This window comes from Myotis yumanensis, unplaced genomic scaffold (assembly GCF_028538775.1).
Source record: "Myotis yumanensis isolate MYYU_CA2020_CCGP unplaced genomic scaffold, mMyoYum1.0.hap1 SCAF_2, whole genome shotgun sequence".
Taxonomy (NCBI): Eukaryota; Metazoa; Chordata; class Mammalia; order Chiroptera; family Vespertilionidae; genus Myotis; species Myotis yumanensis.
In genome coordinates, this window is record NW_027223753.1 from 63,609,468 (window position 1) to 63,865,718 (window position 256,251).

Sequence of the window (256,251 nt, forward strand, 5' to 3'; positions counted from 1 at the left end):
AGTTAAAAGGACCACCAAACTGGTGGTGAATTTCCTTTTTTTTCTAGTATCCCTTGATCTCAATGCAATGCAGCCTCGTACCTGGAAGTGGACACAGGGGCCCCCCAAAGGGAGAGCTCTAGGAGGAGCCCTCCACTATTTCTCATAAAAGTGGAAGGGAACTCCCAAGCTCAGAGAAAGTGCAGAAATCCCTGCACTTTTTCCTTCTTCTCTTTGTACTGTTGTAGTCCAGCTCCCAAGCAGTCCCATGGTGGAGATGATGGAGGACACAATGGGAGCCAAGGGCAGCCTGCACGCTACAGGAGGAAAACCTTTCTCCGAATGATGGCGCTGTGGCCCGAAGATGGTGGGACAAATCCCCATTGCCTTTTTCTCTCTTTCCATCCTTCTGCTGCTTGGCCATGGATGCCAGCACAATCATAGAAGTCTACAGCAAGTCTACAACTGACACCTTGGCTTGGTGGCCCAAGGACCAAAAGAAGAAGGACCAGGGAAGTGAAAAGAACCTAAGAGACTGCACCATGGACTGGATGCTTATGTCTCCCCAAAACTCATACGTTGAAATATAACCCCCAGTATGACAGCGATGGGAAGTGGAGCTTCTGGGTGGTGGTTAGGTCATGAAGGTGGGTCTGTTATGAATGGGATTCATGTCCCTCTAAGACAGTGGTTCTCAATCTGTGGGTCGCGACCCCTTTGGGGTTCGAACGACCCTTTCACAGGGGTCGCCTAAGACCATCGGAAAACACATATATAATTGCATATTGTTCTTGTGATTAATCACCATGCTTTAATTATGTTCAATTTGTAACAATGAAAATACATCCTGCATATCAGATATTTACATTATGATTCATAACAGTAGCAAAATTACAGTTATGAAGTAGCAACGAAAATAATTTTATGGTTGGGGGTCACCACAACATGAGGAACTGTATTAAAGGGTCGCAGCATTAGGAAGGTTGAGAACCACTGCTCTAAAAGAATCCCTAGAGAGCTCCCTCACCCCTTCCCTTCCACCATGTGAGGATACACAGAAAGAAGACAGCCATTTATGAACCAGGAAGTGGGCCCTCATCAGACGCCAAATCTGCCAGCACCTTGATCGTGAACTTTGCAGCCTTCAGAACTTTGATGAATAAACTGTTGTTTAAGCCAACAGCCTTGCTACTCTTGTTGTAGAGGCTTGAACAGACTGAGACAGATTGTACATAACTCCTGAGCTCACCACTGAGTTTTGTATATGTGTATCCGATCTGGATCAATATACCAATGACTTTGAGAACTGAGCTAACAGATATACCACTACCCAACCCAACTGAGCACCAGATGACCCATATGTGGGACGCACCTGAAAAGTGCTCCAAAGGTTTGAGTAGCTGAGCTGACATTAGAACCACATCCCATTAGAAGATGGGTTGAAACTTGTAGCCTTAACCTAGTCAGATTGATGGTTAAAAAAAAAATCAACATTCGCTATAGGGTTTAAACCAGACCCAGAGTTTTGGAATATAGTATTCAATATGTCCAGGATACAATTGAAATTTACTCAGGGTACAAAGAACTAGGAAAATGTTACTTGCATGGGAAAATGAAATCAATAGATACGAACACCATGATGACACAGATGGCAGAATTATCTGACAAAGACTTTAAAATAGCTATTATGTAAATGCTTAAACAGTTACAAACACTCTTAAAACAAGTAGAAAGATTCAGCAAAAAAAAAAAAAGAAGAACCAAATGGAAATTTTAGAAATGAAAAATACAATGACCAAAATAAAATAAAATAAAAAATAAATTCACTGGATAGGCTTCAAAGAATGGTGATGACACAGAAATAATTGGTATACTTGAAGATATGTCAACAGGAATTTTCCTTTCTGAACATCAGAGAAAAATGATTTTTAGAAAAATGAACAGAGCCTCAAGGGCCCTTTGGTTAAATAACTAAAAGTTTTAACATTCACGTCATCAGTGTCCCAGAGGGAGAGGAGCATGTGGTACTGAAAAAATATTTGCTGCTATAATGATTGAAAACTATGAAAGTACAGAATGTACTTGGGAATAGCAAAGTATGACAAAAGGCAAACATAAAAATTTAAGAAATTGAGCTAACTCCAAATAAGATAAAGCCAAAGAAATCCATGCCCAGACAGCATGGACAACCTACTGAAAACTATAAAGAAAAACATCTTAAGCCCTAACTGGTTTGGCTCAGTGGATAGAGTGCCAGCCCACAGACTGAAGGTCCCAGGTTCCATTCCGGTCAAGGGCACATGCCCAGGTTGCAGGCTGGATCCCCAGTAGGGGGTGTGCAAGAGGCAGCCAATCAATGATTCTGATCATTGATGTTTCTATATTTCTCTCTCCCTCTTCCTTCCTCTCTGAAATCAATCTATACTAATAAAAGGGTAATATGCTAAGAAGACCCGACATCTTCCTGATGACCTTCCGGACGTCCTTCCAGACAAAGCCATGGTGGCAGGGCCAAGGCGGAGGCAGTTAGGGGATCAGGCCGGCAGGGAAGAGCAGTTAGGGGAATCAGGCCAGCAGGGGAGAGCAGTTAGGGGGATCAGGCCAGCAGGCAGGTGAGCAGTTATGAGCCAGCTGTTCCTATTGCAAGAAGGATGTCCAAGGGGTCCCAGATTGGAGAGGGTACAGACCAGGCTGAGGGAACCCCCCCCTTCCGTGCATGAATTTCATGCACCAGGCCTCTAGTAAAGATATATTTTTTAAAAAAGAAAAACATCTTAAGAGCAGCCAGAGAAAAATTACTCATTACCTATTGTCAGACAATGATTCAAGTTATGGCAGATTTCTCATCAGAGCCATGGAGATCAGAAGAAAGTGGCACAACATTTTCAAATGTTGAAAGAATTGTTAATTCTTAATCATATACCTATCTATGTATTCTTTAGGAATAAAAATGAAATAAAAACATTTTCAGATAAAAGAAAACTAAGATAAATTCATTGCCAGTAAACCTGCTCTAAAAGAAATTTAAAGAAAATTCTTGAAACAGAAATGATACCGGTAAAAAATGTGTTTCTTTAAAAAGAAAGATTATTCATTCCATTTACATTTAACTCAATTATTTATATATTGTGATTTGGGTTTACCATTCCATTACTTGTTTTCTGTATGCCCCTTCTGTTTTCCCTTTTCTCCCCGCCCCCTTTTATTAGGTTTTTAACCCTCTTTAGTATTCCATTTTAACTTCTCTATGATGATTTTGACTCTCTCTGTACAGCTTTTTTAGTTGGGTTCTCTAAGAGTATAATATACACAATTTTCCATGAAAAATACAATGACCAACATTTTTTTTTAAATCACAAAAAAAAAAAAAAAAACAACTTTACTGGATAGGCTTCCAAGAATGGTGATGACACAGAAAGAATCTGAAAACAGAAGGGGCATATAGTCTACTAAAAATCAATATTTGACCACTTTAAGTGGAATGAAGAAATATACCAACATATGGGTCCTTTCACCCTCTCCTTTTATATTATAATTGTCTTATTTCTTACCTCTACATATGTTGAAACCTCATCAGATAATGTTCTAATTTTTGCTTTCAGCTATCAAATATATTTTAGAAAATTTAAGAGAAAACAATTGTTTATTATATGTGTCTAGATGTATACCATTTCTGTTGTTCTTCCTTCATTCCATCAATGAAACTATCTGGTAGAATAAAATGGATGTTTCCTTCTCATCAAGGCCGCCCAGGTTACCACCTGCTGAGAGTCTAATCTGCCATCCTTTTAGTGCAACTGCATGAGAAAGGCAGAATGGTGGGAAAGTACAGGATGTGCTTGGGAATACCAAAGGGTCTGCTTTGATTTTTTTAAAAAGTGGGGTTAGCTGCTGGCTGAAAGGAAGAGAGGTTTAACATGCTATGAGGAGGAGTGTCTGAGGGAAGGCTGTGTATAAAAGGAGAAGTAAGGGCTTTTTCCCCAAATGGAAATTGCAACGAAGTAAGTAGCAGTTAATGCCAAGACCTGTCAAGGTTGAAAGGAAACAAAGATCTCATTCCCTAGCACTATGTTAACAAAAGAATGAGCCAAACTATAAACTAGTTCCCCATGTAAACATTCCAAACTGCTCTAGGACAGCGGTTCTCAACCTGTGGGTCGCGACCCCTTTGAGGGTCAAACGACCCTTTCACAGGGGTCACCTAAGACCATCGGAAAACACATATATAATTACATATTGTGTTTGTGATTAATCACTATGCTTTAATTATGTTCAATTTGTAACAATGAAAATACATCCTGCATATCAGATATTTACATTATGATTCATAACAGTAGCAAAATTATAGTTATTAAGTAGCTACGAAAATAATTTTATGGTTGGGGGTCACCACAACGTGAGGAACTGTATTAAAGGGTCGCGGCATTAGGGAGGTTGAGAACCACTGCTCTAGGAGAAACGCCGGGAGCTTGGTATGCTAAAGAACCCAAGAAAATGTGTGAATGAGGTCAATGACCAGCTCAAGACAGAAAGGCAAAGGGGAATTAGGCCGATGAGTTATAACTGAAGCGGCAATCAATGAAGAAAATCTCCCTTTGGGACAATATGGAGTAGGTCTTGGTCAATATTAGCTAGATCATTGACAGCAAGTGCAAAGGCTGAAAATGAACTCAGAATTTAATGAAAGGTTTTTAGAAAAACAATTTCTCTTTAAATATTTAAACATCCTAGAAATGTAAAATTTCATCCTTTTAATACAATGTTGACTCCCCAAAATGGATACTTTCACCATAAATTATCTCAGCACCCTTTAGAGAGGCTTACAGTCCTGAACCAATAATAATGAGAAGGATTACTAATGATTCTTGATAATCTATGGCCAAAAATAAAGGAAAGGAATGATACTGTCCTAAAAGACTAGCAACAGATCAAAGATGCAACTTGGTCCATTTAATATGCCCTCTGAGCACAGTAAAGCAATATTTAAAATACTAGAGGCCCAGTGCATAAAAATTTGTGCACTCAGGGGGAAGAGGGGGGTCCCTCAGCCCATCCTGTGCCCTCTCGCAGTCTGGGACCCCTCGGGAGAAAACGACCTGCTGGCTTAGGCCTGCTCCCAGGTGGCAGAGGGCACGCCCAATCCTTAGGTGCAGCCCCTGGTTGGGCTCAGAGCAAGGTGGATCTGGAGGTTGTGATGCCACCCTCAGTCCTGCTCAGGGTAGGGCCGATTGGGGGGTTGGGGCACCACCCCCTGTCACACTCAAGGCAGGGTCGATGGGGAGGTTGCAGCGCCATCACCTGTCACGCACAGAGCAGGGCTGATCAGGGGGGTTGGGGCGCTGCCCCCTGTCATGCACAGAGCAGGGCCCATCAGGGGGGTTGGGGCTCTGTACCCTGTCACACACAGAGCAGGGCCGATCTGGGGTTTGGGGAGCTCCCCCCTGTCATGCACAGAGCAGGGCCCATCAGGGGGGTTGGAGCTCCGTACCCTGTCACACACAAAGCAGGGCCGATCAAGGGGTTGGGGAGCTCCCCCCTATCAGGCACAGAGCAGGGCTGATCAGGGGGTTGGGACGCCTTCCCCTGTCACGAACAGAGCAGGGCGGATAGGGAGGTTGTGGCCCCGCCCCCTATCACACACAGAGCCGCAGGGCAATCAGGGGGTTTGGGCGCTGCCCCCTGTCATGCTGATCCCGGTACCGGGAGGCCTCACGGCTCCGCTGATCCCGGTGCTGGGAGGCATATTACCCTTTTACTATATAGAATAGAGGCCTGGTGCACGAGTAGGAGCCCGGTGGTTTGCCCTGAAGGGTGTCCTGGATCAGGGTGGGGGTCCCGACTGGGGTGCCTGGCCAGTCTGGCTGAGGCGCTGAGGGCCGTTTTCAGGCTGGCGGGTGACTGAAGCTCCCAACCGCTCCTTTTTTTCTTTTTTTTTTTTATTCTGGGCCAGCTTTAGCTCTGAGGCCTCAGCTGCTGAAAGCAGGTTTCTGGCCTTTGTTTACCTTCTGTATTTGATACAATGTTGCAGTCCGGCTGGCTGAAGCCCGGCTGACTAACGCAGGTTTCTGGGGTTTTGTTTAGCTTCTATATTTGCAACATAGTTGCTTAGAGTTGCAGCTGAGAGGCCGGCAGGCAAGTCAGACAGGGAACGCTGGAGTCCACAGTCACTGGAGCAAGCAAGCCTCCCTGTTCGCTTCAGTGCATGGCTGCCGGCCGCCATCTTGGCTGGCAGTTAATTTGCATATCGCCCTGATTAGCCAATGGGAAGGGTAGCGGATGTATGGCTAATTACCATGTTTCTCTTTTATTATATAGGATGGGTTTGGTCTCAGGAATGTAAAGTATTGTATAGGGCACTGATTTTCAACCCTTTCACCTTATGGCACACATAAACTAATTCGTAAAATTCTGTGACACACAAAAAATTACTTTTTGCCAATCTGATAAAAAAAATAGGTATAATTTTGATTCATTTACATTGAGTGGCTTTTGTTGTGTTGGCTGTTGTCATTTTTTTAATATGACAATCTGAGGGAAAAGAGGTCAGTGCCCCTGACTAGATAGTCAGATATTGCATGTTTTAAAAACTCTTTCAGCACACCAGTGTGCCTCTTGGGGCACACCAATTGAAAATCATTGATATAAGTAATATAGTTAATAATAGTAAAATAACTATGTATGGTGCCAGTTGGGTACTAGACTTATCAAGGGATCACTTCATAAATTATATACATGTATAACTTACCATGCTGCACACCTGAAACTAATATATATTGATTGACAACTGTAATTGAACATTTTTAAATTAAAAAATAAAAGATGTGGGTTTGGTTCCACTGGCATAGTGCAATGTCCCAAAGACTTAAAAAGCTATCATTTAATTTTTGACTAGTGACAGAATTTTGGTGTAGAAAGCTGCTTGATTTAATCATCGTATCTACTTCCACACAAAATTTTAAAAGTGTTCTCTTTCCTAAATTTTAACCATTTTAGCACACTTTTTCAAGGCTTCACAGCTTTGCATGTGACCCTTGATCCTCAACACCTGCTCCCATACATTGGCCTGACCCTTCCCTGCTTAAGCCCTCAGGGTCTTATTCTCATAACATACATTTCAAACTTCCTTCCTCAGGCTACAAAGACCTACTTGATGTAGCTTCTGCCTGCCTTTCCATCCTCAACTCATGCCACTCTCCCCCTCCCCTTCCAGCCACGTGGCCACCTTTCTGTTTCTCAGATCTGCAAATCATCTCCTGCTCAGGGATTCAGTACAGGAATTCGTCTGTGCAGAGAACCCGTGGCTGGCTCTTCTCATCCTTAAGTCTCAGCTCAGATGTCACTGCAACAGAGTCTCTGGTCATAACAGATATCACAAACTATAATTATCTTTTTAATAGATATATTTTACTTGTTTACTGTCTAGCTCTTCAGTGAGGATGGAAGCTTCATGGGGGCAGGGACCAAGCACAGATAGAACCCAAATTATTCTTCAAGTTTCAGGTAAAATATTGTTGTTTCTATCCTCAGAGCATGACATGTGGTCAATAGCTGGTAAATGAACGAAAGGAAACATGGAATAGGAATGAGGCAAAAAGCAGTGGTCTTCACATAGACACAAAATCAGACTGAGACTGTGAGAAAAAAAGGATTTCTGAAATTGCAACAACACTGCAAGAAATTCAGGGTATCAATAATATGGTATCATTTATAAGTAGGATAAATAAGCAGGCTCAGGTTATTACAAAATAAATTATTTCAAAGTTGTTCACCTAATATTAAAATTGTAGCAACTTTTAAAATCTGGAATCCTGACAATACTTACCCCCTCAGTTTATCACAGAGCTAATGATGGGAGCAAATAATTGTAAAGTTCTTCCAACTTGAATCAAAGCTTCTAAATAATAATAACTTCAAAAAGACTGTCTTTACATAAAGGGAGGGGGGATAAGTCATTATTTAACATTGAATAATTAACTTTTTCTAGCACAAGGGAGCCAGTTCTCTTAAAGTATATCTCTTAAGGAGAGGATACCTTGCTATACATATTAAATGTTAAATATTTTTTAAAATAACTTGTAAATATAACTTCTGTTTTTCTTTATAGAATATTAACATTAATAAATAATCATGAGATGCCTACTATGGAAGGTAATGTTTTAATGTTATTTATGATAATAAACTAAACCAGCAGAACAGAATGACTTAGTTGTTATTCTCCTCACTTCAAAGGAAGAAAGCTATTCTGATAAGGACTTTTGTTAATAGAAAGTACTAACTGCTGGAGATATTAAGAATATTTATAGGCCTAACCTGTTTGGCTCAGCGGATAGACGGGTTCCAGGTCAAGGGCACAGGCCCGGGTTGCAGGCTCCATCCCCAGATGGGGGCGTGCAGGAAGCAGCCAATCAATTATTCTCTCCCATCATAGATGTTTCAATCTCTCCCTCTCCCTCCTTCTCTGAAATCAATAAAAATATATTTTAAATATATATATATATTTATATTATCTGTTGAGTGGAAGTCCTAATCTCTCTTCTAATTACCTTTCTCCCCAAATAACCTGCCAATGACCTTCATAAAAATAACTTACATTTTCATAACATTTTCTTTTTTAAAAATTTGTATTTATTGATTTGAGAGAGAGAGAAGCATTGATTTGTTGTTCCACTTATTTATACATTCATTGGTTGATTCTTGTATGTGCCCTGATAGGGGATTAAAACCCACAACCTTGGGTATTGGGACAATGCTCTAACCAACTACACTACCTGGCCAGAGCCTTATAACACTTTCTTTAAAAAATATGTATATATATATATTGATTTCAGAGAGGAAGGAAGAGGGAGAGAGAGATAGAAACATCAATGATGAGAGAGAATCACCAATCAGCTGCCTCCTGCACGCCCCCCACTGGGGATCGAGCCCACAACTCCAGCATGTGCCCTTGACCGGAATCGAACCTGGGATCCTCCAGTCCACAGTCCAACCCTCTATCCACTGAGCCAAAGCAGCTAGGGCAACACTTTCAATTTGTTACTTAATCTGTCTTCATTTTAGAGCAAATTTTAAGTAGAAATTTACTCTCTAACTGTGAATATCAAAGATCACGCCAATTTTCCCTTCCAATTGAAATCAGCTGAACTAATAAAAAAAAAAACACTAAAATTTGAAATCTTTTTTAATGGAAGCATTAAGACCATAAATTATGGTAGGCAGAGCCATCTCGGAGTCATCTAAAAGTCACCTCACATGAGTAAAACACCTTCCCCAAGAACAGAACACATGAGCCCAGCCTGAAGGGCATCCATCAAGGGCAGGTGCTGGTGCGCTGTTTGCTGGCTGCTCTTGGGAGCTGTGGTTTAGGAAGGGACTTGTTCCCATTGGCTGCTATAAACAAAATTTGAATCATTGTATCATCTCTTACGGGGGAGGTTAGAAAAATACCAGGCATAGTTTCAAGTATGGCAATTTATACAAGTGCCTCTCTAAATACATGTTTTGGGATTGTTACTAAGCCGGGTAATCAGGGGCATTCCCACTTTTACTGAGGCATATTTGTGTGACAGATTAGACCTTGTTTAGGCACCTACTTACAGGTCAAAGCCTGCAGGCCTTGAAAGGAGAAAGCAGGGAGCTCACCCAGCCGGGCCTCCAGCTCCCAGGCAGCTGTGCAATCCCACTGAACCAGTTTGGCGGCTCCCGCAGGCACTGCTGCAGCTTGCAGATAAGACCCTCTTGGAAAGCCTGATAGTCCTGTCAATACGGAAACTGCGGAGAGCAAGTGGAATTTTCCAAAGCATCAACACAGATTCTCTGATTTGAAAAAGTGTTGATACTCAGTCATGACAGAGAGCCCTCTGAGTAAGTTTTTTGTTAAGGGTAGATGACAGTTATTTGCTTCTTTAAGTCATATGCAAATCTCAGGCTTATCTTGGTCATAAACAACCATTGTTTGTTTACCTGTTGCATCACTGAAGCAAAATGAGGCACGATGGCCATAGCAACAAGACTCCCATTGTATTTCCGCTGCTCCTTCAGCAATGGGTTGGAAGATGTTATACAAACAGAGCTCAAGTTTCCCATCTCTTACATTAGCGTGAGTTTTCCTGCTTCTAGAAAGGCAGAATGGGCCTGGGCCAGGGAGCAAAGGAGTGTCCTACCCACAACCTCTAGCAAAGCGAGGTTTCCAGCCTAGGAGGAATGGAGCTGTCTACCGCTGAGCCGGTCCACAGCTCCCTACTAGCATGTCCCTCTCAGGGCCTGGAGAAGGTTCCAGAAATCCTGCCGAGTCTATACTTTTTGCTTTTCAAACCCCTGGTCTCTAAAAAGAGACTATGATTATTAAAACTAGATGCCAATCACCCTCTCATTGTGAAAAAGAAAAAAGTTACTGGAACATGATACTCAAGAAAACCATGAAGATGTTTCAGCCAAAGGAAAAAAAAAAAGTTTGAGTGGGTAGACAATGGTAAGAGGGCTGGAATGTGGAAGCCCAAGGGAGCCAGAAAAAAAGGGAAATGTGGTGCATGTGTCTAGTGGAGCTGTTTGAAACAGTGCCCTATCTCTCTGTGTCTAATCGCTCATGGTTTACTCTCATAGTGCTTTCACTGCTAACTGTCCTTTCCCTATAATACCACTTTTTAGTGTAAGGGGTTGAGTTCCTTTCAGGATTATGATTTAGCTTTTCTTTTCTACACAGCTTTTCAACTGTTTAAAAGAAGTTACATATACATATGAATAGTCTCACAAGATAATAACTGAAAAAAAACACCCACAAATTCTTTGTGTTGAGGCCATGATGAGACAAAGTGCTCTAAATTTGTTATAGTAATTTGATTACCACAAAGTACAATCAAACTTCAGGAAGCGGGGTGGGGGAATAAAACTGTTAAATAGGAGGTCCTGGAGGAAAACACCAGGCTATAAGGTCGTGGGCCATTGAAGAAATAAAACTAAAAAGTTTCATTGAAAGTATGAAAAGAAAATAAATCTTTTAACAAATATTGCTCTTTTGAATCACTGTGAAAAAGTTCTCTCTGAATAAGAAAAACTCAGGTCAAATGAATATAAACGTTTTTTGCTACATTTTATTATCCATGGGGAGAAAACTGGGGAAAAAATCTTTAGACGTTACTAAAGTATATTTGTTTTAAGTCAAATTTAAATAAATTAGATTACTCAATATTAAGTATTTCCATGACAACATTTCAAATTTTTCTCTAAATGAGTATCTAATTTCACTAGAAGTTTGTTGAAGATTTTTATTCATTAATTTATTTCCCCCATGATGAAAATAGTTTTGTTTTTCTGATTATATGAGTAACAGTTTTAAGAATCTAAAAACAATATATAAACATATAAGGAAAACATTAATAATGACCTGAAATCTCATCAACCAGCATGAGATAACCACTGTTAATATTTTGGTGCCCATTCTTGTATTCATCTCATGTATCTATATACATATTTATGTAAATGGAATACGTCTATGCTATTTTTATTATGGCACTTAAAATTATTTTTTAAAATATTGCTCAGAGCCCTAGCCAGTTTGGCTCTGTGGACAGAGCGTCGGCCTGAGGACTGAAGGGTCCTGGGTTCGATTCCGGTCAAGGACACATACCTCCGTTGCAGGCTCCTCCCTGGCCAGGGCCCTGGTCAGGGCGTGTGCAGGAGGTGACCAATCGATGTGTTTCTCTCACATCAATATTTCTCTCTGTCTTTCCCTCTCTTTCACTCTCTCTAACAATCATTGGAAAAAATATCGTAGGGTGAGAATTAAAAACAAACAAACAAAAAAACCTAAAAATATATTGCTGGGAGTTGGCTGTTTTTAATCAGATACTTTTATGTTCTATGGTGTGTGTGTGTGTGTGTGTGTGTGTGTGTGTAATAGACATGTCTTTGAATTTCATCTGTCTTGTATAAACTACATCATGAAGATTTATCCATGAAAATTGGTGTAGTTCTACACTCATTCTTTTTAATGCCTGCCTAGTTTTATTTCATTATATGAATGAGCCATACTTTAATTAATCATTTTTTCTACCTAATGCCTAATGTTTAAGTTTTTTTTCTACTGGCAAACAAAGATGCAATAAGCATCCTAATCATATATTCTTTCATACTGGTGCATTTATTTAAATGAAAAAATGTTTTCTAAGAGTGGATTGCTAGAAAGAAAGTATATATATTTTTTATTTTAATTTTGGTTTTCAAAAGTGTAACAAATCACATTTCTACTAGCAATGTAAGAGAGTGTCCCTTTCTGTGTATTCCTAAAAGCAGTAGCTTTTTTCTCTCTCTCTTTTTTTTTATTTTGCCAATCTGATGTCTATAAAGGGAGTTCAAATTTTTGTTACTTTAATTTGCAATTCCCTGAGTCCTCATGAGGCCTGCATCTTGGCATCTTTTTCTGTATCTAGTGGCCCTCTTGGATTTGCTCTTAGGTAAATTTACATAAATTGCCTTTTTACACCCTTATCCATTTTCTATTAAGTCATTTTTAAGCCTTTTTTTAATAAGAGGTTTTAAAATATTACATATATATCTGTGTGTGTGTGTCTATATAAAAGCCTAATATGCAAATTGTCCCCCTGGGAGTTTGACTGGGAGACCTATCACTCACTTGCCTTGCACTGATCACCAGGGGGTGGCACGGAATGAAGGAAGGCCCCGGCCGGCAGCCAGCAGCTGGCAGTCAGCAGCCAGGGAAGGGAGGCCCCGGCCAGCAGCTGGAAGGCCCTGATCGGCCCTAATTGCCATCCAGGCCTAGGGACCCTACCTGAGCACGAATTTCGTGCACCGTGCCTCTAGTATGTATGTATGTATGTATGTGTGTGTGTGTGTGTGTGTGTGTGTATTTGAGTAGTTATTTATTTTTACTTTTATAAATTCTGAGTTTCCTGCTAAAAGTCTCTCCAATGGCTAGGGCTAAGTTTCCATTGTTACATTTTTTACATTTAAATTTCAAATCCATCTGAAGTTATGCTTATCTATATATATGAAGAGCCAGGGGCCATCCCAACCAAACAGACGACCGAACAGATGACCAAACAAGCTGAGTGGGGCGACAAGGCTGGCAGGAGGGTTAGTGAGGGATGACCAAACAACTGAGCAACAGGCTGTGTGGGGCAACCAGGCCAGCAGGGGGGCAGTGAAGGGTGACCCGGCTGGCAGGGGGGTGCAGTTGGCAGCAACCAGGCCAATAGAGGGGGGCAGTAAGGGGTAACCAGGCTGGCAAAGGGGGGCAGAGGGGTGACCAGGCTGGCAGAGGGGAGCAGTGAGGGGAGATCAGGCTAGTGGGGGGTGGGCAGTTGGAGGTGACCAGGCCAGCAGAGGGGGGCTGTGAGGGGCAACCAAGCTGGCAGGGGGGGCAGTTGGAGGTGACCAGGTCAGCAGGGGGGTGCAGTTAAGGTCAACCAGGCCGGCAGAGGGGGGCATTGAGGGGTGACCAGGCTGGCAGGGGGGCAGTTGGAGACAACCAGGCCAGCAGAGGGGGAAGTTGGGGGTGACCAGGCCTTCAGGGGGGGCAGTAGGGGTGACAAGGCTGGCGGGGGGCAGTTAGGGGCAACCAGGCTGGCAGGAAGGGGAAGTTAGGGGCAACCAGGTTGGCAAGGGGGGCAGTTGGGGATGACCAGTCCAGCAGGCAGAGACAGTTAGGAGTGATCAGGCTGGCAGGGGGGCCAGTAGGGGCAATCAGGCAGGCAGGCAGGTGAGCAGTTAGGAGCCAGCGGTCCCGAATTGTGAGAGGGATGTCCGACTGCCGGTTTAGGCCTGATTCTCAGAATCAGGCCTAAACCACCAGTCGGACATCCCCTGAGGGGTCCCAGATTGGAGAGGGTGCAGGCTGGGCTGATGGGACACCCCCCCCCCCCCGCATAAATTTCATGTACTGGGCCTCTAGTATAATATAAGTTAATGGTCTCACTTTTATTCTAACACATGTATAGCAAGGAGTTTGCCAGCAATATATGTGAAATGAATCATCCATTACCATTGCATTAAAGTACCACATTTTGCATGTACTAAATTTCCATATGTCCTAGGATAAAGGGTATATGTGAAATATAAACTATCAAACCAGTGTGGGCACAGACCAACAGAACAGATGTTTGTGGTAAATCAGTGCTACAGGGACACCATGCCAACCAAGGACTGGATAGTAATCATGCCTTGGATCTACTCCAGATTCTCTATTCTGTTTCATTGACTTATTGATCTATTCCTATGCCAGGATCATGTTGCATAATTTCTAATTTCAGAAATCATTAGAATTATTAGAAATAGTTATCAGAATAATAATAGCTTATTATTATTCTACGAAAAGATTCGTGCAATAGGCCTTCCCTCCCCCTGGCTGCCGGTATCGGTTTTCCTCCGGCACCCGGGGCCCAGGCCTTTGCTCTGGCAGGAGCCACCTTCAAGCCTTCGCTGCTCCAGCCAGAGCTGCCTTCAGTCTTCGCTCTGCCGCTTTGTGTCTATGTATGCAAATTAACCACCATCTTTGTTGGCAGTTAATTTGCATATCTCGCTGATTAGCCAATGGGAGGCGTAGCGAAGGTATGATCAATTACCATGTTTGTCTATTATTAGATAGGATGTGTCATGAATGTTCTAAATATTCTTTATAATAACTCTATAAGGGAAGAATATAAAACTATTTTGTAAATGAGGAAACTGAGGGCCACAGAAATGAAAGACCTTGCCCAAAATAAAAAATTAAGTCAGTATTCAAACCTAGTTAGTCTGACTTAAAGTCATTTAGAGTATTCTTAACCACTATGCAATAAATATGCATTTAAAAAAATCATCTCAATAGATACACTCAATAAAAAGCTATAATAGCTTTTCTTTTTTTAAAAAAATGCACACATCATGACTTTTTAAATTATTATTTATTTTAGAGAGAAGAAGGGGGAGAGAAAAAGAGAGAAACATTGATTTGTTGCTCCATCCGCTTATGATTATTGCATGTGCCCTGACCAAAGATGGAAGCTGCAACCTTGCTTGGTGTATTCCACGCTCTAACCAACTGAACTTCCCAACCAGGGCTATAACAGCTTTTCTTTAAATTACTAAGGGCTCTCAATCAGAGAAAGACAAGTGTCACATGATCACACTCATACGTGGAATCTAATGAACAAAATAAACTGACGAACAAAACAGAGACATAGAAGCATAGAACGGACTGTTGAACCTCAGAGATAAGGCAGAAGAGGTTGAGTGGGATGAAAGAGATCAATCAAAGAACTTGTATGCATATATGCATAGTCCACGGGCATGGACAGTAGGGTGGTGAAGGCCTGGGGTGAGGGGCGGCGGTTGGCTGGAAGTTTTTAAAAAAAAAATTACTAGGGGCTCTAATCATAGAACCTCTATATTAATCACTCTGAGGACATTTTTGTCTCTATACTTTTGTTAATGAAATAACAATTTCTATATTTTAAGTCACCTTTAGGGATTTTAGTAATGGAAATTTCCAACAAGAGTCTATCACAGTCAATAGGTGATGGGCACTTTGACCTTTCAATTCAATTCAAAGGCTTAAGTATTGTGGATATTAATGGCAAGTTGGTCAATTATGCATTATATCTATATATATAAAAGGCTAATATGCAAAGTGTCCCCTCGGGAGTTCACCGGGAGACTGGGAGTTTGATTGCTCGCTATGACGTGCGCTGACCACCAGGGGGTAGTGCAGAATGAAGGAAGGCACTGGCCGGCAGCTGGCAGCTGGGGAAGGGAGTCCCCGGCAGCAGGCGGAACACCCCAATTGCCGGCCAGGCCTAGGGACTCTACCTGTGCACAAATTTCCTGCACTGGGCCTCTAGTTATGCTAGAAAAGGACAGGTAATGTAATAGCATGTTTAATGTCAATCCAGCAAGGCTTATTTCTCATTCTACATATCCAATGTGAGCCAGTGAGATGTTGAGGTGGAAAGTGGATCTTCTCCGCATAGTCACTCAAGACCTCAGGTCAATGGGGGTGCCATCATTTTATGATGCTACCAGTTCAACCAGTGGCTTTAAGGGGAAGAGAGAAACCAGAGAGAATTTACATCCACATTAATTTGACTTGCTGCCCCCTGACGAGGCCTCACCTATTTGCAAGAGGGCTGGGAAATATAGTCCTCCTGTATTCCCAGGAAGACAAGAGTGCCATGTAGAGGCACACAGTACCGTCTCTACCACGTCTATTCACTGCACCCTTTGCAGCGATTTCAATCTGTTGTGATGCTTTTCATCCATAAATTTCAAATGTTGATCAAAAGGAGATAATTAGAATTTGGCTAAAATTTGTTTATATGACAAGTAGTATAGTTGTGGTTTATGTTCTTGATAAAGTCATGCTAACCATAACATTAACAACAACGAGAACGACGAGCTACAATTTATTGAGCATTTATTATTAGTTAAGAAAATCTGTTTGAATCATCTCAGGTTGTAAAATAGTTCCTCATGTTATTTGAATTTTATGGATAAGAAAGTGAGGCTCAGAGTTTAAGCAATTCGCCCAGGGTCACAGGTGGTAAGGGGCAGGTCCAGGGATTGAATTTATGATGGCTGAACCCAAAGTCCAGGTCTTATCCATTAGGCCAGAGTAGCAAATGCAGTGCAGCTGTGCCCAATGATATGCTGTATAAACACAGCTATGCTTCAAAGCCTCTGTAACACTTTAAAGTGGCAAAATCAGGCTTTGATTCAAGTAGGTTGGCACTGGGAAGCTTCTTAGAGATTACCTAGTGCAGCCCTTTTGATTTTCTTGAAAAGAAGCCGTGTTCGTTAGGATAAAGTTAAACCGTGCAGTGGCTCAGGAAAGGGGTTTCTTTCTCTCCCATGTGATAGTCTCAGCACAGATGGTCCAGGTCCTCAGGACAGCCTTGCTCCTCATGCTCACGCGGGGATCCAGGTTCCTTCCAGGGAATTGCTGTGCCCTTTCCTAGGGCTTGTCATCAAAGCGAGCTCACCACATCCACGTTCCAGCAGCAATTAGCAAGAGAGAACACACACAAGGTACATGTAAGCTCAGCCCCCAAAACATTAATGAAAAGTGAAGGGGAAGGAGGGCGAAGGCCAAAGGTAGGAATATGTAGAGGAAAACAAAAGAAAATGACAACCTTTTGTGGGTTTTTGTTTGTTTGTTTGTTTGTTTGTTTTTTGCAATAGGAGGAGAGATTATGTGCTCAAAGTAAAGAATCTTATTAGCCTCAGGTTAAACAAAACATACATCAGAGGACAGAACTGTTTTCTGCTTTCCCCCTCTTCTTCCTTTCTCTCTACTTTCTCTATTTCAAGTCTACGTATAAGGAAGAAAAGCCTGGAAAGTGTAAATGAGCAAGTACCTCATCAATCAGTAGAAACACGCCGAAACCGGTTTGGCTCAGTGGATAGAGCGTCGGCCTGCGGACTGGTCCCGGGTTCAATTCCAGTCAAGGGCATGTACCTGGGTTGCAGACACACTCCCAGTAGGAGATGTGCAGGAGGCAGCTGGTCGATGTTTCTCTCTCATCGATGTTTCTAGCTCTCTATCACTCTCTCTTCCTCTCTGTAAAAAATCAATAAAATATATTAAAATATATTTTTTTAAAAATCAGTAGAAACACGACTGAAGAATAGGACAGGAGGACGTACTTCTATCCTGAAATAGGTAACTGGGATGCCGGCACTGAGATATTGTGGTTAACGAAACTTTCCATTGAACCAGTAGTTAATCAGAAATATCTTTTGCTTGTTTTGTATTTTAAATTCAATTAAACACTTTAAAGTAAGCAATGCAGTCACACATGGTTCAAAAATCAAAATGATACTGATGATGATAAAAGCCTGTGGCAGCAATAAACGTTGTCCTTAAAAAAAAAACAAAATCAAAATGATATAAAGAGATTTCCTCAGAGAAATTTCCCACCCCACCCCCATCCCTGTTGTGAAAACGTACTGGTCAATTACAGAGATGATTTTATCCTGGCTGTTACAAAGGGGGTATGTTGATTCAGGAGGGGTGTCTCAGAGAACAGGCAGGGGACAGGTAAACAAGGGAGTCATCCATGCCAGTCTTACTGGGCGGGCGTCTGGAGGAAGAATGCAGATGGCTCTTATTTCAGACAGCAGGAGGGTCCTTTGTTATTTTCCGGAACACAAAGGGTTGGGGGATTTCTTACCTTCACTGTTTCCTGGAGCCCAGGGCTCCAGTCAAGTTAAACATTATCACTATTTATCCCTCCACCCCCACCACCCCGCCATAGGTGAATACTTTCATTGGCGTCTTGTGTATTCTAACAGTATTTCCTTATACAAACTCAAGCAAATATGATTATTTTATTTTTCTTGAAGACTTAATTTTTTTTTCAGTTTGGCAGGGCTTTTTTTTTTATTGATTTGAGAGAGAGGAGAGAGAGAGAGAGAGAGAGAGAGAGAGAAACATGGACCTGTTGTTCCATCCATTTATGCATTCAGTGGTTCTCAACCTTCTGGCCCTTTAAATACAGTTCCTCATGTTGTGACCCAACCATAAAATTATTTTTGTTGCTACTTCATAACTGTAATGTTGCTACTGTTATGAATCGTAATGTAAATATCTGATATGCAGGATGGTCTTAGGTGATTCCTGTGAAAGGGTCGTTCAACTGCCAAAGGGGTCGAGACCCACAGGTTGAGAACCACTGCATTAATTGATTCTTGTATGTGCCTTAATGGGGGATCGAACCTGTAACCTTGGCACATTGGGTCTCTGCTCTAACCAACTGAGCTACCCAGCCAGGGCCAATTTTTTTTTTTTTTTTAGAGCAGTTTTAGGTCCACAGGCAAATTGAGAGAAAGACAGAGATTTCCCATATAACTCCTGCCTGCACACACCCACCGCCTCCTCTATTATCAACATGCTCCCCCAGAGGGCTACGTTTATTACAACTGATGAGCTAACATTGGTACAAGATAATCACCCAGAGCCCATACTTTGCATTACAGCTCACTCTGGGTGTTTTATATACCATGGGTTTGAACACATGCATTCATCATCATAGTATCACACAGAGTATTTTGACTGCCCTAAAAATCCTGTGTTCTACCTCTTCATCCTTCCCACTCACCCCAGTTCCTGGCAACCACTGATCTTTATATTGTCTCCATAGTTTTGCCTTTCCTAGGATGTCATATAGTTGGAATCATACAGTATATATAGCCTTTTCAGATTGGCCTTTTATTTAATAATATGTACTTGTTTGTTTTTATGTCCTTTCATGACTTGATAGCTCATTTCTTTTTAGTGCTGATTAATATTCGATTGTCTGGTGAATATATATTCTTATCCTTCCTCCCCCCTTTTTAAAAAGATTTTTTTATATATTTTTTATTGCTATCAGGGAGAGGGAGAGAGAGATAGAAACATCAATGATGAGAGAGAATCATTGAAATAGGCTGCCTCCTGCATGCCCCCTACTGGGGATCAAGCCCACAACCCAGGCATGTGCCCTGACCAGGAATCGAACCATAACCTCCTGGTTCATGGGTCAACACTCAACCACTGCGCCACACCAGCTGGGCATTATACTCCCCTTTCTTACACAAAAAGTAAAAAGAAGCATAGTATACAAACTTTCTGCAACTTGCTTTCTTTTCATTTTATAATACTACTAGAGGCCTGATGCACGAAATTCGTGCAAGAGTAGGTCTTCCTTCCCCTGGCTGCCGACACTGGCTGCCGACACTGGCTTCCCTCCTGCACCTGTGACCCAGGCTTCTCTCACAGAGGGAGGCCCCGCCCACCCGCTACAGCCCGCCAGTCGGTGGCCTGGGCCTTCCTCTTTGGGGCGACCATGGAGCCCCCTGATTGACTGCCCCGCTGGCTGGTGGCCTGGGCCTCCCTCTGCAGGGCAATCATGGGGCGATGGCCAGGCCCCAGAACAATTGCATTGTACCCACCTTGGCTGGCCTGGAACCAGTGGGTGTCATAGCGTGGTCCCGGATGGTCATCTGGATGGTCGTTCCACTGTTTGGCCATTCGGTCGATTTGCATATTACACTTTTATTATATAGGATATCCTAGATATCTTTTCATATCCATACAGAGATTCTTAATTTTCCTTATTTTTCTCCACTGCATACTATTCTATTGTGTGGATAAACCATAGATATTTAACCAGCCACCTATGACACTTGAATTACTCCCAATGTTTTGCTATTCTAAACAATATCTCAACAAATAACCTTGCACATACATCATATTTCACATGTACCAGCATAGCTACAGGATCAATTCCCAAAGGCGGGATTTGCTAGGTTAATGGGTAAATATATTGATGATTTCTGCAGATTTTGCCAAGTTGCTCCACAAGGCTTCGATCATTGTGCCCTCCTACCTGCACTTTGTGAGCATCTTGTGTTCCTATCGCCTCAACAGAATGAGTTCTCAAGTGGAGTTGTTCTAATCCAGCTGGTGAGAAATAGTATTTCATAGTAGTACTAATTTGCATTTCTCTCAAAATTGTCTGATTCAACAACTATTTTGAAAAATCCTTTAGAAAACAGACTCTACTGAAGATACGGACCCCTTGAGTAATCCCTGATCGATCCCCCCCTCCCACCTCCACACCCGTGCAAACCCAGATGAGTCTTCCACAGGGTGGAGAGCAGCATGTCTCCAAGTTCATTCTCAAATGTTACCCACCGCCCTCAGGATTCTGTGCTCAAATACATTTGAGACACCAGCAAAGAGGGTAAAGAGGCTTCTTTATTGGGTGATTCCTCGGAGTCTTCTCATGTTCGTTGTGAATTTCTAGCAGGAAGGAATCCTAGCCTGGGTCAATGAAGCCCTTTTCTGAGAGCATCTGCGGGAGTTTTCCTGGGACACACTTCTCGAAACATTAATAGAGAAACTTTATATCTAGTCAAGGGCCAACCCTGAGAAGTAATTATTGGGGTGTGTGTGTGTGTGTGTTTTAGTAAAAATCCTTGTTTTCTTAAAACATTTTTTCTAAACATTGAGAGGGGTAGAGAATGAAGACCCCAGTTAATCGAAGCTTATTCATAGTTGGATTAACTGAGGTACAGGATCAGAATTGGACTTGGTTAGCTTCCTTCAGGGCCAATCCAGGGAAATAAGGACATTGGTAAACAGCACTTTACTGGTCCTTTCCCCCTCAGGGCTTTGCTGGGTCCCCATTGAGAAAAGGCGGCAGGAGAAGACCTGAACACTCACTTGCTGTAAGATGTTAAGGGTTGGTTCATTTGTTCGATTACTTATTGAACAATTTCTCACTTTATTGCCTTGTGCTGGGTCCCCGAGTTTGTCCCACAAGAAATGTAAGGCCCTGCTGACTCCCCAGCAGTCCCTAATCAGTTAGTAAAATATATGCCCTGCAGGGAGGCAACAATGTAAGAGATTAAGTGACAAGATGAGAGTTAGGATAATGTTACTTCTCCCAGGGAGCGCCTCTCTTGGGAGTCTGCTTTTTAACTCTCTGGTAAAGCTGTGCTGGGAGCTCTTGTGGAATTTCCCCAATTCCACAAGCCCGATAAGGAAGCATTTTCTTTCTTTCCTTTTTTCTTTTAAATATATATTTTTTTGATTTCAGAGAAGAAGGGAGAAGAAGAGAGAGAGAGAAACATCAGTGATGAGAGAGAATCATTGATTGGCTGCCTCCTGCATGCCCCACACTGGGGACCGAGCCCGCAACTGAGGCACGTGCCCCTGACCAGAATCGAACCTGGGACCCTTCAGTCCACAGGCTGATGCTCTTTCCATTGAGCCAAACTGGCCAGGGCTTTTTTTTTAATTATTATTTTTTTTAAGTGTGTGTTCCCATGTACTCTCCCTACTTAGTTGTCTAGCTTTGGGTGCCTCCTGCAGCGGGGTAAGCTGGCTGCTGTGGGGAATTCAAGAGGTCTGGCCTGAATGCCCAGGGTATTCCTTTAGTAGCCTTTGGCTCCACCTAAGGTTTTTCTCTGTTAATTGCAATATGGCCAATAATGTAGAAGCGGGAGGGGAAAAAGCTGTCTACTTTATTATTGTTTTCCCTCAGTCTTCTTTTCACCTCCGATTTTGTGTTCATTTCACAGTAGCCACAAATTCCTTTTGCTGTGGGTAAAATACCATGCTCTGAATGTGAGCACTGGTGAGTAGCTTTTTGGAATCTGGGTAGCTTTTGGGGCAGTCTAAAAAGAAACGTGGTTTTTCAGAACAGCTAAAAGGAGGACATAGTTTAGAAATGCCAAAATGCTTTTATAAGGGTTTGGCTTCTGGCAAGAGATTTAATGTTTAGGATTTCAAGGAGATATTCAAAAAATGTGAAAGTACCTGTTTAAATGTGGTTTCAAGAAGTTAGGAGCAATAAGTCAAGCAAACTGGATGAACTTTACAAATGACTCCGTCTTGAATGCTTTTTCACAAAAGTAGTTCTACGATCAATTACGACAACCAAATACAACGATGTTCATCTTAGTGGTGAAAAAATATGGAAATAATTTTAATGTCCAATAGATAAATAAAAATAAAAATTAAGTTTCTGGAGAACTCTTAATGGAATTGATAATGTTTACTGTTCTGGATATATACAGATATGCATAGAAAAACACTCAAAGAAAATACTTTATATCAAAATGTTACTGGATAAAAGTGATTTTCATTTTCTTGTTTCTTTTAGTTTTTTTTTTTACAGTGACCATGTATCATTTTCATAATTAGAAAATTTGAAAATGAACATTAGTATTATAAAGAATTTATATCTAACATTCATTTTATGAGAATTGAAATGTGACTTAAATATAAAGAATTATTGTATTTTGGTGTAAACATTGTTCCTGTCCTTGAAAAGGCTAAATATACTTGTAGTAAAGAATGCACTTAATATTTTTTTTTTTTTTTTTTTGCTTCTGTGACATACAGGTTTTTTGGCACTTCTGTGAGGCGATAGAAAACCTGTTCTCTATCACTGTTTATCACATTTTCACAAACCCCTGTTGGAAAAATTAGTTGAAATTATGGTGATGCTAAGAAAATTTAATCTCTTCAACTAACTCCCTGGGGCTTCAAAAAAAAAAAAAAATTCAACACTAGGCTGTGTGATCTGAAAAAAACCTCCTGGGCAAAAGATTAAATTAGGAACTCTGGTTTGGCTGCCCAGCAAGACTGACATAGGATAGCCTTGATACTGTTACAGTGGAAACAAAAGTGGAAAAAGAATAGAAAAACCTAAGCAGTTTATAATTAGACAAAGTGACTGGATAAATTCAGCAACTTGTAAATAAGTCAAAAATACACAGGGCCTTGGCCAAATTATCTAGAAAATGCCACTTACTGTCTAAGGTTTTAAGTCAACATCGCCAAGTTGTTGCCAGAGGCTACCACCTGGCAATCCTATTCCTTTAAAAAAAAGCATCCACCTCTTTTTTACAGTTGAAGCAGCAAGGCTAGGGGAGCCTCTTTCAAGAGTGGTAGTGAATTCCAGGGATTTGGTTCAGAATTCACTCACTTACCTCAGGGTTCCAGACAGTCTGGAATCCCCAAGCAAGCTCTTCTCCAGGGTGGCAGCTTGCTGTAGAGAAAAAAGCTTGAAAATTCAACAGCACCCTACCTTATCTTTCTTCCCCAACTGCGGAGCAGTCTAGAGAAATTAACCCTCTCATTTGTTAACCTCAATAACAGGCTTTAACAGATCTGCAGCCCTGGATGGCTCAGGTAATTGCCCTAATTCGTTTGGTATGGAGGGAGGCAGGGGCAGCAGGCACTTGGAGCTCAAGTCATTAAGCTTAAATTAAGAGAGGGAAAAAAATCAAGACGGTATGCCTTACAGATTTGACATATGACTTCCAGATGTTATGGAGGACATTTTTCTGTTAAGGCTTTTGGACAACTTTTTGTAATTAAGGAGAAGATTGGAGGGGAAGGCCTGAAGGCAGAACATGGTAAAGAGAGCAAGGTTCTATAGACTCTTAAAGCCTCAGGAGGTGTGTGTGTGTGTGTGTGTGTGTGTGTGTGTGTGTGTGTGTGTTTCCAAACTGAAAACTAGCAAAAACTAGCAACAAGTCTTAAAATCCCTCTGCACGTGAGCCTCAGAGGAGTTATGTGTGAGTTGACTTGCTTATAGCTTTGCTGGCAGACACGTCACCTCCTTAGTTGGAAGTGCTTGTTTTGTTATTTCCTTGCAGTTTCTCTTAGGAATCCTAAATTTAAAATGTTAATGCAAACTCACCAGTGTCCTTGGGAAGGTTGTTAGAATTTTTGTCCCATTTAGAAACAAAGACAGGTAATTATACCAGGAATAGAGCTGCACTTTTACTTCAATGATATGCATCAAATCCTGTTTCTTCTCCTTTTTCAGAAAATGGCAAAACACAGGGAAAGGAACAGGAGTTCCAGACCCTGGGTACCAAAATATTACAGACACACAGGAAATGACTTTTCAAATCCAGCCTGTAAGCCTGTCATTTCATGGGCTTGTCTGTGAGCCTTGAAAAGAGAGGCGAAGATCACAGAGCAGACATTCCTACATTATGGGAAGGCTGTACCGGGGCACCTCTGGAGGACTTCCCACGCCCTGGTGCTATGATTCTAAACTCAAGCCATAATTTGAAATGTTAGAGAAAAGCCAATGAAATTTGAAGCAAAATTTGTGGCTTAAAACTATCTCACATTGCTTTAAAAAACAATTGACAAGCTAAAATATAGTTTTAAAGGGACAGGGATGTATTCCCAGCCCTATTGCTTTAAGGTGTCAATTAAAAATACTCCAAATATACTCCAAATATGTGGTAATTAAGCTACAAAGTCATTGAAATATGCATTGATCCTCTTTAAAACATTTATATATTGACTTTCATTTTACATCAGCCTAATGAAAATGTTTCTGGTGTATTCAACAAATTCTGCACTCTTGGTGAACTGGTTTTGGATTCACTAATTATCCAAATATTTGTATTCTGAGTGCCTTCTAGGGGTAAGACATTCTCTGAATGAAACAGACAGGAATTAATAAATCAATCTGCTGGCTCATTCAGGCGCTCCTTCCTCTCCTTCAATGTAGTGAGGAAGCCCAGTTTTCTCCCCTGAAAAGAAGGGCTCGTAATAGCACATACCTCATTGAATTAAATGAGTTAATACATGCACCAAGAGCAAGCCTGACAAGTACTCACTAAATGCTGGCTATTCATTTAGTACTGAGCATGGGGGAAAACAATGTACAGGTCCAGATTTATTGATAAACAGAACCAAGTATATAAAGAAGGGAATGTTTGAATTGCTTCTTGGAGGATAAGAAGTATGTAGATGAAGCCTAGGCCAATCAAACTGTACAAGAGAAGGCACAGAACTATGAAACTAAAAGGATATCTAGGGAATTGTAAACAATTCATTAGAGCCAGATTAAGAGGTATGTGAGAATAGGAGAACCTTCAGGGTTTACTGCCCAAACCTATGTGATGGGAAGTGATGCAGAGGGCAAATTTCTAGATGGTGACACCATTAACTAGAAATGAAATATGGGAGGTGACATGGGTTTTGACACAGTCTTTGGTTTTGGACATCTGGTATGTGAGGGGTCTTTGAGAACCAAGGGGAAATATACAGTTGGACATGCAAATTTGGGGCGGAAACTTGGCTGGAATCAAGAACCAGTGTGGAGAATGAGAAAGGAACTATATAATCTACATTGGCATTCAAGGACTGTTGCCAGAGAAAGCCAGAGAAAACAGAGACACGAACCAGGATAGCATGGGGCCCTGGGAGAAATCAAGAGAGTAAGAAGAGTTTCACATCAATTGGGATGTTTTTGATGGAAAATGACAGAAAACTTAACTCAAATTGGTTTAAACTGTCAAGATTTATTGGCACATATAACTGAAAACACAAACCTCTGCTGGATCACCCCTAAGCCTGGGGTGAGGAATTCAGCTTACCATCAACAGTTAGCAGTTACATTGAGTGCCTACTATGTGCCAGGCATTGCTCATCAATAAACAAAACAGCCTGAAAGTTCCACCTCTGGGGGCAGTACGTACAAATGCTTCTTGGTATCTTTTTTTTTTTTTTCTCCTGCATTAAAATTTGCCATGCTTCAAATTGGGAAAACTAAGTGGAAGGAGAGAGAGAAAGCTTCAGAACTTAATGAAAAGTTCAACAAAACACTTGCTGGGTATTTCACACCTTTTGGTAGGACTGTCTGCCTGGCACTCCTGTACTAAGTGATCATGGAGGGTAAAACAGGGGAGCAGTTCTGTATGGATACAAAACTCTAAAATCCAAAATTCCACCAAGGATACATTTTAAGTCCAGTTGTGAATTTAAATTCATCAGTTTTGACCTATCAAGTTGAGTTGCTAAGTTCATTCAAATATCTATAAAATAATCACATTTTTCAAATATCTCTGGTAGGGCTTTGTATCTCAATCATGTGGCAACATGTTTTATATATATGTAGGTCATGTCCAAAGCTGCATTAGTTCATTCATATTTTAATTGTCCCCCCTCTCATTTGGAAATGATTTTAATGGCTAAAAAGTAGTGTCGATTTTCTCAACAATGCTCTTTGATTCCAATTAGAATGTTTTCCACAAAGCTCTATAAGGCTATTTACACTTTAAATTTTAAAACATGACCCCAAAATGCTTAAGTTCTTTTCTCAATTTTATCCTTATACAAAAAAGTCCTTCATGCCTGATACAACTTCCTTATCCTAAAGATGAGCAAACAATCAGAAATATCAAGTGATTTGATTCTCTAACAAGGAAGCAATTTGATTAGAGGATTTTTCTTATCTATGTGGGTTTTTCTAAGCTTTTTCACTGGATTTTCACTAGCTAAACTAAGCAGCTCCTTACCTGAGAACCCACATGGACACACACCCTAAGCAAACATGTTCCCAAAACATCTCTGAAGGGGTAAAGAATCCATTCTCTAATGAGGTGACAGATGTAGAAAGTGCCACGAAAGTCTACTTTCCAACCAGGGATATTTCTGTGGAAGGTGAAGAAATCCATAAGCAAGGTCATCTCCCTTCCCATTAATTGGCCATATTTTGAAAAGAAACTCAAGATACAAATGGCTGAAACTGTTCCAAAATATTTAACCTTCCTTGTTATCTTCCCTTCCCCCTCCCAAATGAAAACTAGCCTGACCTATGTATCATAGATGCACATTCCCAGAAGTTGCTTAATATCGCAAGTGTGGCCACTACTTGTCCTAAAATATTGAAACATAAAACCCCTCCAAAAAGAATAGTAGTATCTGTTTCCTCTCAATTCTGTTACCTTTTAGAAAGAAGGCTTAAAGCACCAATGGGGACTGCTGTAGTGAGCTTTTGTTCTGTCTTAATTGGTATAATAAGCTGTGAGTTAAACCAATGGGAGTAGAACAAAAGGTTTAAAAGATTTTCAGAGAGTGGCTTGATGGGCCTTTTTTTTTGGTGGGGTTATGGTTTGCTTTCATTTTCTTAATTTTGTAATATTTCAGCAATTCTGAGCTATCTGTTCCACCAATACATGCATTCAGACTATACATTTTACCTCATAATTATAATCCCATTTAATTTGGTGCCACATTGGGTTAAGCTTTACCAGTTGATGCCATCCCCCTCCAAATTATTTACATACAAAGCCTTCAACCTTAAACAGTTTGTTTTGTCAATTACTTCAATTTTGGGATTCATACATTTGTAAACCTAGAGGATAGGCAGCTGCAGAATTGTTTTTTTGTGAGTTTGAGACATACTAGAAACCATCATACTGTTATGTTCCTTGCTTATTCCAAAAACATAATGGCTGGTATATTTTTAATGACACAAATTTTAATCTACTTGATCATGTTCCCAACTAAACAAATTTTATAGATTAAAGATTGGCTTCTGGTATGGGGGGAAACAATTGGACTGGGATTTTTTAAAAACTAATGTCTTTTTTTTTACACTCTAAATACAGTGTGTCCTGTAATTAACACTGTCTCTTACAGGCCTAAAAATCATGGAAAGACTAATGCAGTGTTTTTCCTTTTATTGTTCAAAATGTTACAAATAACAGCACTACATTTGACCATATAAGTCAAATCAAATATTATCTTCCTGACTACAATCTTGTTTTCTTATTACTATATACAAGCATTAAAATAGGAGCTGGGTAGAAAAAACATGTACAAGTAGGGTTGGCAGATAAATTATAAGACACCCAGTTAAATTTGATTTTCAGGTAAACAAATTTTTAGTATAAATAGTTTTTAAATATTACACATACTAAAACATTATTTGTTTATGTAACATTCAAACTTAACTGTGTGTCCTGTATTTTTATTTTTGACATCTGGCAACTCTTTGTATTCAGCAAACTTACTATGTAACAGGGAAATCAATGAATTTTCACAATATAAGACATATAGGATACGTGCAGTAATACAATCAGGTGAGGAGAGGATCTCCACTACCTACCACAGAAGGGTACCTGGAAAAGATGCCAATCACAGTTCCTAAATTTTGATTGGCGGATAGATGGTTTAGCGTGATGATTTTAGAGCTCAAGTGTCGTGAGTTAAATCCCAAATTCACTGCTCACTAGCTGTGTAACCTTGGATGTTACTCTTTATTATAAAATAAGGCTACTAATACCTGTTTTACTAGGCTGTTTGAGGATCACAGATAATGTATGCACAAAGCACCTGGAACACAGGAGGAAATCCCTAAATGGTAATACCTATTATTAACATCACATGGCAAAGAGAGTATCTGTCACAAATATTCAAATGTTAATGTAATGCAGTAATAGTACTATTGAATAAGTAATTTTATTTCCATGATCTATTTACACTGTACAAACACTGTTGAAAAGCACCCTACAAGTTCACAGTACATTACATTATATTTACTTTAAAAATACATTCCTTTATAAAAGGTTCATAGAACATTGGCATGTCAACATCTGACAGAAATCTCAAAGCATGTCACCAGTTCTGTGATAGCAAGAATGCTTCTAAGTGTTGTCAACTTCACAATCACAAGTCACCATTTCAGTTTTAAATACATACAAGTTTTAAATAAAAAGTGAATTTTACAGTGGAAAGTTCCTGCAGCAATACTTATTAACAGGTACTTTCATGGAGATGATATTTCATATTTTACAATATCAACTTATCTGCCCAAAAAACCATTTCATCAATAAGTTTCACAGTTCAAAATCTGTCATTTGTTGTTTTCTACTTTTTCTTCTTTGTTGGTTCTCCTGGTTCTACTTTGCGCTTTTTAGAAGTATGCTCATCTTTTTCATCATCTTTAAACAGGAAAGAAAGAGTTTCAATCAGTAATTTTTAAAAAGCATTACAATTTCATTTACTTTGTAATAATACCATCAGCTTCAACTAATGTTTCTTTCAAAGTTTCCCAATAAAAAACCAAAAATTAACTTTTAAAATTCTGATTTTAAAGTGCAAGTAAAAAAAGGGATTTTTTTCAATTGTTATACAAAATTCACCCTTTAGTGCTATATTTAAGGTAACCTAAAATACAAAAATCAGATTTGTTCTGAAAAAGCTATTCCCATGTATTCCACAGCATATGTTGTATTTAAATATATAATCTACACTTTGTACAAATGGAACACACTATTTTTCTCACACACACACACGCATCTATTTAACATAACGTTATTTAAATGGCTAGCAGATACTTTTTCCCTTCCAATCTGCTTTAACTCCCCCCAATCCCACCAAACAAATAACTTTCTTATCTCATCCCTAGGCTCCTTACATTTTGCAGTTAAAAAAATCACTCACAGGTAGATGTTTCACTGAAACTGTATTTTCAATTATGTCCTATGTAGTTAGTTCTACTCCCCTTACCCTCACTATCCCATTCCTAGCAGGGTGAGAATATTCCAATGGTAATAGAAAAACAGACATCTTTCCTCCTTCATATTGTGAAGAATTTGAGGGAGGATGGAGAAGAACCTTACATTAAAACTATGTTCTCTATAACTTTTCTAATGTCTGTAGCTACAAAAAATTAATTTGACAATTAATATGTCAAAAATGAGAAGTGAACCATTTTTTCAACTTAAAATATCCAACTACAGAAACAGAAAAAGAAAAGTAACAAAAAAAAATCCAACTACATGTTTCAATAAAACACAGGGTAGCACAGACCAGCTGCTAATTTCCCATTTCTCTGAACAAATGCGTGGCTTTAAGAACACTACATAGATGGAATAAATAACTTGTAGAAGATATGATTTACAAAATACAAATTTATTTTAAGCACATTACTGAATTCACTGAACTTTTGACTTTATTTTCTCCATCAACAACAGATTGAAGTTCAACAACTGTCACGTGGTGGTCTAAAAACTATTTTGATGTTGAAAGGGTCCTTTATATTAAAAAATTTTGGAAGCCAATGATATCAGATCATAAAACTATAGAGGAAATATAGTTAAAACCTTAAGCCTTCAATTTCTTTCTGCTAACTGTACCATACTCAGAATATCTCCTTTGTTGATATGGGCAATAATTAGTATAAAGAGCAGGTGATTCATCTTCATCTTCAAACATAGCATGGAAATGTTATTCATACATTTCATAAAGCACTATGGATTTATGTAGATGGTAAGATAAAAGACAATTCAGATTAACAAATCATCCCAGGAATTTACAAACCAAAGTTTTAATCAGTAGTTTATTATGTATAGACGAAGATCCTTGCTCTACAAACCAAGTAAAATAATATACAGCTCAAATAAATCAAGCCTATGGTTCTTAATTGGAGTTTAATTATCATCATGCTTGACTTTAGAGATTATTTTCAGTACTAATATAAAAATTAAAGTTACTTTGTAACTTTACTAGAAAAATCTGTTAACATATATTAAAAAGATTATCTTAAGACACTTCTGCTTTTAATCCACCACTTGTTATAAGTGCATTTACTGAATAACAACAAAAACACAAATTACTGAGGCTGGAAAAGTTATCACTGATATGAGCAGAAGAGCTAATGCCATCTAGTGACATAACAAGGCATTGCCTTAAAAACCAGAGCAGGAAAAAACAACTCCAAAACCCTGAAATGTTCCTTCAGCAGCTTTACTACTTTGTGCCATATGCTACAGAGGCAATAGTAAAAAACAATTTTTCTATTATGGAATTCATGTCACCAGAAGTGAGTAAGTTTAAATTATTAATACAAGCTAATTTTCTAAATTAAAAAAGAAAGCATTAGCTACTTGAGCTAAGCTTTCATGATTGTTAATAATGCTACAATTCATTATCTAAGCGCCTTACAGATCTATATTTTACAATCAGTAAACAAGAGGTGCTAATAAATAGCAAGAGTCAATGACCAGTTTTGAACCTTTCCCAATTCCTCTTAAAATATCTGGAAGAAGTTAACTGGCAAAAAGGACAAAAGGGCAGAAAATGGGAAGAAAAAGTAAGCACAATAATGTGATAATCTAAAAACTTAATACAAGATATTTTATGAATTAAAGGAAGGTATTTATTATAAGAAGATAGACTTCAGGATTATCTTTTAATCTTGTGATCCAGCTTTAAACTGGTTGAGTGTGTTTGGGTCCTTCTGTTTTTTGATATTGCCAACATCCACTTTCTGATGGAGAACCATCACATGATCAAAAGCTCAGAAAATAACAAAGGCAATAGCAGTTTGTCACATATTTGGAATTCCTTCTATCTGAACTCAATAGGCAAGCTGGAAAAAAAAAAATTCTTTCCACGTGTCCTGGATATATAATCCTCGCCTTTTCCACAGAGGAACAAAGGAGAGCACCCCCAGTTACACCGTCAACTCTAGTGGCCTTGCTGCCATTCTTCCTATGGAATATTTCTTACGCACGGTCTAGCTTGAAAAATATACAAAGACTAAATTCCAGTTTAATAATGCGTCATTTCCATTTAAAGACCTGAATTTGTGAAAGTACCTACCTTGGAGCATGCCATTTTCTAGTTTTGTGGTCTTGGACATGTCACACAAGCTCTCAGTTCCACATTTTCACAAGGCGTTGTAAAGATTAAAGAGTATTTATGCAAAACTGTTATTAATGATATAAAATACTATACAACATGAGGTATTTTAAATGCCCCCTTCATTTGGTATCTTCAAAAAGATGCATTTACTGATCATGCGCCTTGGTGATTTCTAATACACATTGGGAAATCAGTGAAAGAAATGAAAAAGCCAAGTAGAATAAAAACTGAAGAACTACCAGTTGGTTACCCTTGCTCTTAAAACAATCAAAACTCTCTGCATGGCTGCCTTTGATTTATGGGAAGATGGTCAGAAATCTATTTAACAAAAATGGTACACCCTTTCATTAAAATGAGAGTCCAAAATATTTAGTCCAACTCAACAACTGTCCACTGAGTACTTAGGATGTATTCTCCTGCAAACTTTGATGCAAACAAACATAAATAAGATCTGGACCCTGCTGTGTAAGGAACTCATTTTCATAAAGGAGACAGACTGTGAATAACTAGTCACATAAAAGGTGGTAAGTGCAATCAATAGCATTTGGATACACAGGCACAGAAAATTAGTTAGAGGGAGTTTAAGGGATAAATGAGTTTACCAGCCAAAGAGGGAGAGAACATTCCAGACTACGGTGCAACATATATTGAACGGCGTGGAACTATAAAATAGCACGGCGCACTCAGTTTTGAATTTTAAGATCTTAAAGAGCTAGAAAGGGGCCGGGTGAAATGAGAGCGGAGAGAAAGGCAGAGCCCGTCACAGAAGGCTTTGACTCTGTGCTGTTGCTGAAGGGTATTGGGCAGGTGAGTTACATAATCAGGGATGATTTTTGGAAAGTTAACATTATTAGCTGCAGTGTGAAGGATGAAAATGGGTAATTAAAAGTGTGGCAGCAGAGATTACTGTGGCTTACAGTCCTAGTAAGAAATGAAATTATGATACTATGATGAAGGCAAGACAACTAGGTCCTTACATTACTATTTTTAATGACTATATAGTATTACCCGGTTAAGCTCATTTTGTCACACTAATTTTCACTTTAAACCACAACCGCTTTCATATAATATGAAGCCTTCACAACTGCAATCACAAGAAGGAATCCATGCATTAACTCTGCTGTTCTAATAAGAAGCCGTCATAAACCCCCCTATACCACTGCCTGAGATATCAGAGATTTCACTCTAGAGAGCAGTGGTTCTCAACCTTGGCTGCACATTAGAATCACCTGGGAATCTTTTTAAAATCCTGATTTCTGGGCCTCATCCTCCGGAAATTCTGTTTCTTTGTTACTCATGCTGTGGCCCCACCCCATAACAAAGAAACAGAATTTCCGGAGGATGAGGCCCAGAAATCAGCATTTTAAAAAGATTCCCAGGTGATTCTAATGTGCAGCCAAGGTTGAGAACCACTGCTTAGACTTAGAGCCTGAATAATGTGTGCTCTTTCTCTAAAACAGAGCAAATACCACTGGCGGAGACAGCAGCGCTTCGCAGCTGACTACATAACTATCTTTCAAAAAAAAAAAAAAAAAAAAGACCCCCAGTAAAAAGTATTCAAAGACTCTCCTAATCAATTTGCTAACTCGCTGGATTTAAACTGCATCAAGCACCTCCATCTTCCTGAACCCACCGCCGGGACCAAAAGGTACTGATCACCCCCCGGCCAGCCCCCCCTTACCCGACTCCACCGTCTCCTCCCCGTCCGGCAGGAGCCGGGCCTTCCTGACGCTCTGCGGGGCGTCGTCGCCGTTGTCCTCGTAGATGTTGGACCACTTGATGGCCATGTCCAGCTCGGGCGGCGGCGGCTTCTTCTCCGCCGCGTAGGTCTCCGGGGGCGGCACGCAGTTGGACTTCCAGACTTTGAACTCCTTCGGCGGCTGTGGAGCAAACACACGCGGCGCCGTGAGCCACCGAGGCGCCCGGCGTCCGCGGGGCACATGCACCTCCCTGCCTGCCGATCCATTACTGTGCAGGTCGACTTTATTTAAAGTTTAAAGATACACATTTTCCTTTTCCATCCAAATCACAGTACCGTTAAGTGAAAAGCCAAAGGGTTCCCTAGAGACGAAGAAAGCCGATAACTTTTTTAATTACCAAAGCAGAATCCCGTGTCAGACACTACGCCAAGGCGGGCCCTTCCGGCGGCTGCAGCAGACACTGTCTTGGAGGCAGCACCGCAGGCACTTCGGCGTCAGGGGGGAGGGGTCCCGGGGGCCAGCTGCAGCGGGGGCGGGGGAGTCACCACCGTTAGTCCTGGCCCCGCCGGAGGGGCACCGAGCGCGGAGGTCTGGGTCTCTGCACGAGCGGGCGGGGCTGCGGGTCCGACCGGACACCCACCGGGCGGGGGGGAGGGGGCCGGGGCTCCCGGGGCTGGAGGGGGGCAGGGGGCGCGGCATCCCCCGGGGGGTGACTGCGGGTCGGGGGGGGGGACGGACTTCCGGCCCCAGGAGGCGGCTCGGGAGGGCGGAGGCCGGGGCCAAGACCCGAGAGCGGGGTCGGGGGCCTCACCTCCTCGGGCGCCTTGACGACGTGCCTCTCCCAGTCGATCTGCTTGTTGAGCGGATTGTAGAGAAAGGCCGGGCGCGTCACGCTCCGGAACAGCTCGTCGGGGCCCGGCAGCTTCTTGTTCCCACAGCCGCCCGCCGACTTGGCCGGGTCCGGCGCCCCGCGCCTCGCCTCCTCCGGCTCGCTGCTGTCCTCCTCGTCCGAGGAGCCTGAGCTGCTGCTCCCGTACGCTGCGAAGTAGCTCAGGGGGTCCTTCTCCTCGGCTGCCATGACGGCGACGCGCGGCGACCCAGGCTTCCGGAAGCCGGAAGCTGTCACAAGCCCCGCCCCCATGCCCCCGCCCCCGGTCTCGCAGGTAACATCGGGGACGGGTGCGCCCCCTGGCGGCCATGCCGCGCTATTGCTCCAGGACAGGCTGAAGAGGCCGCGCATGCTCCCCAGCAGGGGCTTACTTGGCTCATTCCTGTCTGAGGTGCACAAAGAAACAGGCCCTCCGTCAGTGGTCCCAGCCAGACTTTCAGCACTCAGGAAGTATTTATTGAAGGCACAGAAGAGCTAAGAATTTTGTCATTTCACTGCCACCTCCCTTTAGGTCTTGCCTAAAGAAAACCAGTATTTTTTTTCTGATCCTGCTGCATCTTCTCTTCAAAAGAGAAGAAGAAGAGATAAAAACTATGAACAATAAAATGGCAACGAATACATATCCATCAACAATTGAATCTAAAAATCAAAATAAACGAACAAGAAATCTAATGAACAGAATAAACTGGTGAACAAAATAGAATCAGAGGCATGGAAACATGGAACAGACTGAGGAATCTCAGAGGCAAGGGGGGGTGGGAAGGGATTAACCAAAGATCTTACCTATAGACACAGACAATGTGGTGAAGGCCTGGGGCGGGGTGGGAGCCGGGTGAAGGGGGTCATGGGGGGTGGGTAAAAAGGGGGACACCTGTAATACTATCAACAATAAAGACTTTTTTAAAAAGAGAGAAAAGAATCACTCAGTGTGCTTCCCTCCGTCACCATGGAAGTCACACACTGAGTCTCTCCTGGTTGACCCCATTCCAGTGCACTCTGAACAGCCTCTCTGATGAAACTCCTTCTGGATTGCAACCCCCCATACCAGGGTCCCCCAAACTCTCTGGTTTCTCTGGTCATCCTGCTTCCTTCCATTCCTGCATCACTCTGTATGGCCCTTAAAGGTTGGTGTTTCCTAACATACAGGTGTCCAAAAACAAGTATACACACATTCACAGCTGATAGCTCCATGTTGAAAATGAAATGTATTTTAATAAAAACTGTATAATTATTCAATGTGTGTGCATACATTTTTGGGGGAGCACCCTATTTTATACCATCTTTCAGCAATATTAACATCTTTCTACTGCCCATCCCTTTTTATGGCATTAACTACCTTGTGCTTATGACTCCCAAATCTGGGCCTCTGACCCCAGTCTTACCCTCCAAGCTCTGGACCAAACCTCTACCTGGCTCTTAAACTTGCCATATGGATTTCCTGCTGGCGTCTCAAACACCCACTTATAGGACAAGTAACTTGTCTTTCCATATAACTTTCTTTTGCATTTGTGTTCCCTCTCAGTAAATGACATAATCATGTGCCTAATCACCAGGAAAACTAAAAATCCTTGCCCTGGCTGGTGTGGTTTTGGGCACCAAGAGGTTGCTGGTTCGATTCCCAGCCAGGGCACATGCCCTGATCCCCAATAATGAGCATGCATGACCGATGTTTCTCTCTCCCTCTCCTTTCCTCTGTCTCTAAAAATCAATTATATATATAATCCTTGACTCCTCCTAGTGAACTAAGAGGGAATGCTACCCAAGTGAAAGTGATAAAGTTGGTGTCATGGAAACATTCACAGACCCCACTAAGGTTGCCCGCTCACTTACACAGTGCCCTCATCTTCGGGGGCGGAGAATATGTCTCTTAGCCACTCCCCTTTCACAGTCCTATAGCACAAGCCTGAGATCCTTGATGGGGGGGGAGTTGATTATGCTTTGTTCACTTACATATTCCTAGTGCCAGCTCAGTGCCTGCCACTAAGTATGCAGATGATCAATAAATACTGGGGACTATAACTTAGGAGGGTGTATGTATACATAAATGTTCCTTAGAGTTTTCCATCCAAGTACATATGGTGATAGGGAAAAAGGATGGTCCCAAAGTGCAAAGTTTGGGAGACCATCCTCACTCTGACACCAGTTGCAAGCTTGCAGACCCCCCAAACCAACCTCAGGTTTGATAATTTGGTAGAAGGCCTCACAGAACTCACCGAAAGCTGTTTTACTCATGCCTATATTTTATTATAGCAAAAGGATACAGATTAAAATCAGTCAAGGGAGGAGGTACATGGGGCAGAGTCCCAGAGACTTCTACACGCAGAACTTCAATTTGGCTTCTTCCAGAACTGTAGACATTGTTAACTTCTTGCAGCAAAGATATGTGACCAGGTGCATGGAGCACTGGAAATCAGGGAGGCTCACCTGAGTCTTGCTGTTCAGAGTTTTATTGGGGCTAGCAGGCTCATGTACACATAGTTGATTCCAGAGGTCAAGCTGATACAATGTGGCCCCCCAAACCCCATAAGTATAACATTTTTTGGGGGTACATAGTATAGTATCTTGAAAATGTATGCAAATGTTATACATTAGTTCCTAATGTAGCTCTTTTATTGTAATACTAGAGGCCCAGTGCACGAATTTGTGCACGGGTGGGGGCCGGCTGGCCCGGCCCCCAATCGGGACAGATCAGGGCTGGGCATGTCAGGAAGAGGAGATGGCAGGAGGTTGGCCGGCCAGCCCGCCCCAATTGGGGCCCATCAGGGCCTGGCCAGCTGGGGGAAGAGGCCCTGGATGATTGGCCAATGGGCCCCACCCCCAATTAGGGTTGGGGGGGCTGATTGGGGTGTGGCTGGCCATGGGGAGGGGCTATGCACAGTAGGCTGGCTGGCCCCACCCCTAGGGGTGATCAGGGGTGGAGCCAGCTGGGGGAGGGGCTGCAGGCCAATCAGGGTGGTGGGGGCCCATAGCGGGCGGGGCAGGCCGGGGAGGGGGGGGAAGGGTTGCAGGAGGTTTGCCTGCCAGCCCCACCGCCTATTGGGGTGTGGGAGGCGATCAGGGGCGGGGCCAGCTGGGGGGAGGAGCTGAGGGCCTATTGTGGTGGGGAGGGCTGATCAGGAGCGGGGCTGTCAGGGGGAAGGCGGTGGGGCATTTGGCCAGCTGGTCCCACCTTTGATTGGGTGGGAGAGTCTGGTAGTGGGCAGTACTTATTAAAGGATACTTTTGAGAACAGTAACTGGGAAGAATGAGAAAAGAGCAGGTTTGAGCAGAGGAATAAGTAAAGTTGCAATGCTGGCCAGGGATCAGCCTCAGAGAACCACATAGAGAACTGTTGGGTCAATGGGGAAAAAAGGAGACCTATGTACCTAATCCGGCTGGTTTGCTGGCCACAGTGGGCATCATAGCAACCGGTCATTATTGTCGCTGGCTTTTTATATACATAGATGCAAAATATTTAAAAATACTTACCATTGAGTAAAACTGACACTCTAGAAAAAGAATGATCCTGTGAAGCAGCAAGGGGCTGGCCCTCTGCAAGCCAAGAAGAGAGGCCTCAGAAGAACCCAGCCCTCCCAGCACCTTGATCTTGCACGTTCAGCTTATAGAACTGTGAGAAAAAATAGTTCGGTTGTTAAGCCACTGAGTCTCTGGCATTTTGTTTTGCAGTCCTAGAAAACGTATGCAGATGGATTTTTTTGTCTTTATGTACCATTAAATATCTGTTAAAGCAAAAAAAAAAAAAAACTGACACTCTAAGATAACCACATTTATTCTGTGGCTTTAAAACTGTCCCACTGTTGAGTGCCTCTGCGGTTGGGGTACCCAGTTTGAGTCACATAAGTCCCTGTTAATCAAAGTTGCCAATAGCTTCCATGTAACCAAATCCAAGAGCCACTTCTTACTTGACCTTTTAACAAGATAGGCCTTCTTCTTGAAACACTTCCCGCCTCCCCCCCCCCCCGCCTTTCACTAGATCATACGCTTCAGTTTTCTTCCTATTTCACAGGGCCCCTTCAGTTTCTTCTGTCACCTTCTTCTCTGTCTTACCTTTAAATGTGAGAGCACTTCAGGCTCAGCCCTGGACCTTCCTCTTTTCTATAAACCCTTATTTCATGTTTGTTTTTTAACGAGGTCCCATGATTTTAAAAACTTTTTTTTGCTAATAACTCCCACATTCATATAACCAGTCCAGAAGCCTTCCTTGACCACCAAACTCCTGTAATCCAATTTCCAACTTTACTAACAATTCCTTCAAATTTAACATATTTGTGGTAGATTATCTACCAAGATTATCAACACTGCATGTACGCTACTCCTTCCATCAAGAGGTGTAGAATATTTCCTCTCTCTTTGAAGCTGGGCTGCCTTTGTCATTTGCTCTGATGAACAGAATGCTTCCACTTTTGCTCTCTTGGGAACACTGAGCTACCATGTAAAGAGGACTAGCTGCCCAGCTGGAGAAAGAAGGGTCCCTGGCCAGTTCTCAGCCAGTACATTTATGCTAGGTAAGGCACCAGACATGCGAGTGAAGTTATCTGGAATCATCCAGCCCCAGTTGAGGTTTTAGTTTCCAGAATGACCCTAGGATAGATTAGAAAAATCATGAAGCTAAATCCAGCCCAATTTGCAGAATCATGAATAAATAATTGTTATTTTAAGCCACTAAATTTTGGAATGGTGTGTTATATAGCAATAGATAATTGAAAAATATGTCCTTAACAGAACTCTTTATTCCCTACCTTCAATACTCCCCACAGTCTTGCCTCTCCCTTTAATTTCCACTATTATTAATTAGGTGCTCAGGACAAAAATCAGAAAGTCATAATTTTAAGTTTAAAAATATCTTCCAAATCCAAACACTTTTTACCAGTTCTACCTCTACCACCCTCTTCTTTTGCCTGAACAATTGCAGTAGTGTTTTTTTTCTTTATTGCTAACTTTTTTTTTTTTTTTACATTTAATAACCTTTAAATTGGTTCAGATTCATGCATTGCATTTGGTAGTCATGTCTCTTTGTCTCCTTCAACCTAGAATGATTTTTCAGTCTTTAACGTGCATAACCTTGATATTTGGAAGAGTGTAGGCCAATTATTTTGTAGGAGATTCCTCATTTTGAGTTTGTCCAATGATTAGATTCATCAGTAGGAAACAGTGGTGCATTCCTTTCATTGCATTCCATCAGGAGGCATGGGATTTCAATTGCTCTGGTATTGATAATTTTAACTTTGATTTTTTTTTCTTGAGGAGGTGTCTGCCAGGCTTCTCTACTAAAAAGTTATTTTTTTTCTTCCTTTATAATTTATTAGTATTTTGCTGGGAGGTACTTTGAGATTATGCCAATAACCCATTCAATTAATTAGTTTGTGTATTTATATTAACATTGACTTCTTGTTTCCTGTTTTATCCAATGAATTACAATCTATTATTATCACTAATTATTTTAATGTTGAAATTGTCCCAGATTTGGCCTGTGGGAGCCCCTTCAAGCTGGCTTCTGTGCCCTCTGGACATGCCCATTCTTTGAACACTTACCTACTTTCTGGTGTAAGATATTCCAGGCTTATTTTATACTTTGCCCTGGAATTAGACATTTTGCCAATGAACTCTGATTCTTTCTAATGGAGAATATTTAGGAGACATGATCTAGGTGTTTGGCGTGTTCATTGCTAATGAGATGTTAATGTTCCAGGTTCTCTCAGTAGACAGAGTTAATGTACTTATTTCTATATCTATCACATTCACACTGATACCTCTAATTTTAATCCAATACTACGGGATTGATTACTTTTTGCTTTCTCTTCCCATATTTGTAACTTTATTTCCTAACGTTGAGAAATCTGGCTCCCATTAGCCTAAATGTTATTTGATCAACCCCCAAGTATGCAGCCAACCTTCCATCACTGCTGCTGGCCCTTCCCTCATGTGAGCACCCTGCTTAACCCTACTTTGGCTCTGACATACAGCATTAGCTTGCCCTTCTTCAGAGGCCCTCCTCACCTTGTCCCTACCTCCTACTTCAGGCTCTGATGTTGGACATCCCTACAGATACCTTCTTCACCAGCTCAGGCTCTCACACCTTTTGAGGGGACACCTTTCTCTGGGCCCTGACACTATGCTGAGCCATGTCTACACCCTTCTTACTGTACTGAGGCTCCGAGAGCCCATGCCCACCTGTATTGCCATTCTCATTCTTTTTGAATCCTAAAACTCTATACCAGCGGTTTTCAGCCAATGTGCTGCAAGAACTTTTAAGACGTGCAATACCTATTTACTCAGGGGCAGTGGCCTCTTTTCCCTTAGACCAGCGGTTCTCAACCTGTGGGTCGCGACCCCTTTGGGGGTCGAACGACCCTTTCACAGGGGTCGCCTAAATACATCCTGCATATTAGATATTTACATTACGATTCGTAACAGTAGCAAAATTACAGTTATGAAGTAGCAACGAAAATAATTTTATGGTTGGGTGTCACCACAACATGAGGAACTGTATTAAAGGGTCAAGGCATTAGGAAAGTTGAGAACCACTGGCTTAGACTGTCACATAAAAAAATGACAACAGCCAACACAGTAACAGCTGTCTGGTGTGAATGAATCAAAATTATACTTTTTTGGTCAGATCAGCAAAAAATGTATTTTCTGGTGTGCCACAGAATTTTAGTAATGAATTTCTATGTGCTGTGAGATGAAAAAGGTTGAAAATGGCTGCCCTATCCCCCACCCCATACTATGCAGATCCTGTCCAGCCTCCCACACTCCACTCTAGACCCCACCACTCCCCTAAGCCCTAGAGTGCAGGTACTTACTGTGTTTGGCCCCCCGATAGTGGCTTGTGGATTGAGTTGTTAAAGTGCAGAGAAGAGAATGAAAGGTTAGCATGGTTCTCAACCTTCCTAATGCCGCGGCCCTTTAATACAGTTCCTCATGTTGTGGTGACCCCCAATTTCATTGTTTACAAATTGAACATAATTAAAGCATAGTGATTAATCACAAAAGCAGTATGTAATTATATATGTTTTCCGATGGTCTTAGGCGACCCCTGTGAAAGGGTCGTTCAACCCCCGAAAGGGTCACGACCCACAGGTTGAGAACCGCTGGGTTAGAGGAAGGGAAAGAACAAAAAGATAAAGTTGATCTCTTTCTTCCATCCTGTCCTCCAATCCATTCTCCATAAAGCAGCCACAATGAACTTTTAAAACGTGAATCAGATCATATCACTTGTTTAATCCCCTCCAATTGTTTCCTACCTTAGAAGAAAATCCAAACCTTTGGAGAATGGTCTATAGGCCCTTGTGAAACCTCATCTCTATCCAGGCTCCTAAGTTCCCCACTGTCATCCCTCACACTTATGTGCCAGCCACACAGGTCTATGTGGCTCTCAGTAACTCATTCCTGTCTCAGGCTTTTGCCCTGGATGTTCCTTCTGCTGGAATTTTCCCCCAGAACTTCATGTGACTGACTTCTTCCTTCTTATCATTTAAGTCTGAGCTCAAATGGTACCCGCTCTGAGTGCACAGCCTTCATAATGCTATCAATACTCTTTCCAAGTGACTTTGTAGCTCATGCATGTACTATTTCATATCTATGGCAACTAGAATGATCTGGCTTTCCTTGTTTATTTTCTATCTCCCCTAAAATGTGAGTTCTACAAGAACATAGACTTTGTCTTTTTTATTATCTCCACTACCTAAAATAGTGGGGACTCAATAAATAATTATTGAATTAATGAGTCAAAAATATAATCTCCACTTACCTTTCTGCCATTTAAGAAATGCTAATAAGAAAGCATGGATGCCGAAACCGGTTTGGCTCAGTGGATAGAGTGTCAGCCTGCGGACTGGGGGGTCCCAGGTTTGATTCCGGTCAAGGGCATGTACCTGGGTTGCGGGCACATCCCCAGTGGGAGGTGTGCAGGAGGCAGCTGATCGATGTTTCTCTCTCATCGATGTTTCTAACTCTCTATCTCTCTCCCTTCCTCTCTGTAAAAAATCAATAAAATATATTAAAAAAAAAAAAAGAAAGCATGGAGTTGTGGAAAGTACATTGATCAATCTTAGAATGAAACAGTCATGAATTTTAACCCTAAAGAGCTATGTGATTTTGAGTCCTGAGTTTGTTTCTCATGTGTTAAAAAAAGCTGAAAATGAAACCTACCTTGCAGGGTTGTTATTAACAGTAAAAACAAGATCACACATGTGGAAACACTAAACACAGTTATTTGGCTTCCTATACGACTGTGGTTCCCAAATATTGTTGCACACTGGAATCACTTGGAACCTTTAGACTTCTGATGCCTGGCTTCCACGCCCAAGCATCCGATTTAATTGGTATGGGGTACAGCCTGGACAGCGGGATCTTTCAAAGACCTCCAGGTGATTCTAAAATGGGCAGTCAAATTTAGGAACCACTGCAATCAAGAACTGACTGATCATTAAATGGTATGGCAAATTCAGAGTAAGGATTTTTGGAGCATTCAAGTTATCTATGTACTTTTTTGTACTTAAATTCAGCTCTCCTTTCAGAAAATCCTCTTAAGATTATATTTAACAACTATGGATCGATTTGCTTCGTGGTTTGCTTTTTCTCCAGAGTGTACAATGTAAATATTTACCCAGTGACACAAGACAAGGCCATAGCTTAAACTTCGTGCTCCCTTTTACATTGCTTTTGAAAGAGACAGTAGTTATTAAGACTTGACTTCTACCTTATACCATGCATAAAAATTACTTTGTAATGAATCATAAAGCTAATTGTGAAACTAAAACAACTAAGTTTCCAAAAGGCCCTAGTCGGTCCTTGGACTGAAGGGTCTGCGGTTCTATTTCAGTCAAGGGTAGATACCTTGGTTGCAGGCTTGATCCCAGGCCCCCAGTCAGGGCGTGTGCGGGAGGCAACCAAATGTTTCTGTTTCTCCCTTTCCTTCCACTCTCTCTAAAAACCAATGCGAAAAATATCCTCCAGTGAGGATTAACCAAAAGAAAAAAAGAAAACAGACTATCATCATGACATTAGGACAAAAATTTCTTAAGCAGGAGACGAAAATTACTAACCATAAAAGAACCATTGGACTTAATTTTTAAAATTATCAAAATAAACAAAAAACCCCACAAACAAAAAAACTCCCAAACAAAACAAAAAAACCTCAAAACAAAAAAATTTGAACAAAAGCAAATTTCCCTTATCCTGGCTTGCCCCTAATTTGCCAGTATCTGACTTTGCCCTAAGAGCGACTTGCTGACAAAATGGAATTACCTCTTGAAAATGTGAGCTCACCATGAAAAGACATGGAGGTACTTTAAATGCATATTGCTAAGTAAAAGAAGCCAAACTGAAAAGACTATATTCTGTATGATTCCAACTATGAGATTCTGGAAACAATAAATTATAGGGTCAATAAAAAGATCAGTGGTTGCCAGGATAGGAAGGGGTTGTAAAGAGGCTGAGTAAGGGGTAAGGGGATAAGAGGATTTTTAGAGCAGTGAAACTACTCTGTATCATATTTTAGAATAGTGAATACATGACATTTTGCATTTGTCAAAACTTACAGAACTGTACAACACAGAAAGAACCCTAATGTACACTACTAATTTTAGTTAATAATGTATCGAGACTGGTTCATCACTTCTAACAAATGTATCACACTAATTAGAGATGCTAATATGGGAAACAGGAGAGGGAATATATCGTAACTTTGTACTTTTGGCTCAAGTTTTCTGTAAACTTTTAAAACTGCTTTAAAATATAGTTTAATTCTTTAAAAAAGCAATTAAAAAGTGAGTTCAAAAGTATTGTGTTGATAATATGGTATCTGTAAAAAGTAACCTTTTCACTGCTATATTAATCAACCCAGTAACCAGTTTCATTGTATCATGTCAATCATTCATTTAAACATTTGTTGGCAATGGCTTGTTTTCAGTGTTTGGCTTGTTTTCAGTGTTTAGCTTGTTTTCAGTGTTTAATGGGGGGTGGGGGGGGGGGGTGGAATGACTTTATAGGATTCAGAAAACCCAAAAACCTAAATTTGTTTTTAAAAAAACACAACTTAATTTTATTGTCTATATAGTTATTCAAAAGTCTGAAAAAACTCAGTGTTATAAACTATAAATATAGGTACTCTAGCATATCTAAATTATGGTCTTTGAGCCCTAACCGGTTTGGCTCAGTGGATAGAGCGTCGGCCTGCGGACTGAAGGGTCCCAGGTTGGATTCTGGTCAAGGGCATGTACCTTGGTTACCGGCACATCCCCGGTAGGGGGCGTGCAGGAGGCAGTTGATCCATGCTTCTGACTCTCTATCCCTCTCCCTTCCTCTCTGTAAAAAAATCAATAAAATATAAAAAAAAATTATGGTCTTTGATTATGAGTAAATCCTACTTAAACTTTAAAAAACTGCATATCAAATTTTAATTATAAGAAAAGCCTGCTTCTGCTTTTAAAATAGATTTATTTAAATGTAATGCCACTATTTTCTTATGCTACATTGGACATGAAACATGTTTGTCCATAATCCTTAGAAAATGTTTACACTAAAAAAATCACCCAGTCTTTACAATTTTTTAAAACCAATATGCCAATCTTCTTCATGACTGATAAACTCAGTCTATCCAGAAATACAACTCGATCCCATAACTTGCAATGTTTTCTATAAAAATTAGTACATATAAAATAACTGTTTTATATATTTCTTCCTACTGAAAAGTTTGAAACTTCCGAAACACAGCACAATTTAAAAACTTTTATTGTTAATAGCATGTTTCCATCTTTGTTTTATGCAACTAATGGAAATATATTAGATGGAGATCAGAAAATAGAATTATAATTTAAATGAACACAACGAGGGCATAATTTATAAATGCACAAATTTAGTCAAACTTTGTTATATAACAAATAGAAAAATCTAACTGCGTTGATTGTTCCAAATAGTTTTAAAAACAAACACATACACACATGGGAAAAAAACATTTTGTTGCAGTTATTTTAACTTGCACAGTGATCCTCATTAAAAGAAAATGAAAAGTGCAGAAAAAGTATTTCTTAAAAATCTCATCAAATTACATGTAATAACAGGTTTTTGTAAAGATTTTTCTTTAGGAATGAAAATGTGAAAATCTTAAGAAAGTAGCGTGAATTAGTAAGGTTAGTAGATGTATGTTGGCAAATTGAGATTTTAGGTGGCTCAAACTATGTTCCTGTGCATCAGAAGGGGATTTTGTTGTGTCTGCAAGCCAAACTAAGTAGGAAAGAGATTTTTTTTGGTTCACTGACAGTTTTTCCCATTAGTGATTGGCTTTATTATCAACTAGTGGACCAGTGCATGAAATTCATGCACGGGTGTGGTCCCTAGGCCTGGCACAAGCGTCTGGTGAGGAAGGACAGGTCCCAGCTGACCTCTGGGCCCTGGGCAGCACTTGGGGCCCCGGGGTCTTGTGCGCCCCCCTCCACCTGAGTCATCGGGTCCCCACCCAGCTCCCTCAGGGCGTGGGAGCCAGGTGGCGGCCCCACCCCCCACTGCCTCCGCTGGTCGCTATCTTTGGGGCGATCGGGCCCTGCTCGCACCCGCCTTGGCCTGGCGCCGCCTGCTCACCTGCTCCACCATTCCGATGCGGTCCTGCTCTCGTCAGGGCCCATCAGGGCCGGCAGTGCCTCCACTGCTACCTGCTGCCAGCACCACGTCACCAATGCCTGCTATGTTCCACGCTGCCCCCTGGTGGTCAGTGCATGTCATAGCGAGCAGTTGAACTCCCAGTTGAAGGGACAATTTGCATATTAGGCTTTTATTATATAGAAGATTTAGAAACAGCTTCATCCTGAAAATTTACTGCTAGATGGTTGGAAAGGACTATTAGACTGTAAAAATTTCTAGCACAAATGCACTGAGAAACACCATTCCCAGTCTGAGACTCTATTATCAAATAGAGAAATGTTCCCTATTAAAATTGGTCTTAAAACATAAAAAATGTGAAAACAGCAAATACCTCAAAAATGAAAAACAAACAAAAAAAAAACCCCATAAAATTCTGAAAAGTACATGATCAACATGATTTACTTTAGCTATCTAAAAGTATCCACAAAAGTCTATTTACAAAGTATGCTTACATTGCATTTAAAAAGACATGTATCAAGTGTTAATAAGTCATTATAGCAGTTTTATAAAGATTCATATCCTTCCAAATATTAGTCATTATTAAAAAAATAGAAGAGGCTGTAAACTGTCATTGCCTTGAAAGAGCACGTGATCTTAAGGGAAGAAACATCTCACTAGAGCTTCCACAAGTTTCTTCGTCTAGCTGCAAGTCCGGGGGCAAAGGAGGAGCCCCAGGGTCCCCAGGTCTGGGAAGTGTAGTTGAAGAGAATGTAGGGTTTTCAGTTTTGCCTACTTCTAGGACAGGCAAATTCAGAGATGAATCAGTAGAAAAAAAGGGGGCTGTGCTGGATTCTCCTTCGGGATGGTACATAGTGGACACTCTCCGTTTTTCAGAGAAATAACTCTCATCTGAATTAGATCTAGAGAGGTTGTTTGTGGCTCCATCTGGAAAAGGCTCACAGTTGCTACATTTTAGTCCTACAATAAGATTATTCAGATGTTAATAAAAAGTAACAAGAAAATTGAGTTCAATTTTAAAGATTACAAACTAGTTACAACACAAAATTTAAATAACTTATAAATTCTGTCATAATCCATTTCACATTTCATTTGCTTTTCCCAACAACTATGAAGTGTATACAATTATATACATTTTCTAGGTAAGGAAATAGTCTCAAGGAAGCTAAATAACATGCTATAAACTCACTTCGTATACTTATATCCTTAACCATTGAAAGACCTGGGAAAAATAAAGTAGTCCTTACAATTTTTCATAAAATAAGAAATGGCTTTCAGCCCTGGCTGGTTTGGCTTGGTCCTGCGGACTAAAGGGTCCCAGGTTTGATTCTGGTCAAGAGCACATGCCCGGTTGCAGGCTCAATCCCAAGTAGGGGGCATGCAGGAGGCAGCTGATCGATGATTCTCTCTCATCATTGATGTTTCTCTCTCTCTCTCTCCCTTCCTTTTTGAAATAAAAAATTATATATTAAAAAGAGAGAAAGAAATGGCTTTCACAACTAATATTCTTTAACATATTGGCACAAAAAACCATTATCTAATAAAAACAAAATTTAAACAGGGTATAGCTAAAATTCTATGAGTTAATGAATCTTTCTTTAAAAAATATATTTTATTGATTTTTTACAGAGAGGAAGGGAGAGGGATAGAGAGTTAGAAACATTGATGAGAGAGAAACATCGATCAACTGCCTCCTGCACACTCCCTACTGGGGATGTTCCCGCAACCAAGGTACATGCCCTTCACTGGAATCGAAGCTGGGACCCTTGAGTCCGCAGGCCAATGCTCTATCCACTGAGCCAAACCAGTTAGGGCGAGTTAATGAATCTTAATTACTGAGTCTTGAATCACAGAGTGTTAGAAGTGGAAGGGATTTTAGAGGTCATCTGGGAGAGCCTCTATTTTTTTTTTTTTTTTTTTTGAGTCTCTTACTATTAAAGATGGGCAAACAGGGACCCAGAAACAGTGAAGTCATGCCCAGCATTTCAGGACTATTTCATTGAAAAGAGAGAACTAGATCCCAGGTTTCCTCTTCACATTAAATAATGTTCTGGTTTTCAACCTAACAATTTACTTAAGTGATGGCAGTTGTTCTGATCAAAGAATTTTACCATATCAAAAGGGTATAGCCAACAATTAGCCTCAATACAGAAAGAATAAACACAAACACAATTTATTTTTGTTAGGCTTAGCAAAAATATTCAACCCATAACTATCTATTGACACAGAACCTTCTGAGTTGACAAATGTTATGTAAAACCTGAAGTCTATAAAGCACATTTATATATCATTTTTCCCACTAGTTTTTCAACTTCACAATACAGTCAGGATGTCTGTTCCACGCTATAGAAACCATTTTCTTAAATATGGCTCAGAAGGGGAAACTTCCATTGTGTTCCAGCATGCACTTATAGACAGTGAGCTCCTTAAGGGCAGAACCCCAAATTACTCATTTCTGTATTCCCAGTGCCTAAAGCAGCTGGAGTAGAGCTACATCATATTCACATTTAACGTAACTGCTCTGGAAAGAGAGGTGGAGAATGAGATGGGGTTTAGGGCGAGAGGGGGGTTTAAATTGTATAGGCAATTCTATAGATCATTCCAATCAGTGAGTGTGTGTGCTCTGGGGTTAGGGTGAAACAGGAGACATAAATCTGCTATTCCTTCATCCACCTCAGTTCTCATGCCTCTCTCACATTTTGCCAGACTGAGTATAATTCTAGTGTTTAAAGTTATGTATAATTTATACAACTTGATTCTTATAAACACAGCCAACTACTTTATCTTGTGATCAACTGGTAGGAGAAAAACTGAGTTGGACTTATTAAAATACTTTGCTTATACACTATTCTTTATGTGTTAAGTGCATTTTCAGGAATTACTTTTGACTAGATTAATCTGCCATTCTGCTGACTTTAGAAACAAACCCCTGTGTACACTGGGACTTTATTATAGTTACATTTTCTATAAATTATACTGTTAACTGGATATAAATATAGAACATTAAGTGATATTCCACTTTTCCAGTATAATGACATCCTACTATATATAAGTTAAAAATGCAAATGAATGTAATTCTGAAGCTTAAACTTTTCAATGAAAGCAAAATGATCATTTCTGGGTTTTTTGTTATTGTTTTGCATTTTACTTCTAAAAGCATTGTTACATTTAAATGAACTCTTGGATACCTAAGGTATTTACCTTTCAGATGTTCTAGTTTTATATTTCGAAGTTTTAGCACTTCATCTGTAATCTTCTGTATCAGGAAGTTCTGTGTTTTTTCTCGACGAATAGATTCAACAAGGGTATCTAGTCCTTTGGGGTTTTCTTGTAAGTAGTCTAACAATTTTCCAGCTCTTTTTCTACTTGATGTTCGGCAAGAAATTTCTTCAGTGTCTTCTCTACTGAGTATTTTTTTTGCACGCAGATGATCAAAATGTCTCTCAGCTATAATTTTTTCACACAGATATACACGCAAATTTTCTAAAGCCTGAAAGACATAAAATGTGCTTCAATGTTATTTTTTTTTAACACCTAAGGAAATCACGTAGGAAACTTAACTGGTGAGAGAAAACATTCTGAAGTTGAAGGTTCAGGCTTACTAAAATGCATGCTATTAAGATGAAGGTCAAGTAGACAAAGTAAGTCCTAGATGAGACATTCCGTACAGCTTCTGTCCTGCTATGATCTCATTTTCACATCTATAAACCAAGACCAAGGCACTGTGAGGAGAGGCCATGGCAATCCAAAGGGTTTGGGTCCGTGGGGATAGAGAAGTCTGCTGAAGGCCACCTTTGGGGCTAAAGATGAGGGCAGAGGCTTCCATACATTTCAGTTACCATTTATCAAGGAATCCAGAATTAGTCAGGACCAGAGAGGGTAACTTGAGGTCTCATCGCTTATAACTTCCTCATGTTTGTTTAATTTTCCATCTTCCTTGAGTAAAACCATTATAAAAAAAAAAACCTCACTAAACTAAAAGGACCCATAATGTGTCTATCTTTGGAGTCAGCTGGAAAGACTATAACTCAGTGCGTCAGTTAGCAGAAGGGAGGTAGAAAGATGTGGAGAAGCCCTAACCAGTTTGGCTCAGTGGATAGAGTGTCGGCCTGCGTATTGAAGGGTCCCAGGTTTGATTCTGGTCAAGGGCATATACCTTGGTTGGGGGCACATCCCCAGTAGGGGGTGTTCAGGAGGCAGCTGATCGATGTTTCTCTCTCATTGATGTTTATAACTCTCTATCCCTCTCCCTTACTCTCGGTAAAAAATCAATAAAATAAAAAATATATATATATAAAACAAAGAAAGATGTGGAGAAGGCGGGGAGGAGGGGAGGTGGGAAGAGGAGAAACCTAACTTAAAGGAATAGTGAATGCTGAAAGAAATGAAAGGAAATCACAGAAAACAGGTCTAGACCTGAGAGGCAGCTAAGGGGGCTTAATTAGCAGAAAAATGACATGGGTCCGAATAAACAGCATCAATAGTCCAAAGACAGTGATGTATTCTAGCTCCTCCGTTTACTACATACGGGTAATTAACTCCTCTGTGCCTCAGTTTCCTCATCTAAGTGTTATGAGGAATAAGTACATGTAAAGTTCTTAGAGAAGTTAATGATCAATAAACGTTACTGATGTAACAATGATAACTAATTTGACTTACATTTATAATGATGATCAAAAGGCAATGGAAGATTTTAGAAATACCCTAGTATATGGTGGCAGAAAAGTAGGCTAGGTGAAGGGTTCCTATAGTTCTCAGTCCACTGAACCCCAAAATTCATTTATTTATTCACACAACAAACATTCATATATCTAAATACCTAATATACCAGGTGCTGAGCATGCAAAGATCAACAAGACTTGAATCCCACAAGCAAAGGGCATATGGTCTAGTTGGAGAATACATATCACATGCAAGCCAATAATTAAAAGACAATGTGGTATGACCCAGAAATTAAAAGACTGGGGAAACACAGAGTATGCAATTCACTCTACCTATAATATCTGGGAAATTTACAGAGGCTACACTTTTGCTAGAGGCAAGGTGCACAGTGGGAAAATAGCAAAAAGTCTGGGGTAGTTGGCACACAGGCTGCATGTGACAGGGTGGTGAGGAATGTAATTAGGAAGGAAAACGGGGGTGAAATCATGGACAAAGTTTTAAAAATATATGTTTTTATTGATTTTAGAGAGAGAGGAATGGAGAGATAGAAACACGGATGCGTCAACATCCATTGGCTGCCTCCGCCACGCCACCTGCTGGGGATTGGGCCCACAACTGGGGCATGTGTTCTGACAGGGAATTGAACCAGTGACCTCTTGGTGCGTGAGTCAACACTCAATCCACCAGGCAAAAGAATTTTTATAACATGTTGAGGAACACACATTTCCCTGTAGCCAAAAGAGTGATCTAAGGTTTATAAATAAGAAATAAGAACATTTTTGCAGAGAACTGGGAGAAGGAAAAACGGGGGTCAGAGGAGACCAATTAGAAGATTGCTGCAGTATATTACGTAATATATATTGAGTGCATGAATTTAAGTTGTGAAGATAGAGACAGACTACATATAAAAGATGAACCCCTTGAAAAACCTCATCTGTTATTATTTTTACCACCGATATGCTGATGATTCCCATATTTGTGTATGTGATCAAGACTTTCTCCACCTACACATCCCAAAGGTACTTGAAATTCAACGTCATAAACCAGATTTATCTACCCCTATTCTTTTCCTTTGATGTTAACTCATTCATCCACCCACCTAATCATCTATAAAACCTACAACTGATCCTTGACTTTTTCTTTTCTCCCTCTTTCACTCACTTGCCACATCTGATCATCCACCCACCAAGACCTGCCACTCTACCCTTTATATTTATCTAATTTGTCCCTTCACTTCATCTCTATTATTAGCACTACTCTAGTTCAGGTCCTTATGTGTTGCATGGATTATTAACAATGGACACCTAGCTATACTTCCTACTTCTCCCTCTCAAAAGTCTCCTTCACACACCTATCTGATCTTCCAATTTTTCAAAAGAAAATGGAAATCTGGGGTGTTATATAGAGTCTAATATTGAAATGTCACCAGCTAATTTTTTAAAAATTTAAAACACTGTGTTCCACCCTTGACTTAAAAGGATCGACTTCCTCAATACTGGCAGAAGAATAGGTCTCAGACCAACCTTAGTTCAAATCTTGAGAACTGGGGCAAGTTACTTAACCTCTCTAAACTTCCTGTTCCCTATTGATAAAATAATAATACTTTAGAAGACTGCTAGGAAGACTAAATGAGACAGTGAATATAAAGACTCGACAGCCTGTGATAGAGTATGTGCACAATAAATAATAGTTATTTGATAATGTCAGACAGGGCACTTCACAGTATGGATCCTACCTACCTCTCCAGTTTAATCTATCACCACCTCTATCAGTCCTGGTACTTTATGTTGTACCTAAAACTGCTTGTTCGGAACTCTACATTTCTTTACGTTGTTACCTTTATCTTGTTTTCTCTTCTCTATACCCCAAGTTGCTATTCATCCTTTAAGATCCAGGACAGTGGTCATCTCCTTCAGGAAGCTTTACCTAAACTCCTCAGAGTAAGATAGGCACCCATCTCCTCTGTCCTTGCAGTACCCTATGGACACATTTCACTTTTCTATATACCAAGACTCCACTTTTCATCTCCCAATTCATCCTGACATTCCATTCTGTCCCACCACTCTTCTCAAAGTCACCAATGACCTCCTTAATGCTAAATCTGATACTTTTCAATCATCTTACTTCTCAGCAACACGAACACAGTTGACCACTACTTCCTTGAAATACCTTTTTGCCTCATATGCATACCATACTCTCCTGGCTTTCTTCCCACCTCTGTGGCTATAACTTCTCAATTTTCAAAATTCTTCTATGATTTCTCTCTTCCCTTTTAGCTCTCAACTTTCTAGGTGAACACATTCAATCTCATACTTACCTTTCCAGGTCAGATCTCTCTTCTGATCTCCAGACTTGTTGGTTAAGTTGCTGATTTGACATTTCCACTTACTAATCTGATTCCACTCTCTTCCTCAACTCCTACATTCAATCCATTACAAGGCCTATCATTTCTATTTCAAAAATGCACCTGGAATTCTCCTGCTCCATCCATTTCCACTGCCTTCAACCTGATCTAAATCACCATCATCTCTTAACTATATAAATTCTACGAGTCTCTTCATTGGCTTCCCTCTTTTCACTTTTGCTCTCCTTAGTCCATACAATAGGCAGAGGGATCTTTTAAAATATAACATTAGTTCTTCAATAAGTCCTTACTGCACTTGTGAAAAAAATCCAAACACTTTACTACCATCTGTAAGACCCTTAATAATATGGCTCTAGCCCACCTTCCTAACTTCACCTCAGGGAACCCTCTGCCTTTTTCCATGTTCCCCAAGTCATAAGATCTTTGCAAATTCTATTCTGCCTAGAATGTTCTTCCCTGAGTTCTGTCATATCTTTCAGGAACCACTTTAAATGTAACCTTCCCTGACCATTCTACCTCGAGGAGATGCCCCGTTATTATCTCAACATCTGTCTGTCTCCTCAATAATACTTAACATAATTTGTAATTATACATTTATTTGTTTTCAACCCTAATGACCTACATGTTTGAAGGAGGCAAGAACCAGGTATGTTTTGTTAGACTCTGTGTACCCTGAACTTAGCAGAGTGCCAAGTGAATGGTGTTTTGGATGAATGTGTTCTGTAACTTATAATTATCATTTTATGTCTATCTCCCTCCTCCTCCTAAGAAATCAAGCTCTTTTCAAACTAGGATTGAATCTTAGCTTTAAAAATTTGAACTGTTAGATTCAACCTCAGTATCAGCTTCATAGCAGCACATAATCCATATTAATAAAACGGAACTAGCCCTAGCTGGTTTGGCTCAGCGGATAGAGCGTCAGCCTGCGGACTCAAGAGTCCCAGGTTCGATTCCGATCAAGGGCATGTACCTGGGTTGCAGGCAAATCCCCAGTAGGGGGCGTGCAAGAGGCAGCTGAATCCATGTTTCTCTCATCGATGTTTCTAACTCGCTATCCCTCTCCCTCTCCCTTCCTCTCTGTAAAAAAATCAATAAAATATATATTTTAATTAAAAAAAAAAAAACCACCGAACTAAATTCAACCAAAAAGATGATGTAAACCTGATGGGGCAGAAGGGAAGGAGGAGTATAGGGAAGAAGTGGGAGTTTCCAGGAGGATGGATGGTGGTATACTATTCATCAAGGCAGAGAACACAGTAGGAACAACAAGCAGCTTTGGGGGGAGGGATGATAAAAAGTTCAATTTTAGACAAGGGGAGGAATCTGCAGGTTATAAAAGTGGATTTCCAGCAGATATTTGGAAATAAGTGCCTCTAGTTGAGAGAAAAGGTCATAAACCATTTTGGGAAAATACCATGACAAAAATTTTTTAAAAATATGTGTATATACATTTCTTTCATAGGCCTCCTGAAACTCATCCATGATTCCCCAAGATTATGAATTTCTGATATGGCTGTAAAGTGAAATCATGGAAATGGATAGTATCAATGAACTCACAGAAAAAAAATAAGGCCTGGAAGCCACTCTTCACATCTGTGTTTGTGTACAGGTTTTATGTCCTTCCACTTGTAATATCTCATTGCCTGTTTTATCAAATTCTTCCGGGTCCGGGAATGAAAATACTCTCCCTTAGAGATTGTTGTAAAGATTCAATGGGAACACTGTAAATTGTGTGAGACAGCATCTGGAACAGAGCAAAGCCTAGCTCTCTGAGTTCATGGTTTTGCTGGCACACATGTTGAATAAGACAGCACTCATTTATTATATATTAACTAACAATGTCCTAATCTCATCTCAACTAGGATGTAAAGCAAGGGCCTGTTATTTTTTTGTATCTGTCCAGGCTCAAGGATAGTGCTTTCCACATAGTAAGTGTTCCATAAATATCTGCCAAATGAGGACACTATGGCAGAAAAGTCCAAGTTATGTCCCGTGTCCTCCTGCTAACGAATCCAACCGTAATCGTGAGCACAATGGGAATAAACTTCACAGGAGAGAGAGAAGGAGATTTTAAAGCAGACGAGCATTTAAAAAGCTGTTGTCCTGCCCAGTTCACAAACATGATTTTGTAAGTTTTGTGCTGTTGAGCCAGAGCACACTTCACGGGGAGTTTCTGTTTTTAATCTGCACTGACATAAACTATGTCAGTGGCAGGCGCTCATGCAGGTCTCAACGGGCAGAACAACTAAAGGCACAGGGAAAAGGAGAAACAAGTCATATCTCAGCAAAGCCATGGCTGACGCAAAGTAAATATCACGATTTTCTGCCGCATCCAAGCAGAACAAAACGTAACCACTACATATTTTCTCAACGTCTGCGTGTCAATTTAATTCTCGGGCTACAGGTACTCACCCCCCCGCCCCCCCCAATTTAAATATGTGGGCGTTGGCTTACGAGGGGAATTCCAGGTCGTGCTTTCAGCTGTGGAGCTTCCCCCAGCCCCCTTTGCAAGAGAGTTTCACATATTGGCTCCACTGCTCGGGGTCCTTTCATCTGGTCCAGCCTCTGCTCCGGGGGAGCCAGCAGCCCGGAGAGCCGGACTCAGGATGAGCGCGCGCCGTCGGCCCCTAACAGCGCGGCTCCCAAGCGCAGGGGGGGCGAGATCACCGGGGGGCAGGCGGCGAAGAAGCGCTCCACCGAAGCAAGTCCCGGACACCCCAGCTCTGCTTTCAGCGATTTAAACCGTAGATTCACCGGTGGCCGGGGGTCACTTCCATGAAGGCTCCCGGCGGCCCCGGTCCGCCCCTCCCACCCGCAGGCTCCGCCTCCGACCCCCGACTCGGACTCCGGGTTTCCGCTTTCCGCGCCCGCCGAGCGGCAGGCAGACAGCCCGCCCCCGCCCGCCCCAGCCCGCGGGGCGCCAGGGCGAGATGGTGCTACTCACGTCCTTCTTCACTTCCGTCAGGTCCTCCTCGGTGAGGGACGGCGCGGGGGGCTCCATGGCGGAGGCGGGAATGGCGCTTCTTCCGGGTGCGGGAGCTCGGGCGGCGCGCCCCACCGAAACTGGGGGCTCCGGCCTCGGGAGGAGGGGCGAGAAGCGGAGGCGGAGCGGGTCGGGAGGAAGAGCGCTGCCCCTTCGAAAACAGAAGGGCTCCGGGGTCGAACCGCAGCGCTTCCTGCCTTGCCTCTAGGCCCTGGAGTCTAGGGTGACAGCGACGCAGACCTACGTGTCCGACGCGGGCCTTGGAACCCCGCTGCTTCCCTCTCCTGAAGGCTCCCGCGCAGGTGCCTTCCCTCGGGGAGGCGGGGCCGCGGGCAGAGCCCGCCCCTCCCTGCGGCAGCCAATGAGAGCCAGCCCGCGGACCTCTCCTGTCCCGCCCCCAGCCCTGCCGGAGCCTTTCGGGAGTGGCTCCGCCCCAAGCCTGAGGTCATTTGCATGTGGCCGCGGGTAGGCCTCCCGGAAAGGAATCGTTTCCGCGGGTGGGAGCCGTGGCTGCGACGCCCGAGGGCGCTCCCCGCCTCGCTGACGTCTGGGTGGCGGAGTCTCCTCTCGGCCGCCTCCTCTGCGCCTCTGGGTTCCTCCCCTTTTCCCAGACCCTGACCTCCGACTTCCTGTGCTGTGTTTGCCCACTCAAGTCTTTAAATTATATGATCACACGCCTAACTACAACACAAAAAGAAATGTTTGACAGGGCAAAAGCACCTACAATCCCACCGCGTCAACAATTGAACGTTTCTGTACTTTTTGGTTGCTGTTTATTATATATATATTTCCTTTTTCATCTGTAAAAAAGGGCTGCCTCCATAGGGCTGCCATGAAAATGAAATATAAATGTTAAGTGTCTTAGAGGTACTCGACATACAGTGTGCTCTCAATTTATATATATATGAACTGTGTGTTGGGGCGCACAGATATATGTATATATATATAATTTTATTTTATTGCTTAAATTATTACAAAGAGTATTACATATGTCTCCCTTTTTTCCCCATTGACCTTCCCCCGGCCTCTCCTACCCCCCCCCCTCCCCCCCCCCCCCCCCCCCCCCCCGTGTCTTGTGTCCATTGGTTATTCTTATAAGCATGCATACAAGTCCTTCTGTTGAGCTCTTACCCCCACCCCCCAACCCTCCCCGGACTTCCCACTGTAGTTTGACAGTCTGTTGGATGCTGCTCTGCCTCTGTATCTATTTTTGTTCATCAGTTTATAATGGTCTTTATTATCCATAAATGAGTGAGATCATGTGGTGCTTTTCTTTCATTGACTGGCTTATTCAATTTATATTTTATTATCTTGTATTACTCAAACATTTGTTATGAATATGTCTTACGCATCTTATTCTGTAAGAGTTCTCCCATTTTATTTCGGGAGACTGGGGCACAGACAGCTAGGCATTCTAATAGAGGTGTATACAACGTAACATGGATAATGCAGGTGAGAACCCTGGGCCCAAACCATCGTTTGGACAATATGCTAAATAAACTAGAGGGAACTAGAAGCTCCAAGGGTAGGTAAAAATGACAAAACTAAAGACAAACTCAGGAACCCCAATATTTAAGGGAAGAGAAAGCAAAAGAACCAGAAAAGAAGCATATTGCCAAAGCCACACCAATGTAGTTTTTATTACAACACAGGAATTCTGCTTTTAACATTAGCATTATGTCATGTCTTTTTCCACATTGATACACCATATTTTTCTGATTGCTTAATCTCCCATTATCCTGGTATTACCCAATGTGCTTAACTATTTGTTCTTTCACTTCACAAATATCTATTGAATGTCAACTAAGTGTCAGACACTGTTCTAGGTACTTGAGGAAACCGATTGTGAACAAAATAGGTACTTTTTTTTTCCTCTTGGAGTTTAAATTCTAGTAGATGTATGTTTGGGGCAGGGCAGATAGACATTTGAAAAGTGTCATGTAAATTATTTATTATGTTAGAAGATGATAGACACTAAGAGAAACTATAAACCAGGGAAGAAGGATGAGGCTTGATGGAGTGGTAAAACTTAAAATACGGTGCTTAATGAAGACCTCTCTGGAAAGGGGAAATTTGAGTTAGCACTTGAAAGAAGTGAGGGAATGAGCCGTGGGGACATATGGAGAAAGAGAACAGCCAATGAAAAGGATTGTGTGACTGGGAAGGATATGAGGTCCTTGTGTGCCATTGTACATTTACTCTGACATTGCTCTGAGTCATACGGGTTTGCTCTGAGTCAGATGGGAAGCCGCTGGAGGGTTCTGAGCCCAGGAGTGGCACGATCCGATTTAAGATTTGAAAAGGAGCACTTTCACCGTTGCTCTGAAGGGAAGGAAGATGGAATAGGGAAGACCAGTTAGGGAGCTCTTTCCATAACTCAGCCCCCAGGACGTGGTAGTTCAGAAAGGCTGGTAGTAGTAAGGGTGGTGAGAAGTGGGGAAGTGGGGAAATGATTCATTTCCTTTTACAAAGATTGCTGTGGCTGCTGAGTATAGAGTAGTAGACTGTAGGTGTGAGGGAGGAAACAGAGAGACCAGCGGGAGGCTACCACAGTGAGCCAGGCAAAGGGGATGGTGGTGTGACTAGGGTGAGAGCAGTGGTGAACAGTCCTCCATGGTTACCTTGTTATTTCCAATTTTCCATTGTTATAAGACACTAGAGGCCCAGTGCACAAAAATTTGTGCACTCAGGGAGGGGGAGGAGGGTCCCCCAGCCAGGCCTGTGCCTCTCGCAGTCTGGGACCCCTCGGGAGATGACGACCTGGTGGCTTAGGCCTGCTCCTGGGTGGCAGAGGGCAGGCCCAATCCCTAGGTGCAGCCCCTGGTTGGGCTCAGAGCAGGGCCGATTGGGGAGTTGGGGCGCCGCCCCCTGTCATGCACAGAGCAGGGCAGATTGGGAGGTTGCGATGCCACCCTCAGTCAGGCTCAGGGTAGAGCCAATTGGGGGGTTGGCCCCCTGTCACACTCAAGGCAGGGTCGATGGGGAGGTTGCGGTGCCACCCCCTGTCACGCACAGAGCAGGGCTGATCAGGGGGTTGGGGCGCTGCCCCCTGTCATGCACAGAGCAGGGCCCATCAGGGGGTTGGGGAGCTCCACCCTGTCATGCACAGAGCAGGGTCCATCAGAGAGTTGGGGAGCTCCCCCCTGTCATGCACAGAGTAGGGCCGATAGGAGAGTTGGGGAGCTCCCCCCTGTCACGCACAGAGTAGGGCCGATAGGAGAGTTATGGCACTGCCCTCTATCACCCACAGAGCAGGGCCGATCAGGGGATTGGGGTGCCGCCACTGTCACACTCAGGGCAGGGCCGATGGGGAGGTTATGGTGCTACCCTGTCACACACAGAGCAGGGCTGATCAGGGGGTTGGGACGCCTTCCCCTGTCACGAACAGAGCAGGGCGGATAGGGAGGTTGTGGCCCCGCCCCCTGTCACACACAGAGCTGCAGGGCGATCGGGGGTTTGGGCGCTGCCCCCTGTCACGCTGATCCGGTGCCAGGAGTCATATTACCCTTTTACTATATAGGATAGAGGCCTGGGGGCCGGCTGGTTTTCCCTGAAGGGTGTCCTGGATCAGGGTGGGGGTCCCCACTGGGGTGCCTGGCCAGTCTGGGTGAGGGGATGATGGCTGTTTGCAGCTGGTCACACACCCTTCAGAGTGGGGGTCCCCACTGGGGTGCCTGGCCAGTCTGGGTGAGGGGCTGAGGGCTGCTTTCAGGCTGGCGGTTATTGATTGAAGCTCCCAACCGCTCCTTTTTTTTATTTTATTCTGGGCCAGCTTTAGTTCTGGCTCTAGCTCTGAGGCTGCGTATCTGGTTTGTTTCGGTTCTATAATCGAAACAATGTATAACTTCAGCTCTGAGATCCCAGCCGGCTATATTTGTTAGAATGTTTCAAACTGCCAGCTCAGAGGCTGGCAGCGGCAGGCTGGGAACGTTGGAGTCTGCATCACAGGAGCAAGCAAGCCTCCTGTTTGCTTCCAGCTGCCTGGCTGCCGGCCGCCATCTTGGCTGACAGTTAATTTGCATAAGGATACGCTGATTAGCCAATGGGAAGGGTAGCGGTCGTACGCCAATTACCATGTTTCTCTTTTATTAGTATAGGATTAGTCCCCCAATTTTTCACCTACATATTCCCCATCCTTTTAATATATATATATTGATTTCAGAGAGCGGACGAGAGAGAGAGATAGAAATATGAATGATGAAATGGCCCCGGTGAGGTAGGGACGCCCCGGTGAGGTTGGGACAGATAATGGGGACCAGTATAGACTGATGAACAGGGGTAGATGCAGAGGCAGAGCAACATTGAACAGACTGTCAAACTATAGTGGGAAGCCTGGGGAGGGTTTGGGGGAGGGGGGATTAAGAGATCAACCAAAGGACTTATATGCATGCATATAAGATTAACCAATGGACACAAGACACTGGCGGGGTAGGGGCCAGGGGAATGTCAAGGGGGGGGGGGGGAGGAGACATATGTAATATTCTTTGTAATACTTTAAGAAATAAAAATTATATATATAAAAAAGAAAGAAATATGAATGATGAGAGAGAATCACTGCTCAGTGGCCTCCTGCACGCCCCCTACTGGATGGGGATCAAGCCTCCAACCCAGGCATGTGCCCTTAACTGGAATCGAACCTGGGACCCTTCAGTCTGCAGGCCGATGCTCTATTCATTGAGCCAAACCAGCTAGGGCTCCCCATCCTTTTTTTCTTTGATTACCATTTCCTTATCATAAACTCCCAAGAGCAGGAGTATTGACCCTCAAAGAAATGATTCTTTTTTGTCTTTTCATATGTATTTCCATAGGTTCCCTTCAGAGAATTGGCCCATCCATGTGTGGAAATGAACTGCGTTTTGCTAGAACTATACCAGTTCTGCTGATGGAGGAAGGGATTTAGAACCCATCCAAGTAAAGTGATTTGAATGATGCCAATTTGACACACCATTTTGATCTGGCTATTGTGATGTTGTTATTCACTTGTAGTTCTATTTTCAATGAGACATTTCAAACACACTAAACTATAAAGAATAATATTCCAAACACCCTACATTCATTACCAAGATTTAACCAATATAGATATTGCACCACATTTGCTTCTGTCACGACTTTTGACTACCAAATGTTAGTGCCAGACAGCCCTGATTCTTGAGCCTTCTTTTGTGATGCTTACTATATATACATCTGACTTTCCTGGTCGTTGACCACCATTTCATTTCTGACACCTCCAACCTTCTTCCATCTTCTGTAGTTATTCTGTTATTCATTTATTCAACTAAAAAGTCATGTCTGCTGTGTGTCAGAGATGGAAGTTATGGAATGAGGTGCAGCTAAGGAGCTTAGGAATTTTTAACAGCTGAAAGGTTAGTAGTTTGTTTTTGAGCCCATGTCTCCTTGTACCCAAGTCAAATTGTGTCAAAACAGCCATATCAGAATGTCATGTACCTATCACAGAGCTAGTTCATGGCTGGCATTATAGTTTCTGCTTTTTTTCTAGTGAACCATCTTCCTTCATAAGCAAACTCATTTCTGCTTCTTTGCTAAATCACAGAATCAGACTATAATGAAGGTTGGGCATATTTTCAAGAAAATAGCCTTGCCCATTATCTCACAATAATTCTACCTTCTCACATTCCTCTCCCCCCCCCACCCCCCCAACTTCTATATGTGTCATCTGCCTCCTACTGTGAAATAAAGGCATCTGATTAAGATACTGTGAAGGACATAGCTTAGGTGCTGCAAACATAAGGCAGCATATCATAGTGATTTAGAATGAGGATGTTTGGCACTTGATAGACCCAGGCTGGTATAATAGTTTCCTAGGGCTGCCGTAACAAATTACCACAAACTGGATTGGCACGAACCAACAGAAAGTTCTTCTCTAACAGTTCTGGAGGCTGGAAGTCCAAATTGGTGGGGCCATGCTCCCTCCGAAGGCTCTAGAGAAGAATCATCTTGTCTCTTCCTAGCTTCTGTGGGTTGCCAGCTGCCCTTGGCATTCCTCAACTGTGGCAGCCTAGTTCCAACCTCAGGCTCCATCTTTACATGGCCTTCTTTCCTGGTTTCCTCCTAGATCTCTGTCTCCAAGGACACTAGTTATTGGATGTAGGGGCCATGCTAATACAGTATAACTTTATCTTAACCTGATTAAAGACACTATTTTCAAATAAGGTCACATTCTGAGGTCCAGTAGATATGAATTTTGGGAAAAGGCCGCTTAACTCACTACAGATTCTAGACTTGCTAATTATTAACTGTGAGACCTAGGAACAACTAATAAGCTGTCAATGAAAATAGCAATTATAAGAGTGCAGAAGAAGGGACGAGGGAACCATTTCTGACTGATAAGACAGCATGGAAGAGGTGTGTTTAAACTGGACCAGAGGATTTTAATAGGTGGAACTTTAACTGCTGTTTAAGGATTTATTGCACAACTTTTTGCCAGGTACCGGGTGCTGTATTGAGCAGTGATTGTGTGATAAATTTCCTGTAAATAGTTGGAGGAAAAAAGTGACCAGATCTGAGACAGACACTCCTGGGTTTTAATGGTAAGATGATATGTGGTGGAATTCAGACATTTCAGCTCAGGGACTTTGTGAAGACTCAAGATGATCCTGCCCCCAGGAGTGGCTCCCAGGAGGGTGGGGGGTGGTGAACGTTGACCTTAGCAAATGCTCTGAGGACATTTGCAAGTGCACCATAAGACTAGGACATTGTTGGGGCTGATGAGGGACCCTGAGAGAAGGGACTATTTCCTCTCCTTTCCCCATAGAAGACTGTTTGTTTGAAGAATGGGGACAGGAATTTGGTATTAGATAGAAGCTTGCATGTTTATGGGATAAGGTACTTTGAATCTAATTGAGGGGAGGCAATATCCCATATACCAGGAGGGAAATCTTGAGGGAGGGGCTAGATCTCCCAGACTTACAACTGGCTGGGAAGAAATAACCCCTAAAAATTTATCTGCTGCTGCAATGTAACCTCTATAACACTCCTTCCAAGTGGACTTCACGGATGAGAAATCCAAGTCTTAGAAAACACGGTTTACCAAAAGCCACTCCCCTACCAGGTAGCAGAATCGGGATTCCAACCCACCTCTGTCTGATGGCAAGGCCAGTGTTCTTCATTACTAGCAGTAGACTGAGCTAACTGCTTCAGGGAATAGTAACTCGGAGGAGTTAGGATTTTTGAACATTCCCTGGGGCAAAGCAAGAGGTATAATGCATTCAGGTCTGTCCTCTGTCCCTAAGGTAGGAAAAAGCAAAGCCAGAAAACATATCATGGAACTTTCCAACTCCCTAAAGGCGAAAGAGAACACCCCAAAATTGCCGGAAGGAGCTCTCAGGATCTTGATGGACCCTGAATTGCAGCTTTATAAGAGCATCCTACCAAGAAGTGGGAGGCCAAGGAGTGGACCCCCTGCTCTAGGCCTAGAGATGCAAATGATGGAGCAAGACCCAATAAATAGCATCAACATAACTAAGCAGAAGCCGAAGCTCAGGAACCTACTAGTAGTAAGAGGACTTCTTAGCCCATAGTGAGGACTGTCCTCTGGTAACCAAACATCTCCCCATGAATTCAGAGGTTCTCAGTTCTGTCAGATGGCACCTCGTTCAGGGTATCGAATGAACCGTGCAATGAGAATGCCTGCTCTTACTGAAGATCCATCAGGCATTGTGCACAAGGAGGGAGGAGGTGGTACTCCCAAATTTCAGGTTGTGCTCCATCAAAGGCATAATTCTGGAAAGGCTTATCAAAGGAGTAGCCCATGATTGCCTGTCTTGGAAGGGTGGGGTCTGAGAGGCACCATGGCTTCCTTTAAGATCAGTCATTTCTCTCCCCACAGTTAGAATCAGTGGTTCTCGGTCTGAGCTCCTTATTAGATTACTTGGCTGCTGATGTCTAAGTCCCACTGCCGACCAATTTTTAAAAATCCCTGGAAGCCTGAGCATTGGTAGGGTTGTTTCTAACAGTTTTATTGAGATATAATTCACATACCATACATTCCACCTGTTTAAAGTGTACAATTCAATGTTTTTAGTATACTTACAGAATTGTGCCAGTACCACCACGATCAATTTTAGAGTATTTCTTCACTGCTAAAAAAAACCCCTATACTGTTTAGCCTTCACCTTTACTCTTCCCATCCTTCCTATCCTTAGGCAACCATTCATTCACTTTCTGTCTCTAAAGACTTGCCAGTTCTGGACACTTAATATAAATGGAATGACATATGACCTTTTGTGCCTGACTTCTTTCACTAGCGTGTTTCCATATTGTAGCAGGAATTAGTACTTTATTCCTTTTTTATGGCTGAATAATATTCCCCTGTATGGGTATACTACATTCTATTTATACACTACTGACCTGGTGCATGGATTCGTGCACATTGAAAGGAAATTAATTAGAAGGTGGCCATCAGGGTGGGACTGGGTGAGACGGGCCGGACACGCCCTGAAGCCAACCTCCCGTGGTCCCTCCCTGGCTGGCTGTACCTGGGGTGGTGCCGTGGCTCGAAGGGCATCTGTGGAGTGAGCAGGGTCCCTTCAGCAGGGGCAGGTGGGGTCCTGTGGCCTGGTGGAATCGCACAACCCCAAGAGAAATTGGGCTTCTTCCTTTCTGGTTCCAGGGTGCGTCACCTGAGAACCACTGCTGCCAAGTCACCGCAGCTCGGCAGCTCCTGCATTGAGCACCTGCCCCCTGGTGGTTAGTGTATGTCATACCTACCGGCCGGTTGGCCGGTCCAACAGTTGCTTAGCCTTTTATATATATAGACTCATAAACTGGTGAACATTTGGATTTTTTCCCACTTTTTAGCTACTAAGAATAATGTTGTTATTATGAACATTTGTGTATAAGTTATTGTTTGAATATATATTTTCATTTTTCCTAGGGATATATCTAGGAGTGGAATTGCTGAGTCACATGGTAACTCTATATTTAACCTTTTGAGGTGAAAACTTCCCAGTTCATTCTACTGAGATCATTAGAATCACAGGGCTGAGAACTATCGACACCAACAAAATGGTAAAACACAGATAAACATGCTCTGACAGTTTCAAGGGAGACATTTCATAACCCTTGGGGGTCCCCGTGAAACAGTGAGGTTGGTTCATAGATGGTTTTCCACCTGCACCCAAGATACTAATAACTGCTGTCAACATGCAGGGAAATGTGCCTTATTGCCTGCTCTTAATTCTATTTGATTCAACATGTATGCTAATGACTTTATGGGATGAATATCTGGAGCTAGAATTAAAAATTTTTTTTCTAACTGTGCAATTTTTTCTTCCAATGAAATCCTCCATGGAAGCTTAAAAGATAAAACAGATAAAGATGGAGCTGCTCTAGGAACCATTAAGAAGAGAGTGGAAAGCCCTGCCTGCTGGGCCCTTAGACGCTTCCTCTCTCACCCACCGACCTACACACCCACCCAGTCCTACCACTCTCAGCCCTTCCACACAAGACTCAGGGCTTGTTAGAGCATTGTTTGAAAACCCATAATCCAGAAGGTACTTGTATAATTAGTTTGTGGATAACCCAAAACTGAGAACATAAAATAGTTTTCATGACAGACTGAGGGTCAAGATGAACTCTAACAGAGATCAGTATAAGGTAAACCAAACCAAACCCAAACTGAACTTCTCCAGAGGGGGTTTTATTGAGAATGAAAACATTTCCTTTCCTGCAAGGTATTCAAGCATATCCCAGACAACTTTTCCTACAAAGAAGTCATAGAAGGGAATTAAAAAAACACAAGACCAGGTAGTTGGCCCAAGTGATTTTGATAGTGGTCACAACTTTAAGCCTTTGGAAAACCATGTTCATACTGCCAGAGCTCCTTGTATCTTGAGCAGTGATTCCCAAAGTGGGCGCTACTGCCCCCCGGTGGGCGCTGCAGCGATCCAGGGGGGCGGTGATGGCCACAGGTGCACTTGGGGGCAATGAGTAACTGCTATTAAAATTTTAAAAAAATTAATTTCCAGGGGCTGAGTAATATTTTTTCTGGAAAGGGGGCGGTAGGCCAAATAAGTTTGGGAACCACTGATCTTGAGGATCTCTGCCAGGCAGAGGAAGGGTTTGGCCTGCAGGATCTTTCTCCTGATTTTCCTCATCCAGCTCCACTGGCGTTTTGCCTTGAAAAGAGCTGGCAATGATCATGGGGCATATCAGAGCTACCATTTTTATTGTTTAATTTTTAATCTGTTATTATTCCATTAGGTTGTAACATTCGTAAGGCCAGCATTGTATCTGCTTTTCCAGTGGCGCTCCTAGAAGAGTGTCTTGCATACAGTGGGTGTTATGAAGGGAATGTTTTTTGTCTCCTCAAAATTCATATGATAAAATCCTAACATTCGATGTGGTGGGATTAGGAGGTAGGGCCTTTGGGAGGTGATTAGGTCAAGAGGATAAAGCCCTCATGAATAGGATGGGTGCCCTTTGTCTACCATGTGAATTTATGCAGCAGCCAGCAGTCTGCCACCTGGGGAAGGACCCTCACCAGATCCAAACCAGCCTGGCACCCTGATCGTAGACTTACACAGCTTCTAGAACTGTGAGCAATGAAATTCTGTTGTTTATAAGCCACCCATCTGTGGTAATTTGTTATAGCAGCCTGAGTGGACTAAGACATTTCATGTACAATAAGTACATGCTGAATGACTGACCAACTAAAGAAAAGCTACTTGCCCTGACCGGTTTGGCTCAGTGGATAGAGTGTCGGCCTGTGGACCGAAGGGTCCCAGGTTCGATTCCGGTCAAGGGCATGTACCTTGGTTGCAGGCACATCCCTAGTAGAGGGCGTGCAGGAGGCAGCTGATCAATGTTTCTCTCTCATCGATGTTTCTAACTCTCTATCCCTCTCCCTTCCTCTCTGTAAAAAACCAATAAAATATATTAAAAAAAAGAAAAGAAAAGCCACTTGACTGGAATAAAGTTTCAGTTATGCAAGATGAGTGTGTCCAGAGATCTGCTGAACAACATTGTGCCTGCAGTTAACATGACTGTATTGTCTACCTAAAAATCTATTAAGAGGGTAGAGCTCATGTTAAGGATTTTTTTTTCCACAATAAAATAAAATGAGATAGAATAAAATGTCAATGTCATTTTAGCCTCGTCCAGCCCTTCATGGTTCCTCTTAGCAGCCATTCTTACTTCTCTGACATACCAGGATGCAGCTAAAGGGTAATTCAGTGTTTTGTAACTCTCCCTGGCCTCTAACCCACTTGCCCCAACCCATCCCTTGCCTATGCTCCATCTTTGTGGTCTCTGACTCACACCTCATTCTCCGGTTTTCACTTGGACTTGAGTTAGTCCTTGACACTTACTGTTCAAGTTCAGGCAAGTGTCCTAACTGCTCTGTGCCCCAGGTTTCTCATCCACCCAGGAAAAAAGCTTTAAATATGTGAAGAGGAGTAAAGGTAGACTGTTGGGAAATACTAACATATAAAGGATCAGAAATAGCAACGTCTTATCTCATAGATTGATTGAATGCAGGTAAAGTGCTTAGCTTCCTGCGTATGCCACACAGGCAGTAAATGTTAGCAATGATCACTTTTATTATTCTTGAGACTTATTGTCTTTATTATCTCATCCTTCAGAGCTGATGCTTGTCAGCACCTTCATCTTGATCATGACCTTGATTTTCCTTGGCCACAATGCACTTTCTCCCCTCAGCTATGCTGCCTGGAGGGAACAGTCCCCAGGCTGCCTCCTGAGGTTCTGGTTCCCTCTGGGCAGCACTCACACCCTGTTGACTTACCTTCAGAGCAGAGGGAAAACTCCATTGCTGAGGGATTAGTAGTTGATTCTGTGTTTCTGGTTGGGCATTGTGCACTGCGTTGAGCTAGCATCACGTGCTTTAAACTGCTTGGTGCCAGCTCTAAAAACCCCAAACCAACCACTTTTGATGATCTGGATTGTGGTCAAAATTCGTTTAGCTCTACCAACCACCCACAGTTTCATAGAATCTTTGCTGTGTATTTCAACTACACGGAGTTACAATCTTAGCAAAAAGTGCATCCACCTTTTAAAAACTGGAATAGCAACTTTGCCCTTGTTTCAAGGGAAAAATGATTCCATTGTGCCTTTTCTAGGTATGATTCCATTGAGGAACGAACCTGTGTCTCTCTCGGGGGGTACATGTTGCCAGAGGATCTTTTGTAGGCACATTACCAATTTCAGGAGCTCTGTTTTAGGAAACAGGCAGGGAGAGGATTTGAATTTTATTTTAGGGAAACATCTCTGGGGCTGTATTTTGTGTGTGTGTGTGTGGGGGGGGGGTGGGGGTGGGGGTGGGGAAACAGTAAGAGAAGAATAAGACAGGAGCTGAGGAGGGAGGGCAGCTTAAAGGGGGACACCCTGAACTCATGAAGTGGTGGCAGTAAGTGAGAGACAGAGGGTGTGGGTTTGAGAGAATCAATAAAACTTGCCAGACCCACATGTGACACAACACCCCAACTCTGTTTTCCATAAAAATCCCAATTACACTTGACGTCTTGTGACACTGAAGCAGGTACTGACTGGAGATGCTTTCTTCCCCGATAGCCTTCTGGGGTCAGGTTTCTTCTCGAGATATTTTAGTGCTCACTCACACAAAATTGCTCTCTCATTTTTGCCCCACACCTGGATAGAGGTGTTTCAGGCCTTCTGTGTTGTTTTGACAACATTGTAAGTCACATGAACAGTGCCCGAGTCAACTTGCATCTAAACCGGCCATTGTTTTTCTCTGTTGCTCTCAGAAGCACAGATGGAGGCTTCTCTGAAGTCATCTTGGCTGAAACAGCAGATTGAGACTTGATTTGCACGCCATCCAGGTGTCCTTAATTTACCACCCATGCCTATAAAGTTACATTTTCTTTCACATGTACAATTGTGGTCGCTTGTACACCCTACTTCCGGTTTGGTGGCTGGAAACTGTCCCCTGGCTCATCTGAGGGCTCCCAGACCCGTCTTATGTGAAAGCAAGTGCGTCCCTTGTGTTCTTCTGCCTCAGCCTCCTTGTCACTCAGCCACACGGCTGCTAGTGACCTTCATGAAATTGCCTCATCTGCCGGGCACAGCTGTCTCCATGGCACTGCTACTGCTACCAGCATTTTGACCTCAGGGGAGGGGACATGGCTCTGTCCTTTGCTATTCAGGCTTGAGAATAGACAGACCCCTCCCCTAGGTTGTCACAGCCAAGAACACACCTTGCTGTAACTTTTAGCATGTATTTCCTCCACGTAAAAATAACAGAAGGAAAGCCCAAAGTTGAGAATAACTAACATGAGAGGTGACTACCCTTAGCTTGCAGGCTTAGATCCATCATGTCTTAGGTTGTGTTCCCCAGAAGCTGACTCAGAGGTGAGGATCTGAGCAGGCAGTTCATTTGGCAGATAATCCCTGGAAGCACCCGTAAGAGAGTAGAGAAGCAGTTCAGGAAGGAAGTCCAGATCGCATGCATAGATAAGTTTACCACCGTGGGCAATTGGGTCTCAATCCCGTGGGAAACGTTTGAGGGACAATATGGAACTTCCCTGGCCAATATGGTAACCATCAGCTACATGTGGCTGCTGAGAATCTGAAATGGGGCTACTCAGAAAGGAGATATGCCCCAAACGTAAGACACATGTAGGATTTCTGACAGTACAAGAAACAAAATAAAATATCTCATTGATAATTTTTATATTGATTATATATTGTCATAATATTTTAGGTATATGGGGCTAAACAAAATCTGTTGTTAAAAGTCATTTCCCATTCTTCATTTTACTTTTTAAAATATGATTACTAGAAAATGTAAAATTACACATGTGACTCACATCATAGGCCTATTGGACAGCACTGGTATAGAACATGCCTCCGAATCGTCTTCCCTGAGAATTGAAAAAACTGGGTGGATTCACCCACTTGCTCCAAACCATCACTGACCGAGAACCCTCTCCTGGGGGTGTCACTCCCTGGTATTTCTGGCTGCCTTGTGCACAGGTGTGCTTCTGAGCTGGAGAGAGCCCCAGGCAGAGAGTCAGTAAGAAGCATTTTTGGGGGGCACAGACAGTGCCTGGTATACTCTCTCATTTCTGTCTCCCATAGCAAAAGCCCCTGCCTCCCCAAACAGGAGGGCTCCACTCAGAATCGAGGCTCCACCAACCCCAGGGAGAATAGGAAGGTATTGGCTTATTTTTCCCCTTCTCTCAGCTTGATTGACAAGGACATCCCTTCAAGGGAAAAACATACCTTCATTGCTGGAGGTGAGGTCTGGCATGATGATCTTCAAAAGACAAAAGAATAAAAGGCCTGATAGCAGTACATTTCCCAAGATCTAGGTCCCTCAGTAAACACTGCAGCAGGACATCACAGCTCACCCCAAACTGTGCTGGACCACCCCAAGTCCAGCTCCTTTTCCAACTTTCTCCTCCACGTCAGTTTCATATGTCTGTCCTGCAGCCCTGCAAGAAACCATGTGAACAAGAACACACAACTCCACCGTAACAAGCCTCATATTATGGGCGCCACGCCTCATCCATATGGAGTGGGATAATGTTTTAAAGAATTAATTCTGTGTTCTCGCCTACCCCCAAACCTTCACAACCCTTCCAACTCTGTGCTTTCTGATTTTCTTCACTTGCACCCCGGGGATCTTCCTCCCAGCCCAGAAAACTAGATATGAGTCATCCACTGCTTTAGGGGCAGGATGTCACTCTTGAACTGGAGAATAAAGGAGGCAAATTCATGTTTAACTTCAAACGTTTCTGATGCAGGTGTAGGACAGAAAGAGCCGGATGCATAACTGCATAATTGCAAAGTGAGCTCTGTCCCCCAGACTAAAGATTCCACAGGCGGGGGGATGGGGAGAGAAGAAGGACCTCAAGGACAGAAAGAGAGATACTGGTAGCTGTGCTCCACCGGAACAGGGCCCATGAGCGTACACCCCTGGACGCTCCCACCTGCCCCAAAGCCCTCGGTGAGAAATCTGTTCTCCAAGGGTGAGGAGTGCCTGTGGGCTGCAGTCGCAGTGATGATGAGCGAGGTCCAAAGACAGCCACGTGGGCCCCAGGATTTTGTGCAGCTCTCTGCCCCTCCTGTACCAGGTGGGAAGCCCCCTTCCAACAGCCTTCACCACTTAAAAACCCCAAGAGCAAAATGTTGGTCACCTGGAGGGTCTTCATAAAGTAGTACCTGGGCCAATAGTGCCATGGGATCAAACAGAACTGACCCTAAACCTCTCAGCAAGCCAGGACAGTGGTGGACACACACCCGTGCTACACTTCTTAGCATAGGAGTACTTCTCCAAAGGGAATGGCAGCTTTGGAGACAGGCTTCTGTCCACAGTTAGGAGAAATCTTACGTGAGTGTGCAGAGCAGCTTTTCTCCTTGAAGGCATCTTGTTTTAACCCTCATTTTCCTGCCCGGCCCTAATCTATTAAATACACTTCTCACGGCAGAGGAGCAGTTTGCTCAAAGGTAAATCAATTAACAATGCCAAGTGTTCCAGAAACCTAAGGCTTGATCTCCCCTAGGGTCACCTTGTATCACACACACCAGAAAAGCATGCGAATGAGTCAGAAGGAGTCAGCGAGCGAGGCATTAGGCTGTGTGAGTGGCCTCATAATCACCCACGGAAAGGTGTGCTTGGGTGGATTCAGGATACACTGTCCTGTTTTGTTGAGGTGATTGGACTCCATGGGTACATTCCAGGAGCTGGTTTCTCACACCCCAAAATCGATGGAAGAGGAAGGTGGAAAGCTGCCCACAGGACTTCTGTAACATTTGACTTCCTGAGGCTAATTTGGGGCAGTGCACATTTCTCTGTCACTGAGTCATGCTTGCTGCTTTAGCTCCACTAACACTGGAAACAAGTGTTCAATGCCCTGGTGACCCAGCAAATATTTCCGAGGGCGGCCCTTTATGTTTTCTGCAACCAGTGCTAGGTGATTGTGGGCCAACGACAGAGAAGGCAAATGGAAAATATCTGGATATTTGAGAGGAAATGACAATAAACTGCTACTCAGATACGTTTCGCAGTTTGAAACACACCATCTGCTGATCAGGGTAAAAATGGCAAATGTTTCTGGGGGTGATCCCACCAATACCCCCTTCTCTGCACCAGCTGCCACGCTCGTGCAGCGTGACTCCACCCCATAGCTGATTAGAAGGGGTGTGGACACTTGACCCAAGTGGACCGGTCAGATTTCCCCTGTGGAATTGGAAAGTGGCCTCTGAGCCTCTTGAGCAGCCACACGTGGCTCCTCTGCACAGGTTTGCTGTGCAAGCAGCAAAGGCAGGCGATGAGGACGGGGAAGGATGAGCAGCAGCCTTGGTCCCTGGCTTTCCAGACCTGGCTCCAGGCTCTCCCGATGCCACCTGTTCCTGGTGCCATGACCTGGTGTCTAAATAAACCCTCCCCTCTGCGCAAATGCCTGAGTGCAAACCCCGTCCCTGGATCCTAACAGCAGCTCAGCCTGTTCTTACTCTCACAGGTGACCTGGCTGGAACCATCGCTAGGAAGGCTCCGCCTCCCTGGGTCGCCACACTCCTTATAGCATTCTTCCTTTGCATCTTGAAGGATAGATGGCTGGAGATACTTCTCACTTCTCTCACCTGTTCTCCCACTCAAGATGCCTCTGGACCCTGCAGTTCACATGGAAGCGCCAGGGGGCAGCAAAGAGCAGAAGAACAGCGTCTCTTTCCTCTGTGCTGATTCCCAGGGCTCTACATTTTAAAGTTGATGTTAACTGGGCAAAAGGGAGAGGGGAGACACATCTTTCTTTCCTGCCTCCCCTTCTCCATTTACACATTCAATGGAAACTTGAGGCACTTACCACGGGCCAAGCACTACTGAAGATACTAAAGCTATAGGACCTCCTGGAGCTTACATTATAATGGAGGGAGACAGGCAATACATAAACATACAGCTAAATTAATTTCAGATAGTGGAGAGCCATGAAGTAGATAACAGGGAGGGAAGATAGATAGTGACTGTGTGTATGCGCACATGTGTGTCAGTGTGGTGGCTCCTTTAGGAAGGAAGTCAGGAAAGGTGGCCATGGAGGACATGGGAATAACAGAGAAAGAAGGAACTGGCCATGGAAATGTGTGCAGAACAGCTTTCTAGAGAGGGTTACTAGCCCATTCAAGGGTGCTGGGACCCCCATGTCTCCCCTCTGATCTCCTCACTTCATTCCTTCCCTTATATATGAACTGAGCTCCCACTAGGAGTCAGGAGCTAGCTGGAACAGATCAAAAGAAGAATAAGACAGAGTTTTGCCTTGGAGGAAGTCACCGTGTAGATAAGGAGAAAGTGAGGTAAGTCATGAAGACACAGGGGTTGTGTCCATACCGGGAGGAAGTACACAGTGCTATTGGGAAGATGATGGGAGCACCCAGAAGCCTGAACCAACCTGCTAGTTTCTCTTAGCCCCGGCCAGCGGCGAGGGCCCTGAAGGAGAAGGCTGAGCCTCTGAAGGATCAGGAAGTTCAGTTTCATTCCAGTGCAATGCTCTTTACCTTGCATACCTTGGAGACAAGGTGGGGAGCTTACTGGAACAGGCCAGCGAAGCACACTCCACCAAACACTACCAGGGAAGCCCAGGAGAAAATTGGAATTGGTTCAGGTTGCTGAGAAAACAGGAAAGGTGACACTTCTTCGCAAGACTGGTACACACACACACACACACACACACACGCACACACACGGCTCAGGGAAGAGCTGAGGGCAAAGGGAGGAATTGGCAGTCATCCCTGACAATGTGTAATCCAAGAACGAAAGTCCTGCAGAACAAGGAAAAAAACCTTAACGTAACACAAGGTCAGAGTGAACTCTTGGGGAGTTATGTAACTGATTAAAGGCTTAAAACGAGAGTATGTATTTACTTCATGGTATGACTCATTTAAATGGAACAGACTTAAAAAAAAAACAAAACACAAATCCCACAATGATTAGGTTTTCCATTTATTGTTGTTGTGGTTCTGGATGATACTTACTGACACTGAAGTCCATAACAATAGAAACCGCCAACAGAATGTGTCTTATGCAAGGACACAAGAGGGACGGGTTGTAACATTTAAGGAGTTTAAGAAGCACTGCGTGCCCTCAGACTACAGTGAGTAGGTGTCGGGTGTTAGGTAAACGGAAGAAGTGACTGTAGTGGCGGGAGGTGTGAATGCCAGAACGCAGCGTGGGTTTGCGGTAACCACCAGAAAGAGCATGGAACAGAGGTGTTTAATTACCGTGTCAGAGTAGAATTGATTATAGGGTAACCAGATGTCCCTCTTAAAGGAAACTGTCATTCTATAAACATCTCCCCCAAGAAGACTCTAAGGGAAAGCCTTGGCTAGGTCTGATTTACGGCAGAGTTCCTTCCAGTTGGTCAGTTTGGTAAGTAGAACCGGGAGCTTGGCTCAGTGCCTCATGTTCCCCTCTTGGGAGTAGGCTGATCTGCTGTGAGCACACGTTCTGCTCAGCCCCTCAGGGGCGGGCTGTGTCTGTGCAGGCCGAGGCTGGCTGTGGTCTAGCGCTGCCTCAGAAGGGTCCTGTCTAACGTCGAGTTCCTATTTGCCAGTAGATACTACTTAGATCTTCCAACCTAACCTTTATCAGTAACCAAAGCAATATCTTGGCCTCTAAATACTTAGTCTATTTATTTATTTATTTATTTATTTATTTATTTATTAATAGAGGCCCGGTGCATGAAATTCGTGCATGGGTAGGGTCCCTAGGCCTGGCTGGAGATAAGAGCCAGTCAGGGCCTTCTGACTGCCAGCTGGACCCTTCCTTCCAGCTGTTGGCCGGGGCCTCTCATCCCTGGCTGCCAGCTGGGGCCTTTCTTTGTTCCATGCTGCCCCCTGGTGGTCAGCACACATCATAGCGAGCGATAGAACCCCCGCAGGGGTGCTTTGCATATTAGCCTTTTATATATATAGATTAATTTTAGAAGGGAGGGGAGAGGGAGAGAAAGATAGAAACATCAATCATGAGAGAGAATCATTGATTGGCTGCCTCCTGCACAACTCACACTGGGGATCGAGTCTGCAACCTGGGCATGTGCCCTTGACTGGAATTGAAACCCTAGACCCTTCAGTCCTCAGGCTGATGCTCTATCCACTGAGCCAAACCAGTGAGGGCTATACTTAGTCTTTTGTCATATTTCTCAAGGGTTTCAGAACTCAGGCTGGGAAGCAAAGCAATATTACCGAGACCCCAACAGAGTCCTGGGGGGCCCTGAGAGAGTCCTTGGGAGCTGCCGAGCTTGAGATTCAGTCAGAGGCCATGCACCTGCTACTCTGAAGAGACAAGCCTTTAAAAAATATTTTTTATTGATTTCAGAGAGGAAGGGAGAGGAAGAGAGATAGAAACATCCATGATGAGAGGGAATCATTGATTGGCTGCCTCCTGCAAGCCCCCTCTTGGGGATCAAGCTGGCAACCTGGGCTTGGGCCCTGACCAGGAATTGAACCGTGACCTCCTGGTTCATAGGTTGGTATTCAACCACTGAGCAACACTGGCCGGGCAGAAAGAGACAAGTCTTCTGTGTTAGAACAAAGGCAACATTCCGTGGTTTCTGATACTATTCCCCAGTCACAAGGACAGACACTCTGAGTGCCAGGTGTGAATTGGTAGTTGAACCCCTTCTCACCTGAGCAAGCCGAGGTAGCGTGCTGCAGGGTAAGAGTCGGCTCTCAGGAGGCTCGGGAGATTCAGCCAAGCTGGGGGTGGGAGTGGGGGTGGGGATGAGGGGCGTGGCAGCTAGGTTTTTAAAATACTAGGAATTTCCTTATGGACCCAAATAGCACAGAAACCAGAACAACAATAACAAAAGCAAGCAAGCAAACAAACAAACAAAATTAAACTCCCCTATAAACCCCAAACTCATCCAAAACAAAGCAAACAAAACCCAAAATAAACCAAACCAGCATTTTAACCGATGGTAAGTGACACATCTAGGCTAGTTCCTGTACTGAAAAATAAAACAACTAAAACGTAACTTCACAGAGTAGTTTAGACACATTCACTTTGACCTACTTAACCTTACAGTATTCCTATTATCTCCATTTACATGAAAGGATGAGAAGAGGGAGAACAATGGAAACCAACAAAGGGGGCTTGAGAGGGAGGCAGGAAGTGAGTTCGACCAGATCATGGAAGGCTTGCCTGGGACCAGCATGTGCAGATGTGGTTGGCCATGTTCTACGCTATCATATCTCAGCCAGGTTAGAAAGATCATAGAACTGTGATATTATTGTCTTTTATATCTCTAACCACATTAGATTCCAGAAATAACTTTCGCTGGCAAGGGAAGCAGCAATCCTGCCACTCAGCAAGTTGCCCTGCCCAGGTCTCAAGCACAGGGCGCTGAAGGCGGGCTGTGGTAGCCCTGGGGCTTCGCGCCTTCTCTGGGCTTGCACCACAGAGCTAGGCTTTCCCCGTGAGTGTCCACAGGGAGCTTTCTGGGGCAGGCAGGTCTGACCAGGGTGGAGGAAAAGCTCCATGGAGTGAGCACTTCCAACATATCACAAGTGCACAGAATGGGAGCATGCCCTTGATCCTCTGAGATTCTCTCCATGACCTATGTGGTAGGAATATGCTATTTTATAAAGGAGTGGGCAAAAGTAGGTGTACAGTTGGGAGTAGGCGAAACAGAGTTCATTTTTGTATTATTTTAATAATCACAACCTGTGCTAAGGGCCGGTAGAATACACTTGGTTTAATTTACGTCAGCTGGACTCAGGGGGCCGGCAGAGCCACTCCCTGGGGGCGTGACCAGTCAAAAGATTACACGCCACCCAGTTTGACTCTCCCGCCCAGTGTTAAGGGGATGGATCTCATGATGTCAAAGGCCCACCCAGATGTGATGTAGCTTCCTGTAATTCAAGTATATAATAAAGCAGTTTTCGGAGCTGGCTCTCTCTCTGTGTGTGCTCTGTCCCTCCAGAGGGTAGGCTCTCTTTGCCTGTCCCTCTGGAGGCAGGCACCACACCCAGCCCAAGCTTTTAATCTATTTTATGTCTGTCTTTTATTATTTCTCAATCCCGAAAGCGCCTCTCAGATTGCAGGAACCGGTTCAAGTCTCCTTCTCCGTGCGGGACGCGGGAAGAAGACAGCCCCAGGAAACCGCTCTGTATAACCTGCATGTCTTTTTCCAGACAGCTATAAGCCTACTTTTGCCCACCCCTGAAAATAAAGCCGTTGAGACTCACGGAGGCTAACTGATTTATCCAATCCAATTCTGGCCTCAGATGGCTTCTGAAAGGTCTAGGAGAAACTGGGCAAATACTAAGATGATTAAAAGAAGTTAGTAAAAGGCGAGTACAGTGGGGCCTTAACTTATGAGTGTCCCGACTAACGAGTTTTTCGAGATACGAGCCGTCTCTGCCGATTTTTTGCTTTGAGTTGCGAGCTAAAATTCGGGTTACGAGCCAGCTTCAGATACCCCACCGCTAGTTGGTGCAGCGAACATCACAGTGAACGCCACAACATCAGCCCAGCATCACGTGTCTCACTCGTTCACTTTTTGATTTGACGTACGTGTAATTTGAGTTATGAGCTCAGTCACAGAATGAATTAAACTCGTAAGTCAAGGCCCCACTGTACTTGCTGAAGACAGAGATAGAATAGGCGGGTACATGAAATATGATGCTATACTTTGAATCACCAGGAACAAAATTATGTGAGTACTTGCCAATGACTCATGGACTTTGTAGCGATTCAGGGAAAAGTCTGCCGAGGAAGACAGCTCAGGAGGGAAGTGTCCCTGAGAAGAAGCCAGTGAGAGGTGAGTCCCATACAGACTGGGAGCCCAAAGCCAGCACCCGCCCCGATACAGAGGATGGGCTAAACTGTTGTTCTTGACATCATTATATGGGAAATGACCAGTTTTCATAGAATGCACCATGAAATTCTGGTAATATGGGGATGGGGTATTTTGTGAGGCAGATGAACTGAGATAGACAGTTTAGAGAAGTATAATGGAAACCTATGTGCCCATCACTTGCTTAAATAATGACCAGCATTTGCTGTTCCAGTGTCATCTTCCATCTCACCATACATTTTTTTCCCTGGGATATTTTAAATGAATCCCTGTCATCATATTACTTTACCTGTAAATACTTCAGTATGTATTTCTATGAGAAAAAGGTATCCTCTATAATATGAGAGGAATATGCTAATTAGCCATTACGCCCTGAAGTGTAACGTCCAAGCGCGTCATGATCAGATCATGGATCAGCAGGAGGGTGGGCCAGTGAGGTACAGGAGGAGGCAGGGCAGCAAGCTATGAGGGAGAAAGGGGGAAGGGGAGGAGGGGGGAGGAGGGTGGAGGAGGGTGAGGGGGAGCTACAGGAAGGTGGCAGTGACCTACTGGAGCATGGATTCGTGCACAGGGCTACTAGTTTTAATACAATTACAACGCTATTATTACACCTAATAAAATTAACAACACTTTCTTAAGATCATTCACTATCTAACCTATGTTAAAATTTGCTCTTATAAAAATGTTATTTTCTGGTTGATTTGTTGGAATCAAGAGCAAAAAAAGCTCACACATTGCATTTGGTGGTCAGGTCCACTGTGGAATTTTTCACCTGTGTCCACCACACACTTACTGAGCATCACTAAAACCAATGACACCAAGGCTGTCTAGGGTCAGGGCGCTATAACCAAGCCAACCACAATACTACACTAGGAAATCAAACATTTGAAGAGGTTAAGAGTTGTAATCAATTTAAAATAATAGGTTTTGAGAAAAAAGTCAAAGTATTGCATCCAAGCTACATATCAACTACAAATGGAAAGATAGTGTTACAGTGGAGAAACTCAGCAACACCCACCAAGTGATGGATGAAAACATCTCCAATAATAAGGCAGATCAACATTATGAACTCCTTGACATGAGAACATAACACCAAAAATACATAACATGATTCCAGAAATATTGGACAAACCCAAATGTTACAAAATAACTGACCAGGACTCTTCAAAAGTGTCAAGTTCATGGAAGACGGAGAAATTGTTACAGGCTGCAGGAGATAAGAAGACGTGATAGCTAAATGCCATGTGGGATTCTGAATAGGATCCCGGAACATAAAAGGAACATTAATGGAAAAAATGGTGAAATTCAAATAAGGGCTGTAGTTTAGTTAATACTATTGTACCAATGTTAGCTTCCCATTCTTTCTTTCTTTCTTTTTTTTTTTTTTAAAAAAAAATGTATTTTATTGATTTTTTACAGAGAGGGAGGGAGAGGAATAGAAAGTTAGAAACATCGATGAGAGAGAGAAACATCGATTAGCTGCTTCCTGCACACTCCCTACAGGGGATGTGCCCGCAACCAAGGTACATGCCCTTGACCGGGATCGAACCTGGGACCCTTCAGTCCGCAGGCCGACACTCTATCCACTGAGCCAAACCGGTCAGGGCCCATTCTTTCTTTAAAAATATTTTTTTACTGATTTTTTTAGAGCAAGGAAGGGAGAGGTAGAGAAACATCAATGCCAGAGCAAAGCATCAATCAGCTGCCTACTGGGGATCGAGCCTACAATCCAGGCATGTGCCCCTGACTGGGAATCAAACCAGCAACCTTTTTGTGCACGGGCCATCGCTCAACAACTGAGCCACATGGCCAGGGCTGATATCCCATTATTGGTATGTATACTGTGATCATGTAAGATGTTAACCTTAGGGAAAGGGGAGGAGGAATAGAAGAGATTTTTTTGGGGGGGAGGGGGGTATTATTTGGGCCACTTTTCTGCAATTCTAAAACTAGTTCAAAATAAAAAAGTTAAAAGAAGAAGTCTGACCTATTCCTGAGTTGTGCATGTTGGGTTCTGCAACTCTGAAATCATCCCTGGATGGTCAGCAGTTCCTCCCGGCTGAGGTAAGTAGGAGTTTTGTTGAAACACTCCGCCCAGCCAGGGTTTTCCGTTGTCTTTCCTCTTTGCTGGCTCTCCTGATGTGTGGGCAGCATAGATCATGACCACTTTCTGCTAATATCATGCACTTCCCCTCATCCTGCTCCTGGTCACCATCATCACTGACACCCACACAGGGTTCTCTAACAGTTTCCCATGTGTTCTGCCTCCCACTCCTACCAATTCTACCACTCCTCCCTCAGACCCAGGCCTGGGCCGGTACCCTCCAATCTCTTCCCCTTTCCCGTGAACCAGGCTGCTCCCCACTTCCAGTCTGGTCAAGGCCAAAGGAGGCTTTGGGAGACAACGACACCACTCTTCCAATGGCCGTGGGCCATGTGAGTGCCGTGTCCGGGTTCTCACAAGAAAAGCCTTGTGATCTGATTTCTGTACCTACTTGCCCAGCGCACATGCAGGAGTTTCCAGTGGGCTGGACTCCGAATTGTATTACTTTGCAACAGGGCAGCCCCGCTGTCAGTCTTTCAGCAGGTGGGAGGGAGGGTGGGAGGTCCAAAGGGCAGGGCTGGCCTTGTCAATGAGGACAGTTCTGACATTTCCTTTCTTCCCTGATTCTCTGCCTTCATCCTCATATCTCTCCTGAGCAGGGTGGTGGCTCCCCACAGCCTGCTCTCTCTTTGAGGTGGGTCTGGCAGTGGTAGGGGCTGTAATCATGAGACAGGGGTGGGGCATACATAAACTCATCAGGGGCAGGGACAGTGTCAGAATCTGAAATCTCTAAGAAACCAGAACGGTTGAGTGCTGGCATCTGGTAGAGCCTCAATAAAATTGCATTGAGTGAAGGAATGAATGGAGAAGGAAGTCAATTCCATATAGTGTCATTTCCTCAGCAACTTTTTCAGTTTAGATCTCCAGCCTTCCAGTGGCAGACTCCCCAAATCAGTTTTTCCAAAATAAAAGTCTTTTTGGAATCCTCCCATTCCCTGTTTCCTAAAGTTTGGGAAGTGCCTGAAGAGCCTTGGCAGTCCCTGGACTTTTAGAACGCCATCCCATGAAGAGACTGCCAAACAGAGCCAACTGTTTGCCTTTCCTTTCAGGTGCTTAGTTCTTGCTCTTTGTTGCCAAAACTGTCACTGTTTTGGAGAGCTCAAAATTTACAAGCTTCATTATGCATTCAATCAATATTCAAATCGATATTTATGGAGCTCCTCCCGGGTGCCGGGTGCCGGGCCAAGCCCTGGGGATGTGATGGTGGGAAAAGCCAGGCCCTGTTTTTCCCTAGGAATGAGCTGTTCTACAGGCCATCTCTGCTGTCTCTGATGGGAGCAGCTCCCTTCCCTGCATGCCAGGCATTTTCACCCTGAGCCTCAGAAACCCATGCTCTTTCCTTTGAAACCCCGAGGACCTGTCCCTCAGAGAAGGACGAGAGCAGCCATCAGCTGTCTTTGTATTTGGTGGCCTGCTGGCTGGGATTCAGGCTGGAGTAATCCCATTCTTGGATCTGGATCTTGGGCTTGTTTTGGACAATAGACAAATGGGTATGTGCTATGAGGCTTTAATCAGTTAATTAGAAGTTTATAGAACTCTCAGGGGAAAGTCCATAGGTAAGTGAGTGGCCCAGGGTGAGGTCATCCAGGAAGGCAGGTTCCTTCTATCTTGTTGCTTCATCAGTTCTAGGGGTTTGCCTTTGTCATCATGGCTGAAATTGCCTCACCAGCCCACAGGAGGTTGGCGAAGAATGAGGAAGGCATTTGACCTATAAGTTGTTCCATCACTTCCAATCAGGTCCCACTGGCCAGAACTTACTCCCAAGGCTATAATTAGCTTTAAGGGAGGCTGGGAATGTAGACTTTGATGGAGTAGTCATGTGCCAGGTAAAATTACCAGGGCCTATTACTATAAGGAAGAAGGGGAGCATGGATACGGCTGGACAATTACCAGTCTGTGTCACACACTCCTTTAGGCCTTTTCCCATTGCCCAGATTGTTCTTGAATCTTCATATCATCCACCCTCAAACCTCATTCCCTTCTTCCCTAACCTGTGGCTCTCTCTGGACTCCTGGACCTGGCCTTCTCCAGACTGGCCTCCAGCACTCCCTCTACCAGGGATTGAACCCCAACCTGGGCATGTGCCCTGACTAGGAATCAATCTGGTGACCTCTTGGTTCATGGTTTGACACTCAACCACTGAGCCACACTGGCCGGGCCAGACTGGCTTTTTTTGCTCTTCCTTTAAGTCCCTCTTAGGAACTTGTTTGGGGAAGGGGACCTTCTAATGGAAGAGGGTATCATCAAGAAAGGAACAAGATGTTGACAGCCAAGGTTGGGCCATCCAAGGTCAGATCCACCTCTTTTATAGATGTTATAGACCCCTTCTGAACGCCAGCTTAGAATATCTCCATACATGTTTTACAGGGATAAAACATGTATGGAGATATTGCTGGGACATTTCAGGGCTTACAGTTAGGAGAGAAAGCAGCTAAGAATGGGTACTTGAGAGAGGATCCACATATAAGCTAGATACTGCCATGATTGTATTTTCCTTTTCCTCCTCCACCTCCCCATCTTCAGCCTCTCCAGCATCACTAACATCATTATAACTATCACTTACCGCACACCACCTGTGCCAGGCCCTCTACATGCAACATCTCTTTCAACCTCCACTCCAACCCCAAGAGGTAGGCATTATTGTCTATCTCATAGCTTGAAAAGCTGAGGCATGGAGAGAACCAATTTTATACTGTTGTCATAAGGATTAAATGACGTCATTTAGATAAGGACATCTAGCTCACTGCCTGGAAAGCACACAGTAGTTAATATAGACACTTGTATTGTTTTAACAGGGGAAGACACTGGCTTACAGGAAGCACGTGCTTTGCCAGCGTTGCTTCCAGGGTTTATATATAGGAGGGGTAGAGGGTGGTGATGTGGCTTGGGGTGTTTGGGACTGCTAGGGGACTTGTCTTAAAGCTGTGTTTGCAAAAAAAAAGTACACCATGTTAACAGCTTGTATATAACAAGAATACCAAACTTTTCTAACCTGATTACATTCATACTTGACATAAGACCAAGACTATTTCAATTGTTCATTACAGTGGTGACAACCATCATCATTTGGAATAGCCTGAGGTCTGATGGAGATCATGGGTGGCCAAAGCCCCTCCAAGTTGCCTTTTGGTGCCACCGCTGTAATGGCCCAAGCTAGTAAAGGGTGGAGCCAGGCTTTGAGAGCAGTCGTGCCTCGAGAGCCCATGTCTTCACTACTACCCTGTGCCACCTCTGAGAGTTGGCAAAGACATAACTAACTGGAGGTTTGGTTTTCCCCAAGCCTGGCTCCTGCCGAAGGAGTTAGGGGTTGATGAGCTCCCTGTGAAAATGTCTGGGACTCTCTCTGGGGCCACATCACTGTTTCTCACAAAGTAAAGCAGAGACACAGAAACCCTACAGGTGGATCCCTCTCTGGTGCATTTCCTGAAGAACAGAGACTCCTAGCTCACACAATGAGCTTGGACTGGATTTCTTCACCATTCTCCAAATTCTTCTGGAAACCTGTTTCACAGCATTAGGTCAAACTTCCTGTCAGCCCAGCAAAGTGACTGGCTGCGACAGTCTCCATTTAATCAGAATTTTCAGTCTCCAATGGAAGGGCCCACGGTGCTGTCCGGCTCTTCTGGACAGCACTAATGACACAGCTTTTGCCCAGAGGGGTTCTATAGTGTTTGACAGTTTCTGGATAACTGTGGTGACAGCGGGCAAGGCTGGGATTTTACAGACAAAGGCTTCTCGGATCTGAAGAGAATATCAGAAACGCACATTTGTAAAAGCCTGTGTCAGATTCTGATCAGAGCAAAGAATGGATTTTAATGAGCTCTAAGTGAAAAGCAAAGCCAGCCCTGCCCTCGGGGAGATAGATGGCTGGCTCCAGGCTATCACTCATTGATTCATCCATTTACTTATAGACCACCAGTATTTATTGAGCACCTACTGTGTGTCAATAAACACTACCTAAGCACTGGGAATGTGAGGACCTGCACAGATCCTAACTCAGAGGTCATTGTTCTCTGTAGAGGACACGGTGTGTAATGAGACAAGTACTGCATTTTCTTTATATTGGGCCCACACCTGAGTTTGTTCATTTATCTGCTTTTGCACTTTTTGAATGTCCTGAGTACTTGCTGTGTTAGATGGGAAAGAGGGGTAACACATACACCCAGATCTTCATTAATATGGAAGAGCAGAGGTAGGAAAACTATACACCTACACATAATCATTTTGAAATTTTGACAGGGTACGCACTTCAGTGGGCAGCATAGAATCACGTTGAAGAGCACTGGCCATGCTGCCCAGACTAAAGCGGGTTTGAGTCCCAGAGGCACCCCCACTAGCAGTGTGGCTTTGTCCAGTGCTCTGATGCCAGGAAAGGGGTTTCTGCCCTCAGCCTGTAGGGTGAGAACAACCTGGGCATAAACAACCAAAAGAGCAGTGTGCTGACAGGTGCTGTTGTGAAGGGCAATGGTTAGTTTTATGTCACGTTGAATGGGGCACAGAGCGCCCAGATATTTGGGTGAATATTGCTTCTGAGTGTGCCTGTCAGTGTTTCTGAATGAGATTAACAGTAGAGTGGTAGGCTGAGCAAAGCAGATTGTCCTCCCCCATGTGGGCTGAGGGCCTGAATAGAACACAACAGGCTGAGGAAGGAAGAATTCTCTCTCTCTGCCCGGTGTCTTTGAGCCTAGGTATCGTCTTCTCCTGCCTTCAGACTTGGAATCAGACTGGAACTTACACCGTGGGCTGGCTCTCCTGGGTCTCCAGCTTGCTGACTGCATATCTTGGACTTATCAGCCTCCATAATTGTGTGAGCCAACTCCTTGTATTCTATCTATCTATCTATCTATCTATCTATCTATCTATCTACCTACCTATCTAATTAATTCTGTTTCTCTGGTGAACCAAGATTATACACCAAGCAATGACAGGAGGGAGCCCTTGAAATGTCTGGTGCATTGAACAAAAGTGCCCTGTAGGTTCTTCATGCGTTAGAAGCCTCGGGCACTGAGGACTGCCTCAGACGCCTCCCTTCCTCTCCCTCTTCTCTCCTCTATTCCTCCCCCTTTCTCTGTTTCTTGCCTTTCCCACCTACTTCCAGCTCTCATTATTCTTAGATTCTTGTCTTTCCCTTAAAACACAGGTTACAGGTTAGGACCAGATGGGCATATTTCACACAAAGAAGTGAATAATTAATAAGAATTAAAGTGCTGCCACCCCTACACCAGGGTTGGTGATTTCTTTTTTTCAGCAAGGGAACACATCTTTAGGGAAAGAGCTGGTGCCCCGTGGGAGAAGATGCGGACATGGGACAAGGAGTGGGTGGCAGGGGATTAGTTCCCTGGCCATGAAGCCTTTAGGTTGCCCAGATTCCAGCGTGTATGGGTCTTAAATGCTCTTGCAGGGACTTTGACTCCATTTCTGGTTTCAGCCAAGGACAGAGAGGCCAGGCCACAGAATCTGCCCAGGCCAGGTCCACAGCCGGGTCCTCGGGAGGCTAGGTTTCCCTCGGGTTCACATGTAGCATAAAGGCCACCAAGTCAGCAGCCACAGCGTTCTTATGCCCCCGCATCTCCGCGCCAAGAGGCCTCATGAGAAAACGTAGATGACCACCGGAGGGCGCTGTTACTCCACAGTTTTTCTGTAAAACTACAGTCAGCTAACAAGGGCGTTTAGATTTCCTTTGTTTTGGGGGCGCAACCAAAGGATGCCTGAGCACTTGCTGTGTTAGATGGGAAAGAGGGGTAACACATACTCCCAGGTCTTAATTAATACGGAAAAGCAGAGGTAGGAAAACTATACACTGACATAATAATTTTGAAATTTTTAATAGGGTGCTCGCTTCAATGGGCAGCATAGAATAATGTTGAAGAGCACTGGCCATGCTGCCCAAACTAAACCGGGTTTGAGTCCCAGTGGCTGGCCCACTAGCAGTGTGGCTTTGTCCAGTGACTGGGTCTCTCTGGGCTTCAGCTTTGTTATCTGCTTCATAGGGCACTTGTGAGGGTTACAGGGAAGAGGCTAGGTGCATAAAGCTAAAATAACTATTATTAATAGTTATTACCAAATTAATGAAGAGACCAACAAGGTACCAGCTGTTTGCCAACCAAATGGAGGCGGGCGGGGGTGGGGGGGCTGGGCAGGAAGAAGGGGGGGGAGGCTGGAGTTCAAAGCTGTACAATTGGATGAAAACGGAAGAGTATTTAGACAGAAGGATTGGACAGGTCAGGCCAAGCAAAGAACATGCCACCAAAAAGGCTACTTTCCCCTCCTTTTGTTCAGTGCACCCGTGTAAATCTCTGCATGTCTGCTGCACTCATAGGCTTGCCTGGCTGCGGACCAGCTTCTCTCAGTATTACTCTCAACCCTGTCATTTTGAGCACATTTCATTCTCATGTCTTTTTGCTTATGCAGACTGCTGTTCACCCCCGCTAGAAGAGCAAAGTGAAGGCCAAAATGTAATGCGGGATTTGGGAACTCGAGAGGAAAGGAACAATGACCAGTTAGCAAATTATTATACAGGCCATGTGGACTCCACGGTTGACAAAACGAGGAACTTGGTATGTGTGGTAATTGTGCGCACATGAGTTGAGTTTTAGAAACCATATAAAAGAAACATTATTTCCTTTAAAAAAAAAAAAAGATGGCAAGAAGCATTTGTCAGCAATTATTATGCAGCACTATTTCAAGGGTTGGGCTCTGTCAATGTGTTTTAACCACTAAAGAAAAGGAAATCTAATTGGGCCTAAGGTAGCTGTAAGAGTGGCAGTTTATGAGTTTTGTACTGACAGGTGCTGGTGAAAAGCTGATTAATCCCATTCAAGAACATAATGGGCTACGTTTGTATGGCCCTGCATAGGGTACCAAGCACTTTTCCATAAACTCTTTCATTTGATGTTCCCAACCACTCTCTGAGATATGAAGAGGACAAAGAGTATTATTACTGTCATTAAGAAAAACAGCTTGATTGAGATATAATTCATATACCAAACAACCCACCGTGTAAAGTGTAAAATTCAATGCTTTTAAGCAAATGCACAGATATATGCAACCATCACCACAATTGATTTTAAAATATTTTTATCACATCAAAAAGAAACCCCTTATCCATTAGCTACCACTCCCTCTATTCTCCCTGTTCCCTTCTCCCTCTACTCTTGGCCCTAAACAGCCATGAATCCACTTTCTGTCTCTACAGATTTGCCTATTCTGAGCAATTAACGTAACTAAATTAATATGACATATGGTCTTTCACTTAGCATAATGTTTCCGAGGTTCTATTCTATTGTAGCATATGTAAGTATTCTATTCCTTTTTATGGCTGAATAATATTCCATCGTATGGAGATAGTACATTCATCAGTTGGCATACATTTGAGTTGCTTCCATCTTTTGTTTACTTTGAATAATGCTTCTATAAACGTTAATGTACAAGTTTTTTGTGCTGACACCTGCTTTCTTTTCTCCCGTGTAGCGGCCTAGGAGTGGAATTGCCAGGTCATATGGCAGCTCAGTGGTTAAGTGTTTGAGGAGCTCCAGGACTGTTTTCCAAAGTGGCTGCATCTCCATTTCCTTCAGCAGTGTGGGAGGGTTATGACTTCTCCACGTCCTTGTCACTGCTTGTTATTACCTGACTTTTTCATTCTAGTCATTCTAATGGGTGTGAAATATCTCACTGTGATTATGATTTTCACATCCCTGATCTGATGACTAATGAGATCAAACAGCTTTTCATGTGTTTGCCTACCATTTGAATATCTTCTTTGCATATGTGGAAAAGATCTTCAGATCCTTTGCCCATATAAAAATTATATTTGTCTTTTTTATTATTGAGTTGTAAGAGTTCTTTTTTTATTCTTTAAATTCTTTATTTCATGCACCCCTTTCAGCAATATTGAAATAGGTTTCTCATACACGCACTCATTCCTTTTATAGATTTAAAATATGAAATGGTGAACGAATGTTACAAATTATAATCAAAATTTATAACAAAGTACTTTTAGAATAAGAATATAGATTTAAGAATTACATTAAATTTCTAGCGCACATATAACACAGGAGTAAAGGGCGTTGGTGATGTTAAAATTCAGAGTAGGTTTCCCCCATCTTAATTTCTCTGCTCCCTTCCACTTAAAATCTTAAAAAGTATTCATTATAAGTTGGAAGTAAAGAATTCTTAAAAAATAATAGGGCGATGAGTTGTATGATTCTCCTTACAGGTACAATCTAGTCTTCAGCAATCTGTAAGCCATTGAAAAAGTAACTCCATATTCAACAAAAAAAGCCAAAGCACGATTTGGCTGGGGGAAGGGTAACAAGTATGAAATTGTGTGGTAGATCCGTGCTCCCACAAAGAGTCTGAGTGCAGGATAGCTGTAGAGCGATCTGGACCACTTAAGGAATACAGAATGCCAATACCAAGAAATGGCACAATATTTTCAAGGTTATTCAGGTGGGCCCTTCATACTCGTTCTACTCTATCGTCAACCCGAAGGTACTTCTGGGCATTTTCTCCTTGGCTGAAGCTCGCATAGTCTCCCGGGTTGGCAAAAACCTTTCTTGTCATTCTATAGAATGCAGTCGCAGTTCTCATAAGCACCATTTTTGAAAGAACAATTGTACAGGAGGCAAATGCCATGAATACTTCATTTTCCATTAGCTGGGCAAGGTCAACCATTTTTTCAACTTTGACCATGGATCCCGTGGATTGCAGCAGGAGCAAAGCTGCAAACCTGTCCCAGCAGGCGGGTGGCTGAATTGGGGGGACTTTCTGAGTTGTAAGCGTTCTTTATATATTCAAGATATAATACCTTATCGGGTGTATCACTTGCTAGTACTTTTTGGTTGGTCGTCTATTAACTTTTTGGATAATTCCCTTCGAAGAATAAGAAAATTTCAATTCTTATGGCCAATTTCCAGAGACTTTAAATGTTTTTATTTCTAAAGTAATCTTCAGCAGTTTTGTTGGGAAGCCAGTTCACAGCTCTTCTCACGCTGTCATGCTGGACATGGAACCTTTATTACTATTATATGATAGATAAGAACAATGTTCATATATTTGGGATACTGGGGGTAGCATTGGAAAAAGGAAAGTCAGCCAGGATCAAAACAGTGCAAATGCCTAAGCATAGAATTTCAGGAGGTCAAGGACGTTAGATGTTACCTATGCCAGGTTTTACTGGATAAAGCAATCTTTCTACAATCATTCTTAGATGTGGCCCTTCAGTCTCTACTTGAACACCCCCAGAAATGAGGAACTACTACTATTAGTTTAGATTAAACATGACCCCCATGAGCAACAAAACTATGTAAAAACCCAAACAGCATGCGCCTGGCAAGGGCTGCTGAATATACAAACAAGAGGGGAAACAGAGAAAATAGGTTCTTTGGAATCCTAAGCAATCTTATGTCACCAGCGGGTCATGGACATGCTGCAAAAAGCCAACTAACTGTTTCTTAACACCAGGTGCCCGAGAGACCGCTCTAATTTTAGAATTAACATAGTGCTTACTAAAGAGGCCCAGGACTCATGGGTCTGGAATGTGATGTTCTTTCACCCTCAGGCTCATGTCTTATTGTTGAGTCTGCTCCAATCATTTCCTGACATTGAGAGAGGGAGAACCAGCCCACAGAACTGGCATGTGCCTGAGGAATTGGCCAAGAAATAGAAAGTAAATGCTGACCTTGAGAGACAGAGTTGGTGGTGGCCACTCTCTGATGAGCTTGTTTTCGTGGTGGCATTGTGCTGATGAGCCTCTGTCCATTTTATTTATTTTTTTAAATATATTTTTATTGATTTCAGAGAGAAAGGGAGAGATAGAAACGCCAATGATGAGAGAGTATCATTGATCGGCTGCCTCCTGCACGTTCCACACTGGGGCTCAAGCCCACAACCGGGAATCAAGTCGTGACTTTCTGGTTCATAGGACGATACTCAACCACTGAGCCATGCCAGCTGCACGAGCTTCTGCTCATTCTAGATCCCGTCTCTGGCCTTAGACCCAGGAGGCTGAGTGAGCAGGGGACATCACCGAGGCCTGGTCACTAGCCAGTGCGCAGGTGTGGTCAGTCTGTGGGGAGTACCAGCAGATCAGAGTAAGAGAGGCTGGGACACTGCTTCCTGGCTCTGGAGCCTAATCTTTGGCTGGAGCTGTGGCCCCTACCCTCTCCCAAATCGAGTAGCACAATCTCCTGTCCTTGTCCTGTTGGGCCTAGGAATGCTGCTGACAGCTGATTTCTGGGTGTCTCACCATCTCTTAGTTTGTACCCTTAATACCCATTCCTTTGAAATCGACCTTCATGGAAATCTCTTTGATTCAAGCAGGGGCGAATTCTATTTCCTATCTGACAGATTCCTTGTCACCATCTTGTCACGGTATCAATGTTCCTTCCATCTCCTCCAATGATCATCAGCAAGCAAGCAAGCCCATCATGCTGTCCTAGTGCTAACTCTCTGGGACCTCATATGCTCATCTGAGTCCCAGATAAGCAAGAGATGGCTTTGTTCATAGCCCACCCTAGAGTTTCAAGCCTGTGTTGGATGCACGAATCTGTTTGCTCCAGACGCTTCTTCCAGCTAACATTTCCACAGAGCTCAAATGTGACCTGGAATCAGATTGTGTTTGGTTCCTGAACTTTCCTGGTATCAGTGTGAGATACGCAGTTTGTGTCTTTATGGAATAGTGGGCAATTTCAACACATAGCGCATGGTATCCTAGTTTAATTTTGAGCAGTTTTCCTCTGAGTTCTGTCCCCAAATCTGAGCTAATCAATGTTGCCTTGTCCCTGAGCAGGAGCTTAGAATACTATTTAAAAAAAAAGTTTAAGCATAGGAAAAAGCAAACTGCCTTCTAAGGTCTGTGTCAATTCATCCAAGCTTGCTCTTTGTATTCTTAGCCAAATGACTAAACCTTCTGTTTATAAATAGAGGGGCCTTCCCAAGACCTAGGGACCCATCAGGTCACAAGCCAGCCGAGGCTATATTTTTACCAAGTGGTTCGCTGGCATACTGGTTTGAATCTTTTATTTATTTATAGTGACAGAACATATTTGGCGCTCGCACGTTCTCCTGAAAGCCTGATAACCCCAGGTATCTCGTGCTAAAGGTGGCTGAGCTTCCCCTGATTTAGAAATGAGTGTTTGGAGGGGGAGGGTGGTGGGAAACATTCCAATTTGCCAACAGTGTACGAATGGAAGTGTGTCCTTGCAGCAGCCCTGTCGGCTACCCAGAAACCCCTCCAGCTTGGCGGCATCGATGATGAAAACCTCGAGTTATTTCTGGAGAAGGTGATTGATGTTTCACAGGGCAGATGACACTTTGATGGGATCCAGACTCCATGTGATAGGAGTTAATGAGGATAATGATGATGATAATGATTATTTACATTATCCCTTTCTCCCACAGAACCTTTCTGTCCTTTTATCTCATTTGCGTCGACAATGTCCCGTGGGAGGAGGGGAAGGTGTTATTAAACTGTTTTTTTCAGGAGAGAGAATAGAGAGAGAGTTAATCACCCAGCTTTCAGGTTCCATTTGGGTGGTGAGAAGAGATGTTTAAATGACACATTAGACTTGGAGAAATTAATCTTAAGAGAAGCACCAGTCTCACTTCCCATTCCTCCAGTACCATGCTCCATGCCAAGCTCCAGGTAATATCCCTTCCTGACCCAAGTCCTCAGGGGATCCTCACAGACTGCCAAATTCAGTCTACCTCAGCAGGCGCAGCCCTGAACATTCCCACCTATGTGACCTCGCCATGCTCTTCTATTTTCCCACGTTTCAGCCAAACAAATCCACTTGCTCACCCCTGCCATCTGCTCCGGGCACCCCATTCTCCTTTCATAAGGTTCATCACATTTGCAGTAATTTCTTTCATTTGTCTTCCTATTGGGATGAAAATTCCAGGACAGCAGGGACTGTCACTATTGTATCCCCCAGGGCCTAACAGACTTAACTGGCACACAGTAGGTGCTTCTGAAGTGCACACCCACCTCCATGCCTTTGCTCATGCTGCTCCCTCAGCCTCCAATGCCTGCACTCCCATCTCTGCCTGCTGAACTCAGAGCTGTCCTTCCAAGCTCAGATCCAATCCGAATCCTCTCTGGGAACCACCATGCCACCGTTCCTTTCAGTTCTTACCTTACCTTCAGCCGTGTCGTAATCATTTGTGCGCACATGTCGTCTTCCTTCCCTGCCCCTCCCCGACTGTCAGCTCTTGAAAGGCAGGAGCTGTACCTGGAGCCTGGCACAGTGTGAGCACGTTAGACTTGCGTTAACTTGTCTGAAAGTATCGCCAGCCAGCATTCTCCATTCAGGAAAATTCCCATTTCCAGAGTCTGTAGCTCATCACGGAAGGGAATTTTTCTCCTGCTTATCTTCCTCCATTTTTCGGGGAGGCCGAGGGAAGATCAGTCAGGGAACCCTGCCAACTCTCCCTGTAAAAAGCGCCTCCCATCTCTTTGAGAAGCACTCTGGCACTTAGGTGGAGGGCTGCATTTCCTACTGGGGCCCAGGGCAAGTTTGCAGGGATGGCCATTGGCATTATTGAGCTTCATCACCCATATCAATGACAACCTAAGTTCAGGAGAACTAATCATTGCAACCTCAGCTGAGAAGGTGAGATGGAATCAATGACCTCTCCGAGGAATTTAGTACTGGTCTGTGCTTCTGGTGAGCATTTGCACACACCATTCAGTTACAATAGGACAGCAGATTAGACTAACTCTGGGTAGGTGTGAAACCTTATAAGCAACACATTTTTTGGCAGCTTAAAGACCGCCCCCCTGCTCCCCGCTACTAGCAACATGGGCACACCAAACATCTGTGATAAAACACTCCATACAAATTAGAAAGAGCTTCACCAACTGTATCATGGAATATTCAGGGCTGTTAAAATTGATGGAGATCTGTGTTTATAGACATGGGAAGGTGCCCATAACATATTGGTAAGCGGAGGAAGAAGCTATAAAACAGCATAATTATGTAAAATTATTTCATATTTATAGCTACATTTATTCATAGATGTGTGGATATTCTCTAAAATGTTACAGTAGCTACCTCTAGGCGATGAAATGTTGAGTAATTTTTTCTTTACTTTTGTTTTTATAATTTCTTTTGTATTGTTTGAATTTTATTTTTATAGTGAGCAGTTATTTCTACAATCAGAAAAGAAAACAAAGCTACTTTCAGCTAGAAAAACATTATTGAAAATAAAAGAGCCTCATTAAAAAATCTTCACATTTCCTTTTGATATATGCCATTTGTTTATTTTTTTGTTTGTTTCTCTTGCTTGAGGGGCCATATAAGGAAAAATATTGCTGAGAGAAATGTCAGAAATTTTACTGCCTTTGTTTTCTTCTAGAAGTTTTATGATTTTGATTCTAACATTTAAGTATTTAATCCATTTTCAGTTTATTCTTGGGTATGGTGTAAGAAGGTGGTCTAAATTTATTTCCTGCATATATCTGTTCAACTTTCCCCACACCATTTATTGAATAGATGGTCTTTATCCCATTGTATGTTTTTGCCTCCTTTGTCATACCATATGATTTTACTTATATGTGGAATCTAAAGGACAAAAAAACCGAACAGACAAGATAGAAACAGACTCATAGATACAGAGAACAGACTGATGGTTGCCAGAGGGGAGTGAGTTAGGGGGACTGGGTGAAAAAGGTGAAGGGATAAAGAAGTACAAATTGAGAGTTGCAAAATAGCCACCAGACTGTAGAGTACAGCATAGAAAATATAGTCAATAATATTGTAATGACTATGTATGCTGCCAGGTGGGTACTGGAAATATCGGAGGAAACACTTTGTAAAGTATATGACTGTTTAACTACTACGCTTTACACCTGAAACTAATGCAAAATAATGTTGAATGTCAACTGTAATTAAAAATAAAATTTACATTTCCTAAAAGATGCTTACTGTAAATCAATCAATCAAACAAAAAAAAACCACACAAATAAACTCTTGTATGAGAGAAGAAACAAATTGTTTACCTGCCTCCATATCTGAGCCATGTAATGTACTGACCATGGAGAGCTTCTCTAAGGAGGAGCATGTGTGAAATCAAGCTCTCCTGACCTGGCCTGGGGAACATGCACACTTTTTAAGTGTCTGAAAATATAAAGTATCTCTTCAAATAGCATTGTAATTGGGCTACTGATGGCAGTTGATTGACAGGCATAGTATTTCTAATTCTGCAGCTTATAAGAGAAAAAAAAGGACTTCCCATTCCTGATAGCAAAGAAATGATGACTTAATTCACCATAGCAGTTTTCTGTTAAAAAAAGAGACAGACATACTTGCTGGTCACAGTACAACTGACACTTTATTCCATTGTAACTGGTATACTTGTAGGATCAGGACAGCAAGAGACTAAAATCAGTGCAGAACTTCTCTGGACGAAAGGGCCGTGAAGGCATTACTGGTTTTGGCACACAGAGTGGATAACCATACATTGGCTGGAACAAGGTGGTCAGTAAAATGAAATGCATAAACCCAACACCATGTGGAAATCGAATCTGAGTTCTGTAGAATGTTAAAGAGTAAATAATCACCACGACTAACATGCAGCTCTACATACATCACAGTATTCATCTACAGACTATTTTCTCCCCTTAGAGATGAAGACATGGCTGTAGCAATCTATCTGTTCACAGTAGCTTAAAAAGAGCAATCAATATACACTAGTGAGATCTGCCTGTTGATTTCTATAACAATCCATCTTAGTTTAATAATGCTAAATAATGTACTTTCTCTATATTGTCCTTATAAACTGAATCTTACTGACTGACCAAATAACTCAACTTTTACTTACTTAAATACAATCACTAATGTCTTTATAATGTCAAATATCAGTTCCTGTTAGTTTATCTATCCTTATAAATCACAATAGACAAGAGGTTATCATTCTCCTTCAAAGGTAACATTATGCTGATGAGAACATTAAAAAATAGTAACACTATTATGCTGCAGATATTTCAGATTTTCACATCCTATTATAGGTAGTCTAAAGAAGCCAGCCTTCTCCGTGACACAGCTGTGCAGAATAAGATTCTGAAGAGGCACACAGATTCTACCGCATTTCTTGAGACAAAGTGAAGGAAAGAGGGAAAGTAGGAAAGGAAAGGAGAAGTGAAAACAGTCTTAGTTGGACAAATTAATCAAAAGGGAAATCTATTCCTTTGCAAGTGACTAGACATAATAGAGAACAGTTCTTTAATTTGGGATGATGCACATAGACATTGAAGATTATGTGCCAGTTTGCTTTAATAGTAAGCCTATACCAGCTGATTGGGTTAGTTTTTCCCTGGTTGTTTTTTGAGATGTTGACTTTTCCCAAGGGAATTTCTGCTTTTGCCAGCATAAAGGGCAACCGTAACTGCTGAGGATAAATTTTCTTGATTAACTAGGGCATGTGGGTAACATTCATTCTCTCTCTGGTAAAAACATATTGTTCCCTCATGATAAGACAGTTGGAAATGTGACACTGACCAAGGTATGGTTTAATCATAGGATGTATATAACTAGATATTTGTATGCGAAATGAATTTTAAAGTTAAGCAGCGAGGAGGAGAAGGAATTTCTTCCAATTCTGGCAAAAAGTAATCAAACAAATGAAAAAGACTGAGAATGGTTAAGGATGTTTTGGTTTCCTCCCCATTTGCTAAGGGGGAGATGAAAGAAATGAAGGTAATTCTCTTTTGATCATTTAACATATGGAATGTCTGATTACACACACATAGGTGAGCAGAGCAAGACTTGAAGTCGCATTTCTCAATCTCCCTGATTCTTACTCTTAAACAACAAGCCACAGGCAATATGGGAAAGGTGGAGATGACTAGAAAAATCAGTAACATGCCTGGATCAGCCACCCTTCCTTGGAAAGTACCACTTTCCTGGCCTGCCAACAGGCTGATTCTTTCAGGCTTAAGTCAACGACAATGATCTCTCCCTTCACTGTGGCATTGTTTTATGTAAGAGCTCCCTGTCAGTTCAAGGTTGTGTAATTTAAAGGCTAGAGAGGAAAGCAGTTTTAATTGAATTCCAGAGTAAATGTTCATGGGTATTTCAAAGAATTGTCCATTGTCAGCAGCTGGCCTCAAGTACCCAGCCTATCACTTCCTGAACATGCATCATCCAGCTCACACAAGACATCAAGAATCAGTGTTAGATGGGATGTCTGTTTGGAAAGAAATAACTTTGATAGCCAGGATAATTGCCGGTGGTAGAAGGACAGTAATAGGATGAGTCACAGTAGAGGGAAGTGGTAGAGTGGAATGAACTGAAGAGAAAATAAGACTATTCCTCAGGGTCTATATATGGCCAGTAACGAAGCAAAAATTCATGGAATGTGACTTAAAGACTTTCTAAGATGTTATACCCATGGGGTATTTCCAAGCTTCTTGATCTATGATTTCCTAGCAACCATCTGGTGCTGAATTTACCTTCATAGGTGTGGTGCCCTACTTCTCTGGAATTTAGATCTCCGGGGAAACCCCGTCAGGATGTGCCTCTGTGCTGTTAACTCACCTCCAAACAGCTGTGATCACAGTTCTGCTGAGGGATCCATTTGCCCTTCTGAGGGAGAGTGGAAGATGTAGCCACGAGGCAGAGGAGACCAACGACAGAGAGGGTGAACTTGCAGGAAGGTACCCAGAAGGCAAGACTCCTGATTTTACCCAAGTTTAAGGTGAATGTGATAGAAGTGAGAAAAGCAAAAGAAAGAAATGGAAAAAAAGTCTTCAGAGTTTGCTAGAAAAAAAGGAGGGAAAGAAGGAGAATCCATTGGACCAGGGAACCAAAGATGATTAATGATAAATCCCAGCTTATCACACTAAGAAGACATTCTTCAGCGTATATTGGCAACTAAATGATTTTCACACTGATAATACAAATGCTGAGTGTTTCCTTACAGTCATTAATCACTTTGACAATTCATTTGCTCTATAATTTCTAGGTTGCTTAACTCTTTAGCAAATCCAGTGTAGGTACCACCATGAGGGGACGGAGGAGAAGGTACAGAATGAAACAACGAAACAATTAAAATTGAACTTCTGTGAGCCAGAGTTAGTAGCACAGTGGCACAGTAGATTGTCAATGAAAACGACAGGAGTGGGGACAGTTGTTGGCCTTGTGAGTGCAGGACTGCCAGCTGCAGGGCGGGACTGCCACTCAGGAGTCTGCCTTCTTGTTAATTAAAACCGAGCAGCAGGTGAGCAGCCCATCCACCTTTTCCAGTTCAGATTGGCTCACGGGGATCAGCATGTAGTCCTTCAGCTTCTCATAAACCTACAGCACGAATCAAGCACAGGGAGAGAAGAAGGATTATGTTTCTGCCTCTGTCTTGTCACCTGCTCCACACCTGGTGCAGAAAATTAATTTGGTTGTGAATTTAGGCTTTTCACCCAAGATGTGAATCGATCTAGACCACATGGGTGCCCACAGCCATACCCACAGAGCTAGGAGCTTTGGTTAACCACTAGCCCTGTGCTTTAACCTCAAACCCAGAGATGTGTCAGAATGTGGTTGGTACTAGAGATGTTGTCATTGCTAGATTCAGTGATACATGAAAGGCAGTGGCCGTGTTTTCAGTCTGAGTATTACTCTCTCTCCACACTTTAAAACCCTTATAACCTTACTTTAATGTTTCTTTCCTCACCAATACCACTGGGAAAAACTGGAGAAAATATTATTTATGTGAAGCGTTTCAGATCAAGCTGCTTTTAAATTACAGGTGTGAATTTTACAGAATCTTTTGATACTCATAGAAAGCATGTGTCAAAACTTCAAATTAACAGTCCATACATTTTTTCTCTGATGATCAAACAAAGCACATTAAGAACAACAACAACAACAACAACAGCACAAAATCAATTGAAAACACCCTGCCTAAAAACAATCAATCATTCGCCTTCAGGAAGCACTTTGTTCCTTAAAATTCAGACAGTGGTTAAGAGGGTGGGAGCCTGACAGAGTTGGATTCCAAACCCAGTTCTGTCAATTTACTACCTAAAGTGTGACTTCAGCAGGTGACATCCCCTCTGAGCCTCGGATTACTTCTCTTCAGATTGGGGTAAGAATAGCGCCCTCACAGGGCTCTAAGGCAGTGCATGTAGCATGCTTGGCACAGTGCCTGGCACAGGGGAAGCCCTCAGTCCACAAGGATGTTATCTTTCTCGGTGATGACAAAGCCTAACTCCAGTAGTTAATGATCATCTGGGTGTCAGGTGATCAATGTGGCTGAAAGGCATAAAGGATCCAGAGCTGTGACACTCCAAGTGAATCTGGGATACGAGCGTTTGTTGATATCGAAGGTTCTAGGGTAGGGGTCGAGGAACCTGTCTTTTTAACAGCCCTGCTGCTAACGTTCGAGTATGAGACCCACTATTCATCCAGAGCTGGCTGAGCCCAGTCTGGGGTCAGAAGTCCTGTATTTTTCTCAGGTCCACAGTGTCAGCCATGGAAACAGAGAGATACTGTCTATGGATCCCCTACCCTTCTCTTTTGTTAAGAGGGAGATGGATTATGAGGATAAGCCAAGAAATTAAACAGTATTTCATATTTAAAAGGTGATATTAAATATTTTCTAAAAATGTTAAAGCCTAATATGTAAAAAAAGTAAGATCAATGGTTACTTAAAACTCTTCTGTAATGCTTAGGAAAAATAGCTGGGCACAGATGAAGATGCTGAATGCCTAAGAGGTAGGGGAACTTGAAAGATCTGTGGATGGGCACTGCTTTATCTGCTTGGTAGGATTAGATTGAAATCACTAAAGTGTACAGATGAGACTGGCGGAGTGCCCAGAAGACAAGGGAGATTTCAGTAGACCAGGAAAAAATTCCATATCTAGGTACAATTCCCATGTTGGAACACAAACACAGAGACTCTTAGAGGCACCAGTGGTTGATTCCAAGTGTTCTCTAGTCTTCCTGCTCTATCCTTTCTGCTCTATCCATATTTTAACGCTTATTATCCTAGGATGTGCAGCCCCTTCTCTCTGCAGCCCTGACAATGGGCACCCACCTCCTTGGGTCATTCGTACGCCTCTGCCTTGAGGAAAAAATGGCCCTCTGATGAGGGTCAGCTCTGACTTGTCAGAAAACAACGACACAGCTGGCCATCTAGCTGTAGATCCCTTTGCTTAATGGATATCTGAGAGTGGGGAGGGGCATTTAATCAGGGCTGGAGCACAGGTACTTACTTGAAAAGCTCTGAATACCAAGCATGGCCGTATCAATCGCTGTGCAGGCGCCAGTGATCAATAACATGAATGAGAAGAGTGAGTTAAAGACACTTTCCCTGTGTCCTACCTTATATGATCTTTTCTGCTTTTCTAGTAATTTGATATGTATAGAGGAAAAGGAAGCCCCTGCGATGTGTCACTCCGTCGTGAAAAAATCCCCGACAGGCAGATTGTCAGGGAAGCTAGCCAGCTGCAAGGATGGATGATTTTTACCTTTGCACTTTCTGGATACTCTTCTGGGGTTCGGTGCAGCAAGACGTGCCCTTTGCTGGGGATGTTGAGATATATACAGTTTGCAGCCATGTCATCAGGCACAGTGAGTTTGTCGTAGCGGTGGTCACTCATCTGTTGCATGATCTGCAAAGAGGAATACAGCAGGCTCAAGCAGAGTGTCTCCCCACACTTTCCCAAACAGAAGGCAGGCAGTGTCATGGACATAAGCTTGCAACTGAGGCCTAAGAACAGCGCTGTGTTGAAGTTCCCGTCCGTGACCCCTAGTCACTTAGAGCCCGAGAGGGAAACCTGCCGGAGCTGTGACTCTTCGGAATAATCGCAAGGGTTCTTCTTGTGGTTGTTCTTTTAAAAGTGGATGGAACTGGAGAGCATTATGCTAAGTGGAATAAGCCAGTCAGAGAAAGATAAATATCACATGATCTCACTCATTTATGGAATATAATGAGCAACATAAACTGATGAACAAAAACAGATCCAGAGACAGAGAAGCATTGATCAGACCGTCAAACCTCAGAGGGAAGGCAGGGGAGGGTGGGGGGAAGGGGGAGAGATCAACCAAAGGACTTATATGCAAGCTAATAGGCCTAACCAATGGACTCAGACAACAGGGGGGTGAGGGCATGAGTGGGGGGATGGAGGGTAATGTGGAAATAAGGACACATATGTAATAACTTAATCAATAAAAAATTTTTTAAAAAGTGTATACTCTTTAATTTTTAAAAGGTTTTAAAACTGTGTATAATTTTTCTAGTTTTTGTTCATAATCAGTAAGACACAAAATGGCCACATATATAAAAGGCCCAGCTGGGTTTTTTAAAAAAAAATCGTCATCTGAGGATATGTTTTTATTGATTTGAGAGAGAGAGAGAGAGAGAGAGAGAGAGAGAAACACCTATGTGAGAGAGAAACATCAATAAGTTGCCTCCAGTACATGCCCCCACTGGGGAATTGAACCTACAACCTAGGCATGTGCCCTGACCAGGAATCAAACCCACACCTTTTGGCATATGGGACGATGCTCTAACCAACCAAGCTGGCTGGCCAGGGCCCCAGGTGGGGTTGTGATGGTATCTTTGACTGAATGAGCAGGGCTGACCTGGTCTGTAGGAAAAAAAGACTAACAGTATTCAGAATGGCCAATAACTCAGTTTACCAATAACCACACATACACAATATATATTCTCCAATGAACACTTAAATTGGCTACACTGTCTGTTAGAAGGTATGCCCTTAATACAATGATCATAAACATCACATGGGGAGAATGTGAAACTCATATTCCTAGGCTTTAACCCCCAATACCTGATTCTGGTTTGACAGATGTGAGGTGAGGCATAGAAATTTGCATTCTGAAAGCCCTCAAGGTAATTCTGAGGCAGACCCCTGGACCACACCTGGGGGAAAAACTGCCTTAGCAAGTCTATTCATCAAACAATGGGTTTCTTAGTGCGTTCGTATAAAATAAACTTTAAAAATAACATAAGATGAAGTCTGCATAAAATTTAAAATATTGATACCTAATCTTACCTCCTCAACACAATCAAAACAAAACCACCCCAAACACCCCCCTGCCAAAACCACACACACAACAAAAATGTCCAAACATCAAAAACAAAGCAAGTATTATTTTGGCTTAGTCATGTAGAATCTTTCCATTCTTGATCAATACCCGTATGTTTTAAGGAATCTGCCTAAATGTCTTGTAATGAAGGTATTAATAAGATATTTTCCACAATCTGGTTCTAATATTCCTTTCCAGATAGGTGTCCCTTTACCTTTCAATATTTGTGTGAAGATGTGTTTCATATGACTAGACCCTAGAACTAGGCAGACTCGCCCACTTGGTCACGTGGCGTTGGAAGGTAGGATTGGTGAATGGTATGGAAGTGTGGTAGAGACTGCATGTTCCCAAGAGAATGTGAAGAGTGGCATGTAGTAAGCCGTTCCTGACCCACCAATCAGGCAAACCAACCACTTCTCCTAGTGATAATCTGATCATGGGATATCCTTCACAGAGAAGGAAACATTAGAAATAAGATGAACTAATGCACAATATCAAAGGCTGAGAGACACAACGATGAGCAGGACATAGATCTGGTTTTTGAAGAGGTCACAGTTTAATGGAGGAGTCTGACAGGTAAATTACATTACACTAAGAACAATGATAAATATTTTACATTTATTATCTGATCTCAAAGTTCCTATGTTATAGATGAAGAAGCTGGATTTATAAAGGTCAAATCACTTGCTCAAGGCTTTGTAGGTGAATTCAAGCCAAGATCTGTGCAACTCAAAACCTTCTTTATTAGTCTCTGTGCTCTCTTTCCTGACGCCCGGAGCTGCAACAGATCTCTCTCTCCTACTAACTACCATTAACATCTACTTTTCTGCATTCATGTTGTACTTATTATTTATTCTCTTGTGGTACCATGACTTCTTTTTGTGTATGAATCCTATTATGACACGGTAGTCTGGTGTAGCTACAGGACTTGACTAAACATCTCTCTTGCACTTTTTTAATTTAAATTGTTCTCTGAAAGGATAGGTCCACAGAGTAGATCAGCTGTTGGGCGGTTTCTTCACTAGAGACCCAATTGAGAACCCTTAGATCTACTAGAATATGGGGACAATTAAGAAGTTAACACTCCTAATGATTAACTTTTCTAAGCAAATTAACAACATACTCAATTTAACCCTCTTTCTATAATGGATATGCTATGGAGCATGGAACAGAGTGCGGAATCTCAGAGGGAAGGTGGGGGTGGGTGGGATTGAGCGGGTGGGATGTAATCAACCAAAGACCTTGTAACATATATGCATAGCCCATGGCTGCAGACAAAGGGATGGTGAGGGCCTGGGGTGATGTGGGGTGGGGTTGGAGGGGGTCGATGGGGGAAAATAACAAAGATTTTAAAAAGAATGGATATGCTAAAAAAGAATATGAAGAGGCTGATATAAGAGAAAAAAAATCCAGGTCTTTTCTATTATAAATTGCTATTTAATGCAGACTTCCTTTTTGGATGCTTTCAAAACACAGTGGTTTCCATTTATTATTATGTGGGAGGGGCACATTAAGGCCATCAACTCTGGAGTAGGACCTGGGTTTGAGTCTCAGCTCTAACCTTTATGAGCTATGTAAATATAAGCTTCTTTTTTGACTTCTTGGCTTCCTCACCTATAAAGCTGGGGATTATAATAGTCTTTTATACTTACTGTGAAAGTTAAATGGAGATAATGTACATAATAAGGCAGGGTAACAAGCCCTTAATAAGCCACTAGTATTTTATGACAGCATGACCAGACAAACAGAGTTCAAGTTTCCAGTCTGCAATCCTATCTACTATTCTGGCAAGCTTTGACTTCAATCTTAAAATAGCTTGTTTTGGAGGTCTATCTTTATTCTTAAAACCATATAACACTATACCCGTCACATTCCTATGGTGATTTCTTTAGTGTCCTTCTTTCTAAGGCCTGCATTATTTAATAGGCAATCCAATGGTCTTGCAGATTTAGCATCTCTTCTGCCTGGATTCCCTAGAGAGAATTGTTAGAAAACTTCCAGGCTTTTCAAAATTAGGACAAATTTTGATATGCTAGTTTTTTTTTTTTACAAAGTTTCTCTTTCTTTTCAAATGGACTAACTCCTTGAGTGCAGGTCTAGGCATATTACAGTGAGCAAAACATGGACTTTGGAGTCAGAAAGGTCTGGGTCTGAAACTTTGCTCTGCTTCACATTAACTCTGTGACCTTGAGCAAATCCCTCTCCCAGCCTCAAGTCCCTCAGTTTTAAAATGGGATGAAAATGTCACATCTATTCTCCACAGGGCAATACTGAAAATTATTTTTTAAATTTTTATTTATTTATTTTTTAAATTTAAAAATATATCTTATTGATTTTTTACAGAGAGAAAGGGAGAGGGATAGAGAGTTAGAAACATCGATGAGAGAGAAACATTGATCAGCTGCCTCCTGCATACCCCCTACTGGGGATGTGCCCGCAACCAAGGTACATGCCCTTGGCCAGAATCGAACCTGGGACCCTTGAGTCCGCAGGCCAATGCTCTATCCACTGAGCCAAACCGGTTAGGGCTTATTTATTTTTTGTTAATCCTCACTTAAGGGTATTTTTCTGTGGGAAAGCATGGGACTTAGTTGAAAAGTCTCTAAGAGGATTCTCTGAAAGGTCAGAGGCCTCTAGGGGGACCTTACCAAAGGCTGCAGACCCTGCCTTGACTTTTCCAAACAAGTCTGACCCCCTGAGTGTTTTACTCGAATCTTTATGTGTAGACTTCAAAATGTCCTTGTTTGAAAGACACTACAGGGGCAGGTGCTTTCTCAAGGATACTTACTTTGCTGATTGTATCTAATAGTTAATTTTACTTCAAGCCGTGGTTAACAATACAAGCCTAAGGAAGCAGGCAATCGAGGCTATTTGCTTCTAAAGCAAAACAGCCCGTTAGCCTCTCTTTTACAGAAATGTGTGTCAGAGTAATCATTCATCCGTCGCTCAGGGTCTGCCGGTCAGCCCCGGCATTGTTCCATTGATTTTTAGAGAGAGTGGAAAGGAGGGGGAGAGACAGAGAGAGAGAGAAACATCAATGTGAGAGAGACACATTGATTGGTTGCCTCCTGCACGCACCCTGACCAGGGCCGGGTATGGGGCCTGCAATGAGGTACATGCCCTTGTTCAGAATTGAACCCAGGACCTTTTAGTTCATGGGCCAATGCTCCATCTACTGAGCCAAACTGGCTAGGGCTAAGTTTATTTTTTTAAAAAAATAACAAAACAAAACAGATCATGCACTTGAAGTGCTCAGCACAAGTTCCTAGCAAATATTAAGTGTTTAATAAATGTGCGCACTCTTCCTTCTTTGTTTCCTGCAGGTCACCTGGCATATAGCAGGTGATTGAAATATATTTGTAACTAATTGATTCATTTCTTCATTCATTTCTAAGGATATAGGGAACCTCAGGAGCACACTGGGATGGACTAAGTGATCAATTCTTACGTGAACAATTGCATTCGCTCAGAAAAACAAGATACGGTCTATGTCCAGAGATATAAATACAATTCATTACATAAAGTAAACCAGGCTAAAATCAGTGAGCCCATGTTTGTCTTTTTCTTCATGCTGTACAAGGGCTATAACCTGTGCTCCCAACCCAGATGACTTGGGATGTAAGACAATAAGGAACGGCGGACCTGGGCTGAACTAGAGAGCACAGCAGCTAAAAGCATTAAAGCAAAGGAAGGAAAGAAAGAAAAAACTTTGTGTGTAGCAAACTGCACACATGTGCCTCTGTCAGCTTTAACCCCTGCTTGAGTAAAATGGTACAGGAACTCAAACAGCAGATTGGTTTCCTCATAATACAAATGGGGCTGCTTCTAACTGTAGGAGAGAAGCTAGGATTTATGTGACTTTTCAGTAGTTACTGTCAGTCCATCTGACCAGCATGCTTCTTTCCTGGTACAGGGGCGAGGACTGCATGATGACCGAATCCCTGCTCACTGTGTCCTGTGGAAGGTGGGCCACATTTGCTTATGTTTGCAGTCAGAACCAGCCTGTCATCCTTCACAGGGATTGGACCTAATTCACCCCAGGAGTTCAGGATTTCATCCAGACCAGTAAGGAGACAATCCCCTGGGCTAGAGGTCTACTAAGTTGAACCCCAGTGATCCAAAGGTCTCACAGAAATCCTTAAAACATGGTATGTATAGCCATTACCTGGTCGAGCCTAGACACAAACAAAAACAAAACCCAGAAAATCTAATCTTTCCATTGACTTCATGTTCTAAGCAGTTGGGAGAATTGTGGGTAGCATAATCTGGTCTATCACATTCAGACTAGCTACCAGGTCATCTCATGTCTACAGACGATTCATCCCACCTCTTTTCTCATAGATTAAGAAATCACCGATGTACAAGGTAAGCTGAAAGAGAAAGCAGTATGGCAAGACCACACCCCACAGGCCGACTATACCTTCCAGGGTCCCACAGCAGCCTGGCACATTTCCCGCCTCTCCGTCTGACTCATGCATGTCCGGTGGTGACTATGAAGCAGAAACATGGAATGTTGTACATTCCAGAGGAAGTGTTACCAAGGATTGTTATCGGTGCTGGCTTCTTGTTTATCAGTGAGGGAACAAACGAAAATTCCGAGGTTGTGCCCACCTCTGAAAGTGCCCGGTTTTGTTAACATAACGGAGACTGTGTGTTTCCCTTCCCTGTGCCTTATTTACTTGGGCTCCAGCTCTCTCCACGCTCCCTCCCACTTCCCACCATCTCCTCCTAGAGTGAACAATCCTACCCCCACGCCGGTTCCTATGTGTTTGCACTGTCCTTCAGTTAAAAGCATTTATTTGATATTCTAATCACCGCTTTTCCTCACTCTTTAGTGTTTCTCTCTTTTCTGGGTCTTACATTTATAATTTATACCTTCTAGTAGAAGCATTCCTAACGTTACTGGCATAAGGGCCAGTAATCATTCGAAATATGGTGTTCAAGGACAGCTCCACAGATACCCTGGACCACCAGAAAGATGAACAAGTGGGCCCTAGAGAAAATTAAGCCTGAAACATCTCTGGAGGCAAAGATGACAAAATTGAAGCTGTCCTACTTCAGGCACACTGTGAGAAGGCAGGGTTCCTTGGAAAAGGCAATGCTGGGGAAAACGGAAGGCATCAGGAAAAGAGAAAGAACAAATATGAGATGGATTGACTCCATAGGCAGGAGTCTGCAGGAGCCGAGCACAGGGTGCTGTGGACATCAGCCATCATCTTGGGGTTGACAGGAGTAGGAATAGACTAAATGGCAGGTAACACACACACACACACACACACACACACACACACACACCACGTTTAGTTCCACTTAGTATTATTTCAGGATAGTTTAATTTTTTTTCATTACTGTGAAGAATTATAATTTCCTTAGTGGGGAAATAATTTAATGCAGGGAATACATAAAGTAATTCACTGATAAATTCTACGGAGAGTTACTCTTAAACTAAATGTCTTAACAAACCACCAAAGCCACCTTAGGAGAAGTTTTTCAATTAATTTACCAAGGCCCCAGGGTTATCATTTTAAGACAGGTTAGAAAATGTGCCAGAAGAAATGACTTTTAATAATAGAACAGGCCCCATTTGGAACAGTGAGTGGTTCTGCTTAACTGTGGAAAGAAAAAAAATGCAAAAGGTGTGTCAGGCATAGTCTTTCTAAATGAAAAGGACTTAGGAAGCGGTAACTACAGAGAATAAACAGAAAATGCTTTTCTTTTTTCATGAAAGAGCTAAAGGTATTTATTTTAAAAACTTTTTTTAATTGAATTTGTTGGATGACACTGGTTAATAAAATTATATAGGTTTCAGGTGTACAATTCTATAATACATCATCTATATATTGTACTGTGTGTTCACCACCCCAAATCAAGCCTCCTTTCATCATCATTTAAAGGTCTTTATTTTAAACACAGAGAAATTCTGTCTTTTGGGACAAAGAACAGGTTTCTCTTTTCCTGTCAGAGTGGTTATTTTCCTCTCTTTCATATGTTGCTATTGTCTGAATAAGACAGCTTGCATTCATTTATAGCTGGGTTTAGGAGATACGTGTACATGTACACGCAGAGTGCTCACCATTCAGAGGGGAACAAACGCACAGAAAAAAGATTCAGGAGATGTACGTCTCTCTCACACCTTTCCCTGTGGTGTTAAAATGGGCCCTGGGAGGATGCACTCAGGTGGCCTGCCTGGCAGGGCATCACCTCAAAGAGCGCGGGCTCCCAAAGAGGAGCCAGGGCGAGGTGGCGGGACAGGCTTTGTTTCCACTTTGGGGATGCACGGAAGCCTTTGTTAAAAGATGAGCATCATTTCAAACACCCTGAGAATGGGCTGCTGGGCTGTTTAGTTCCATGTTCTAACACTTTTTTCCTAATAAAAGGATGAAGGAGGTGTGTTGCTCCAGGGTTCTATGTAAAGTGTTCTTTTTAAAAAACAACACACACACACACAAACCCACATATATTTTTACTGATTTCAGGGAGGAAGAGAGAGGGAGAGGGAGAGGGAGAGGGAGAGGGAGAGGGAGAGGGAGAGGGAGAGGGAGAGGGAGAGGGAGAAGGAGAGGGAGAGGGAGAGGGAGAGGGAGAGGGAGAGGGAGAGGGAGAGGGAGAGGGAGAGGGAGAGGGAGAGGGAGAGGAAGGAGGAGAGGGAGAAGGAGAGGGAGAGGGAGAGGGAGAGGGAGAGGGAGAGGGAGAAGGAGAGGGAGAGGGAGAGGGAGAGGAAGGAGGAGAGGGAGAAGGAGAGGGAGAGGGAGAGGGAGAGGGAGAGGGAGAAGGAGAGGGAGAGGGAGAGGGAGAGAGAGAAGCATCAATGATGAGAGAGAATCATTGATTGGCTGCCTCCTGCAATCCCCCCACTGAGGATCAAGCCTGCAACCCGGGCATGTGCCCTGACCGGGAATCTAACCATGACCTCCTGGTTCATAGGTTGATGCTCAACCACTGAGCCTCACCAGCTGGGCTGTAAAGTGTTCTTTTAACTACAGGGATGGTACATTGTGCTTCATACTCTGCCCTCAGACAGAACTGAAAGGAGAAAGCCCTAACCCTTCCACAGCACCACAAATTCCCCAGGGGTCCCCAACTTTGGATGATACATAGCAGTTCTATAGGGCTTTGGGGGAGAATCTGAGAAGTCAAGATGCTGCTTCAAATGCCTTTTCTGACTTCTGCCATTTCTCAAAGGAATTGCTCCACGTTGTGTAAAGCATAGTAAATATTATTGGGGTTGGATATAATTGATGTTCAGTTCAATTCCACGTCCTTGATGGAGGCTCTCCTTTGGGGTAGACACCTTGGCGGTGGGAGGTGGGAAAGGGAAAATGATGCAAAGGTAATGTAGTTGCAGGCTCTGCCTTCAGGAGATGATAATCTATAGTTTAAGGCAGGACAAGCATGTGGAGGGTATTCTGGCAGGAAAGAGAAAGCCAACCTCTCTTCTATCAGAGGCACCTCCTTAACAAAGCAGGCATGCAATGGAGAGGAAGTGCTCTGAGGATCATCTTGGCCATGTCGTGGTCTGTTACGCAGCTGCTGGTCTGGAGGAACCAGCCTCGCTCCCCAGAGTGGTGCTGTCACAGAGCAGAGTGGGAAGTGTCTGGCTTTCAGCCCAAGAGGATTTACATGGCTGGATGCATTAACAGCCAGGCATTTCCGGCAGTTCCCAACATTTCTGGGAATTTTCTCATCCAACGGACTGGAAGGCAGCTCTGTTCGCCCACTTGTTTGTTACTCATGGCTTTTTTGTATTACCTCAATTATTTAAAAACAAATTCTTGGGCTATGTTGTTTCACAGGACAATGAAGGACTTACTGGCCACATATTGAAGCAGAGGTGTTTAGAAGGTATTTAGAGATATTTAGGAAATTCAGAGCACATTTGTGGCATACTCGTGATGGATCTTTCTATGAAATATACGTATGTACCCATGTCAACATATCAAAACTGAGCCCATATTGAAAGCAACTGATTATAGATCCTATTGAGATATACAATATACGATGCTCAAGCACACTTTTCATTGTTACTGGATAGCTAAAATCATTCATGCATCTATATCCATCCATCAAGCACTTACTGAGAGCCTGACAACAGAGTAGGCATCAAGCCCAAGCAGTCCTTTTAAAGCTGAGTCAATATAGCTATGGATAGCATTTTAGAATCAATATCATGTTTTCATTTTTCTTAGTCCTTCTGCAAATCAGGTCAAAATGAGCAGAATTTGAGAGAGGTGGCTTTTAAACATCCTGTCTGAATTGATGGACTGTATAGATTCTAAGAATGAGGTTACTTGGTTCTTTTTGGTTAAATCTGAGCATACTTTCAATGGCGGATATCCCCTTCAATTCTCTCTCACATTGGGAATGGCTGCTTATGCTCAGTACCTGATCCAGTAAATATGTGGAGGAAAGATTTCTGTTATTCAAACTGCAGCCAGAAATCACATGAACCATTTCTGGAAGGAACCCTCAAAAACAAAGGTTTCTGTAGAAGGCTGGGAGAACCTCCCACGCTGTTAGGGGACACTCTGAGCTCTCTGGGCCCTGGGCATGGGGAGGAGGAACAAGGGAGGCTCGCTAGGTGGGTCACAGCGCTAAGTTTCTAATTTCAGGGGTAGAAAGGAAAGAAATTCAGACCAAAGCACCCCTTCCAGATGCAAAGTCTGGGATCCTACCCTCCCTTCAAACCCCTGCCCATGAGTTCTCTAAGCCTAGCTCTGTGGCAGAAGCAAGTCTCCCACAGTATTCTTCTCATCTTTTGTACAGGGGTGGGCAAAAGCAGGTTTATGTATGTGAGTGACATTCTTTTGAGTTAAAAAAGTGATTGTAATAATCATAACCTGCATGTCTTTCTCCATACAAACAACTGTAAACCTACTTTGCCAGCCCCTGTATGTCAGTGCAGTAGACAGCTGCCTCCTTGGCTATTGAAGTCATGCCCTGGTTATGCTTCCCCAGATAACTGCACCCTCAACCTCATCATCCAAAATTAAACTCTGGGTATTGGGGGCTTGGTGATCTCTCAGGTTCCCCTGGGACATTCTATCACAAGAAACAGCTGGAGCATTTTTTGAACTATTTTCCATTTATTTATGGTTCACCTATTCTACACTCATTTTGCAAAACAACCCATTTTTTATAGATGAGAAAACCCAGGTTCAGAGAAATTCAGTAATTTTTTTCAAGGCCACATGTTAAGGCAGTAAATCCAGAATTTGATGCCCGGATATGTCAACTTACAAATGCCCACCTTTTCTTGTCATGCCAAACTACCACATTGCTAATATCCCTTGAAAGCCTAGACTCTGAGCCCACGAACTGGCAGCCTCTAAGCTGATTTTTCTTATATATACAACTTATTTAACATATATATATTTTTAAAAGTTTGTGTTTAAATACATTTTAGACAGAGAAGATCTGGCCCTGAAGCCATTTGCGTTTGCTACTGGACCCTATGGGCTGGTTTCCGCAAAGCTAGCTATTATGTTCTTTAGTAGATGAAAGAGGAGCCAAGTCTTTGGGGATGGGAAAAGACAGTGGGTGGCAATGCATTATTGTTCCTTGAGCAGCAGAGGGGCAGGCTCCAAGGTGAGAGATGAGAAATGGCCAAACGAAAGCCTCTGGAGGTTTTGCACCCCTGAGAGCAGTTACATGTGGCTTTGTTACTCAATTTCTGTGATTATTTAACATCTCTGAAATTTTTGTCCATGTATACTCAGTAGTTCCGATGCATGAAAATAACATGTTACACAAAAACCCAATGAATATTGGGGTTGCATGTAGCTATTCCATTCCCTGCTACTGAAAAACACTCTTGGTGGCATGGGCTACTTGATTGTCAGTCACTGCTGTCCCTAAATGTGTCAGGGGGAAGCACCTTGCTCTGATAGGCTCAGAAATGGAAACTTCTGTGAAACAGGTTGACAGATCTCCTTCATATTTTAGGATGTGGTTTCTTACCCACAGCACTACTGACATGTTGGGCTGGATAAGTCTTTGTGTTGGGGACTGTCCTGTGCATTGTAGGATATTTAGCAGCACCCCTGGTCTTTATCCAGTGGCATCCATTCCCCCATCCCCTCACATTGTGACAAAAATATTTCCAGCCCTAGCTGGTTTGGCTCAGTGGATAGAGCAGACTGAAGGGTCCTGTTTTGATTCTAGTCAAAGGCACATGCCCAGGTTTCGGGCTCGATCCCCAGTAGGGGGCGGGCAGGAGGCAATGCTTCTCTTTCATCACTGATGTTTCTCTCTCTCTCTTCCTCTCCCTTCCACTCTGAAATCAATAAAAATATATTTTTAAAAAATATTTTTAAAAAGTTTCCAGATGTTAAGCCCCAAAGCAATCTACACTCACATTTCTGCACCAGCTGAGAAATACCTGACACCAAAATCAAGGGGTTATTTTAAAAATATAGTATACATCATGACCTTACAAAATGATGTTTAGAGAGAGGTACATGATCTATTTTATTAAATAAACAACTTCATCACATAAAAAAAAAAAAGTTTCCAGATGTTGACGAATGCCCCCGGTGGGCCAAGTTGCCTCTGGTGAGAAACACTGTCTTTAGGAGAAAGCCACAAAATGTATTCATAGGTTAGGAGAAGAGTAGATACTTATGGGAAATAAGAAGAAATATAGAAAAAGAAAGAGAAAGAAATCAAACTTCCAAATAAGTATACTGTTCACTCTTTTATTCCTCCTCTGATTTAATAAGATCCCTGAAAAGAAATGGATTAGAGTTTAAGGGAACAGCTGTGGTCCCCACATACCTTTTATGAGAAACCAAAGTCGCCTGCAAATGACTACAACTAAACCATGGCTCATGAAGAAAGCAGCATGCCCACCTTGCTCTTGTGTGGGGAGTTACTGGGCTCCCTGGATTTCAAGTTTTACAGTCTGACATGGGAAGAGAAACCTGGGTTTCTGTCTGGATATGGCCTTTGATAGTGTCATACAGTGACCGTTAATAACATAATCAGAGCACCAAGAAAGTGGTGTCATTTTATAGAAAACTAAGAATTCTACATTTGAGAACTAGGCAGGAATTTGGGTATTATCAAGCCCACTTCTCTTTTACAGGAGCTCAGAGATGAAAAGTTAAATGATTTACCTAAAATCACAAAAAGGTAGTGAACTGCAGTGAGGATGATCCGAGGTCTCATGACTCAGTCCAGGCCTTTCCCACTGGTCTTGGTTTGGTGGAGGGGATTTAAGTGGGACCCAGAGGGACACTGTCAGCTTTTTCATAGCCCCCTCCTTCACTCCCAAGTTAAGGGGTCTCTCTTCTCCAAGGTCAGATAAGATTGTATTGCACCTCTATTTCTTGATTGATGGAATGTCCTAGGGGCCAGTGGCTCTCAAACCTGGCTACAAATTAGAATAATCTGGGGAGCTTTAAAAAATGCAGATTTCTGAGCCCAACCATAAAGATTTTTTATTTACTAGGTCCAGAGTAAGGCAAAACATTGGTATTTCTTTTATTTTTATTTTAAATATATTTTTATTGATTTAAGAGAGGAAGGGAGAAGAAGAGAGAGATAGAAACATCAATGATGAGAGAGAATCATTGATTGGCTGCCTCCCATATGCCCCACACTAGGGATCGAGCCTGCAACCTGGGCATATGTCCTGAATGGGAATCAAACCGTGACCTCCTGGTTCATAGGTCAACACTCAACCACTGAGCCACTGGACCCCATGGGCTGGTTTTTCTTTTTAAACACTCCCCCAGGTGACTGGAATATGTGGACAGGATTGAGAACCACTCTTCTGTGACCTCTTAATATTTTCTACCAATTTGGGGGGTAGAAGGTGGGTGGAAGAAAGGAGGCAGATTATACTCTCCTGTTTTCTCTGGCCCAGCTTCCACTGAATTAGATCTATTTGGAGACAAGCATTTTTCAGTGCTATCCCTTCTAAACCAGGTCAGCATACACAGGGACCTCAGTCATTCCTGGATTGCCTCAAAAAAACCCCTATCCATGTAGGGTTACAGACTTTTCTCAGGTTTGGCAGGTTGGAGGATTGCAGGTGAACACAGAGAATACTAAGCGTATTCAAAGACTTGACTACTCTGCTTCCGGTTCAGACCTCTCCCCACTCCCATTCCTCTCTGCCTCCCTATCTCCATATTCCTATTGCTTCGAACAAAGGACAGTTTTGCTTTCTTTTTTGCTGTATTGTCTCCTGCTGATCCCAAGCCTTCAAGGGTCCCACCTTTACCCCAAAGGATTATCATTTCCTAAACAAAGGCAATTCTCCCCTCAGAGAAATTGAGGATTTAGCTCTTCCAAGGGTCTACTGGACATTGTGGCTATATCCTACACATCAATTCCCTGCTTTCTCAGTAACTACCCCAAGTTTCATTTGTATATATTCATACCTCCCTGTGCAGCCCACATAATTGGGGAGGAGCTAATTCTACCCCTGGCTCCAGGACTGACTCACAGGACCTGTAGTGTCTCAGTTATATGGTTATGGTGCTTCTAGGTCAACAGCAAAAATCAAAAACAACTCCCCCCAAAACCCCAAACCAAACAAATAACAAAATATGCCCCCACAAACCTCTCAAATCTAACACTTTTGCTTATTAAGCAGTTAGGTCCAAACAACTTAATAGCAGAATTGTGTGTGCTATCTGACAGGTATATCTGTCCTTTTTGAAAATTTAAACTATGCCACAGTGGCCCTGTAAGTTTGTTGCGATGCCCATGTGCCTCAGTGCAGGCAGGGGACTGGAGCTCCCGGGGTAGGGTTAGTGGTTCAGGAATTGGGCAGATGACTGATTTGGACTAATGAGAATGGATAAGATCTGAAGGACTGATTCAACCCTTAAAAAAAAAAAAGATCTGAAGGACTGATGCCCCCTCCCTGAACGTGGGGAGGAAGCATGTAGCCAGCAGCTGCTGGCAGCCACAGTGCTCCCCTGAGCAGGAGCCAGCTTCATAATGAAGCCCATCTGTGAAAGAGCAGAGAGATAAAAGGATCTGGTTTCCGATGTCATCATTGAGCAGACAGATCAAACCTAAAGTCTGCATTACTTCAGACCTACATGGATCAATAAATCTCCGTCATTGTTTTGGTCAGCCTGAATTGGATTTTCTGTTAATGACTAGTGAAGACAGACAGCCTTTACAATTAGGACTAAATTAGGCTGTAACAGAAACTACCTGCCTCCCAAAGCGACTTAAAAATGTTTGTTTTTCTCTCATGTGAAAGGAGTTTTGAGTAGTGTAGTGCAAGCATGTCAAACTCACGGCCCGCAGGCTGCATGCCTTGTTTATTTGATCCATGTTAGCCTTTGAGTTTGACATGCTTGGTGTAGTGACTTGACAGTCATCAGAAATCCAGGATCCTTCTAGCTTTTTGCTCTGCCATACCTGGGACCCAGTCCTTGTCCTCGTGATATAAAATAGCTGCTGGTGCTCCAACCATCACATCCTCTTTTCAAGCAGCAAGATTCAGGAAGGGGAGATGGCACAATGCCCTTTCAAATCCAGTGCTTCTACTTTCATCTCCTTGAGCAATACTAATGTTCATTGCCATCCCCAGTACTAAGGAAGCTGAGAAATGTGGACTTTATTCCAAGTGGCAATGTGCACATCTAAAACTCCAGGTCCAATTCATAAAGAAGGGAGGGCGGAATGGAAGTTGGAGAAGGTGACTAGCTGACTGTCATCAACTGATTCGGAGAGTGATATATATTTTGACATCACCACTGTACATATTTTGACCTGTGCCCCTTTAGGCAATTGTCATACTCTTTGAATTGAGTCAAGGTATCCAAGTCTTCCCAGAAGGCCAGGTGATTAGATGATTACGGAGACGCTTCCAGGGAGGCACAGTCACATTGCTGGCCCTTTGCAGTAGTGCTTGGCATGTGGCAGGTGCTCAATACATAAAAACATTTTTAAATATCTTCACCTGAGGATATGGTTTTTTAAAAAAAATTATTATTATTTTGAGAGAGAGAGAGAGAGCATTTAATGTAAGAAAGAAACACCAAACGGTTGCCTCCTGTACACGCCCTCACCAGCAATCTAGGCATGTGCCCTGACCTGGAATCGAACCCACAACCTTTTGGTGTATGAGAAAGCACTCCAAACAACAGAGCCACACCAGCCAGGGCTGTGTTCAATACATTCTTGCTGAGTGTTAAAATGAATGAATGATCTCTTAGCAGTACATTTCAACAACTTAAAATCCTCCTAAAATCTCCTGATGCAATTTCCTGTAAGACACACTCACTTAGAGCTCAACCTTCAGGGAAGAGCAGAGAAGAGCCGTGGAGCATACTGGTCACTCTGTCTTCAACTTTAACCAGCTTTGGTTGTTTTCAGGAGGCCCTTCTCAAATTCTCCTCAATAAGCTCAGGGAAGGGACCAAACTTTTTATCCAAAGAGAGTTCTGGGTCTCTTTCCTCCTTCCACTATTCCCACTTGGAGAATTAGTTTCATGCTTGTTTTCAAGCCACAGGACTCCAGAGCTGGAAAGGAATACAGACTTTTCCATTCAAGTCCCGGGGCCCATGTGCCTAATGAGAATGAGGGCATAGCCCTCGCTGAAGAGACACTGCATGTTAATATACAAATGCTGTCAACAGAGAGAAAGGTACTAGATGGAGCACATGATAAGCAACTTATTCTGTAAGCATTTCCCTAACAAGACACAGAATTTCAGAGAAAAGTTAGCTCTTCACAAGCCTTTGTATTTCAGTAACCTAGTAGAATCCTGTATGGTTTTCTTCCACCTGAGAGCTATTCCTCTGAAGTGCCAGTTATATTACTCAATATAATATTGCTCTGAATGATATTAGGTGGCATTTTCTGTTCAAGAATATAACAATTTACTTTTGGAAAAGGATTTTATTCCCCTGCCCTCAAACTCTAGTGTAGGAACTGATGCCCGGTGAATTCCAGACAGAGCCAGTGTTCCTCTCAGTGTGGTCTGGGATCACCTGCTCCGGATCAGGCGGTGGTTCCTGGGCTCCTTCCCAGTCTCCTGAATCAGAATTTCTCGTGGTGAACCCCAGGAATGTGATGTGCGTTTCAAATGTGTGCTCCCTGTCGTTCTTGGGTACACTAAAGTTTGAAAACCACTCACTTAGACTTTTCAAGTTAAATTAACATGATATTCACACCTAAAAGGAATTATTACTGCTACTGATGCTACAACTACTGTTAGCTAACCTATGTCGAGCTCTTATCAGTTGCCAGGGTGTGGATGAAAAGAAATCAATGACTAGAAAAATGCACAAAATGGCATAGATTCAACACCTTTCATCTAACTTCTAAATGGTTCTTTAACACTCTGCACCATGAGTCACCTCTGCCTATGTGGTCACAACTTTGAACTTGGTCCCGCCTCAGAAAGAGATAAAAGGGAATGGCTGCTGTAACCGGTCTCCAAAGCCGACTTTGACATTTGTAGACAGTGATTGAGTAACACGGGGCCCCAACCACAGTATCCAGTGACCACAAATACAAAATAGATTTGGAAATGTTCTGAAAGGCTGCTGGACCCATCTGACATTTTGAAAGATGAAAACAAGGAGAAACAGTGAGTGCTTATTAAGAGCATGACAATGCGAGTGGCAGGGCTTTACAGGAAAGTGGTGGCGAGTTTACTTCTGTTTCTCTCACTTGCCGTTATTTCTAAGGATGGTCCAAGTCCCAGCATTGTATCAGGCCGTGCGGATGTTCTCCCTAGAGGCTGGAGAATAATTCACAGTTAAAATGTCACCTCTGATTTAGTGCCTACGTTTTACCACACACTTATTAACCTTCAGCCAAGCAATGGGATGCTCATCAACACCTAAAGCATTTAATACATGTGACTTTCACGGAGAAACAGTAACCCAAAACTCAACCATCCTCCCTCCAGCTCAACTGACACATTTCCTAATCCCTTCAACATCATGGGTACTGGTGTTGGCATGGGCCAGAGGGTCACACAGGTCATCCTGCGATGCACAATTTTAGCCCATGAGGCAGAAAGCATCTAGCTTTTTTTTTTTTTTTTTCGGTCTTTTGCCAACTCAATTCAGCCAAGAAACAAAAGGACGCTGCTGGAGAAGAAGAGCATGAAATGTGAAAGCGATTTTTTTTCTGGTGTGTCCTGAGAGTAAGTAGATAAAGACAATAAAAAAATAAATGGAGGATGGTAAAGGACAGAGACTCCACATTTGGATGAGCCACCACAGCTGCCAATGGAAACTGAAATGGGAGCCAACCTCATTAGTGGCAGACGGGCTTAGACAGCGGATGTCTACCAGAGCTGCTGTCAGGTGGATGTGTCTGAGGGTAGCTCAGTTCCCAAAATGTGAATCTAGGTCAGTGAAATCCAGCTACATACCCCTGCCCACCCGTTTTCTATGGTTTGTTCCTGTGGAGATGAGGTGCCAGGGAGCATTTGAACTCTTTTCCAAAAATTTTACCAAAGGCACCCCATCTGGTAGTCATTTCTGAAGTCATGTTGTTCATCACTGACCCCCAGGGCCTAGTACAGTGCCTGGTACGCAACAAGAGCTCTACATAGACATACCTGCCAAAGGGTGGCTCCGCTCCTTCCTCCCTTGCCCCTTCAAGCCCATGGGTCACAAGGTTCTGCTACTCCTCTAAATGACCTCAGCTTCTGCATGGCCCTTACATGTTCACGGCTGCTCTCCTGGTCCAGACCTCCTTGCCTTTATGGACTTCATGATTGTATCTGACTAGTATTATCCCTCCTAGTCCGTCTGTTAAATCATTATAGCCGGAAGGACAAACAGATCTTTCTGAAGGATTTTCAGCTTTTACACCATTGCTAAAAAAGCTCAGTGGCTCCCCACAGCCTGCAGATAAGAAAATCCTAATTCCTTGGCCTTTGAACCAAGACCATCTTATATCTTGGACCTTCACGTTCTTTCTTTCCCTGCATACACCCTTGTTCTAGCCTTTGTTTTTGATTATAGAAAGGGTATTGTCCTGTTTGTAACAGCCACTCCGCCGTGCCAGTCTAGGGCTTGCTGCTCATGCAGGTCCACTTAGACTTTGCCTCCTGCCTCTTGTGACCACTCCCTCCTCAGAACTCCCATCACCCCTACCAAGACCCTCTACCGTTTGTTAGTCATTTACACTGTGACAGTATTTATCTTTAAAAGAAATTTTTCTTAAATCCTCGCCTGAGGATGTGTTTTTATTGATTTTTAGAGAGAATGGAAGAGAGAGGCGGAGGGGAGAGAGAGAACCACTGATGTGAAAGAGAAACATTGATTGGTTGCCTCCCATACTTGTCCCGGCCAGGGATTGAACCTGCAACCTAGGTGTGTGCTCTGACCAGGAATGGAACCCACAACATTTTCAGTGTACAGGACGATACTCCAATCAACTGAGCCACCTGCCAGGTGACAGTGTTTACTTGTCCCATCCTGTTTCCCTAGTTAAGCTGGAGGGGCACTGAGGACACAGACTGTTTCTCACGCATCGCAGTGGCCCCTGTGCTGAGGACAGTACCCTTCACACAGCTGCTGTAACACAGTAAATACTGCCGTATCCTGCTGGAGAAACCCGTTCTGAGCTCAACTGTGATCAGTTTTCAATTGCCTATTAAAAACTATTTTTGCTGAAGAGACAGTAATAAACTGTTTTGGAAACCTTACCTCTTCTTCCTATCAGATTTTTATGTATGAACTAGAGGCCTGGTACATGAATTTGTGCACATTGAAAGGGAATTAATTAGAAGAAATATTTTAATATCGCTACTTGCCCTTTCTCTATAATAGAAGTGTCAACCAAATTCACGATCGACAATGACAGATGGAAACACACATGTGCGATTGGTGTCAGTGAGAGCTTTATATATATAGATCAACTTGCTTAATTAGACCTGTTTTCTAACTTAGCTAAACTTTTTCAAGCCCAGTGAAACACCCCAACTTCTCTTTCAGGTAATTGTCAACAACACAGTAGTAAATATCAACATGAAGCAGATTATTATTGTAGATCACACAGGGAGAAAAAAAGGGTAAAATATTTAACTGCAGCAGTGTTTAACTATATTCTGCACAGAGAGAAAACCTAAAGTCATTTTCAAGGTCCACCATTTCTTACTTCTTTTCAGTCGGGTCAAGTTTCTAAACTTTCTAAATCTCTGTTTTCTGGCTAATGAAAAGAAAATAGGATTCCACCGAGTTTCCTATCTACTTACTCCTGGACTTCTGTGAGGATCAAATGAGACGAGGCACGGGAAAACGCTTCACAGACATTTGGTTAAAGTATAAAATGTTTGCACCTGGCTATAAAGCAAGTCATGTTCCTGGGCTGAAGAAACCCCAAGGAGGCTAGTCGCTAGGGAGAGGAAGCCGGGCGTTGCTATGTGATGTCATTACCCGGTGCCTACAGCGACCATTTCTGGGCTGGGCTGGACTGTGGGCCGCATTTTGCGCCATGGGGTCTCAGCGGTATCGGCTGCGATTTGGTGGGCTATTGCTCTGGGATGGTGGCAGGGCCTGTGTTCCACTTGGGGGAAGCTGAGTGTTGTTTTGTGGGCGCCAGGTCTGTGGTGCCGTTTCTCTGTAAATGGCCAGTGCGTGTCACAGCAGCTCCTGCATTGAGTGTCTGCCCCCTGGTGGTCAGTGTGCGTCATAGTGACTGGTCGGACGGTCGGACACAGCCTTTTATATATATAGATTAGAAAATGATGTTATCTGTTAGGTATCCAATTTAATAGTTAAATATGTCACTGTAGCCTCCTCAGAGAGAAGTGGAACTAGCTAGGATGGAGTCACTGTGGTTTTCTCTCCTCCAACAGGCATGAAGATGGTCAGCTAAGCACAGTCTCCCATCACCCACAGCCCCTGAAAGCAGGATACTAGTGGTCAAGGGCCTGGGGTGAACCCACTTGGGAACTGTCCTTATCACCGTGCTTTATAATTAAGCGACGGCTGCTGTTGCCAAGCGCTTTACACCTCGAGTTCACGACACGGTCTTTTCATCTTGACCGCATGCCACGGGATTTCCAATGGGCAGGAATGAAGCTCTCATTCCCTAGTGAGGCTGATTCAACGTTGTTTTTTCAGGACAAGCCTGAGTACAGGAGACGGTCACACAGGGAGAGCTGGAGGCAGAGCCAGAGGACAGCTGTGACCTGGGATTCTAAGTTCTCTGCTTTGTCCTCTGGACCATTGTGCTTCTTCAGTGGAATCAACATAGGATTATTTAAAAAAAAAAAAAAAAAGTCCTTCTCTGGCGTCAGGAATGGCATGCAGTCTAACCATTGTTTCCCTCTGGAACACATCTTCACATGTTAAGATCAGGTTGTGTGTGTTTCTGGTGGGGGAGGGGATATGGAAACATGAGTCAAATTTCCTGTTCCCAGATAGGGATAACGTTAGCGACGTTTGGTAACTCGGACTATTTTAATAAGGAATTTTAGCAGACCGACTTCCTGAATGACAGCATCCAAGTTGTCACCCAGCTAGGTATTACATTTCAAGTGTATACAATGTTGAAGTCTAGGCAACAAAACAGGTAAGGGGTTTCTAGCTTCCTATGGCTTTAATTTGGATACTTTCTCTACTCTTACTGATACTTGGAATATGTTATTTTTTACCTGTGGATGAAAAAAGGGGCCACTCCTAAACTTGACAAGCTCAGAGGAGGCCTGCATGGCAGGCCCTACAAAGTCAGAACCTAAAGCAACCACATAGGATGGTCTGAACATACAAATTCCTAACTAAACGCGGCCATGGCATGTAGTCATGTCCTAGGCCTGGAGCTTCCTTGACAAAGGTCAATCTTTACCTTAAGTGGACCTGTCATCTTTTAAAAGATAATATACCTTTGAAATGTAATTTTTTCCAGGTCCCTCAGGGCACACATACCCACCCACACCAAAGCACTAGACTGTGGAACACCTCAATGTTATCTTGTTCCCCCAAGAACCATCTCTGTGTGCTGTACATGATAAGTATTAACTATCCTGTACCCACCAATACAAAAGAAGTACGTGTCTGTTTTACTTTTAATCCAACTCCAGAGATTTCCCTGCTTTGCTTTCTCCCACTCCCTAATCTACCACCAATGGATTTCATGTGACCCCCTTATATCTCCTACTTCAATTCTCATGTATAAAATAAGTTGCAAAACTGCCATTCTTCAGAGCATTTTCTCAATCCCTTGAGACGTTGTTTCCTGGGAATTGTCAGTTTGGCTCAAATAAACTCACAGAAATTCTCTGCAGGTTTGGATGTTTCCTATGACATTCCTATAGTCCGCAGTGGTTGGTTTCTGTGGGGGTACATTCTAAGGCAGAAGCTTTTGGAAGTTGCAGGAATCCTCGAAGGCAGTGGCTCTCAATTTAGTCTGGGCACCAGAAGCACCTGTGGGGCTTTTAAGAAATGAGGGTGCTTGGGCTCAGTCCCAGACCCAGAACAGCCACATTTTCTGAGCCAGGCCCAGGGGAGGGTGTTTTCAGAAGTCCCTCGGGTGACTGTAAACCCACCTCTCAGGAGGAGCCCCTAATTGAAGGTCACTTAGCAACATCCTTTGTAAGCAAGAGTCTTGGATCAAAAGGCTCCTTAAAAGGCCATATACCCAACAGATGCTCGAATTCCCCCTACAACCTCCCATAGAGTCTGTTGAATAATTTTTGATGTCCTATCACATAACAGACAAAATAAACAGCACTTTTAAAAATAAATAATTTCAGTCTGGCCGGGTGGTTCAGTTGGTTGAACATCGTCCTGTGCAGTGAACAGGTTGCAGGTTCCATTCCCGGTCAGGGCACATACCTAGGTTGGGGATCGAATGGGAGGTGACTGTTTTTCTCTCACATGGATGTTTCTCTCTCTCTCTCTCAAAATCAATAAAAAATATCCTTGGGCTCTAGCTGGTTGGCTTAGTGGATAGAGTGTTGGTCTGCAGACCAAAGGGTACCAGGTTAGATTCCAGTCAGGGGCACATGCCCGGGTTGTGGGCTTGGCCCCCAGTGTGTGGCGTGTAGGAGGCAGCTGGTCAGTGATTCTCTCTCATCACTGATGTCTCTCTCTCTCTCTCTCTCTCTCTCTCTCTCTCTCTCTCCCTTCTTCTCTGAAATCAGTAAAAATATATTTTAAAAAAATCCTCGGGTGAAGATTAAAGATAAATAATTTTCCCCCCTCTGACATTTTTCTTGTAAGCTCAAGGGAAAAAACATAACATTATTCCCTTTCTCCTACTTGGCCAATTTTGCCTTCTTCCTGCCCTGAGACTAGGGCTGCAATTCAGCATGGCTGTTTTGGTACCAGAGCTTCAGATTATTTATTGCCTTGTTATGCCAACGCATTTTGTTTTCCGTGCACCCCCCCTCCTACCCCCTTCTCCAAGTCTTGTTGGCAGACAGCTCTGGGAACAGTGTCAGATAAGCAACTGCTGCCAGGACGCGGAGCATAAACAGTTGTTACAAACTCAAAGGCTATTTAGTTTTATGTTAATTTTTAAATTCAGACATGGTAGTTTTTGTTTTTTTTTAAATCATTGTTTTTTGGATCTGGCACATACAACTGGAACAGACAACCAGATAATAAGGCTAAATTAAACGGGCAATGGGATTGTTAGTATGCCTTTCATAGCAGAGACCCAATGTGGGAAACCTTGTGGCTACACAGTATGCTTCCCTGTGACAACAACTAAACATTCAAAGTCTTTATTTTTCCATTTCATTCACCCCATTGATACCAGTTAACTCTCATTCCATCTTTTGTTTTTTTGCTGTTGCTGTTCCAGTTGTCATTAAAGGAAATTCCAGGCAATAAAAAAGCATACAAAATCAAAACACACTGAGGGTTTTTCCACCTTCACTTTTTATATGGCCATCTATAAAATAACATGGACATTTTTGGACATAAAACCAAGGCTGAAGCTGAGTCAAAACGAGAGGAAATACTGAGTGACCTCTATTATGTACTCATTCAAAAGAAAAACACGCTGTGTGCTATGCAATTTAAATTACTGTAGTTGCAAGGCAGCCCAAGTCCTCGTTTAAGGAATCTTACAGATGCAGTTAGTTATTTCAGGAAGTAGATAAGAAACCTAAAAGACAGTTTCACTGAGATGCATTATGAGCATTTTAATTTAAAATGGCACGTCTGCTGGAATTCTACTTACTATATTTCAGCTCCATTTACATGACAAAGAGACAACAATGAAGTGGTGATCCCATAATTCTTTTCTTACCACATCCTTTTAGTATTTCTATGAAAAAAATTTTTTTAAATAATCATTCCTTGTGACACAAAAGAATAGAGTTATTATTAATAAAAAAGGCCACTAAACAAAACTGCCTTTCCAAAAGGAGAGAACTGGTCTCCCGCGTGGGGTGAGGAAGGGGAATGAATGCTCCCCTTGCTGCCTGGCCAGCAGGTGGCACAGCCCCCCCACTTGTCTGGACCACAGCCCCTTGAACTCCAACTTCGAGCTCTGGTAGGTAGGCAGCTTCCCCATCTGATCAGCGTCAGGAAAGTTTTAGCTAAGGGTCACTCCCCTCCTCACTTACTTCCTTGACTCCTACTTTGTCCTATTCCCCCCCCCCCCCCCCCCCCCCCGCTGCCGCCCTGCCAATTTACTGGAGGACTGAATGCTATCAAGCAAGGAAATTGAGTTAAACTTCTTTACTGTGAGTCCCTCCTAAAGGCAGGAATTATAATCCATCCTCCAGCCACAGAGAGCATGATATTAACCCAGGTTCCTTTGGAATGCATCTAGAAAAAGAATGGGTGAGATGCGGGGCAAATCTACTCCTTACCATGTCATTTTTTTCCTCCCTGACTTTATTAAGATATCATTAACAATTAAAAATTGTATATATTTAAGGTGCACAAGGGCTGGGGAAGGGGAATGGGGAGATGTTGGTCAAGGGGTACAAAGTTTCAGTCTTTTTTTAAAAAAATCTTAGTTAAAAAAAATCACAGGCTAGTCTGGAAAAGACAGGCATCACATAAAAGGTAAAGTAGAGGTTTGAGAGTTAGATCTTACCTATTGGAAAGTTATTTCTCTAAGTTAAGCAGAGCCTACTTCCAACAATATAATACGCATATGTTTTTCTAAACTTAAAAAGATAAAGTAGAATACACAAAGTGTCCCTTTGGATCATGACTCCCTTCCTTCTTCTCAAAGTAACCCCTAGTCTGACTGCTAATAGCATAGAATAGTTTTGTCTCTTGTTTAACTTTAAATGAATGAAATAATAGAATACGTGTTTTTTGGAGATTGACTTATTTTGCTCAAATTTTATTTGTGAGCAGGAGTTCCAGCTGTGCAGCAGCTAGATTCTCATGTCTCTGAGAAGGCAAACATTTCTTCTGCAAGATACAAGTACGTCTATTGCCTGTGCATGAATTAATCTGACACTATCTTCTTTTATAGCTGGAGAGGCAGGTGAAGGTGGTAATTGCCCAGGGGTATGAAGGAATGATGGAAAGTCTGGGAGAAAAACAAAAACGATAGAAAGGGCAGATTGCTCTAAAGACTAATTTTGCTTAGATAATCATATTTCTAAGATAAGACTTCATCTCAAATATCTTTTTTGTTGTTGTTGTTAATCCTCACCCGAGGATACTTTTCTATTAATTTTTAGAGAGAATGGAAGGGAGGGAGAGAGAGAGGGGGGGGGGGAGAGAGAGAAAGAGAGAGAGAGAGAGAGAGAGAGAGAGAGAGAGAGAGAGAGAAACATCAATGTGAGAGAGACACATCGATTGGTTGCCTCCCACACACGCCCTGACCTGGGCGGGGATGAGCCTGCCACCGAGGTATGTGCCCTTGACTAGAGTCGAACCCTCGACCCTTCAGTCTACAAGCCAAAGCTCTATCCATTGAGCCAAACCATCTAGGGCATGTCAAATATCTTTAGGAATGTGTTCAATCAACCTAACCTCCAGCTCCCCTATCAACAGTAAAATGCAGTAATAATTGTCCTCCTTTCTCCCTTCCCTGTATTACATACACTCAGTGCTAAATGTGTATTAAATGTACCCTGTATTAAATGTGTTCTAGGCTTTTTAGCAGAGAGTGGCTAAAGTCTTCTTAAATAGATGATTTCATTGAAATATCCAATGCACACACTATGAAATCTACAGACAGGTACGATGACTAGCTACCTAAGAAGCCACTTCATCAACCAAGAATAGATTGCAAGCCATCACAAAGTGTTCTGAATGCAAGAAGAAACCCTTGGGCTCTCAGCTTGGCATAAATATGTAAGAAGTGGTTTTAGACTCTGGAGGAAGCAAGCACTCTGCAAACAGTGACAGATTTGGGAAATAATCAAGCTTTCAGTGTGCGGTGCGGGAAGACACAATTCACCTCTGTTTAAATGCCTTCAAAGACATGCCCAGTGGCCAGCGGCTTCTCTACACAGGCAAGATTGAGACATCAACATTTGCAAGGGGAAAACTCACATCTTTCTTAAGAGAGGGCAGATCCTAGTTACAAGCAAAAAAAGAAAAAGAAAAAGGGATGAGAAGCATAGTTGGGGGACAGGCGGGGGTAGAAATGGGAAGCTCAGCTAGAACAAATCCATGGGAAAATAATAGGAAAATAAAAATAAGGGTTTTGAATAGAAAAAGAATGGGTGTTGTGTGAAGCGGGAAATTGATGAGAGGAGAATCAGGGCCCAGGAAATTTTATTCTGAAACCATAAGATCCCATTCAAAATGCTTCATTTCATTGGATTTCAGTATTTGCACATGTGAAATGGAAAAAGTAAAACTGCTATGCTTTCATTACTTGCAAATGATGTATTTGTCTCTACCCATTTGTCTTCTTGCCTGTCATCAGTTTTTATATCTCAAAATTAGTAGTAGGACTTACCCTACTGTCAATTTAAGTGATTGTTCTGACACAGGAGACCAAACTGTTCTCAAATAAATAAGCAGTTCAGTTCACTAAATCTGCATTTCACCAGCCCGCCTCGTTCTGACCTGAGCACATGCCCTCACACAGATCTCATTAGTCCTCAGCTCAGTTTGTCCTCCTGCTTTCATTACAAGGTAAGAGGACCTTCCGTGATGCTAGGACATGGCAGGTGGCATTGGCCAACGCCACAGGCCCACGGTTTAGGAAGAACATTGGCTGATAGAAAATATGATCTCCAAAGAATGCCTTGTAGTCAGTGAGGATTATTTATAGCTTCTGACACAGAAGCTTTCAAGTATACAGCGAACATCACTGTTAACACGAACTTGAATGAACTCTACAGGAAAGAGAACTCGAAAGGTTTGGATTTTCCCCCCAGGTCATCAATGGTCCTCTTTTCTGACTGCAGGGTCTTCTCCTCTAATTTTTTTTTCCAAAAGAAATGATGGTCCAATGTCTCTGAAGCAATACAGACCCTGCTTTCCAGAGCCTTGTGGGTACCCAGACTCCAGCATCATGGACATAAACACATCCTCTTCCACACTTTTCAGTCCCTACCTCTTCAGACTTCACCTCCCCCAGCGGTATCTCCAGGAGCCCACAGAGACTGTTTATTAGGTGGGCTAGTTTGCTTAGTGCTCATGTATGTACTTTGCTCAGTCTTTGTTTCTACTGTGTCCCCACCTGCAACATTCTCTCACTGAATCCCACCCTGCCAACCCTCTAAGACCCACAGCTAGCCCTACTTTTCTCCAGGAAGCTCTCTGTGAATATCTAGCCCTCAAGGAGCTCCCTTCTCTCCTCTGAATAACAGTTAGGGCTCTTTTATAGAATGCTGGTTAACCATATTGTATTATCTCTTCATTTGTTACCTGCTGGTTTCTCCAGAGTATTTGAGTTAGGGACCTATTGAGCTAGAAACCTATTGAGTTAGGGATAAACCTATTTGAGGTAGGGATCAAGTCTACCCAGAATGGCAGATGGGGCTACTTTTTCTAATTTGTCTACCAGAGGAGGTTCTTTCTGTTAATCCACACAAAGGCACAGTATAAACCCTCTCCTTCCCTTCTAATCAATTTTAGACATGTTGGCATGGAAAGATACCATGGAAAGATGTCCATAAGGAGAAAAATAATCTCCCTAGAGTCCTCAGAGTGACACCATTCATCAAATTCTCGTTCAAGAGCCCACTATTTATTTATTTATTTATTTATTTATTTATTTAAAAAATATTTTTTAAATTGATTTCAGAGAGGAAAGGAGAAGGAGAGAGAGATATAGAAATATCAATGGTGAGAGAGAATCATTGATCAGCTGCCTCCTGCATGCCCCACACTGGGGACTGAGCCCTCAACCCAGGCATGTGTCCTGACTGGGAATTGAGCTGTGACCTCCTGGTTCATAGGTCGACACTCCACCACAGAGCCATGCCGGCCGGGGCCCACCTTTTTTATATACTGAAAGTGACAAAGCCTTCCAGATAAAGCAGAACATAAGGAAGCAAAGGAAAAGCCACCACATTCAAATTCTGAGCCAGATGGTTCAGCAACAATTGTTCAAAGTTCTAGAAATACAATCAAAGATACAGTCTGAGCAAAGAAAGACAGAAAGGCCAGGTGAGCTGGCTAAAGGAATTGCAGATAACACAGAGGGGAAATTCAGCAAGTGGGAGGCAATGACTGCTTCCCACACAAACTGTACCAAGTCGAGCATTGAGGTAAAAGAGTAAAGAACCAAAAAGGCAAAAAGCAAAAAAAAAAAAGAAAGAAATTGTGCACCTTGCGGCACATAGATTGCCTCTCTTTGCCTGGGAGGAGTTTCTGTCTTTGGTCCTTCAGTAGGTCATGTTTGTTGTCGAGCAGGACCACCTGAGAGGAAGGGATGGTAGTCTTAACCTGCCATTTAGTTGGGGTGAGTCACTTGATCTGGTTATCCTGGGCAAAATGGAGATAATACTACGCCTTTCATTCATTTGTTTATTCACTCACTCTCCATTCACCAGATATTTATTAAGGTCCCACTGTGGGCTAAGCACAAAGGAGCACAATGGTTTTCGCCCTTCTTCAGAGCCCCGATCAACTCACAGGTTTGTTAGAGGAGAAAAGTGTCTTTGAACTGTACAGCAATCTAATATGGAAAGTCTCTTCATTATCCATGGCTTCCACTCATGATCAAGCTGCGTGACCTGGGCAAGTCGTAGTTTTTTCTGGGCTTTCCTATTCTCATCTGTGAAATGAGAAAGTTCCCGTCCTAAAAGTTAGGTATTCCAAGCGCATGTGAGGAAGTCCAGATTTTTTAGATTCTTCCGAATCATGGCTTGCTAAAAGATTGTTATGAAACAATGCAGATATATAAAAGGATAAGACTAATATCACGACCCCTTGTGCACCAACTACCAAACTCAGGAGAGAAACATTACAAGGAGCTCCACTGCCGGCTCCCTCCTTTTCCCCAGAGGAAATAACTCTGATGAGTTTGATGTTTATTCCTCTGAATCATGGCCTTTCTAGGAAACCTGGTGTGTGAGTAAGAATGGTTCGTCACCTGGGTGCTCCTGATGAATGAGAAATCATGACAGTGTTATGTCAGAGAAAGCTCAAGCGCCGGCCTGTTCTCTCCCTGCCACCCCTGCAGACAGAATCACAAAAACCACGTGGCGGGCATTCCTTAGAAGGCACCTCGTTTTGTATTTACCTTGAGGGCCTTCTGCGCAGACTCACTGGATCCAATTGCAATTAGGTTAGGCCCAGCCATGCTGCAGGAACTCTTCAAATGCAAAGTGTCGGCCACCGGGACTGTGGAGACCGCATAGTCCTATGCAAATAATAGAAACAAGCAGTTGGGCATTGCAGAGTCATTCTGAAACCCACTTAAACCTGCTTGAATCACACTTGCTCCTCCAGAGGCTGCCAGGGGCCTGAATATCTGGAAGGAAAGGTGGGGCCCCCAGGCTTTGGTATGGCCAGCTAAATGAAGACTGCTTCTAAGAAGAAAGGGCACAGCTTTCTTCCAGATGTGTGACTGTATGGACAGCTTCGCTTGTTGATCCACGAAGTAGGCTACTCTGAAAGGACATGTCTACTTATCCTATGCAAACTGGAGCCTCATGTCTTCAGGGGGAACAGAGCTTCATGGGGGTTCTATCCCATCCTAAGCAGTCGGGTGAGCCAACCTGCTAGTGGTCAACAGAGTAAAGGGAACTTGAGAAGATGTGTGCAACCTCTAGCACAGTTTCCAGCAGCCACGTACATTCCAATCTGAAAAATCCACATCGCAGGTGAGAGTCCATTGGGTCTCCAGATTTTTTTTAAAAAGTCATCGATTGTGCCATGAACACTTAGTGGTTGTCTGATGATATAGGGTGTCCCCCCCAAAATGTATACACACACTGTGAAAAATTATAAAGGCAACGTTTACTAAAATATATTTCATTTTCGAAATGGAGCTATCAGAAAGTGTGCATACATTTTTTGGGACACCTTGCAAACTGGGAGAACACAGATGTCCGTGATAACGTTGTTGCTGCTGTGGTAGCTCAATAAAGGCTATTTATTGAGAAATCTGAATTTGGTAGCTTCTAAAACTTCTAACAAACATATAAATATTAGGAATTAGTTTGCAAAGCCAATGACATATACATACCATTATTCATGACCTCTGGGTCCAGTGGGTCTGAATATTTATGAATTACTCTGTGCCAGGCATGAATGGTCTTTCACCTACCTTAAAAGTATCAGCCAAGATTTCAGCACCTCGTTGATTTGTCCTTTTGGAGAGACCCACAAAAAATTCTCTGCCTATAATAAATGACATGGAACACAGTGAGTGGGTGGCCCCCGTGACAGCACCCTATTCCTTAATCTATAAATAATGAGCTTAGAGCATCACACAGTTCTTTCCCACCACAGAAGGCAGGTGTACTCATCCTCGGCCCTCTGCTCTTTTTACACAAATCTGATTTCAAACTATTGCCCTTAGAGATAAACCTTTTCAAAACCATAGAGATGGAGAGTAGAATAGTGGTTGCCAGGGCTTGGGAGAAAGGGGATCAGTGGATAAAACATTTCAGTTTGGGGACAGAGGAAAAAGTGCTGGAGATGGATGGTGGTGATGGTTGCACAACCATGTCAATGTAGTTAATGCCTCTGAGCTGTGCACTTAAAAATAGTTAAATGGTACATTTATTTTAAAATATATTTTATTGATTTTTTTTACAGAGAGGAAGGGAGAAGGAGAGGGATAGAGAGTTAGACACATCGATGAGAGAGGAGCATCCATCAGCTGCCTCCTGCAAACCCCCTACTGGGGATGTGCCTGCAACCAAGGTACATGCCCTTGACCAGAATCGAACCTGGGACCCTGCAGTCCCCAGGCCGATGCTCTATCTAGTGAGCCAAACTGGCTAGGGCTAAACGGTACATTTTACCACAATAAGAGAGTTAAGTTTTTATTTAGGAAACAATAGAATAAACATAGGAATTTTTAGTGGCAAATTGACATGTTTTTGGGTAATGGTATGATTGTGTTATCCCTTAAGAAAATTCACTACATACAAAGCAAAACTTAAGTTAGGGAAAAGTCTTTTACTTAACAAAAGTATGATTCACTTTATTTAAAAAGTTGAAAAAAACCCCATGAAATTTCCTTAATTAAGATAAAAATAGATTTATAAATTAGACATGTAATTTTTAAGAAAAACGTTTACTGCATTAAGCAAATTCAAACAAATTTATAATAGGGCTTGCGCACTATTTCCATTTTCAAAGTCTAAGGCAAGGTAGGAAGGTACGAAGAAAATCAAAATGCTTATCTCTTTAAAAGTAAGTTGGACTTCTGTTTCTTGCACTATGGCATGCTAGATCCTCTAAATGGCCTTCCTAGTAAAAAAGAACTGGTAAAAAGTGCTGAAATTGAAATATTGAAACATATTTGTTTTGATTGTATGTTTCTTATATCATATTCTGCTGTACCAATTCATTCTCTGTTTCTTTTCCTTCCTCACCTCGTTCTTTCATAGGAGAAACCAGGTCATTTGTCCTATTGACTATCCTACATTCTAGATTTGGCTGATTGCTTCCTTGTGTGTGTACCATCTAACATTAAATTGTTCCTTTATGCTTTGTATTTTTGGTAAACTAATGGTTTCATGCAGATGATTAATTAGATTCTTTTAAAATTTTAATTAATTTGGGGGATAGGAGTACTTCAGAGGTGGGGCTGTGCTTCTATTGCATCACATCATGAAGCCATGACTGACTCTCACGTTTTTGGTGCTCCTAGAACGAGCAGTGTGTTCAGGCGGCCTCAGCCCCATTGCTCCACTGGGAAGCTCCCCATCAAGTTTTTACATAAAGGATTTAACATCCTCTGATGATCATTGCACAGATCCATTATTTTATTAGGGACCTACATTTACTGGATAGAATTGTAACAAGAAAATCTTTCCGCATTCAAGTATTTGGTCTATTTGAAATAGAATTTATAAAGGAAAGATAGGTTACATGTTTGAGTATTTGTACCAGCAATAACAACTGATATGTGTTGTTGTTGTTTTTTAAAAAAATAACACATATTATCCACTAATGGGTGAAAGGATAAATCCTAATGGAATTAAAAAGAAATTAGAAGTAATGATAACAAATATATTAACCTCAAACCATGAAGGATTCAGCTAAGGTAGCACTTGGAAGGAAAGTTACATAGCTTTTAAATGTTTGTACTATGATAAGCAAAGGTTCAAAATTCAAGAGACAGAATTCCAATTTGAAATGTAAGACAAAAAGAACAAGATGAAAAGAAGAAATCTGAAGAAATCAAGGTAGAAATAGGAAGGAGAAAGAAAACATACGAGAGAGGGTTCAACAAGGCCAAAAGTTGAATCTTTGAAAAGATTTTAAAAATGGACAGATCTTTGGCAAGAGAAAAAGAGAAGGCACAAATTAATGTCATGAATGAAAAGGAGACATGGCTATCATTGTGAAGCTTAAAACAGATATTTGGAGATATGAATAACTTTGACTATTATTATTATTGTTATTATTTTTGTTGTTGTTGTTAATCCTCACCCAAGGATATTTTCCATTGGTTTTTAGGGTGAGTAGAAAAGAGAGGGAAAGATAGAGAGAAACACATCAATTGGTTACCTCCAGCAGGAGCCCTGACCAGGGCCTGGGCTGGGGAGGAGCCTGCAACTGAGGTACATGCCCTTGAATCAATCCTGGGACCCTTTGGTCTCCAGGCTGACACTCTATCCACTGAGCCAAACCACCTAGGGCGAAGATATGAATAACTTTATACCCAACATTTGAAAACTTAGAGAAACGATAAAATTTTAGAAAAATGGAACTCACCAAAACTTACTCAGAAAAACTCAATAATGATACAATCATTAAAGAAACAATGTAAGTTTAAAATCTCTCCACAAGAAAGTACCAGCCTCAAGTCCTGTTTGTAAGTAAGTGCTATCTCAGCTCAAGGAATACACAATCCAAATAGTACTGACTACAGAACAGAAACATAGGAAATGTTCCCTAATACATGTTATGAGGTTAACAGAACTCTTTCACCAAAGCCAGACAAGAATAGCAAGAAAGAAAAATTACAGGCTACAGAAACAACAGTCTCAAAATACCAACAAACTAACCTGTAGGAAAAATAGAGCATATCATGACCAAATTGGTTTTCATCTAAGGAATGCAAGATTGGTGAGCTATCAGAGAGTCAATTAATGTAATTAACCACATCAATAAATTAAAGAAGAAAAATCATATAATCACCTCACTGAAGCAAAAGAAAGAAGTTTTTCACCTGAAATTCCATTTCTAGCTTTTTACTTTATAAAAAACTCTTATGTATGTCCCCAGGAGACAAACACAAACGTGTACATAGCAGCACTGAAGAAACAGACAAAAACTGGAAAACAATCAAATGTGCAGCAGCAGTAAAATGAATAAATACATCATGATCTATTCTTACCACAAAATGCCACACAGCACTGAGGATGAACTATAGCTACCCACGTCAAATTAACTCAAAAGCAGAAAAATCACACAAGTCTTCACAGACTATGACCCTAATCTTATAAAGCTATAAGACAAGCAAAACTAAATAACATATTATTTAGGAATACATGCATTGAGGTGTGACTCAAAGAAAGGCAAGTAGTGCTTGAATTGTATACTTAAAGATGGTTAAAATGGCCCTAGTCAGTGTGGTTCAGTGATTGGAGAACTGGCCTGCACACCAAAGGGTCTCAGGTTCAATTCCTGGTCAAAGGCACATACATACCTGGATTGTAGGTTTGATCCTACTGGGGCACTTTTGGGAGGCAACCAATCAATGTGTTTCTCTCACATGATCTCTCTCTCTCTCCCCCCCCCCCCCTTCCCTCTTTCCCTTCTTCCCTCCCTCCTTTCCACTCTCTCTCTCTAAAAATCAATGGCGCCGAAACCGGTTTGGCTCAGAGGATAGAGCGTCGGCCTGCGGACTGAAAGGTCCCAGGTTCGATTCCGGTCAAGGGCATATACCTGGGTTACGAGCACATCCCCAGTGGGAGATGTGCAGGAAGCAGCTGATTGATGTTTCTCTCTCATCGATGTTTCTAACTCTCTATCTCTCTCTCCCTTCCTCTCTGTAAAAAATCAATAAAATATATGAAAAATAAAATAAAATACAAATCAATGGAAAAAATATCATTGAGTGAGGATTAACAACAACAGAAAAAGGTAAAAATGGCAAATATTATGTGCTACATATTCTACCACAATTTTTAAAAAGAAAAAAAGAGAGAGAAGTGGGAAATAGAAGGCAGGACCAGATTTCAGTATGAATGGGGTTCCAAGCAGATAAAAATTTTAATATCCCAACACAATCTCAGTTTTGAATAAAATAACTTTTAAGATATTAAGAATTGAACATTACAAAAAGAAAGTTTGCAGACAGTGTCAAAGGCAAGCCTCAATGCTTAGTACTAGAAGTTGGGGCAAAAACATTAGGCTTGAGACGCTGTGGAAAGACCTTTGCCCAATGGTCTTGACCAGAAAAGGCTTCTGGTGTAAGTTGTGGCTAACACTGATGAAGACTGAGGAAATCCGTTCAGCTTCGCTTCATGGCAGTGAACACAGCTTGTTTTAAAGCATACTTCAAATATTATCAGTACCTGCTTACAAGTTATTTATTATATGGCTATGTTTTGGTTAAAAAAAAAAAGAGTCTTATTGTAAGAAAGTGTGACTTGCACATTTATCTTTTCACAAAAGGCTATTTTCTAAGAGAAATGGGCTGTTGCTCTGTGCTGCCAAAAGGAATGAAAGTGCCATCACTGGAGACATACAGAATATTCTCAGGCAGTGGTTCCCAACCTTCCTAATGCCGGGACCCTTTAATACAGTTCCTCATGTTGTGGTGACCCCCAATCTCATTGTTACAAATTGAACATAATTAAAGCATAGTGATTAATCACAAAAACAATAGGTAATTATATATGTGTTTTCCGATGGTCTTAGGCGACCCCTGTGAAAGGGTCGTTCGACCCCCAAAGGGGTCACGACCCACAGGTTGAGAACTGCTGTTCTAAGGGCAGCTTACGAGGCAGATTCAAAGAATGGCTGAGTCTGCGTGGCCCCATCCTGAGCTGAGAATACAGGGTTGGCCTCTTTGACGCCTTATTCTGTGTTCTTACGGCTCAATGGGTATGCACACCAAACCCCAGGGGCGGGCCACTGCCTGTGGCAGTGGAAGCACAGTTGTGCAGTACACAGCTCCAGGGATGTTGTTCACAAGCCTATGACAAGGGTGATGCCCCTGGAGCCAGGCAACACAAAGGTCCCATCCATACGTATGTGATACCCACCAAGGAACTACCCAAATGGCACAGGAGAAATCCTCCTCCCCCACAGGAACATTCATTCTATCAAAACATAAGTAATACAAGATATTTTTATATTAAAATGAAGATGGCTCTATTTTGTCTATGTACATGGGATTCGATGTGATTCACATCAGCGACATATTGGACTTCCAAGAAGCCTCCTGCTTTCAGAGGGCCATGTGGGGCCACATTCCTATATCCCTGGTTCAGCCTCCGCTGTGAGGGCTGCATCTGTGAAACAAGTATTTATCCCCTGACATATAGAGGGTAGATAATAAACTCTCACTATAAATTAAAAATCATTGTTGATGTCATGCTTCGCAGTACAACTAGAATGAATCTGGGTATCCAGAGCTCAGCACACGACTTTACAGAACCATCATGATCATAAAGAGTTGGGAAGGTTAAATGCTAAAATCTTGCTTTCTTTAGTAGCTACATTCAGCCTACTGTAAGAACTGGTTCCAGTTAGATCAGTCGTAACATGAGGTGTTTATATTTTGTTAAGCTCTGCTATTACTCATTTGGCATTAAGCCAAGTCAATTTGCATTGATAATTATTTAAATTTGTCTTGCTAACTGGGAAGAAAACTATGTGCAAATGACACATCTTGAATTAAGAATCTTTTAAATACAAACCAGATATATTGTCACACAATGAAAAACCATACAACCCATAAACTCACGTTGTAGAACAACATAGTAGACAAGACTTACAAAATGACAGGTACATATTGATAACAGTCTTGTTAAAAATGTGCAAATGCATGCATACAAAAGTGTTAAAAGGACATACATCCAAATATTGAAATGTTTATTTTTGAATGAAAGTTCATTTTTGTTTTGTTTTTTTTCTCTTTGCTGCTTTTCTGTATTTTCCAAATTTCCTACATTTAGCATTTTTTACTTTGGTAATTAAAAAACTATAGTTAAATAAGTGACTATGAGCCCGATATTAGAAATATTTTTGGATAGGAAAAAGTAGCTACAATTATACCTGTGAATAAGACGTCTCCACCATCTAAGGTTGCATTTTCATCTTTCATCTCTACTATATTGAGCTGAAGTTTTTCTAACGCTTCTTTCATCATGTCGACCTGTTGAAAATGATCCAGATTAATATCTTACCATTTTCTAAAAGAAAAACCAATCATCTAAAATGTCTGAACATTGAATCATGCTCCCATGTGCAACCACACACACACACACACACACACACACACACACACACACCTTTGTGAATATATGGCTATATGTAGTATAGTTTGGATCAGTCATGGTCATTTGCAAAATAAAAAATTATCTATTAAAAATCATCCTTTTCATCCCCTTCTAGCTCAAGCTTAAGTCAGTATTATCGTCCCTTCTTCTGTTGGAAGGTTAACTAGTTAGGACACTTTGGGAAGAGTGACTACTTAGGACACTGTTGGGATAGCGACTAGTTTGGTCATACGAGTCAACAAAGGTGGGAGGCAGGACAGCCAGTCCTCCTACCTTTCCCAGAAAGTACAAGGTTTCATTGTAAATGCTAAGTAAGAATTGCACACACATGGAGTGATACGTGGAAGGACTATCAATGACAATAACCAATACCTTGAAATCTCGGCACATAGTCATTGTTTTCTATTCAAATATTTTCTAAAACTGTCAGAACATCTAGGGCTTCTTTGTAAATCTGAACTGTTATTTAAATTTAAACTGGGTCCCTAGAGGTGATTAACAAATACAATGATTGCAATCAAACCAAAGCATACGTGAAAATGAGTTTCAGGGACTTTCTGTAATCCCAGGCTGTAGTCTCAAGCACAGAGATATTCTGGGCTAAACTAGGGAGGGCTTTTCTTGAGGTTCACTTTAATACAAGAAAACAATTTAGGGCATAACAGATGTCCTTTGAACTTCACAACGCAATTCACATCCTTCTAGCGGCGCAACAGAACAATTTAAATATTTCTGAAAGGTCTGTATAACCTTTAACACAGTAAAGACATAGATGGAGAAGACATGAGTAGCTAAGGGAAAAACAAGAGATCACATGACATCGGGAAAAGCAGGGAGTGCTGCCAAAATACATGCCAGTTCACATAGTGAATTGTCAATGAAGAGTTAGGAGCCATAAACATAGCAGAGTAACCTCTAGAGCAAGCATGTCAAACTCAAAGGCTAACACAGGCCAAATAAATGAGGCATGTGGCCTGCGGGCTGCGAGTTTTCCGTGCTTGCTCTAGAGCAGAGGTTCTCAACCTGTGGGTCGCAACCCCTTTGGCGGTCGAACGACCCTTTCACAGGGGTCGCCTAAGACCATCCTGCATATCAGATATTTACATTACGATTCATAACAGTAGCAACATTACAGTTATGAAGTAGCAACAAAAATAATTTTATGGTTGGGTCACAACATGAGGAACTGTATTTAAAGGGCCAGAAGGTTGAGAACCACTGCTCTAGAGTAATAAAAATATGGAAATACTTTGACAACAAGCCTGACATTCGTGCAGTTAAAAAAGGTGAAAAAAGGATACAAAATAAAATAAATACATCATCTCATCCTTGTCCTGGAACTCATGTAAAAATTCCATAAACCAGAGTGACTCAGAACAATAAAAAATTATTTCCGTGGATGCAATGGTCTTAACGTAGTAATAAAAGGGTCTAGTGACCTCTTTTAACAGCAAAATAGGTTTTTTTTTATGGAACCGGAAGTGGAAATCACTGCTATAGCATAAAAAAAGAAGCAAAACCAACATTTACCAGGACTTGTTGGGCAGCAGTGAACCCAGCAAAACACACAACGGTTTCCTTCTGGCATCTGCCTCTGTGTCTATGGAAAATTCATTCAGCTTAGAGAGGTCATAAGAACAGAGCTACGGTTACCCTTTGTTTCTATTATGAATGCTACTGCTCCTGTTAGAACAACATTTCAAAGGTTACTCAGAATTCAGCAGTGACACATTTTGGTGTGAAAAGTGTACATGTAATATCTCAACTTAGGAACTTTATTCAACTCTTAAGTGTTTAAAGAGAACAGAAGTAGGGCGGCTAACATATAACAGTTTCAGAAATAATGTATTTCTTTAAAAATCCTACGACTTTCAAATTAAAAATTTAGAGGATAAAATGCTTGTGTTTTTTTGAAAGTTAAAATAGCTGCACTGACATTAAAAAAATGGCTTTTGGCCCTAGCTGGTTTGGCTCAGTGGATAGAGCGTGGGCCTGTGGACTGAAGGGTCCAGGGTTTGACCCGGTCAAGGGCACATGTCAGGTTTCGGGCTCGATCCCTAGTAGGGGGTGTGCAGGGGGCAGCTGATTAATGATTCTCTCTCATCATTGATGTTTCTCTCTCTCCCTCTCCCTGCCTCTCTGAAATCAATAAAAAATATATTAAAAAAAAAAACTGGCTTTTGTACAAGGGCATTACTTTCCACCCCTTTTAAAAAAATATTCAGTGCTAGCTATATAAACAAAGTCATCAAGGTAGGTACAGACCACAAAAACTGATGATACTATATTACTTTAAAGCTAAGGGTATGGACAAAAAAATTTTGTTTTAAGCATCACATAAATAGTTTTGAAAATGGCAGGACCACATGGCATCAAATCAGCAATGCTACCCCCCAGGAGATTTCTGGAGAAGAAACAAGAGAGACTCAGCCACAGGCTGTCCATGGAGAGCTGCGTACTCTTGGCACAGAGGTTCCATGAAGCAAACTCAGCTGCAAACAAGGCCCAGCATTGCCCTGACACATGGACCCATAGCACCCCAGCTACTCTGGCAGTTAAAGCACTAAAGATGCCCTGGCTGGGTGGCTCAGTTGGTTGGAGCGTCGTCCTGTGTACCAAAATGTTGCGGGTTCAATTCCCAGTCAGGAAAGCATACCTAGGTTGCAGGTTTGATCCCAGTCAGGGCGAGTACTGGAGGCAGCCAATAGATGTTTCTTTCTCTCTCTTTCTCTCCCCTTCCCCTCTCTCTAAAATCAATAAACATATCCTTGGGTAAGGATGTGAAAACAAACACTAAATATAACTGTAAAAGTGGGAATTTTTGCAGGAAAAGATCCAAACTCTGAGCCTTCAAGAAACAGCCCATTCTGTGGATACATAGCCATAGTTAATGTTGACTTAATTAACTTTCAAAAAAGAAAAAAGAAAAAAAAAAGGCCAAACAACACACCCACCTTTCACAGAGACACCTTACAGAGTAGAATCTAACATTACTCAGGGTGGGGGGCACTGTCAGAACAAACAGTATTAATTCCAAAGGCTGAGTTGAATGGATCAGTTTGGCCCATGAAATTAGAAAGAAAAAGGGTAAATTAGAGAAATGTCTTAACTAATTAAAATATTATCCATATAATTTGCATCCTCTATTCTAAAGACTTAACATTTCTTCCTTCCCTTTTCACTCTACATGCTTCATCTTTTTACTGTATTCTGTAAGAATATACTTTTTACTTTTTACTGTATTTCTTTTTGCCCCAAGTTTTCTCCTCCCACCCTGCGCTACAGATCCCTCTCCTGGCAGCAGCGGGTTCAGATGACCTCTGCTACTTCCATTCACCCAACTCACACATCTTTCTTGCAAGAGCTGGTGCTAGTTTTTAGGTAATTATATTTTCCTTTCCTTTTTCCTCCCTCTCCCCCTTTTTTTCTGGAGTACTCATGTAAAAAATGTAGTGTTATTGGTTACACACTCAGCCCCCGCACTGGGAATGTCTGTATAGTGTAGTGTGATGATCAAGGGCCTGGAATTCAAATCTCTGCTCTGCTACTTACTAGCCAAGTGACCTTAGGTTGTTGAACTTTCTGAACTTCAGTTTTCTCGTTGCTAAAATGGGTGCTTAGTCATACCTATACCAACTTCCTAAGCTCCTCCTGACCATTAAATACACGTAAAGCATTTAGTACATAGTAATTGCTCAATAAACATTAGGTATGTCTTCTATTATTTTGATGAATACCAGGTTGTGTGCACCCAGTGACAAATACTTGTACTATGAAACTGACCCACAAGAGAAAACGGTTTCTTTTTCTTTGTACATTTGGACAAGTTTCTCATATTTTACCACCACATGACAGATCCCATCTGCTTTCCAGTGAATTAAAATCACAGTCTTTTCTGCAAAGCCAATGTAAAGTTAGAACACCAACACGGAGGATACATTTAAATTTAAATCATTCCAATTTTATTTCCTCCCAGCTCCTGGAAGCTGTCTGGCTATGTGGTAGATTTCTTGTATATCTCTGCTTCGAAGTAGCCCCTGGAGGTACTACATAAGGTGGGACGTGGGCCTGTCTGGTAAGACATCCTACAGGCCTCAAAAGAGCATTAGGCAAGATGACATAGAATGATTACAGTTACTAAAGGCATTATCACTCTAAAGGACTCGGTCTAAAGAATTCCCCCTCTTTCATTTTCTTTTTAAGTTTAAATTTTTTTAATATTTTAAATTAAATCTTTATTGTTGAAAGCATTACATATGTCCCCCATTGGCCCCCTGTAGCCACCCCCCACCCCCACCCCAGGCGTTCACCACCCTATTGTCTGTGTCCATGGGTTATGCATATATGCATACAAGTTCTTTGATCTCTTCCCATCCACGCACCTTCCCTCTGAAATTCCCCAGGCTGTTCTATGCTTCTATGTCTCTGGATCTATTTTGTTCATTAGATTCCACATATGAGTGAGATCATGTGGTACTTGTCTTTCTCTGGCTTTTTCGCCCTCCTCTTTCTTAATGCCTAGTCTCCTTTTCTTACCATTTCTGTTCTACTCTCTTCTTACCTTCTTTATGGCTCTAATATTTTGTTCCTGGTTTGTCCTATCATGATTACATCATCATCCTGTCTTCTCATTTCACTCCTGTGGGGTTCCCATGGTGAATAGAAAGAACTGGGGGTTTGAACTTATACATGAAAGGCACTGATACAGCAAACAAACTGATACATGAAAGGCACCTAGTTCAGTACCTGGCACATTATGATCAAAACTAGTAGTTGCTAAAAACAAATATCAAACAAACCAGTAGTTGCTGATATCATTTTTATTATACCCTAAATCAACTCAGTGCTTGGTTTGGGTTACCTTTCAAAAAGAAATAAAAGATAAAAACATACCATTTGCAGCATTAAAAAAAATCTATTGATCCCACCTATCCTGTTCTTCTTGTAAAATTTCCCCCAAAACAAATATAAAACCTTATACATTTATTATTGGGAAGCTATATACATAATAGCTTGTAACAGCGCCATAATTAGTTTAATACTTTATTTAGATGCCAATATGGTCTAGTTGGCCCTGTCCAAAGTTGACTTTGCTGGGCATACTTTTAAAATGTCCAGTTTTAATGTTTCACAGCTTCACTTTGGATGTGAATGTTCTCATGAGGCCTATTGAGCCGTCTGTGCTGAAGTTCCATTAACGACCTGCACCAACCTCTGTTTGCCAAGCTGCTTTCCTTCAGCTGCTTTGCTGGACTAGCTGTCAGAGGTTATGACTACAAATGAGGCCCTCAGCCTTGGGCCGTCTGCAGCTGATGTGTCTCAGTCCTGCCCTGCGCTGGGAGCTGTGCCATCACCATCACCACTAGGTTTTCAATGCCATTTGAATGTTCTGAATCCCTTTTAACCCAATGCACTGTCAGAGCTTTAAAATCACACTGTCATCCTATTTATATTCTTATCCAGCTCCAAAGAGATGAATAGCAGCAACACAGCTTTGTTGGTAGGGGAGGCGGTTTCATTTCCTCAACTTGTGGCTGATGTTGTTTTGCCGTTAGTGTTAAGTGTGACGTGCAGATAACGCTGAGGAAGCCACTCGAGCAGCTGAGGTGATGTCTCTAGAAAGTCAAAGGGCAGCTGGCTTGGAACCTGCTGGTGCATCAAAGTTACATTGTGTTGTCCTGGCTACACTCAAAGGCCACGCTTCATTTGTTTATTCATGTTCTTTGTTAACCAGCACATCTTAGCTTGTGAGGCCACATGGACCAGCACATTTGGCTGATTTTATAATACTAATACTTAGCACCTATTTCGTGCTTTCACAAATATTTTCTCATTTGATCAACATTTCAGTTCAACACTTAGTGGATGCCAACGTTTTTAAAAATCAGCTACAAAGATAAAAAACAAACCTACAAAACCATAATCCCTGTCCCTGGGGGGTTAATAATCTAGTAGGGGAGATATACCTCTCGAAATCCGGGACCCCTCGGGGGATGTCCGACAGCCGGTTTAGGCCGGATCCCTGTGGGAGTCAGACATCCCTCTTGCAATCCAGGACCACTGGCTCCTAACTGCTCACAGGCCTGCCTGCCTGATCGCCCCTAACTGCCTCTGCCTCAGCCCCCGCCGCTGCGGCTTCGCCCGGAAGGACGACCAGAAGGTCGTTTGGCTGTCCAGTCTAATTAGCATATTACGCTTTTATTATTACAGGTAGTGACCATAAAATATTTGTTGGGTGTTCACAATAACTCTGAAGGGTGGAAGGGAAGGCATTAGTATACCAGTACCTGTTTTACATGGGTGAGCTGAGGCTAAGGGAGGTTGACAGACTTGCTGAGTCAAGGCTGCTGAGCCCACACCCATGTTCATGTCCACTGCACTGTGTAGTTGTGATTCTCCCGAGGCCCATCACAGAGCACAGCCTCATCAGGACTGGAGCTCATGCCTTCTGTTTCCCAACCCTGTGCGTTCAAGTCCTCTGGGTATTATAAGATCCTATGCTGAAGTAATTTTGGGTTCTATGGTATCTTCAAGTCGGAGATGGATGGCATTTCTGTATGTGAGGGCCTTAGGATGCTAAGGTGCGGTGTGATTAAAATGCTAAGTAATATGAACAGAATGTACTAACCACACTAGGAATGCTCACCAACTATGGCCTGTGGATTAATTGCCACCCTTTAACTGTGGGATGCTCTAGGTTCATGGTCAAGGAACATTCAATGATTCATTCCTTAACTTCTCTTCATGTGCTGGTTAAATTACTAAAACTAACCAAAACTACAAAAGAAAAAAAAAGAGAATCAAAAAAGAGTCATTTAATATACTTAATGACTCAGTCGTAAAAATTCCTAAGTAAAAACATACTGGAATGCTCTTCTAAACACTAATTTTAGGACAAAGCTCTTAGGAGGAATTTAGTTAGCAATATATTAACAAACATTAAGATAGTCTTCCTATCTGCCAGAAACTGGACTAAGAACTCCTACTTAACTTACCTAATCTTCATAATCTGATGAAACAAGTACAAATATTATTCCTGTTTCACACATGGGAACACTGAGGCAGGGTTGCTGACTTGTCTGTCCATTATCTTACAGCAGAGCTGAGATTTGAACTTAGACAGCTGTGCTCTGATGTTTGTGTTCTTCTTCTCTATACAATTTGAGATATCCACTATGCAGTCAAATGAAAATAAATGTTGGAATGACCTTTCAATTTATTTGTTTGAACAAAATGTGGACCCAGACATTCTGGAGGTTACAATGAAAGGGCAGAGGCTACAAATTGCAGCAGTCTGAACTTAGGTTTGTTTCTAAAGATCCTCAATTTTGTTTTCCCAAGAATACAGACTGAGATTAGTGAATGCTGGGAGCCATTCCTTCATCTTTCCAATATCTAGGTCAGATTATGAGAAGGAGTTATTTGTGGAAAAGTCTTTAAACAGTCAGCAATGTATTTTAAGCACAGTGAGATTACAAAAGCATATGGACATGTAGATGTACTTCAAACCAAGATACTATACACACTGCAAACCAACCGAACTAATCTGGAGTGATGAGAAGGGTTCCTACCACACTGGGAAGTATGGCAGGCAGAATTTGAAGATGGTGCCCAAGACTGCCATCCGCTGATGTACACGTTGTGTGAAGATAAATATCTCCCTTTGAGTGTGAGAAGGACCTGTATCTATGATATCACTGTTGGGATTAGGTTACATTTCATGGCAGAGGTAAGATGTTTTGCAGATGTGAGTAAGGTTTCTGGTCAGTTGAGTTGAGTTAATCACAAGGGAGATGACCCTGGGTGGGCCTGATTAATCAGGGGAGTCCTTCAAAGAGGGTTTAAAAGTCAGCGGTGGAGGAAGGCAGAGAAATGTTCTACTGATAGGGAAGAAAGCAAGCAGCCATGTTGGGAACTGCCTGTGGAGGGGGCCTGCAGAGCAGCCTCTAGGGACCGAGTTGCTCCCCATTGACAGCCAGCAGAAAAAGCAAAGGAACAGTGGCCTTTGTCCTACAATCACAAGAAACTGAATTCTGCCAACAAGTTGAATGAGTTGGGAAGAGCACACAGTCCGGGTAACAATCATTTACACTGTGAGAGAATAAATTGGTGTTTTTTAAGTTTCTGTGCTTATGGTAAGTTGTTACAACATAAAACCAATACAGAAAGCCCAAATTTAAACAGATTTTTAAAAAAAGTATTTGTAAAGGCCTATTGTCAGAAGCAAAAAAAGTTGAATAAATAAATGTTCATTTTCAAGTTGTTTGTTCAAAATACAGCTCAACGATTCTTAAGATGTTCCTAAGAAATTATCAAATATACAATGTTTTAAATGAGTTTGGGGTGCCAGACCCACCAACTTCCTTAATCTGTGCTTTATTAAAATGTTGTGCAATTATATTTTGAAATGATGAAAACAAGTTGTAATATTGTTTTTTGGCTACAAATCTAATACATGCTCATAAGAATTAAAATGACAAAGGTATATATGTCATTGTACCAGGTGGGCACATGGTACAATATAATAATACAAAGCAAAAATGTGCCTTAAATTATCCCAATCTTATTATTTCCATTTATTGAGTAAACTAGAGGCCCGGTGCACAAAATTTGTGCACTTGGTGGGGGGGAGGGGTGCGTCCCTCAGCCCGGCCTGCGCCCATTTGCAGTCCAGGACCCCTTGAGGGATGTCCACCTGTTGACTTAGGCCCATTCCCCGGGGGATCAGGCTTAAGCTTGCAGTCAGACATCCTTCTGGTAGCCAGGGAGCCCTCGGGGGATGTCCGACTAAAGGCTTAGGCCCCCAAGGGATCGGGCCTAAACTGTTAGTTGGACATTCTTAGTGCTGCCATGGAGGTGGGAGAGGCTCCTGCCACCACCTCTGCACTGGCCAGCCATGAGCCAGCTTCTGGCTGAGTGGCACTACTCCTTGGTCTGACCTAAACCCTAGAGATTAGTACTTCATTTTACAACTTTTTCTCGGGTTATAGGCAGCAGCAAACTCAGACCATACAGTCGGGTGTGCAAGAAATGTTGCTTTCTTTATTGTTTAGTAACCAAACCTAACTTCAACTTCAGCCCCCATTCTGCCAAGTGAAAAAACAAAAACAAAATATTATTTAACTTAGGTTCCCCACCCCCTTCTCTGGAGTTGTACTTCCATGTTAGACAGTTTATATCTCAGGCAGAGGTGCCAAAGAACCGAGCAGGGTCAAGAACATGTGGACCTCAGTCTTCTGTCTGGACTGGCCCCCACCCAGTGCCCTTGACCCTCACCTGACCCTCACCTCAGAGCTCAAGTCCATGCCGACCCCTGGTTTATTCTCCTCATCTGGGCCTTGAGGCCTCTTGAGTCCAATTCGCTCTCTTCATCCCTCCCTGCCACCTTCTCTCTCTCACACAAAGAGCTATTGGGCTCTCCAATCGCCCTCCGATAGCCATGGCCTGCGCCCGGGCCTTTCCGCCCTCCGATCGCCATGGGGATCGCTCCGTGCAGGCCAGCCAACAACCCCAGCCCCAGTGGGGTCCAGGGTTGCCGCCTGGCCTGCTCCCCGGCCCTCCCGTTCTCCGATGCCATGGTGAGCCTGGGCGCTCCGATGCCATGGCGATCCTGGGCGAAGGCCAGCCGGCAACCCCGGGCCCCAGTGGGGTCCGGGGTTGCCGCCTGGCCTGCGCCAGGGCCCTCCAGCCCTCCGATGCCATGGCGATCCTGGGCGCAGGCCAGGCTGCACCTGGGCCCTCCCACCCTCCGATGCCATGGCGATTCTGGGCGCAGGCCAGCCGACAACCACGGCCCCCGGGAGGGTCTGGGGTTGCCGCCTGGCCTGCGCCCGGGCCCTCCCGCCCTCTGATCGCCACGGCATCGCTCCGTGCAGGCTAGCTGGCAACCCCGGCCCCAGTGGGGTCCGGGGTTGCCGCCTGGCCTGCGCCGGGCCCTCCCGCCCTCCGATGCCATGGCGATCCTGGGCGAAGGCCAGCCAGCAATCCCGGCCCCAGGGGTCGGGGTTGCCGCCTGGCCTGCGCCCGGGCCCTCCCGCCCTCCGATCGCCACCATCGATTGGCTCAGGCCAGCCGGCAACCCCAGCCCCTGGGGTCAGGTTTGCTGCCCGGCTTTCCAATGGCGATTGGCGACCTTTGCCCACCCCCTAGTTCTTGCCTGCCGCCTGGGTTGCCAATCACCATTCTTCAGTCCTTCCCCTTTGCCTCCCATCATTGGGCGTATGCAAATTAGCCGCCACCTTTTTTGGCGGTTAACTGCCATCTTAGTTGGCAGTTGATTTGCATAAGGATATGCTGATTAGCCAATGGGAAGGGTAGCGGTTGTACGCTAATTACCATGTTTCTCTTTTATTAGTGTAGATACTGAGCGTCTGTTGAGAGCTAGACACCATACTAGACAGTGGTCAGTGACCATAAAAATTAGACATGGCCTCTGCTGTCCAGTGTCCTTAGGGGCACAGACATTAAAGGTTCACACAAGTCAACACACAGTTATACATTATGACAAGGGCTTTGAAGGAAAGCAATAGTGTGTTTTGGGAAATAAGAGGGGTACATGTTTCAGGGAGTCCAAGAAGGCCACTTAGAGGAAGTAACATGTAAGCTAAGAAATAAAAATGTTAATAGTAGTTATTTATTCTTGTGGGTGGGTCATCTGGAATTCTTCCTTAGAACCAAAAGGGATTTCTGGATGATACTCAGATCATAAATGATTCACCGTAGCCTATTAGAAAATGTAGTCAGTCAGCAAAAGCTAAGAACTATATGATTTCACTCATATGTGGGATATAAAACTGAAACTCGTGAACACACATAGCAGTGTGGTGATTGCCAGAGGGAAGGGGGTGGGGCGAGAAGGGGCTCCTAGTAGAAGGTGACAGGAGATTTGACTTTGGGTGGTAGACACATGGTACAATATATAGATAACCTAGAAACCCACACCTGAAACCTATATGTTCATGTTGACCAATGTCACCCCAATCAATTTAATTAATTTTTTTTAAAAAAAGAAAATTTAGTAAAGGGAGTCTCTATTAGAAAAATGGTCAATAGTACTGGAAAATATGTAATACTTTAAAATCTTCAAAAGTTATTAGAGTCAAGTAAATGTCATTAGTCCTGTAATCATTCTGGGAACTGGTGGTATTTATAGGATGGTTAACAAGTTTGAAAGTTTTATAACCGCCTAGCTCATTTTCCTCTTATTGAACTTTTGTAATAAAAACTGTTACATGAATGAGATCTCTTGAAACATTTCCCACAGACTATTAAATAAATATCCATCACATTTTTTCCCATTGGTTTCTTGGATTTCTAAACTAACTGGTCTATTTCTAGTGGCAAGTTCTAAAAATTAACCAGGATATTGAGCATCTTGGTTTTCATATTTTTAAGATGAGGGGGCAAAGCTTAAAAATGAGGTCATTTCCAGGTCTAGAGTTCTGAGAGTTGTAGTCCCAAAACAATTTTTGGCATTCATAAATATGACTCTAACTGTAATTCTATCTCCTTCCCATAGAGTTTACTGAAAACACCCCAGACGATTATTCATGAGTAAAGTATTCTCGTGTTTAACCAGATTCAACCAGAAGCAATGAAGCTGGGTATATGAATGAGGGGAAGTTAGGGCAAACCCAAAAGTGGCTAAAAAAATCTGAGAAGGGCCCGGCCAGTGTGGCTCAGTGGTTGAGTGTCAGTAGGTCACAGTTTGATTCCCAGACAAGGCACATGCCCAGTTTTGGGGCTTGATCCCCGGGAGGGGGTGTGCAGGCAGCAGCCGATCAATGATTCTCTCTCATCATTGACGTTTCTTTCTTTCTCTCCCTTTCTCTTAAATCAATAAAAGCATATTTTTGAAAAAATCTGAGAAGGATGGAAATCTTCAGAGGTAAACCAAAAAATTCTGCTAGAGAAAAACTACATCTGAACATAAGGTGTGTAACACTAACTTATGATACTTATGGGGTTTTCTTGTGTGCTTTTATTTATTTATTTATTTATTTTTAGTAATCCAAGATGCTTCTAATTACCTGCCAACAGTGAGAATAATTATACTATCCAGAGCACCCATAATGCCTATCCTATGAGAAGACAGATGTCAGGCCCTGCTTTGTTGCTAACTCCTGCATACTTTCATATATAGTACAGCACGGTTCATAACCTTTGGGCTCATCCTTACCTAATTCCCAGGGTCAATTGTGACCTGAGAAAGAAGGATCTAACAAGCTCCAGGCGGATGCTCTGGGATTCAGCACTAAGTCATTCTTTATGCTTTGTCCCTTTCTATCCATATACCTGGGCGCTACTATGGTTATTTTCATGGGAGGCCTGCTCTAATAATTCATCCCAGTCTCTTGCTATGAGTAGGGTGCTTCTCTGTGCTCTCCCTAAGGATTCGAGTGTTGGTTCTACAACCCAACACTGTAGATGAGTTTCCTAGGTGCCCACTATATGCAAATGATCCTTGTCATCTCTCCATCTCCTCTACACAGAATCAATATTGCAAGATCTGAGAATCCACCTCTTGAAAACTCACAACTCTGACCCTCTTTTACAATTTTAATGCTACAGACTTAACTTATCATCATTAATAGTCAGTAAAATGTATTAAGTTCTGTCTAAGTGCCAAGCATTGTGCTAAGTGTTTGTGCATGGACTGTCCCTTCAGGCACCTCCTAGGCTAAACTGGTCATGGCATCTCTATCCCTCTTGCTAGGGACTGGTGCAAATGACATACTTTTAGCCACTGAGGGGAAGTCTGTTGAGAGGTTCCTGAAGGCATAGAAGTTCCTTTGGACGTTGTCCTTTCTCAATATGGTACCTGGCACTGGGGCTTGGCCTGAGAACACAGTCATCATCAAGGATGGCAGGGCAGAGAGATGGAAAGGACCTGGGCCTTGATGACATTGTGAGCTGATGAATCAACCAACCCTGGAGACCTGGAGCTCTGAATACAGGGAAGGGCAAAAGTAGGTTTACAGTTGGGAATACAGAAAACAGTTTATTCTTGTATTATTATTTGTTAATTATTGTATTATTTACCATGTGAACAATTTAAGCCTATTTTTGCCCCAACCTGTATGACATTTTTATGTCCTTAACTATTTTAAATCGAGTTTTCTGTTAACTGCAGCTAAAAGCAACTTATTTACTTACATAACAAAATTGACAAGCAGTACTTAAAGTCCATAATGATAGACCATATTATTAAAACTCATTAAATTCCGATGTAGAAACAACTACAGGCTTTTTCTTTCTTTTTATAATTTGTGGAATGACTTGACATACCACAAATTATACAAAAAGTAAGGTGTGATTTTAACTAATACCTGCTATTTTGGCTGATAAGAATGCCATCTGTAAGACTAACACAAGCCTGCTTACAGAAAAAAGCAGATTATAACTGATCATTTGTAAAGCCAAAAGTACCCCAAGAAGTGTTATATTCCTTAATTCTGTAGAGAAAGCACAAAAGCTATCGCTCCACATGTTAGAGTTGGATGTTAACGTTGCAACACTCCTCTCTGAACCAGTGCTCAGATCTGGAGGACATGTGATCAGGAAGGTTAGACAGAAATGCAGGAGGAAAACTCGTGGACCCAGAGTACAAAGGCGAAAGAAAAACAGCTCTGAAGAAATCTGGGGGAGATCCCTCTCATTATCTGGAGTGGACACAACCACAAAGTTCTAGATGTTCCAAGGCCCCTCCTCAGAGATGTGGCAGCAAGACAGTTTCCTGGAAGAAGGCTAGAAACAACATTTAGCTTTTTAAATAGAAAATAAGCCAGTCAATGAAAGAAAAATACCACATGATCTCACTCATTTATGGATAATAAAGACCATTATAAACTGATGAACAAAAATAGATACAGAGGCAGAGCAACATTGAACAGACTGTCAAACTACAGCGGGAAGGCCCGGGAGGGTTGGGGGGGGGGGGGGCGGGTAAGAGATCAACCGAAGGACTTGTATGCATGCATATAAGCATAACCAATGGACACAAGACACTGGGGGGTAGGGGAGGCCGGGGGAAGGTCAAGGGGGGGTGGGGAAAGGAGACATATGTCATACTCTTTGTAATACTTTAAGCAATAAAACAAAATTTTTAAAAAGCCATATATATAAAATAAAACAGCAGGGAGCATGAAAAAAAAGAAAATTAGGCAGGAGCTGGGCTGGTCTTTCTGCTCTTAACATATAATGTACTAATTCAAATGGTCTATTTCCTTGTTCATGATAATGATACAATACATGTATTGAGTGACTAAGAGCAACTGACAGAACAAATAAAAATATGATTTATCACCAAATGCCAAGTGAAAATAAGTGTCAGCTGCCAAAAAGCCTGCAAAATTTAGTATGTTGAGAACTAGGGAACTGACAAATTTTAAACTAATTTTCCCGAAAGTTGAAAACCATAAAAATTTGCTGTGCATGTCGTCCAAAATAAGCACCAGATAGCTTGAGGTGGCCATAATTTTCTGTGAAATCAGAGAAGTTGCATGCTGCATTTTTTAAAGGCAAGCAGCCTTAAAGTATGAGAAATATTTTGTATATTCATAACACAATTAATACATTGGAGGCATTAGGCTGCCCTAGAAGCCTTCCAACATACCCTGTCCTCACCCAACTCTGGGCCTTGCATGGGTTAGATATACCTTCTGTGTGTTCCCATGTCCCCCAAAGGTATTCTACTAACTAAAATGCTGGCCCAAGTAGACTCTCTGTGTGTATTGAATAAACAGCTGAACAACTTTGCAAGTTAGACATAATTTCTAGAAATGTGATAGCAAACTTATGAATAAGGCAAACTCTCCAACTTTAGTGGAAGCATAGTAACAAGGTGGGGTGAACTCTTCTAGAGAAGTCTTACAGCACTTCAAGGATGAGCAGGCTCATCTTCATTTCTAAAGACCTCCAAGTGAGAGAACGACCCTGGTCTATTCATTATAGTAATCACTAACTGCCACTCTTCTCTTTACTTTCTCCAATAATGTCATTCATTTACCTAGTCAATTAACAAACATCTACATAGTATGTTTAATATATTTGGCACTGTTCTAGGCCATGAGAATACATCAGTGAAGAGAGAAGATCCCTGTGTATATTCTGGTGGGGATATAGATTCAGAAAGAGGACAAATCACACAGAATTTAGTAAACTAGCATAAAGGTTGGGAATTTTAAATGTTGTCAAAGCCTCTGTAAGTTTGAAGGAGGTGAGTGACACGATCTAACTTACAAAGACAATTCTGAGTAGCTGCATTGTGAAAATGGACTCGGAGGCAAGAATGGAAGCAGGGCAATTAGTTAAGAGGCAGTTGCGGTAGTCCAAATGAAAGATAATGGTGGCTTGGACAAAAGTGGCAATAACAGAGACAAAGAATAGAGGTTCAGTCTGGGATGTGTTTTGAAGGAGAGTTGACAGCACTTGGTGATGGTGTAGATGTGGGGGAAGAAGGAAAGAAAGGAATCAAGAATGACTCAGATGTTTGTCGCGAGCAATTGGGTGGATGGTGGACCAATCTCTGATATAGATGAGGCAGGGGAAAGAAGCAAGTCTGGGGAGCAAATTCAAGAGTTCTGTTTTGGCCATTTTGAGTTTAAAATGCCTTGTAGATATTCAAACGGAGAGGTCAACACATTTGAATACATTAATCTAGACTTTGGAGAGTAGTCAGAACTGGAAATAAGATTTGGGGATCAGTCCTGGCTGGGTGGCTGAGTTGATTGGAGTGTCATCCCATACACCAAAAGGTTGTGGGTTTGATCCCTGTTCAGGAGCATACAGGAGGCAACTGATCCATGTATCTCTTTCACATCGATGTTTCTCTCTTCTCCTTCACTCTCTCCCTCTCTCTTCCTCTCTTTCTAAAAGCCAATTTTACAAAATCTGGGAAGAAATCAACCAATGAACTTGTATGCATATATGCATAACCCATGGACACAGACAATGGGGTGGTGAGGGCCTGGGGGGAGGATGGGAGTGGGCGGGAAGAGGTTAATGGGGGGAAAAAGGAGGATCTATGTAATACTTTCAACAATAAAGACTAAAAGGAAAAAAATTCCTTGGGCGAGGATTAAAAAAAAAGATTTGGGAGTGAATGACAAGAAAATCTATAATAATAAAAGCATAATATGCTAATTAGACCAGACATCCTTCCTGATGTCCTTCCTTCCAGACATAGCTGCAGTGGGTGGGGGCCGGGGCCAAGGCCCTTGCATAAATTTCGTGCATCGGGCCTCTAGTAGTATATAAAAAATTTGGGGACATTAGAACTATTTCAAACTGCAGGAAGTGATGTGAAAAATCTGGCCTTGACAATTCCTCTTAACAGTATTCCAAGAAAGAGACTCCAGGATACATTTTTGGTTCATTGCTATTACAAGGTATGGTGGTTGTTTGTAGCAATGGATGGAAATATCTCCCTTTGGCAGGAAAGAACTGCTTAATCCACATTCATTATAATTGCACAGATAAAGGCCTGGAAACACATAAATGAATTGTAATAAACTTTCCAGATTTAATAGGTATGTGATGGGTTCAAATGAGATTCCTTGCCAATTGCCTGCACATTGTCTTTTTAAATTCAGTTTTGTGGGAGCTATAAAACAACAATAGTATAAGATTTTATTCTTTCAGAAACCATCCATTTTTGAAATTATGATCACTTGCCCAGGAGACAAGGTGAAGTTCATTAAGCAATTAAATATAGTAAGCAAGGCTATAGGAAGAACAACCATCAAACACATTTTAAATCAGCAAAAAACACATTCGCACTACAGCACCATAGGACTGAATGAATGCTTACTGTGCTCATTAAAACACATTCTCATTTCCTTATTCAAGTAGGTCCCCTAAAGCTCTTGGCTCAGACACCCTTCATTAGTATATCCTCAAAGACTGCTAAACATGAGTAAGGCTCTAGTTCTTTAAAAAATATTATACTTACTAATTTTTTACCAATGGAAACATGCTTTCTTCATAACTGGTGCAAGTTGGTGCTTTTTGGATTGTACTGCATTGTCTAGTGTTTCAACACAATGTTCAGGATGGTTTTTAGAATGCTGGGATTGTTTTTTGGGAATGCTGCCTTTTATTTTTTCCTTCCTACTCCTGGGTTTGTGTGTGTGTGTGTGGTGATTAAAGCCTTCATGGGTGTGACAGGCTCCAGTCAGGGGTAGCATACGTAGTAATTCATTCTGAGAAGTTGCCTTCTGATGCCAGGCTACAGAATGGCACATGGTTTTGTAAATATTCACCCTTTGTCATATGTTCAAACATTTGCTTCTCTTGGAGCTTATTTTTAAAAAGTTAATGAAAAAACCACCAGCTGAATATTTGTATGTCTATGGATATTAAGTAAAGGCTTATTTTTAACCATAGTTGCACAAAGCGGTTAGTTTCAAGCAAGTCACCCTTGGTTTTGACAGTTGTCCGTATTCTAACACGCCGGTAACAAAAACAGTCAGTAATGTCTCTTGTCTGCTGCCACCTCTGAGCATGCGCAGCTGTCCTGAGACTGGAACAGTTCGATCACATTTTCCTAATAGAAACATTCCAGTCAATGTCTTACCAAGGAAAACGAATTACCGTCTAACTAATGAGTTTGGCCTTTCCCAACTTACTTTAGAAAAATACGGTAACCTTCTTGCCCTTATGGTTTGCCCTCCTTTAAAAAAAGAAATGTTTATTTCTGCCTCCAATGACCACAAAGTGTTAACTAATTTTAAACAGAACATTCATTTGAGCGATAGCTACGGGGGATACAACTCAGAAGGGACTTCCTATCTGGTTCTGAGTAATTCTCCAAGTAAAATCACCTTAATGGCATCTAGATTCTCTTCTGATGAGACAGCACGTGATGACGTTAGATGCTCATAAATGTCACTGCCCCTATGGATTGTCTTTTCCCTTGAGCCGGAGCTGAGCTGGCGAGGATCCATTGTCTCTCAACCAGATTTATTGTGGATCAGATGCATCCCATTTCACAACAGGAATGTGCTTATTATAAAATGTACAAAGCTTACAGTCCAACAAAGCACACAATCTGTTGGCAAAAAAACCCCAACCCATTTTGTTTGATAGTGAGTATAGTTGGAAAGTTTTTGGATGTATCTGAACTAAACTTAGTATCACAAAATTGACACTCAAATCTTGAAATAAATCCCTACCGAACACAGTCATGTTTATGCTGTCAAAATTAAAGCATTTTAGTATTATGCAAATACACTCCCAAAGTATTTCTGATTGACATTATATAGTTAGCCAGATTTTCTTGTTATTTCAGTTTCTCCCGGATGGTAACTAGGAAACTTTTAAAAGTAGATTAACTCTTTTAGGTCTTCAGAGCACAATTTAACTTACTGCCTCCCTAGAGATGATTGTCATTTGGTATTTGTGCAATGAACTGAAGAGTATTGTTATACATACCAGGGAGAAACTAAGAGATATCTCTAAGAACAAGAAGAATGTGAATAAACTTAGCAGTAAAACTATATGAAAAACTAAATTACAACAACTTTTAAAAGCATGGCTGTTAAAAACTAAAAGGAAATGTGCAAAAACGAACAGAGCTATGGTTTGTTGGTAGGTAATGGTGGTTGTTACTGGAGGAAGAAGTTGAGAAATAGCTGAACATATAAAATCTCATCTACTTCCTACAACTACTGCCCATTCTGGCTCCCAAGGCAGATCCATGTACAGAGGACACGGCTTGTCAATACATGCTTTTTATTATTCTAAACTAGAAGCCCGATGCATAAAATTCATGTAAGAGTAGACCTTCCTTCCCCCAGCTGCTGGCACCGGCTTCCCTCTGGCACCCGGGACCTGGGCTTCCCTTGCAGCCCTGGCTTTGTCTGGAAGGACATCCAGTCTAATTAGCATATTATGCTTTTATTATTATAGACTACAGGCCCGGTGCACAAAATTCGTGCACGGGGGTGGGGAGGGTCCCTCAACCCGGTCTGCTCCCTCTCCAATCCAGGACCCCCTTGGGGGATGTCCGACTGCTGGTTTAGGCTCAATCCCTCGAACTGCTCTCCCCTGCCTGCCTGATCACCCTAACTGCTCTCCCCTGACAGCCTGATTCCCCTAACTGCTCTCCCCTGCTGGTCTGATCACCCCTAACCACCTCTGCCTCAGCCCTGCCACCATGGCTTTGTCCGGAAGGACGTCTGGAAGGTCATCTGGAAGATGTCTGGTCTAATTAGCATATTACCCTTTTATTAGTATAGATGTCCACGTAGTAATGTGACCCTGGGTAAGGAAGAGTGGATCACTTGTCGCTGTTTTGCAGAAGTCTTTTTTGCTTGGGCTACCCATCCCTAGCTCATCTTTGTTACTCCATCCAGGCTCTCACTCTTGGGGTCCCCTTGCTTCCCTAGGCTACCTCCATGTACTGCACTTGAAACAGATCCAGCCCAGCTTTTGCTCCTGCATGGCCTATTTCCAGTCCATGCAAACATTTTCACAGACCCTGGCAGTGCAGCTATGCCCAACGCAGTAGTGCTCTTTGGTTTCCTATCTAAATAGTCACTCAGTCTCTTACCTTCAAGGTCTCCTAGACCAGTGGTTCTCAACCTGTGGATCGCATGACCCTTTCACAGGGGTCGCCTAAGACCATCGGAAAACACATATATAATTACATATTGTTTTTGTGACTAATCACTATGCTTTAATTATGTTCAATTTGTAACAATGAAATTGGGGGTCACCACAACATGAGGAACTATATGAAAGGGTCATGGCATTAGGAAGGTTGAGAACCACTGTCCTAGACTCTTGCCCACAGTGTTTGCAAGTGCAGGAAATATATATCAACTCTCTGAGGGATCTCTTTGAAGCCCGCTCTCTCCTGACCTCCTATACCACAGACTGAATGTAGAAAAATTAGAAAGTACATATTAGTGAAAAAATAAAACCATTAGAAATCTTTGTAATCCCAACACCATGAATAGATACCACTATTAAAAATGTCACATAAACTTCCAGAATTTTCTATTAAGTATGTTTATGAAAACATTTTTTGCTCATGCTAATATAAAATTATAAAGTCCACACATTCCACTTAATAAAACGTGGGGCATTATTATAAGGCAATGTAAAAATGAATTCCCACTTTAAGTTGAGATTGCTTTAGAGTAAACTTCCCAAAAGTTGTCTTCCAAAATAGTATTTTGTTTTTAGGTACATCCAAACACAATAAGTAAAGCTCCTGGTATTGAATTTCAGAATCCTTCAAGGCTTAACCCTAAAGTAAGACTCGGCTTTTTATGGTGTGAAGAGAATTTGTGAACAACTTTCTAAAATATTTAAATATTTAAAGAAATATTTTAGGATCAACTGGGATATGTGTTAAAATTTGAGGGTACAAATCTATGTCATAATCCATTGAGCCTTTCTTCTCTGAATATACATGAATCAGATAAGAGGAAAAAAATAGACATCTTTAGCTATCAAAAATAATTTTTTCTGAGACATTAATAAAGATTTCTTCTGTGATGAAGTTTAAGTCTTGAACCAAATGCTGAGAAAGTACCCTTGCAACTGCAAAATGATTAATTATTCAATGTTGGAAAGAGAGAGGCCCTCTGTTCTTGTGGATATGCAGAGCAGACCCAGAATACACCTGGTGAATCCAGGTCCTCGTTATTTTGAAAACACCTGATATCCCATTACACCCAGCGAGGCTGCCAACTCCTTGTCCACACTGACTACATGCCATGTACCCCATTTTATGACTAAAAAGGGTTTAAAATGCATGAAGCTTGTTGAAAGCGCAACTGTCACATTCGACTCATTCCAAAGTGTATGGGAAAAAGAGCAGAGCAGACATTCCAACTACAGCTATTATTCTGCCTGAATAACCATATTCCATTAAATTGCTAATAACCTCCTGGAAGATGTTGATCACATCAGCCATACAGTTGCATTCCTTTCCCTTATACCAACTTGCCCAATTGCATTCGGCGCAGTATACTCTTGCTGTGCCTTTTATTCCGAGGTTGCCCAGAATTCAAAGCACTTATTCAGAAAGTTTGTAATTCAATTTTGCATGCTATTAACAGAATTCTTTAGAGAAGATCATGGAAAAAGAAAATCAAACTTATTTTTGGGTCAATGACCAATTTTAAAGGAAACACATACTAAACCAGTTTCAAGGAAAAGGTCAGAATCCATGAGATGTTAAGGGGAAAAAAGTAAAAACATTAATTTCCACAATTTTCCGACATTCCTTAAAAATAAAAACAAGCTTAAGTATGGAATTGCAAGGTCCTGGTTCCCCTACGAATGGTGGGGAACAAGCCTGCCATTCATGGGAAGTTAGGAAGCAAGGGTTTTTCCTCAACACCAGGGAAGTTTTGGCTTCCTTGCCCTTCATTTATTCTAGGGCTCAAAATTGAATGTTATAAATCTTGAGTTAGTCTCTCAGAACAAATCATAATATACAATGAATTAAATGCTTTAAAGCTTGCTTTTTACTAGCATAACTGTCTCTTCCTTGTAAATTGTGTATTAAGCCACTATTGTATTAGAGTGTTAAATACTGAAAAAATATAAAAATGAATATATATCCTATAGGATTAGGCATTTTTTTTTTAGAGAAATAATATGCTACATACATTGCTTACCTGGTAACTAATTTAGTTAGTATAGCTGGCATTAAAAGATTAATTGAAAATGGATAATGGAAATTATGCATTAGTGTTAAGAAAACAAATGTTTTAATTTTAAAATTCTTTCATCAAACAGAAAACAATTATTTTCCTATAATTTTTTTTCTATTTGGTACAACCATCAAAGAGCCTTAGAAGAAAGGATAGGTCTCCACAAGCTCAGAGTACCAAATATTTGTCTCTATCCGGACAGTTTTCCAACGGGGAGAGTTGGGGTAACATTTCTTTCCATAGAGCAAGTGATTTGGAATAACCTGCCAATGAACTCAGAATGCTTCTTTTTTTCCACCAGCAAAGTCAAGCTGCATAAAAGTAAAATTCATTTTCTGGATTGTTTTATGATTATAAAAATATTTGTATCTATCTTTTCAGAGTGACCAAGATTAGGTATAGTGAAAGAATTTTTCCTCTCTGAAACACCTTAGTGAGAACACATAAAAACCAACTCTAAATCATGCACAAAGCCATAGCAAAGAGAAAGTAAATGTTAAAGCAACAATAATATGATTCAACAAAAATAAAAATGAGTAATAGCCCAATATAAAATGCTGGGAAATTACAGTAATTTCACAACCCATCAGAAACACCAAAACACACCATTACTTTAACAAATATTTATTGATCACCTAATAGATGTCAAAGGTAGATGAAGATATATGTGTGGTAAGTTTCTGGACTGGAGAATTAAATGAAAAGAAACTAACACAGGATATAACTCACAGAATCATGGAACATTAAAATCAGAAGAGACCTCAGTAGTTGTACAGAGCAGGAGACCAAGTCCCACCAGGTGTAAGTAACTCTCCCCATGCATGGGGGCAGAAGCAAGGCTAGAACTAAATCCACTTACTTACTAGTAAAGTATATCAAGATTCCTGGCTCAGTAGAAATGTTTTGGGACAAAAGTCAAGGTTAAAACTACTAATAAATAGTTGTTCCCACTTAAAAAGTTGGAGAGTAAATTAACGTATTATTAATTATCCTATATAATAAAAGGCTAATATGCAAATAGACCCAACGGTAGAACAACCAAAACAACTGAACAACCGGTCTCTATGACATGCGCTGACCACCAGGAGGCATGCGCGAAACATAGTAGGTGTTGGCCATGGTAGGATGGTGGAGCAGGTGAGCGGGGACACCAAACCAAGGCGGGGCGCTGGTCGCTGTCATTGGGGCGAGCTTCTGGTGGTTACTGAAAATTCTTTGCTCCTGGGCGCCATGGTCCCACCCGGCGCTTGCACCTGCTGCCGGCCCCAATCACCCCTCAGGGCTTCTCCACCTCCCCCTGCTCCTGAGGGGAGATTGGGGTCAGCAGCCACCTCTCACACCCACTGCTGGTGATGGCCCAGCTCGCACCTGCTGCTGGTGCCAGAGCCGCCGCTCACACTGGCCCTGCTCACACTGTCAGTGGGTGCGAGCGGAGGCTGCCAGCCCTGATCACCCCTGAGGGCTTCTCCACCTCCCCCTGCTCCTAAGGGGCAATTAGGGCAGCAGCTGCCACTTGCACCCGCTGATGGTGCTGGCCCCGCTCACACCCGTTGCTGGCACTGGCCCCAAAAACTTCGCGCCTTCAGTGGGTGCAAGTGGGGCCAGCGCTGTCAAAGCGTGGGAGTGGTGGTGGTGGGAGCGGGGCTGCCGGCAGACAGGTGACCAGGGGCCGTGGCGTGAGGGGCTGGGCGGGGGCACGGAGGATGGGCCAAGACCCGCCCCTGTGCCTACTGCAGCCTCGTGGCCCATAGTTCCTTTCAAGGTGCACAAATTCATGCACTGGGCCCCTAGTATATATGTAAATTTAAATGGTCTTCTTAGACTGAAGTACAAATGACCAGATTTCACATACAGTTTTCATATTCGCTGGGATTTCACCTTTCATGGCATCAAATAAGGAAGCTTCTGCCACTGCACAAAACCACAGACCTCAGAATGAAGGTGGCTTGGCATTGGAAGACAAGAGTGAGGAGACCCTCCTCAGTGGCATTTTTAGCATTTTCCACACAATGCAGAGTCAATGGTCCAAGTGGTTTTCAATTGATAAAAATTTTTAAAAATCAAAGCTAGTCACATCTGCCAGATTTTCTTTCATGAAGTAAAACATGTCTCTCTCTCATTTATGCATGCATTATACACACATTCGGTAAGCCTTTTGAGTAATCTGAGCATTGAAGATTGGCTTCTAAAGTACACTGTTTTCTTCCTCACAAATATTTGAAGCCTGCCTACATGAAAAATTGGAAAATATATAGTATAAACTGTGACCAAGTTTTTCTATTTGGCTTCTAATTTCTGATAGCTGAACATCTTGAAAATGTACCTAAAGTGAATACAAAACACGTCATATGAAAGACATTGTCAGCATGAATATGAGGTAATAAAGTGATCAGATTTTTATAGATGACCTACTGGATTTCATCTGCTTATTTCAACCATATATTCTGCATATTGCAACTTATAAAGGACATAGGTGAAAAATAATTTTGTTTAATACACGTGGGTGGGTGATTTTAATATTTAAATGTTGATAACCATCTTATATAATAAAAGGCTAATATGCAAATTGTCCCCTTGACAGGGAGTTTGACTGAGAGTTCAACTGGAAGTTCGACCAGGGGGCGGGGCTGGCTGGCCAACCACCCTTAGCCCTGCTCCCCAGCCAGCGCTGTCCCTGATAGGCCGCCCCCCCACCTGATTAGGAGTGGGGCCGACCCGCCAACTGCCCTTGGCCCCTCCCCCAAGCCAGCCTGTCGCCCCAATTGGGGCGGGCCAGCCGGACCCCATCTGTGCACGAATTCGTGCACCAGGCCTATAGTAACAGATAAAAGAAGTTAATGAGAATGAGTGAAATCTCTCCTATTAAAGGCAAAGTGATGGAGCAGGTGTGCTATTAAGAAGGAGTCCTTTTGTATCTTCTCCTTAAAGGCTATTTCCTCATAAGCTTTTCCTCAAACATACCAAGTGCAAATAAGCTTTGTTTATGTGCTTAGCATGGTCCTATTAATAAAAATTTCTAGAAATTTAATTGGAAGAGAGTTGCACTATACTCTCAAAAGCTTATAAAAAATAGTAAATTAGTACCCTGTCTTTAGAACCTGGGATTCTTTTTAACAAGTGAAAATTCTGGCAAATGAAATACCCTATTCTTGCAAATGAAGTAAACATCCAGACAGATGTTTTGTTATATCAATAAGACAAGCATAACAGAACCCTGCATTTATATGAAACCTGAAGAAAATTTATTGTGGCAGGTAAGCAGAAAGAGCCATTAGAATGAGGTACAGTTGAAATGATAAAATTTAAAAAAAACTCCAGAGATGAATTTCAAAAATCTTTTTTAACTTTACCATGTCTAAATTTTTTTACTGTGCAAAAAAAAATATGTTTTAGGCTGGACACAAAGTTACTAAAATGTGTTGAATGTCATTGATTGTTCCATTATCTGTGATGGAATTATTTCCATTATGGCTTATCGGTATCAAGGTTTTCTTTTAGCCTCAACACAATCATACCATGGTGTAAGAGCTATAAAGGGTCTCAGAGAGAATTATCCAATCCCTTGTTTTCACAGATGAACAAACTGAGGTCCAGCTGAATATCTGGTTCAAAGTCACCAGCTATTATAGTTCAGTGCTCTTCCCATACGTCCTTAGCACTGCTCTCCCACCAATAACAATGGCCAAATCACTGCATGCAAAGATGGGGCCCTTCTATGCACTTTCTCCATCTGGATGACTTTATATTCAAACTTCTTAAAGATCCATGAAGTATATGCTATTTGTACACCCTTCTACAGAAAAGGAAACTGAGGCACAGAGAGCTTAAGTAACTTTTGCAAGCATCTGCCTCCACAGCTGCCTGACATCCTCACTCGGAACTACTAAACTTCTGTTGACTTTCTTCTTTTTCTTCTTTGTACCCTGTATTCAATGTGCTCATCTTTCTCATAAACCTGCTGACATCCTTCATTTCCAACTCAGTCAATGCCATCACTGTTCTTAGTCACCAAGCTTGGAACCTAGAGTCATCTCTGACACCTCCTGAATTCCTCACCCTTCTCCACATTTCTACCACTGGAAGGGCTCTTAAACCCACGTGCACTGCGACTTCCTAAATATGGCCTCAACCCACACTGCCGGAACAATTAAAAAGCCCCCTGGAAACTGGTTTCTCCTAAGGCCTTCCCCTCTCCAATCCATTATACACACTGTAGCCAGAGTAAGAATAAACTTTGAAAAATAAAAAAAAAAATTGTAACAAAATTTAGTAATTTTAGTAATAATAAAGTTTAGTAATTTTCTAAAACAACAGAAATCTAATTGGTTTAAAAGCTGAAGCTTACATAACATTTGAAACTTTATTGTAAATGTATGATGTATTTTCTCCCACAAATTACTTCTTAAATCTCGTGGTTCTTTCTTTATTCTTAGGGAGTTTCTCTTATGCATGCACAGATCAATTCTCAGCCAAAGACAGAAGGAACAATTTCTCAGCCCCCTAGGATGCTCTCTCTCTGATGCCCCATCATCTCCAGCACTGCATCCTGAAAATGTTACCACATTAGACTCTCCAAATTGTGATCTTTGTCCTTTCAGCTCAGCAAGACCACCAGGCTCTCGTCTGTTCCCTTTCCCCCTGTGGCTGGAAGCTGCCTCCAGGCAGTAAGCGGGGACAATTGTGAACCTCGGTCATTTGTTTTTCTTCCGTCAGGGATCACAGTCCTTTCCTTCCAGTTGTACGCTGGCTGGAAACCACTATTTTGTATAGTTCATCCAGTGTCCTAATTGTTTTCAGCAAAAAGGAAATTCCTGTAGGCTTACATGGGTAGAAGAGGAAGGTACAAATCTGTACACTTTAACATGGTGCCTTTGCTTTCCTGACAACTTCTGTGCCAATATTATATGATTTCTTACAACTTGAATGGCATTTTTTCTCATTAAAATAATGAGGGCCAACATTTCCCCCCTTTAACAAATAAATATATCGTCTAGAAATACGTCTGTTAAGAACAAGTATAGTGACTCTTGGTGACATTGGTCATGTTAGCATGAGAGGGAGTGGACAGCGAACGTGCTACACTGTTAGCGTTTATTTAAATGTTATTTAAATTCTTTGCTCTAAATACAACTGTCAGCATTAATAGAGCTTGGAAACTAATTAAGGAGGACATTTGTACCTATACAGTAGTCTGTCTCTGGAATACATTTGGGAGGTGGACCTGTAGCAAAGTGATTAATAAGCAAATTTAACTATTGTATGATAATGAATAGATACCCAGAAGCACAGTTAATAATTGCTGCCTATTCTTGTCCTCTTCTCCTCTGGAGTATCTGTTTAAGCTCCTGAATAAGACAGCCTTGGCATGCCAGAGCGCCTTTGCCGAAGGAGTCAGACACTGGCACAGAACAAGGCAGCTGGAAGCATGGAGCTAGAGCTACACCCAGGGAGCTTTTCTAACTTGAACAAATTCAGAATGGCTCGGGGGTGGGGTGGTGGTGGGGGGAACATTCCATTTAGGCCTGGTGAAGAGAACCAGAAACATCTTAGAAGAAAATAAAGGATTAGTAAAATAGGTACTAAATTTTATCTTAATGACTGCGCTCTTTAATAATTTACTTTTAGGAGAGCTATCTCATTTCAAAACACATTTTAAACGTATATGATCAAATTAGTACCAGTCTCTTCCTCAAATCATTTTGCTGCTGGGAAACCTGTATTTTGGATGATAAGGCCTTCCATAGTATCAGCTTAGTGTCCATTAGGCCAGCCTTGCATGGAGGCTGCCTCGGTGAGGAATTGAGTTTGTGGTCATTGGAATCAGCCAGACTGCATTTTCAGTATAACATCAAATACTACTAGTGGTGTGGCTTTGCAATATTAGTCTATCTACCTCTCCTGGTTCCCTAACCTGGAGCTGTTACTCAATTTCTCCAACTTTTGAGTGCTTGTTTTTAAAGTGGAGTTTATAATAGTGATTGTCTCATAGGTTTGCTGTGAAGATTCAACGAAACAATGCATGTAAAAGCTTTAGTACAATGCCTGGCACATAGAAAGCTCTATTTTAGCTACTGTTACTACTATTATTAAGGGGGGGGGGGGGGAATCCTAATTCCTGCTGAACACTAGCTTTGTAAATCCAAATAATATAAAGAGACAGTAAATATTATAAACTATGAGATTATAGAAATAACCTGAGTGGGTGAGTGAAAAGTAGTTATATACGAATAATATTAACCATGCTCATTGTTTTCCTTTAGAAATCAAACTGGAAGCAACACACTTCATTTGCCTCAGTTCCTTGTCACTATTTATAAATAGTGACCCCTTACCCCTTACCCCTTGTTCTATCTATAAATGTGTTGTCCAGAATCATTAGGTCCCTTAGTAAAGTATAAAATTATATTTTATGTTTAAAAATTCATTACAATTTCATTATGAGAATCCATAGGCACCTCTTCTTTAACTTATCTGGATGTAACACCCAGAAAATTCCTAGCAGATACAACCATTCTAGGATAATCACTGGCTCTCTGGAAAATGACAAAAAGCAGAAAGTGTTACGTTCACTGGGCTCCTGACAAAGATATTTTTTATCTACTTTCTATAGAATAGTTGGTTTCCTTACTGATATATGGCTTCTTTGTTAAGGTTGCCCTGGCCCATGATTCACTAAAAAGAATTCAAACAGACAACTCCCAAAGGCTGTACAACAAAGTGCTTGAATTTACAAGCTTTGGACTTGGTTCAAACCCTTGTTCTGATAGTTGCTCATTGATTGGGCAAGTTCCTTACACTCTGAGCCTCGGTTTCCTCATCTGTAAAATGGACATTAAAGGGTGTTTTTACTTGACAGGGTTGTTGAGATGAATAAAATGGTGTATATATATAGAGAGCATTTAGCAAGGTGCCCTACCCACAGCAAATGTTCACTTAATATTATTTATTTACTATTAAGTGTTAGTCTGGGAAGCCAGACCATCCACATGAAAAACTGAGAACACTGACCATGTGCCGCTTCCATCACTACAGATTCATTCATCCACTGAGCAGATGTGTGTGGACTGGCTGATGCTGTGTCAGGCCTGCGCTCAGGGCTCTAGTTACTTAATTGAAATCCTCTTGCCATGAGGTATTCACCATGGACTCTGAGCCCCATGAAGACAGTCTCTCTGCTCCCATGTTGACAGTGGCATCTCCACGGGCCTGGCAGGCTGCCTACCAGATAGGAGATGCTAACCAGATGTTGGGGTGTTATGTTTTTTTTTTAATGGATAAATGAGTAAGGGATGAATGAATTATATGACACAAAGATGATTAATTTGAACTCCCTGACCTCAGGGAACACATGTTCTAGCTGGAGTTCGAATTAGGCCCCCCAAAAGGGTATGGAAGCAGGGAAGGTAGGAGAGAATTTCAGGCAGTAGGATCAGCATGATAAAATACCAAAAATGTCTATTACAGTTATGCTAATACCATTCAGAGACAATGGCAAAGAAGAACTTTTACATTACTAACAATAAAAAACTACCCCAGAAATATCTTTATAATTTTTCATAGAAAAAAGAAATTCAAGTCAACTTTATACCTGATGTCAAAGGCTAGAAAGGAATGCTGTCACCTAGTCTTCTACAGTAGGTCACACCTACTCCTGCCCCAGCAGCCCTATTTGCTTTGACAAGGGGTGCCAATCACTACCTACTTCCTCTCCTCCACCCTATGGCTAATTAGGAAAAGACACAGGACAAATGGGGATCAGATACCAGCTGTGTTGAGGGTCCATCGGCAATGACCTTTAAGTAGGCCTCCTACTTTCCGTCAGAGCTGAACAGCCTCATCGGCCAGCAGGGCGAATCTGATTTAAAAACCCAACCGAGCCATCCTCCACTCCACCCACCTGTCCCAAGACATTCCACAAGGAAACAAGAAACAGAGGCACAGGGCATGCTCTGCTGAGCGAAGAGAAAAAGGTGGAACCTGTTTCCTACTTTTGAGGCAAAATGACCTGCCAATCCACTAAAAAATGTGGCTGATCAAGGGGATTAGCCACTTCCTGGCACGAATGGTTCACTGGACCAGAATGGTTGACTGCAGTGGTTTCCTTTAAGGAAACAAGAGGAAAAGAAAAAAAGGCACTCCACATGCAACTTTCTATTTAGGAGAGAGAGGATCCTATATTGTTTTTGGATGAAACAGATGCTTGTACTGCTATAGTAGCAGAAAGCCAAGAACTCTGATTTGATTTATTTTACCCCCTAACTAGGAATGGCCTGATAAGACAAACTTACTAATAACAAAGAAATAACCAAAAACAAGAGACTACAGCTCAGATAGCCTAAAGTCAAAGTCATTTTATTATTTATTTGCCTTATAAGTAATAATCTGAGGGAAATGAAATATTTAGTTGCCTGGGTGTGCATTCTCAAATAGTTCATCTTGGAGACAACACCAGGAAACAATATTGTCTACATTCAACACATGTTTTATTGAGTTTTTTTTTGTTTTGTTTGCTTTTGGTCATGAGGAGTCCAGGTAAAGAACCTTACAATTTTTTGAGAGGGCATCTATGTCAGCCTTGTTAAAGAAACAGAACTGTGGGGTCATGAAAGCTCCCCACATTTTTTTGTCTATGTGCCTGAGTAGACCCAAAGATGTCCCTCCTCCCCCTTTGGAAAAATCTTGGCCTTGTTTTGCTGTATTCCAGCTACTTTTTCATAATGAAGTCTTGGGCTCACTGGCACTATTTATAAAAAACAATCAGAGAGGATTGCCTGAAGGACCCACAGTCTACTCATCCAGAAATTCTAAAAAGTACATTGAATTAAGACAAGTACCACCATATGATTTCACTTATATGTGGAACAATGAACAAAATAAACTAACAAACAAAATAGAAGCAGACTCGCAGAGAACAGACTGACAGCTGTCAGAAGGGAGGGTGTTGGGGGGCTGGGTGAAAAAGGTGAAGGGATTAAGAAAAGCAAACAAACAACCTCATAGACACAGACCACAGTATGGTGAGGGGAAGGGGTGTGGGGGGAGGTTGAAGAGGGTGAAGGGGATAAATGGTGATGGAAGGAGACTTGACTTGGAGTGGTGAACACACAATACAGTATACAGATGATGTGTTATAGAATTGTATGCCTGAAACCTGTATAATTTTGTTAACCAATGTCACTCCAATAAATCCAATAATAAAAAAGGGTTCACCTACTGTAATACTGAGTTCAGCGAGTTGCACCTGCAGCTATAGGAATGTGATAGATGATGCTATTTATGTCTCCACACACTGCCCACATCGGTCTCCCAAGGGGAAATTCCTCTCTGAGCTTAGTAGCAAGACCACTTTCACTTCTTAGTAACTGATTTTTCCGTATCTCTGGGTCTTCGAAGGCTGAAACACCTACCAGGCTCACCTCCTAATAAGAACAGTTAGAAAGCTGCGAGTGGACCTTGTGACCCGTCTATAACAGTGTGGATATCATTCATATCATTAATTGCATTCCTGGCTCTACCTGATTTTTACTTTTTCTTTTACCCATATTTTGATTGATTCTAACTTGTAAAAATAAAATATCTGTGCAGGCTCATGATACCTACATGAAAAACATAAAAATGTAAGCAGGAATCTGATCCATGACCACAAGACGATTACATTCTTCAAAGGTGTGGTAGGCCAATATCCGGGGTTTCTGAAGTTTTATTTATGCAATGCCAGGACATTGGGCTGAAAAGCAAACACTTGCGAGTACATCGGACTGACCCACTCTTTCATCGGGAACTTTCGGTGCTGTGTAGAGACTGCCTTTGAGTACTTAAAAGCAGCTATGATAAAATAGTGTGTTGTCACAGGCTAACAATAAAATGAAGACAGAAATGTTTCCTTTTCCCAAGAGCCTAGACCTTCAAAGAGAGAAGGGAGACTACTGTGAAAACTTGAAATTTATCAAAAGTTAAATCTTCCATTATTGACATCTTTTTACCTGGATTTATTCACTTTTTTGGGAGCACAAGAGAATGGTTAAATAAACCAGAAATACTGAAGACAGTTCTAATAGCATATATGGAATGGCATGGTTGACATTTACCTTCAGGAAATAAAGGCTGTGCTGAGGTTAAAATATACCTTTACTTTGAATTTTAAGATAAGCAGTTTTTGAGTTATTTTTAAATTTCTATAATTGAACTGTACAATCAGATATTGCTCTATGGCAATTTAACAACGGAGCACTATTACTACCTTATTTGACAGAAATCATTTTCATAAACTGTTCTGCACTTAGCTCCTTTTTAATGCCCTGAAAGTCTAGTCTTTTAAAGTTCACCTCATATTTCTCTCCTCCAGAGTCTAAATGTGAAATATTTTCCTTAATCAGTCTTCGCCTAACAGCAAATGAGACTACACCCCAAATTGTTTCCCAGGCAAAATATTTTTAAAAAGGCAGTATATATGAATGTCCCACACTATTTTAGACTCAGGTTAATTCGGTAATTTCTTCTGAAATCTGTAATTTCAATAACAAATATTAAGTGCTTTGTGGATTTTTCTGGTAACTACAGGGGATCTAAAGTTTCCTTTCTAGAAAACACAATTAACTAATAAAAATCTCAGAATTCTTGTTCTTGCTCTAAAAATATTAGTTTAACCTCAACAGACACCTGCCCTCTTGGAGAGCTGTGTGAGTGCCCACGGAGGACCGTCTGCTCAGAGTGATAAGCAGGGATCTGTGTGTGTTGGCAGTGGGCTGGGACCCTCCCTTAGGGCCTCCCAGGGTTTGATCTGGAGACTGAAGATAGCAAGTTTGAGGGAATTTTTCCCGTGGACATGTACACTCCTGGGTTTATCAGAATTACAGAAAAGACGTAAAACAAAACAGAAAAAGTTACATCCAAGGAAAATCTGAGAAGAACCATTCAAAACGTGCGAGACACACTATACTTAAGATGTACTGGAAGGCTCACTGCTGTGAGGGCAGCCTAACCATCCCCAAGCTCCACTATTCAGGAATCTTATTTCCAGGCACAGTGTCCTGGAGCATTTGCAACTTTTCAATTGGAACTCTCAGCACTTTTCTTTAAAAATAGCCTCAAGTCAGAAACTGAAATACGGATCTATTTTTCAACCCCCAAGTTGCTCCTTAGTCTGCGTAACATTGGACATTTCTGAACAAAGGGATTCTTAAGGCTGGCTGTGGTTCAGGCAAGTCCTAAACTTACTAACGGGAAAATAAGTTATTCACAAAAGAAAAAAAAATTATGTCTCTCCTCAGTTGGAAAAAGATCTATTTCCCCCTCTCATGTTGAATTATGTATTAAGTCAGTTCAAATTTTATTTTGGACCACTGATCTGTAATTTAACATCATTTTTAAGAAATGGGAGTTTTGGTCTATTTTATGTCAGGTTGTTTACTAGAATAATAATTCAATGGGTAGAAGCATAAAATAGTGTTCCCCTTGTGTGACTGCTCACAAATGGACACGTTGTACTCTTGGCAAAGTTTACACGTTACAGTTTAACAATGTCATTGCTGACAATAAAACACTTCAGTTAATACAAAACAATTTCTATATCTTAAATCATAGCTATATTCCTTCTGCTACTTTTAAGAAGAAAAAGAAATCTTTCTATAACTGGTTTTAAAAGTAAATTTCTAAAATATTTTAAAGCCCACGTAAGAGAAAAAAAAGATTTATGGAATTTTCCTTTAAAACTGCATATCGTATTTCACAAATAAAGCTGATCAAAAAAAAAAAAAAAATGCAGAGCAACATTACAGTTAACAAGTATTAAGAATTCAGTGACCTCCATTTCCTGGATCCCCTCCTTAGCGGATGCCACCGGGACACAAAGCCGCATTATACACGAAAGGGATGCAGGTGACTGACCCGCAGGACCCCAGGCTAGAAGGTACTAACTACTGAGCTGCGTTTGTCCTTACCATCGCTCACTGCCATCCAGAATTGCTCTAGGCAAGCAGTTCCTCCGCAATCTTTTCAACAGATTCCCTGTTTTAACATCCACCTGTGTTACTGCAGAACAGTCTGACCCGGAGTGAGCCACGGAGCAAATAATAACACTAACTGCAACTCCAGACAGAAAAAAATAGAAGCTCATTTTCCAGACTCTTGTGGGAATACCGACCATGTCTGCTGAAACTGACTCCAGGAGTTCAATGGTATTGTAGACTCAAGTATTTCTTTACACTCCACGTAATGGCTTTTCCGTTCTTGGTGTTTTATAACACACCACTGAGCCATGATTTAGAAAGTGAGGGAAGTTCTCGCTCTCCCTCCCCCACCCCCGCTCAAGTTGGATTACACAAAAATTATAATTGCAAAGAGAAATTCTAACAGAAAGCCACAAGGGTTGTTCCATTTAGTGCTCTTATTGAACGCCACCACTGTGATTTCAGTCAGTGTATGCCAATGTTCTTTATTTGGGAGGAACACCATTTCTTTAGGCATAAAGACCGTGTTTCTTTTCTTTGGGTTTTGTTTTGCTTCATTTTTGCCAGGGAATGACTGGCTCTCCAATCTGCCTTAAGGAGCCTGAGGTTGCATCCTCGCTGTCATTTTCAACTGTTTTATCTTCTTTTGACAAGGACAGGCAGGTCCTTTGGGGAATAGCAGTGTGAAGCTACACGAGCCCCTCTCTTTCCATATGCAGGGGCACCTTCACATTTTTTCTGAGAGCAGAGATTCTGGCAATTCTCGTCAGTTTAATTCAGTAGATAGGCCAAATGGGTTTGATTGCATTTGGTCTATGGCAGTGGTCAGCAAACCGCGGCTCGAGAACCACATGCGGCTCTTTGGCCCCTTGAGTGTGGCTCCTCCACAAAATACCACGTGCAGGCACGCACATACAGTGCGAAGTTGACTTAAAACTTTAAGTAAAGTTTATTAAGTTAATTTTAGGGAATGTTGTGGAGTGAAAGAAGATGTAGTGTCGAGGATTGAGAAAGGTATGTTGAGATGGTTTGGACATATAGAGAGGATGAACGAAAGGAGATAGACGAAACAAGTATACAAGACGAGTGTGGATGGGAGAGTTGGAAGGGGTCGACCTCAGCGAATGTAACTCAATCAGATTGAGGATGTTTTTAGCAAAGGCCAGCTTAGGAGTACCATTAAGTTAATAACAATGTACCTACCTATATAGTTTAAGTTTAAAAAATTTGGCTCTCAAAAGAAATTTCAATCGTTGTACTGTTGATATTTGGCTCTGTTGACTAATGAGTTTGCCCACCACTGGCCTAGCATAATAAAGATTACCTAAAAGAAATAGGGTTTAAAACATATCTAAGATTACAGAGGGAAAGAGTCAAACACCTAGGGACAAGATCTTGTTTTTCCCTGACATTAAAAATCATGCTGTAAAAATAATGTACTTGGTTCTATCACGGGAGTATATCATCAGATTGTTAGTACAGACACGGAGATATTGCCTCTAAACAAACACAGGTGTCAGGAAGCTTAAGCATATAAACAGGGGCCCTCCTTTTAGGTAAGTTTGCTTTAAAGTCTTAAAAAGTAATGTTCTGTATCCACAGAACAGGGCTGGTACTACGGTGTGGTTCACGCCCTACTCTACGTTAGGCTGGGGACATACTGGATCCTTGGCTGAAATTAAAGTGCCCTCAACGAAGTCCTGCTTTTTAACAGCGAATAGTAAACTGGAGACGGCCTGTTGGAATGGAGGTCTTAAAAGAAGCTGGGGTCCTCAGCGAGAAAGAGAAGACCCCTCGAGAGAGAGGAGGCAAGAAGCCAAGAATCACCAGTGGTTTGTTTCTCTTCAAGAAAGGAGGCCAACGTGCAAGACTCCTCCGTATGCTCTCAGAGTGACCTCTCCCCTCCTCTCATCGAATACATCTCTGTTGAAATGAGAAGTAAAGCCAACACTAATGTTGCCAACTTAAAGCACAAAGGGTTTGGTTATGAGCACTTAAGAGCATGTTGATATTACCCTCCGACGGTTTTAGAGAAGCTGAGAACTGAAGTTCACCCAGGACCCACTGTGTGCCAGGGCCGCCACGTTTCCTCAGATGAACCCCATAGCAACCTGGGGTGGTGCGCCTGATGCTACAGCTGTGGAGGGTGGGTTCCAAAGAAGGTGAGTAACTTGCTCAAGGTCACACCATCTAGAACATGGAACAGCCAGGCCTGTCGAACTTGAAAGCCCACATTCTATCTCGAAAGCTTCATCCTCATGAGAGATTTATGGAATAGAATTTTATCCTGGGGAACTATGAAATGGACCCAAATCCAATAATCTTTTAAATAAAAAAATACCTCATTTTTAAGTTAAGATACATTATGTTCTCTTCCTCTTTTAAAAATAGTCTCAATTATCCCTTTCCTCTCATCAAAGATTAACCTCTGTGATAAACGGTGGGATTCTCAATAATGTGAAATTATCACAACGTCCAAAAAAGAACAAAATAAAACAACTAATATATATATTAAAACTTGAATAATATACTCTATATATCCATACAGTACAAATTGAAAAAAATTACATTCCATTCTTCTATGGTATTTTTTTTATTTTTACATTTAAAAAAGTACATAAAAGCTGTAAAATAACATGCTAAATTACAAAGCAAGTCCTTATGACTCAAAGAGAAATGATGAAAAACTGAAACATATAAGAACAAACACACATTATATTTCTTGAAGAGTTTAACCCTTCCCAGTTGAGAAGTCTTTGGTATCTGTGTCCACTTTTTAAATGTTTCCATTTCCTCCTCACACATATTTTTGAAGAGTTATGAGCAGGCAGCTTTCTCCTGTATTTTCCCAAGTAGACAGTGTACCAGCTGCGCACCGGCTTTCCCATTGCCCCAATATTCAAGATCTGGGCAAAGTTTTAATTACTAATTTGAGACAGAGGTGGCATTTTAAAATGTAATACATTTTGCCCTTTTCACAGACCACGCAGAATGAAGCCTCAGTATGTTTGAAAAAAATCTCGTAGCCACTGGGAGTGGAGCTGGCCGACAACGGATGATTCATTGATTTAGCTGGAGTGTGCAAGAATGTCTGCCAAACGGTCTGAATAAACTCACATTGCTAGACACTATGGTAAAACGTGCCCTGACCTCTTTGAAAACTCTATCAGAGGGGAAAGTCAGATGCAGCTTTCCAACAATTCACGGGCATCTGGAAATACACTTGAATGATATCTAGCTTTTACATTAATCGATAGACTTTCTTAAATTATTATTTCACCTAATTAGGATATTATGTGCTACTAATTGAAGATTTCCAAGGGGACAACACCACTGTGTTTTTCGGCACTAAAAATAATGCTTACACATTCAATTTAAATCTGAAAGGAGGCTTTCTGAAATCTGAAATGGAAATTACTGACAGTTTTTTTTTTACAATACTGACTTAAGAATTATGCAAGATTACCCTAAACCAGGGGTCCTCAAACTACAGCCCACGGGCCACATGCGGCCCGCCGAAAACATTTGTTTTTTTACTTCAAAATAAGATATGTGCAGTGTGCATAGGAATTTGTTCATAGTTGTTTTTTTTTAACTATAGTCCGGCCCTCCAACGGTCTGAGGGACAGTGAACTGGCCCCCTGTTTAAAAAGTTTGAGGACCCCTGCAAACAATAATTTGCACATTTAAATTGGTAAATCTCATGCAACAGTACCTGGTGTGTGTTAGCTTATGCTTATATGTAGAGATTATATCGCAGCATCCTATCTTATGTTTACATAAAATTCAAAAGAGTTCAGTTCTTTTGCCTACATCTGTCATTTTTCTCCTCCGACATCCTTTTTAGGGGGATTATTTCTCCTGGTTTAGAGCTGGAAGACAATGCACATGGAATTTAAATTGTTTGCTTGAGCTCATAGTGATTCAAAGTTTACAATATAGATTTTCAAGTTAAAGATTGGGAATTAGATCCATTGCACTACTTCACCAACCGCAACTTCAGCAACAATATTAAAAATAATCAATGAAACCAAATCCTTTTTTTCCAGTATTGGTCAAAAACATATTCTTTTGCTCTTAAAAAATATCCATTCTCTTCCCTTTCTTCCTCTTTCTCCTCCTCACCCTCCTCTCCTTCTTTCTGTCTTTTTCTTGCATTATTTTTTGGTAAAATACTCAAATAATAAAGATTAATTGAAAAATCCTCCCTCCATTTCTGGTTTTTCCCTCAGAGGTAACCACTGTTATCAATTTGGAGTATTATCTTTCATACTGTTTTCTGGGCACTTACATAATTATATGTATACATTTAAAATATATAATTTTGACTTGTTTTTTTCTCTCTAATCTATTCTCACATATTGTTCTACAAATTAGTTTAAACAAAACACTTCTTGGAAATATTTCCATATTTGTACATATACATCTACTTCACTTAAAAATCTTTACAAGTATTTCATAATATGTATCTTATTTTCTGAAATGGTACAAATTACACACATTCACTAAAAAGGTAGCTGTTCTTTCATCATAAGCTAGGTGGATAAGCAGAATGAAACAGGAATGTATGAAAAAGTATAGATGAGTGGGGATATTTAATTTTTTACCTCCTTTACTGATGACAAATCTATGCATCTGACAGCAATAGAATCAATAAATAGACTTGTGCCCTCACTGGTTGCTCAGTGGTTAGAGCAGTGGCCTGCACACCGAAAGACTTGATTCCTATTCAAGAGCGCATACCTGGGTTGCAGGTCCGATCCCGGGTCAGGGGGCATGAAGACGGCAGCCAATGGTCTAACATCTCCCTCTTTCTCTTTCCCTCCCTCTCTCTCTTCCACTCTCTCTAAAAATCAATGGAAAAAATATCCTTGGTGAGGATTAATAGCAACAACAAAAAAATTAAAAGTAAAAATAAGTAGGCATGCTACATTGGAGATTTGGAACCAGTACAAACTGAGTACTAAAGTAAAAAGGATGGGGCCATGTCAACTGGGGGATCACAACAGGAGCAGAGAGTTTTAAGGAGCAAAGCTGACTAAAACCATGATGATCCCTATCATCATGATCCCTATCACCATGGAGCTAACAGCCGAACTCTAAATACCCTTCATCTTCATCTCCTCCTTTTTATTCCCACAATCACTGTCAGTCCAGACCCTCAGTGTTTCAGCATAAATTATTTTAGGGGCCCCTAAGTGGTCTTCCTGAGTCCAGTGTTTTGACCTTCTAATCCACAGCAGAAATATTCCCAAATAGCAAGTAGTGATCATGTCCTGGGACTAACAAAACACCTTCATTATTTCCCCTTGCCCTGAAATACAGGACAAAGCTTAACCATCTCAGTGTGGCATTTATAGTCTAACCTCCCAAGGATTCTCTTGTTACTTTAAGTTCCAATCACATCAAACTTCCTACTGTTCTGTGAAGATTCTCTGCCATACCTCTATGCTATTTCGCATACAGCCAACATCCTTCACCTGCCTCCATCTGGAACTCCTACCTATTATCCCAGACCCAGCTCAAGCACTGCCTCTTTTGTGAAGGGCTACCTGATTCCCACAGCAGGTATTTACTTCTGCGTTTCCAAAGCAGTCTGCATTCACCTTGATGGCATCTCATGCTGGTCTGGCATCATTTGTAATGCCTCTATGAGCTTTCAGTGCTGTGTGCAAGACAAGCTGCTTATTAGTTAAAACCAGTTTAGAGGGTCCTATGCTAAAGTTTCATCAAAACTTGAAACTATTGAACATGACTCATTATTTCACTAGTCTTCATCTCTACTTGAGATGTTGTGTTAAACGTTAACTGGGCAGATCCAATGCCTATTATAATCATAAAAATTCTCTTATGTATATACCAACAGAGAGTATAAAAAGATACATATAAAGAAATTCCTTAACATTTGTCTCCTTTTGAGGAAAGAGAAAATGAGATTAATATTGAATATTTTTAGGTTTAGCTACCGAATGTGATTTAGTTTAGAATGTATAGTTGGAATACATTTTAAAGGATAATTTTGCAGTGGTAGGCATGACCTAGTCCCAGGAAAATTTTGATTCTCAATTTTACTTTGTTCCATAAGTAATTAATTCTTTGCTTCTCTGATGGAACACCAAATCAAGTAAAACAATGAGGAAAAAACCACACCATTTACTTCTGATGTAACAAACTTGGGGAATATGGATGGACCAACAAGGCCCTGGGGAGAGAGGGAGACACCACATAAGCCTAGTTATTATCAAAGAGGGGCTGGGCTGTAGTAGACGGGTATTGTTCACCCACAGGAGTGAGACGATGTCTTAAGTCCCAGTTCTACCCAACTATATTCTTCAGAGGTCCTGTGACTGAGCACCTGGCAGGGGCCCAGACCTGCCAGTTTTGGTCTGGCCCACAAATAATCACAGCATCACAAAAACCACTGTGGGACATGTGAAAATATTCAGCCACCGCCATCCACAAAACAGATCAATAACAGTATGACAGAGAGGCAAGGGTCTAAGAAATAGCAATAAACTGTTATGAATTGCCCCAATTAAATGTTCACGGAGCTTTTTAGAACAGAATTATTGAAATGATATAAATTAAGTAGGCTCGGAAAGGGGTTTTCTTTTGCTTTGTTTTTGCATGGTTTTAAAAGTAATTCCCTTCGCAAAGTCGTTAGAGGAGCTAGAACAAAGAATTATAAATTAAACATCTGAACAATTGCAATGAATAGCTTTGAATAAGATTTTAAAACACACTACACGTGTTAAGGTCAGGTAAGACAAAGAGAAGACCTCATATAGCTGGAAACACAATGAGAAGGCTAAAGGACCTGCCTGTAGCAGGATGCTCCTTGGCCGGACAAAGTCAACGCTGACCCCTGACTGGGGCGACTGAAGCTGGGTTGATTATCACAGTGTTGTCACGGTGTCTGCCTTTCGTTTCTGGGTCCCAGCCCTTAGCAAAATGACTGCTCAGGGTACATTTGTCCAGATCCAGATGCCAGGACAGCAGACAATTAGTTCTCACGGTCCCTACCTACAAAGACTGAAAAAGACATCTGCAGTTTCCGATAGCTGTCATGAAGACAACTGCTGAGCCGTTTGAGGGCAAACCGCTGTGTTTCAGTACCACTCGGAGGCCCTGCCTGGAGACTGCTGCTGAGGCATCCTTAGAAGTATTCTGCTCATGCTGGCTTTAGCCGGGAGAGGGAGGAATCTTAAAGAAACCAGAGACAGATCAGCTGACACCTCGGCTTCAGCACGGTAGGGGCCAATCTATAGCTGGAAAAGGAATTAGAAAGGGATGAAAACAGAATCTTCACCCCACCCAGGCCTGGAGAAATCTTCTGCACTGATAGAATCAGAGCTTCCTTCTAATTTACCCTGCCAATGTAGCTGTACTTGTAGATTTTAGGAAAGAAACAGGCATTGGACTGATTTCTTAATGCCTTAATGTACCACATTCAGGCATAGTATTAGTGGTAGGAAACGGAACTTTTAAAAAATTAATTTTAAAACATTTTGTTTTAAGCCTGGAATGGTCTCTCATTTGCTATAAACTGCCTTTATAATTGAGCTCTGACAACAAGAATGTATTGAGTGTGAAGTCTACTATACCATGCTAGGTGTTCTAACGCTGTTAGCTAAATGATACCAATAAACACAGAAGTAGTCTGCTGTTAGGACACACTGATTTTCACCTTTTAGGATGATCTATACTGATTGTTCTCCTTCTTAGCAAACCACAGTGTCCCCTTCACGTAGGGGAAGACTGCCTATAGTCTCAGTCATTATTGCCTCTGGCATTGCTTAGTCATCCCCCTATCTAAAATGTCCTCTCCTCTTCACTGTCAATTGCTAAGATGTAGCTCAAACTTCCCTTTTACTTCTCTCCTAATCCCATCTCTTCCCACTGTCATCATGCTGAGGGACTCTGTTGATGATGCCTCTGCCATCAGGTGGAGGGAGATGAGATGGATGGAGAGGACACTCTCCATTCTTGAGAAAGCACAAAGCTGGTTCCCTAGGGAATAATGACGCGTCTCAAGAAAAACACAAATAGTAAATATGCATAAAATAATGTGAGGAAAGGTTACTTTGTTAATGTATTCTGAAATACATTGGAGTAATATATAAAATAAATCCATCACTGTGTACACATGGGTAGAATTAATACAAGTAAAGAATTTCTTTTAACAATCTATAATATTACTTAGAACCTACATATCACCTTGCCACATGACTGTTACCGTTATCAATCTACAATTCATTTTGATGGGATCAAGACAGCTCAGTGCCCTTTAAATAACTGAACCAAGTCTCTGATAATCAGGAAGTAAAGGAAGTTTGCTTGTAGTTTTACCATATAAGGACACTAGATCGCAGTCCTGTGAACCTATGCCTTTGCACATATTTTTTGCAGCTGCTTGATCCACTTCAGAACCAAAGCTGAGCTTTGAACGTTTGGATTCCTGTGTGTTGTGATAATCAGCTGGGGTTTGGAAATGCCTTCAAAAATCGAATGCTCTGGCACTTTAATAAGGCTTCTGAAAAAAACAATTTAACATCTGGAGTCAAGTATTCTGTGGAAGTCCAAGACCAACAGAGCAAAGAACATTGCTTTCAGTAATAGTTAAACTACGGCAGTTCCCTCTCCTTCATCAAATAAATGGGTTTATTTTATAAAGATTCTGAGGTGGTTTATAATAAGTAAAATATAGAATAGAAGCACAGTGCAGAAAACTGGATGCTCCAGATATTTATCACTGCAAGTCTTTCCTAGATGTGTTTCTTTATTCTTTCATATAATTTTCTCTTCCAAAACTCAATTCTGAAAAAGAAACAAACTACCAAAGTCAACCAGTCCTCTTCATTTAGCCAAAGAGACTGCAGATTGAGGATGAGTAAAGAAACTACAGAGTTCAACTTCCCCTTTCCCTACATGCTTCGGAAGAGGCGAAGACAATGACGGTGCATGTGTGTTTCTTAAGTCTCTCATCAGGTCAAATGCAAAAGTAAGTGTTTATTTTTACTGAATGTTCACGAATTCTCTACAGAGTTTTCAGATGTTTTTTAAAACAACATTTTAAAATGTGTTCTCTACTAAAATAATAATGAATGATATCTACTGAGTGCTTACCATGTGTCAGGCACTGTGCATTTAACTTCCAAAATAATTATTATCCTTTTCTTTTTATGATGAGTAATTAATAGAGTGGAACAGTGAAACTGGCTTAGAGAGAAGCAAATAAAACAATAAAATAGAAGGGAGATCCCAGAAACAGAGCCACACATTCATATAGGGACACAAGTCACGGCAAAGAAAGCATTGTAGATTAGCAGGTAAAGAACAGACCGTCCAATAATGATGCCAGAAAAGTCCATTCTCCATGTAGGGGGAGAAGAAATTGAATTCCTTCCTCATACAATACACAACAATACATTTCAAATGGAAGTAAGAACTTAAAATTGAAAGGCAAAATTCTAAAACTTTTAAAAGACAATATAAGAAAAAGGATCTGACTACATTAAAATCAAGAGTTTTTGTTCATAAAAAAATACCATAGAGTGAAAAGACAAGCCACAAACTTGGAGAGAATATTTGCAAAACATATGACCAACAAAGGCTGTTTCCAGAATATATAAAGAACTCCTCTGAAAAGAGGAAAACAACCCAATAGAAAAATGGGCAATCAATAGGTACAGATTAAAGAAGTGGAACAGACCCAAACAGTGTCTGGCACAAGGGAGGTACTCAAACAGTATTTGTTGAATGAATGAAAACACAAATGGCCCATAAACACATGAAAAGATAGCCAACCTCCCTGGCAATCAGGGAAATAAAAATGAAAATCACAATGGGATGCCACTTCATATTCACTACCCTGGAAAAAACTAAAATCCATCAAATGTTGGAGGGGATGGGATACAGTGGACACTCTTACCCATTGCATGTGGAAACAGAAACAGGAACAATCACTTTGGAAAACATTCTGGCATTACTTAGTATAGCTGAAAACATATATACCTTACTAGAGGCCCAGTGCACGAAATTCGTGCACTGGGGGCGGAGGGGTGGGGGCTCAGCCTGGCCTGAGCCCTCTTACAGTGCGGGAGCCCTCTTACAGTGCGGGAGCCCTCAGCAGATGTCTGACTGACTGGCTTAGTGCTGCCTCCGAGGCAGGAGAGGCTCCTGCCACCGCTGCTGCGCTCGCCAGCCATGAGCCCAGCTTCTGGCTGTGGGAGTGCACTGACCACCAGGGGGCAGCTCCTGCACTGAGTGTCTGCCTCCAGGTGGTCAGTGCATGTCATAGCAACTAGTTGTTCTGCTGTTCGGTTGATTTGCATATTAGCCTTTTATTATATAGGATAACCCAGATACACTCCTAGGTACCAACCCTGAGAGAAATTCTTGCATATGTGGCCTAGGAGACATATTTAAGACTATTAACTGCAGGATTGCTCATAATAGCAAGAAGCTGGAAACAGCTCAAATGTAAATCAGCAGAAGAATGGGTGAATACATTATATATATTGATACACTGGAATACAATACATTACTGTTAAGCAAAAGAAGTCAAACAAAAAATATAAACTATGATTCTATTTATGTAAAGGTTACAAACACAAAATTAAACACTATCATATTTGGGAGGAAAACACATAGGTGATAAAATTATAAAGAAAAACAAGAGACTGGGTTAACATAAAACTCAGATGAGTAGCTACCTCTGTGGGGAGGATTGTGATGAAAGGGCATACAGGGGTCTTCTAAGTTTTGGTTTCTTAATCTGTATAATACCAGTAAATGCACATGTTCATTTTATTATTTTTCTTTAAGCTGTTCAGTTATGTTTTATCATACTTTTCAGAATGTATAATGTATTTTTCTTTTTTCAACAATAATTTTTAATTAAATTAAATTTTTTTCAATTACAGTTTACATTTAATATCATTTTGTATTAGTATCAGGTGTACAGCATAGTGGCTAGACTATCATATACTTTACCAAATGTTCCCCCTGATATATCCAGTATCCAAGTGGCATCATACATAGTTATTACACTATTATTGGCTGTATTTCCTTTGCTGTACTTTACATCCCTGTGACTGTTTTGTAACTCCCAATCTGTACTTCTCAATCCCTGCACCTTTTTCACCCAGTTCTCCAACCTCCCTCCCCCTCTGCTAAGCATCAGTCTGTTCCCTGTATCTATGAGTCTGTTTCTGTTTTGTTTGTTCATTTATATTATTCTTTAGATTCCACATATGAGTGAAATCATATGGAATTTATCTTTCTCTGACTGACTTATTTCACTTAGCATATTTCAATAATTAAAAAATGATATGTGAGCTGCATTTTTAAGTAAATCAAATTTTACATGAATCCTACCATAGGAATTACCTACTTCCATAAATTACATCATGAAAGCCTTAGTAAAGCAAATAAAGTAATTTTCTGATTTATCTATGTTAATACTCATACCTTTGAGTTTGTTTATGTTAGGACATATTTACATAAAATTTACATCAAGGTATGAAAAAACAATAGATCTCTTTTGAATTTTTTTGCTTTAAGAAAGTCACTCGCTATCATAATAACGAGTCTTTGTATGACTGTGAGTTTGGTTTCCTTCTACAAATAATATCTCAGTTTGATTATCTGCAGGGAAATACAAAGTCTATAACACATTCACAAATTATATTTATTTTAAAAACAATGATCTCTAATTCTAAAAAGAAAGGAGTTTAGAATGGAGTGGTTAGAGCTGGAGTAGGTCAGACAATTGAACTGGTGTTTTTAACCAAGTTTAATTCTCTCAGTAGCTTTTACTGGGTAATATCCTGACATGTAACATCATGCAAAATAACACTGGGTTATATTTTATTTTTCTAGAAGACAATTTTTGTGGGTGAAACCCACCAACTGAGAAATAATCAAATTACCAGACGAAAAAAAATCGGATTTTAGTGAAGGGACTGTTAGTATTTGGAGATGAAATCTGAGGCCTCTGTAGCCAAGCTGGCTGGGCTGGACATCTGTGCGGAGCACAGCGTGCAGCCAGGAGCTGGCTGTAGCCAAGGACAGCTGTCTCCTGGCAGGGCCGGGTCAGTCCTCTACTGGGTGAGTGGGAGGGGAGGAGAGGGAAGCCAGGCCTGTGGTCAAGAGCCCTATTCACAGAGAGGCAAGTGGGTCCAATATGTTTGCATTCTAGGAATTTTGGTCTCCACCCCTCCCACCACACCAGTCTCATTCCCAACATCACCACTCCCAGATCCTCCACATGTTGACAGGCCCCCTCCTCAGGGTTGGGCTCTTGCCTGCACTTACAACTTACTCAACTGAAAAGTCCAATCAGATTTTCTAAGAATTTAAGCAAACAGGAGGGTCCTTTGAAGAAAGCCAAGGTTAGACTGAATTCCACTGCCTTCAAATCTCAAAGCCTAAAAAATATCCCTCTTTATTCACCTTCATATACATAACTCTCCCTATAACCTGTAGCATCTTCCTGCAGAATTATACAACACACACAAGATAAAACCATGTCTACTGTCATCTATACCCCCAGATGGCATCTATTTAACCTATTTGCACTATAAAAGCCATATTGCTCCTGAATTGAAGAGCAAAGTTAGGAAGTCAACTGCAATGTGTGCAAAATAATTGCGAAAAACTCCGATTTGAAAACTAAAAATAACTCACGTCAAGCTGAGATGCTCTAAAAGATGGTCTTAAACAATGTCTTAGACATGTAACTATCAAGCATATTTACACACCACATACCGTTCTGCTAATGATTACAAATAACGGGCGCTTTGCGGAAAGACTGTAGGAAATGGTGGCACGAGATAAGCTTTCAAAGGGTTTGATTAGGATGGGCAGAGCGAGCGGATCTGCAGAGCCCTTTGAAAACATTAGGGTAAGAGACTGAAACAGCAGCTTCATCTCTTTGAACCTCATTTGTTATTAAGTTGCTGCTGCCGCAGGCAGATAAGATCCAAGACCAAATACAAAAACATACATTTGATTCGGCACGAGGCTTATCTCAGTGACTGGACCTACTCTGTGAAAAAAAAAAAAAAAATTGGCCCGAGAAAAGCATTTTTCTTTTTAGTCCTAACAACTCAGGATCTCCCTTCAGTGTGAAAAAAAAAATAAAATAAAATAAAAACATGAAAGGTTCCATTTTTCTTCTGTCCCATTAAAATAGAACCAATAATCCTCAGTAAAACAAAACAAAACAAAAATGTATGAATTTCCTTTAAAAAAAATCTCTTTTTATACGGTTTTCATTACATAATTTGACACATCTGGGGTATTTAATTTATAGGAACAAAAAGTGAAAGAACATTAGTTTGGTCTGGAATGGAGGAACTTTTATGATCTCAAATCCACTGGAACACAATTTATGGACCAAATACCAGGAGAAGGTCTCATATTTCATGGGGATTTAAATATTTCATTTACATATTTCACTTAAATGCCCAAATTTTCAGAGTAGTCAACAAAGGTTTTTATCTTTTCAGGTTCTCACGCAAGCAGGCTGGAACCTGTAGCATTTCTTCAGATGTTGGCAAAGACCTCCTCAGTGTTCAGAAATGTCGCCACTGACACTTTCAACATAATTCCCGTATTCCCTGGGCTTTCTTGGCCCATTTGAATTGGTTCCTGGTTCAGATGTTTGCAGCACCAGGGTTGCCATCTGTGCCGTACTGTGGTTCCCACCCCATCACTGAGCTCAAGGGTGGGTAAAGGCCAGGGCAGGAGAACCCCTATCGGGGTTCCATCTTCAGTTTCTGCACATCTGTAGTGGGGTTGATGATGCCTGCTCAACCAGAGGAGGAGTGTCCTTCCTACATCTTTTGCAAAAAATTGGTCACTGATCCAGCCCAGCCTTCCTCTCCTAAGGACACCAGTGAAGTAGGATCTAATCAATCAATGAAAAGTTACACAGGGAAAACATAAATTGAAGCCTGAAAACGTCATCATTGTTCTTAGGAAAAAGCCACTAAGGTTGGAGCACTGCTGCCTTGCAAAACTCCGGGAAAGACCATCCACATGAATTTTATGAGAATGTGTTTCCTGGAGATGTGTAAGGCAGTGACCTTTAGGACAGCAGCTACAGGTACACCATGTTTCCTCCCCTTTTCTGTATTTGTTTATAAAAATAAAGCTTTTTGTAGGTCGGCTTTAGATTTACAGAAAAATTGTGAAGCTAATACACACCTCCCTTCTATCCCTGCATCTTCCATTAGCACGGCACATTTGTTACCAAACACCAGCACATGGTTAATGAAAGGACACAGTGTAATTGGCCAAAGGGCATACTTTATTCAGACTGCCTCAGTTTTCACCTGATGTCCTTTTCCTGTTTCAGGATTCCGTCCAGGATGCTACATTGCATTTAGTCATCGTGTCTTCTAGGCTCCCGTTGGCTGTGACAATTTTTCAGACTTTCCTTGTTTTTAATGAATCAGACAGTTTTGAGGACTGCTGGTTAGGTATTTTGTAGAATGTCCCTCCATTTGGATGTGCCTGATGTTTTTCTGATGATTAGACTGGGCTTATAGTTTTGGGGGACAAAGACCACAGAGCTGAAGGGACATTTCCATCACATGATAACAGGAGCAGATACTGTCAACAAGGCATTATTGATGTGGACCTTGATCACCTGGTTACGACAGTGTTTGTTGGGTTTCTCCCCTGCAAGGTTACTTTTTTCTTCCCTTTTCTATACTGTAGCTCTGGGAGGAAGTCACTTTGTATAGATTGCAATAAAGGTGTGGGCAGTTTTGCTCTGTCTCCTTGAGGGCAGGGGACCTACATACATTATTTGGTGTTCTTCTGCATGGGAATATTTGGCTTTACTCCTGCACGTATTTGTTTATTCAATACATTTTTTTTTTATACCAGTATGGACTGAAGTATATTTCTTTGGTGAAAAAGTCTGTTCTGACCTTTTGCCCACTTTAGAATTAGTTTTTTTCTTATTGTTGAGTTTTAAGAGTTCTTTGTATTTTTTATCACATATGTGTTTTGCAAATATTTTCTTCCATCTGTGCTTGTCTTTTCATTCTCTTAACAGTTTCTTTCAGAGCAGAACTTTATAATTTTAATAAAGTGTATTTATCACATTTTTTTATGGATCATCATTTGGTGCATCTGAAAACTTATTCCTAACCCTAGGTCACCTATATTTTCTCCTAAGTTCTCTTCAACAAGTTTTATGTTTTGCATTTCACATTTAGGTCTATGATCCATGCTGTATAGATTACTGTAACTTTATAGTAAGTTTCCAAATTAGGAGTTGTGAATCTTCCAGCTTTGTTTTTCTTATTCAGTACTGAGTTGGCTATTCTAGGTTTCTTGTCTTCCCATATATTCCATATAATTAATTTTTTGATATCTATAAAATAGATTTTTGAGATTTTTGATTGGGAATGCATCAAATATACAGATCAAGTAGAGAATAATTAACATTTCAATAATGAGCCTTCCAATCCATGAACATCAAATCTTTTACTTAGGTCTTTTAACATTTCTTTCACCAGAATTTTGTAGTTTTCCACATATATATCCTGTACATATTTTTTTAGATTTAAATCATGGTTTGTCTTCCTGTCTTCCTTCCTTCTTTCTTTCCTTTCATTTTTCTTTATTTTTTGATGTTATTTTAAATGGTGTTGTTTTTTTATTTGAAATTCAAATTTTTCATTGCTGGTATATAGGCAAGCAACTGACTTTTGTGTATTAACACAGTGCCCTGAGACTTTGCTATATTCTTCCTTATTAGCTCCAGTTTTTTGTTTTGTTTTGTTTTGTCTTTGGTCAATTCTTTGGGATTTTCCTGTGTAGACAATCATGTCATCTGTGAACAGTTTTATTTTTTTCCTTTCCAATCTATATAGTTTTTATTTCCTTTTCTTGTCTTATTGCACTAGCTAGAACTTTCAGTACAATGTTGAATTGCAATAGTGAGAGAGAACATGTTGGCCTTGTTCCAGAACTTATGGGAGAATATCTATTTTGTCACCAATAAGTATGGGTTAGCTGTAGGTATTTTGTAGATGTTCTTTATTAAGTTGAGAAAGTTCCTCTGTATTCCTAGTTTGCTTAGATTTTAAAAAATCATAAATTAGTATTGGATTTTGTCAAATGGCTGCTTTTGTACCTACTGATATGATCATGTGATTTTTCTTCCTTTAGCTTGTTCATGTGATGAATTGCATTAAGTAACTTTCAAATGCTGAGTCAGCTTTGCCAACCTGAAATCAATACCATTTGGTCATGGTGTATAATTCTTTTTGTACGTTATTTAATTCAATTTTCTATTATTTTGTCGAGAATTTTTGAATCTACATCCATGAGAGATACTGGCCTTTAGTTTTTTTTCTTGTAGTATCTTTATCTGGTTTTAGTTTTAGAGTAATTTTGGCCTCATTGAATTAACTAGGAAGCTAAGAATGAGTTTCTGGAAGATATTATGGAGAATTGTTGTCATTTCTTCCTTAAATGTTGGAGAGAATTCATCAATAAAACCAACTGAGCCTGGTGCTTTTCTTTTTCTTTTGTTTTGAAAGTTATTAAATTACATTGGATCAAGATGATAAAGGACTATAAGACTAGTGAGACCAGGGTATCGGATAGATTATGCAACTGGTCATACCTATGTTTTCTGCGTAACTATGAACTAAGATGATATCTGTCAACACATAACATAAGTGCACATGTAAGTAAGAAAAGATCTTAGTGGGCATAATTTTTAAAAAATCCATTTCTTTTTTTCCTTTCCTTAGCACCTCCGTACTCTCAAATGTAAAAATGGGTACCATTATCTTCCTCCTCTTTAGCCCACATGGGTATATAATTAGAAAATGCCAGTCAATTGTTTTTGAATTTCTAAAGGACTTAACATAAATATATATATCACCTCTCTAAAGAAAATGTCTAAACTCTGAGATTTCATCTTTTTTACATTTTTCTATATTTTCTCTGAGTATGCGTTTATTAGTTTTATAATTAGAAATAAATGCAAAATAAAGAGGGCTCTATCTTTGGTTTTCCTTTCTAGTTTATCATTATAAAACAAGAAGTAAGCATGAACATACAGGAAAGAGGTAAAAATTGCATTAGTTATACAAACAGCAATGAAAATTATCACAGTCCTAGAGTCCATTACCACAGGCTGTTCTTCAGAGAGAGTATACTTTTTTTTAATTGAGACATTTACTTATGCTTTGCTAAGAAGCCTTCAATATTTCAACTATTCAGCTTATGCAATATAGTTTGTAAATGAAGCATTTCTTTACAGTTCATTTCCAGGTGAGCTGTCATGTCATGTTAAATGCTGGCTGAAGTTAAATGCTGCAATTCACAATATTCTTTTATGTTGAAACCAAAATCTCACTTTAAGATTGTATGTTTTAGATTTGTACTTTTAAAAGGCAATCCATCACTTCCTTTCTTGTTTTATTTTTCTGTCTAGCTTTTCACTGATTCATCTTTACAAACTAGCAACTTTCAGATGACTCAAGTTTTCTTTATGCTGAAAGTATTACATATGTCCGCCTTTTTTCCCCCATTGTTAGTTTTTCTTAAGTATTTTATTTTGACTGACCTGATTTTGCATTCCTCCCCCTCCACTCCCATCTCAAGCTTCTACGGCTAGTCACACCACCATACATTTATATTTTTACTAGGGGCCCAGTGCACAAATTCATGCACCTTGAAAGGAACTGTGGGCCATGAGGCTGCGGGGCACAGGGTCGGGTCTCAGCCCATCCTCTGTACCCCCGCCCCCCGGCCCTTCCCACCACAGCCCCTTGCCCCCTGTCTGCCGGCAGCCCTGCTCCCACTGCCGCCACTCCCACATGCTGATGGCGCCAGCCCTGCTCACACACGCTGACGGCATGGAGCAATTGGGGCTGGCGTCAGCAGTGGGTGCAAGCAGGGCCGGCACCATCAGTGGGTGTAAGCAGCAGCTGCCGGCCCTGATCGCCCCTCAGGAGCAGGGGGAGGTGGAGAAGCCATCAGGGGCTATCGGGGCTGGCAGCCACTGCTCGCACCCGCTGACGGTGCCAAGTGTTCGAGGCCGGTGCTGGGTGCAAGCGGCGGCTCCGGCACCAGCAGTAGGTGTGAGTGCTTGGCGGGACTGTGGCATGCATGTGGGAGCAAAGAATTTTTCAGTAACCACCAGAGGCTCGCCCCGATGACAGCAACTGGCACCCCGCTTGGTCTGGCACACCCACTCACCTGCTCCACCATCCCACTGCAGAGCATGTTTCGTGCTCTGTTGCCTGCTGCTGACACCGGCCATGTTCCACAGGCGCCCCCTGGTGGTCAGCGCATGTTATAGCGACTGATTGTTCAGTTATTCAGCTGTTTGGTCTATTTGAATATTAGGGTTTTATATAGAGAGATAATGGATATATTAGAGCTAGACTTTCCTAGTTTGTAATGAGCACCTTGGCCAACACAAACATAAAACATCACATAATTAGAGCATACATTTTTAAGCAGAAGTACCAGAGTATTCAGTTGAACAACTGTTTCCCAAACCTGATCACTATCAATACATAAGGGTTATATACCAAGTTTGAAATTTTACATCAACTGAATGCTACTTTGCCAGAATCTAAATCCAAATTAAGATAAGTTCTTATGCTTCCAGCAAACAAAAGCCCAGGGCCAGACGGCTTCACAGGGGAGTTCTACCAAACATTCAAGGAAGAACTAAAACCTACCCTCCTCAGACTACTACAAAAAATTCAAGAGGAAGGAACACTTCCAAGCTCATTCTATGAAGCCAGCATCACCCTAATACCAAAACCAGGTAAAGACATCACAATGAAAGAGAATTACAGGCCAATATCCCTCATGAACATAGATGCCAAAATCCTCAACAAAATCTTAGCAAATCGGATCCAGCAGTACATCAGAAGGATCATACACCATGACCAAGTAGGATTTATCCCAGAGATGCAAGGATGGTACAACATCCGTAAATCAATAAATGTGATACATCACATAAACAAATTGAAAGAAAAAAACCACATGGTCATATCAATTGATGCAGAAAAAGCATTCGACAAAATCCAACACCCATTTTTGATAAAAACTCTCAGAAAGGTGGGAATAGAAGGATCATACCTCAACATAATAAAAGCCATATATGACAGGCCCACAGCCAACATCATACTCAATGGTCAAAAACTAACACCATTTCCCCTAAGAACAGGAACAAGACAGGGATGCCCACTTTCACCACTCCTGTTCAACATAGTACTGGAAGTATTAGCCATTGCAATTAGGCAAGAAGAAGAAATAAAAGGCATCCAAATTGGAAAAGAGGAAGTAAAACTGTCCTTATTTGCAGATGACATGATATTATACATACAAAACCCAAGAGACTCCATCCAAAAGCTACTAGACTTAATACATGAATTTGGCAATGTAGCAGGATACAAAATTAACCCCAAGAAATCTGAGGCATTTCTATACACCAATAGTGAACTTTCAGAAAGAGAGATTAGAAAAACAATCCCATTTACCATCGCACCAAAAAAATTAAGATACCTAGGAATAAACTTAACTAAAGAGGTTAAAGACCTCTACTCAGAAAACTACAGGACGTTGAAAAAAAGAGATAGAGGAAGACATAAACAGATGGAAGAACATACCATGTTCTTGGATTGGTAGAATCAACATCATTAAAATGTCCATACTACCCAAAGCAATCTATACATTCAACGCACTTCCCATTAAAATACCAATGGCCTTCTTCAAAGATCTAGAACGAACTCTCCAAAAATTCATCTGGAATAAAAAAAGACCCCGAATAGCTGCAACGATCCTGAGAAAGAACAAAGTAGGTGGGATCTCAATGCCAGATATCAAGCTGTATTACAAAGCCACTGTTCTCAAAACTGCCTGGTACTGGCACAAGAACAGACATATAGATCAGTGGAATAGAATAGAGAGTCCAGAAATTAGCCCGAACCAATATGCTCAATTAATTTTTGACAATGGAGGCATGAACATACAATGGAGCCAAGATAGTCTCTTCAATAAATGGTGTTGGGAAAATTGGACAGATATATGCAAGAAAATGAAACTAGACCACCAACTTACACCATACACAAGAATAAACTCAAAATGGATAAAGGACTTAAATGTACGACAGGAAACCATAAAAATTCTAGAAGAATACAAAGGCAACAAAATCTAAGAGATATGCCAAAACAATTTCTTCACTGATACAGCTCCTAGGGCAGTTGAAACTAAAGAGAAAATGAACAAATGGGACTACATCAAAATAAAAAGCTTCTGCACAGCAAAAGAAACCATCAACAAAACAACAAGAAAACCCACCTCGTGGGAAAACATATTTGCCAACGTCATATCTGATAAGGGCTTAATCTCCAAAATTTATAGGGAACTCATACAACTTAACAAAAAGAAGATAAACAATCCAATCAAAAAATGGGCAAAGGATCTAAATAGACAACTTTCAAAAGAGGACATTCAGAAAGCCAAGAGACATATGAAAACATGCTCAAAGTCACTAATCATCCGAGAGATGCAAATCAAAACAACAATGAGGTACCATCTCACACCTGTCAGAATGGCCATCATCAACAAATCAACAAACGACAAGTGCTGGAGAGGATGTGGAGAAAAAGGAACACTTGTGCACTGCTGGTGGGAATGCAGACTGGTGCAGCCACTATGGAAGGCAGTATGGAGGTTCCTCAAAAAATTGGAAATGGAACTCCCATTTGACCCTGTGATCCCACTTCTAGGAATATATCCCAAGAAACCAGAAACACCAATCAGAAAGGATATATGTACCCAGATGTTCATAGCAGCACAATGCACCATAGCTAAGATCTGGAAACAGCCTAAGTGCCCATCAGTAGATGAATGGATTAGAAAACTGTGGTACATCTACACGATGGAATACTATGCTGCTGTTAAAAAGAAGGAACTCCTACCATTTGCAACAGCATGGATGGAACTGGAGAGCATTATGCTAAGTGAAACAAGCCAGTCAATGAAGGAAAAATACCACATGATCTCACTCATTCATGGATAATAAAGACCATTACAAACTTTTGAACAATAATAGATACAGAGGCAGAGCTGCCTCAAACTGATTGTCAAACTGCAGTGGGAAGGCCAGGGAGGGTTGTGGGGGAGGAGAGAGGGGATTAAGAGATCAACCGAAGGACTTGTATGCACCCATATAACCATAACTAATGGACATAAGACACTGGGGGGTAAGGGAGGGCAGGGGCTTGTCAAGGGCGGGGGGGGGGAAAAAGGACACTTATGTAATACCCTTTGTAATACTTTAAGCGAAAAAAAAAAAAAAAAGATAAGTTCTTATGGCTGAAACTGGTTTGGCTCAGTGGATAGAGCGTCGGCCTGCGGACTGGGGGGTCCCAGGTTCGATTCCAGTCAAGGGCATGTACCTGGGTTGCGGGCACATCCCCAGTAGGAGATGTGCAGGAGGCGGCTGGTCGATGTTTCTCTCTCATCGATGTTTCTAACTCTCTATCTCTCTCCCTTCCTCTCTGTAAAAAATCAATAAAATATATTTTTTTAAAAAAGATAAGTTCTTATGATTTTCCAAGGTATTTAAAAACTTCCTCTAAAACCACACACTTCACTTAGTTTGGTTGGTGGCTTGTTTTAATACAAGGATAGTTTAGCTGAGTGATCTTGGGCAAGGATGGTAACTTATTGTATTTTTCTGTGTATAAGACACTATTTTTTTTTCTAAAATTGTTAGACTAAAAATTGAAAGGTATCTTATACACGGAAGTCAGCCAAGAAGGGGGCCGAGTGGGTGCGTACCTGCCCATACCTTGTCAAACAGGCTTCCTTCAATCACGAGCCTTATTGTTACTGACGTCAGCTGATGCCGTAATTGGAGGTGGAGGTGGAGAGTGCGCAGATGCAACAGGGACCAGAGCATTCTGAGCCCATAAAGATATCAAAAAAATAAAAAGGTAAATACCGGTAAGCGATGGTCTTACTCTGCAAAATTCAAACTGAATGTAATTAATTATTCAAAAGAGCATGGAAACAGAGCTGCAGAGAGACAATTTGGACCTCCTCCCACTGAGTGTATGATCAGACAGTGGAGAAAACAGGAAGAACAACTCCTTAAAATGCCAAAAAAGAAGGAGGCCTTAAGAGGAAAACCATCAAATTGGGCAAACTTGGAGCAGAGGCTTAAGACTTGGATTATGGAGCAGCGCCCGAGTGACTTATGTGTGTCAACCAAACTTATTCAATGTCAGGCAAGAATGTTTGCAAGTGAAATGAACATTGTAGATTTGACAGGAAAGGCAAAATGATGCTTCAGTTTCATGAGGAGAGAAGGGTTGGCCATGAGAACACGAACAAAGTTAGCTCAGAAAATGCCACCAGTTTATGAGGATGATCTCACATACATAGACAGTGACTCAGAAGACAGAAGTGATACAATAGAAGTTGAAGAAATTGATAAGACTGGAACTAATAGTGGTGAAGAAGAGAGGAGTAATGCAATAGAGGCATTAAATCTAAATATTTACTAATAGAGTAAAGTGATATGCTGCATAATATCATAGTACTGGTATGTAAATATTACCTGTGATAATCTATAATAATAAAAGCGTAATATGCTAATTAGACCGGACAGCCAAACGACCTTCCAGACATCCTTCCGGACTACCTTCAGACGAAGCCAGGGCTGGGAGGGCCGAGCTCCTTGCATGAATTTCGTGCATCGGACCTCTAGTTACTAAATAAAAATGTGTTCTGTTATATGTTTAAAATATTGATTTCTTAATTTTGGGTTGGAAAAGTGTGGGGGGGTGTCTTATACATGAGGGCATCTTATACATGAAAAAATACGGTAATTATCTTGCGCCTTACTTTCTCTATCTGAAAAATAAAGTTTCATTCACTCAAAAAATATCTATGGAGTGCCCATTTCGTGTTAGGCACTATTTTAACTGCTGGGGATACAGCAGTGAACAAGACAGATAAAAAATTCTCTCCTAGTGGAGCTTACATTACATTCATCACTAGTAAGGATAATTTCCGTTCCTCCCTCACAGGACTGTCGTGAGAAGTGCATTAGTTAATACATGTGAACCACTTAGGACAGTGTCTGCCACACAGTGAGAGCTCATGAAAATTAACCATCATCATCATCTTCATCATCAGAGGATATTTAATTTTCATAAAAAACTTCCCTTTCATATTTCCCCCCATTCCTTGTCTCCTTGGAACCCAGAAATAATGGATTGAAATTAGTGTTCCATGTACACTGAGTCTCAATTTCCTCATCTGTGAAATGGTGACATCTGCCTTCCCCACTCCACAGCGTTAGCATGAAAATCAAATGATATGCGGGGGTGGGCAGGAGAAGGTTTAGAGTTGCCTTGTGGCATTCTTTTGAGTTAATAAAGTTACTGTAATAACCAAAACCTGCTATAAGCCTCCTGTAATTCATATGAACAACTATAACCTTCCTGTAATACATATGAAAGTGCTTTATGACTATTTTTAAAATTTTTTTTCAAAAAGGAGAAAAAACAATGAAAAACAAACTAGAGAAGGGAGTAATCAATGATGGCATATCAGAAAAGCTGTCCATGTTCTAAAACTTTTTAATGTGAAACTCCAGATTTCTAGCTGTCAAAGTGTCTACTCAGAAGAAACACACTAGTCATGGGACTTTAGGGTTTTTTATTCAATGGGTTCATATGGCAACTTGGATTTCAGCAAGACTTTTACAGCTGTAACATCTCTATATAGAAACGGCATGTGCAAAATGTGCGTGTCTTGCCAGTCCATGCAGGGCCAGCTCAAACGGACAGACCAGAATAGTCATCTATCTTCTTACATGATCGTTAAACTGGGTGTGTTTACATGACTGACTGTTGTCAACTGCTCTTGGAAAACAAACAAACATGGCATAAATATTACGACACAAGTAAGAGAGAGAAAGTGGAGGAGATAGAAAAGGTCACAGAAGGGGCCCCTGATATTTGGGCATATTTTTTTTCTATTTACATCCTTCCCATTTCATATGATGTGTTTCTTAATGCACTGTGCCCCCAAGTACCCCAGGTGAGGGAGGGTGTAGAAGAGGTTCTTCAGGTATCAAATTCTCTTCCAACACTGAAATCTGAACATAAATAAGAGAAATATAACCTGAGGTGCTGAGGTCCAACTCTTCTATTCATGGCTCCAACCCATATCCCAGTCTTAACTGGCTGTGGAAGGTTATAGATGGCTGTGGCAGCCAGGTGTTAACCAGCTGAGTCCCTGCTAAGGGCCAGAGTTGTCTATCCATATTAAGAACCCAAGTAGTTGGTGTCACTCAAGATCCTTTAAGTTATCCACCTGCCTTTCCAGATTTCTTAGAGTCAAGGCTCAGAAATGAAATTTCATTGCATGTGCACAGGTTTGCTTGGTGACAAATGCCACTCAAGAAGGGTCAGGCTATTTCCAGGTCAGTGGACAGAAAGATATCTGAGAAGGCAGTAGGAATGGTCTGTCCCCCTCTAACTTCCGGCAGCAGCCTCAAGACTAACTTCAGACAACACAAACCAGCCAGCAGCTTGCCTGGACAGCAAAGAAAACAGTGCTTTATTCAGGATGACCAAGCATTTTAGCCCCAGAGGGCCAGAGCCCTGCTGGGCTACAATTTTCTAGTGAAAGCTTCTCTTATTGAGTATGTGTGATAAGGGATGAGAATTTGTAGCCATGTGGCTGGAGAGAGCAACATGGAGAAGTGAAACAGGAAAAAAGGGGTAACTGCTGAGGTCCTGAGCTACAGACAAGAAGGCAGGGAAACTGAGGAGGGCTGCGGGGATAGAGAGCTTCTGAACCCCGCTGAGGGTAGCGAGGATAGGTCTGCAGAGCAGGATCCTGGGCAAATGCCTCACCTTCCTTCTGTGGTAGCGAGAAGACAAATGTTCCAGGGACTGAATTGGACTAGGCTACTCCTTGAGCTAAAATCCTCCTCCTGTGTCTACTAACCAGGAAAACTTTCCTTCTGCCTTCCCTTCTTTAGTTAAACAATATGATAGTGTTTAAAAATCACTTCTATAGGTCTTCCCCTGTACAGTAACACATAGTACACGATTAGGCATGTCTTAATCTGCTACTGGGTGAGCAGCGCCTCCATCCCAACAAAGCTGATGCTTGGAGGTGTTAGCGATCTTCCTTACATAATTCATTTACAGCCTCATAAAAGGAGCAGAAAAGTCAAACTAGGTGAGGTGAATGGTCTCAAAGTGCCCCTCCATTTCTCACCCATGAGATGTCTTTTGGAATCAATACAAGAGGCAGGGCACTCAGAGGATGATATACTTTCCCACAACTTTAGGCACTTGATTTGTGCTAATATCCCTGGCAGGTACTATCTATGTTAACTCAAATGTTATAAGCTTTATAGTTCAACTAGAGGCCCAGTGCACGAATTCGTGAGGGGGGTGGGAGGTCGGGTGGCGGGGGGGGGGGAGGGTCCTTAGCCTGGCCTGGGCCCTCTCACAATCCGGGACCCCTCGGGGGATGTAGCAGTGCACCAAGTGGCAGGCAGCCAGGAAGGGGCCCAAGCTGGGGCTGGGCGCTGCACCGCTCCCGCTCATCCCCTCCTCCCCTCCCCCCCCCCCCCCCGCACCTGCTGCCACCGCAGAGTCAGGAGAGGCTCCCGCCACACAGCAGCACTCGCCAGCCATGAGCCCAGCTTCTATTGAGCGGCACTCCCGCTATGGAAGTGCACTGACCACCAGGGGGCAGCTCCTGAGTTGAGTGTCTGCCCCCTGGTGGTCAGTGTGCGTCATAGAGACTGGTCGACTGGTCCTGGTCGTTCGGTCCTAATGGTTGCATAGATAGATAGATAGATAGATAGATAGATAGATAGATAGATGATAGATAGATAGATAGATAGATAGATAGATAGATAGATAGATATTTTGTTCATCCCTATGTACAAAGGTTCTGAAAGAGCCTCAAAGAAATGCGAGGTGACCTTGCAGAGTTAGGACTGTGTTTAGTTGTATGTCCTTTGCAACTTCTCCTAGACTGTGAGCTCCTTGAGGGCAGAGGTCTAACCCTGTTTGGTAGTTCTGGAATGTGAATGAATAAACAAAAGTTCACGATAGCTAGATTGAAAACCACCAAGCAGGGGACTCCTTGAGGGCATAGCTTCTTCATTTTCCATTTTCCTTTCCTGATGGACTAAAACAATACACGGTATAAAGTAGACACTTTAGCTAACCTATGCTCAATCAGTGAGAAGGCTCCCTGTATCCTTCTCAAGGGTATGATTCTAAGATGTCTAAGCAACACTACAACACAGAGATAATGCAAATTCTGCTGTTACAGATGCTTCTAAACAGAGTCAAATCTATTTTATTTTTGTGTGGATTAATCATGGCCAATTTTTATTCCCAGTGGATTCCACCCTGCCCGGAATGATGAAAGAACACCATATCCCTTGATGTCACAATTGAATTGTACTCAGGAAATGGGGTTATTTTAATATTATTGTAAACCAAACATAATTAAAAATGTGACTCTTCCCAGGAAAATATCACATGACATACTCCAGAAACAAATATAAATAAATTGCAATTTACTTGGTGATTTAGTTTATTGACTCCCACCTCCCATTAGTTAATTGAAATGACTAGCATTTAAGGCATCTACAAAATCAACAGAATTTTCCACTTTGAATTCTGGTATTTTAGTATCTTGAAGGCATGGTGCAGTGAAAGCAAATTAGGGGCATGAGCTGATCAAGACTTGGAGTGACTCTCATAAACCCAAGCCAACAAAGCATAATAATACTCCAGACCTTACAATTCTCCATTTAGTTTTGGCTAAAATGTATTGGTTCAGAGAAGATGACTCCAAACCGTGGAATCCATTCTATGACACTGATACGAACCCATGTAAAAAACTGGTTTGGGGCAGGGTTGTACACATACACAGTATTCTTTTGTTTTTAAGGTCGTGTATGTGACACTTGGTGACTTTTCATGGAAAGGCTGGGTTGCCAAGAAGAGTTGTAACTAGGAGGTAAAACATCAAGGGCCTGGCAAGGGACCTGAGCTGGCAGACCCAGAGGAAGGGAGCAGCAGGAAAGTAGTGTGGGTTTGAACTCGGCTCCGGGGCGGTGAGGAGAACTTGCTTTTTCACCTCTGCATATAAATCTACCTCCCCTCAACGATTTCTGGAAAAATGCATCAAGTATTTTGTTTCTATCTATAGAGATTCCTGTCCTTAATTTTAAACAACAATGACAAGTGCAATAATATACATCTAGCACGTAGTCTGAGAACATCATTGGGATTTTCTGGAGGAGGCTAATTAACATATAAAATTATAAGGATTTCACAGGTATTATTGCTAATCCAACAACTAGGCAAAAGAATAATATACATAAAATTTGTATTGAATTATTTAGTTGAAAAAAATTGAGCAAATTATTAAAAATCTCATGCTTCCATGTTTAATACCATTCTCTCACAAGAATATCATTAAAATCATCCATGTTCTTTCATGAAAACAACAATGTCAATAAGCTAACAACCATTCAGTACAACCTAGGTGTATTATTTGTAGCCAAAGCTATGTTAATTATGGAGGGACATACTTGGGAAACTTTAAACTGAGAATAAAAATAAAATATTTTATTGTTTCTAATTTATTTAATTTGAAATCCATGTAAAATATGTTAGATATTTTTGATATTTGCTTTTGTAGAAAAAACACACACATAAAACTCAGGTAATTATTTCAGCTTTTTTAGAGCAAATGTAGGGCTAAAATATAGCAATTCAACATTTTTGTATACCAGGTTTTTATTAAATTTAAGGGATGTTATTAGGGTGTAAAATATAGTCAAGATGATTGATTTTTCCCACTGTGATACCATTCCCTGTTTTATGTTTATCCTATTCCCTCCATTTCCTATCCCGATAGTACATAAAAATAACTTGTTTCTCTTTTCCTTAATGGATTATTTTTTAGGTTTGACATTTAACATTTTGAACCATCTAGAATTTATTTTGATGTACCACATGATACCCAATTTTAAAAAATGATTAATCAGTTGCCTAGCATACTGATTTGTGATGCCTCTTATCAATCACATTTATTAAATTCTTTTTTTTTTTTACTTTGATAAATGGCTTGTTTCTGAGGAACAAGTATTTGTGAATACAAAACCTGGTCTTCTCCTTTTCTCCCACTTCTTTTTTTTTCCCTTTTCTTTTCTTTTTTCTTTATTGATTAAAGTATTACATATGTGTCCTTATCCCCCCATTGTCCCCCCCCCCCCCCCCCACTCATGCATTAAATTCTTATGTACAGTTGAGTCTGGGCCTAGATACCTATTACGTTTTATGTCTATTCTTGCACCGGTACCACTTGAAGAATTACCGTATAATATTATAATTTAATATCTTATAATAAGGGGAATTTTCTAATCAATTACAATTCCCTCCTCTTTAAAAGTATTCTTGGCTAGCCCAGTCTGTGTGGCTCAATAGTTGAGAACATCAACCCATGAACCAGGAGATCACCATTCGATATCCAGTCAGGGCACATGCCCAGGTTGTGGGCTTGATCCCCAGTGGGGGCTGTGCAGGGGGCAGCTAATCAATGATTCTCTCTCATCATTGATGTTTCTCTCTCTCCCTCTCCCTTCCTCTCTCTGAAATAAAAACATTTTTTTAACAGTGTTCTTGGCTGTTTTTACTCACTTATTCTTGAAGTCAGACTTTTAAACTTTAACTCTTGTGAGGGCAAAAAAAATCCATTGGGATTGGATTGCAATATTGTTCTATGTGATTAAATAACATAAACATTAATGATTATTAAATATGTATTAATTTAGAAAAATAGAAATTCTCACAGTATGTAGTGATATGTAGTGACCATCCAGAAACATTATCCTTTTATCTTGTTCTTGTTTTATGTCTCTAAGTAAAGTTTTATAATTTTCCTTATGTGGGTTCTATAAATTTTTTAATAAAAGTTTTCCCCAGGCATTTTATATTTGCAGAAGATTTAAAAATATTTACTAATGATACTATATGAACAACAATGATCTTTCCACCTGATTTGCCTCTGTTTTACTTTTTAAAATATATTTTTATTGATTTCAGATAGAGGAAAGCAGATGGAGAGAGGGAGTGTGCCATACATACATGTAAGAGAAGTGTTCAAGGCAAGTATTCAATCAAGAATAAGTAGGAGAAAACTGTGAGGAGAGAATGTTCTCTGCAGTGGTCAGATAGGAGTGAGTACAGGATACAAAGCAAGTGAACTAATGACACATCTGATTGTGTAAGCATCTTATTTTCATTTTATATTTTATTGGCTTGGCTAGAAATGTAAGAACAATTTTAAACAGAGGTGAAAATAGGTCTCCTTAACTTGCAATAATTTTTAATAGAATACCTTTATGTTTTATGTTGATCATTAATTTAAACAGTTATTTATAATATTTTAAAAATTATGTCAATTCACCATATTAACAGAATAAAAAAAACTGGATAATTAGCTCAATGGTTGTAGAAAAGCCATATGAAAACATTTAATACCTATTCATGAAATCATAAAAACTCTCAACAAACTAGGAATAGAAGGAATTTTTCCAAATCTGACAAAGAGCATCTATGAAAATCTTGCAGCTAACATTCTATTTAATGGTGAAAAACTGAATGCTTTCCCCCTAAGAGTGGAAATAGGCTAGGATGTCCACTCTCACAACTTCTTTCAATGTTATATTAAAGGTTCTCCTTAAAGCAATAAGTCAGAGAGAGAGGTGGAGGGAGGGAGGGAGAGGGAGAGAGAGAGAGGAAGGGGAAAAAGAAACGACAGAAAGGAGAAAAGGCATACTGTTCAGAGAGGAAGAAGTAAATTTATGTGTGTGTTTTGTTCATATGACATAATCATGTACCTAGAAAATCTTACAAAGTCCACACACAAAAAATACTAGAATTAATAAGTGAATTTATCAAGGTTGCTGATACAAGGTCACTACACACAATTTAATCAATTGTATTTTCACATATTAGCAAAAAACAACTGGAAGAGAAAATAAATTTTAACAAACAATAAAATTGATAACAGCACCAAAAATATCAATTAGATAAGGGAACTATAAAAGTACAAAACATTGGGGGGGGGGGGGGGGACATTAAATACACCTAAGTAAATATTTGAGTCTTCTTTGTATGATTAAATATTAAGATGTCATTTCTCTCAAAATTGACCTACAGATTCAATATACTAGGTAAACACATGGGTAAAAGGTAAATGAAAAAAAACGTGGAAGTTTTTCGTAAGGTACTGAGGAATACCATGCATATAATGGATTGTTATTCCGAAATAAAAAGAATGAGCCACCTATTGATACTGGCAATAACATGAAGGAATTTCAAAAGGTTATGCTGAGAAAAAGAAGCCACATAAAAAAAACCCCTCACCTGGCAGAATGAATCAGTGCCCTCATCTTTCATTTGCCAGAATAGTGTCAGAGGAATCCAGCTAAAATAGAAGGTTTAAATAAGATCCAGTCTCTCATAATATAATAGCTAAAATGTTCAGGTTTCAACTGAAAATCTTGCATCATCTCAAGAGTAAGGAAAACCACAATTTGAATTAAAAAAAGGCACCACACACAACAAACATTAACACTGAGATGATAGAAATGCTACAATTATATGACAAAGATTTTTAAGCAGCCATCATAAAAAATACTTCAATAAGCAATTATAGACATACTTGGAACACACAATAAAAAAATGGGAAGTTGCAGCGAAGAAAAGACAGACAGAAGAGCCAGATGAACTTATGGAACTGTAACAAAAGTTCTAAAATTCATGTCACCAGAATCCCGGAGGGAGAGGGGAAAGAAGGTAAGGCTGAAAAAGAACTCAAATGTATAATGGCTGAAAGCTTCCCCAAATTGGCAAAAGGCACAAATCTACAGATTAAAAAAAGCTGAACAAATTCTAACCAGGATAAACAAAAAAATAAAAAATAAATCCAAGATACATCATAGTCAAACTTCTGAAAACTAAAGACAAAAAACATCTTGGAAGAAGCAAGATAAAAATGACAACTTGTCTACAGAGCAAAAACAATTCAAATAAAAGTGGATTTTTCATTAGAAACTATGGAGGCCAGAAGGAAATGACACAACACTTTTCAAGTTCTAAAAAAGGTTGTCATACCAGTATCCTATATACATGAAAATGTCCTTCAGCAATGAAGGAAAAATCAAGGTATTCTCAGTTAAATGAAAATTAAGAGAATTTATCACCAGCAGGCCTAACCTTAAAAAAATCGCTAAAGGATTTTCTTTAAATCAAAAGGGAATAATAAAAGAAGGAATCTTGGAATATTAGGAAAGAAGAAACAGCATTAGAAAATAAAAATATGAGTAAATTCAATATAATTTTCTTCTTGAGTTTCCTAAATAATACTTGACATCTGAAGCAAAAATTATAATGGCACTGATGTAATTCCAAATGTGTGTAGAAGAAATAGCTATGAAAATTATATTATAAATGAGGGAAAGTAAAGGGAAGTAAATAAGAGAAAGGTTTTGATATGCCAAACTGACAAAATGTCAAACCAGCAGACTGTGTTATGTAATAACCTAGATTGATCACCAAAAAAGCTATACAAAGATATACACTCAAAAACACTGTATAGATAAATTAAAAAATGGAATTCTAAAAATTATTTAAGTAATCTACAGAAAGGCAGGAAAAATGCAGAACTATAAACAAACAAACAAACAAAAAACACCAGAACTAACAGAAAACAAAAAATAAAATGGCTGACTTAACTCTAAAATATTAATCATTACATTAACTGCAAATGGTCTAAATGTATCAATTAAAGTGAATTTAAAAACCTGACACAAACAGGGGGGTGAAGGCATGAGTAGGGGGAGGTGGGGGGGCAATGGAGCAATAAGGACACATATGTAATACTTTAATCAATAAAAAAACAAACAAACCTGACACAACTATATGCTGTCCACAAAAACTCACTTCCAACATGATATAGGAAGATTGAAAATAAAAGAATGAGAAAAAGATATATATTGGAAACCTTAGTTAAGAGATAACAGGAGTAGCTTTATTAATGTCAGATAAAGTAGATTTCAGAGCAAAGAAAAACTACCAGAGATAAAGACATTACAAAATGCTAAAAGGGGTTAATCCATCAAGAAGACACAGCAATTTTAAGTGGCTATGCACCAAACCATAGTGATGCAAATTATGTGAAGCAAAATGATAGAACAGAAAAGGGAAATTGGCAAATCAACAATTATAGTTGGAGACTTCAACACCCCTCTCAGCAATTAGCAGAACAACTAGACAGAAGGATACAGAAGAAGCCAACAACAGCAACCAACAGAACCTAACTGATATTTATAGAACACCCAACAGCAGAATACACATTCTTTTCAAGATATGTTTAACTTAATATATCCTGGGACATAAAACAAACCTCATCAAATTTAAATACAATATACAGATGGTGTATATAGAATTGTATACCTGAAATCTATATAATTTTATTAAGCAATGCCAGTCCAATAGATTCAATAAAATTAAATTTAAAAGTGAAACAGAGGATATTACTACAGATTCTGAAGACATAAAGAAAAATAAGAGAATACTACAAAGAAATCTATACTCATAAATTCAACAACTTAGATGAAATGGAGCAATCTTTGAAAAACATGGAATACCACAATTCATTCAAGATGAAATTGATCATTTGAATAGTCCTATATATTACCAGAAAAATTTCATTGGTCATTTTAAAATTTCAAAGGAGATCTCTTCCAGCCCAGCTGGTTCCACTGAAGAGTTCTGCCAAATGTTTAAAAATTTTATACAATCTCTTCCAGGAAACAGAAGATGGAACATTTCCAAATTCATCTTATAAAGCTAGTATTATCTTAAAACCAGACAAAGATAGCACACACACACATGCGCATACACACAAAACTACAGAAATATCCCTCATAAACATAGACACAAAATTCCATAATGAAATATTAGCAAATAGGATTCAGAAATGTATAAAATGAATTATATACCATAACAAGTTGGCTGATTCCATATTCCAAGAATAAATCAACATAATCTACCATATTAAAGAAGAAAAATCATATGACCATATTGACAGATGTGGAAAAGCATTTAAAGAATTCAACACCCACTCATGATAAAAACACTCACAAACATAAGAAACATTAGCGGTCCAGTGCACAGATCTGTTAACATTGAAAGGAAATTAATTAGAAGAAAGATTCGTGTGGTAATTACGTTACTGCAAAAAATTACATGTCAAAATAGTATATATAATAGAGTATTATAAAATTAAAGCATGTGCGATCGGCACCAGCGAGAGCTTTATATATATCGCGCATATGCGAGTCAAAGTTTATTTTTAAATTGTCAGTGTGCGTCATATGTACCACCTGGTCAGCTGGTCAGTTGGTCGGACAGTCGGACATACATACAGTTGGTCACTTAGCCTTTTATATATATACTAGAGGCCCGGTGCACAAAAATTTGTGCACTCGGTGGGGGGGGGGGGGGGGGTCCCTCAGCCCGGCCTGTGCCCTCTCGCAGTCTGGGACCCCTCAGGAGATAACGACCTGCTGGCTTAGGCCCGCTCCTGGGTGGCAGAGGGCAGGCCCAATCCCTAGGTGCAGCCCCTGGTCGGGCTCAGAGCAGGGCTGATTGGGGAGTTGGGGCGCTGCCCCCTGTCATGCACAGAGCAGGGTGGATCAGGAGGTTGCAATGCCACCCTCAGTCACGCTCAGGGTAGGGCCGATTGGGGGGTTGGGGCGCTGCCCCCCGTCACTCACAGAGCAGGGCCCATCAGGGGGGTTGGGGCTCCCCCCTGTCACACACAGAGCAGGGCGGATCAGGGGGTTGGGGCGCCACACCCTGTCACACTCAGGGCAGGGCCGATGGGGAGGTTATGGCTCTACCCCATCACACACAGAGCAGGGCCAGTGGCGGGGGGGGGGGGGGGGGGTTGAGGCGCCGCCCTCTATCACCCACAGAGCAGGGCCAATCAGGGGGTTGGGGCGCTGCCACTGTCACACACAGAGCAGGGCCGATCAGGGGGTTGGCGCGCTGCCACTGTCATACTCAGGGCAGGGCTGATGGGGAGGTTATGGCTCTACCCCGTCACACACAGAGCAGGGCCCGTGGGGGGGGGGGGGGTTGGGGTGCCACACCCTGTCACACACAGAGCAGGGCCAATCAGGGGGTTGGGGCGCCGCACCCTGTCACACACAGAGCCGCAGGGCGATCAGGGGGTTGGGGAGCTCCCCCCTATCAGGCACAGAGCAGGGCGATCAGGGGGTTTGGGCGCTGCCCCTTGTCATGCTGATCCCGGTGCCGGGAGGCCTCACGGCTCCGCTGATCCCGGTGCTGGGAGGCATATTACCCTTTTACTATATAGGATAGAGGCCTGGTGCACGGGTGGGGGGGGGCTGGTTTGCCCTGAAGGGTGTCCTGGATCAGGGTGGGGGTCCCCACTGGGGTGCCTGGCCAGCCTGGATGAGGGGATGATGGCTGTTTGCAGCTGGTCACACCCCCTTCAGGGTGGGGGTCCCCACTGGGGTGCCTGGCCACCTGGCCAGTCTGGGTGAGGGGCTGAGGGCTGTTTTCAGGCTGGCGGGTGACTGAAGCTCCCAACCACTCCTTTTCTTCTTTTTTTTTTTTTTTTTTTAATTCTGGGCCAGCTTTAGCTCTGAGGCTTGGCTCCAGCTCTGAGGCCTCGGCTGCTGAAAGCAGGTATCTGGTTTGTTTGGGTTCTATAATCGAAACACTGTTTCAACTCCAGCTCTGAGATCCTGGCTGGCTGAAAGCAGGTTTCTGGGGTTTTGTTTAGCTTCTATATTTGTAACAATGTTTCAAACTGCAAGCTCAGAGGCCGGCAGCGGCAGGCGGGGAACGTTGGAGTTCTCCGTCACTGAAGCAAGCAAGCCTCATGTTCACTTCAAGCTGCCTGGCTGCCGGCCGCCATCTTGGCTGGCAGTTAATTTGCATATCACCCTGATTAGCCAATGGGAAGGGTAGCGGAGTGACACCAATTTGCATGTTTCTCTTTTATTAGTGTAGATAGAATATAGATAAGAATACAGGAGGACTTCCTCAAGTTGATGAAGATTATATATAGAAACTGGTTATAGCTGTCTGGTTATTATTCTTCCTACCCTCAACCCCAGTAGACTGTGGTTTAGTTACTAGCATATTGAACTCATGTGGGTCCTTTATCATAACAGCTAGCTGGATGACATCAAAGCTAAAGTCTAAAGGGAAGTGCCATCAGAACTTTTGTGGGGCAAACGCATCTCATTGCCACTGCCATTTGAATTAGCTGACAAGGATTCGAATCCAGATCTCAGCTGCTTCTTTGTGGGTACCAATCTGGGAGTGTCTGCTCCCTCCTTTTTTTCCTCAGCAACCTTTGGGTGATGTGGAAGAAGCACCCTTCACCCACCAGGTTCTTAATTTTTAGAGGCACGTCTTGTTGAGTGTTATTCCTTTTACTAGAGTTGCTCTTTCAGTTTCTCGGAGTTTATCATCTCACTCAACTCTGTATAAGTCCCCCACAGGCTGGCTCATGAAATTGACCAATTAATACAGAGCAGTGAGAAGCAGCCTGGGTCCTTCCTCCTTCTTCCACAGTCTCAATGCAGGACTAGCTATCAATTCCAGTGCTTCCCATGAGCTCAATTCAATTATAAAAACATTCATTATGTGGCAACACAATGTCACTGAGCCCCCCGAGGTTTATTTGGCCTTCATGCAAATGGAAACTCTGCAAGCTCTCAGACGGCTGTTCGGATCCTTTTCTTACCATACAGGCCACCTCACGGTGCATGAGAAAAAGAATTTACCTCATAGTAATACCACTGCAAAGAAAGAGCATCATCTAGCAACTGGGAGTTTTTTGCATTATGACAAGGTATTGGGAGGGAGGTAAAAGGATGAAGAATTAGTAATTACTCTACCAATGGTTATAATAGAGTATTAGGCTGAAAGCAAGGGGGTAGGGGTGTCAAAAGATCCAGTTTAGAAACAAGTATTCTAGTGGTAAATCTTGGGCAAATTACCGTATCTCTCAAGGCCTTGGTTTTGCTGCTTGTAAAATTTGGATATTAACACCTACCTCAGAAGATTAAATGAGATAAAACATTTCAAGTCCCTGATACACAATATTCACTTCCTAAGTGGTCACTACTGATGGTCAGAGTCCATTGTGTTTGAACTCAGCCTTATTACTTGTCACTGTGGTAATGCACCAGGATCCCTGGTATAGGTGATTGCATTTTCCTGGAGACAAAGATTGGAGACAGCTGCTTATGGAAGTAAAATTAAGTAGCATAAGACCCCACTGCTCAAATATGATAAAGTGATTAAGAATTAGGAGGTCAGGGCCATGTCTACACTTCCCATACCAAGTGCCATATTTTAAAATCAGAATATGTCCTTGGCCGGTGCCTTCATAGACTACTATGCAATTTGTAAGATGATTAAAAGGAAGGTGCAGAGTCCTTGGCCCTCACATCATAAATCCTGCAGATTACTTCAGCTTTCAGAACACAATGAAACTATGTCTGGGAAATAAGGCAGAGAACATTCTAGACAATATAGATGAAACTATAATAATTTGCTTTAGTAGTACATGAAACAATATTCCCTATTATTCCTCAAAGCTCTAAAATGGTTTAGTACTTAAATTTTATTTTCTAAAAATGTATTTTCACAAACTTGAGGACAATATGCAGCAAAATTTATGAAAATACCGAGCTGCTGTATTTTATGTTCCAGCACAGTGAAATCATCAGGAGAGCCAAAGAAAAACCCCGCTTTGTCCCTACAACTACTCTATTCTTCCTAGAAAGGCTAACCCATCTCTTTTTTCTGCCATCAAACAGTTGTTTGCCAGAGAGAGCTAGTATATTCTACTAATGATAATTATGTTGATTTAATAGTTCAGGGAACATGAGAGTGTAGTGTACTAAAGTGGACAGTGAAGGTTTGGGTAGAAACATTCTTGGAAGGCTGTGGCATATCACTAATACAAATGAAGAGGAAGCAATAATGTCTAACTGGTGAAGACGTGTGCTATGCAGATGGCACACTGTGAGCCAGGTCAGAGGTGGCTCAGGTACCAGGCAGAGCTGCTCTTGCGGGAGCTCTGCTGATTGCACTGGTGATGGTGCCCAGCACTTCACTCTCCTGGGTGAAGTAATCATCTGGGTATTATGGTGAAATGAGGAGGGGTGTGGGCTGACTGAGCTGGAAAGTTCTGAGGTTGGGAAAGCAGAGAAGCTCTATGGCCACACAGGCCATTGCTGATGGGAAGAGAGATCCTGAAAGGAGGTGAGGGAGGTGTTGTGGAGTGATGGGTGTTTTTGACAACATGCACTTATAACACATTTCTGCCAAGGGTAGGTCCTATCTCCCAAAGTTGAGACAGAAGGAGTTACTCAAGCAAGGTTCATGGTACCACAGTGGTTTTATAACAAGTTCACAAGTTCTTGGACATTCTCCCAGTAAAATGTAAAGACTAATTAATTCTCTTTCACTTGAACATGGGTTGGCCTTCGTAGCTTGCTTCTAATGAAAAAAACAAAACAAAACAAAAAACAAACCCATGATGGTGAATGATTTCCGAGACTAGGTTAGAAAAGGCAATACACAGCATCCACCTGTCTCTTTCTCTCTCCCCCGACTCTATCTCTCTGATATCCTGAGCCCACATGTAGGAAGCCAGCAACTCTGATGCCACCATGCTGGACAGAACAAGTGGCAAATCCACACGGAGATGGAGAGAGGTGTATGGAGCCTCAGCTGTGCCAGCCTCCAGCTGTTTGAGTCTTTCCAGTATCAACTGCCAGAAGCATAAATAATTACTCTATTCCTCTTTAAGCCACCCCATCTGAGACCAAGCAAAGCAGAAATAAGCTATCCCCACTAAGTCCTGCTCAAATTGCAGATTCATGAGCAAATTAAGTTCTGTCATTGCCTTAAGCCATTCGTTTTAGGATAATTTGTTATGCAACATTAAATAACCAGAACAAGCATCAAGATGATGATGGGGGAAGATCTATTTTCATATCTAAGCTTTTGAGACATGATATATGGATACCTGGAGAACTCGGGTGAACAGATGAGGGTAGGCCAAAATAGATGTCTTATGAGAAACTACTGGAGAAGGTGAGTAAAAAGTTCTATAACAGGATAATTCAGAGGATGGGGCCTGACCAGCATGGCTCAGTGGTTGAGCATCGACCTATGATATTGGTTCGATTCCTGGTCAGGGTACATGCCCAGGTTGCAGGTTGCGGGCTTGGCCTCAATAGTAGTCTTGTAGGAGGCAGCCAATCAACGAGTCTCTGTCATCATTGATGTTTCTATCTCTTTCCCTCTCCCATCCTCTCTGAAATCAATAAAAATATATTTTAAGAAAAGAGGATGGGTTTTGGGCCTAAGAGAGACTAATATAAATCTAAATAACTTCAGTCTTCACTAAGTTTGTGATCTCAGTCAAGTTACTTAACTTCTCTGAGCTTCAATGTGGATATATGGAAAACTGTGATCATAATATTGAGTTCATACGGTTGTTGGAAAGATTAAGTGAGTTGATAGTGCTTAATTAATGATGACATTGTTATTTACACAGTCTTCCCATCATTGCATTCTACCACAACTAGCAGTTCCAGATCATGCCAGTTAACAAAGCATTCTTTTATATAGACAATTCACCCATGAATCAAAAATTTCCCACTGTATTCTCTACAATGTGCTAAAACTGTGGAAACTACAAAAAAATGTAGACCATCACCCTGAGAAGCCAGTAATTTAAACATCCCAAACTGAGGTGACATGTTGAGCAAGTGAATTCAGCTTCCCAAGTGTCTGACGCAATTCTTATCTCCAAGTCTTCTTGCCAAAGAGCTACAACACTGTGGAAAAGGCTTTCACCACAATCCCTGCTACAGAGAGTTCTGCAGATTATACAGATCATCAGTATTTAGCAATCAATACATTATACATTACACTTTATTTTCTAACATCTAATATCAATATTTCTGAAACCATGTTGTCTTTAAGACAAATTTTAATTGTCTAGTTATTACACATTAAAAATTGCTTTCTGTCTCCCTCTCTTTCTTGAATATGCCAGTGCCTTTCCCCACCCCCTCCTTTCCCCAAGACATGCATCAGAGCCCTCCCCTCTCCTCTCCTCTGCTCTCCTCTCCTCTCCTCTCCTCTCCTCTCCTCCCCTCCCCTCCCCTCCCCTCCCCTCCCCTCCCCTCCCTTCCCCTCCCCCCACCACCCCTGACAGCCACCTCTCTCCATGGAATATGCCCACACCTTTCCCCCTCTTCTTCCCTCAAGTCACATACCTTTTGTTCTCTCTCTCTCTCTCCTCTCTCTCCCCTAATCTCCAAGGACCCTTCTTAAAATAAAATTTAAAAAATACATAAAAGGTGCTTTCCATATAAGATCAGAACACTTGAGTACCTATTAGTGAAATTTAAGTCTAGTAGAGTAACCTAGTTTCTGATAAAGATAACAAGATGATTCCTCTGTAATGAAAGAAGTTGGATGATTAATTTTCCTATTTTAATGAAATATATTTTTAAAAGCATAATAGAAAAGCAAAGTTCAATTCCTAATACTAAGACCACAGCATTTTAAATGCATGTGTTCACAAACAGTTCAGATAGCCTTTGATATGATGTCTCATAGCTGTGCACAGAGGAGTTTATACTCTTCTGAAAGAGACACAGAGCTTTAATTGAACCTGGATAATTAAAAGCTACCATGGGTTTTATAAACTTTAGATCCACATAAATTTTGCCTAACTTATTAAGATTTTTGCTTTTTTAGTACTTTCCAGAATAATGATATTGAGTCTCTGCTGTTTATGAGCATTAATCTAAGAAGAAACACAAAACATCGTGGTATAACTGAGGTATTTTAAATTATTTACTATGCTTTTTCCTAATCAAGAACATGTTTTTTTTTTCTTTAAGGAAATGTATGATTTCTTTTTTTTGATCCCTGAGACAAATCTTCAATCTTCTCTGCAGCTCCAAACAACTCCAACTCCATTTCCTTTGGCTACTAGCCTCTCACCTCTCCTACTTCCAATTTCCCTCTGAAACTGATGTGTAATGCCCAAATTGCACTGTGAGTTTACAGGGTCTAACAGTTGTGAGCAGCCAGGAAGGATCACTATATAGTTCTATGAACTGTCCCCTGAAACTTGGAAGTTTATTTCTCATCTCTGGCTCTACACACAATACTCTCAATAGTTCTTGTCTTTGAAGGGGCTGAAGAAAGTTATGTAAAACTTTTCAAACTCCAACTTTTCACAGGTCAGAAATACCCAGGGGTTTTGGTTTTTAATGTAACTTCCTTAGATAACAACCAGTTTCCGTTTTCCAATCCGGGAAGTGGATGTCTGTAATACAACATAAATTACATAGTTTCTGATTTTACTGTCTAGACACCATCAACCCCCTTAACACTACCTTCTCTGTCAAAAGTCTGGGCATGGCCCAAAAACAACTGATGTCCAGCTAAACTCGGAAATATATTCCTTCCAACTAAAGCTGGCAGGACTCTAGTGAGCACATTTGAAGCCAACAAAAAGCAGGATTGGAAAATTAAGAATGGTTGGAGAAAAAAAAAAAACACTAAAGAAAGGGCAAGTACAAAACCCTTTCACAAATTAACAAGGCTCCATGGCATCATGTACTTGAGTACTTGAAAGGTTTCCATCTCCACCTTAACCTCCAAATAAAGTAGCTTATCAGCCTCATAGATAACTGCAGACCTGTTTATAGCCTCACCATTCTCAGTAGAGGCTCCACTGTCGGACAGACACAAATAATAAGAAAATTAAGTGCATTCTCAAGAAAACAGCAATGTTCACCTGGATTTTTACACTTCTCTTCTCTGCACTCAAAGTCACTCTCACAGCACACAAGTGGAGACTGGAGTAAGGAGAAAGGAGACAAGAAACCAGCTGCTTGCTCGGTGTTAGCGGGCTCCAGAACTATATAAAGATTGAAGATCTGCTGCTCTTTTCAGATCACCCAACTGCTTTCCTTGGAGCAGGCAGGAAAATGCTATGTTGTCCCCAATAACAGTAGCAATAACAGCAACGGCAGCCACCATTCACTGAGTGCCTACTATATGCCAGGCACTATACCAATGTTTTGTATTTATTGTTCTCACAACAGCATAGCTTTCAACTCTATGACATGTTTGCTATGAAGCAGGATTCAGAAAAAAATAGAAAGATAAAGTTTTTTCTTGGATCACACATCTAAGGAGGGTTATTTTCTGAAATTCCAAAAGGATGGTTTTGATGATGTCTTGCTCATATATAGCACTTTAACATTACAAAGACTTTTTTCACTTTTTTTTTCATTTTATCTTCACAGAAAGTCTTGAGCAGCAGGAATCACTGTCCCTGTTTTACATATGAGAAAACTGAAGCTGAGGGAGACTGTGACCAAAGACACACACATTCATGAGGAACAAGGCCAAAGGCTGGAACACAGGTGACCTCAGCTCCTCTGCTTTTCCCACTACTCAACCCAAAGTTGCCACGTATGAGAATGGGCCCTGAGAATATTGTGAATGCTGAACCATATTGAACATATATAGTGCATTCAATTCAACTAACATTCATTGATTCCTGACTGTGTACCATTAATAGAAGTGAAAAAGTCACAGGTGATGGAGAAAAGAAGTTCACGGATTACTAAGGGAGACCATTGTGCAAATAAGTAACTATAATACAGAGTGGTATGTGCTCACTAAAGTACAGGGGACACAATAACTCTAGGAGCTGGGTGAAAGCTTCAAGGAGGAAGGACATCTGAAGTAGCTTTAGTAGGATGAATTCAGGAGTTCAGCAAGCAGACTCTGTTTCAATGTCAGGAAAGAAGAGTAAAAGATTAGTGCGGCTCTCTGCTTCCTGCCGCTGTGTCGGCAAGATGGGGGAGCCGAGCTAGCTCGAATAAAGACTCTTTTTTTTTTTTTTTAAATATATTTTATTGATTTTTTACAGAGAGGAAGGGAGAGAGATAGAGAGTTAGAAACATCGATGAGAGAGAGAGAGACACATGAGAGAGACACATCGATCAGCTGCCTCCTGCACATCTCCCACTGGGGATGTGCCCGCAACCCAGGTACATGCCCTTGACCGGAATCGAACCTGGGACCTTTCAGTCCGCAGGCCGACGCTCTATCCACCGAGCCAAACCGGTTTCGGCTCGAATAAAGACTCTTATGCTTTTGCATCGGACATGGCTGGCTCCCTGATGTGGTTTCTTGGGGATCCTGAAATCTGGGCATAACATTTGGGGGCTCGTCCGGGATTCCCAAGACCATCCAGGGACCCCCAGTTCGAAGAGTCTGACTGGCCTTGGTAAGTGTCTGTGTGTTGTGTATTCTGTTCTGTGTGATATATGTTATCTCTAAGGGACTCATCCTGTATCTGGAGGAATGGCTTCTAGATGGTGCTCACCATCAAAACTCGGACTGGCTAAAGGTTCGAATCTGGCCTATCTTTTAAAAAAAGGTAGAAGAGAAGCATTCCTAGGCAGTTTTCTACTGCCTCTGTTCAGGGTCTTGTTCTTTATCTGTCCTGTGTGAGCTCACTTCTGGAATCTGTGCCTGAGGGGTCCAGGCGGACGCGCCGTGTATGACCACAGGCGGGGGAGAGTTAGAAGACGTTCTGCTCCCCATGAGGAATGTGTATTCTCCTCACGGATTTGAGGGATGTGTATTCCCCTCATGAGAGATGTGTATTCCTCTCGCGGATTTGAGACGAGGCAGGTCACTCCCGCCGGTTTGGCGTAAGGCCATCGTCTAGTTGCTTCCATGGAGTTGGAAGGCTGTTCTTTGGGGCCCTGTTTGTCTGTGTCTGTGTTTTTCTGTTTTCTGTGGACTTACTGGACGGATGTTATGGGACGGACTCAGACTGCTCCTTTGGGTATTGTGATTGATCATTTCAAGGAGATTGGGGGAGGCTGTAGAGCTCCCTCAGGAGTTGGGAAGTTGTTAAACTCTGAATGAATGTCTGGTGAAAGTATGTGAGTGTAAAGGCAGGGGAGGGGTCCCCGCCCGCCCTCGCGCCTCCCAGGCAGGGAAGGTGAGCAGGGATCACTGTGCCTCGGGCCGCAGGAGAGGAAAGATGTGCCTGGATGCAGAGGCTGAGGCCGGCGCACCGAGGCCGCTTGCTGCGCAGTCGGGGCGCCTGGGGGCAGGTGTGCAGGAGCGCGGTGCATGGCGAGCGCAGCCCTCGCCCCGGGGCCCGGCCGCACCGCGGGCCCAGGCGGCTTGGGCTCCGCGGCGGCGGCGGCAGGGCGTTGGCCCCCGGGCTTGTGGCGAGCGAGTGGAGCTGGGCGGAGCGCGGGGGGCAAGGCTGGCGAGTCGCTTGCGGGAGGCCGGAGCAGCGAGGCCCCCTTCGGCGTCGGGTCCAGGGGGAGGTCCCCCGTGGAGCCCGCGGGCCGGACACCTGGGGGGGCGGCGGCGGCGGCGGCTACTCTGGATGGGAGCCGGGCTCTTCCCGTGGAGATCGCCCCAGCTAGATGACAGAACTTAAATGTATCCTTAAATGTAAAAGTATTGATTTGAAAGTCCTTCTTGTAATTGAAAAGTTTTAAAATGCATCCGGGATTTCTGTGCACGTGTAAAGGGAAAAGGCCAGTTCAAAAACGAGTGCGCATAGTTTTGAGTTGAACTTGACCTTTTGCGGTGTACAGAATAAAAACCCGAGACTGTTTTGGCCTTAAAAATGGTGGAGATGAACCTGACAAAGAAATGTTCGGGTTGAATTGGGAAAAATTGTGTTATTGTGGTAACTAAATGCCTTTGCTTATTGGTACAGCCACCATTTTGGGCTGCATGACTTGGCAGCCGCCATGTTGGCCGCATGGTTTGCCGCTCCCCTGGGGGCCGCCATCTTGAAACAGCAAAGGCCCCTCCCTCTGATTTAGTCAGGGGTGGAGCTTTAAGGCAAAGTTTTATGGGGCTGCAAATGTGCTTGCTTTGATGTATCCTTGTTGTTAAATTTGAATGTATTGTTAATCTGAGGAATGTTAATTATTTACGTGTCACCTAAAAATTAAGGCTAAAAGTTCTAACTAACTGAAAAGCATGGCTTTGATGTGATGGGAGGAAAGAGAAATGCTGAATGGATGGTAGGCCAGTAAGCTGGAACTGGTCACTGGTGGTGGATTGTGAGAAGGGCTGGACATTGCCTAACTTCTCCTTCCTTGGTACCCCTGAAACATCAGAGGGTACTTCTGGCCTCGATTTTCTTGGTTTTTGGTTTTGGATTTGTTTGTTTGTTTGTGATGAAAACCGTTTCTATCTGAATGAGACATAGGTCAAGAATCCTGTCCTGGAATGTGGGAAAGGGAAGACCCCCACATCTGTTCCTGTCAGGCCCCCATCAGGGGACTTGGGCGATGTTCCTGTTATCAACTCAAGAGCCCAAGACTGTAAAAATACTTGTTCACTGAAAAGGTGTAAGTGTAAATGTTTATTTGATGTTTGTAAGCATCTCTGTTTGTTTGCTGGGAACTTTGATTTGCTATGTGATATTCTGTGCTGGGTTGCGATTTTGGAATTCTGGGGTAAATTTAAAAGGTATTTGTGGCTTTTCTAGTCTGATTGGGACATTTAAGGATGGGGCTCACAGTTCCTCAAGGCAAAGATTTAATGGGCCCTCCCCCCTGCCTGTGCTGAATTAGATAATACAGGCCAGTACTGATTAAGAAAAAAAAAATGGGCCTTGGAATCTGTAAAGATAGGCGGGAATGAAGCTGGTCTAATGTACTGAAAGGGTTTGGTACCTATTACTGCTAGCAAAGGAGGGGCTGATACCCCCTCCTAGCGCACTCCCTTGAAAGAGGCCTGGTTGCTGCTCTGCCACAAAGGGAACTGGTAGAAACAAACCATGGAACCTGGTGGGGGCCATGGAGTGAGACCCTCGGGAGGTCTGAGAGTCACTGGAGCAGCCGGCCACCATGGGGCCCTGGGGAGAACCAGAGCTCCTGGTGTGGCGCCCAGAAGCAGTAGCCTCGGCTCCCCCACTGCCTGTGGCCTGGAGGTGAAGTTGGGGACCCTGGTGCTCCTGCTGGTGCTCACGCTCATCTGCAGTCTGGTGCCCATCTGTGTGCTACGCCGACCAGGAGCCAGCCCCAAAGCCTCAGCCTTCCGCCAGAAAGTCCTGAGCCTGACGAGGCCCTGGCAGCCCTGCACGTGCGACCTGGGTCCATCACACCCACGTCCGGTCAGCGGACCCATCCATGGTCCAAAAAGACTTCGTCACCAAATGGAGTGTCGATCGAGATCAACGCAACCTGCTACCTGCCTGATGCTGGTAACATTGCTTGCGACTCAGATGATGCCTGCATCTTCATGAACATGGCTCCCAAGAGACAAGGACAATTTATAGGAAGGCCAAAAATAGACTTTAGTAGGATGTGGCTGCTTGAAGCAGCCATGATGCCAATAAAAAATAAAAATAAAAAAAAAGATTAGTGCGTTGTGCAATGTAAGCACTGTGCCCAAGACCAACTGTTTAGGAACTTGACATATGTGGCTTTGCATACCAGACCATGGTCACCATCTCAGAAGTGATGGATAATGGTAGAAGCAAAGAAAGATACACAAAAGAATAAAACAATCTTTCTCTCCTTCCTAAAGGGGAGATTAACTTATCCCAACAGTTCAATGTCATCTGCAACTCTGACCATTTGTTAAAATGGCAAACCAAAATATTACGCCAAGATAGATGTCTGGACTCTCCAAATGCTTTGTTTTCTGGCGTATCTCTAATTGGGGTTGGTCAGAAGTAGAGACACTCGTGCTGGGCTGTACTACCCCAGAGGTTGTTCACAAACTTGTGCACTGGAGTGCTTTCAGGAAGAAGGAAAGCTGAAGGCTAGACTAGCTCATCTGTTCATCTCCATTTCAACTCCACATTTTGTCCTATCCTTTGGCAATGTTATTTCAAAGGCATCAAGTTGGAATTTCTACCTTCGGAAGCTGCCCACTATTCCATCTCTCCCTTGTGCTCTCTCCCCCAACCCCACCTTGTTTTAGTCCCCTTTCCTTCCCTCTTCTGCTCCCACAAACTTCCTATCACCACCCCCAATCATCTAATTTATGGCTTAGCATCATGGAGATGTATCAGGTTTCTGTGTGGAAACTGAGGGTTTCATATCTGGCCAGTTCATCCCCATTCTCCTTCTCTTTTCCCATTTTCCCTTCTTCTTCTCTATCTCCACTCTCTATTGCAGCCTTGCATAGTATATCTTAATTTTCACCTGGGGGCAGGAGGGAAGTATTCTCTCTAAAGGGATATAGGACAGGCAGGCCACCTTTCAACAGGAGAGAAAAAAAAAAGGTCACCATCATTGAATTTCAAAACTCAAAGGGTAAAAAGACAAGACTGTGGTACCCACAGCATTTTTTCTTTCACAAGGGTTCAGTGTTCAGATTCACTTACTGGCAGGAGGAAGCTGGCTATCTGTGAGACACACCACGGCCTGTCTGTTTTACATGTTGGGGTCTACCCTGTCTAGACTCCGCTGCTCTAAGCAAACTTACTTTGGCCCTTGATTGTGAAGCATAGCTGACTGAATACTGGGCTCCTGGAACAGATTCAGTTTATTTGTAGGCTGGCCAACTACCTATGACTTGGTTGCCTGGCTCAAAAATTTAGTATGGGCCCATGAGACTCCCAATTTGGGAATCTGAAATTAAGAAACTGGAAGTCTGAGTCAGATTGACATGGCAGCTAAGTTAAAGGGTTATGAGGTAATTTCTGGACCACAAAAAAGCTTAAGTTATGAAGAAACAGAACAGAATGAAACAGATCCACGGAGAGAAGAGAGAACACGAGGAAAAAGAGACACGCCATGTTCCTAACGATTTTGTGGTTTCAGTTGGAGTATATCCTTGCATTTTTTCCTCCTCTTTCTTGCAGTAGATGTGGATAGGTCTCTGTTCACTGCTGCAACCCTAAAAAAAAAACACATCTGACTAGAATACAAAATCATTGACCCAATAATATGATTGCTAGTCTTAGCCTAGAGGTAGACCTGACAACTCCCTATCAAGTTAGTTCCAAAGCTTGCCAAAAATTCAAATCGAGTTACCAGGAATTGTAGGTTTAGTCAGTCTAAATTATGCAAAATGTCAACCAAAAGTTGCACTGTCCCTTGCTCTCTGAATTTTCCCATCAACAGGCTAATTCTCAATGGAAACACTGGAAAGATTTCTCCTCTGCAATACTACCTTCTTCCTTCACATTCAATCATTAAAACAAACTGGCTGTGCCCCTGGTTTCATCACTTGTAATCAACCCGAGGAAGACATGGAGACCTTGTACAGTGCAATATGTTCAGCAGTAAATATCAGCCAGTTATGATGAGGAGCCAGAACCTTCAGTATCCTTTCTTGTGAGTACATTAAGGTCTATTAGTTTGAAGTTGTTATTCTGAAACATCTATCAAAATTCATGTTTTTATTGTTGCTAATTCTGCCCTTTCATTCTCCCAACCGCCTCTGTTTATCTTCTAAAAGATAAAGAATGGCAGGAATTGAATGAGAGTTTTTGAGAATCTGGTTTATTTTAGAATTCTATGAAGGATTCATTTCCTCCTCAAACCACTGGCTTTTGTTTATAAGTGAATGTCTCTCTATTGCTCTCCTTCAGTGCAAATATTCACAAGAAAAACATCTACACAAACGAGGGGTGTCATAATCTGAAGAAATGTGCTGTGCCTCAATAGCAGCTCCAAGGCCCCACAATGGCTTGGGACACTCTGATGACTCAAGTGACCTTTCTGCTAAAGGATTTGCATCACTTCCTTTGTTCTAGGTTTGAACTATATGGAATTACAATAATGTGAATAATTTTCTTCTACAAAAAACAACACAAAACCCAGGAAATCTATAAAAAAACAGTTTTGCCCTGGCTGATGCTGTTTAGTGGTTTAGAGGATCAGCCTGCAGACCTAAGGGTTGTGGGTTCAATTCCTGGTCAAGGGCATATACCTGGGTTGCAGGTTCGATCCCCAGGCCCTCGTGCAGAGGCAACCAGTTGATGTAACCCTCTCACATTGATATTTCTCTCTCTCTCTCCTCTCTCTCTCTCTCTCTCTCTCTCTCTCTCTCTCTCCTCTCTCTCTTTCTTTCCCTCTCCCTCCCTCTCTCTAAAAATCAATATCCTTGGGTGAGGATTAACAAAACAAACAAACAACAAAAAACACAAAACAGCTTTGATAATTGAGACTATCACTTTTTAATTTGTTTAATTAAACTCAGTAAGATTATTTTTCTACCAGCAAATGCCAATTTACTAAACTGTACTAAAGTCAGTTTAGTGAGAATTCCAAGAACAAATTGATTAATTAAAGTGAGCCAGAGAGTAGCATTTAATTGAGAGCTAATTATTATAGGAGGTGGGAAAAGAGAAGGAAAATTAAATATATGTAGTCATGTCACCTTACCTCAAAATTCCAATAGGTTGTACCTAATAAATACTTAAAAACATATAAGCATGTTGGGTCTGAGTTCCAGTCAGCAGAATGGTCCACCAGGGCAAGGCCCATGACCAGGGATGCTTCCAAGTGTGGGCAGAAGGAAGAAGATTCAGGATGACAGTGGCATAAAAGGCCCAGCAAAAGGGACCAAACTGATGGGTTCACCCCAGCATAAGGCAGGGTAGTGGTTGGCCTGACACATTTACCAGGCAGATATATGAGAGGGCTGGCACAACATGGCTTGGCAGTCTATTTCAGGGATCTTCTCACACAAGGATTAGAAGCCACCCTTGAGGTGTTTTGTGGGGGGACCTAGGCAAGAAATCAGCAAAGGGGGTCAAGATATAAACCAGTTAATGGACCAGAGCACAACTTCAGCATTTGAAATGAGTAAGGGTCATATCAGAGCAAGGCCAACAGCAGACAAGAGCAGGCTAACCCACTGACCTAATGACCAAGGGGGTCCTTTAATTTCCTCTGCTAATAACCAGGCTGCTCCAAGAGCTTGGAATAGGACCAAGACGACTGGTAAGGATGATGGATTTAAAGTGCTGCTGCACAATAAATATATGATACATATTATTATTGCTGTTATTTATTCTGGGTAAAAGGATTAACTGAGAGAAGGGGTTCACGCACTGTGTGGGGTCCGGAAGGAAGCCTGAAAATGAGACCTAGGCACACAGAGAAACATTTTTGGTGGGTGGAAGTCCAAGCAGGTGGGGAAGGCTCCAGAAGTCCAAGCTATCTAGCGGCAGGTCCCCATGGCACTTAAGAGTACAGGGGCAGGACTCTAGTCCTCTATAGAGGGAAGGGAAAATATTCATAAAAACAAAGTCAGGAGCCTCTAGTGGCATGGGTAATGCATTGATTTCTCTTAAACATGGGTAACATTGGCCCCCTGAGAGCAAGACAGAAGAGAGAGGAAGGGTAAGAAGCTAAATGGCTTCAAAGTTACTCTAAGTGTCTTAACTGTGGGGTTAAGGGATGCTGGGACCCAAAACCAGGCATACTATCCTTCCTTCCCTGCTCTAAGATACAGGGAGAACAACATCCAGTCATACTCTATGCGCATCCCTACTCCCTCAACCAAAACACAGGTGCACAGGAATTAGACAAGTTGCAGCTTGCTTGTGTTGTTTCTAATATTGTGGCTTGTGTTATTGTCTTGTTCACTTTGGGGTCTATGTTACTGAGACACACACCGAGTTAGGGCGACATCCATTTCCAGAATAGTAATGATCTGTGTCCGTATCCTTTATGTATTTTTTCATATAATTTACCCTTTGATTTTACTCTGGGGAGACTAAGCAAGACTTAGTGTAGTTGTACAGATGGAATTAATGGTTGTTTTCTACCCCCCCAGAGCCAGGGAGCAGTGGAAACTTGAGCTGGGACCATTCCCAGGATTTCTGTTCAGGCTTACTCAGCATGCCCTGTGGTGCATACAAGGTCAAGGTTCTCCATGGGTTGCTTAATTATTTGGCAAGGAACCCTGCCAACAAGTATCAAGCCCAGACTAAATCCATGGCTGGAGACACTGGTCAATCCCTCTGTGGTTCTGCTGGGTGGGGAAGGTTTCTGGGCTAGCCTCATGGATGAGGGGTAGAGGGATGAGTAGTTGCTGAGCTGAAACCTATCTTCTTGGTGCCCTCACCAAGATGGGACAGCTGTTCCTTGATGGCATCAAGCCTGTGGCTGTGGTATTTGTATCAATGTGGTCTCACTACCCCAAATTCTCTAATGACTGGCATGCCTTCTCTGTGGTATAATGGTCAAATGCCTGGGCTTCAGAATCAGAAAGACCTGGCTCCCCATCTTGGCTTCACTATTTAGTAACAATTTGACCTTAGGTAAGTCCTGTAACCTCTCCTCAATTTCCCCATCTGTAAAATGGAGGGAATTGTCTGGGTGAGATGAAGTGGGGTAAACAAAGGAGCTTGCATAGCACACAATAAGTGATGGTCATGTGTGTTCTTGGAGCCTACTTAGCTCCCACACTCTACTTACCAAGTGCATATTCTGAAATGATTAGTCTCCTATGTCTCTAGGAGTTCCATAAACTAGCCAGTTCCTTAACATGTGTCACTTCCGTAGATCCTGCTGTCAAAGCTCTGAAAGCCGTCTGAGGCAGGCTGGGGGGTTCAAAGGGCTGGTTCTAAGACTGTGAGTCCAGGGACCCATCTTTAGGGGCTGTGGAAGGTGGTCTGTGGCCCAGTTCCTATGGGTGCTGAGTTTATCGGTCAGAAGGAGCCACTACCTAACACCCACAACCATGATGCTCACAGAGTGCTTTCACATTCATTTCTTCATTTAAGCATCAGCACAACAGATGGTGAATGAGAGCAGCATGACCCCCAGTTTCCATATGGGAATCCTGAAGTCCACAGCAATCACCTATGAGCCCTCAGCTACACAGCTCTTTTTTTTTTTTTTTTTTTTTTTTTTTTTTTTTTTTTTTTTTTTTTTTTTTTTTTTAATATATTTTATTGATTTTTTACAGAGAGGAAGGGAGAGAGAGATAGATAGTTAGAAACATCGATGAGAGAGAAACATCGACCAGCTGCCTCCTGCACATCTCCTACTGGGGATGTGCCCGCAACCCAGGTACATGCCCTTGACCGGAATCGAACCTGGGACCCTTCAGTCCGCAGGCCGACGCTCTATCCACTGAGCCAAACCGGTTTCGGCTACACAGCTCTTTAGAGGTTTTAAGAGGAGAACTTCAAAAACAGAACTTTAAAAACAGAACTTCCACTGTTTTTAAGTACATGTATATTTGTGATTATTTATTTTATTTTCTGTCCCAAATTACACAACAGTCTTCATCAGGACAGGTGTTATGTTCGCTTACTTTATCGGTTTTATATATAGGAGGCACTCAACAATGACTGCTTGTTGAATGACTAAGTCATGTTATCCTTTGTTTCAGATGACAAAACTGTACCCAACGGTTATTTGCCCAAGTTCACCTTGTTAATAAGCGGTAGATTTAAGCCTTTAGAGTTAGCTGAAGCTTTCTAGGAGTAGCCTCTTTCTATCAGGGCCCCTCTCATAGGGTTTTCAGAGCTTCGTGATCACAGTGCGAGGGACACTGGTCAAATGTAGTCAGTCAGAAACATCAAGAATACGCTGGTCATCTCTAGTCCCTAAATAACAATGTTACTACTGTCATTATGTACAATCTGTCACTTATCATAACGTTACTGGTGTAATCACATTTGTTTGGGGCATCACAGTATTCAGTACATTCTGATCTCCAACATCCTTGGGAAGCAGGCAGAAAGATATTTCACTGGAAACTGAAACTTGTGAGTTGCCCATGATGATGTAACTGAGAAGTGGAACCAACACTCAACTTCAGTTGGAATTTTACTTCTCAATGTAAGAAGTTTTAAAGTTCTTAAAAATGGAAAACCTATTCAATGGATAAAGAAGTTGGAATCTAATGCCCATATACAACCAGTTCAAGATCAAGTGCTAAGTTTAAAGGCAGAGATCCTATTCACTCAGAAGGTTGAAAGCGTGAAGAGAAATTATAGAAAGGGTAGTATCTTTGGATTCAGGTGAGTGTGATGACTTACTCCTGAAATGGTGAGGTGGAGAGAAGGCCAGTGCCCCACATCAGATCCGCCTTTCGGGTAGCACAGGTGCTGGGGGACGGGCCCAGCTGTGCGCTGAGGCTCCAGCGGATGTTTTGAATGGTCTTCCCCACCTCCTGGCATGTTTCAGTAGAGGCAGCACAGGAGTCCAAAAGAGAAGAGCCATGAATCCTAACAGCTAGGCAGAGTCTCAATGTCTGGGCAGGCCACAGGCAGCAAGGCCACAGCCAAAGGAACAGAGGTCTCCAGGGAGAGAAAGAAGCAAGAAAAAAGCACAGCTTCAATCCTGAGGGATTAGAATGCCTGCTCTCTAGAAAGACAGAAAGCAAGTAACAGAAAAAAGAGAGCTATTCTTGCATGGACCAAAGGGCTATTCTCGCATGGTACTGCTTCAATGCATATTTAATGCATCTAATCATCATAACGAAGTCACAGGGTAGCCAAAACCACACCAGTTTTTACAGATGATGAAACCGAAGCCCAGCTTGCTCCAGACCACACAGCTAATAAGCAGTGGAACCACAATTTGAATTCACAGCTGTCCTCTTCCACCCCTCAGGGCACATTGGAAAGGAGAAACCACAGCTTAAGGCATGCCTGTAAGGGAGTCAGTCTGCCTCCTGAGTCAGTCTACAAGCATGTGTCTCTAGATAGTAGGCTCTGTGGGAGAGATACACATGCTGGGATGATGATTGAAGTACCTGAGAGAACGTGGCACTTCCAGTGACTATGGATTTGGGGAACGGAGCAAGCTGAATCAGATGCAGGTGGGCAGATTATGGGGAGCCGGGGAAAGCAGATTCAGTAGAAATGAGGCTGGGATCAAAAAATATGAAACTATCCTGGGCTCTAATGTGACCCCTTTTTTAAAAAAATAATGTTTTTATTAATTTCAAAGAGAGAAAGGGAGAGGGAGAGAGGGATAGAAACATCAATGATGAGAGAGCATCACTGTATGGCTGCCTCCTGTATGCCCCCTACTTGGGATTGTGCCTGCAACCCAGGCATGTGACCTGATCCAGAATAGAACCGTGACCTCCTGGTTCATGGGTCGATTCTCAACCGCTGAGTCACACTGGCCAGGCTAATGTGGCCTTTTTAATAAGAGGTGCACTTTCTGAACACCTGCAATCCTGGCCTGTAATAATACAGCATCATGATTTTGTTTACAAATGACCATATCACTTCTAAGTGTATGTAAATTCTCTATAGCATTTATGTGAGGGAGTCCTTGATATTTGAAAAGGTCTATTCACTGAAAAGAGCCCAAGACTTTCCACTTATTTTTCCTCTACCTTTCCACTGTTTGTTTTTTCTCTTCCTCTCCATTTCCTGCACTTTGCTGCATTTAGATGATTGGCTTTAACTTCCTACTAGGTAACGGCGACCAAACTGCCCATTTGCTCAATGAAAGTCAAATGCCTCTGACACACACCAAAATTCAATTGGTCTGAAAACAGCAAAGACTGTCAGCAAAAGCTAAAATGATAGCATTTGTTTAAGTTGGTGTTGGTCTCCTAGATAAGTAGACTTTAATGACTGTGACCCACAGTAAGGAATACACTTTGCATTGGAATCCACAACACACAAAGGGAACATGTATATACATGTATGTGTATAAACAAGACAAAGATTACATGAAAAAACACAACAGGCTGTCGTGCGAGTAATGCACACACCATGACATTTTCAATTTGATTCTAGTTCATCTACAAACAACAAAACAAAACAAACAAAAAAGTGGAGTGACCCACGAGGCTGACTTTATGATCCACTTATCAGTTGAAAGTTGTAATTTGACGATCACAACCCAGGCCCAGAAGATGAGGACAAACTCCTGGTGTTATAAGAACACCCAGCCAGAGGGAAGCAAAGAAGGGTAGGGAGGCCCCAGGAACTGCATCCACTCTTTTTCCTCCGTTGACAGCTCCAGAAAAGGGTGAAATGAAGAGGAAGGCAGGGTGACATGGAGGTGATCACAGACCGGAAGAGCCCAGTGGAAAAGGAAAATTCACTTAGAAACGTATTTCTCCTGGCTAATGGTCCACCAAAATAATGTAACTCAAGAATCCCTCTAATCATTTTTGATGAGCCACATTATTACCAAGCATTATTCGCAAGGAAGGTAATGTGAGAAAACAGATTTTATCCAAACTTGATTTAGTATAGTATAAATTCTTGATTTAGAATAAGTATAAATTCTTTCTCTCTGGGTGTGTGTGTGTGTGTGTGTGTGTGTTTAAAACAGGCCACGGGACGGTAGCTGTTACATTTGTGGAACTTCCTGTCATTAGGCTGACCTCTGGGCAGGCGAGTGTTTCAGGGAGCGTGTCCCGAATCATAATGGAGCTCTCAGCCACGCTGAGGCCAGTGAGCTATATCTTGTGTGTTTTTGTGCATTTACTTTCAAGAAAATGTTCTCAATGAAATCCCTATTACTCCTCTCCCTCACCAAGAAGCTCCTCTCTGGGGTCCAGTCAGCAGCAATATTAATCCTCACTTTTCTTGCCAACCACTCAGAGGCTTCGGTTATCCAGCTCAGTGCTCGCAAAGAAAAATGCAGACACGGACATGACCATCGCACTACCCATTTCTTCTCATGCAATTATAGCTCCAAGATGCACAATCCCAAGCCCTTTTCCTACCAACACACAATTTCTCCAGTCCCAGCCACCCGGTGTTTGCCTCTATCAGTAACGTCTCTTATAAAAATCTTCAAAGCCCTCCTTTTGCGGGAGACAAAAGAACATGTGTGAGGGAGTACACTTCGCTCTCAGTACTAGACCGCTCAGCTGTGAAGAGGGGGTTACCCCTGAAAATCAGATGCTCTGTTTCCCTGTAGACTTAAAGCCACTCATTACTAACCAGTCAAATACATTGTTAGAATGAACCCCCAACTTGTACAAATGTTTCAAACTTAAATGAGCACCATCAGCATCAAATATAATTGAGGTAGGGTCCTTGGGGAAGAAAATTAAATTTCCATTGGGCACTATTCCATAAAGGCTTAGAAGTGGATTTCCACCTATTCAGTATTGCAGAAGTGTGAAGAAAAAATGATAAAAACAGTGTTTTTCAGGGTCTCTTTCTAGGCATTCCAGGCAGTGGTCTGAGCATGACATAAACATTATAATTGTTTTAGCACATTCTGTGCTTTGACATATTCTGGGACTCTTTGAACAACAACAAAAACATGTTCTGGGTTTCCATCGCAATCCCAGAGCTCCCACAGCCAAATTCTGACCTCGGACCCTGAGGCCGCCGGTAGGAAGAGCACAACCCTTTCTGATGCGAGAGCTTTGGGGTGTGTGCTGCCACTGAATATGCTCTCATCAAAAGCGAAAGTGATGCAAGTTCAGATGGAAACTATGCTTTCCGGTCTGAATCCATGCAACCTTTCCTTAACTGGTTTAGAATGTCACCAATGGAGAGGGAGAATCAGCTTCTAGCAAATGGCGAAGTCCACAATCTTCCTCATTTATTTTTTTCCTGGATGGACAGGGTCCAAACAGCCAGGACGTCACCACTGTAAGGAGTGGAAATCAAGCATGACTTGATATGCATAGAGAAACATTTGCAATTTTGGTTATGATTCCCAGAATGCACTGGGAAACAGGCATGGCCCTGAGTCTAGAATGTCTATGAAGAGGCTCAATGGTGCGATATGTTTGAAAGGAGATACTGTGGGTTTTCAGTCTTTTTCTTAACGACCCAGAGTGGGAAACATATTTTATACACCTACTAAGTACACATACAAACACAAATACATACAAACGAAAAAAGTTTCCTGAAACAATACTGACCCAACGATGTTGCTGTGTACTCAGACATTTTCTATTGTTTCTTTTACAATAAAAATAAATGAGCTGGTCATGATCCACTAAATTGATTTCATGACCCCACTATAGTGAGTGGAGAGAAGCGATTTGAAAACAGAGACACACAACCGTACAAAGAAGCCTTGTCTTGAAGCTGTGCTCTATGCAGAGATAAACTGCTTATATACTGGGATGGTTTGGGAAGCTTGGAGATCAGGGGAGGCCTAAAGCTTTAGAAAGATTTAATTTGAGAGTAACATGGCAAAAAATGAAGAAATCCATACCCTTTTGGACTAGGGCCCCTCTCTCTTCCTCCAGTTTCAGAGAAAGGGGAGCAGGAAAGGGAGGGCCCCCGAGGAGGACTAAGAGGGCATACCAAAAACAAGAGCAAAAACAGTTTGAGTACCTCAAAACAAAGTACTTGGTTTAAATTTATCCACATAAAACTCTTGAATTGAAAAGTATGTTTATATCACAAATGACCTAAAATATGGCCCAAAGCCAAACTGTAGTTATATTATTCTTTCTTCATAAAATGATGGTTCACTTACGACTAAAATACATAATAATTAAGATAATAAAATGGATGTATTTTTTTCTATTATCTTGTAACTGCACCAAGATTATTTAATTAACTAATTTCATGTTTTGTTAATCATTTCAGGCTAAAAATGACTATGCTTTACCACAAGCATATCTGCAAGTTTTAAAAAATAATTACATCAAGATCTTATTGTGTTTACAATCTTAATTTGTATGCAGCTTACTATAGAAAGTCTGCATTGAAACAGGTGTCTTTTCCTCTTTGTGTTTACTCAGAAACATAACTTTAGGCAGTTTTGGGAGACCAAAGTCAAAGTTGTTAACTTTTGAAAACGAAACTCAATTTTAGCACCAGAAATGGAAATCAGCACATATATATATGGAGGGTTTATAAGAAAGAACTTCCCTGGGCAAGTCAAGACTTTTAGTTCTAACAGATAACACACCTTGTAACACATACCTCAGACCCACTTGCTCTTCATTTCTTCAAGTCATTGATTCACATTTACCACAGAAACATCAAATAGTACAGAGGTCCTCAAACTTTTTAAACAGGGGGCCAGTTCACTGTCCCTCAGACATTCCACACATGCGCACTGCAGGCCCGGGATGAGTCGGCTGCTAAGCAGGACAGGTAGCGGCGGCAAAAACAACCGGCGGGCCGGATAAATGTTTTCAGCGGGCCGCATGTGGCCCGCGGGCCGTAGTTTGAGGATCCCTGAAATAGTAGATACTGATGAAAGTGACCTGTGATGGTAACAATTATGTGGGTCTAGGAATCATGCTCTTTCAAATGGCTTTTATTTAAAGTTGTCTATAGGAAAAATTATTTATCAAATGTGTTATAATACACAACTTTTGAAATAGCAAATTCAATTTCATTTCATAATGGATTGTTATTAATAAAGCATGGATTTATATGCGTGGTTAATTAAGTAGAACAAGCATAACGTCTTAGGTTGGACAAACTTTAATATTTTTTATTCATGAAACCATAATCCCACATCATGAATGTAAGTTATCATAATTTTCCCTTCCATTTTCCCCCATCTCTTTCTTTCTTTCCCACCCTCCACATCCACCCCAACACACACTGAGATCCAAAAGGAAGAATAGCATCTCCAAGCTGGAAAGAATATTACATCATATCACCACAAAAATCAAAACCAGTGTTCCCTGACCCCTAGAACAGTGCTGGGTCCCTAACATGCTGCCTTTTGTAGCATACACAAAATGCAACCCCTAATCATAGATTCACTCTGCACTTGATTTATATTAGTGTGAGATTCAATGGTGTCTCCTGCCAAGATGGAGATTTGTGAATAAAAACACACTTCAACATCAAATAGAAAATAGTTTTCCCTTACCTGCCTTTGAAAGGGATAATGTTATATACAGCTGACCCTTGAACAACACAGGTTTGAACTGCGCGGTTCCACTTATACATAGATGTTTTTCAATACTAATATATAGTTGGCCCTCTGTATCCCTAGGTTTCAAATCCGTAGATTCAACCAATCACAGACCAGTATTTTCCACCCCACAGTTGGGAATATGTGGATGTGGAGGGCCGACTATATGCATTGTTCTAGGCCATCTTATAAAAGGGGTTGAAGCATCTGTGAGTTTTGGCAGCCCCAAGTGTCCTAGAACCAATCCCCTGCAGATACTGAGGGATGACTGAGTTTGCAGGAAGTCAAAAGTTACACATGGATTTTCCACCACTCAGAGGTGGATCCCCCCCCTTACCCTCACATTGTTTAAAGGTCAACTGTATACCTATATATTACCTATAAATTACTGATTTGCCTGACACATCCTAATGTGGTAAATTTGACCAAAGGGAAAATATTACTGCCCAGTCAAATGGCATTCTATAACGTCAAGAAATGAGTCTTAAACTTGGAGTTCACTCTAGCAGTTGGTTACACTGCTCCCAAACTAGTGAAGAATCCTGGAAGGGGTGCCAAACCCTCTGGAGCACCTGATAGGAGAAAAGATGGGAGTACAGTTAGAAATGGGGTGTACTAGGCCCCCAATCCCTCTATCCTCAAAACAGGAAATATGGTTAAGGATGTGGTTTTCATTGGTGAACTTGGAACTGGGGATCCAAAAACCTCAGAAATCTGAGAGGGCACAGAGGGCTTTTCTCAATCGTGCATCCTTCCAAACATTAATGAAGTTAATTCTTACTGTATTATATCACTGCATCCTATCTTACAAAGCTATCTCTGAAGGCTGCCCCTCTCTGCCTCCCCTGGTTACTTCTAGCTCAAAAATTGCTTCTTCTGAGAAGTCCTAGTGTCCGACACACCTCCCAGAGTTTCCATAGCACCAGACAGAGTTCTGTCATAAAACCAGACCTCGGGCTCTGTGAGTGTCTGCCACCGGTCTGCCTCCCTGACTGTGAGGTCCTTGTGGGAAACAGTGGAATCTAATTCATCTACATCTCCCCAGCACCAAATATTGGGTCTGGTAAGTAGTAGATAGTTGCTGAATGCAAATGCACAAAAGTGTATGAGTGATGCAAGTATTCCTTCATCTTCAAAAAGCACAGTCATTTAAAAAATTGTTTTTATTGGTTTGAGAGAGAGGGAGGAAGGGAGGGAGAAAGAGAGAGAGCGCAAGACATCCATTTGAGGGAGAAACACTGATCAGCAGCCTCTTGCAAGCACCCCAACTGGGACCAAACCTACAACCTTTTAATGTATAAGGACAGCCACCTGGCCAGGACAAGAAAGCACAGTCATTTTTAATCTTTACCTGGGGATATTTTTTCCACTGATTTTTAGGGAGAGAGGGAGGGAGGGAGGGAAAAAAAGAGACACATCAATTGGTTGCCTCCTGCATGTGCCAGGGAAAGAACCTTCAATCCAGGTATGTGCCCTTAACTGGGAATCAAACTCAGGATCCTTAGATGGGCAGACTGATGCTCTACCACTGAGCCATACTAGCCAGGGTTAAAGCACAATCATTTTTAATGCAATCATGGCACTCATAAGCAAATCGGAAAACTGTAATATTTCTTAAACAAAATAAAAACAAATAAATCAAGGCAATTTTTTTTATGAAAGCAAAGGTTATTTACTTATGCATATTCAAATCAAGCAAAATACTGAAGTATTCATCTTCATCGGAATGACAACTTACCCCTGAATGCCCATCCGGCTGCAAAGTGGGGAGTGCTTAAAAGTTGTATGTCCCTTCATTTGCTAACCTAAACTAAGTCACATTTGCTCACACGAATTTGCTGGGCAAAATTAAACCAACCCTGTAATGATTTGTACTACCTTCAAACTCTGCTGTGCTGATTTCTTTGATCATATCTGCTTGGATGATCTAGACATTTAAAAACAGGAGTCTAAAGTCTGGTGATGTATTCCTTCCCATGTGACACTACTATTCCTTCTGCACTCGGCTTCAGGAAGACAGTGTGCATTTTCACATATTAAATTACTTGACAAAGACAAAGTGAACGAGGATGGCATTACATGCACGCATCTTTTAATGAAATTTGTTGTCTGATATTACTCCTGCTTGTCCGTCTGCATGAAAGGTACCTGTTTATGAAATGAGCCTAAGGACTCTGACAGATTTGATACCTAATACCAGTTTAGGGACAGCAATGAAAGCCAACTTCAAAGGTCAGAGGAGAATTTTGATGGAACATCAGGGATTTAGTTACAGTAAACAAATATTTATTGACTACTTGGGATGAACAATGAATGCACTGTGTTCTGTATAAGATATAAATGAAACCTTTTCTCTCTCTCATTAGATTTCCATTATTTTATCTTTAATTATGATACCTCTTGATTAGGGGGAAGAGCTCTACCACATGTCCAGATCTCCAGTCAGAAAACTAGGTTTTCCGAAGTGGTTACAGATTTTAATATCAAATGCCATAAAACAAGTAATAACCAGCACTCACTTTTCAATCAAGCATCTCCATATTTATATTGAGGCTCATAAGAGGCCATGAATAATTTATTTATGGTGCAAAGGCAGTGGAAAGTAAATCTGTTTGTTCAAAAATCTTAAGTAGTTTTTTTTCTGTGTTGCGGTTTATATTAATGGATGGATACCTACCATTACTATAATAAAATTAATTGTGAAGAAATCTGAGCTCATTAAGAATTCAAAAACATGGAAAATCAATTTCCCAGCATATCTGAATTATAAGGGATCCATCCCTGCCTTCTTAGTCTTATAATGATTCTCTAATGACTCTAGGAATCTCTGCAGAAAGCTCATTTTCGCTAATAGTATCTAATAGAACTCACTCCCTACTCATCATGTTCTTTATTTCAAGGCTTTCAAGATCAACTGTACGGGAATAGATTACATTATTGGATGCATCCCATTTTCCAGGATGCATCCATTTCCAAGAGCTTTTTTGCCAAGGCCATGTCGAAGAGCTGAAAAGGAACTGAAAGGGAGCAGTTGTTCTAACCAGTTGGAGGTGATACTTTATCAAGAACCATTAATCCGCTGCCACGTGAGGAGCTTCCAGCTCGTTCGCTTTCCATCCTGGTGAGAAAGTAATTTCTAATTGTGGTTTATGGTAGTTTTCTCACCTGAAGTGAAACAGAAGTTTTAGGAAATGTGTGTGTTTAAAAAGTTATCATCCAGTCAGCTGGTAAGTAAGACACAACTATGCACAACTGTGCCTAGGCAATTTTGGGGTTTCTTGTAAATGACTGAATTGTTATTTTTAACTAAAATGAAAAAAAAAAAACCCTACTATAATTTATGAGAGAAGAGACTCTAAAATAAGTCACTTAGTTAATATCCAAGTTAGATTACATATTATTGGTGTGTGAAATGGGATTTTGTTAGTTATTTTATATTGATTTAACCTTTTGTTATGATTAACCACAACTGGGAACAAGGATTTCAAGCAAAAATGACCTTTGCATTCTTACGAAAACCTCATTTCTGCCACTTATTAGCTATGTGCGACTTTGGACAAGTTACTTAACCATAGTTACCCGAGTCTCAGTTTTCTTGTCTTTTAAATAGAGCTAGTTGTTATTAGCACCTTTTGGGGTTCACACACAGAACTTGGCATATGTTAGACATGACCTTGATGCTCTCTTGCCTCTGGGATCAGCATAATTATGCTTTTTCCTAACCAAAGAACAAACCCAGGACTAAATAGGTAGGTCTGAAGAGTTAAGTGCCCCAACAGAAGGGTAATTTCTATCCAAATATGTATTTGCTCATCTCTTCTACTTATGTCCCTATGCACCACTAAATTCAACTTTGGTAATTTATTACCTTGTACTAAGCACTGCCTTCTTCGTATAACAATGCAAATGCTCCAGGAAAGGATAATTAAAGGCATTACCACTTTGTGTGTGTGGTTTTTCTCCTAGGCAGAATATCTGACTAATATTGGTACCTGGGAAAGGACAAAAGAGCTGTGAAAGAAGGACGAAAGGTCACAGGATATATTTCACTATTTTGCTTGAGTAAGCTTTGCCAATTAATCATGTATTAGGCACTAAAAACCTTCTAGAAGGAAACTGAAGCAAGTGGTGTTAGTAGTTGCCTCTGTGGAAAGAAACTGGGTAGTCAGGTACAAGAGTGGGGTAAGGAGAGCTAGACAAACTTGCAATGCATATCTTCTTGTGCCTTTTGAATTTGGTACTTCAGGCATGTATAATCTATTCCAAATTTTTAGTTAAAAAAACACACCCCAATCCTCACACCCTGTCACTTATCTTACTTCATCATTTGGATATTTGTTCACAGGACTTTGACATTTAGAAGTTGACCTTTTTTCCTCTACAAAGTAAGTTGGATTCATTTAAAATATAATTGGCTTATCAAGGCTAATGTGTTTGTTTCCAAAGTACTAAACATATTAAAATATTCATATTCCTGAAGATACAGAGTTATTAGACAATTAACATTTGATGACTTTCTGTATATAAAATTTCTTCACTAAAACCTGAATTTCCTGCAGTGACCTTTGGAGGCCCCATTGTGGCAAACACAGAGCTTTTATAGGATTACTTTCTTGAGTTCCATACTTGCTCCTTTCTTCCAAGGAAGAAAAGTCATTATACATAACATGATGTTTTGATTAAGAAGGGACTTCTCAGGAAATTTTTTAAAAATCTTTATTGTTCAGATTACTACAGATGTCCCTCTTTTTTCCCCCCATAGCTCCCCTCCACCCGGTTCCCACCCCACCCCAGGCCCTCGCCATCCCACTGTCCGTGTCCATAGATACTGCATACATGCATATAAGATCTTTGTCCAATCTCTTCCCGCACCCCCCCACACACACCCCTTTCCCCCCGAGAACTGTCAGTCCGCTCCATTTCCATGCCCCTGATTCTATTACATTCACCAGTTTATTCTGTTCATCAGATTTTTTATTCATTTGATTTTTAGATTCACTTGTTGGTAGATATGTATTTGTTGTTACTTTGTTGTTCATAATTTTTTATCTTTACCTTTTTCTTCTTCTTCCTCTTCTTAAATAATACCCTTCAGCATTTCATATAATGCTGGTTTAGTTGTGATGAATTCCTTTAGCTTTTTCTTGTCTGTAGCTTTGCTGGGTAGAGTAATCTTGGTTGTAGGTTCTTTCTATTCATCACTTTGAATATTTCTTGCCACTCCCTTCTGGCCTGAATAGTTTCTGTTGAGAAATCAGCTGACAGTCCTATGGGTACTCCCTTGTAGGTAACTAACTGTTTTTCTCTTGCTGCTTTTAAGATTCTCTCTTTGTCTTTTGCCCTTGGCATTTTAATTATGATGTGTCTTGGTGTGGTCCTCTTTGGATTCCTCTTGTTTGGGGTTCTCTGTGCTTCCTGGACTTGTAAGTATATTATTCTTTATTTCAGTCAGTGTATGCTTAATTTCTGATTGGTCCTTTTCCGTTTTTTTTTTTGTTGTTGTTTTTTTTTTTTTTTTGCATTCTCACTAAGATCCTTAAAGGTCTCACTAAGTTCCTTGGAGGTTTCTAGAAGATTCTTGAGTACCTTATAACTGTGGTTTTGAATTGTATATCCAGTAGTTTGCTTTCTTCCATTTCTTTCATTTGTGACATGTTTCTTTGTCTCCACATTTTGGCTGCTTTCCTGTGTTTGTTTCTATGTATTGGGTAGCTGCTAAGTCTCCTTGAGTTGATAAAGTGGCCCTGTGTAGTAGGTGTCCTATAGAGCCCAGTGGCTCAGCCTCCCCAATCACCTGAGGTGGACACTCTTGGTGCACCCCTTTGTGGGCTGTGTGCACAGTCTTGTTGTAGTTGAGCCTTGATTGTTGTTGGTATCACTGGGAGGAATTCACCTCCAGGCCAACTGGCTGTGAGGACCAGCTGTGTCTATAATGGAAAAGTTGCTGTGCAGGAGACACCCTTATGGGGCAGGACTTGCTTCAGTGGGGCTTTGGTGCTCACTGAGTCTACCCCCTGAGTGTCTCTTATGGATGTGAAGAATTGTAATCTGGATGGTCTCACTCTGACCACTGGGTACATTGGCTCTTGGATCTCCAAGGAGGTGCAAAGTCAGACACTGCCTGGGGCCACCCAGCAGGAGCTACAGAGAGATCTGCAGATTCCTCCTCTTTGTATGGGGTTTGGAAATGCCCAGATGAGGCCCAGCTGTGAAGCAAGGCAGGCTGGTGCTGGTGCGGCCTTGGGCATACTTTTGAAAGCTTTGGGGCTCCCTGACCCAGCTGCAAGCTCTTTTGACAGGTTTTAGGCTGAGAAAAAAACAGGCCATTCATATGCAAAAGCCACTGCTCACAGCCCGGGTAGGGCAGAGTTTCAGGGAATCTCCAGGGCGGTGCAAACAGCAATGGCTACCAGTCAGCTCTGCACCAGGGCGGGCTCTGCACAGGAACAATGACCATTGGGAGCACCTCCATTAGAGAAAGCCGCCCCCGCATTCCTGCCCCGATGCCAGACAGTCCAGTTTCTCCCCTTATCTGTCTGGGCCCCCCAGAGTCTCGCCCAGCAATGAACTAGTGCAAGTGGGAGCTTGTCTCTCCCTCCCGATTAAAAAACGGCACACCTGGGTGCCAGCCCGTTCCACGCCTCCATACCTCCTACCAGCCTCAATGCACTTTCTTCACCTCTCTAGTTGTAGTACTTCCACTCAGCCAGCTTTCCCACGGTTCTGGATGATAGTTGTTATGTATTTTAGTTGTAATTTTGATATGGTTTTAGGAGGCAGCAAGTACAGGTGTTCACCTATGCCACCATCTTGGTTCTCCACTTCTCAGGAATTTTATAAAAACAAACAACCAAAAAAACAAGAGGCAGAGATAGGGCAATTGAGAAAAACCTATCCTTGTAATGAAACCTTTGTGACTCTACTGATGGGGGTGCTTGCAAAGCACCAAATATGTCATAATGAGGAAAAAACTAAGGCTGATCTAAAATCATGGACACATATGTTCAAAAATATGTTTGTTGCATGATTATTGGGTGCAAGGCCTTGGGATTAAAATGTTGAACACTACAGACATGCTCCCTGCCCTCACAATTTTGATAACAGTGGGGGATATAGAAAGGTAAACAGGCAATTACTATGTGGTATGATAAGTACCATAAAAGGGAGTACAGAAGGTTATAGGTACTCATAAAAGGGAAAGTGATGTCTAACATTACAGAGATTGGGACTAGAGCTTTAGAGTCCTGCAAACCTGAGTTCAGATCCTGGTTTCACTGGTTTCAATCCATAACCTTGGCCAATTTATTTAATCTCTCTAAGCCTCAACTTTATCAACTTTAAAATAGGAATAATGCTATGTTGAGCTTAAAGGATTGATATGAGCATTCATTGAAATGCATATAATAAATCTGGCAAAATGTCTGGTAAATGGCAAGCACCCAATAAAGATTAGCTAATAATATTAATGGTAACAATACGCTGAGAACTGAAGCATAAGTACAACCAGGTAAAGTGGAGGAGAGGAAGGAGGGAGATTGTCCTAGGCCCATGTGCCCGCACGTGGTATTTTGTGGAAGAGCCACACTCAAGGGGCCAAAGAGCCGCATGTGGCTCGCGAGCCGCAGTTTGCCGATGACTGTGACCTAGGCAAAGGAGAAATGCATACTCAGAAAAGCAATAGGAGGCACCTGGGGTGGGGTCAGAGGTGCAGCTGGATCTGGAAAGGCAAACAGAGCTAAGCTCAATGGGTTTATCTACAGTGGTTCTCAACCTTGGCTGCACATTAGAATCACCTGGGAATCTTTTTAAAATCCTGATTTCTGGGCCTCATCCTTCGAGGCCCAGCTACCCTCATCCGAGGATGAGGCCCAGAAATCAGGATTTTAAAAAGATTCCCAGGTGATTCTAATGTGCAGCCAAGGTTGAGAACCACTGGTTTATCAAGTTCATTAAAGGCCCCTCAAGACTTTTAATCATAGGAGGGACAAGATCAGATTTGAGTTTTAGAAAGACCAGATTGGCCACAGTGTGGAGAATAAATATTGAGAATAAATATTGCAGTGAGAAGACAGGAGGCAAGGGGTTCTGTGATAATAATTTTAAGATAATGCCTTGGCTGTGGAATTTCACAGTTAGGGAGGCAGGTGTCACATTAAAATATATATAACAATCCAATGAGGGCCTTCATGTTGGTATTAGCTAATTAGCATTTCATTCATTCACTTACTCAACAAGAATTTATTCACACCAACCAGGACAGCAAACTAGTGCTCTGAGAGATTTTAAAGAGAGCTAGTTACTCTGCATGGCCTGCTTTCCAGAAGCACCCCATCCAAAACGGCTTGGCTGGAAGGTCTGTTACTCTGGCGATCCAGATCATGTGCAAGGGCAGAGACCACACACCAGCAGGAAACTCAAGCTGGGAAGCAGTGCTACGTAGCAGATTACGATGGAGCCTAAGGTGTGAAGATGACTCCCCTTCACCCGGGGAAGGGGAAATGTCACTGTAATTCATCCGTGCACATTAGACTTCTTACTACTCTGGAAGGAGTAAATCTCCCATGGAACAATAACCAACATTCATGAAATGTCTTGTCCTATACATTTCAGGTGGGTTAATGAATTCATTACAACTCTGTGAAATAGGTATGATTATGTCCATTTTACAGGTGAGAACGCTGAGGCAGGAGACACTGGCCCCTACCCACCCCCAACCCCGAAGGTCACAGCATTAGATACAGTCTGATGTTTTTATCCACTACACTGGCAGTAGACCACCAGGCTGACATAAGAATAAAGTCAATTTAAAATGTATGCCTCAGAAATCTGACAGAGAAGAAAAATCACTGCCCACTTTAGGATCAGGAAGCTCAAAATTTGGAAGGTTTTATTATAAGAATAAAATGAAATGGATGATTAAATATGTGACAGTCTCAACAGGAATTGTACTACTATGCTCATCAAATAATTATGATTTTTTAAAGGATTTCAAAAATATATTTTACTCTTAAGTACAAACCTCAGCTCTGCCATATGGCCTGGGATATTTTAGAAAGTATTCGAAAGGAGTTCCATGCTTACCACTTTAAAACAGAGGGGGTCACCTCACAGATTCAAAGATGGAGAGGTATGGCAGTGGAGATAAAAGAGCTAAGAGAATGAGACCTGTTATTCTTTTGGTTTTCTGCTAAGGTAGGGTGACCAACGCTAATGATCTCACTGCCAAATAAATACAATATGCTTATTCTCTCAGAACATGTAAGGTTCTATTAACCAACTGGCGAAGCGTGCTGTGGAATAAGCTCTATGAGGCATTTGCAATATGAATCGAATAAAGGCAAAAAGGGAAAAAAAAAAATCCCTATCCCTCCAGATACAAAAGAAGCCACTAGCTTTTTGCAATGCCACTTGATGCCAATAGCAACATAGCGTCTTCAGCCAGGGCTCTCAGAGGGCAACGAGAAGAATCTCAGGCCAGATGGTATTTTAAAATCCAATCTCACTCTATTTGTCTCTTCCCACCAGCCTACCTTGTGTTTAAAGCAATCACAGCCATTTTCACTGCAATATTTTAAAGTAGTCCCCATCCCTTGAGAACACCAAAAGCTCTGTTACGAGTTCAAAAATATTGAGAATACAACTATGGAATTTGTGAAACAACTATTTCTAATTAAACACACACACACACACACACACAGCCCGAAAGTGGAAAGTGTATGGCTTTTCAACCTATTTCATTCTCACATTTGACTCCAGTTCACCCACAAACCACTCTTTTCATTCATTCACTTGGCAGTCCCTTTCTGAGGACTCACTCTCCACCACTGAAAAGTAACTTGGGACGCCCTAGGTCTCTAGGCACCCGCACCCCGTTAATTCATTGGGCCCGCCCCGCCCTACTCCCAGCTCCAGGCAGAACTTAGAAGGTCCAGTGTCACCACCTGGCACTGCCCCCTGGAGTCCTCGCCCAGCCTCCACCAGCCCGCCCGCCCGCCCGGAGCGGCACCCTTCCCTGCCTCCGTCCCCCGGGAGACACTGTGAGTTGTATTGTCTTCCCTGCTTTGTAATCTTCACAAATAAAAATGCCTGTGAGATGGATTCCCCACCCCACCCACCTGCTCGAGGCGCGCAACCACACTCCTTTGGGTCCTCTCCAAGGCACCCGAGCTGCGCCGACCCGGCCGCGGGAGGCGTGAACAATGAACTTCTCTCTCCCCGACTTGCAGGTACACACCCTCGCCCCCGAAAGGGAAGTTCTGAACTAGCCCGGGGGCCAACGCCGCGATTTCCCCGGGCCACTCCGGCCCCGGCGGTAAGGGGAGGGCCCCGCGCGTCCCCGGCCGCGCCCTCGCGTCGCCGGGCGGGCAGTTACCTCCTTCCTCCGGCTCGGCGCCCCGGGGCGGGTGATGAGAGCGGTCTCCTCGCACACCACGGCCACGTCCTCCACGAACACGCAGTCCGGGAGGCTCTCGTCGGCCGGCAGCGTCACCACCTGCAGCCCCAGCTTGCTGCCCAGCACGTCCACGTAGAGCTGGTGCTGCCGCTCGGCGCGGGCGAAATCCACCTCGTCGCCCTTGTCGCGCCTCAGCGCGTGCTGGCACAGGGACTCGGGCAGCGCCCGCACCACGGCGTGGGTGGCCCGGCCGAAGACGGCGGGGTGGCCGAGCGCGGCCATGGCTCCGGGCGGAGGCGAGGCTCCAGCGGCGGTGGCGGCGGTGGCGGTGGCGGTGGCGGTGACGGTGGCGGTGGCGGCGGCGGCGGCGGCAGCAGTTCCTCCCGGGGCGGCGTGCGCCGAGCCTGCGAGCGCCCGGCGACTCCCGTCGGCAGCCGGGGACTGTGGTGCGGAAGGCGCCCGCTCGCGCCCCGAGCCCTGCCCGCGCCACTGAGCATGCCCAGAGCTCGGGGCGCCGGCCCGCGCGCAGCCCGCGCCCACCCCGCGCTCCCCGGTGCGCGGCGGCCCAGGGGGGCGTGGGAGTGGCGAGCCCCGCGCGAAGAGCGGGGTTGGGGGAAGCGGTCAGCACCGGAGGTGGGCGCAGGTCGGGGCCACCTCGGCCAACAGTCTCGGAATCCGGACCTGGCTTTACCTGCGTTCTGCCTCAGGTGCACGCTCCGCACCTCCTCCTGGGAGAACTTGGGGAGCCGCAGTGGTCTTGCCAGAGCGACTGGAGGGCTTCTTGCTGGTCAGGCGGCAAACGATGGAACTATTTTGTTGGTTAAATACCTTGACCGCTCTCCCTACTCTCCTGTTCTTGGTTTGCCCCGCATGTGTTCCCCTTTACCCCCCACCCCCGGTTCTTAGGGTGAGAATCTGCCTTCTCACCCAAGTCCACAATACCTTGACTTTCTTTGCAAATGACCCCTTATCGCACGGGAGACTCGATAGGATTAAAACATTGTATTTCTTCCAGACTTTGAGAAAAAGGAAGAGTTCAAGAAACCCATTCAAAGAGACAAAAAGAGACATAGAAACTCAACAGTGTTTCAAGGACAATCAGCTCTCCCGAACAATGTGATTCTTGCATGTTTGTTTGGAGGGCCAACAGCGGTAGGGAGAGAGGCAGAGACCAAACGTGCTTTATCCAAAAAAGACATGAGCTCACCTTGTGCAGTGTTGTGCAGCATCATAATTCTTGTCATTGAGTGAGAGGGTTTCCAGCCTTCTCGGCCTGTGCACCGCTGTGGGATTCCCGTGGTCCCTGTGGAAGGTTTCTTTTACCATACCCTCAGGGAGCGCCTTTTCCTTCCTTCCATTTTCCCCCTCTCATATATCAAAGATTAAATAACCCATGGGTTTTGCTTTTTTTCTTTTCTTTCTCTTTTTTTTTTTTTTTTGAGGGAACTATCCACTTCAAAAACCAGGTTATAACTATAAAATAATCTCAGGTAATCTTTCCTCATATTCTGTAGAACGTTTCTAACTTAAAGATTGATTAGACCATAAACCCTTAGATTTGAATGGGACCATGGAAACCCTCGCATCTAACTTCCCATACACATGTTCTTGAATTACAGCTAAAATATCTATGACAGTTATTGGACCTGACCTTGGACATTTTAAACCTCACTTACAAAGTACTAGTATATTCCACTTTTGAAGAGCAATGTGGTTAAAAATGTCTTCATTTTGGGCTTATATCCCACTCGCTCGAGTTCTGCCTCCTGGCGTGACCTAACATGCTAGTACTCTTCACAGCATTCTCCTGCCTGAAGACAGTTAGGATATCCTGCCTCATGCTCCCTTCCCACACACCATCCTGACACCTTCCAGGCCTTGAGCCTGAACCACCAAAAAATAACTAGTGATTTGGTTTCTAAGTCCCTTCAACATTCTGGTCATCTTCCTTTTGATGAAGGATTACACCAGTAATCCTTTAAAATCATGGTATCAGGAAAAGAAACAATTCTTCCTGTGTGGTCTGATGCCACACAGACTACAGCAGATCCTTTGTGCCAGATGCTAGGCTTCTATTAACACTGACTAATATTGTATTTGCTTTTTTGGTGGTTTGGTGCCAAGGACCAGGTCATCATAGCCTTCTTGCCAGAACTCTGATCCCAGTTCTTAAGAAATAAGGGTTTCTAGGAGCACATTTAGGATGGTGAGGATGGTCAAACAGTGGTCCCAACTGAGCCCAGAGAACTTGCTATCTGCCTCCTTTCCCTTCTCCCAAGGGTAAAATTTAAATTTATCCAGGTGATGTGGCATTTCTTACCATCATCAATTAAGGGTCTTGAGTGAAGGACAGCTCTAACCCTGACACTGGGGAATGGACCAAAAGGAAAATAATCCTTTCTACTAGGTTCTACTTCTGAAGTACAACTTAAGGGGACCCAGGCTGCCCAATTGGCACCAGTCTAGTGTCAGAAATCACTGAATGGTATCATCATCGGACAGTGCGTTCCGACTAATGCTGCAGGTAAAAGTTGACCCAGGTGCTGAGCTTGCCCAGGTAAAAATATGGACACTTGTTCACCCCTTTACCCAAAATTAAAGCTCTATCCATCTCCTGTTTGCCTCTACATGGCAACCTTAATTCATGCTGTGCCTTGTTAGTGCTTGAATGCTTTGCCTGACACCCAGTGCCCGGAGCCTCACAATGAACAGAGTCCTGTGTGCAACTTTGGGCTCATTTCAGCTTTGTAGCCAATTAAAACCTGAACGTGTTTTTTTTTTTTTTCCCTAAAAATTGATGTTAACCATATATAAATTGGGCTGCTGGGTTTTAAAGTCTAAATTTGTACTTATCCCTATTAAGTGTTATCTGCTTCATTCCAGCTTGTCTAGTTTTGATTCTGCCATCTCGTGCATTATTTATTACCTCTCGTTTTGTGTCATCTGAAATTTGATAAGTATGCCTTCTGTCTCCTCTAAGCAGTTGTCAAAAAGTGTTAGAATGTGTATATTGGTGAAGAGAATGATAAAAACACCCACTGCAGTAAATTATAGTTTACATGCTTTCCTGCCTGAGCAATGAAGGACTGTTTTTAGGAAAATGGATTTTATTGAGCCTAATATATTTACAAATTCATTTTCCCAACAAATACTAGCATTTATTGAAAATTCCCAAAACATTAACACCATGTTATGCACTTCAGAGTCATACAAGAAGCATAAAAACATGATCCTTGACCTTGATGAGCTCACAATCTCACTGGAAAAACAAGACATCCAAAATTGGAGCTATGATATGATAAGAGGCAGAGACAACCAAATGCTACAGGAAGTCGAGGGAAAGAGATATCACTGTGGCTGGTGGGAATGGAATAGAACTGCTTGAAGGCAATTGGAGTTTATTTAGGCATTGAATAATTTTTAGGATGTAAATAATTGAGAATTCTAATGAAAAGTATGTACTAAAGCCAGGAACAAGAGATAGATCAGCTCAATTCACATATGTATCAGTTAAGGTAACTCTAGCTGCTATAACAAAATAACTCTAACACATATAATGGCACAAAGTTGATAGAAGAGGATCTCTTTTTCACTTAAAGTCTAACAAACATGGTTCTGATTGTTGCCTGACTCTTCTCCAAGCAACATTCAGGGTTCTAGCCTTCTTCCATTTTGTGGCTCCAGCTCTTCAAAATTTGGCACGATGCTCACCATGCCCACTTTCCTCAAGCAGAAAGAACGGGAAAGAACATATAGCACCATGTGAGAGACTTAATGGGCCAGGCCAGGAAGTGATACACATCACCTTGCTCAGATCCCTCTGCTGGAAGTTGATGACATAGCTACAATAACCACGGGGAAGGTCTGGAAAATATAGCCTCTGTGGGCCCAGAAAGAAGATGAAACAGGTTGGGGAAATAGTGGGTTTCTTCCCCGCAATACAGTGGGGAAATAAAGGTAGATAGTGGGCTAAGCTTTCATCACTTGAGCAATGGAGAGACACCTGGTATGGAGAATGAGTGTAGATTCTGGAGCCAGACTGTGGGTAGAAGCTTGGTTCTCCTATTTTATTATTGTACTAGATGCCTGGTGCATGAAAATTCATGCACTTGGGGGGGCGGTGTCCCTCAGCCTGGCCTGCACCCTCTCACAATCCAGGACCCCTCAGGTAGGATCCCTAGGCCTGGCCTGAGATCAGGGCCTATCGGGGCTTTCTATCCCCTGGCTGCAGGCAGCTGGCCCCACCCCCGCCTCTGCCTCTGCTTGCCATCTGTGCAGTGCTGCCTACCTCCTCCACTGCCACCGGTGGCCTCCCTCTGTAGGCGACAGGCGTGGGGTGCAATGGCTTGGCTGACCTGGGCCTCCCTCTGCAGGGTGATCGCTGGCCAGTCGCACACCTGCCACAGAGTCGCCGTAAGTGGCCTGGGCCTCCCTATTTCTTTTCTGGGAGTGAGACCAGCCCTGAGAGGGGCTGTCTGCCTACCTGATCACCCCTAACTACTTGCCTGCCTACCTGATCACCCCTAACCACTCTGCCTGCCTGCCTGAGTGCCCCTAACTACTCGCCAGCCTGCCTGATCGCCCCTAACCACCTCTGCCTCAGCCCCACCGCCAGAGTTTCATCCAGAAAGATGTCTGGAATGACGTCTGCAAGATCATTAGGCTGTCCAGTCTAATTAGCATATTACGCTTTTATTATTATAGATTATCTTAGACAGGTCATATAACAGCTCTTTGACTCAGTCTCATCTCATCTGTAAAATGCTGAGAAAAGTGCTTATAATAGTCCCTAGCACCTACTAGGTATTATTATTCCTTGACAGGTTTGAACAGAAGGCTTTGAACATGACTTCCTACCAAAGGCCAAACTACATATCCACATCTACTGAATTATCAGAGTCATACAGGTATCCTAATGCTTTCCAACAGAACCTGTGGTCTTCCTAAATTTTATAATAGATTTAATCCGAGGTACTGTGCTAGGCACTGGGGATGTAATTGTGAATGACAATGTGGGGCTTAGGGTCAACGTGCTCCTTCTGCTCTTCCACACATTTCAAGACCTTTGTGACTAATTCCCTGTTTAATTCCCTCTATTTGAAATACTTACAGCTGTTTCTATTTTCCTGGCTGAACACTGATTGATAGAAAGGCAGTTTTTCTTTATCCCATGGTAATATTGCTCGTACCTCCATTGGAAGTCAATTTTAGATAACAATTATTTCAGGTTTTAAGAAACATTCTTGCCTTATTCCTTTCTTATTCAATGTCTAGCAAATACAAGATTTACTTTTATTGGTGATGGGTGTTTGGGTGGAATCCTGAAGGAGAATGAGGACTCAAGGGTGTCCTCGTCCATCCCAAGGGCTAGAAGTACTGGATCAATAAGCATCATAAGTCTGCAATCTGACACTAAGTTCTAAGTGTTCCCACATGAGAATCATTAAATTTGACACAAAAACCTTTACTGTGACAGAAGCCAATTACATCCAAGGAGTGAGTGATGTTCGATCAAATGAGCAAGCATTGGGTTATAGACAGAAGATGGTTGGTTTCAGGAGAGCCAGGGCTCTGGTTCCTAAAGTTAAGATATATAAACTCCTAACCTCGGTTTCTTTCATTTTCATCTGGAAATTTATTCATCAAACAAATAATTACCAAGTACCTGCAATGTGTATGGTAGAGGAATACATAAAAGCAGTGACTAAGGCATCATGTACCTGACTTTGACTCCTGGCCTTCCTGCATTCTAGTTGTGTAAAGCTGGTGTGCCCCAGACCCATGCTCCACCATTTTCTGTCTTGCTCTAAGCCCTGGAGGACTGATCTTCATGGACTGTTTCACCTGAGATCCCATTATTATTGGCTTTGGCCAATGGGAGATGCTTGCAAAAGATTGGAGGGCTAGAGGAGAGAGAGGTCAACATATTAATTCCTCTTACTCCCTTCCTGCTTTTTCATGGTTCTAGCAACAGCTGCATTCTTCTATAACTACAGCCTCCTGCACACCCCTACTGGGGATTGAGCCCACAACCTGGGCATGTTCCCTGACCAGAAATCTAACCAGCAACCTCTTGATGCATGGGACGACGTTCAATCCACTGAGTCACACCGGCCAGGCTCAGCTAAGAATTTTGAAGAGAATGTTTAATAAAGTATATGCTTTTAGAGGTATAGACAGGATAAAGCAAACCAACGAGGGATGTTGGGGCACCAAGGGACTAGCAAAAATGGGAAGCCATTACCACTCCTAGATGTAGATAATTCAAAGAACATCATCAAACAGTTCAAGCTGAGGTGTAGAAAATTGGCCACTTCTTTCCAGAGAATAAAAGTCAGGAGTCCTAGCTTTACTGCTTTCAACAACATCTTTACATCAAACATGTACTGATGGCTGTTATGTCAGATCCATCTATCACTTCTGCAGTTACTCATCAACATTCGGAATGCCAGCATTTGCAATGCCAGGAAACACTTTGAGAAGCTGGTAAGAGTGGATGGCCCCATGCACACACAGTCTCCTTGTGCACTAAATATTGCCAAATGCTCTTTCTGAAAATGTTGAGTTGCCTTTTTATTTTTTTGCATCTTTTAAAAATATTCATAATGTCATGTGCTTAAAAGTGGGCTTTGAAATATGTGCTACTTATTTCCATGTAGGTAGTTACAGAACCAAGCTAGGAGCTGTAATCACCAAACAGGGGTTACCAAACAGGCATGTACCCTTGAAGAGAATTGAACCTGGGACCCTTCAGTCCTCAGGCTGATGCTCTATCTACTGAGCCAAACTAGCTAGGGCAAGAAAAAACCCACATAGAAGAAAATAATTCTTAGCTGAGTATGCCATTTATTTTTACCAGGGGTCTTATTTGGATCAATTGAATTTATGTGTAAAGTAGGAGTTCCATTACCTTGCTCTCTGAGTTGTGTTGAGGCTGAAATGTGACAGCATGCACAAAAGGTCTTTCCATTGCCCCTGGCACCAGGAAGCATTTGATTAATGATTACCACTAATATTAATAGCTAATATAAGTTTGGTGCCAAGCCCTATGATGAATACCAAAGTTTCCACCTGCCTGTGTGTAAAATGCCCATTTCATTCACTCAAAATATACTCAAGTTCTTCAAATGAGATAAAGTACCTGCCTCAGTAATGGGCACACTATAAGCACTCAATAAGTGCTCTTAGCTCTTCAGAGCTCAGCCTTCTCTTCCCACACTCTCCCAAACAAGCAACATTTCTCTTTTTAGAATTTCTGTAACACTTTCTGTATTCTCTCTTATGCTGCTTATTACTTTCTCTAAGCAGTGTAATAACCCATTGATTCCAGAGTCATCAATTTCATTACAACCACATTAGGGGCTAACGAGATCATCAAAGTATATTGGAAAGTACATATAAATGTGTTGAGTTTAAATGACAAGTTTGTGATGGATTATGATGCTATATAGAGGTTAGTGTAGACCTAAACTGTTAAAATCTTCACCTGAACATGTTTTTATTGATTTTAGAGAAAGGGAGAGAGAGAGAGAAACATCAATCTGAGAGAGAAACATTGATCAATGGCCTCCCTTACACATTCCAATTGGGTTTTAAACCTGCAATCTTTGGTGTACAGGATGATGCTCCAAACAACTGAGCCACCTGGCCAGGGGGCCCTGAATTTTTATACTTCTCTCTCTATATCTTTCTTTTTCTTTTTTTTTTTTCAATTTCTCAGAACTTTCTGCAACATTATCTTTCCACAAGTATTTTTAACAAATTTTTCTTACCCAAATGTATGTTTGTAAGGGAAGAAATAGATGAAGAGAAGAGCCCTTTCAGATTTTAAATAGTCTAAATGAATAAAAGAAAAACATTTTTTATAGTTGATATATATATATGTGTGAGCACACACACACGCACGCACACACAAAGCATGCATTCCAGAGCTCTGATTAGCCCCCTTTGTTTTTCTTACGAAATTAAGTCACTTCATTTCCTTATGAAAAACAATGAAATGTCAGTTTTGCAATACCAGGGGATTTTCATGTTTGCTTTTGTGGTATCAACCCACAATTGTTTTAACATTGCATTAGAAACACATGTTCCAGGCATCCTCCCTCATGCTTTCCTCTTTTGCATCAATGGCATTGCTCTCTCCTGCTCCCTGTCTTATTGATTATAAATATTAGTGTTTCTCAGAGTCCCCTAGCCTCACTATCCCTTCCTCCAGCATTACCCGCTCCCTCCTGTGGATGAGCTAATCTGGTCTCATGATTTCAAACACCATGTCAATCCTAACAATGCCCAAATCTTCATTTCTGGTCCCATGCTCTTTGCTGAGTTTCAGAACAGCCTAGAAGACATCCCTGTTTGTCCCACAGGAACTTCAAAGTCAACGTGTGCAAAGCTACATTAATTGTGTTGTGCCCAGAATTGCTTCTTCTCTCCTTCCACTCTCTCTTCTATTTACACAGAGAATTGCTCAAGCCAGTAATCTAAGTATTATCCTTAATTTCACGTTCTCCTTTGCCTCCACATTTAATCACTCATCATGTTCTGACAGGTTAATCTTCTTAAAATGACTCAAATCCCTCCATGTCTCTTTACCCATTCTGCCACCACCTAGTCTGGAATATAATTAGTGGTCTCCTGGATTATTGCAACAGCCCTCCTATCCAGAGTGGTTTTCCAAAACTGCAAATATGACCATGTCACTTTCTTGTTAAATCCTCCAGTGGCTTCTCAGTACCCTCGGAATGAAGTCCAAATGTCTTTTCATGGCTCACAAGAATCCCTTTCCCATCCTCATTCTGGTCACTTCCCCATTCTTTGCCCATGCTGTTCTATAAACTTGTATGTGGTTGACCCACCCCTAATTTTCCTTTAAGTAACTCCTAATCCTCCTTTAGGACTCAGTGAAGACATCACTCCTTCCAAGAAGCCTTCTCCAGCCCCCAGCATGGATGTGACACATCTGTATCCCTGTTTACCCTCATCACACAGTGCTGCATTATTTACTAGTCTGAGGAGCAGACACATTTTATTGCTGAATCCTCAATCCCGGTATTCAGAGAATGGCCTAAAGCAATGGATGGCATTCACCGCTCCCTACTTTCATCATCCCACCTTCCTAAGAATGGGTTTCAGTTCTCACAAAATAAGAGGATTATACCAAGCCCCCTTCCAGCTCCAAGAGTCTATGATTCTTTTGCTCCAAATGCCTGTTAATTGCCTTGGGGTAGTGGTGAGTTCATAGTCTGGGTTTGAGTCCTGGCACTGTCACAGCTGTGTGACCAAGCACAATTTGCTTAACCTTTCTGAGCTTCAGACCTTCGTATGTAAAATGGGAATTGTGATCCCAATCTTAGATGAATATGAAGAGGATAAAATAAAATTAAACAAGTGAAACATGATTTCCCTATCCTTCCCAATAGTTATGATAGTCAGTATTGAGATAGGCTTTTGTTCAAATCCTGGCTCCACCACTTACTCCTGCACAATCCTGGTTGGTCAGTTTTATACACAGAGCTTCGATTTTCTTCATTTGTGAAATAAAGATGACACCTACCTTATGTACATATATAATAGCCTAAGCAACTGCTTGACCATTTGACCAGTAGCTATGACACTGCACCAGGCCTCTAGTGCACCGGGCCTCTAGTATGCATATAAGATCTTTGGTTAATCTCTTCCTGCCCTTCCCCCACCGCCCTTCCCTCTGAGATTCATCAGTCTGTTCCATGTTTCCATGCCTGTGCATTGAGCGTCTGCCCTAGTGTGTTATAAAGATGAATGAGATGATCCACATAAAGCTTTATAACATATGGATCAAATAAGCACTCAATAAATATTTCTGGCTTCTGTGATGATGGTAACATTATTTTCCTCATTATGACTTTAGTTTTCTCACTCTTTGTTCCAGTTATGTATTGTTGCATAATAAACTGCCCGGAAACTTGGTGGCTTAAAACAATCATTTTATGTTGCGGATGATTTGTAGATCAGGAATTTGGGAAGGGCTTGCCTAGAGGGTTATCTCTGATCCACGAGAAATTGGTTGAAGCAGCTGGATGGAGGATTCACTTCCAAAATGACTTCCTCACTCACATCTCTTGTGCCTCAATGTTCCTTAGCCTCTCTCTCTCCACATGAGTCTCTTCCTCCAGGGCCTCCACATGTGGCTTGAACTTCTCATAATATGGTGGTCTCAGAGTAGTCTTGTGGTTGGCTTCCCAGAGATGAGGTGTGGAAGCTGCCAGGCCATGTAAGGGCTGCACACAGAATCAGCTCAGCATCTCTGCTGCCATCCTGGATTGGTAAAGGCAGTCACAGGCCTGTCCAGACTCAAAGAGAGAGGAAACAGACACTCCATGATAAAAGGAGTGCCCATCATTAATCAGCCACACACTCACTCTCCATGTTCTGCTATTATTCCAGGATGGTAGCTCTATAACTCTTCCAGAAAATTTACCTTCCATTTCTGAGGTTTTGCTAACCTTTTCTGAGTTAAAATCAGGGCCCATTCATGTAGACCTATTTAAACAACTAGCACTATTTACTGACTAGTGTGAGGCTCTAGGGCTGTCTAGGGGAAAAGAGATATAAAACAAATAATCATATAATTAAATACTTATAACTCAGTGCTATAAAGGAAAAGAACTGGATAACCTGTGCATATATAATAGCAGAAATTCCATATATTTGGTAGATCAAGGAAGGCTTCCTGAGGAGGTGACTTTTGAGCTGAGACTTATAGGATTTTATTAACTAAAATTGGAGAGGACATTCCAAACCTAGGAAATATGTGAGCAGAGGCAAAAGGTGAGAGGGAGCTCAATGTGTATGAGGAAATTAAAAAAAAATAATGTGCTGCAGCTGGAAAGTGGGTGATATTGTGAACCTTGTTTTAAGAGTGAGGAAACTGAGTCAGAACCCTGCTGAGAGCCTTCTACAAGGCCAGGGCTCCACCAAGCATGCCTCCCTAGTGATGGGCAGTTTGCTAATGATAAGCAACCTGTCCTCGGGCCTCTTCCACTGCTTTTTACAACTAGAAGAGCTACCGCTACAAACCTAAAGCTGCCTTATGTGAGCGACATCTAGACTCAGATAAATCACCCTAAGAAAACATTATCTGCAGAAAATATAACAGATTCCGGTGGTATTACAGATAAAAGCATAGTTTAAATGTAAATCAAGACTCACTCATGCCAAGATTATCTAACTCTTTAAAAATGATATGTGATTCACACTACTATCTCCTTTACATATATTTTAACTTTTATGTGACAGCTAGAGGAAAACGGTAATTTGTGTTCATATAGATCACATAAGTAGCTACTTACTAAATTTTCCAGAATTCATTTAAACACCTCAGCAAATCAGTATATGCATTAATGTAAAACACTGCACAGATGATCTATAATTTACTGGTCTAGGAAATTTTATGCTTTTATGCCCTAGAAATATATGGACTACAGTTTTCTGTTCAGTTCTTAAGTTATTTTAATGTATTTATTATCATTGAAAAATTAATTAACTATGCCATCTGCCAACTCAAACGTGGGAAAAAAAATTAAAGGTTTTTAAAGAAAGACTTTTTAAATATAGAAAGAAAAAAGAAAGAAGATTGCTTTGGAAAACAATTATTTTTTCCTGTGGGAATGCTGTGATAGATACATTATTTTAGGGAGAAAGAGCACACAAGTAGTATAAAGTAGGTCCTCCCACCTATCCATGATTTCACTTTCCACAGTTTTAGTTACCAGGAGTCAACAACAGTCCAAAAAATTAAATGGAAATTACAGAAATAAAAAAAAATCTCATAAGTTTTAAATTATGAGCCGTCTGTGTGGTGAAATTTTGTACCAGCTATGTCCTTCCCCAGAAGTGAATTGTCCCTTTGCCCAGCGTAACCACACTGTATAGAGGATACTCACCCATTAGTCACTTAGTAACAGTCTTGATTATCAAATCAGTTATCAGAGAGACCACATTCGCATAACTTTCATTAGAGTATATTGTTATAATTGTTTCATTGTATTATTGTTGCTGCTAATCTCTTCCTGTGCCTAATTTGTAAATTAAACTTTTTTGTAGGTATTTTATGTTTAGGGGGAAAAAACAAAACAGTATTATCCACAATTTCATACATCCACTGGGGGTCTTAGAATTTATCCACCACATATAAAGTGGGGCTACTATATAGAAAAATCAGAATTTCACTTTTATGGAAAACCCATGAGTTCCCACAAAAGACCATACAATGCATCTTTAAGAAGAAATGAAAGAAGTTTCAACTTTAATTTGCTTTTTGCCAAGAACTCTTTCTGACATTGTAATTAAAATTAGGGATTATCTTTTCAGTTATATCTTTACTTTTGTGACTTAGTTAATATTTCGTGAGCTTTACAATATTGTCTGTTTCATTACAACATCATTCTGATCCTCATCAGAAATTGTCATTGACTGATAAGGTGGAGTTCTGGGGAAGAAGCTGGGCATTTTCAGGAAAGACTGATGGATGTCAACTGATGAAGAATGGGCTGGTAACATTTTAGGGAATAATTCTCAGGACCTTATACCACTCTATAATATTGTATTCTATGTAATTTTTATATTACTTTATAATATTTAGTCCAAGGAATGCGGTAACAGTAATACACCCTGTAAAATAAATTATATTTCTACTAGCAGCCCGGTGCACAAAATTTGTGCACGTGTGTGTGTGGGGGGGGGGGGGGGAGGTTCCCTCAGTCCAGCCTGCACCCTTTCCAATCAGGGACCCCTTGGGGTATGTCCGACTAAACCAGAAGTCGGACATCCCTCTTGCAATCTGGGATTGCTGGCTCCTAACTGCTCACCTGCCTGCCTGCCTAATTGCCCCTAACCCCTCTGCCTGCCTGCCTGATCACCCCTAACCTTTCTGCCTGCCTGCCTGATTGCTCCTTAACTGCTTCTGCCTGCCTGCCTGCCTGCCTGTCTGCCTGCCCCTAACTGCCCTCCCCTGCTGGCCTGATTTCCCCTAACTGCTTCTGCCTCAGCCCCACCACCATGGCTTTGTCTGGAAGGAAGTCGGACATCTGGAAGATGGCCAGTCAACCTGGTCTAATTAGCATATTACCCTTTTATTAGTATAGATTGCCTGTTGAAAGCTTAAACATAATTTTTGTTTCACTTTAACTTGCATTTTTCTTTTAAAAGATTCATGGCTCAGTGGTTGAGCATCAACCTCTGAACAAGGAGGTCACAGTTCCATTTCCTGTCAGGGCACATACCTGGGTTGTGGGCTTGATCCCCAGTAGGGGGTGTGCAAGAGGCAGCCAATCAATGATTCTCTGGCAGCCAATCAATGATTCTCTCTTATCGTTGATGTTTGTCTCTCTCCCTCTTCCTTCTTCTCTCTTAAATCAATAAAAATATATTCAAAAAATAATAATAATAAAAGACTCATGGTTTGCTATACCCTAAGAGACAGTAACCAAAAAACTTAAAGTAGTAAAAAACCTGATATTATTTCCCTCCCTCCGTCATGTTTCTCTTATAAAATAACATCAGAAGGAAATTAAAAACTTAATTAAATTAAATGAGCTGAGTACTAATATTACCATGAAAAGTGTTTACACCACTAATTGTTTTTTTTTAGTATTATGAAAATGTTCACACAGTGTTAAAGTAGGGAAGGTTTGGCCACAAATCAAAACAGGCAGTATTAGTACCAGCAAAATGCCAGACAATTAAATATTGCTTGTTCAGTTTGCTGAGTCTTGTCTTAATCCCTTGAGGGTGAAAATGGTGCTTCATCTACTTGGGGAGAGTCCTGTTGGATTGGCCTAATCTTATTTCCTGGAAGAGTTCATGTAGATCTGATTTGGGAATTTCCAGAAATGGAAATCTTAACACATACTGGAATCTAAGAAAGTAATATTTCTTTGTCACCTAGTTCTAAAGAAGTCATTCAATTAAATTCAAAGAGCACATGTCTGCTCTCGTAGAAACAACTGCAAACAACTAAAAGAGAAAACAGAACATGTGATAAAACAGCTACTTCTTCAGAGGAGTGGGAGCATGAAACCATTGTGGATAGTTCAACATTTCTATCAGTAAGTCAAACTGTGATACGGTCAAAATTCATCTCAGAAGTTCTTCAATGCTCCCCCTCCTGACCCTCAACTGTTAGCAACTCCCATCCCTGCATTGCCCCTACCAGCCTGGGCTTAACCTGCCCCCTCCCATAACCAAGCTGTACTGCTCTGGAGTTCATTCTCTCAGATTCCTCCTAAGCGACTAATTAAACATAGTAAACTGATTTGTACTAGGACCCTAGTTAATGACAATTACTTTAATCAGCTCAATACTTTTTAATTGAGTGACTAAGTATGCTTGGCACTGTGGCTAATAATCTGCTTAAGAAACAGTTTCTTTGTTTAATAAATTGGGAACAACTGGGAAGCCTTACAATAAGGGAGTAGTTAAATAAATCATAGTACATCCATACCTGCAGGATACTCTGACGCCACTAAAAAGAAAGCTTTTGAAAATCATGCTTCCATCCATTATGGATATTAACTAAACTTATTGTGGTAACCATTTCACAATATGTATGTATATCAAGTCCCTATGCTGTGTACCTTAAATGAATACAGGGTACTATGTCAATAATATCAATAAAACTGGGGGAAAATGACAATAATGCTTTAGTATTTATGATACCAGTTGCATTTTAAAATTGTGCATAGGAAAAAGATAATAAAATACAATAGCAACTTTGTTTATCTTTAAGAAGTGGGATTGTATGTGATTTTTATTTTCTTCTAACTTTTGTATACTTTCCAAATTGGTTTTTTCCTAATTTTTTTTTCAAGGAGCATATACTTGGGTTATAACTAGAAAATAAATAAACATCATTTCTAAAGACAATTTTTCTCTGGAAGAGTTGTCAATCTAGTCCAGATGACACTAATTTGAAAACAAACTATTAGTACGTGTTATAGTTTGTACAAGGTGTTATGAGAACCACTAACTACCCCATATAGGTGATAGAAGATTTAATATGCTACTGCTCCCAGCAGCAATTTCCATGAAGTGACAGATAAATGTTTTTTTTTGGAGGGGGGAGGGGCGAATAATATGCCTAGGATAATTCATTTGAAATCAACCTTGAGAGTTTTCCTGTTGACAAGGCTGAAAGAAGGGAGGACTAGAACAAAAGTTAAATTCTTCAGTTCTAGTAAACTGCTTTGTCTTCAAGGCTGCCTTCTCCAAGTTCTGCTAGTCCATCAAAATGAATTATTTGATTTTCTCCGCTAAATACAGTCAGGCATACCATACTGAGCTTTTCTCACACACACACACAGGAATTTCTTGATGGTTTTACAAACCATGCATTCAATGAATGTTGATTTGGTAATGCAAATTGACCATCAAGATTTATATTCCACAGTAATCCCTCAAAATAATGATTTAGCAATCATTGCCAGCTTCTCTTTGAATAATCTTACTACCAGATCTATCAGTATTTAGAACATTGGTTGATTTGACCTCCTATATGCCTTTCAGCCTCTGGCCAAGCAGAAACATGGTCCTAGGGCAAAAGCAGGTGAGCAACTTAAGGGACACATAGTGCACTTATGAGTCATTGGGAATTGGCTATTTTGAACATCTTTACTGCTGCTTTCACATAACACTAAACTCTTTCTTAGCAGCTGATACAGGCGACTGCGTGCTATGAACAGCACAAGCAGAACTTCAATAAATTTTTTCCATGTTAAATTCACATCTGATCAGCCTACTTAGATTCCTGTCTTTAGCATCATCACACTAAAAATAATTATTCCCTGTTTAATATTATATAATGCTGTGTAGGCTCCATAGAAAAGAAATTAAAGATACTTGGGTCTTGTCTTTGGGACCTTACAATTTTGAACAGAGAATGACACCAAACAGAGAGACATAAGCTATAAACAACTGTATGAATTAAATAAGGAAATCATTACACTGAGAAACAAGACGGCTTCGGTAGACCTTTAGTTGATGAATGAAGAGGCAATTATAGAAGCAACCCACAGGGAACTGCTGGTTTTTGAAAGGGCTTAATTAATTATTTAATTAAGACACTCTACTGTAGGAGGGCAAATCTGGAAATTGTGCAGATTTGGCAACTGCAAAATGATTGAAGTTCAGGGGTGGGAGAAATATTTCAGAACTCTTATTTTAATCTCTAAACCTTGCAAGAAATGGCATCAGAACTAAGGTCCAGCAAATTCTGTTGGCTTTAAGTTTTGCCTTCATCCACATGTAACCAAGAGCAAATGTGCAATTTACATTTTAAAAAAGTGTCAGGGTTGTGCTCAAATGTATATTGAACTCAAGCTTGTGACAATGCTCACCAAAATGAATACAAATAATACATTTTTATGAAAAAGTAATCACAACCTCCAAAAACAGTACCTAGTGATTTTGTTTCATATTTTTTGCAAAGTGGAGGACAGCTGGATTCTCATATCGCCTTCCACATTCAATCTATTGCAAATCTTGGTGTGTTGTTGTTGTTTTTAATGACAATTGCATCTATTTAAGGAGTAAAACATAATGTTTTGATATCCATATACATGGTAAAATGATTACCACAATCAAGCTAAGGAGCATATCCATCTCCTCACACATTTACCATTTATTTTTTTGGTGGCAAGAACACCTAAAATCTTCTCTCTTAGCAAATTTCTAGTATATAATAAAGTATTTTTAACTACTGCTATCATGCTGTACATTAGATCTCAAGATACTGTAGAAAATGAGTACTATATTAAATATAATATATCTAATATCTAAAGATATTAGATATATTAATGGACACATTTCAACAGCATCAGTTGGACAATTAAACTCAATGCACTCTGAAAACAAATTATTATGAGGCCATACTTATATAAGCATGTATGAATAGCTGAAGTTCAAGCATTTATTTTATCTACTTTGTTCTGGATAAACAGAATTAATGAAAGATAATGGGCCTAATGCAAAAATCTGTTTCACTAGTGCCTTATTGACACAGCACAAACCCTCCAAAATCAGCCCTTTTCATTTGAAAAGTGAATTCTTTCAGCTTGAAAATCGTAGTGATTTTTCCCCCCTGCAAACTGCATACCATTTTAAAAGAACATGTTTGAGAAAGACACATGAGAAAGAGATGACCCTGCTGTCACTCTTGCTCTCTGGCAAGCAAATGTGGATCTGAGGTTCCAGCCAAAGGCTCACTTCCCCAGGGTGATTTCTATAGTTATGTACCTTTACCACAAAGCATACAAAATGTGGCTTTCTGGAAATAAGGATGAAAATCTACTGAATTGAGTGCTGTCCTCTATGCTTGAACATGTAAGAAATAAAATGCTCTTAAACAGAGGAGATCCTCAAAGAGATGCCTTAAGATGAGAATCTCCAGTAGAGTTTTCAAACCACACACACACACACACACACACACACACACACACACACACACTCACACACACTCACACACACACACCCCTACAAAATAGAAAGTTTTCCAAAGAATCAAAAGGCTCCTGACAGAATTCAGCTCTTCAAGTCAATGAGGGGCTGAATAACACAATTACAACTCAAGAGATTAAGAATCCCTCCTGTGAAGCATTTTCTATAACCATTGGTTAGGATTTTCTTATGGGGCACTATGATATTTTTGTCATTAACATATCAGCCAGACTGTATATTTATTCATTCATTCAACCATCAAGTGCCTACCGGATGCCAGCATTGGGGATGCAAAATGAATATGCTATGGCCCCCGAACTTCTTGAATCTGATGGGTGATGTCAGGAAAAACACTCACTTCCATTTAGGGGAGCTTCATCAGAAGGAACAAATAGAAAGGTGATCCAGGCCATGGAAATGGCATGTGAGAAGGCATGGGGCAGAACAAAAGGTACTTTGGGGTCATGGCAAAACTGCTCACAGTAAGTATATGGGAGTAGAGTTAGGCAGAGGCCAGATGGCCAAGGGAAAAGAAATCTTTGATAGATGTTAAACAGAAATAGGATAATCAGGAATTCATTTAAAGATAACAACCTAGGGTAGTATGATATAATGTTCCTAAAACAAATGGATGCTCATTTTGCCAAAGTAAGTTGTGAAAAAAGTTACATCTATGCCCACAGAAGAGGCCTGGACCTCTTTCAAATGAAG

At 41.9% G+C, this 256,251-nt stretch overlaps 3 protein-coding genes and 1 pseudogene across 5 annotated transcripts; all 4 read right to left on the bottom strand.

Moving 5' to 3' along the window:
- Nucleotides 1-25,774: 25,774 nt before the first annotated feature.
- CUNH1orf52 (chromosome unknown C1orf52 homolog) lies at nucleotides 25,775-34,728 on the bottom strand. Its single transcript, XM_070405498.1, has 3 exons — nucleotides 34,439-34,728; nucleotides 33,609-33,807; nucleotides 25,775-29,220 (listed from the first exon to the last, which is right to left on the bottom strand). The coding sequence occupies exons 1-3, from the start codon at nucleotides 34,703-34,705 to the stop codon at nucleotides 29,147-29,149; spliced, it is 540 nt and encodes a 179-aa protein (XP_070261599.1). The 5' UTR covers nucleotides 34,706-34,728; the 3' UTR covers nucleotides 25,775-29,146.
- A 10,234-nt stretch (nucleotides 34,729-44,962) lies between these two features.
- Nucleotides 44,963-56,414, bottom strand: BCL10 (BCL10 immune signaling adaptor). 2 transcript variants are annotated; one of them, XM_070405499.1, is made up of 4 exons: nucleotides 56,086-56,170; nucleotides 55,596-55,864; nucleotides 49,316-49,604; nucleotides 44,963-47,074 (listed from the first exon to the last, which is right to left on the bottom strand). In XM_070405499.1, the coding sequence occupies exons 2-4, from the start codon at nucleotides 55,692-55,694 to the stop codon at nucleotides 46,725-46,727; spliced, it is 738 nt and encodes a 245-aa protein (XP_070261600.1). In that variant the 5' UTR covers nucleotides 55,695-55,864; nucleotides 56,086-56,170; the 3' UTR covers nucleotides 44,963-46,724. The 2 variants fall into 2 exon arrangements, with proteins under 2 accessions (XP_070261600.1, XP_070261601.1); XM_070405500.1 differs by lacking the exon at nucleotides 55,596-55,864 and having other exon boundaries at nucleotides 56,086-56,414.
- A 31,797-nt stretch (nucleotides 56,415-88,211) lies between these two features.
- LOC139001870 (microsomal glutathione S-transferase 1 pseudogene) lies at nucleotides 88,212-88,689 on the bottom strand (annotated as a pseudogene).
- Nucleotides 88,690-94,328: 5,639 nt separating this feature from the next.
- On the bottom strand, nucleotides 94,329-238,501 carry DDAH1 (dimethylarginine dimethylaminohydrolase 1). 2 transcript variants are annotated; one of them, XM_070405501.1, is made up of 7 exons: nucleotides 238,051-238,501; nucleotides 135,800-135,899; nucleotides 129,657-129,730; nucleotides 128,628-128,747; nucleotides 116,710-116,775; nucleotides 99,479-99,622; nucleotides 94,329-97,310 (listed from the first exon to the last, which is right to left on the bottom strand). In XM_070405501.1, the coding sequence occupies exons 1-7, from the start codon at nucleotides 238,351-238,353 to the stop codon at nucleotides 97,194-97,196; spliced, it is 924 nt and encodes a 307-aa protein (XP_070261602.1). In that variant the 5' UTR covers nucleotides 238,354-238,501; the 3' UTR covers nucleotides 94,329-97,193. The 2 variants fall into 2 exon arrangements, with proteins under 2 accessions (XP_070261602.1, XP_070261603.1); XM_070405502.1 differs by lacking the exon at nucleotides 116,710-116,775.
- Between the last annotated feature and the right edge of the window lie 17,750 nt (nucleotides 238,502-256,251).

What these genes read in the sequence shown, in the direction of transcription:
- CUNH1orf52 (XM_070405498.1), bottom strand. Translation starts at nt 34,705, where the DNA reads ATGGCAGCCGAGGAGAAGGACCCCCTGAGCTACTTCGCAGCGTACGGG. An exon ending in TCGTCAAGGCGCCCGAGGAG is followed by an intron (nt 33,808 to 34,438) that starts GTGAGGCCCCCG and finishes TTTGCTCCACAG; the next exon opens with CCGCCGAAGGAGTTCAAAGT. An exon ending in GGAGGAGACGGTGGAGTCGG is followed by an intron (nt 29,221 to 33,608) that starts GTAAGGGGGGGC and finishes TCCTGTTTAAAG; the next exon opens with ATGATGAAAAAGATGAGCAT.
- BCL10 (XM_070405499.1), bottom strand. Translation starts at nt 55,694, where the DNA reads ATGAAAGGACCCCGAGCAGTGGAGCCAATATGTGAAACTCTCTTGCAA. An exon ending in CACGACCTGGAATTCCCCTC is followed by an intron (nt 49,605 to 55,595) that starts GTAAGCCAACGC and finishes TATGTCTTTCAG; the next exon opens with GCTTTAGAAAATTTGCGTGT. An exon ending in AAAACTAGAACATCTGAAAG is followed by an intron (nt 47,075 to 49,315) that starts GTAAATACCTTA and finishes ATCTTATTGTAG; the next exon opens with GACTAAAATGTAGCAACTGT.
- DDAH1 (XM_070405501.1), bottom strand. Translation starts at nt 238,353, where the DNA reads ATGGCCGCGCTCGGCCACCCCGCCGTCTTCGGCCGGGCCACCCACGCC. An exon ending in TCTTGGCTGATACTTTTAAG is followed by an intron (nt 128,748 to 129,656) that starts GTAGGTGAAAGA and finishes TTATTTGCATAG; the next exon opens with GACTATGCGGTCTCCACAGT. An exon ending in CTGCGCAGAAGGCCCTCAAG is followed by an intron (nt 116,776 to 128,627) that starts GTAAATACAAAA and finishes ATTATTCTCCAG; the next exon opens with CCTCTAGGGAGAACATCCGC.